The sequence below is a fragment of the Amphibalanus amphitrite genome, unplaced genomic scaffold (assembly GCF_019059575.1).
Source record: "Amphibalanus amphitrite isolate SeventyFive unplaced genomic scaffold, NRLGWU_Aamphi_draft 000337F_arrow, whole genome shotgun sequence".
Taxonomy (NCBI): domain Eukaryota; kingdom Metazoa; phylum Arthropoda; class Thecostraca; order Balanomorpha; family Balanidae; genus Amphibalanus; species Amphibalanus amphitrite.
In genome coordinates, this window is record NW_024881832.1 from 165,780 (window position 1) to 445,000 (window position 279,221).

Genomic DNA, 279,221 nt, shown 5'->3' on the forward strand with positions numbered 1-279,221 from the left:
ACCGCTCGGTACGGAGGTGGCACCGTTCGACTCACACCGATTCCCTGCAGACTGTGCAGAGGCGGTGATACCGATGACACCGAGATCGGGTGGATTGACGCCACGTGACACTGATAATGTCTGGCTAATGGAGTGACCGACAGACGGTGCTGGTCTGGGTAGGTTTTAGCCGTTTTCACGACGGCCATCTGGTACACATTTGGTTACAGATTAGGTGCAGAGTTAGTCAAATCAGGTTCAGTGTGTCTCTTAGCGGCTATCAGCTAGGGTTGCACTAATTGCTTATATGCCTGCTTTGTCATATTATCAGAGAGCATCATCGATTAGAACACTAAAATAAATTCATAAAATGAAGATATTTGCTGTAAAAGAAATTAGGTGCAGATTTGGTCAAATCAGGTGCATTCGCCGGATAGCCCGTCGTGAAAATGGCTAATGTACCTATAGTGGCTCGACAGATGGTATTGGTCTGGGTTTTGGAGTGACTCTGCAGACGATGCTGGTCTGACGCGGAGTGACTCGACAGACGGTGTTGGGCTGGGTAACCTTGGGTGGGTGGGGGGGGGGGGGCGTTTTTGGCGACACCTCTCAGTTTTTTTTTCTGTGTGTACAAAGAAAACCGCGGCGTGCAATGCCGCGAAACTTGGTCTAGCTGTTTAATCGATTTCGCAGCATATGTGTAATTTTCGACCCCAGGTTACATAAGGTTACATTACACAAATAATACCTAATTTCGTAGCTACCAGAGGTCGGCCGGAAATACGTCAGAATGACGTCACATTTGGCCGATTTCGATGCAAAGCATCGAACTACGGCTATCGCTCTCAAGAGCTCAGTTATTAAGCTACATCCTTTTTTGCATGAGAGGACTTAAAGGGACTCTCCCACCTTCAAAAAAGTTAACCCGGCAGTTGCTGGGGTATTTCGCCACCCACCGTTTGCTGGGGGGGGGGGGGGGGCGTTAAACACCCCCAGCCGGTAACTCGAGAACCAATAGGCGCAGCGAAACGCACGAGGCGGCAAACGAAAGAACGCGACGAGACGCTTCAGATGAGTACTTTAAAGTTGAATTTTGAGGTCACAGGTCGGGTCAAGGTCAGGTCAAATACCTGAAATCGGGCTTTCAGTAGCATGGACTTCAAGACTTCGCATTGGGCGCCTCTCGTCATAAACTCTGTCAAAACGGTGCACAATCCATCATATAAGGCCTACAAGAGTGTCAGCTCCATGTACAGTGTGTCTAAAAAGAATGTACCGTCGCCACTACGTGGCGCTGGTGTCGCGAGCCGGTAGTTGGCTGAATCCGCACCAGACCATACATTCCCAAGCGCTAGGTGACAGCTGCGCAGCGGCCGGTAGTAGCGTAAGCCCGAACCTTCGTGACACGACCCGGGGGGGGGGGAGGGAGGGTAGCGGACGGGGCAGCGCGTGTAGGGAGGGGTGCTCCGGCAAGCTGGCAGTTGTCGCGGCCAAAGGTCAAGGGGTCACACACCAAGCGAACGGACGCTGATGTGGGTTCGTGGGGATCATGAACTTGTGTGTGGTAGATGCGTCTTGCGATGCACGGGTGGCGAAGGGGGTTGGTTCCTCACTTCCAACCCCCAACGTCCCCTCGGTATTCAGAAAACCTGAATGTCCGGTGAGGGTTAAAACGTTTCTCCTGAACGAGGAAGAAATGTGAAAGTCAAAGCTCTATAGACGTCCTGTAAAAGTGGCCATAATAATAAATTCGTTAGAAATAAGATGCTTTTTAAACGACTTACTCATATAAAATCGGGTGCTGGGACCAATCTTATAAACGCTTTAGAATGGACAGGGTGTCACTGGCTAAAGTTTGGGTGCAGAAAACGGCTATTACCTAAATGCAAAATGGTTTTCATGCATTTCAGTCAATTGTATATTGTCGGTCCCAGTGGCCGAGCTAAAAAAAATCGGTAGTGTTTTGCATCTTTTACGCCCTAAGAAACTACACCATCTATCGAAGTGGGCGGGCTTATTTGAATGGGAGGGCGCATTATGCACGAATCGTGTGCTTTCGTTTATTTTGGACTGTATTTTACCACATCCACTGCTGGTATCACTATTAATATTATCTAATGCCGTGAATACGACAGCATTCCATTTATAAGATTGGGCCAATGGAGTCGCGCCCCGCGAGCTCGGTTTTCCGCTGGGCCGCTACAGGCCAGGAAGTCGGTCTTCGCCTGAGGGCAGGACAAAGGTCAGCGAGGGAGCGCGGGGTCAGCCAGGCCAGGTATCGCCAAGTGCCGAGCGAAAGCCGCTCCCTCCCCTCTCTTCCCCTCTTCTCCCCTCCCCACCTCGGTATAGATGGGGAGGGACCGAACTGCCAATGACATGCGAGCGGTCAAGGCCGCTCGCGCGGCAGCGACCCTGGCGGCCGGGTGCCGCAACTGGGATTCAGCCAAGTTACCGATTCGCCTCCTGTGGGAGAGCCAAACCAGGGGACATACTTTTTAGACATACTGTACCTAGGGGTCAGTCAAGCATAGGTCAGGGCCAATGTCAGGTCAACCGGGTAGGCACATATCCCCGAAAACCAAAACTGATATTCGCAGCCTGTGACACATGTTTTATGGGTAATTTGGGGCGTAGAACACGATGGTGACATTCATTTTATCATATGTGTACGTGTTTGGCTCAAAAAGTTCGATTTAAGAAATGCATGTATCATGGTCTGAAGAAGTCACGAGAAATTGCCAAGATTCAGTTCAAGATTTTGGAAAATGCGGAACGATAATCAATAATCGAAGATAGCCATTTGATTGTTCATGGTATTGGCAGTCTAATGGCGTTTACGGCATGTCTGTATGTTTGTTCTGTGATTTTATATGAATTTTTGAACATATGCCGTTTTTGGTCGAAAACTAAGAAATCATGACGTCACTAAAACCTCGATATCTCAAAAAATTTCCGACCGATTTTTTTGAAACTTTGTCACAATACACTTCAATAAATTCCCTACAGGTACCCAAAATTTGGCGCGCCTGCGGCGCGCCGTTTTTATGCTATGGCCCGGCGAAAAAAGTGGGGGCGCTTAACGCCCCCCCCCCCCCAGCAACTCGCGGGTTAAGGGACCCTCCCACCTTCAAAAAAGTTTTTCTTCTTTTTTATTGACATATTCTTGCATATAATATGAGCAGACCGAACCCTGCTTGTACGCATCTTCCGGTAACCCACAACACAAATCACAACACAACGGACACAGCTGACGTCAAGTCATCAACTTCACATCCACCACACCCGTCGCGTCGCACACAGGCTGCGCCTCACCCTCTCAACCCCGCGTACAAAGAACGGCCAATCTCGCACGAGCCAACGCAGCTAAAGATTGTCCAAAAAGAGCACAAAAAAGGCACAACGCCGCCATCGCAGCCGCTGCAGCGGACGGACCAAGCAGCAGCAGCGGCGGCGGCGGCGGCGGCGGCGGCGACAGCAGCAGCAGCAGCAGCAGAGGCAGCAGCCGCGGCAGCAGCGGAGGGCGAAGAAAGAGAAAGAGAGGGACAAGGTGGGACAAGGATGAGGGGCTAATGTTCGGCTCGTTTGAACGGTGTGTGTGTGTTTTGCGTATATTTATCTGTGTCCGTTATATGTATATCTGTGCCTGTACCGAGCATGAATGTGAGGAGTTGTTAATCTATATCGAGATAAGGTGACCACTATCAAGTGTTGGTAGTATTCTGAGCCTTTCCCACTTTTCTCCAAATTCAGTCAACTTATTACGTCTTCCCGCAAGAAGACGTTCTTTCTCGAACTCTAATTTCAATTCATTAAAAAATGTTGCACTGAGGGTTTTGTTTCTTGCTTTTTTGCCGAGTAAATGGCCACTTTCGCTAATACCTACATACACAATAACTTCAGTGCTTTCGCAGTCATTGAGATTTGGAAAGAACCATTGCTTCTTGTTGAATTTGTACCTAATCAATTCCAAAACGTGTTCTAAGAACATTGCAAATTTCACTTATATACTCCTTAAAGGTAGTGTGCCAGCTTTCTTGGACCGTATGGAGTTAATGGCCCAGATAAGGAGAACCGGATTTTTAGAACTTATCCATACCTTCAAAACTCATGGAAACGTCTTAAATTCTTCAAATTTTGAGTACCCCAGTGCGAAATTCGCCCCGACGGGTTGTCGGTCGTACCCCAACCACATTTCACACCACTATGAACAATAAATGCACACACTGAAATCGCTATTACCGATATGCTCATCCAATCAAGTTTCGATAAACCCGTTCATCATCATCTCCTGCGGTTTCGAACACGCCTGTTAGGTGGCTTCTGATGCTCGTCGAGGTCGGAATTTCCAAATACGCGTGGTGCGTCGGGCCGCGCGCTCTGACTTCGGCCAAGAAAAATGCGTCAGCTGATCATTGTCATTTCTGCCACTTGCGTGTGGTGAAATGGGGTCATAACTTATAAGACGGCTTTTTCATATCAATTATTTTACATAAAACCATATTTCAAACCATAAATAATGTTCGACAGCCAAATAAAAGAAACAATACCAATACGGGCTTACAGTTTAAGGCTCGACATTGTGTTGTCTACGATTAGACAGCTGATAACTCATTCCCGTACGTCGTATGGTCGTAACACTATAATGACCTTTGCTTATTGTCACAAGTGCGCCGCATTCGCGATTGTTGCCCGACGCCTGTTTGCAGGTGAGCCCACTACAGTTGTTATACATATCTAAAAACCGAAAAACTTTTAGGCGAAAAAGGCACTATTCCAGGCCCATTTTTGATTTTTTTTTGCGATATTAGGTAAAAACAGAAGCTTCTTATCCTAGGAAAAATAAAATGGGAAATCTTTCAAAGGTGGCACACTACCTTTAACTAAAGCGCAGTCCCAGAATAGATGATATAATGTTTCCGGTTCGCGAGAGCAGAATGAACATTTGTCGTTCTCATATTTACCTATTTTGTACAGAAAACTATTTGATGCTATAATAATCCTATGAACTAACCGAAAATGAAAAATTGTAAGTAGGTGTTCCTAGTAGCACTGCGGAACCTTCAAAAAAGTTAATGAAGACGGTTAATCTGACGGAGTGACTCGAGAGACGGTGTTGGGCTGGCTAACCTTGGGTAGGTGGGGGGGGGGGGGCGTTTTTGGCGACACCTCTCAGTTTTTTCTGTGTGTACAAAGAAAACCGCGGCGTGCAATGCCGCGAAACTTGGTCTAGCTGTTTCATCGATTTCGCAGCATATGTGTAATTTTCGACCCCAGGTTACATAAGGTCAGGTCGTCAGGTCAATTCAAACCGAGCATGACTGGGGGTGGGGGTGGGGCTCCACAGAGCCCCTCCCGTTTTTTCTGCAATATTCTTTTTCTTTCTTTTGTTGGGTTAGGCCCTTTCGGTCCAGTACGACCATTTCAGAGCCGGGAGGATGATAGGATATAGGAGGAGACATTGGTTTGGGCAGGCACCCTAGTGAGTCGCCGGGGCTGAGCCCGCCCGAAGACAGGCCACCCAACCCCAAGGCACTCACTGCACCCGGCTACGGGGTGCGCTCCCTCGGGAGCAGCGGTGCCGCTCCAAGGGAGCAGCCCGCATGAGATAAAGTTGCCTGTCCAGCCCGGTAGGGGATTGCGGTGTGGAGGAGAAGGATTTCAGTATCCTGAGGATAGAACTAGAAGCATGGAACGGTGTGTTCTGCAATACCTTCTGAGCTGCTGGACCTTTCAACACGAAACCCTTTCGCTTCGGCTGCGCCTGCATCGATTTGACGCCTTGTGTCCAAATAATAATTTTGTAGCTACCAGAAATCGGCCGGAAATGACGTCAGAATGACGTCACATTTGGCCGATTTCGATGCAAAGCATCGAACTACGGCGATCGCTCTCAAGAGCTCAGTTATTAAGCTACATCCTTTTTGCATGAGAGGACTTAAAGGAACTCTCCCACCTTCAAAAAAGTTAAAGGGACCCTCCCACCTTCAAAAAAGTTAATGAATTGGCATGGAAGTGATGTCGCTCGGTTCAGAAAGAGCGAAAACGAATATCTACAAAATTTCATCGAAAAATATTCACCGGTTTTCAAGATACTTGACTTTTACTTTGTTTACTTTTTGGGATCTCCGCTGTTCCTAGCGACATTATTTGAAAGTCAGGCACTTGTTGCGCGCAAAGCAGCAAAAGTCAAAACCGCGTGCTACCAAACGTTTTAGTATGTGAATTTTATGTCTTACTTTGCCAGCTTGGCTTCACGCTTAAAGTGTCTGCTGAGCAGGTCGTTTGTCTAGGAGTATGAAAGTTTTATTTTTTAGCCCAACTTCTAAAGCATTCGTCGCTTTCAGATGTGAACGTTACCAACCACAAAGAATTTGCTTTGTCTTGGAACAGGTATATTATACATTACAGGCTATAATAGACATGAGATTAGATTCGAGTAAAGCAATAGCACAGTTACCAGGCAATAGGCAGACAGGCGCAATGTTACCCGCTACACGCGCAGTGAAGAAAACACTGCCGCGCCACTCGAGCTCAACAGGTCCTGACTGGACCGGCGACCCACCGGTACTCACATTAGGTACATACGTACTGCGTGGCGAGGCCGCGGAGGGGCACTGCTCCGTCCGTGACGGGGCGGACGAGTGCCAGCGAGGGCGAACAAGAGGGAGCCAGAAGCGAGCCAGCGCCGAGCCAAGCCCAGACCTACGCCACGCGCGCGCATTTATACCGTCACACGCAGTGTGACGTCACAACCCGCGTACTTTCACGCAATCCGCGGGGCCACAGTATAAGATATATAAATAATACACATACACGCATGTTACAGGCATGGCCGTAAGAATCCGTCCTTATTCGCGAATGAAACCACAAGCGAAACAAGTGCTAACTCACAAACTCACAAGATGTCAGATTTACATATAGCATACCAGATAGGATATAAAGTCACACACTTTTTGTTAACAGTTAATTTAACCCGCGCCCCACTAGGGGGGGGGGGGCTATTCATAGCCCCCCTCCCGTTTTTTGCAATAACTTCTAAACCACTTGACGTATCGCCGCCAAACTTTCAGTACCTTCGGCTGCATCAATTTGACACCTTGTGTCAAAATTTGAGCTTCGTATCTATCATAGGTCGGCCGGCAATGACGTCAGAGTGACGGCATGTTCGGCCGATTTAGACGCAAAACATTGAACCACGGGAATCGCTCCCAAGAGCTCAGTTTTTGAGCAGCTAGATCCAATTTCTTTGCATGAGAGGACTCAAAATAAACTGCGCTATCAAACTGCTATCTCAAATTTTCAAAGTTTAGAAAATTTTGAAAGTTATATAGGTATATTAAAATTCAAAATTTGTATTTTTATATTTTTTCAAAAACGTTTTGACTTTTCGAAAAAAGGGAATATATATGATAGACCACATGCTTATGACTTACTCTAGGAAGTAATAGCCAGATATCTTAAAAATGGCCAAGTTATACGCATTATAGCAAAAATTTCATAATCTAAAATATTTCAAATCAATTTTTCTGTACCCACTTGACATCGTACACCAATATAAATAGCACCATCGTGTTTCTGAGCTCAAACTGCATCCGAAAGACATGTTTTTTTGTTGTTGAAAAAAAATTTAATTTTTAAATTTGACCTTTTTTACCTAAAAGTGACCAGATCTAAGCTAAATTCAACTCAAAATAACCTCGAATGACACAAACGACATCAAATTCGAAATATATGGCCTAAATGGACCATTGAAAAATGTGTCACGTGACCGAATTATGACATAAGATTTCCGCGACCTATGATGACCTGACCCTGACCTTAAAATCAAAGTAAAAGTTTGGTACCCTCAGGGTATCTAGCGCATCTGTTCACGAAAGTGTACACCAAAAATCAGCCTGATCTGACTTGTAAGACGGCAGCCAGAGCCCAAAATGTGAACAAGCCGAATATCGATAATTTTTACTTTGATCTGACCTGTGACGTCATCGGTGACCTTGAGGTCAATGAAATTAGGCTTCGTTCGACAATTTTTCCGGGGCTATCAGATGCCGTTTGAATTTTGACGATCGGCACAGTAGTTTCGGAGTTAAGAGGGGGGCTATGAATAGCCCCCCCCCATGGTAGGGCGTGTTATACACAGACCCTAGTGGGGCGCGGGTTAATATCATTACAATAAACAATGCGACCCAGTACCTCATCGTTGTTTATTGTACCAGAAAGCCCGTATTGTTTCTCGTAATGTTACATTGCCAATTTTAAACGTACATAATGCAACCGATATACAATGCAACTAGCACTATGTTTTCTGCTTTGGAAAACCCATGAAACTACGTAAAATACCTAGTGAGCATGCCGCGACACAGTCAGTTTTGTCTCTAACGTATCTTATCTTATATGTGCAATAGACCATGCGACCCGTATCAAAATCGAGCGACATACATCATCTTAGAACCTGGCATATATCGAACACTGTGATGTACAATAAATCATGCAGTCCGTGAGGATCGGTCCTGCAACAAGTTATTACGTGCGCATACCGTAATACATACGTCGTGATCTATTTCAGAACAGAAATAGGGGAAGGTGGGGTAAGACGGCCCAGCGGGGCAAGACGGACCACCAGCCCTCCCGGCTGAACCGCTGCTGGTATCTACTGCTTTATGCACTCACTTTGTTTGTTTTCCTTCGTAACAATGGCCACCTTGAGCTCATGCTGCTAGGACGCATAGCTTTTGAGTTATTGAGAAAAATGTTGTTTTTCGTCAAACCGATCTAATATAATAGGTCTACGGGTGATTCAATTACGGCGCCTTTCTTGCATGATTAGTTTCTATTTTGCACTTTACTGTGAAGAACAAAGTTATAAACATAGTTATAATCACACTTTAGGAAATGCAAGGTTTTGCAATGTTGGGCTATTTGACATATACGTCATGATAATGACAGAATTTAGATTTGGGGCAAGACGGACCACTGTGATCCATCTTACCCTGTGGTGGTCCATTGTACCCTGCACATGGATTTTTTTTTTCCAAAACATTGACACAAGTTTAAGTAAGCTAATTTTTCAGGAAGGAGTCTTTGTTGCATGTGAGCCATGCATGAAAGTGCTCAGTTAGCATGCATTCATGCCAAGCGACAATCAACACACATGTTCCCAGCTTTTAGCTGCACTTCCATCACACATGAATAAAGAATAAAGGCTCATTTTGTTATTTTACCATTCTGGTTACTTTTTCTTACAAGAGCACAGAGCAGAAGTGTAACACACATGAACGGATAGCAGGCACTGCTGGGTGGTCCGTCTTACCCCACGTTTTTTCTTGTCTGAGTTTTTGACATGTCCCTCTTTAAGAGCATCCATCACCCATGTCTTTAATTTGAAATTTAGTCTTTACACATATCAACAGAGGAAGGATTGATCATTCCGAAGACTATAAATAATATGAATTACGAGAGCAGTGTAGCAAGATATGCGGCCTCAAACCTTGGCTGGTCCGTCTTACCCCACCTTCCCCTAATGCGATCCGCATTCCAGGTCTGCTCCTATTTATTCTTTGTTTGCTATAAAGAGCTACAGGAGAAAAAGCCTGTTCCATTGCAGTGCTAAGTATACAAATACAATAAACTACATATTCTAAACGTCGGAGAAACGCGTAGTTCACGTGGCACGGCTGTGCGCCGTGCAAGTCGTGACCTCGCGCGCCGGCCCGGTCTCGCCACCGCGCCCCCAGGGTCGGGCGAAAGTCATCACCTCGCGCTCCGTCCCGGGTTCACCGTTACGTCCCGAGGGGTCGGGCGAAGGTCGGTCAGTGGCCAGTGCGCAGGTTGCGACACCATGCCGCCTCGCTGGTGCGTGCGGGCGGTACGGTCTCACCACAGCACCGGCCTCCGTCCCCGTCGCGGGCTGCGTGGTGTTGCAGCGAGCCTTGCGCCACCAGAGGCAGTGATGCAGGTCACGTTCACCGCGATCGTGGCACGGTCGCCGAAGGTGGTGGCCCCGGTCGCGCCGGTCGCGCCCACCGCGACCGTGATTTTCTCACAAGTAAAATATTTAAAATCATTAGATCCGTGCTGACGTCACACATCCAGAGGGGGCATTCTAATACTGTTAAGAATCCGTCCGTTCGTTGCACCGGTATACTAAAAGAACATACATGGATTTGACATCAGTGCTGTATTGTGGTGCACCAGCTTCGACACCAACAGGCATTGCAATATCGAGAGGCAGTCACCGTATCACCAAACGATCGGGTACAATTGTGATATGGCACAAATCATATACAGCTCATTGTTAACCCTCATGCGCTCTCGGAGGGGCTCACGGACTGCCCCTCTAATTTCGCCGTGAAACGTGCACCCAGGCGAAATGCACGGTTTTAAGTGACTTGGGAATAGGGAGCATTGATGATGCAGCATAGACAGCGTCAACGAGATACACGTCTGTTATCTGCATCATGCAATGCTTCCGTCTGGATTTGGGTGCCAAAAAAGATTAGGTGTCAATTTAGGCCGAGTGAACCTCTCAAGAAAGGACCAACAAGTCCGTTTTCTGCACTCGGCGGCCACAAGTGCTACGGCCCGGAGAACCCGGCAGGGCTACTCTGGAGGCTAACGCACATTGCGACCGACCCGGTCCAGACGAATACTGAGACACGAGTGGCCCGCTCCTCCCGGACAGACCAGAGGTCACTACAGGTCACGTGGCATGTGAGCGACCGCCAATCACCGCGCGCCCGAGCGCCGCGCCCGCCAAACATACTGTGCCGCACGGCCCGCCGGCGCGCCGGCGCTACCGTGGCCGTCGGCGACACGCACGAGGCGAACAGTTACGACCGCTAGCTACAACATAGATTAATTGCGCGAAAGCATATACAAACTCAACAAATAGGGGAGAGTGGGGCAAAGCGGCCACCCGGGGCAAAGCGGCCACCCATCGTTTTAGTCCTTCATAGCTGACGTCAGTTCCAATTTATGGTTTCCAATTATACTTCTCTTCACGGTCGTTCGAATGAGCCAGACCGGGGTTTCAGGCCCATCACCATTGTTCTGTGAAACACGGAAAAGCATTTCTTGCCATGTTACCAATATGTTTACAATTTTTAAATGTTATGTTATTCCATAACCGTTTGGAATTTTTAAAAGCGTTCTTGTCTATGCATTGCATGGTTATCGTACATGTATTCTACCAATTCTAACGTTTTTTACCCCACTAATAGCTAAGCTGGAATATTTTTGTCTCGGACGGTATGCGCGGGGCAAAGTGGCCGGGGCAAAGTGGCCACCCCCCAATTGGCCATAAGTTGTTTCCATCTGGATAAAAAACATTATTTATATTCAAATGTGTCTTCATCTTGGCCACTTTTCAGTTGCATGAGTTACCAAATAATGCAATTAAATGTTTTTTAAAATAAAAATCCTTCCTTTGCTTACCTACAGGTGAAAGATGATAAAGTAAACATCCATCCTCGCTTAACCTTGTCACCATCAAATACCCTAGTCGTACACGAGGCAACTATTTTGTTTCTCATATCGGGACTTGAGAAAACGCCGGTGGCCGCTTTGCCCCAGGTAATGGGGCAAAGTGGCCAATATGCATAGGTTTAAAGTTTCGTCAATATCTTTCATATGCGAATGCCTTTGGAAATAAAACGCAGTTGAAATAAAAGGCAACTTAATAGGGATCACATTGGTATAGAAAGAAGCTTTCCAAGTTTAAAAAGCAAGCGTTGGCATCGTGAGAAGCGTTAGGGTGGCCGCTTTGTCCCACTCTCCCCTACATTAGCCCCTCTGAATCAAAGTGTTTTAAGTGTTACCGCCGCTGCACGCCGCCGCCACGTGCCGTCTACGACGGGGCGGCGCCCCTCCGCGTCGGGTTGCACGGCGCGGGGGCCGGCCCGGCCGCCGCTCCGGCCCAGCATTCGCTGGCCGGTCAGAGCCGAAGGCGGGTGCGTTTTCGCCCGGTGCCTTTTTTTTCCTCCGAGGGCTTTAGGAGCACACCTTCCGGTAAGCTTTACTATATTTCGAACATTTACAGATTGTCGGTATTTTAGAATGTTAGTTTCGATATTAATTTCCAGAAGTCATTCCGTTTTCGTATTGCGTCGTTCGATTGCTCTATTTTTGCCTTGTATGCTTCATTTGCAATGGCATAGGCTTATGCTCAGTGTTTTCGTTTGTCTTGTAGAATGTCGTCGCGTTTTAATGTCTCTGTTTTTGTGTGAAACGTTCCTCTTGTGTGTGTTTATAGAATGTTCTGTCTTGTGTCTTTAGAAACCGCCAATAAACATCTAAACTGATGGCGCGTATAACGGAGGCGAACGATCCAAGTCCGAGGAGGTAACATTAAAGGGACCCTCCCACCTTCAAAAAAGTTAATGAATTGGCATGAAAGTGATGTCCCTTGGTTCAGAAAGAGCGAAAACGAATATCTACCAAATTTCACCGAAAATATTCACTGGTTTTCAAGATATTAGGCTTTTACTTTTGTTTACTTTTTGGGATCTCCCCTGTTACTAGCGACTTTATTTGGAAGCAATAATTTGGCAGCCTTAAAGTGCGGCAGACGTTGCGCGCAAAGCAGCGTATACCACCACGTGTTAACGATGGTTTTACAGGGTGTCCCATAAGTTCGTTCTCACCTGTTTTTAGCTATTGTGTTCGCTAGGATGACCAAAACTGAACAAAAACAATTGAAACTTTTGGTCGGGCTTCTAACCATGATGGTTCACCGTGCGTGCGGTCACCAAGCGCCTAGGGGCACACGTGGCGCCGTGAGGAGGTCAGGTTCCCGACCCCTGTTCAGTTCTAGACCGCAAGGTGTCAGAAATGGACGAGTCAAGAGAGGCGCTGCGTTCTCGGGCTGTGGGGATGGTCCAAGCTGGGCTCACTCAGGGAGAAGTTGCCTGTAGGATTGGACTGTCCCGTCGTACTGTCAATAAGTGGTGGAGAAGGTTTCGCGATGGTAAAACGATGGCAGACGGAGAACGTTCTGGCCGTCCAAACCAAGTCAGCATGGTCGCGAAAATCGTCTGTCAAAAAGCAGTTGGAAGAAGGGGCCAAAGCGTCAGAAAGTTGGCAAAACGTCTAGCCAGAAAGGGTTATGAAGTGTCCAAGAGCACAGTTCACAGGCACATGACAAAATTTGTGGGTGTTAAATCCTACAAAAGGCCACGCCAACCGAAAATCACAGAAAAACAGAGAAAGCACAGGATTAAGTATTGCAAAATGGTGAGAAATTGGACCGTCGACAAATTCAAGCAAGTCATATGGAGTGACGAATCACCCTTTGAAATTTTGCATACCTCAAACCCGCAGAATGATCGCGTGTGGGCCCGTAATATTGATGACGTTCCGCCACGGGCAACAGTGAAAAACCCAGACAAAGTCATGGTCTGGGGTGGAATGAGCGCCCAGGGGCTTACAGAATTGCACTTTGTGCCAAAGGGTCAGACCGTTAATGCTGCTTACTATGTTGACGAAATCCTCACAAAGTCGCTTCTTCCATCTCTTGACCGTTCGGGTACAAGAGGCTCCGTTCTGGAGACAAAAATGGTTCCTGGAAGGTCAAGTCCGATTTTCATGCAGGATGGTGCACCACCGCACACTTCGAAACTCGCGCAAGACTGGTGCCGGGTGCATGTTCCAGGTTTCTGGGAGAAGGGCATTTGGCCCGGGAACTCCCCTGATCTAAATCCCCTGGAAAATATTTGGGGGATTTTGAAACAGGAGCTCGACTCTGCCCCGCCGTCCTCCAGCGCGGCGGAGCTCACCGCGCGGCTCAGGGCAGCATGGGCCAACATCCCGAGGTCCACGCTGAAGAGACTGGTGGAGAGCATGCCGCAGAGGGTCACCAGGTGTTTGGCACTTAAAGGAGGGTATGTTGGTACCTAATACATGGCTGACGTACCAACCATTGCTGCGTTTTTGGCGTTGAAAAGGTGAGAACGAACTTATGGGACACCCTGTAGTCTAAGATTTAAAAATCGTTAGATCTCCGCTGACGTCACAAATTCTAAGGGGGCATTCCAATGCATTAGCCCCTTAGAATTCGAAAACTGCAAGTTTGAAATTCCATATCTTCGAATTAAAGCATTTTTCGATGTTGTGAGTGCCCAAACCGGTATTTGCAGGCCATGGCCACCAATTTGGCTATCTCAACTCAAAACTAATGTTAAGGTGGGAGTGTCCCTTTAAGTTTTAACTTTGGAATGAAATATTTTCGATTTGAGGCATTTCTCGATGTTGGGAGTGCTCAAACCGGTAAGTGCAAGCCAGGGACACCATTTTGGCTATCTCAACTCAAAACTAATGCCAAGGTGGGATGGTCACTTTAAAATAAACAGGGCTGTCAAACTTCAATCTCGAATTTTCCAAGTTTTGAAAATTTACAAATTATACGCAGGTATTATGTCTCAAAATTTCCAGCTTGCAAATTTTACCTATAGGTAGGTACATTTTTAACATTCGAATAAACCTGAATATGTATATGTGATAGAACACAACACATACAGATGATCTACTCTAGAAAGTTATAGCCCGATCTCTTCAAAAATAGCTAAAAAATAGTTATTTATTACACTATGGTTATACGATATTACATTTTACAGTAGTCAAAAGGTAGTGACCAGCTCTAAAATACCCGGAGCAGGGAGCGCTCTGTATAGAGTGTATTCTAGTTACAACGAGGAGGTTCATTGTAGGTAAATATATGTCGGGACTGGGTGCGCGGGGCAGACGGCATGTCTGCAACGTATATACTCCGTGCAGCGGCACCCCTATCGCGGAACAACGCGGTAGTTCCGCCGCTATCGAGCTGTTCAAGGGTCGAGTGGTCGGGGTGGACAGCTCCACCCGATCACGGGCCGACAGTAGCGGCGGGTCCGCCACGGCGGCTACACCATCGGCCCCAGCCGCTACGCCGTGACTGTCGCACAGCCCTCGCGCGACTGTCGCACGATCCTCACGTGGCGGGGAGTGTCGCACGGGCTCACGGCTCTTTTGGAGGGGCTGTGGTGCCGCGGTTTCTGAAGAGTGCCCAAGTGTCGAGCGCAGGTAGGTGCGCCGGTGTTTCACTCGGAGCGCAGCCCGGCACTGTGTGTGGGCTGAAGTGGATGAACCAGGAGGATGGCGTCTGCAACCACAATGGCCAGCACCGGTTTCGCTCGGATCGACAGCGGCGACAAGAGGATGACGCTGCTCATCCAGGAGGCCCAAGGTACGTGCAAATGGCTTCAGAAGAATGGTCGGCCGCAGTCAACATTTAGTCGCTAATACTGCAGCCTATGCCGCACGCATGTACATATTAGTCGCTCCGGACTCCTGAAGATCCGAATCCTTTCGGTCATCAGCTCGGGTATACACTACCCAGTCGCGCTGCCGTGTGTCCAAGGGCTACAGATAAAGAAGTGGCTTTTAATGCTAGACTAGACTACTCTAACATTGCTACGGATCCAGTTCGTATCGCAATTTCAATCGATGTTTCCATTTTCCGCCGTACCTATTCGGGGTCCGGAGAGCCGTTCTCGCTCCATATTTAGGCTCTGCTGTCTCGTTTTACTCATTTGGAATCTCGGCGAGGCTCGGGTGGTGGAGGGCAGGGATCGGAAGCAGGGCGACGCAGCACGACAGGCAGATCACACCCATGCAGTCCGAAAACATTGAACGACAAGTGGACTGACCAATATGTTTGGGGCCATCCGCAGAGGACCAGTGCATGGTAAATTGGTAGGAAATCCACTTGATTATCAAGACTCGGACTCATAACTCGATCCCACTGATAAGGCGGCAAGTGGATAGCTGGAAAATAAAGAGATAGCAAAGCCGACGTTTAATCAAAACGGAAAAATCGTTTCTTATGCTTGATGTACGACACATAAAAATGTGTCGACATGTCGTACATCTTGATGTACGACATGTATTTATGCGTCCGTAACCCTCTAGCTTATAAAGCAAGTAGCGATTTCCAAACGTTATCTCCACTTGGTTCTATTTTCATTGCATGTCTTTCATTAGGCATGTTTCGTGCCAAACTTGATGGATTAAAATATCTGGTCCTTATCACTGAAGGAGTTCGTCAAGTGAACGGTACGTTATAAATGTCCCTGTATAATGTCGGCTCTCGGCCCGTCTCGTCGGCAGTAACTGAGTAATCTATCGAACAGAATCGGGCGGCATGTGCCACCATATTTTTCAATATAAATGCCGCGAGGCGCCGCGGGGTCGTTTGTATTGGCGGCGGACTGCCGCTGCGGCGCTCGGCAGCCTCCGTCGCTCCGACGGCCGCGACAGTCGCCGACGGGGCGGCGCGGAGTCCGGTGACAGCGCGCGTCCGGTGCGGCGCCTCCGCGGCTGAGCGCCGTATCTGCACCGCGCGAACGGGGACTTCAAACGGATGATGGATCTAGTGTCGTGGGGAAGGGGGGTGAGGTGATAAAGGGGTGGGAAAGGGAGGAAAATAACTTGCGTCATTGAAACTCTTTTGATTCTGAGTGCCTTTCCATTTAATGATGAATTGTGCTTCAGACGCACACCTTCGTACGACTCGAGCGCACACAACCAATAACATAGACTAGTCCATATCATATAAGATGTGGAGTAGTCTATGCTAATGGGTTTTATATGTATTATGTTATAGTAAAGTGTACCATAATGACATAGTAAAGTGTTCAATAGTATATTGTACATACTAGACCCTCTGCATTCGGCACTGGCATGCTGCTGCTGTCCTGCATAGCGAAATGCATCAATTGACCCTCGCACTTATGAGACGGGGGTCGGATGGAACCCCTTGCTTTTCCGCAAATAACTCGCGGAAAAAGCGACCAACTGCTACGGAGCTTTTCATAACCTTCTAATTTTTCAATTTTACACACACCATTAACATTTCCGGCCCAATGACCTTTGACCTGTAACCTGTTCAGTGTTCATTGAGACCATGTTAAACCGGAATTGCGATTCGGAGAATGTCAGCACACATTATCCTTAAGTTTCCAGACTTTTTTTTATCATAAATGGGCCAGCATGTGAAATGATGGTTGTCCCATGCATCTCAGTGGGTGTCAAGGTCTCTTGAAGGTCAGGTCAAGGCCATTGACCTTTACTGACCTCGGGTGACTTTTTCGAATTTTGCGACCTTTAGGGAAGATTTTGGAAGCATTCGAAAGGTAGTTAAGATCGCCAACTATAACATTTTAATTTGCATGATTGAAAACATGAAACGTCGTTGATTACATTAAACCACGCCCCGCTGGGGTAGGGGGGGGGGGCAGAATCTGCCCCCTCCTGTTTTTCGCCAATAACTTCTAACCGCGTTACACCAGCGACGTCAAACTTTCAGTACCTTATCATACATCAATTTGACACGTTCCCTGAAAATTTGAGCGAAATTTGTCGGAAATGTTTTGAGAAAATGGCGTTTTAGTGACGTCATGTTCGCCATTTTCGCCTAAAAAACGGCAAAATTTCAAACGCCGTTAACATTTTCATTTTTAAAGGAATCAAGACGTAACAAAAAAGTTAAACGTGATTTTACTTTGTCTATCAAATGGTTATCTCGTTTTTTTTTTGAAAATTTTGGGTTTTGGCCCAATTTTTTTTTTAACTGATTTTTGTGTGAAAATAATTATAACATTCAAAATTTTGAGTGTATCGAAAAAAACCGGAATATATGTCAGAGAAGTGGTCTATGTGCACCTATTACCAATTTTTAGAAGAATCGGTTCAAAAATGTGGGAGGTATTCAAAATTTTATGACGTCACGACACACAAAATTTTTGATTTTTTTTTTGAAGTTTTAGACCTCGTACGGAAACAAAAATGGCACCATTCGATTCGCCGTGAAAAACTGCATCAGATAGACACCTTTTTAGGCCTTAACAACCACCTTCCAAATTTGACCTCACTTGATCTGACCTTGACCTGACCTCGACCTGAAATTCATCCATATGTGGTCCATATCACTTATTGAGTGTGCCTATTTAATTCTATGAATAAAATGACCCATAAAACATGGGTCGCACATGCCGTTTTCTATATTTCGTTTTTGGTGACCTGACCTGATCTTGACCTTGACCTTTGCATGATATTGTATGCAACGGATATTGTCTTGGTAGCCTAAGAACACGTTTTGGGCAATCGGTCTCAGTCCATTCTTCGGCAACTACGGTGCAAGGCCGATACCTACCGTATAAACTTGCATTTTGTACCCTTGACCTGACCTTGACCTGACCTCTGACCTACTTAAGCAAAAAAATGGTATTTTAAGATCCGCCTTGTTGAGAGCTTTCGATTGCCGTTTTCCCCGTCTTTCTACGACCATCGGTTCGGAAGTAAGACAGGGGGGCAGAATCTGCCCCCCCCCCTCCCCAGCAAGGCGCGTATGGCTGAATAGCCCAGCGGGGCGCGGGTTAACATTGCATGAAAATGGGGTCTTAGGTATTAACTATTAACCCTATTCCTGGCGGGCTCCGCCGGGACAAGAAACTGGCGGGGGGGCCGATTCGGCCCCCCCCCCTGAGATCTCGAGAACGAAGCAAGATAGCGACAAGCGGTAAACGGCATCGGATACGCATGGACAAGGTCTACAATTTTTACGAAGGTCATTTTCAGGTCAGGTCAAAGATGACGTCATAGGGGTCGAAAAAGTCAAAATGGCGGCGCTAGATAAGGAGAGAGTTTTTCTCGAATAACTTTCGAATTAGTCAAGATAGGAACAAACTAAGGGCATCATCGTGATCCTCTCGTCAATCCGCATCGAATGATATATATGTTGACCTCGAAAGGTCAAGGTCAAAGGTTGACCTCAGGTCACGTGACCTCGAGGTCATCATGTATATCATTCGATGCGTCTTGACGAGCTGAACACAATGAGACCATCCACGCGTCTGTATCTTGTTCCTGTACGGAGTTATTGGCCAAAAACCTTTGGTGACCTTTGATGACGTCACATGACCTCACAGCTGCCCAACAGCAAAACAGACCTCAAGGTAGTGAAGGTTGATCGTATATGAAGTCATGTATGGTATATGGGGCCATTCCGACCCGTTTTAGTGGTAAAAACAGGGAGTTGATTTTTCCCCCATTGACTTATAATGGGGAGGTCGCGAAACTGACCTGACCTTAGGTCACCGATATCAAAATTCCGAGATATACAAATTGCACATACTGGTACCCTAACTAAAGCCTGAAGAGAAGAAATTGATCGGTCAAAAACTCTAGCTCTGGCGTGATTGCAAACTTTTCTGAGGTAGGGTCACCAAACCGCCTCTGGTGACCTGACCTGAGGTCAGATCAACTCAAAATTTTCAGACATGTTGCGTAGAAGCCTTATAGGAAAAGTCAGAAAATTTGAGCTTCCTAGCTCAACGCGTTTGGGAGAAATAACCAAAAAACCTCAGGGGGGGGGCTCCTGAGGCCCCCCCCGCCAGGAATAGGGTTAAGAGAAAAGTCATTATAACTTATAATGACTTTTCATCGACCGGCGCGCAGATAAAGTCATTATACTTAGAACATGAACTTTTATCGTCTCAATGGATTCAAAATTACATCAAAAATAGTTTATGAGAGTTTTATTTTGGTTTGGCTGTAGGCATTACGGCCAGAGCGCGCCTGTATTCCAAGGCATCTCTGTAGTTGATCGTTTAGCCGCTGGGCGGCGCTGCGGGAGCTCTGAGCTCGAGCCGCGGCGCCGACCGAGTACCGTCGAGGCTGGCGGCGCCGGCGGGGCGCGACCGGCGCTGGGTAGTGGGCGCGTGCTGTCACACCTCCTACAGTGGTGACCAGGCCTGACTGGCCGCTTCGAATGAATGGCGCCGCCGCGAGGGTGTGACCTGTGACCGTGCCACCGCTGTGACCTGTCAGCGGTCCACTGCGGAGAGCTGTGAACTGTGGCCAGGCCGCCACAGTGACCTGTGACCGGTCCGCCGCGGAGTTGTGCCCTGTGGCTCGGTGACCTGTGTGCCCTGTGACTCGGTCACCGCTGCGACCGTGCCACCGCTGTGATCTGCGACCGTGTCACCGCTGCGACCGACCGGTCCAACCTTGGGCTGTGATCGGTCACTACGCCACTCCTGAGGTCTCTCACTCGGCACAGCTGAGGCCGACAGGGCAGCCAGCCGTGCCGAGCTGACATTCCAGCCAGCATGGTCGGAGTATCTGTGGACCCGCAGTGTGAGTACGGTCTGCGCGATCCAGCAGCTCTGCAAGTGCCCGAGCTCAGTCCGAACACTGAGGCTCGTGGAACTTACCACACTTGCGTCCTAACGTTATCTGTATCCTTTTCCTACCACTTACCAGTCATGACTTAGTACCACATTCATGCATGCAGTGAACTTCTTTTCGCTCCTGGCGTTTTGTCTGTGTCTTGTGAGGGCTGCATCCCCTTCTATGCATAGCAGTTTCGAATATCCCCCAACTTGGGTAGCTTAGATTAGTAATATGTATACCTATCGGTCGTTCGTCCAGTGTTAGATTGTCCAGAGAAAACTCATCTTACCTGCGATTTTGCTGTCAGCAGTGGCTCCGTTGATTGATCATGTCATCACATTATGCATCAACGCCAACCATACCTAAATTCATCCTATAGTAATTTGGACCACGAGGGCGGCGTCAGTGTATGGAATGCCTGCAGTCGGGAGGCATGTCTGCATGCGTGCACTTTCAGAGCACTTCAGTACGGCCATATAATGGCTGGTGGCGCCCCGTTACGTATAGGTCTTCGAGACGCAAAGGCGGCAAAGGTACACATAGCAGACAGCCTTACAGTTATACAACATATACAGCCCGATAAAGCTGTAGGGCTGACCACGAGCGTGTCGGGGGACCCAGCTTGAGCTTGGAAGTACTGGCCGCTCTTCATCCCCGGCCGATGCAATGGTCTGTTGCGGTCCGGCGGTCCGACTGATGGTCCTACCGGACGGTCGGTCCGGTGTGGTCCGACTGACGGTCCTCCGCGGTCTGTCCAGTGTCCTACGGCCCTCCGCGGTCCGACTTCCGTCCGACGGTCCGGTGTGGTCCGTCCTACGGTCCTTAGCGGTCCGACTTCCGTCCGACGGTCCGGTGTGGTCCGACTGACGGTCCTCCGCAGTCCGACCGGCAATCCATCTCTGGCGCGGTGATTTGCGGTGCGTAGCCCGCGACGAGTGACCGTGTCCCGCGCCTCGCCAATCGCTCGCCATCTGATCAGGATCGGCTGAGTTTCATTGACAGGGCCATTAGTCTGTCGAGCCGCAGCGGCACTGAAAGGCAGGCGGGCCGTCATCGCTCCGACGCGGCCGGCACTTGAGCTGTCTTTTATAGGTCCAGGTGGACAATATTGGGGGATCGTAGGTCCAGCGGACACTATTGGCGCCGTCATAGGTCCAGCAGGACAATGTTGGGGCCATCGCCAGGTCCAGCGGGACAACATGGAGGCCGATAATAGGTCCAGCGGGACAATATGGGGGCCGATATAATAGGTCCAGCGGGACAATATTGGGGATGTCAACGGTCGAGCGAGATAAGCGAACCTGTCTGAGGCTGAACGAGCAATTTGATTAGGGGCTCGAGTGAATAAGGTATCTTTTCTTTGGTGCTGATGGCTTTCACATCTCCTTTTTCAGTTAACCAATGATGAAAAAGGATTAATATGGATAACTAACCCAGCGCCTACACACGCTCCCATGCATCATGACCATGGCGAACACATGATGTGCTTCAGTTGTCTCCGTTCCGCTACAGGTATCCATTACGTTCGCCGCCATTCCTGCAGCTGCACACATGTGCCATTCGGGGCAGCTGCAGATCACTGTGTGCTAGTGCACCGGCGGCTGGACGGCGCTCATTTCCGGGAACGGGCCGCGGTCCGGTGCAGACGCCGCTGGCCGTGCCAAATGGGCCCCGTGGTCGCTCCCCGGAGCGTCCCAGACTGCCTACTAGAGTCCCAGAGCGGCGGCCGACCCGACTACAACGCCCTGCGCGTGTCAGCGGAAACGGGTACAGATACTCTGTGGACGTGCACTCAGTGCAGCACATGTCTGAGTGTCGACCAACTGTACACCCCAGTCATACAGACGGAGGGTACCGCCTGATCAATTTTCAGTCACAGACCGAATACCATAAACCGTCTGGGACTTCATATAAGGCCACTTTTTAATTACGGACCGAATCCGTAGAAATTCCAAAGCCATGGACCGAGTGCCGTCTAGGAATTTACCAGTCATAGACCGGGTATCGTAAATATAGGGCTTCCTGAGTCATAGACCGAGTGTCGTTTATAAATAAAGGGTTCCCTGAGCCACGAGCAAAAGTTCGTTCATACCTATGTAGGGGATTTCTGAGTTGCAATTACCAAGTGCTGCCTTAGCGATCAGTCAGTCAAATTCTTCGGTCACGGACTGACCATAATTTCATGAGTCATCCGTCTAAACAACTGCATGACGTGTGGGAGGCTGAGTGTTAAATGAACGATGCCTCTGCGTTTCCAAAGAGCTGAGTGTGAGGACGGGATATTTGAACAATGACACGCATGAATCCAAGAGAGGCTCTCGAGCACCGCAGGCTGTTCCCCGGGCGGATTTAGACACAGGGCTGCCGCAGGTCCGAGGTGGGGTCAGACAGAGGATCACATCTCGTCCCCAGGGGTCAATCTCTGGGTCACACTGGTCCCTGGAGAAAGATTCAGGCACAGGTACTGTAAGTAGTTTCATACATTACAGGGCTGACTGATAAGTGATAAGCCATCGCTGCCCGCAGTGCAGACCGCGCCCAGTACGATAGGTGTGCGCCGTGCGGTGGTCCCGTGCCCACACTGACTGCGCCCCGCTGCGGTTCGCACCGCTCCTCATGTGTGCTGCGGTCGGCAACACACCGGATCACCGTGGGTGCGCTGTCTCACTGCAGGACACACAGACACACACGCACACAGACAGACAGACAGACAGACAGACAGACAGACAGACAGACAGACAGACAGACAGACAGACAGACAGACAGACAGACAGACAGACAGACAGACAGACAGACAGACAGACAGACAGACAGACAGACAGACAGACAGACAGACAGACAGACAGACAGACAGACAGACAGACAGACAGACAGACAGACAGACAGACAGACAGACAGACAGACAGACAGACAGACAGACAGACAGACAGACAGACAGACAGACAGACAGACAGACAGACAGACGGACGGACGGACGGACGGACGGACAGACGGACGGACGGACGGACAGACAGACAGACAGACAGACAGACAGACAGACAGACAGACAGACAGACAGACAGACAGACAGACAGACAGACAGACAGACAGACAGACAGACAGACAGACAGACAGACAGACGGACGGACGGACGGACGGACGGACGGACGGACGGACGGACGGACGGACGGACGGACGGACGGACGGACGGACAGACGGACAGACGGACAGACGGACAGACGGACAGACGGACAGACGGACAGACGGACAGACGGACAGACGGACAGACGGACAGACGGACGGACGGACGGACGGACGGACGGACGGACGGACGGACGGACGGACGGACGGACGGACGGACGGACGGACGGACGGACGGACGGACGGACGGACGGACGGACGGACGGACGGACGGACGGACGGACGGACGGACTCTTATACACATATACCTACTTACCTACACGATGGTGGCAAGGAGCTGGGAGATAGCATTTAGGATCTATCGGATAGCGAGCGCCCCACCAATAAATCTGTCAAGTTAATGGCACTGGCACTGCCTTATCTATCTTGTTCCCGTCTATATCTATCGTCGTTACTTTGCATACGTCCTTGGTCCTTATGTAGACACAAGTCATCTTAGCCGCAAGTCCTTACCGTTACTTCACGTCTTCACAGTAGGTACTGAAAGTCTACTGACTGGCCTACTCATCTAACTAGACACAAGCCTGAATGTTTTTTTATATATAAATAAAACCACCAGCTTATTTTGTTTTATCACGACTTATTTCATGGTCCTTTCTCCTAAGCGAACAATGTGATTGGTGAAGGTCTGATTCGCTTCGGGCGCAGGACGCGGGCAGTAGGTAGGCATATGGAATTCATGTATGAACTAAATATCCTATTTCAGTTATCTATTAGAAACGCTTTTAGCGAATGCTTCACTTTCAGAGATGACACGCTGGATCCGGTCGTGAGCTCTGTGGGGCGCGCGGCGGTTAGCCCGTCTCTGTCCGCACCACTGCACAGGCGCAGCGCGTGACTCGTTACCAGGCCACCGAATGGGCGGCCACCTGGCCGGCCAGCCACTCACGAGGTGCTGTTTATGCGCGCGCGGCCGTGTCGTATCTCAGCGCTAATCTGGTGCTGGTGGCCCGGCTGGATGTTTGTTATAGCGCTGTGGTCCGTCCGGCTGACACAGACGCCGGCCGCTCGGCTTTAATTGACTAATCAGCGGTGGGGCGGCCGATGCCAGCTGGCATGAACCGGGAGCCACCCGTGCTGACTGGACGGGGCACGGCCGAACGGCCCCGGCGCCGCGGCGGCGCTGACCGCCGGCCGCCGAACGGCCCGGCGCGCCGCTCTCGGTCTTCCTGGCATACCGGCCTCGACGGGGCGTGCGGCGCTGTCACACGGGCCGGTCTGCAGGCGCGTCGCTGGCCGTGGGCGAGCGTCGGCCGTGCCAGCGCCGTCGGGCCGCCGCCCACACTTCGTCACAGCTCCGTCCGTCCGTCCGTCCGTCTGCCCGCGGGTCGGCCACGGCCCCAGGCGGTGCCGCCGACACGTCAGCGGCCGCGCTGCACAACGTGCGGTTAGCGGCAGCCGTGCCAGCGGCCCTGACGTCACGCGACATCCAGACGGCAGCCGTCAGCCGATCTGGCAGCTCGTCAGCTGATCTGGCAGCCAGCGCACCGCCACAGACGGTCCTTCAAGTTAATTAATTCATGTCGACAGTCGGCCTGTTTGAAGAGAGTGCGCTGCGCCCGCCGTGCCGGACCTAAAAGCGTCCACGGCTCTGGGGCACACTGCGCCCTGTCGTGTGATCTCCCTGGCACCAGATGCTATATTTTCTGTGACGCTCCTCTGCCTCGTCGTCCTGTCATCTTATCATTAGTTGCCGTCTCGCAGCTCGGTCGGCCTGACGTCTTACTTTCTGTCCCGCTGCTGGCGTACCAGCACCCCATGCTCTGCCGTGTCGCCCCGGCCTGTTGCCACTGGCGCCATAGTGCCGTTCCCGTTCCCCCGATGCTCTGTCGCCACGGATATAAACACTATGTTATCCTGTTACTCTGCCACGGTATGTGGCCATGCTGCACTGTTGCCTGGTGTGTTAGTACCTTGCTGACCTGACGTTTCACTTTTGGAGACTAACGTGTCACCTCAGCAGTCACCTGCCTCATGGTGCCGCGCCGTGCAGCGGGCTGGTGGAGACTGGAGACGGGGCGAGGTGATCTCCAAGCCCCGGGCGGGGTTCTGTGTGCATGTGCGGGAGGGGGGGGGGGGGGTGAATCATATGGTCCCATCGGGGCTGGTGTGGGGACGGGGAGGTGGCGAGGGGCATGATAAGACCGGCGCGGCGCCCGCCGCCGCGCCGGCTGATACGAGGTGATGCGATACGCCCGAAATGACATCGACGCCTCTGGGAGCGGCCTGTAGTCCAAACAGACCATGCCCATACTGGCACATAACTAGAGGGTAGAATTGCAACACGTCCCCGCCTATACCTATAGAGTACCGTACCGGGAACGGTACACCATATATCATCCTCATCTCCGGACCAGCCTCCCTCCCCAGGAGCACCGTGAATGAAGGAACGCCCACAGTGGCCAGTGGCCATCCCCCGCTGCCAGCACCGGAGAGAGAGAGAGAGAAAGAGAGAGAGAGAGAGAGAGAGAGAGAGAGAGAGAGAGAGAGAGAGAGAGAGAGAGAGAGAGAGAGAGAGAGAGAGAGAGAGAGAGAGAGAGAGAGAGAGAGAGAGAGGGCTTACCACCCCACCTCCCTGGTGGTTCCAGTACCTAACCGTCGCCATCCGACGGTCACTGACCACTGAGTTGACACAGACACCGACAGGTCATCAGAAATTCGCTCGGCGCGCCCCTGCCAGCCGCGTTCCGCGCTCCAGTATAGATGGCTCGGGCGGCGCCGGCATTCCACGCTCACGACATCCCTGAAGGCCGCGATCGCTGCACGCGACACTCGATTGCATGACGAGCGAGTACACAGCGCTGAGCCGGACGCCCTTGGGACGTAGTACAGTCTGTAGTACCTTTTCTACTTACGAGCGGTTTAATGATTTTATCCCGTACCGCCGGTATGTTTCGGGCACTTAAAGGTAAGAATACATTTCATATAAAATATACGACATAATTCAGTCTAGACGAAATGTCTACTAGACGTTTTACAGTTTTTTAATCGTCTAGACGTTTAACAAATCAAACGACATCTGATAATTTTCTCTCTTTGCACGTCAAACAATTGTAAACACTGTCTACGGTGCGGGATAATAACAATTATAACAACAATAACAAAGAGAGAAAATTATCAGATGTCGTGTAACTGATTTGTTAACCCTAGCCGGCCGAGGGGGGACGGCCGACGGGTGCGCCCCCCCCACCCCATAGGTTTTTTCACGATAGCTCCGGACACACTGGCGATAGAGCTGAAACTTGGCATACCTTACCTTTGATTTAAGCTGGATCTTTTGACACGAACTGCATTTTCAAGTCAGGTGAGGTCACTGACCTATGACGTCATAAGTGAACCTCTGCACGCGGTCTTCAGATGTCGCAACTTCGCAACGCCGTCACTGCCAGAGGAGCTTTCACAGGGAAATGAAACTTGCAGGATCTAGTATCCATTACGAGTCTCACAACTTGTTTATCTCGGATTTTTCCTAAAGGTCATATGAGGTCAGGTCATTTTCGTGACCTCACCATTATAAATCAATGGGGAAAAATGAAAACTACTATTCTGGCGCCGGGAACGATCTCCAACTATCTCAAGCACACAGAATCGTAATTTGATGCACTCCTTGCAAGGTAAGATGCGTCACTTTTGCAATGCTGACATTGCGTGACGTCATTTATGACGTCATCAAGGTCATATTAGTTTTTCCCGATCAAATTGAGCTAGCGAGTCGGGAAAGCCACCAATGGGCTCTGAAACACCTGCCGAATCGAATGATATGCGACATAACCTACTTCGACCAATTTCGTGACCTGGGGGCGCTGACCTGACCGTGACCTGAGGTGATGAGGTCAATCCAATAAGTTGACCTCACCCAAACAAAAAGTATATCATTCGACGCCCCAGAGCGAGGCGAACACGATGCTGCCAAAATCGCGGCTCTGCGGCCGTTTTTGAGAAGTTATTCACCAAAAACAGAACCGTACCACTTAACCTGACCTCAGAGGTCACCGGTTGACCTAATACCTTAACCCTCGCCCCGTTGGGGGGGGGGGCCATTTTGGCCCCCCCCTGTGGTTTTTCCTGAATAGCAAGAAAACGGCGGCGCGCAGCGCCGCCAAATTTTCAGTACCTTCCCGGGCATCAATTTGACACCTTCACACCAAATTTCAAGTCTTAGGTCACCTTAGGTCAGGAGTTATTGAGGTCAAACTGAGGTCATGTTCGAGCAAAAATGAGCAAAAAACATGCAATCTTGAAACGCTCACCAAATCTACAGTTATCAAGCAATTTCAAAGTTCTTTATATGGTCTAGTAGACAAAAAGCGGCGCTACAAAACTGCTATCTCGGATTTTCAAAATTTTTGGTTTTTGACCAAAAAAAATTCAAAAAATTGATTTTTTTAGAAAAACTTTGAAAAAATCCAAAAATTTTCCGAATTTCGAAAAAAACCGGAATATATGTGATAGACCCAGCGCTCTTCTATATACATACCAAATTTCAGATCGATATCTCGTTTTTTGGCCAAGTTATAGCGAAAAAACTGTTCAAAAATGATGACGTCAAATTTTTGAACTTAATTTTTAGCAATTCTAGACCACGTACTGCAAAACAAAGACCACCATTGAACTCCCCGTGACGAGCCGCATCGATTCGATACCCATTTTATGCAAAAATATTAACTTTGAAATTTGACCTAATTTGACCTGACCTTGACCTGACCTTGACCTGACCTTGACCAAAACGTGATCTAAGCTGGCCCCAAAGGCTGCCTGACCCATATAATCGCATTTGTCATGTAAAATGGACCATAAAACATGCATCACACGACACTTTCATATTGTGACCCCCCCGTGACCTGACCTCTGTGACCTGACCTGGTATCAGTGACCTCAGATAGCAAAATATGTGTTTGAAGAACATTTCCCCATCGATGATTTTCAATGAAATGCATTTTACTCGATTTTACAACTCATTTCTTGAAGTGCCTGTAAACGGTGAAAATTGGACCTTTGACCTGACCTGTGACGTCATCGGTTTGACCTAGGTCAATAAAATTGGGTCACAAGGTAGTTCCCCGTTGGGGCTATCCAACGCCGTTTACCGCTTGTCGCTATGTTGCGTGGTTCTCGAGATCTTAGGGGGGGGGCCAAAATGGCCCCCCCCCAACCGGGCGCGTTGCTCGGCAGAGCCCAACGGGGCGCGGGTTAAACTTGGGTATCAATATCTGCGTCTCGTAACGGCGCACACGCTCGTTTTTCCGCGACGCGCTAGCTACAGCAGGGGCGAAACGGCGAGGGGGGGGAACATACCCGCCCCCCACCCCTCGGCCGGCGCGTAGGTATGTAGAAAACCAATAGGTCCGGTGAGGGGTAAACGTCTTAAGGCCTGGCTACACTATCCGTTTTCTGCGTGCGTTTTTTGCGGGTTTGCGTTTTTGCGTAATATCGTTCTAGAAAAAATTAGAAATAATATAATTTTTACATTAGCTATATACAAAACTTAATATAACTCTTGACTTATAGTAACTAAGAATTAATATAAAACATCACAAAAACGTAATATCAATTATTTTTCTAGAACGACATTACGCAAAAGCCGCAAACCCGCAAAAAAAAAACGCACGCAGAAAACGCAAGGCCTTTAGACGATTAGCAAACTGTTAAACGTCTATAGTCTGGCAAACCTAAGAAAGAACGGAGCTCCTGAATCTTTGCCACGTGTTTTGATCACTATTCACTGGACGAGTATAGTTCGAAGAAAATTCGTGTAAAAGGTCGTTAGAGAAATATTCTTCAATATATTCTATTCAATATCAAAACGTGCATCAACGGTGCATCATCAATGGTGCACGTGCATCCATTTTTTTTTGCACCCGAAAGATCAACGAAAGATATCGGCGGCAAGTTTACTTTACTCTTGACTTTACTGACTTTACTACTCTCGGCGGTACGGGATAAAATTATTAAACCCACTGTGATTAAACCGGGCCTTGATTAAACCGCTCGTAGGTAGAAAAATCTTTTAAACGTCTCGCCTATCGGCTGGACGTTCAAAAGATTTGTTCTACATACGTTACTCGGGGTTTAATATATAATAATGCCTTTGGGGCGCGATAATAACGTATAACAAACGTTAAATAAACGATAAACCAATAACCAGTAACAGTCACCGTAATTTCTGGAGTAGGTCGGGAGTGTAGGAAGTAGGAACACACTGACAAACAGACGTTGCAGGAAGTCTTTTGTCACGATGCGAGTCAGGATCTGCAGAGCGGTCAGTTGACTGGAAGGATGGGGCAGCGGTGTGAGTCGGGGTTCCTTGGGCTGGCATAGGGAGAGTTACTAGGTACTTAGTCGGTGATCGGTGTCCCAGAGTGTGGCAGAATGAGGTGTGGGTCCGAACGGTAGGGTAAGGTGCCTAATTAGCGACCCTTTCCGATTTGCGACCTACCTCCCTACAGAAAAACTAGCAGGAGAAAACGGGGTAAAAATATCGTCAAAAGGTCAGCCATACTTTGGTTATCAAATTAAATTATTTTCCGGTCGTCGATGTTTCTGGTGGGACGTTTCAGGTGAGTTTAAATAAAAATGACGAGTTTCTTATCCAAAACGTGTGTGTTTGGGCCATCTCTGATGAAAAGCGATGCACATTAGGATGATGCACCTTTATTATCCTGAATCGACGTTCCTTCTTCAATTGATTGCCGTTTTCCCATAGTGAATCGCTCAACTGTGCTTAGCATGGCGGTTAAAAATGTGTCGCAACTCATCTATATTACTATTTGAGGAGGGTGCGTCTGTCCGTTACCGAGGTCCCAACTTGGTGGTGCTTTGCGTGGACTACAGGCCAGACCGTTGCACCTAGCCCGGTGAAATTTGCACAACTTATAGATCAAGGATGCGCGACGTGCCTTTGAGGGGTCTCAGCTCGATCGGATTGATAGGGAGCGCGTGGCGCGTGCTCAAAAAGTGCAAATTCGCGTCATAGACTTTACATGTATAAATCGGCGTGCGAAATCGGGCGAAAACGGCTAATTTTGGCCGACACGGGTCCAGTTCACGTGCAATATCTTGGTGACCAGGGGTCCGACCGGCACGGGGAAAACAGCATCGTGTACAGAATTGAACGGGCTATTGAATGGTGTGCAATGCAGAGGATAGCACGCGCCACGTGCATCGGAGACGGCACTTTTATTTGAAAAATTGCGGTTTTTGAGGGATTTTTGAATTAATTTTAGCTTTAGGTGACCGGTAAATGGAGCGAGTTGAATCAACGCCAATTTGCAAGAGAAAGGTACCGCCTCTCATATAAAAATTGTGAAAAGCTGATTAATCTAAATCAAGGTGGTGCAAATCACAGGAGAAAATGGTGTTTGTCAATTTTGTGCCACTTTATTAATCACACGGGGTTTGCTGCATAACCTGATACCTTTGGCAATTGAATATGGTACCATTGGATAGAGCATTCAATTCTGTCCAATATTCACTTTTCATTTTTGCATGATTATTAACAGTATCCTTAAAAATGTAAATGTTCCAAACCATTACATTGCCATTTTTAGCGAAATTCATCGATGGCCCTCAAAAGATTTCACGACAGTTTTCGAATCATTCTAAAGTAGAACGCATGATAACGCATGACACGCATGACACGGGCACCTCGATGCGATGTATCTTTTTGTTTTCTTACAAAATGCTTGGCCGTCAAAAAGCAATCGAACGAAATGGATATCTACCAACCAAATCGACACAGACCAACCCAATACCCACGGGTCAAAAAAATCCCCCCTTCGCGTTGCGGAGCACGCGGGTAACCCTAGTATTTCCTATTTGCGCCTGACATGGTCGCAAATAGCTCAAGAAGGGAAAGAAAGGGGAAAAGAGAGAAATGAAAATGAGGTGTAGCTGAAGCTTGCAATGTGTGGAAGGGGATGCCAAATGTCGTCACCAGGGATGCGGAGCCGTGGAAATTTCAGACGGCTCCGGCTCCGGCTCCGGCTCCGGAGAAAAAAATCGGCTCCGGCTCCGGCTCCGGCTCCGGGTGAAATGTTATGGCGGCTCCGGCTCCGGCTCCGGCTCCGAGTAAAATGCTCCGGCTCCGGCGGCTCCGACTCAGTACATCCCCTATGCAATCAATTAAATACGGGTGGAAGAAACATTGGATTGGTTATACGCGTTACTCTTTGCCATGGCCGGATCATGACCGCGTCCTCGCGCAAACGCACCTCGGAGAGAACTGGCAGAACAAAGGACTAGGAAGCGATGGCATTGGAAACGCAGTCGCCGCGAATCGGAGTTCACTGAACCATCGTAAGCTGACACCCGTCTCGGCAGAGACGGTGCTGGGAGTCGCAGTCCACTGCACTGGCTTGAAAACAATGGCCGTCACCTGATGACCGGTCCTCATGTTCTGGGGATGCAGTAGACGTGGGGGGGGGGGGGAGGAGCAGACAGGAAGTTGATTGCGTACTGTGGGATACTGGGGATATTCGGCTTTTTTCATTCACTTGATGGCCCATGACGAAAGTACATACGATATGTTTCACTGCCTTGTACTGTCAAACCGAACTAGGTCAATTATTTTTTTTCTTCTTCAAAAAATAAAAAGGAGCCGGAGTCGCCCCCTTTTTTGGCGGCTCCGGCTCCGGCTCCGGCTCCGGTCTATATTGTTTCACGGCTCCGGCTCCGGCTCCGGCTCCGGGCAAAATATGCCGGCTCCGGCGGCTCCGGCTCCGACTCCGGCTCCGGCTCCGCATCCCTGGTCGTCACCGACTGCAGGGGTGCGAATTCAGCGCGGACCTCGAATATCATACGAGATAGCCCGCAAAATTTGGGTTTCCGCCTTCTTTTCGCCTTTCGGTGCATCACGTGATCAGTTTTTACTTCCGGAAATGTGTTGGATAAACGTTCCTGTTCGAGTGATTGAGTGCTTTGCGTATAGGTTACCTTTTTTAGATCATATTTCATCTTTTCAGGCGTCGCATTTTTTTGCCATTTTTAATATGGGGAAACCCATAGACTTATTAGCGACCCTCCCCGGTCGCTAATCGGGAAGAGTTCCCTATTAGCGTTTTTTGCAATGGTTTGCCAAAATGCTCACTACAAATAAGTTAGTGAATATTGGGGCAGAAAATGACTATATTTTAATAGAAAAATGAACGATCTCTCCGAAAATCAAGCCAGTAATACAGTGGCACCCACAGAGCGTGAGCAATGACGGTTCAAATTAAGGGGGTCGCTAATTAGGCACCTTACCCTATGGGCTGGTGGGACAAAGTGGTGTGAGTTGGAGCGGCGAGGGCTGGTAGAATGGAGCAGTCGTGGTTTGGTGCAGGTCGGAGCGGTGCGCCCGGCTGCTGGCACGCGGTGCACGGGCTGGTGCACGGGCCGTGCAGTCCCGTCCGTCCGCCCGCCGGCGCCCGGCTCGCTCGCAGTCCAGCTGGTAGGCAAACGACGCGTCGGTGAAACACGGCCCTGTCGTCGCCGCCGGCGCTCCAACGATAACAGAGCGAGCGGGCAGTCCGGCGGTCATCAGTACTGCTCTGTCACCGAGCCGCCCCTGTCACCGCACCCAGCCTCCGGTACCCAGCTCTCTGTGTCTGTCTGTCTGTCTGTCTGTCTCTCTCCCCTCTTCTCTCTTTCTCTCTCCCTACTCTATCCACCCTCTCTCTTCCCCTCTCTATCTCTCTCTCTCCCTCTCTTCTGATAAGAAGACATCTGATATCAGCGCCAGACAGGAACACTACATTCGCTAATCCGTACAATGCCAGGGCGTCGTCACTCGTCACCATCCACCGCCGGCCCCTATTTTCATTCCGCGCCTGCCAGGTCAGGTGACGGGTGAAGAGGCTGAGACGCGTCCCTCGATCAGCGAGTGGCAGACAGACCAAAGGGGCGCCGACAGACCGCGCCGTTGGCGTACCGGCGGAACGGATCGGCGCCGGGTGGGGCCACTTGGCCGCCGCGCTGCACCACTGCACTGACGGGAAACGAGCGCAACTGGCACTGCCGATCGACTCACATCCGCCAGCTGCTGCTGGTTGACCCTTCACTGAACCCGACTCACTGAGCACGGGGGGGGGGATGGGGGCCTGTCGACTGTCAGTGCCGGGGTAAAGTACTGACCCGGGATCCTGGACCCACGGGGACCACCGGTCAGTGGGCCTACGGGGGAAAGGGAGCTGTTCGTCACGTGGGACTCACGATTGTTTTTACCAGTCACGCGGGCACCGGCCCGGGAAGCGGGGACTGCCTATGCTAATCCAATGGGTGCGGGAATTGTGGCTGTTTCTCAGTCCAGACGATCCAGCTTGAGCTAGGTGGGAAGTGTGGGAGTGGGAACTGGGAGTAAGGAGTTGCAGACTAAATTATGACCAAATCGCAAATGAAACGCGTACCAGTGCCCAGTTTCGAGGTGCAAATCGAATAAATATAATGATAATGATTAACTTTCAGTGAAGTCCCCTCCCCCTCAACCTATACGGTCCTACCCGTCCTACCCTACCTGAACCCCTGAATACGCCTCTGCTTTTGCTGCATTGTGGGTACCTGACGCGAGATCAGCTGATGTCAACAGTAGTGAACATGTGCACTTTAAAGCAGATTGTGGATTGGTCCCTTGTTTCATAATTACGTCATCAAAGCATAGAGCTGATGTTTGATTTGCTGGTAGGGAGCAATAACGCAAAAATGACGTCAAATATAGTCTGTCTTACCTGTAAATTCGTTTGATTGACGCCCAGCACGGAGGATATCAAAGGGGAGGGCGTGTGTCGGGGTTTATGATACGTCCCCTTGGTGATATTTTTGCAATTATTTCATAAGCATGTCTAGTCGTGTTTGCATGGTTTGAATTTATGTGTTTTAACGGTATCCGTCCGAAATGGAGCTGCCTCTCTGTGGTGAGTGTCAGCCTCTGTTGGCGCAGGGCCAACAAAGCATGTTTTGGCTCTCCTGGCGCACCTGTTGCTTTACCGGCATGGTTGTTGCATAGCTTTTCGTTAATAGTCTCCTTTTGTTGTATTTCAATAAACTTTTGACCAAGGTCAGATAACTCCTGCACAATGAGCAGAGAGTCCTCAACCTGACCTCCCCAAACCAGCATCAATGATGTCAATAGTTAAGGCACAATATCAGCCTTCATTAGCACCACCCACCCTTGCATGAACTCTTATCTAAATGAGCATCCTCACAAAACATTAAATGAACAAGACCATGGTATTGATTAAATGCTAATTGTACACTTTTGGCATTAGTACCTACCTACAAATAAATGCATAGGTACCTAATTATTTGACATTGGCAAATGTTTTTAGTTTTGCACTTGCGGAAGCATTATAATGAACCAATTGTTTGTGTGGATTTTTTTCCTGCAACTGGCATATCATTGCTGAATTTTATGGCTCAGAATTTTTAATAAAGTATATTCAATTCTGTTGCATGCAGACCTTATCGCCTTGCAGGGTCGGACATATATTTATAGACCATGTCTTTAGCCTATACCTTAGTTAATATAACTGATATACTGGATAAGTGAGCAGTGCAGCAAGTCCTCATGCCGAGTAGAGTTCATGTTATTACTGGTCATGAAATCTTACTTTTTGTACACCCCCTGCTACTGTTGGCAAAGTTTAAATGATAAATGCATATTTTCATAGGTACTTTTATTTATAGTTTATAGCTCGTGCTGACAAAATGTGCACCAAGATTAACTTGATTGATAATTACCAGCCACATTTTTTATTGCTTCAGATAAAGGCATTGCTATGTATTGTCCAGGACAACAATGGCTGGAAGGATAATGTAAAGTGAGGTGACAATGTGTATTTTTCTTCCCAGATGAAAGGGAGGATGTACAGAAGTTTTTGAGGATGGAGATGCTAGTACTGAGCATATTCGCGTAGTACGTATTGTGTTGTCGACTGTTAAATAGGTATACGTATTTATTAACAAAGACAAATTATAACGCGCAGTACGCACTTAGGGGTCGATCTTAAAATTATTATTCGTCTAAATCTCAAGATATCTGTTAATCCTTTCACGATATTTATTGCATGCGCATGATTTGTGTCTGAGCTTGGCCTGCATCTCTGTGTTCTATTTGTTGAATTTACCTATATGTATCCGAAGAAGCCCCGTGGGTGAAACGTAATACAACTATTCTATCAATTTTGATCCTAAATAATGAGCATCTGGCTAATCATCTTCATCATCAGATGTACAGAAGAAAACCTTTTCCAAATGGATCAACTCACAGCTGGCAAAGGTAATTATGCAAGTTTGAGACCTAGTATACTACATCTAGGTTCTTAGTCTTTAAGGCTTTCTATTTCTTTCATAAAAATGGCATTATGATTTTGGTTTGCTTTCTGAGCTCACTATCACCATTCCCACCTAATCCATCTGTTCCTACTGCCTACCTTTACATGTCTCCACCCTCTGTATTTGCTCACTACTGCACCAGCTACCCTGGCCTCTACCTCTACCCATTCTTGCTGGACCTTTTCTCCCATCCCACTCTTTTGCTCATGTCCCTACCTTTTATTTTCTCATGCACTCCTTTTTTCATCACCCTTAGTTGACAATAAAGTAGGCAATTATCCTTTTTAATATAGGTACCCTGTCTTTATAAGATAAATCTGTTTTATTATGTGTGCAATGTACTTTACTGGTTAGATCATCACTCATCCCCCAAGATGTGGTTTTATGTAAGCTGTCAGTTTTTTATTCTGAGACTTAATGAGCTAAAGGAGTCGAGCACAAGACATTTGAAAGGTTTGGTTTTTGGCAGCAGATGTGACAGAAAGCACTAGTAACAAAGCACAGTTAGGTCGCTACAGACCAGGTCGAGGCTGCCGCTGCACTGCCCGACGTTCGCTGCCGACGGGAAGGATGAGCGATATGTGATCTGCGTTTATCGGTCAGATGAAGTACGGTGAGCTGGACGGGCCGTGGCCGCCTCCGGCTCTGTGGGTGCGTCACTTAGATTCCGGTGTAAATTTTGCCGTCCACCAATATTACACGCGCACCGACGGGGGGCGGATATCCGCCCCCCCCTGAGGTTTTTCGCGGATAGCGGGAAAACCGCGGCGCTACAACTGCGGCGCGTAGCGCCACGAAATTTAGTAGGACTATTCTCTCATCAATTTTACACATGGTGTGCAAGTTTGAACCTCCTAACTTTTAAGTTCAGGTCACCAGGTCACTTTGAATGAACCAACCTCAAGTCACTTTTTTGCAACTTTGTCACCGTGCCAGAGCTACAGTAGATGTCGGAGGCCTTTGAAAGTCGCAGGATGCTATTAGGTCATTAGTAGCTACAATTTGTATATCTCGGAATTTTGATGTCGGTGACCTAAGGTCAGGTCAATTTCGCGACCTCCCCATTATCAATGACTGACGAAATTTTGAAAGGTATGGACAATTCGGAAATTTCATTGCTAGCTCTTTTAGATTTAAGTCGGTGTTTTGATGTGGTCGATCATAGTGCTATTCTTGAAAAATTGAGTCTCTTACAGATCAGGACAGGGTGGTTCAAGAGCTACCTCGAGGGACATACTCAGAGGGTAAGGATCGGCGACGAATTATCAGAACCCTTACCGATATCGGTGGGATGCTTCCAGGGCTCAACGTTAGGAAGTTTATTGTTTAATATTCTAAGCAATGACATTGCATGTCACATTCCGTCCTCTGTGAACGGTTTCCGAGTAACTTTAATCAGGTATGCGGATGATACTCAGCTAGCACTAACCGGGTCGAGACACAAAATTCGGGATATGCAGGGTGCTATGGAAGACGTTTTAGGTATCTTGAGTAACTGGTTTATGCAAAACGGTATGATGGTTAATCCTAGTAAAACGGAACTGATGGTTTTCGGTGACAGACGGCAATTAGTCCAGTTAGATGAAGTTCCAAAAGTGTCATTCATGGGTGAAGTGGTGATGTCTACCGAGAGCGTGAGGAACTTAGGTGTGATAATGGACCCAAACCTGTCATGGGAGCGCCACGTGCAACATGTTGTTAACAAATGTTTTGGCATTCTCATTGGAATCTCGCACGTTAAACATACTCTACCGGCTTCTGTTCTACCTCGTATCGTCGATTCTCTTGTATTTTCTCACATTCGATACTGTGCGCAGGTGTATGGTAGCTGTGGCAAAAATGTACTGACCGAACTACAAAAAATAGTCAACTTCGCAGCACGAGTTATTTCCGGTCGACGGAAATACGACCATGTTTCGGATGTCATTTCAGACTTAGGTTGGCTCACTGTTCCAAAGCTAGTTGACTATTTTGACATATGCATGATTCATAAAATTTTATCGCTGGACGTACCAATAGGATTGCGTGAAGCACTGTTGTTTAATCATGAATCAATCTCTCGAAGAACACGGCAGTCGGATCATATTTCAACCACTCGCCCCCGCAACAACCATGGAAAACGTACATTCATCTATCGTGCATCCAAATTGTATAACACATTCGCCATAGATCATCATGTGAACCACCTTAGCATGACTTCTTTTAAGCGCCACATTCGCAAAATGTTGGCTGATGCATCGTGATTTTTTTCGTGACTAGTTAGTTTATTTTAAGTGTCCGCGATTTTGTTCTCATGAAGATGTGTGTGTTTTTATAACTTTTTTATACCGTGCGGTGTTACATTGTATGACGAGGGTATTGGAATAGCCCATTTTGTGTGGAAATACCTGATGATGTGAAATAAATAAATAAATAAATTATAAGTCAATGGGGGAAAAATCAACTCCCTGTTTTTACCACTAAAACGGGTCGGAATGGCCCCATATACCATGCATGGCTTCATATACGATCAACTCTCACTACCTTGAGGTCTGTTTTGCTGTTGGGCAGCTGTAAGGTGATGTGACGTCATCAAAGGTTACCAAGGTTTTTTTTTTGCCAATAACTCCGTACAGGAACAAGATACAGCCGCGCGGATGGTCTCATTGTGTTCAGCTCGTCAAGACGCATCGAATGATATACATGATGACTTCGAGGTCACGTGACCTGAGGTCAACCTTTGACCTTGACTTTTCAAAGTCAACATATATATCATTCGATGCGGATTGACGAGAGGATCACGATGATGCCCTTAGTTTGTTACTGTCTTGACATTCGAAAGTTATTCGAGAAAAACTCTCCATATCTAGCGCCGCCATTTTGACTATTTCGACCCCTGTGACGTCATCTTTGACCTGACCTGAAAATGACCTTTGTAAAAATTGTAGACCTTGTCCGTGCGTATCCGATGCCGTTTACCGCTTGTCGCTATCTTGCTTCGTTCTCGAGATCTCGGGGGGGGGGGGGAGGCGGTCATCCGCCCCCCCCCCGTCGGTACGAAGCTGGCGCAGACCCCCGTCGGTGCGCGTGTTAAAGTCTGGCTGTAAAAGGCTGCAACCTTCGCAACTTTTTCTGTCTAGCGTGACTTTGGCTAGGACATCCGCCCAATCCTAATGCACCGACTGTTATAATGACATTTTTTTTTCAATGAAAGATGAATACCATACAGCTCGCACATGAAGAGCGAACTATTAAAGAACTCAATGAGGCGAACGAGCTATAAAAGCACATGTTGTAGTCAGCTTTTCGTCGCTAATTAAACACTTATGCCAATAATTTCAGAGAACTTCAAGACTGCCATCTTATAAGCCGAATGGCCTTACAGACAGGGTAATGATTTGTGTGGTCAACTTCTGGCTGTTGACTTTCCCATTGGTGCATGTGCAATGGATGCCGATTTTCAAAACTGAAATCTGATCGCTTTGAATATATGCATACTTTTACTTTCTTCCTATTTTAACCACTCTTCCTCTGAAAAATCATTCATCTTTTGTTTTGTGTGGCCTGACATAATTTCAGTGTTCATTTGTTTATTAATTGTTTCTCATGCATTAAGTTGCACTGTAACTATGCCGTAATTATGTACATATGAGATGAAAATAATTTGTTGCATAACACTTATCCTTACGAAGATTGAAACAGGTATGTTAAGTCTTAGATAATAGCATGTAGGTTCCTGATATTTACTCGCGATTTTATTTTTGTCATACATTTCTATGAGTTGTTATTCCTAAAAAAGCATTTCATTTCTTCAGGTGGCTTTGAACAGCGTTTTCAAGCAAATCTTAATCAGGTTGTAATATTAGAAATGCATTAATTTCACCCAAGTCAGGGATGTACGTGATGGTGACAAGCAGTAAATATATACCTATATATTTTCCGGTGGTTAATTTTCTTACCTACCATGCTCGATAGTCGTCCAAACATTTCCCAAATTACCTGCCGGTACAGGTACCCTGATTGGGGTAGGACCTTACGCATAGAAGTGGGGCACGTTGGCAATGACGACGTAGACCGCGAATTGGTCTATAGGCTTTAGAAGGATAAATTCCGCGTACCTATGAACCCGAGAATCTACGAGTTACGACAATAGATAAACAATGATCCAAGTACTGAAATGACATGGTACATGTTACTTGGTTGTATGGACATGTTTTACCTTTGATTAGACGCTTCTGGTCCTTTGATTCGGGCAACAGGTGCCAACTTCGTGGCGAATCTCGTAGGGTATTTGCTTTTAAATGTTTGAACATTGCGGCGTGGTAACATTTCTCTGCGTTCTGTATCGGGTCCATGGCCCTCGCAATGCCTGGTGACGTAAGGTGTATAACTTTCGATCGTAGTTCTATGAAGGCAGCTGATGCGGGTTTGCCTGTAATTATACTGTGGCCGCATGGCGAGTGCCGTCGCTCGACTGTGCCGGGATGCGTTTTATTGATTCCCCTATATTCACATCTCTGCCACTGTCAGTATCGTACCCAGCTGCCCTCTAAGTGTGCCACTTGCCACTGTCGCCCTGGTACTGTGACCCCAGTCTGTTACCCAGTGTTATCTGTTATCTGTCCCATACTGTGCTCGTTATACCCACTACCCCAGCACCTACCCTCGTGGCCCGCCTACCCTTGTCACGCCGCTGACGCCCCGTGTGCCCGTGTCCCCCCCCCGCCGCTACCTGCAGAAGAAACTGGAGCCGGTCACCGATCTGTTCTTCGACCTGCGGGACGGCTCCAAACTGCTGGCGCTGCTGGAGGTGCTCACCGAAAAACCATGCGTGAGTTCGGGGGACTGTCGCCAGGCGGCTCTGTCGTCGCCTCCAGCTGTCAAACATTGACAGATGCCGGTGGTCCGGCACCCCTAAATCATTTGATATGTTTAGGCAGCTGCCATAAGCCAGCCCGAATGAGCGAGTTTATCATCATTGGTGTTATGAAATGTAGCATTTCATGCTGTTAGGCTTCGACGGTTAGGTTTTAGTTGGTGTATTTTACATGACGGGGCGTTAAAGTCTGTGCTATCGTTAGCAGAATCGTGCTTCTTGTATACGGCTGTAATTATCTGCTGTGTATAACGACATACGAGCTATCATCCCTCGTTTCACCCGCGTCTCACAGAAAAAGGAGAAAGGCAAGATGCGGGTGCACCACCTCAACAACGTCAACAACGCCCTGCAAATATTACGGGACTACAGAATCAAGCTGGTCAACATCAACAATAACGACATCGTGGACGGCAACCCGAAGCTGACGCTGGGCCTGGTCTGGAGCATCATCCTTCACTGGCAGGTCAGCAGGGAACGCGAAGGGGTCTGGTCTTGGCAAGTTGCTGGGATTTGTTATATTTGCCGCTGTTTGTGACGCTGAATACTAAATTACAACGTTTTTTTGTAGTCTCATTAGGAGCGTTTTAATGCAATACTTCATGAATTATGTTATTACGAACCGGAGTTATAATTATACGTTTCACAGAAGTTCAGACATTCACATTTGGAATACCGGCGTCGACATCGCCGTTTGACTGCTATGATGAACAATGCTGAATATTTTAACAGGATTTCATGTTATCTGCCTGCCATGGTATCCCGTGACGCATGCACGGTTTCAGCTCACAGGGGCACAGCCAGGGCTGGAGTTTGGGGGGCAACAGGGCAGTGTCCCAAAATTTGTAGATGTGTGTGGGAAACGACATCCAAATGCAAATAATTTTCCACTCTCACCTCCAGTTTTCAAGCCCAATTTTCCACTCCCAATTCCACCGAGAAGGAGCAATTGCGGGAATGGTTGTTTTACATCTGTCACAATTGTAGATAGATTAATGTTTTTATCATTTTCCCACTCTTTTTGGGCCTTACCTGACCGACAATTTTTCACTCTCATCCTTTTTTTTGGTCAGCAATTTTCCCCTCTGACACCCAAGCAAAAATATGATTTTGGTACACTGCAACAGGGGCACAGGGGGCTAGATACCGATAAATAGGACTGGTATTTATTCACTGGATCACATGTGTCTTACCGAGACCGACGAGTCGAACAATTCAAATAGGGAAAGTTTTAGTTTTATCGGTCATGTGGTGATCATTGAACATATATTTCTATTGATGAAGCTCAACCCTACAGCGAACTTTCTCCCTGTTTGATGGATAATTTACGCGTACACATGGCCGATAATTGATACTCTTAACGCTCAGCATCACTGACATTTTAAAAGGTGTAAAGTTTGTACCCAAATGTGAAATAATAACTGGTAACGGCTCAGAAGACGTGTTGTGTGTGGGGAGAGGGAGTGAGGAACTGAGGACTCTATTTGTCCACACTGCACATCGGCCACTGACACCTGAGCCGCGCTGTACTTTGGACTGGTGCGTCCCCGGCGCCTGGCGCCCCTCCCCATGGGGTGGCCATCCGAGACAATAGCGGGGGGGGGGGAGGGGAGGGGGTAACTGCGGTCTGTGCCGTGCCGCTGGGCGCCGGGCGCAGTTCGGTACGGGCTGGAGCGGCGTGACACGAGCTCTACCTCGCTGTCCACAGGTGCAGGACGTGCTGAAGGGCATTATGAAGGAGGCCAAGCAGACGAACCTGGAGAAGACGCTGCTGGCCTGGTGTCGCCAGATGACCCAGGTACGTCCCCGGCCCCGGGTCCGTTGTCGCCCTCTGATGGGAGTGGCAGGGACAGTGGCAGCTGTGGCAGTGTGTCAGTGTCAGACGTTAGCGGTGACAGTGTCAGCCAACAGTGACAGCAGCAGCAGTTAACGTGCGTCAGTGTCAACAGGGACTCGTTGATCAGTTTTGATCGCTGCCATTGTCAGTGACATTGTCAGTAGGTCTTATCATTCTGGCAGACGTGGAGCCGTTTTTATTGTATTGCTTTGTTTTGGTTTGGTCAGTCAGGCCAAAATTATAAATTATAAAATTATTAATGCAACCACATGCTCTCATCGCTTTTCTGCTACGCTATTCAGAGCCGTTCACAATACTGTACGGTCCCATTGTAGCAGCTTTGTGAACTGAAGTGTATGCCAAGCACCCTTTGGCCCGACTGTGGGTGCTCTTCCTTACCCTGCGCAGGCTTCCATTTCCAATGCATCCGGCTCCGCTGGACTGACCCCATAATATGCGTACCATCCCACCCCATGTGTACTGGCCTCATGCTTATCAGCTCGTGTGTGCTCTTTGCACCGTCCGGCCCCGCCACATCAGTCCAGCACACTGATAACCGACCAACCATCTGTTGTCGGTCTCCGCCAGGGTTACGAGGGCGTGGACATCCGCAACTTCACCACCAGCTGGACGGACGGACTGGCCTTCAACGCACTCATCCACAAGTTCGAGCCGGAGCTGTTCGATTACGACACGCAGCTGCACAAGCCGCCGGCGCAGCGGCTCGAGTATGCCTTCAAACTGGCGCACAAGTACCTCAACATCGATCGCCTGCTCGACCCGGAAGGTAGGCGGCCGGCCCGGGCAGGGCAGGCAGGGGCTGGTCAGGAGCTGTAACGCCGATATAGGACAGGCTGGGTAATGAGTATTTAATAGTGAAGCGTCTGTTGTGCAGCTGCTTTTTTACTCACAGTTATTGAAAGTCCCGTGCAGGTGATGGTGGAATAATTCGAGCGCACGATCTGGTGTAGGACTGTGAATGGGAGTGACCTGATGCGTGGGAGGGGTCCGTAGCTGACAGGCAGTGCGTCGTTAACGGGACGCGCTCCCGGCAGGCCGGGATGGTCCGTGCGTTTCCGGCTGACCTGCACCCCTCTGTCCACAAACTGGGCTGACCCCACCCCGTCTGTCCACAGACGTCAACACCACCTACCCGGACAAGAAGTCGATCATGACGTACGTCATGTGTCTGTTCCAAGTCCTGCCGCACGATACCGTCGACATGCAGTTCGCCGACCCGAGCTATGCCCCGCCGCTGCCCCGCAGACAGGTGCGCTGGGGAGGGGACCGGGGGGCGGGGGGGGGCTGCAGCAGCTGTGCGGGCGTTGTCACCCCAGCTCGGTGGCAGTGGCGCCGGCAGAATTCGTACCGTGCCCGGTGCCCAGTGCCCGGTGGTCGGTGGGACCGTGACGGTGTGCTGGCTTCGTTTGGGATGTGGCACTGTGGGATATTAACTGTGAGGAGTGCACTGTGAGCAGTAGTCTGTGACTGGACTGTGAGTCTGAGTTCTGAGTCGTGAACTGTGATCTTTACACTGTGGGTGTAGAGTTATAAACTATGCACTGAGATCTGTGGGGCTGTGTAACAATCTGTGATTGTGAATTGCGAGTCACTAGCGGTGAGCTGTGGGCTGTGAATGGTGATTGCGCGAGCCAACGGCCGTGCAGCGGACAGGATCGCGACAAAGCAACAGTCGTGACCGCTGGGTCCTCGTTCCGACAATGGTAAGTGGCCGCTGCGTCCTCACTCAGTCAGGCTATAGTGAATGTTTGCCTGTGGTCAGTGCGACTGTGGAGGGTGTCCGCTAGGCCCCGCAATCTGTGTTGGGTGCCATATTGGTCCGTAGTTTGACTATGGTGAAGGCCGTTGGGTCCACACTCAGCCGGCTCGGACCCTGCCTACCGCTGGTTATTCCCGGCTGGCTACCGGCCCTGTGACCAACTGTCGGCAATTGGTATGGCCGCGCTCCCCTGTCACAGCGCCTGCCAGCGGACCGGGCTGGTGGCACTCCGTAACCCAGCATCCGGTGGCGACCCAGTCCACAGAGGCCGACTTGCCGTCACCGGAGCCGGCCACTGCTCCAGGGGCAGGGCCTGTTATCGTTATTTTCTTACCAGACCGTCCTCTTTGAATGTCGATCTATAGATATTCTCTCATTTACTCACGTGTGATACGGGACCGATCATTCGTACTTACTGATGTGCCGTGCTCGTCCGGCAGGCGGAGGCAGCGCGGCCAGCGCGACCCTCGTCGTTCCTCTCGTCCGGCTCCGGTGTGGACATCAACACGTACTCGACCATCCTGGAGGAGGTGCTCGGCTGGCTGGCCGATGCCGGCGCGCGGCTCGAGGCGCCCGACGGAGACTCTGACAGCCTGGCACACGTCAAGAGCCGCTTCAAAGCGCATGAGGTGTGGACACGGGGTAGTAATTGGGAGGGCTGGGGATGTAGTCAGGGATGGGATCAGCTCAGCGCTGCAGTTAGCCAGGTCACAGGTGTGATGACCGAGGCGGGTGGGGGATTCCAGTCACTATGCCACCTGACGGCCGCTTACAATGCTGTTACGATTCTTGTTACTCAGCCCGTGTTTCCAGTGGTCCTTGGTGGATCTGTGGCTTTGTAAGCAGTGTTCGTTAACCGGCTGTGCCGCCGGCCCGCAGACCCTCAACGTCGAGCCTATGAGCTATGACTATGACCAATGAACCAATGACCAGCCATGATAGTAACTTGACCGGCTGCACCACCCGTAGACGGGTAGACCTACCTGGTGATTGACCTGCAGCTGGCCCTAAACCCAGTGTTGACCGGTTGTGCCGCCGTCCCGCTCCCGCAGGCCTACATGGTGGAGCTGACGGAGCGCAAGGCGGACATATTCGAGGTGCTGGACGAGGGGAAGCGGCTGCTGACGGAGAAGGTGACGGCCGAGGAGGAGGCCGAGATCCGAGAGCAGATGCGGCTGCTGACCCTGCGCTGGGAGGAGCTGCGGCAGCGCGCCATCGAGACGCAGACACAGTGAGTCGCCCTCCGCCGAGCCGATGCCGAGTGCTTGGCTTTGTGTGTTTTTTGCTTGCAGTTTCTTAGGTTACAAAGTTTAGAAATTGCTAATAAGTTGATGGTTTTTATGGTTCTCGATTGTTTCGCACTTTGTTGCAGTTCTTTGACCTTATCCGTCGCTGTTCCCCCAGACTGCAGTCCCGTCTGGCCCAGGTGCAGCTCTAACTGTATTTCTCTGTGTTCCCCAGACTGCAGTCCCGGCTGGCCCAGGTGCAGCTCTGACTGTATCTGTCTCTGTTTTCCCCAGACTGCAGTCCCGTCAGGCCCAGGTGCAGCTCTAACTGTATTTCTCTGTGTTCCCCAGACTGCAGTCCCGTCTGACCCAGGTGCAGCTCTGACTGTATTTCTCTGTGTCCCCCAGACTGCAGTCGCGTCTGGCCCAGGTGCAGCTCTCGGCCATGGACGCGCTGCGCTCCTGGCTGACGGGCATGGAGAACCGGATCTCGCTGACGGCTCCGCTGGGCCCCGACCTGTCCACTCTGCCGGCGCAGGCGGCCGAGCACGCAGCCCTGGCCGCGGAGGTGGGCCGCTGGAAGCCACACGTCACCGAACTGTTCGACGTGCTCGTGGTGGAGGAAGACGGCGACGACAGCGGTAAGGGCTACCGCGCGGTGGCGATTGGGTGGAACATAGCTGGGTCTTTAGGCATGATCGAACTCGGGTGAATTATGTGATTATCTTTAAGACACCACTGAACTTTGATGGGAGGGGAAGGGGCGTCAAGATCCGCTGTAAACCCTGGCAGTCCTCGCCGTTATGGCACCGCGCCGCCAGTCAGTAATGCCGTGCGATTTGCTGCGGTACCGCTGTAGGCCTACCTGCGCCGCCTGTGCAGACGGCCGCTGACCGATATCCCGCCCTCCCGCCGTCAGAGTTTGCTAACCTGGAGGACCACCTGTCTGTGCTGTCGGAGCGGTGGAACTTCACCGTCAGCTGGAGCGAGCAGCGCGAGCAGCACATAGCGCAGCTGCAGCGGCACTGGCCGCAGCTGCACGAGCAGCTGGCGCAGCTCAAGGACTGGGTGGACGGCCAGGAGGCGCGCCTTAAGGCCATGGAGGCCGAGCCGACCACTGAGCAGCAGGCGCTCCAGCAGCAGGGCAACCAGCTGCAGGTGGGTCAACAGTCGCGGCTAGTTGGGGTAGCTCCCCGGACCCGTTGCTTCAATATTGAAGTGTTGGCTCGGATCTCGGTCGATCCAGGTCTAGGTGTCCGATCGTCACAGCCGCTGAGGTGTACTCGATCTGGCCATGTGTACTCGAGCTGACAGTGTACCCGCCCGGTGCGGCGCTGCTCGTCTTCAGGAGCTGCAGTCCCAGATGGAGGAGTGGCACAGCCGGTTCGCCGTGCTCCAGGACCTCTCCACCCAGGTGCTGGCCTGTCTGGAGTCGGACTCCCCGGCCCAGGAGGACATCACCCAGCGCCTGGAAGACGTCAAAGACCGCTGGGACTGTCTGGTGCAGATCATTGAGGCGCAGAGTCTCCGGGTAAGTACGATCCGCGCGGGACCGCATGCCCCGGCAGACCCTGACCAAGGGGCATGACCCTGACCAAGGGTCTAGCCGGTCAGAAGGGGCGGGGAGGCATGGCCACCGGTCAACGTCACTCACCTCGCTGGCTGCCGCTGGGCTGCTTATGTCCCTCAATAGTCTGCCAACGGCCGGCTCCGAGCCGCTCTAGTTGTCCCCGCCGGTCTGTGTTTTCGTAGATCAGTCGCGCTGGCTATCGTCATCTGAACCGCCGTTTAATCTGCATGTCCTCCGGCGGTGGTGCGGTGCGGCTGACCCCCTCGGCGCTCGGTCGTCCCGCCGCACCCTGCCTGCCCGCGTGTGCCCCTGCCCGGTCCCCGTCCCGCCGCCCCTCCCTGGAGCGGAGCCGTGACGCGCCACTGCGCCCGCGCCCGACAGCTGCAGCGCTGCGGCATGAACGTGCGGCCGCGCGTCGCCTCCTCGACGGATGACGTGAGCGGCGCGCCGGGCGGCGCCAAGAGACGCCGCGTCCAGTCGGCCAACGCGCACAACGACTTCATGACGGCGCTGCACGACTTCTCCCAGTGGTCGCTAGCGGCGCGCGAGCGGACCGAGCGCGCGCTGAGCGGCGGCGGTGACCAGGCGGCGGCGCTGTCCGAGCTGAACCAGGTGTGGCGCGAGGTGGAGGCGCATCAGCCGGACGTGGAGGAGGTGCGCCGACTGGCGGCCCGGCTCTGCCGCGGCTTCCAGCAGCGCGGCGAGCGCGACGACGTGCTGCGCAAGGTGGAGCGCGTCGAGGCCGACTACCAGGACGTGCGCCGGCTGGTGGCCGAGCGGCGGGACCGCGCCGAGTACCTGCTGGACGAGGCGGCCTTCTACGAGGAGCTGGGCCAACTGGGCGGCCTGGTGGATCAGCACCTGGCCTGGGTGGAGGGCGTCCGGCCGCGGCCCGCCGGCCGCATGGCCGTGCTGGCCGCCTGCAAGGTGAGCTCAGCGCCGTCCCGACCCGACCGTCCCCGCCCCGTCTCCAGCATGACCCCACTCGCCGCAGGTCGGCACTCAGTAGACACTAGACAGCGGCTGGTGCTCTGCATTCTCACCGCGCTACGAGACATTTTACTAGCGTGCAGACGGCTGACTGCTTTGTTCAGTTTGGTTGTCACTTACTTGCATTTCACTCACACCATATTGCTGGACATAAACAAAGCAAAAAGATCATATGGCCGCATTTCCCTTTTCGAGTACAGGTACAGATACGACATTTTATGAGGGTTGCTCGACCTTCAACAAGTTTCATGATTTGTGAAGTTTTCGCAGCTGTTTTTGCTGGGTTGTGAGGGCCACGGGCGGTGACGCAGATCGGCATAGCTCAGTCTGGCGTGGATAGTTGACGCTTTATCCATCACAGGAGCGCCTGGAGCAGATGCAGCGGGACGAGGAGCGTGTCACGGCCATGGCCAACAAGGCCAAGGACCTGATCAGCCTGGGCCAGGGCGACGAGGAACAGGTCGAGGCCGACGTGGACGTCTTCCTGCAAAAGTGGGAGACGGTGATGAACAAGTGAGTGCAAGCTGAGGGAGAATCACCGACGCAGCGCGTTTCGGAAAAACTCCTACCTCCAGAAATACTTTGGAAATGCTGATGTTAAGTTGAAGACACTGATAAACGAGTATCCCATACGCGTCTGTATGTCCTGTGACTCCCGCCGCAGTAACTTAACATGTTTTGGTGTCCTCGCCGCCAGGATCACGGAGTTGGAGACGGAGGTGAGCAACACGCAGCCGGAGCGGCCGGCCGCCTTCCTGGAGGCCGTGGCGGCCCTCTCCGGCTGGGTGGCAGAGCTGCACGACGCCCTGCTCGGCGAGCCGTTCGTGGTGCGCGCTGCTGCGGAGATGGAGACCCAGCTCGACAGGTATAAGGTGAGTCAGGACTCAGGGACCAGCGAGCCAGAGATTCAGCTCGACGGGTACAAGCTGAGGTACGAAGTCGCTTGACAGTGATAGTTTTGAAAAGGAGACCGAGCTGTTACTCAACAGGTGTATGGTTACCTCTAATCTGAAACCACTGAAAGCCGTTACTTTTACCTTGTCGCTGTCTTTCTGTGATTGACTTAACCCTCGCGGGCCCGGGGGGGGGCGTTTTTCGCCCCCCCCCCCTGGCGAATATTTGCGATAGCTCCCGAACGCTTAGGGATAGGAAAGCGAAACTTTCAGTACCTTTTCTCCCATTAATTTGACATCTTCTGAAGTAAAAAATTTGGACCTAGCCCCCTTGATCACGTCACAAGGTCCATTTTTCTAGACTAGACCCATGCACGGCAAACTTCGGCGTCACAGACGCAAACTTCAAATAGCTGCTAAAAATAGAGTTTTAGAGATAAAGACAAATTACGAGCACGGTGATGTAGCGTTTGACCTAGAGAAAAATAGAAAAATAGTTTTGGTGACCTGAGGTCAGAGGTCAGGTCAACGACCCCGAAATGTGGTTTTAGTTTTTCGCAAATAACTTCGACAAAAATGGTCCTAGAGCTACGGCAGTGGTACCATCGCCTTCGCCTTGTCAAGCCGCGTCGAATGATATATATTTTGTTCGGAAAAGGTCAAGTTTTATGTTGACCTCATGTGACCTCGAATGACCTCTGGTTGACCTTGACACATGAAAGGTCTTTTATGATGGATTTGTACCCGCTGATCACGAATCTGGCATCTATTTTCCTCTAAGCCTTCATTTAGAGCTTCCGGATGGCAAAATTGTCTTATTTATTATTACTAACTTGAATTAGTGAAATAGCCTCTAGCAGGGATACTCTTTAGTGACCTTGACCTTTGAGCAGCCTTGTATCGTAAGAGGAACCACAAATAGAGAACTGATGAGCCTCAAAACATTTAAAAACATCTTGAAAGTTAGCACGTAAGATGTGCGAAAAAGTGCCAAGTTTGAGGTCAATTTTGAGCGTGACCTTGACCTTGAACTTTGATTTTGAGCACATTTTCGGAATCCTCAGATTCTCTTCTTTCGTTTGACACCCAATTTTACCGGTTTGATGCCGCCTGCCGTCCTCTAGAAGGCTTACTTTGAGATCACTACACATGTGCCGGTTTTTGCCTTTGACCCTGACCTCTGACCTTGAAAATTGACCTGAGGTCAAAAATTTTAGGTGCTTTAGAATCGTCTCGTAAGGACCTTTCGTTTGGCATCGCTTTTGTTTCCGTAGCTCCCTTGTTTACGGAGTTAGACAGGGGGGGGGGGGCGAAAAACGCCCCCCCCCGGCCCCCCGGGCTGCGGTGGTTGGGATTACCCCCCGGGCCCGGCCGGGTTAAACACCAAGTCCCACGGCGAGCCTGTGACTCCAGCCACCGCTTGGTTTGTGTGCTCCAGGAGCTACAGTCGGAGATGGACACCCAGCAGGCCAGCCTGGACTTTGTCAACTCGAGCGGCCAGGAGCTGATTAGTGCCGGCGACGCCGAGCTGCGGGGCCAGCTGGACGAGCTGAACCAGCGCTGGGGCGCCGCCGGGGCGCTGCTTACCGACCGCATGGCCAAACTGGAACAGGGTGAGAGGCACTGGAACGTTGCAGTAGACTGAGGCAAACAGGAACACTCGAACATTAACGAGGAACACGTGAACACCGGAGAATGGTGTGGTAACGGTCCTACTGAAACACGGTAATACTGGAACACGGTCACATATTCTATCACGCGCTCACACTGGAACATCCTGAATCCAAGAATTTACCGGGACGGAGGTCACACGGTCACATTGGGTCAAAGTCACATTTGGACGCAGTCACCTCTTCACAATGGAGTATGGCGGATCACTCGTTCATTCCCTCATAGTCATCCTGAGTCAGCTGCTTTACCTGCAATGTGCTGCTCGGCTTCACGAGTGCAGCAGTATTCCGCCCTGAGTGCAGCAGTATGTCTCGTCTCTAACGTTGCCCGTCCCTGTCCAATCTCTCGTTTTGCAGCCATTTTCGACTCGTACCAGTACCAGACGGAGGGTGACGGCGTGGAGAGCTGGCTGAGAGAGGTGGAGGATCTGCTCTCCGAGCCGGCCGCCGAGGGGGACGCCGCTGCGCTCACCGCCCAAATGGAACAGAGCGACGTAAGCAGGCGGCGCTCTCGGATGAGACAAACCCCGATCAGGGGTCGGGGGTCGGGGATAAGGTGTTGATGGTGCCTTTCGGCTGGTCTAACGGGACTTGATCTAGTGTAGATTATTCTGATAAGCTTGTGGTCTGGGGTCTAAAGGGGCGGATGGAATCCTGATTACTGTGGATCTGACGAGACTGGTGGGTTTGGAGCCGCTGGCTGGTTGCTCTGATAGAGCTGGGGTCTACGAGATAGGCCTGGCTCTGACCGCCGATTCCGACTGCTCCCTCGACCATCTGCGCAGGGCCTGCTGCGCGACACGTGCTCCCTGCGCACCACGCTGGAGGGCGTGCTGCGCACCGGTGACCGGCTGCGCACCTCTGCCGCCCCGGAGCTGCGCCAGCACCTGACGGAGCGCAGCCGGCGGCTGACCGAGCAGCTGGACACCGCCGAGCGGCGCGCCAGAGAGCGGGCCCAGCGCATCGAGAAGGCCGTGGACGACTGTAAACAGGTACGTCAGGGCTGTGAAACTTGCTTTGTACTGCATAGGAGTCTGATCGTCTGGCTGCTCTGTGTGTATATAATCTTGGTGTGATCGCATTGTTAGTGCGGCGTTGTCTTGTAGTTCATGGAGATGGGAGCCTGTGACAGTGCGTGACCCTTTGTGACTGTGACCACACCGCCTGGCTTGTGGCGGCAGGTGGCGGAGCAGACTCGCATGCTGTCCGAGCTGGTATCCGAGGTGGAGTCTCAGCTGCCAGCCGATACGGCCATCACCACGCCGGGCCAGCTGAACGACCTGCGACAGCTGCTGACCAAGCTGTCTGCGCGACTGCTGGAGGGACAGGCCCGCCACGAGCAGCTCAGCAAACAGGGTCAGTGTATGCGCCTCGACAGGCCGGATAGTGTTCTTTTTCTGTTAGCAAGGACATGGTTAGATCTCTCACACTCGGTGAGTGTCTCAGCAAACAGGCTCCTTGGGTGTCATCTACCAATGTACCGGCGGCTCCCGGCGGCTCTGATTCGACCGATATGGAGGGAGAGAGGCAATGTGTGCCGTTGTGCTGGCCTTTGACCGTCCACCCCTCTCCATCCCACAGCGGACGCTGCCGCCGGCGCCGCCTGCCAACGCTGGCTCGAGCTCAGCACCCAGCTCACCGCCCGTGCCGAGCGCTGCGACCAGGCCATCGCAAACTACGATCAGTTCAAGAGTGAGTGACTATGACCCTCGCACCTCGCTGTCGCACTGCTATAGCGTATTGCTAGCTTGCTAGCGAGCTGGCTAGCTATAATATGGTTGCTATCTTAGTCGTTCTGGTGGAGAATGATTGTCTTTAGTTTAATGGGAATGGCTGCTCATTCGACGGGCATTTTCCTCGTTACATTTATTATTATGTTAGGCTTGTATATGGTAAAGCTTTTGAGTTGGTTCATGGTCGTTTGAAGCTTACTTACGTTTTAGGTGTTATCGCTAGCTGATGTTCCACTTTAAATACCTGTTGCTTTTTATGGTGCTCGCTCGTATGGTTGTTTAGAATCCCACAATTATTAGGCATTTCGGAAACGACACTGAATATATTGTCGACCTTTAATCCTTATCCAGTTCACGCAGTACAAAAATAGAACCAGGACCGGCTGCTGAATTTAATTGAAATTTCACTTAACCCTCGCCCGCACATGGGGGGGGGGGGGGTGGTTGCCACCCCCCCCCCCAGGTAGTCTTTCTGCTCTGCACTCAACATTTTTAGAGCTAGAAGGCCGATTTTTCGTATAGCTGCTCGTCTATCCTTTCTTGATGTCCACTGAAAATTTCAAGTTTCTGTGATTTTTAGTTTCGGAGATATGACCTTGTTTTTCAGGTCATGTCATGACCCAAATGGCCAATTCTCAACATCTTGCGTTTGCCATGGGCCTTGTGAGCTTTTGACACCCTGATTTCGGCCTTTTTTGCCAGTCTTACCTCCCACCTATCATGGAACATGTTGTTCGACGATGTACAGGGGTCAAGGTCAGGGTCAAGGTCAACCTAGGTCATCTAAGATAATTGCGTTTTAGGCAAGCTGAATTTACTTTTTTTTTTGAAGTTTTTTGACTGCATTTTTGGTAAAAGCTTCTCAGATCATGATTTCATGCAATATGGACCCAAAAACAATCGGTGCACACATCAGTATACACACAGACACACACAGACATACAAACACATATAATTGACCTTGACCTAACTTGACCTGAAATGACCTCAGCAGCAAAATTCTGGTCGGGTAGTGTGACAAAGAGGTTCTAGCTGGCTTGGCACCAGAAAACAGCATCGTCATCGGTATTTGATAAGCAGCGCACTTGATATCCAACGGTGACCAGAAACAGCAACATTTTTTAGTTTGACCTGACCTGGAAGGTCAATGACTGACCTGAGAAGGTAAAACTGGGTATCATTGGATTCGTCTCTTCCCAAAGAATCTTTTTGGTCTTTACCGCTAAGCTCTATCTCCAACAGGAACGAAATGGCGCGGGGGGGGGGGGTGGCAACCACCCCCCCCCCCCATGTGCGTTCTAGGATGGGAAAATGGCATGTGCGGGCGAGGATTAAGATCCCACCGGGCCATTTTTTTTTGCCTGGTGCTGCCGTGCAAAGTTCTTTAATCAGTCCTGAACTCCCGAGTCCCGATTCATTTCTTAACGGACTTATATGCCTTTTCATAACCCATCCAAGCAATGTCATTTTGTATCAATCACTTTTGCTACAATTATTTGCTACGCATCAACATCTGTACGTTCGTTCTGCACATCCTACCGTTACGCAGCCAACTGTCGCGTGCACCCGGGCATGTTATAATAGTGCGGCTGGCGCCTGCTCTCCCGAACGCCGAGCTGGCCCGGCGACCGGCATGTGCCGCCCCGTGCCGCCCGCGCCACGCCGCGCCGCCCGCGCCGCCGCCCCTCCCGTAGTAGTGGCTCGAGCGCCGGGAGTTAGCGCTGCATGTGCCCGCTCTGGCAGAGCTGACCTTCGCCGAGAACAGCTGGCTGGACCGGCTGGAGAAGAAGCTGGCCCGCTCGCCGCGCCTGGCCGCTGACGCCGAGGAGATCAGTGCTGAGCTGGACGTAAGGACGGCCGGAGGAAGGAAGGGGAGGGTGCTCGGGGAACGAGAACGCCGGGATGAGTAGACTGACATGTAGATGGCCCCTATCGGCTGTGTATGTGTGATGTGGGAAGGGAAAAAGGGAACGCTGTTGTATGCAGGGGCTCCTAAGATTTGCGCTTCTTGATTTATTACGAAGCTAACTGTTTGGAGCTTATTGCTGCACCTTATCGCGACTAACGCCTGCGTCATTGGCCAGTAACATCGCATGGCCATAGCCACGCGCTCAGTGGTTGTGTCACATCTGCGCTGTGCTGGGACTCCGTCCGCCGTGTATCGCTCAGCGGCTGGTCGGTTCCCCTTGTAACCGCTCCCCCGTGTCTCAGGAACTGGAGACGTATCTGCACAACCACCCGGCCGAGCGGATCCCTCAGATCCAGACGCTGGCCGAGCAGCTGACGGCGGCCAGTGTGCTCCGGGACGAGGTGCAGACCGACCGGGACAACATCGTGCACCGCTGGCAGCAGTTCAGCGAGACGGTCAGTCGGGGCGGCGGCACTCTGTCTGCCGACCTTCCTCCAGGAACCGTCCTCATTCCTTTCCTCAGGGACGGCGTCCTTCTACTGATCTCCCCTAATGGCGGCGCCCATCGGTTTCTTACCTCAGCGCCCGGCCGCCGACCTTTCCGTAGTGATGGGGCACGTCCGCTTTCTTACCCAAATGGCAACGCCCCGTCGCCTTCCTTCCCCCAGTGGCGGTACCCATCCGCTCTCCTCCCTTTGCACCTGTCACCCGATGACCCTACTCACCCTGTTGCGGCATTGTCCGCTCACCTCCTCACCCATGTATATTGTATATACAGACGCTACCGCCTGCGTAGGCTGCACGCACCGGCCCCGGCTAGCCGGAGATCTGCTTGCTGACAGATAACGCTTGCCTGGTGCTTCGTTTTGTGTTTGTCGGGACGTCAGTTTTGTTTTCGTAGCTATTTTTCCGGGCTTTATGTTGGCAGCGAGTGAATGAGACTCGACTCGCGTTGTTTGGATACGCGTAAAACTGAGAGTCGCGGCATTTTACGTTTGATGTGACTGCTAGTCACAATTTTTGTATTGTGCTGAAGATATTCTGGGTGCGGCACGTCTTGGCATATGTTGCCGTTGAAATAATTTTAGACAGTTTGGGTATTCTGGCTGACTAACATCTTATTATTATTATTATTTTTTTTTTTAAGGAAAAGTTAGCTGTCACATTTTGTTCTAGAGCTTTGATATTGTCACAGATAACAGTAGTACTACTGTTATCTGTGATATTGTCAATGTAGTTTTAAGCACGAACCTACTTTACTCTTCAGCATTCATTTTTTATGAAGTATTACTTTGAAAAAGGGAAGCAATTACGGAAGGGAAAGCAGTGCGCAACTGCGCAGCCTGCTCCTTTGCCTCGCTACTACTAAATGGCATGATAGTCTTAAACCTAACAACCGTTTAACTCGAAACCACTAGGTGGTGCGGTCCGTGTGCAATGTGCAGGTACTAACCATGCCTCACCAATGTAACGCTCACTCGCTGACTATTTCAATCTCTCGACTGCGTTCTATTAGCTGCCTAATTGTTGTTCTCTGATAAGCTCTAAATAATTCTGCGGTAATTCTGGCGCCGGCTGACGCTGTGTCTCCCAGTATTTCTATCGGTGCACTATGTAGCTCTGCCTCTCTCTCCGCTGTGTGTGCTATCTGTGGGTGCGGGTGGTGCGGCGCGGCGGGCGGCCCGTGTGCTGAGCGGTGCGGCGGCTCGGCCGGCAGGCGGCGGAGCGGCGCGGCGCGCTCGCCGACGACCTGGGCGCCGCGCAGCGCCACGAGCGTCAGCTCTCGGAGACGCTGGAGTGGCTGTCCGGCATCCGGCGCCTGCTGGCCGCCCGGCAGGCCGGACCGCTGCCCGACTCCGAGGCCGAGGTACGGCTCGGCGGACCAGGAGGGAGTGGAGCGATCACTGAGTCATCTACAGGCGACACAGTGACACCGGGGGATGGGCGCGGCGGCACTGGTCGACGACTGAGTGTGGGGTCCGCTCCGGGGCTTCAGCAATAATCTAACGCTTATCTTACTGTGATGGCTCACACTGGGTATAAGTACTTGGCATACGTCTGTTGGATTTAGGATCGTGCAGACACTTACGATATTGGGTCGGGAAGACTTGCATAGGCCGGGCGGCTGGATGGCTGCATCACCCGAGGGGCTATTGAAGGCTGTTGGATTGGGAAGAGCTGCTGGAAGCTGGGGAGAGCTGCTACTAGATATTCCATCGTCAAGTTTTGTTATTGAGAATTAGTGAAAACTCTTTATGAAAAGCGGGGTAATGCTGTTAGCTGGCTTCCAATAGGTCTATTTTCTCCGCTGGGGGAATGCTGTGCTGGCATTTTGAGCAGCGAGGAGGTTTGTATCAGTTTTGCTGCGGGATGGCTGATGCTGTGTTCCCCTAGGCGATAGGACCACGGACTTTACCGTGTGGTGTGACCCTCGTCCGTCGGTGGGCCCACTCTATCGAACACCTGTGGACCACCATTTGCCGTGCGATGTAGTGTAGTCACCGCGTGACTGTGACCCTGGGTCCTCCCCGACTGCTGGGCCTCTGAGCTCCACCGACCAAGCGTCGGCTGACCACCGCAGCGCAACGCTCCTCTCAAACCTGCTCGTCTGCACTCCAAACGCTTCGTAACAAGCTGTACTTTTTGCTTGATGCTCTATGGTGTTTTCATTTGCATGACTTTTGATCTACTGCATGAGAGATTTAGCTTCATCACATTTCTTGCAGGTCAGTTAGCTGTTTTATATAACGATAAGCAACTTGCACTGAAAATGGCCTTTGCATTGCATTGTTTGGCATTGTTTTATGTTTTTCGACCTATTTTATCTTTTTTTCGAGTGGACGAGGGTAGTGAGTCTTCAGTCGATGCACTGATATCACTGTTGAGATGTATCTTTCAGTGCAAGCTCCGGCTTTGCTCAGGTGCTTAGGTGGCCACCTTACATATGTCGGACTAGGACATTGTGGATCTATGCGACTATTGGGGCCGTTACTTTAGTCTTTTTGACTACTTTTGCTGTTGACTTCACTTTTGTATTTTGTTTCACACTCGGCTTTGCGGTAAGCTGACTTGGATACTTTCCCATCATCGTTAGTAATTGCTTTAGGTGATTCTTTTCGTATTGTTTTACTTTTTATTGCCCATCATTGCATTATTAGGTTTTCTGATGGATAACATCTTCATGGGTACACAATGTCAGTGGGGTCTTGCACCTATCAACGCCTTGATGTGTCGCTGCTATTATCAGCTGATTCCGGGGCATCATATGAGACTTCTTAGTAGCTACCTATTATACCAGTCGTTATCTCTCCAGACTGCCACCATGCTTTTTGCATTTGTTCATGTGAGCTCAGTGTAAACGGCTACTTAGCCGCCCACCAAGCTGCGACTGAGCGATGTCTTTCCGCTGACATGATATCTTTCTTTGCTGAGGCGCTTTGACGACTCTCCGCGTAGGCTGTGAGTGACTTAACCCTATTAGTGGCAGGCTCCTGGCTACCCGTATTAGTGGCAGGGTGGGGGGCTGTTTACGACCCCCCTCTGATATCTCGAGATCTAACGGGCCGATTTTCAAAATTCAAACGGCATTCGATTTCGCTCAACGTGATCTACATTTCTAAAAAATAAAAATAAAAAATGTCAAAAAATTCGAACTGAACTGTGACGTCACCGGTGACCTCGAGGTCAATGAAATTAGGTTTCGTTCGACAGTTTTTCCAGGGCTATCAGACGCTGTTTGAATTTTGACAATCGGCCCAGTAGTTTCGGAGTTAGTAGGGGGGCAATGAAGAGCCCCCTCCCCCCAATAGAGCGCGTTATACGCAGACCCCAGTGTGGCAAAGGTTCGCTTATGACGTCAAAAGTCGATGACCTGAAATGACCCGAAAATCGCGGTTGGTGTCAAAAGATCCGGCTTGAATCAAAATTCAGGTATGCTAAGCTTCATCTCTGTATCGCCGTGGCATTCGGAGCTATCGCGAAAAAAAACTATGGAGGGCGGTACCCTAGGGGCGGTAGAGGGGGGTAAAAACGGGCAAATTGCAGATACATTTTAGACTGTTTATCACGGCCAGGTTTTTGAACCAATGTTAACGCAACTTTTGCCGATCGATAGAGAATGAACCAGGAATTCACATGGATCCTAAAAATATGCATTTTCAAAAATCATAGGCGGATACAGATCATTGAGATTGGGGGTACACAAAAAGTATAGTAAATAAGGTTTTTGTTGGTACTGTTTCTAAAAAGGGAGGTAATGGTCTTGTTATGTTACAATTTTCTTATGAGAGAACGACTGCAATTGTATTGGTCATGCATAGGCGGTGTCAGGGCACCTATGTTGGGAGGTAAAACATAACCCCCCTTTTTGGACGCCTAGATCCGCCTATTATAGCAAAAACGTGTCAAAAGAGGATGCACAATAACTTTGTATATGTTATCACATGATACCTTTCATTCACTGTTCGTAAAACTGGTGCATACAGTTATAATACATCAGCATCGTGATCTTCGTCCAAATGACTCGCTTCACGAATAGGACCCCCCAATTCCCAGTGCTCTGGAGCCGCCCCTGGTAAAGTTATGAACTTGAAATTTTCAGGGAATGTGCCCAATTTAGTTTTAGGAAAAGTCAGAAAATTTCAGCATCGTAGCTTCAGCGGTTTCGGAGATATTCCCGAAAAACCTGAGAGGTCGATGAAAACAACCCCCCCTGCCACTAATAGGGTTAATCAGTACTGCTTTTTAGGTGTGTTTTGGGCCATTTTTGGGCCGTGTAACCCCGTCTGTATTGCCGTGAGTGCGCCCTCCGTGTCCGTTCGCTGACACTCGTCGATGTGGCTGCCAGATCAAAACTAGTTGTGACTAAGACCGCGTCCCTATGTGTTGACAAACTGCCGCATTCCTGTTTCTGATCACTTGTCTATATGCTGGCGTCCAGGAGCTGTCGGCCGATTTCGGTACCGCCGAGCGACTGCTGCGTCAGCTTTCTGAACAGGCAGCCCGCTACCTGGCAGAGGGCAGGGAGAACGCGGCCGCGAGACTGCAGGAGCAGCTGGGAGTCCTGCAGGTGAGAGAGGTTGGGAAGTGGAGGTGGAGAGAGTAAGGGAGAACGCCAAGTGAGGCTAGATGGACTAGGAAGGGCCGCGGCGCGCACATCGCCTTGCTTTTGAAGCTGCAACTATGGTTTGCTGCTGGCACGAGCCTGAGTGGTATGGTTCGCTACTTCGGCTAGAGGCCGTGAGGCAGCAGTGTTGCACATCACCTGTGGAGTAGCCCACCTGTGCAGTACCATATGTTTTCTCCGTGAGCGCCACTCCCGTTACCCGACCCCTCCGCCATCCTCCACAGAGTACGTACGGCGAGGTGCGCTCCGAGTACGTCAAGTTCCAGACGCCGGCCGACTTCGAGCCGCGTCTGTCGGCGGTGGCCGAGCGGCTGGCAGAGGCGCAGCGCCAGGCCGGCGAGGCTGAGAAAGAGACGGACCGGCCCGAGGGCATCCAGGCGCAGATGGACAGCTGTCTGGTGAGTGTGACACAGGACACTGACACACTGACACACTGACACACTGACACAGAGTACCTACACTGACAGTAACACTGACCGGCCCGAAGGCATCCAGGCGCAGATGGACAGCTGTTTGGTGAGTCTGAACACAGACACTGACACACTGACACCCTGACACACTGACACACTGACACACGGGCGCACTGATGCACTGATATGTAACTGACACTGACACAGATTCACCCACTGAATGGGACCAGCTAGACACTGACACCATCAGACACACACCACAGGCACACCTATACCGTTGCGTATTCCTTTTTCTGTGTATGCATGCGTATTGTGTATGCAATCAGCGCCTGTCTGTTCACTGTCTGACTGTGTGTGTGTGTTTTCCACTTGCTCACTGTGTCTGTCTTTATTCCGCCAGCGTCTGTACCAGGGTCTGGCCGAGCTCAAGTCCGAGGTCGAGTACGTGATCCGCACGGGCCGGAAGGTGGTGGAGGACGGCGCGTGCGACCAGCCGCAGCAGCTCACTGAGCGGCTCGACTCGCTCAAGGCGCTCTACAATCAGGTGCGTACACTCCCTTTCCTGTCGGGTGGAGTCGGTTGGTTGAGGCTGGGCCTGTCGTTAGCTCTAGGGGACTAGCCACGGTGATACGTATGTAATCCATTGTTTTGTTGAAGCTGTTGCGTGTCCGTTTAATTCAAAGGGACAGGTACCCATGGTTAGGCGCTTTCCGTAGTTTTCTTTGAGCTGTTGCGTACCCGTGCGACTGTCCGAAACAGACCCAGTGACTGTCGTCTCTCCCCCGCAGCTCGGCTGCCGCGTGCCGGAGACCAAGTGTGCGCTGGAGGCTCGTCTGCGCGCCGCCCGCCGTCTGCCGCCGCTGGAGCAGTGGCTGACTGAGGCGGCCGCCGAGCTGGACGCGGCCGAGGCGCGCGGCGACCAGTGCCGCTGGCAGGACGAGGCGGACGCCTGCCGCCGGCTGTCGGAGGAGGCGTCACGCCGCCAGACGGCGCTGGCCGCGCTCGGCGAGGCGGATGCGGCGGCGCCGGCCCTGCAGCGGAGGCTGGCCGAGGCACGGGACGGCTGGCGGCGGCTGCAGACGCGACTGGCCGACCGGGCCCGGCTAGTGCAGGTGAGGGTTACGGCTGAGAGGCGGCGGGGCGGAGGGCTAGTATTTCTTTGTTCTTGTTTTCCCTTGCTTATTTTATCCGCGCTCCAATCGAAAGAGCGGCTTATTTTCAGGCGTTGCGACTGTCTTCCCGCCGCCTCAGTCGCCAGGAACCTGACTGCCCTTCTAATTACGGAGTGATTCAGCCTGTGGTCACCGTTGCGGATGTTTGGTGACACGTCGTTTGACTGGCCCTTTCGTTGTCCTACAGGAGAAGCAGGAGGCGAGCGATGCGCGTCTGGCCAGCTTCGAGTCGGACCTGAGCGACCTGGACAAGTGGCTGGAGGACGCCGAGAAGGCGGCTGAGGACAGCGGCAAGGCGCAGGTCAGAAGCCCGCCTCCCCCGGATCTGGTGTAGCGCCTAACGCCAGATGTATTGCCGCAGAATGGATGCTTACCCGTATTCTGACACAAATCGTGTCTACGAATTACAAAAGCGTATTCTAGCCCAACGGATTGCATATCCGGTAATTTTCCGCCTCTTTTTCCCACTTTTCTCTCTGACTGCCGCCGAGTCATCTCCGGCGGCTGTTTTTCCATTTCTGATAGCTTCACGCCCTACCTCTGACTACTTGTCTCCTCACAGTACCGCCGTCGCCCTCTGCTCTGATGTGCCCCGCACCGCTAGTCTGACCGCCGTTATCTGCCCTCAGGAGCTGGAGCGGCAGCTGCCGGAGCGCCGCTCGCAGCTGGCCGCTGCCCAGCAGACAGCCGCCCAGCTGGCGCTCACTCAGTGTGAGCAGAGCGTCAGCAGTATGATGTCCGAGCTCAATACCCGCTGGATGGAGGTGACCGACAAGGTGCAGGTCAGTTCGCCGGACGGCCGGCTGGTCTCTCCCAGTCACCACACATCTATTACTGGTTCACAGTGAATGGTTCACAATTACTGGTTCACAATCACTGGCCTACAGTCACTCGTCTTACGTCATTGGTTTTAGTGAATTATTGATATCACCGGCTCACAGTCACTGGTTCACTTTTAACAATCGCTGGCTGTGCCATACTCACAGATAAATCACAAATTCTTGCGATCGTGTCACGTAGTCTGCATTTAGCAGCGTGATCGTGCTCCGCCTCACGCTTCCTCTGAGGGTTGTCCTGGCGTAAAGCCGCTGACACATACCCGGTATACCCCGGCCCCACACAGACACTGCAGTGCGCATACGAGTAGATACTGACACGCTCACGCTCAGACTACCTCTTGACTGGTAGCATTCACTGTACCAAAGCGTCACAATGAAGTTGTATGCTGTTATATGCACAGATCATGCAAAAAGTGTATAGCGGATGCTGCATATAAGTGCTACTGGTGCTATCGAGACGGGGTTTCATTGGATGAAACTTGTTTGCTTATGTTTTGTCAATCTTAAATTGTACTTTATGGTAGGGCTTTGGGGTTTTAGACGAAGATGTACCACGTAACAGACATTTGTAGGATAGAAGTTTCTGTAATTGAACACGATCGATTTCCTTCTCACCGTCATCGTTTCTGCGACACTTGAGATTGTTTGTAAATTGCAAATGCCCGAAGCCTATAGACGCCAAGAGTTGCTTCACCGTAACAACTTATAACTATTTTTTAGAGAGCGCTTTATAATACGAGGTTATTTCACTCGAGACCTTGAAGGGGTTCGGTCATCGGTGCTTCTTCACTTTGGGAAAGCTGTTAGATGCCACATTTTTATCAAACAAACACGTCTGAGCAAAGCTTGCTGGCTGCCTGAGTGACACAGTAGACCATCTTTGTATCTAACGCCTGGCTTCTGGTGTACATTTACGTGAAAGCTTCAGAGAATCACGATTGCTACTTCACAAATGCGGTTCTGGACTGACGAACGTACTGAATGAAATTGGTCGACTTCATATCTACTGACAGTGTCAGCTAAAGATAAGCTGTTTGCTTACATACATGAAGGTCCATTGCCTAGTGCCTATACCCAGGGCCGGCTGTGATTGTCTGCCTACACACAATATCAATCTCAGCTGTCTACTTACACGAAGATCGCTGCCAGCAGTCTGCCTACATACAGGGCCGTCCATTGCCTACACACACAGGGTTAGCTCAAGCTGTCCCAATGTGCACTGCATCGGTCCCGGGGCGTACTCTGTGAAGTGCCTTCACACAGGGGCAGTCTCAGTTTCCTGGCTACACACAGGGTGGGCTCGTCTGTCGTCTTCCACCATTCGTCGTTTCTTTACCGTCTATCCACTGTCCGTCCACCGTCCGTCCGTCCGTCGTCCCGTCACTGGTCCGTCCATCGTCCGTAAATCTTCCGTCCACCGTCCGTCCACCGTCCGTCCATCGTCCCGTCATTCGTCTGTCCACCGTCCGTCAATCGTCCGTCATTTATCCGTCCACCGTCCGTCCACCGTCCGTCAATCGTCCGTCATTTATCCGTCCACCGTCCGTCCACCGTCCGTCCGCTGTCTTTCTGGGGTCGTTGCACCTGTGTTGTGCTGGTTTTATCGGGATGGCAATGGGCATGGTGCCATAATTCACGATACATGGGGCTCTGTTGTGTCCATCGGCTTTCACGGGCTTTAAATGTTACTGCTTGATCGCATTGGGTACATGACACGCCTCAGAGGCTTGGGTTGTTGGCCAGTCTAGGGTGGTAGCGTATTGGACCGGAGCCCGGACAGGCAGTCACTGATGTTCAGTCGTTATTCAGCTCATCATTATAGCCTGTTACTAGCCGCTTGCTATTTAACCCGGCCGGGCCCGGGGGGTAACTAATCCCAACCACCGCAGCCCGGGGGGGGGGGCGTTTTTCGCCCCCCCCCCTGTCTAACTCCGTAAATAAGGGAGCTACGGAAACAAAAGCGATACCAAACGAAAGGTCCTTACGAGACGATTCTAATGCACCTAAAATTTTTGACCTCAGGTCAATTTTCAAGGTCAGAGGTCAAGGTCAAAGGCCAAAACCGGCACATGTGTAGTGATCTCAAAGTAAGCCTTCTAGAGGACGGCAGGCTGCATCAAACCGGCAAAATTGGGTGTCAAACGAAAGAAGAGAATCTGAGGATTCTGAAAATGTGCTCCAAATCAAAGGTCAAGGTCAAGGTCACGCTCAAAATTGACCTCAAACTTTGCACTTTTTCGCACATCTTGCGTGCTAACTTCCAATATGTTTTGTAATGTTTTGAGGCTTATCAGTTCCCTATTTGTGGTTCATCTTACGATACAAGGCTACTCAAAGGTCAAGGTCACAGAAGAGTATCCCTGCTAGAGGCTATTTCACTGATTCAAGTTAGTAATAATAAATAAGACAATTTTGCCATCCGGAAGCTCTAAATGAAGGCTTAGAGGAAAATAAATGCCAGATTCGTGATCAGCGGGTACAAATCCATCATAAACGACCTTTCATGTGTCAAGGTCAACCAGAGGTCATTCGAGGTCACATGAGGTCAACATGAAATTTGACCTTTTCCGAACAAAATATATATCATTCGACGCGGCTTGACAAGGCGAATGCGATGGTACCACTGCCGTAGCTCTAGGACCATTTTGTCGAAGTTATTTGCGAAAAACTAAAACCACATTTCGGGGTCGTTGACCTGACCTCTGACCTCAGGTCACCAAAACTATTTTTCTATTTTTCTCTAGGTAAAACGCTACACAGCCGTGCTCGTAATTTGTCTTTATCTCTAAAACTCTATTTTTAGCAGCTATTTGAAGTTTGCGTCTGTGACGCCGATTTTTGCCGTGCAGGGGTCTAGAAAAATGGACCTTGTGACGTCATCAAGGGGGCTAGGTCCAAATTTTTTACTTCAGAAGATGTCAAATTGATGGGAGAAAAGGTACTGAAAGTTTCGCCTTCCTATCCCTAAGCGTTCGGGAGTTATCGCAAATATTCGCCAGGGGGGGGGGGCGAAAAACGCCCCCCCCCCGGGCCCGCGAGGGTTAAGGCAACCAGTTGCTGGGCTGGCAATGGACCGGTTTTCCCAAGTCTGATTATTGTGAGCGATAGGAAAACGTATGTAATTTTCCTAGTTGGGTAAAGGCTGATTTTTACGTCACCGCTTTTACCGTCGTCCTTTGGAGGATCACTGGTCACCCACGATTCGCGAGCTATTCAGTGGTCCATTCATGTCCATTCAGCTCAGTGGGTCAGCCGTACGGTGGCCGCCGGCCTGTCTGGGCCAATACCGGACATATGAGTAACTTTTGGTTTTACTGCGATTCGATTGGCCCGGTAGTCGCCTGAGACCAACTTCTTAATACTGTGAGTGAGTGCGGTTCGCCGGCCGCCTCCGTCTGTCACTATGCCGAGGCGCTGGGCGGCGCCCGGCGCCGGCGGCACAGCTGCGGCCTTGTGGTACCGGTCCCTCGTACTCACTGATCACGGCCCGGCGCCGGCGGCGGCGACCGCGCAGGATAGCGTCCTTGACCTCTCACCGGGGGCGGGCGGAGCGCTGGGCAGACGGCCGCGGCGGCCGACGGGTCGTACCGGCCGGCCGGGCCGCCGCCCATACACCTCAACGGGCGGCGGACTGTACAGTCTGTCTTAAAAGTACCGCGCAAAGTGACGGTGGATCCGTCAAGCCTGACCGAGGAAGGGCCTGCTATAATTTGAAAGTCACCGAACCAATTGACCTTGGGGAATGGACGAGGATGTTCATCGCTTCGGTGACTCAAATCTAGCAGTCCTTCATCGGTCAGGCTTGATGGATCCACCGTCACTTTGCGCGGTACTTTTAAGACAGACTGTACTGAATACTTCATGCGTGGCACCGCGCTGGGTGGAGTCAGTGGACGCCCTGTCTCTCATATCTGAGTGTCACCAGTCTGCACACTGCAGCATTACCATTCTGCAGCGACCCGCGGCCAATGTCTGTCCTTATTCAGTTGGTCTGTCACAGGCTGCAGTCCGGTTGTCTCCCGGACCGGACCGTACCCGGACCAAACCATACCACCCGTCCGGGTGGGTCCGGACGGCACCGGAACGAGCTGCTGCACTCAGTGCTCGATTCCAACTCAGCTCCGCCCGGCGTCTGCCGTCACATTTTATTGGCCATGAATAAGGGAGGATTAAATTATAAAACACCGAGCTGCGAAGCTGCAAATTGGTGTTGTGGGCTGCCTGACCCAACTAACCGCAGACAGTGGAGCGTTGCGGGCCGGCGGGTCGGAGTAGCGGCTGTGTCAGACTAGCGACCGCCCGCCGGCCGCCGCCGGCTGGCCCGCTCCGTACAGCGCGGCAGCCGCACGTCGACAGCGCCCAATTGAGCGGCCCTGTCCGCCGAGCGCGGGTCCAGGGGCGGCAGCCGGCCGCGCCGCGTCTCCAGTGCAGTGTCGGCGCCGCGTGCAGCGACTGGTGCGGTCGAGCGGAGCGGCCGAGCGCGTGTGTGCGACTCAGTGAGGGACGGGGCGTCACTCCGAGTGGGGAGTTCGGAGTGAGGGATGGAGTGATTCTCAGTGAGGGGTACCGCTCAGTGATGATCAGATACGTCACTCAGTGAGATAAAGAGCGCAATTTGGCGAGGAGCAGGCTACTTCTGAGTGCGTGTGCCACGCAATGAGGAGCAGAATGTGGCTCAGTGACCCACAGAGTGCCGTTTAGTGAGGAACAGTGTCCACGGAGTGACGGACGGAGCGTCATCCAGCGAGAACGAGGCCTGCCCAGCGAGGGACTTGGTCCCGCGATCAGTGCCGTACTGATTCAGGAAACTGGCTGCAAAAGGAGCGGCGGCTCACTGCCGTGGTGCGTGCGAAGGATTCATCTCTGATTGAGGTGATTACTGCTGAGAGGAGGGGTCGGCCGGCGCTCCCCTCCCTCGCTCGCTGTCGGAGTTCAGTGTGGGAATGTGACTCGGCGGCTACCACGGGTCTCAGTCCACCTGTCACCGTCGGCTGCTCCAGTCCGTCAACACTGGTCGGTCCTTCACTGACCTGTCACCGGCCGCTGACAGGGAGGCTCGGTGGTAAATGGTGCCGGCCCGTCAGTCCCGCGCTACATTATGCGTCCGCAGTCAGGGGGCGGGCCGCTCAGCTGTGTAGTCGCACTGCCAAACCGGCCGTCTCCCCTCCCCTCCCACTGCCAGCATACAGGTGCCGCCTGCCGGTCATCGGCCGGCCTCGCTCCATACATGGCGTTCCCGGCCCGCCCGGCGCTGGCACTGTGCCGCCAAGCCGACTCCTCGGCCGCCTCTCCGCTGAACGGCCGCCCTGTTCCCCCGAGCGACCGAGTACCGTTTTTATACGGCCGCCGCGCCGCTGCGCACTCCCACTGATGCTGACTGTGCGTACTGCGTGCAGCAGTTTATCAGCAATAGCTCGCCCTCGGGCGGCGGCTGCAGCTGCTGCCGTCCCGCCCGCTGTCTCTGCAGCGGGCCGGGCCGGCGCCTCCCGCCGGCCGCGCCCCGCCCCCGCCGGGGGCAGCGCTGTCACGCCGCGCCGGCCGAGCGCACACGTGACGGCCTCTCACCAAACATGTCCCGATGGGATAATCACCGGCCGCCCCCGCGCTGCTGTCACGCGCGGGACGTCGGCGCCTGCAGGGCTGGCTGCTGGGCGCTGGCACCGGGCGGTGGGTGTGGATGAGCTCACCGTCTCTCGTCAGACAGCCCGCCGCGACACCGCACCGAGGGCGCGTCACCCGAGCCTGCATCACTGCCGGCCGCAGCTCCGGGGGCCGCTCAGATAACCAATGGCAGTATCGAGCAGACGGCATGAATGTACATACGACTGGCATCGATCACTGGCAGCAGTGCTGCGATTTGCAGTATCTCGGCTCGGCGGGCTATGTTTTCTGACGTCCAGCGGGTCGTGTACCGTGGCTCTGCCGGGGTGCCGGGCGACCCGAGTGTGGCCTGTCGTTTGTTGTTCCACGCTGAGCCAGCAGCTGAGGCGGGCCATGGGATCGGCTCTGTGCCGCGCCATCCCTCCGTCAGTCAGGGTCGCACGGCGACTGTTTGGGATGCCTCCCGCGGCGCGGTCGTCACGGCACGACACATGGCAGTGACGGGTAACGGCGCGGCGCGGCGATAGACCGTCCGGCGGCTGGTGTCGGGACCTTGGACCGGGCGAGGAGGAGCTCAACTGGGACGGGGAGGGCTGTTCCAGCTGCAGACAGCCGAGCTGCTCCGGGGTGATGGCCACCCTTCCGGCCCGCCCCGTCCGCTCGACGAGCCGGCGCGGGATCGGCCCGATAGTGACCGCAGTTGTCACCGTGAGGTCATCGCATCCGCGGGTCCAACCCGGATGTAACGGGCGGGCGGCCTCTGCCACTGCGCAAAGAGTCGGCGATCCTATTGAAATGGGCCGTGATATGGAAAGGCTGTTCCAACTGAAATATCGACAGATTAGGCTATTCCTTGTCTACTAATCTGAAGCTTAGCCTGCTGCACTCTTCTGTCTAACAATTACAAATGCATGGATATTATTAATTTTAAATGAATTTTGAAAACAGTCGTGATTAGTCACTCAATGAGCGAGAACACTCAACAGGGACTTGGCAAAGTCACTTCAAATGTTTTACTTGGACGTTTTACAAATGCCAGTCTACTTTCAACGTAGCAGTGTGTAAACTACGCATAAACGAGTAGTTTTTTCTCGAGTAGTTTTCTCGAGTAGTTTTCTCGTTATCTCACCTGTAACTCACCACTTACAGGTGGATGGGACTTGGTGTGTCATATCCACCGGCATTTTATAAGCTCGTTAGCAGTTGCGTAAATATATAAATCTCGCCACGTGATAATCGTACACATCAACACGTTAAGCCTCATGATTGTGCCAGTTTTAGCGTTCCGATTCACTCTCTGAGCACCTCACCGAACCCGTGTTTCCTGGCGCCGCCCTGTGTGGGCGGCGCCAGACCGGGGCGACACTGCACGTGCCCGCGCCGCCGCCGCGTGGCATAACCTCGGGACTCACTGCATGCCGACGGCGGCGCGGGTCTCAACGCCAGCGGGCCGCCGCTCGCCGCACAAACAGGGTCTCACCCGGTCACATGCACATTGCACACAGACAAACAACACGCGGCATGTGGCTTTGTAGCATGTGTGATAGACTCGCCTTAATAGCGCGCCCTGTCCCCGATACCTGGACTAGCTGTCATGTGCGGCCGGGGTGTTTCCGTGTACTGTCGGCCGTGACCCACCGCTGCATGCTAACACGGCGCGCACGGCCGGGCGGACCGCGTCGCGGCGGCACCTCACGGCACGTGTCTGCAACCGGGCGCTAACCGCACGCGGCGCCGGCGGCCGGCGCGGCGCCGCCAGGTCTCTTGGTCGTCGGTCTGTCGCTGCCTGCCGGGAAACGCTTCGGTCCGCCACCGTCGGCCGCTGGGTCGCCTCTGGGACGCCGCTGGGCACCGGCTCTTTCTCTCTTCGTGGACGCTTCGGGCTTGCCTGTGAGGGCCTGGTGGCTTCGTCTGTCCTGGTCGCTGGATGTCGCCTCTGCCCGGTCGCCGGCCGCTGGGTTCTGAAGAGGCCGAACTCCGACCGTGTGCGTTGTTTGCAGAGAGCGGCAGCGGCGAGCAGGGTCTCGGCGCCGGCCCCGACGGCCCAGTCGCGGCAGACAGAGTTCGTGCGCACCATCGAGAGCAAGCAGCGCGAGCTGGCGGCTGAGCCGCCCGTCAGCCTGGTAGTGACGCTGCCCTACTCGACACCTCCGCGCACCATCGTGGAGGTCGAGCAGACCACCGTGACCATCTCCTACCTGACTATGGACGTGGAGACGCCGGCGACGGTCACGAGCGCGCCGTCGGCGTCAGTCACCACCACCAGCAGCAGCCTGCCGAGCGCGGCTGTGCCGAGCGTGGACACGTCGGCCCCGAAACCGGCCCAGAAGACGGTCCCGGCTCAGGACCTGTCACCGGCCCCAGCTCCGGTTCCGGCGGCGATCCCGGCTCCGGCTCCGGTGGCGGCACCGGCTCCGGCCCAGGATTCCTCACCGAGCCGCAAGTCGAGCACCTCCTCAGTGCTGGACGATGTGATCAGCGGTCTGGAGCAGACGGCTGACCACAGTCGCCAGCTGCTCAGCACCCTGGAGAGGAAGCGGCGCCGCAGCGTGGAGAGAATGTACGAGATGGCCGCCCAGGCGGACGCGCAGCGCTCTATGGCCGCCGCCAAGAGCCGGCGGCGCAGTGACGAGTTCCTGGCGCGGCGCAGCAGCAGCTCCAGCCCGGCGCCCACGGCCGTCTCCGCGCCCGGCGCCGACTACGAGGTGATCACGTACAAGAGTCCGAGCCCGTGGAGCCCGCGCAGCTCGGTGTGCTCGTTCAGCCCGCGCGACAGCCCGCTGCGCGAGTTTCCGCCGCTGCTGGAGGAGGCGGTGGTGACGGTCGGCCGGCTGTCGCTGCCCTCCGCCCAGGACCCGGAGCGCTGCCACCTGGCCGGCAGCACCGAGCTGACCGAGCCGGCCGCCCGCGAGTCGCCGCGTCGGCTGTCCGCCTCACGCACACCGCCGCCGGTGCCGCCCAAACCGCGCTCCCGCAGCCTGGGCGCCCCGCCGTCCCCGGCCACTCCGCCGGCCCCGGCGGCTCGGACAGCCCCGGCAGTCCCGGCGCGTACGAGCGCCTCACCAACCACCAGGCGGTTCAAGATCATCGGCGTCGACTCTGACCTGAACGGCGCTGCCGAAGCGGATGATGACGTGTTCACTGCGACGCGCGTGGATCGCGCCCCTGCCGACTGGACGGACTCTCCGCCGCCGGCGCGCGACAAGCTGGCTGCACTGCGCCGGATCACGGAGCTGGCTCCGGCCGCTCCGGCGGCTCCGGCTCCGAGCGCCGCGCCTCAGCAGCGCTCCGAGGAGCCGCCGGCCGCCCGGGAGGCGGAGGTGACGCGGGAGCAGCGCGGCGCGCCGCACCACCTGATGACGCGCTCACCGCGCGCGGCGCGCCCGCCAGCCTCCACCGGTTCGACTGTGCCGGACCTGGTGACTCCGCTGGCCGAGCTGGAGCGACAGCGGCGAGTCAAGGTGCTCAGCTCGGACTCCTCCGACTCGGACTCGTCCGACTCGTCCGACTCTGACTCCGATGACTCGCTGCACCTGTCCACCTCGTCTCTGAGCGACCGCGACTTTGGAGAGCCGCGCCGGCCGCGTCCTCAGCAGGTACGGTGACCGCCGCGCCGCCCGGCCGCCCGGCCGCCCGCCGTGCGCCCCACCGCCCCCAGTTGCAGACGCGTGCTCTGTCCGTCCGTCTGTCCACCCGTCACAATTACTGTGCTGTCAGACTCACACAGTGACCGGTTGAGTGACCCTCCCCCACCCCTTATGTGTCGTCCCCTGTCTAGCCCGCAATGCCCCCCACGCTGACCAGTGACCCCCTCTCCTACCAGGGCCCGACACCGGCAACCACCACAACCAAGAATGCCCCTCCGAAGCGCACGCCGGAGCGATCAGTCGCGCTCGAGTCCTCACCAGAAGTCATCGCCAACCAGTTTGCGGTGTCGGCGCGCCGCAGCAGCAGCGATCGGATGCGCTCCTCTCCTGCCGACCGTACCAGCGGCGCCGGCGTCCTGGCTAACCGGTACGCCGTGGAGGGGCCCGCGCCGCCCGCCGGTCAGGACGAGGTGGCCGCCTATGTGGCTGAGGTAGACGCCTGTATCGGCCGGATCGACGCCGTGGAGGCGGATATGGAGCGGCAGCCCAAGGTGGCCGCCCGACGGCACAGCGAGATCGAGGTGAGCCGCGGGTCTCTGTTCTACACACACTGTCTGCTAACACACACAGGCTGCCGCTGATGGTTTGTCACTGCACTGCCCTCGGTGTGGTCGATCTAAACTAAAGAGTTGTGTGAAAGTAAATAGTTTGTTGGCCTTGCCATTTGTGTGAAGAAGTAAGCAGTTGGTAAAGTTCCTTACCGCGCCGTTTGCAACATTTATATGCACCAAGCATGTGTTTAAATAACTTGTCCTTGATACGCTGTTTTGATTTGTTTTATTGGTCATGAACTAGATGTGGATTAGCAGTATTGCTCGTGAGTTGATACTCGATAATCGTGCTTAGCTGTCACTATAGTTTAGTTTGTGTATGCCTGCGTGTTTGTGTCTGCTCGACCCGGTGCCGCCTGTGGCGGAGCGTGCAACTATAGGTTGCCCGACTGTCCACCAGGCGGCGCAGCTGGCGGTGTCGCTGCTGCAGCCTGACGTGGCCACACTCATCTCGCGCGGCGACACGCTCGTCTATGGCCTGCATAGCCGCGACGTGGGCCGCGCCGAGACGCTGCGCCGCAAGCTGGACGGCCTGCGCGCCCGCTGGCACGCGCTCAAGTCGCACATGGAGGTAAGGGGGACCGGCCGACCGGCGCGGGCGGGCCGACCGGTGGAGGGCGGGGAGGCAGGGAGGGGCGCTGAGCTCCGGTCGTTTGGCGGCGGCAGCCAGCCGCGGTTTATGACGGTGATTACGACACCTACGCAGGGTCGTTCGGTCACCTCCACAGATTGAGCGGTTGTTTATCGGTAAATAAATCCCATTACTAGCTGGGATGACGTCAGGTTTGGTCCGCCAAATGTCGACAGGTGTTTTCTGAGCACTGGCTGGATGCGGAGCCTAGGTCATACTCTCCTCGGGCTGTTTTCGGGTCGTTGCGCTGTTGGCACCAGTTGATAAGTTCAGGTGTTTTGACGTTTGCTGACCTCGCGGCGCTGGCTCTGTGTGGAACCTCAATCGCTGTGTGGCTCATGGTCCGCTCTAGTTTCGTGGACTGGCAACTGTCGAGTCACCGGGATGTCTGGTGGGTCGCCGTGTCGGCCTAGTGGGTCACCGGGTCACTTTGAAGTTTGACGGGTCACCGAACCGCTCTTCCGGGTCTCATGACGATCCTTCAGGCTACAGGGCCACGCGGTAAGGTCACATGGCTACGTTCTCAGGTCACAGGCCACAGGGTCACATCACCAGGTCACAGGGTCACCCTATCAGGTCACATAGGCACCTTGTCAGGTCACATGGCTACGTTGTCAGGTCATGGGGTCGCCCTGTCAGGTCACCGACCTACCCTGCCTGGCCATGTCCTGTCAGTCTCCTTCGCTCTGCGGTCAGACACGAGTCGGGGCGGACAGGCGGTGACCAGATGCTCGTCTTCTCTGCACCTCGTTACTAACAACGTTGACAGTTTTAATGAGCAAGAAGGCCACCCTTTGTCTGCTAGACTCTGCAGTTACTCATCCCAATTGACCGGCTCGCGTCGCCCGCTGTCTCTGTGTTCTCTGTCTGCGGTCACTGGGCTGGGCGCGGTCGACTGGGCGGTCACTGGTCTGGGTGCGGTCGGCCGGGGCGGCGTTCGTCCGGCCAATTACGGGCCGGCGCGTGCCGACGCTGACTGCGCGCTGACGGATGGCCGTCCGGTGACGTCATCGCTGGCACCGAGACGGACAGGGGGTCTGGGGGGGGGGAAGGGTCAGGGGGCAGCCAGGTGGGGAGACAGAGACGGAACAGAGAGCGAACCGGGCTGGATCTGACTGTCTTTGGAGACCTCTCTGTACGGACACGACTCTGCTAAACTCACGACTCACGAAAATGACTCACGACCATTGGAGTCCGCAGGGGACTTGAGCGGGCTACTCTGACTGGATCGGACTTCGCTGGGCTGGACTAGGCTCATCTGGGACTCGACCAAGCTCCGCTGGCGTCTGGCGTGACTCCAGCCCGCTCTGGCCATGTGTGGGGTGTGGCGGTGTATGTATGGCCGGCTGACAGGTGCCGCAGCTGGCCGGTCGTGGAGGGTCAGTCGGGCGGTCACCGGACCGTCGTGTTTCTCCGAAGGAGGGCGAGCGGAGAGCCCCGGGAGCTCAGTCCCTGCTGGGCCGGGGTGACAGGGACACCGGGTGGGCGGGAGACAAGCTGGCTGGCCGGTTACAGGGCGGGGTGTTCTCGGGAGTGCGAGTACACAATGGTACAAGTGACTGGAGGACGACAGGTGGAGGAAAATCTGACCCGTTACTGCTCTGTCCTGTGCCGGTCTGGGTTGAACCGGTCGCTCCAGGACGATAGCGGGATCGTTCTTCGCTCTTCTCCACCAAGCGGATGATATATCACCAGCATGAGTTGTAGATGTGGCTGACATATTCGGCATGTTACCTGTTCGATGTGATAAGTGGCACGAAGACGGGTTGTGATAAAGGAGTCAAATTTACACGAGCATCAGTCACGTTTTCCTATTGATGTTTTTCTGGTGCTTTTAACGCGTGAATTATAGCGCGTGTCACCATAAATCCGTGTTGTAAATGTCTGTCATTTTCCAGCCATCTCTCACGCGCTCTTCCCTCTCTATTTATACCTATCCATCTCCCTCCCCTCTCTAGTCCCTCCCCCGGCTTCCTCAGTCGTTCCGTTGTTTACCTGTCGGTGAGAGCGCCGCCGGTGTGGCTGTGGCGGAGTCGCCCCTCCAGTACTCCCCCACGCACCTCTTGGCCGCTGATCGTCCCGTTCGTCCCGGGAATGTCCACCCTGACGGTCCGTCAAGCAGCCACAGATAGCTGTTGAGGGTGTCACGGCTCATCCCACGCTCGAAATGCAGCTGTTGTGACTATTTCTGCACCTCTCAGTCGAGTTTACGTTGGGCGTCAAGCTGCTGTGACGCTGCAGTAAACTAAACTCGCCTCAAGTTACTCGACAGGGCTCTATTTATGCTCGGTAGAGAACACAAACAGAGCCAGTCAGATGACAAACGGTCATATATAGCAACACTTTATGGTGAGATGGATATTTTATATGGCGAACATTTTTAACGCAAAAAGGCCTGAGTGTGAGGTGTAAACCCTACGGCCTAAGATATTACCATCAGAGTTTCCATATAAAGGTGCCTATATGCTCCGTGTTTTGTCATGTGTTTATGTCGCGCCGCCACCGCCGCCGCCGCGCCGTGCGTCGTCTCTGCTCCTCCCGACGCGGGCGCTATTTCGAGCCGCGCCGCCGCCGCCGCCGCCGCCGATGGGACGCCTCCATTGACGACGGTGCCGGCTGGCGGCTGAGCGAGTGCCGCCGCGACCGGCGCCGGGGCGGTGCCACCGCCGACCGACCGACCGAGCTCTGTGTGTGTGTGCTGGGTCAGGACAGTGCGGCCAGTGAGTGGACTCTGTGTGCTGTGTGGGCTGACGGCCGAGCCAGGGACGCTGGGCGGCAGTCGGCAATCATGCAGCCAGCAGGAGCGGGAGCTGCAGCTGCAGCCAGTGCTAGTGGTGGTGCTGGAACGGCAGTTGGTGCTGGTGCTGGAACACCAGCTGCAGCTACAGCTAATGCGCCTGTTGCTGGTGGCCAGACGCGAACTGCGGCTAGTGCTGGGGCGGCAGCTGCAAGTGGTGCTGCTGCTGGTGCTGTTGGTGGTGCTAGTGCCAGGGTTGTGACCGTAACCGTAACTGAAGCTGGAAAAGAGTTCGTGACCGGTACTGGGAAAGGAGCCGTGGCTGGGGCCGGGAAAGGAGCCGTGGCTAGATCTGGACAGGGAGTCGGAGCGGGAGCTGGGAGAGGAGTCGGAAATGGAAACGGATCCAAGCCGGCTGACATTGTGCTCAATGTGGACTTCATTGACCTGCAGGCCAAAGTAGGGCTCTCAACAACCTCGTCTTGCATGCCTCTGTGTGAAGTATTCCCACGTGTACTGTCACATTTTTGTTTATCTGCTGTTGTTGGCATGGTTGTTGTAGTATTTTGTTGGTGTCAGCATGAGTGTCGTTCTCTTTTCAATGTGGAACATCATAATTCCACCATCACAATAGATGTGGCCTTGTCTCTGTGCCCATAACCAAGTGATTCCTGAACAAATGGCTAGCTCACTGCATGCTAAACACAGTTGATCTCTCCACACTATTTCAGTGTGTGATCAGTCTACGCCAATGACCTTTACAGTTCGGGCACCCGGAAACTCAGATGACATCATCAGTGTGCGTTAAGTACAGTCGGTTTCTGATGTCTGATTACTTTCGGACATTCCATTGTTCGAAACATGGTATGCAATATGCATGCATGTGAGGAATGAGCCGGCTTGGGTCTCAGGCTGGACGTCGACAGTGATTTGGATGTCTGTGGTGTCTCCTGGTCATTGCATCGGACATCACGTTTCAGAGTGTCACTACTTAGTTGTGTCAATGGGCGTATGTTGGTGTCAGTTTATATTGTTTCAACGTGTCAATGGTCTGCTGTTTGTGTTATAGCCGTGATTGACTGAGACTGACGTAACAGAGTGTAATCTGTTTCTGACTGTGACTCGACTGAATGTTCTGTGAAGCGGCGAAGCCTGTAATAGAGCAGCTCTAACCTAAGCAGTGGCTGTGGCTGTTGGCTAGCTGTCACAGCATTTAGCCGTACATACCTAGCCGTTGCTGTGGCCGGCATGGGTAGCTGGTACTGTGACTGTAGGTTGTGGTTGTCGCTGTAGATTGATGCTGCACTTGCTGTGGCTATATGAGACTTATATTGTATGTGGTATATGTGTTTATCCGCTTTAGTAAATCCCTTCGCTCGACGCTCCCCCTCGGCTCTAAGCTGGAACATTCCCGTTGCGGTTCATATTCATTCAGACAGTGGCGCACCGTTTCCACAATATTGGCATCTATCGGTATTTCCTCTGTGGATGGCTGTCTGCCCGCCAGTCACCTCGTCCTGTGCTCAGAGAGTGTGTCCCTATCTGCCACTTGTGGAGGCCTTCGGCCCGTCAGCGTACTCTGCCAGTTGATCGGTAGCCGGTGGGCGGCGGTGATTGGTAGCCAGCGGGGCTGCCACCCCCGGCAGCCATTCGTCTCGCCCCTGAACTGCGGCCAGTGTTACCGTCCCCGAGCGTCGGCGGCTGACTGGTGTCGGCAGGAGGCCGACCGCACGGCCGGCCGGGCTCCAACCGACCGCTGAATGCTGCTTACATCCAGCGCTGTCGGCGCCGGGCGGCAGACGAATCTATCACCGGCGCGGCGCCCGCTGCCACGGCAGAACCGCACGAATCTGTCACCTGCCCGGCGACCGCTGGTTGCACGAATCTGTCACTGGTGCCGGGGCAGCTGCCACGGCAGAACCGCACGAATCTATCACTGTTGCCGGCGGCCGCTGCCATGGCAGAACCTCGCCGGCAGAAGCTGGATCTGTCACCGGCGGCAGAATCGCGCCGGCAGAGGCTGGATCTGTCAACGGCACGCTGCCACGGCGGACCCAGCAGCTGGCCTGTGAAGAAAGCAGTGCTCCGCCCGCTACCGACGGTGAAGCGAGCGTATAACGGAGAGTCAGTGAAGAAGCAGCGCCCCGCCCGCTACTGACAGCGAAGCGGTCGAGTGACGACAGGCAGGGTGGGTCGCCAGTCGCCACCTCTGCTGAGATCGGCATTTGACTGTCTCCGGCTGCTGACAAGCCACCGCAGCTTGCGGTAGAGGGGGAGAAGCTGCTCTGAGCTGGAGATCTACGTACAGACGAGTTGGTGATGGAGGCGTCATTTCTGCGTTCGTGTCATCAGCTTCTCCCGTGGGTCATGTGAACGCTCTCAGGAGTCTGTTCTAGAGCGAGAGTAGGTGGAGCCTCGCCCAGGGATCGAGAAGTCACAAGGCAATGGCAAATGATCGGCGGTGATGCCGTCTGGGACTCATTCGATCAGTCAGGACAGTAGACAGTGAGAGGACAGTGGACAGTCAGGACAGAGGTTGGTGACAGCGGGAAGGGTCGCAGCGCCAAAGAACGTCCGTTGTGCCACCGTTGTCACTGTTGTGATGTGGGTTATGATGACAGCCATGGACCCGACGACAGCCACAAGCGGTGATGGCTGATGACAGGCAGCGAGCTGTGTTGACAGCCAAAAGACGGTGACGGATGGGATGAAGTGGCTAGAGCAGATGTCGAACATCCAACAGACCGGTTGTTGGCAAAACTCTCCCCCTCCTCCAGACTCGATGGCGGCCGACGGTCGGCCCGGCTCGGGGTCTTTCCGGGTCCGGTGTGGCATGTCATGTCAGATGTCAGTGGTACGAAGGGTACCCCGTGATCGGTGCTGATGTCTCCTTCTCTTTCTTCCCTCTTTTACCTTCTCTCTCCAATCTCGTCTCTTTTTTCTCTCTCTTCTCTCTCTTCTCTCTTCTTTTTGGAGCCGTATCTCCTGTCCCGCAATCACTACAGTCCTGGCCCGGATGGACGTTCTGGAGTACGCCGATGAACGCCGAACATTTCCGCCGACCAGCCCCGCCCCCGGTGCAGATCCAGCGGCGCGAGCGGCGGTTTTACTTTCGGTTTTTACGCGCCGTCCCGGTAGATACACACACGCCTGGCGGAGCGGCGCCGATCCAAACACGTCAGAGCCCGGTGCGAACGGACGCTGTTTGATGGCGGCGTGAACCGACTGCTGTTTGGCGGTGTGAACAGATTGATCGGGTCGGGTGGGGGTGTGTTGCTCCTCCGACATGGGGTCGGTACACGGCACCCGGCGGAAGGGGGATGTTCCGGGGACGGTGCTGCTGCCGGCGGCTGATTGATGGCACTGAGTGGGCGTGCACTCGGTCGTTCTTGGGCCGGTACGATGCCGATAGTTTCTGATTTAAACGGCCTGGTGGTTTGCTCACAGTTCCCGGTCATTGCTGCTAGGACAGCTGCAGACAACCTTCGCCCCTTGATCAACATCGTTGGACGAGTCGCAGACAGTCCCCAGACCAATTGCAAGCAGCTACCCATAGACCATAGTCAGTATCGCTGGATGAGCTGCTCGGTTCCGACTTGTCCCGCGGCAGTGTGACGTCTTCCTTCCCGACAGAGCGTCGGCGTCTCGTCAGACAATTGGCTGGGTGGTGACAGCCGGCCGACTGACTCAGCCGCGTCGCCGTAAATAGCAGACCGCGCCGCCGCCGCCGCCACCGCCGCCGCCCCCGCCGGGCGGGTCAGGGGCCGATGACCCAGTGGGCAGCCTCTCGCGGGTTGCAGTGTTGTGCTGCTTGCTGTTGGTTTCAAAATACCTATTACCTATGTATGGAGTGGGTGCACAAATACGACTGCGACAAATCCTGTTGGATCGATTGGCTTATATGTGTTTATAGGGTGCCTTCGTGGCTTTGTATGTCTGCGACGGTCGATGTCGAGTGTTGTTTGGGGCGATCTGAAGTGTTTGGCCGGGATGTCGCCGCCGCCCGCCGCTCAGAGTCAGATGGTCATGCTCTGTCCTTCAGGACTTTGCAGCTTGTTTGGACGGTATATGTTGGTGGTGAGGGACGATACAAGGGAGCTGCACTGTCCGCTGGGCACTTCGGCAGCGGTCCGAAGCGATTTGGCTGGTGTTTGTCTTGATCCAATAGGGAGGCGCGGTGCGGCGTTGGCCCGACTCTCCCAGTGACACGGTCCTGTTCTGACCAATGATACTTGAGTCCAATCGGATCGTTTATTTGAAGTGATTGATGAGAAACGGGTCCAGCTCTCCAGCGTTCAGAGTTATCTGGCTCTTCAAACCTCGATCGGAACTTCAGCTTCAGTCAATCGTTGTTTATCCTCCGAACTTTGGTTTTGGGATTAGGAATCCATCAACTATTCGACATCTCTATACGTCAGCTCGTCATGCTGACAGCCTTTTGGTCATCGGCCGTCAGTGCTTGTTCCGTCAGTCTGTCAGCTCGTCAGCCCGCCAGTCAGCTTGTCTACCCGCCTGACGGTTGGTCCGTCGCTCCGTTTTCCCGTCCGCTCTATTCCGTAGGTCTGTAATCCCGTCAGAGGCGGCCGTCGGTCTGTCAGCTCCGTCAGGTCCGTCCCATCGGTCCGTCTTTCCGTCAGCGTCAGTTCTCTCGGTCCGTCGGCTCGTTATCCCGTCAGCGCTGGTCCGTTATCCCGTCAGCGTTGGTCCTTTATCCGGCCATTGCTGGTCCGTTATTCCGTCAGCGCTCTTCCGTCTGTCCGTTTTTCCGTCAGCTTCCGCCGTCAGTCCGTCAGCGGCGCGCGGCCGGCCGTCATCCACGGCTGGCAGCGGCGGTGGATTCCTCGCGCCCTCGCCGCGCCTCCTCCGGCGTTCCACTGCAATGTGAGCCTCCGGTGGCCGCGCCGTGTGCGCGCCGAGACCGGCGGCCGGCGGCCAGTCGGGCCGCGGACGGGACGGGACGGTGACACCGGGCGGTAGCGACCGCGGGCTGGCTATGAGGTGTGTGAAGGTGAACTGAGAGCTGTGTGCGATGTGTGTGCGTTTTGGTGAGCGAGGAGAGGATTCGATGCTGGTGTTGATGCGGGCTCCCAGTTCGATTTGTGCCTGTGTCCGAGTATCGCTGAATAGTCGCTGAACAGCGGTGTAATGTCTGCTCAGTGTTCATCTACTGGACGGTCAGTGCAGGTCTCAGTTTCGTCCCGTTATCGCCTTGCTCTGTCATCTGCTGCTAAGTTTGCGGCAAAGTAGCGCACCGTCTTTTGTTCAACTCTGCTTAACCTGGCGTCGGCATCGCCTCTGGCGCGGTGCGGCCTCCCTCCCAGAAACTCCCGCCGGCGGCGCCAGGTGCCATGACCCCGCGGCCACTCGGGGTTCAGACTCTGACCTAAGACGTCTGTCGTGCGGCTTTGATGGATGGCGTGCCACCTGAGACCGTTTGATCTGCCAGCCGGTGGTGCTGGGCTGTGGACGTGTTAATCGCGCCAGGTTCTGGCGGGCCGCCCCGCTGATCGAATAGGCTGGTGTTAGTATACTTTGACCTGTCATGTCTAAGAGACCTTGGCCCCTTACGGCGCTACTTGTCTGAGCAGAATCTGGCGTACCATCTTGTCATCATTGGTTTTAGCGACTGAGCAATGTTTTACCCGGTGCATGGGATGGCCTCAGCTGACTCCCGACCTTACTTAGACCTGATATGGCTGCCTTATGTGCGTCAGCCGACCTGACCAGCCGCTCTGGCTACGCCATGCTCGACTGATTTCTGTGCACCAGCTGACCTGACCTGCCCCTGCTGTTTCAGGTGCGCCGGCTGACGTACCAGCGTCTGGACTCAATCAGCCGCTCCTGCAAACACCAGCTGGAGGACATAGAGCGCTGGCTGCTGCAGGTCAACGCCCGGCTGGAGGCGGCCAACAACGACCTCGCTCAGCAGAAGGTACTGGGGCGAATCTGGTGTACGCCCAGGTCAGGAGCGCTCCTGACCCCACCTCAGCAGATAGTATCGCCCGGCTCATTTTCCTAAGCAAAGTACCATCCCTAACCTCCCCCCCCCCCCGAGTTTGCCTCAGACCACTCACCATTCCCTACACAAACAGGTAAGGTAGCGGGGCTGTTGCGCACCTCCTTTCATGTCGCCAGTCTGGCGCCCCGAGCTTATACGCCCACACTTTCATCCCCAGACCACATTCAGAGCTTCGTCCCCCGAAATAACCCGTCACGGTATTGCCTCTACTCAGTATTCCATTGCGCTTCAAATATGGACGTGTCGTTTCACATCAGTGTGATATGGCTGGCACGGACCCGCCTCCTGTGGGGTCATATGGTAATGAGTGCTGTTTAGTGTTGATAGCGTGACGGGTGGCTCCATTTTTGGGACGGCGCACCGGTGACCTGCCACTAGGGACGCTGGGTCGGTCACGGAGTCCAGTGGGCTGGATGAGCACGATGGATGCAGTCAGATATGGACCTTATCCAGGCGGGGGCGGTGACACGAGCAAATTGAGCTCGGCGATCGTGCTGAGTCCATGTGGGGTACTAGACGCAGTTAAGTCTCAGGCGTCGAATGTTCGAGCTGGGGCGGTGCGATGTCGAACTGGAATCTTATCTACTCTGAAGTGAACTGTCTTTCTCTATACTGCATTGTACTATGTCTCTGTTGCGTTGCGCTGATCTGTCCAGCTTTATTCTGTCCACTTCTAACGTGTCCTGCCCTGCCTTTCCCATCCTCATCCTATTCTGACCTGTCCTGTCTAGCCCAGCCCTACTGTCACACTGCTCTGACCCTCTGTGCTCTCACTCACGCAGGCACTGCAGGAGGAGATCAGCGAGCGCGGCGTGGAGCTCGAGTCGGTGCGCTGGGAGACAGCCGACCTCACCGGACAGGACCGAGAGAAGCTGGCCGCCATTCTGGACGACCTCAGCAAGCGCTGGAAGGCCGCCCAGGACCGCTGCAAACAGTACCAGAAACTGATGGACGGCAAAAACATCGACCCCAAGGTGAGAACGGGTCGGAGGAAGGGGTCAGAGAGGAGTACCACATCAGCCTGTGCTCTGTCTTACAGGTGGAATAACCCTTTCTTTGTGTCTGGAATCTGGATGCACTTTTTGTCTCCAATCTCCAGGGGACAGTGACTGTCTGACAACATGAAAGATGTCCGGCTACTCTGAGACTGTGGCGGCAGTTTGCCGTCCAGCCAGAGTCGCTCTGCTAACTGTATACTCTGTTGTTAGTCGTCGTGGTACTGTTGCTAGTCTGTTGTTAGTCGTCGTTGTACCGCCTGGGGTACTGCCCTCGCCCCTCACACACACTGTTCCCCTTCCCTCCGACAGACGGCGCCCAGTCCGGCGGCCGCGTTCGCCGCGCGCGTCTCCACCGTCCGCGAGGCGGTGGCCACGGTACAGCGGCAGCTGGCCTCCGCGCCCCTCGGAGTCCGACAGTACGAACGGTTCAACGCCAGGGAGGAGGCACTCAAGGTAAGACTGGGTCGGAGTGGCTGTGGGCTGTCGCTTGGTGTTCAGTCGATCTGAGTCGATGCGGTTGATCACTGCAGACTGCTGGAGCTTTGTTCATAATGCCATTTATAGGTAGATAGTCGTGTGTAAAGTCTGACCACGTTTTAAGGCAAGCAGAGTACCTACTGCCGCTCATGGGCATTGTGGGCTGTTCACTGACTCTCTCTGACGTCTACCCTGTTCTCCCTCCTACAGAGTATCCGCGCGGCGATGGACGCGCTGGAGCCACGCGTCTCGGAGCTTCTCACCGACCTGGGCTCGCTGACCTCCGCTGACTCGGCGCAGCGGCAGATGGCGCAGCGGGCGGCCGACAAGCTGCGCGACGACTGGCGCCGGCTGCAGCAGGGCTATCAGGAGAGGCACAGGTGAGGAGGAGAAGAAGAGATACACGTATGGCTACGGTAGACACACTAGACAGAAGAGGCACAGGTAGAGAAGGGATACCAGGGGCAGTATTGGTGGGCGGAGAATGAGAGGTGCGGCAAGGGAGCAGGGAATACTGGAAGTGGCGCAGCGGTAGACAGAAGCAGCGGTAGACAGGAGAGGCACAGGCACAGGAGGCACAGGAGGCACAAAGGAGCTGGGATATGTCTTCGGTCCATGAACGGAAAATGTGTGTAAGGGGTGGACAGATACGGAGGAGATGAATGTCAGATCTCAGGTCAGGACAACCATTCACCTCTCAGCGGTTGTTACGATCGCTATCAGAAGTTGAACCTACTGAACCGTCTCAGAGATGGCGCTGTCAGACCAGAGTCTGGGCTCCCACTGAGACGATCATCTTGTGATGGCCGACCATATCCGCTGATATGACCGCGGGGATCTGAGTGTTAGAGTTATACGCAGGGTCGTCGCGCTCGACTGCCGTGTGGTTATATGGGGTGGGCCGCCACCATCCGGTAGTGTCCCCATGTGGCCAAACTAAGCGGACATTTCTGTGTCGGGTGGGTCACGGTAGCCAGCCCTCTCAAACTGTCACTCCACCGTTCCGTGCTTCTATCCTCAGGATACTGAAATCCTTCTCCTCCACGCCGCAACCTCCCTCCGGGCTGGACAGGCAACTTTATCTCATGCGGGCTGCTCCCTTGGAGCGGCACCGCTGCTCCCGAGGGAGCGCACCCTGTAGCCGGGTGCAGTGAGTGCCTTGGGGCTGGGTGGCCTGTCCTATGGACGGGCTCAGCCCCGGCGACTCACTAGGGTGCCTGCCCAGACCAATGTCTCCCCCTATATGCTATCATCCTTCCGGCTCTGAAATGGTCACAATTGACCGAAAGGGCCTAACCCAACAAAACAAACAAACAAAATCAAACTGCCGCCGCGAATTTTAAACACCTACTTTAAGGTTTGCTGGAGATGTTGAATACATGTTGTCAATTTGCATGACAGTAGTGTCCCGTTTTCCCCTGCCCCGACCCTTCTGACCGCCATATTCTATCCGCAGCAACATGGCCCGGTGCCGGGAGACGTGGCGACTGCTGCAGGACAACATGCACGAGTTCGGTCAATGGCTGGTCACTGCCGAGGCGCGTATTGCCGAGACCCGCTCCCTGGGCACGGCAGAGATCCCGCAGCTGCGCGCCGCACAGAAGGAGCTCGAGAAACAGGTCACCATCAAACACAAGTGAGTGCGCCGTCAGCCGGTTGGCCAGTCACCGCGGTGTTGGCTTGTAGTTGTGTGGGAAAGGGGGAGGGGTGGAAGCGCAATACATGTCTGACACTCGTTATAGCGCATTGGGATGGCACGAAGCTTGGCCGATTTCGATCTTGTCGATCGAGTGTATGTACCAGCCTGCTTCTAAGTTCGCGGGCGGCCTGAAGGCTAGGTCAGTGGAAAATTGACACGTTTGTGTCTCGAGATAACCCGTTCATCCGGCTGGTAGATTTTTCTTCTCACTGGGACCAGCAGCTGTGTGACTGTCGATACTCGATACCGAATCACTTCTCTAGTGGCGGCGACTTGCCGTGTCTGCCCATCATGCTGTCGGTATGAGCAGTTCTATCATCCGCTCCACCCAGTGCCGATATTGAGCGTTCCGCAGGGACTGAACCATTGATCGGTCCAGTCGAACATATCGCCACAATATGACGAGCATTGACGGCATTTCTGCAGCTGATCGGTGCAGGTTATTTTACGAGTCGGTCTAGCCACCTGCCCCGGCCCCGTGTGACGCCATGTGTCGCTGTCCCGGCCACCACCGCTGACATTTTCACCCGTCCTGTCACCACCGCCCACCTGCCACGGCGGGCGGCCGACATTTGGACCAACTTTGTCGACCGTCACTCGACCTGACCGTGCCGGCATGCCGAGAACCGCCGGGTGACCGCCGCACAGTGGCCCTTTTTCAGAATTAGCACGCATAAATTCAAAATATTTTTTCTCTTCTTTTGAGTAAAAAGCAGTCTAATCGTGTGCAAAACATTCCAAACTATCCGATGGTGCCATTTTTACCTCCTAAAAAATAATTATCTTTGGTAAAACTGACCGCAAAATCGAAGTTTGTCGAGAGGCGCGCGGACACCACCGGCGGACCCTAAAAAGTAGGGTGAGATGAACATCAATTTGTAAGGCTTTCGGTGAGAAAATATTAAAAATTAGTGGCATGGCTGTGAAGCTGAGTCTACGTAGAAGCCCTAGAAACCACAATTTCCATTGTATAAACTTAAATTGACCACTTTTGCCGAATATTGTGAACACAATAACAGGACAATTATTAACTGGAGATGGCGGCATACATATGAAGCTTTATGTTAAGTAGCACACTCTGGGACATATCGTATTATACATCGTTCGAATCGCCGATCTCTTCTGACCATGTCCACCAAAGGGCATCGCGCCATTTTGCGCCATTTTGCTTCTACGGTGGATAACGTGAGCCCGTTCAGTCCGCGAGCGGCTGTGGCTCCTGTTCGATACGACTAAGCTCATTGACCTGGCTCGAAGCTGGTGTCACCTGGTGTGCGCCTAAATGTGGCTTGGCTTTTGCCTAAGATGTGCATATTGAAATGTCATTTAGGCATAACGCTGTGCTCAAGAAAAACTGTCCGATTTCTTGTCGCGTTTGATGTCCAAGCCGCACAAGTCCCGTGGTCGGCTTAAGATCTAACGTCAAAAGCGCCTATGTGTTTGTATTGTTCGCGTCGCGCTGACCTTAGTTGCTGCCCGGCCGGGGCCGACTAACGGTGGCTGGCAACAGCTGTAGATGCGGTCACGTGACGCCCTGGGGCGTCCTGGCGGTCAGTGCAGCGCGGTCGGCTGGCGGGCTCGCCACACTTGCGTTCGGAGCGGCCTAGGCCGGCGGGCGAGCCGTGGGAACGTGCGCCAAATCTTGGGCCGAGCGGCCTGTCGCTGTTGGGCAGAATCTCCTTGGGCAGTTCGTTTCGTTTCTTCTCTTTGCATTAGCAGGAAATACGTCCTTGATCACGTGGTGATGTCTTGCACCACTTGCAGGTAATGTGGGAATTAATGCGTGCTAATTCTGAAAAAGGGCCACTGTGCGCCGGTCGTCCGCGGTACGCTGACGACCTAGCTATCCGCGGCACTGCAACGGTCAGAACATTGGCGTCTCGGACCAGTGGCATTCACCGCAAACTTATGGAGGGAGACAGTCCATTCATTCATTCATTCATTCATTCATTCATTCATTCATTCATTCATTCATTCATTCATTCATTCATTCATTCATTCATTCATTCATTCATTTATTTATTTATTTATTTATTTATTTATTTATTTATTTATTTATTTATTCATTCATTCATTCATTCATTCATTCATTCATTCCAAGAGTGGGCTATTACCAACACCAAGCAACTGTCAGCACATTGCTCCTCACATTCGGCTTACATATTCCGAATATCATTGGTTCATCACGATTTTCCGCGGAAAAGCCGTCCAACTCGAGTTTTTTTTTTTTTTTTTTGGTTGTTGCTTATGTAAGTTGATGACTCGATTGTCCATGAACCAGCTGGGCATACAAATCTTAGGATGCATAAATGATATTGCTGGACGCTGGTAGTGGTTGTTTCTTCTTATGATTTCTAGTTCTTATCTCGCTGACTTGTGTTATGGAATAATATTGTGCTGCCTATAAGCGGAATTTCCAGCCACTGCCAGTTCATTCCTTCCCTGGCCCTCCAGCTCATCTCCAGCCTTCCCATGGACCGTCCCCGTCCCTCGCCCTGTGTCCTTCCTCGTGTGACACGGCCTCGCCCGAGTGTCGGCCGCCGATTGCAGCTGCGCCCGGATAAGTGTCGCTGACATTGGCCGGTTATTGGACGCCGGAGACACTCGTGCCCCCCCCCGCCGGTGGTGAGAGGGTGGGGTGGAACCTCCCGCTGTGGCGGCGCCGACAGCCGCAGCGGAAATTCGCGCCGAGTTGGGCTTTAATGATAAGTGGGTACTGACGTATTTACGGCAGTTGGGAGAGGAAATTAGCACGGGCCGACCGGCGCCGCGCTGAAACTATTTCTGGTGTGTAATTTCTCACACGACCGCTGAGCTGAGGACAAGGGCAGATGTTTCTCCCGGCCGAGCTTCGTACGTGGAATCCGACATCGGCTCTCGCTAATGCAGAGTGTCCCGTAACCCGCTCTTCTTGGTCAAGCCACCAGCACTCTTGACAGGCGCAAGTGGCCGATATTGCGTCGAGCCTGGTACTGCGGTGTGCGAGACGTTTGTTCTCCATTGCTCTGTCTTCTGAATGTGTCCGGCTGATGTTTTTCCTCCATGACCATTTCTCCTGGATGCATCTGGCTGATGTAACTGGTCCGCTGGGTCGTGGCCGTTGGCTGCCGAGTATTATGGGTTCTTTCAACACATTCTGCGCCTACGGCCGTGGCTCTCTAAAACAGCCGCCTGCCCCGGGGGCCGAGGGAAGCGAGCGCAGCGCGCAATGCTACCGGTTTGGTCCAAATAAACGATAGGGAATGCTCCGACTGGCCACGGAGCCGGCGGCCCGGCCACCCACGCCCTGGCGACGTTCAGCGGCCGGTGAAGCGACGCTAAGGCCCGGCAACGTGGGGGCAAACGGACAGCGCGCTTCAGACGGACTAAGTGTGGCCGTCTGTCCCCGTATCTCTGATTTGCTGGGCGGTCGGTGTACTCTGATCTGTTCTGACTGTGCGATCCAGTGACATGATCACTACGTTTGTTACTGTGACATGTTCTGTCTGTGTAGATGATCTGTTTTGACCTCCTCTGTCTGTATCAGTAACATGTTATGGCCCTCTCTGTCTTGGTCTGACCTGTTGTTATAACCCCACGTGACCCGCCGTCTCCTCTCTGACAGCGTGTACACGGCCATCTCCTCGGCCAGCAGAGAGGTGATCGGGGGTCTGTCGGCGGCTGAGGCCACCAACTTCCTGGAGAAGATCGAGAACCTCAACAAACGCTGGAAGGGCGTGCTGGCCGAGCTGGCCGCTCGACGCGAACGGTACGGCTGTAACACTGACAATCAGATACTGACACCGCACTAGCATTGGTCCCGACAACTTTATTATATAAAACGACATTCCGTACTCGCAGCTGATTGCCTCACTAATGCGATTGCGTAATGCATTGCCTTGTTAATATACCCTCAAATTTTCTGCACAATTCAGACACATTGTTTCGAAAGCTTCAACACATTCCATTCGAAAAACCAGTTGTAAAATGGAGGACTGACGCTATCCGAATTATTCATGTTCATATTCGCCGTCTATTTTATCACACATTTATAGACACAGGATATGAGTGTTATCCGAAGCTTGTGGAAATATTGTGAAGACCCTACCTCGAGGACCCAAGCGGCTGGAGTCCTCTGTCGGTTAGAGCGCTCCCCATTCAGGGCCCAGCTGGGACCCGAATTGGAGGTATCGATTTGACATTAGTTCCCGGCGAGTGGGAGGCGAATCTCTCGGCCGACCAAACACTGGACGAGGAGTGGGTGGTTCGGTGCGGTCCGTTCTAATCAGCCGGGACCGGCTGCCGGCCACCGGTAACACAGCTGCGCCAGGTCCGCCCGGCGTCCCCCAGTCCCGCCCGGTTCCCTTATGCTGAACGTGTCGGCTCCCAATAGGACGCCTGCTCGCCGCTGTCCTACGACTAATAACCAGGGCCGACACCGCCCATTGGACACGCCGCTAGGCTTCTCTGCGTCCCACAGAGAGTGATCATAGCGATGTAAAGGGGCGTTAGGCAGTAGGGCCAGGACAGAAGGCGCTACCCTGGGACACGGTGCGAAATGCCAAATGCCTTTGGCGCTAGAGCTAGCCTGAAAAAATAGTCATATCTCGAACAATATGAAAAAACGTTTCATTTCGGTTTGCAAATGAACTGCGCCAAAGCGGAACCTAAACTACGTCAGTTTGCTTCGGCACCATATATACACATTCTGGACCTGGTGCGCCACCGGGCGGGCGTGGGCGGCGGCCTTTACGGACGCTGCCTGCCATATATTGCTCTGCTTTATTGAGTACGGACAGGGGATAGAGATATCACGTCTGTGTGTCCAATAACCACGGCAGTATCGGAAACATTGGCGGTCCAGGTGCGATACCGCTACCTCGCTATTTTAGTCACAATATGGTCGCTGTCCTTTGAATGGGCTCGGTCATGGAGGTTGCCCTGTATTCATTTACCTGCCCCATGCAATGTACATCCGTCGGGCTGTTCCCGTGGGGCCGAGCAGCACTCCAATGTTCCCTGGTGTGCTCAGTGTCCTGTCACCCCGACTAGGCTCGTGCTCAGAACTTCAGAGTACTTCAGAGTACAGCTGGTATCCCGCACTCTGCCGATTTTTAACCCATGTTCTGAGTCTAGCAAAACCTCCACATAAAATGACAGTCTGTGACCCATGATCTCTAAGTCTGACAGAAATCAGAATCTCTACAGGGAATGACCAAAAGGCGACAGACTTCGACTCATGTTGACCTTTCTCTCCGGCCCACGACGTAAGTGACCCATGATGACCTTTCCCGATAGAATCTCCACAATGGAGGACGAGCAGGAGGCGCACACGCAGACGGCGGCGCTGCTGAGCTGGATCGAGTCGGTGCTGGCGCTGACGCAACAGCAGATCAACCCCAGTGACGAGGGCGCGCTGATTGTCAACAACAGCATGGCACAGGTACGGTGCTGACAGTAAGATGACGAGGCTGTCCCTATTCCGTCCCCATGTGTGTTTGTGAGTGGGGAGGGGAGAGACATTGCAGCCGTGACGGCTACTTTAAACTCTGGCAATGACCGGCCAGCCCACCCCTGAGGCGTCACGCCGTGATTTACTCCGAGCGCCGGCTGTTGAGCCGGCTGTTTCCCGGCCAGCTCGGGCGTCTCGGTGCGCCGGCCGATCAGCGGCCGGGCCGGGCCGGGCCGGAAATAGCCGCCCATTGAGTGTGACGCCGCCGCCGCCGGCATTATCCGCCGAGTCGGGCCAGACGGCGACGATCGCAGCCGACGGCGGCAGACCGGGCGGGCTGGGCGTGAAGGAGGGGGAGAGGGAGGGGAGTCAGGGCCGGTGCCTGAGGGGTGGGGCGGGCTGTCGCACTAACGGGTGGGCGCATGAGGGCTGAAGTGGGGATGGGAGTGTGGGTTCATGAAGCGCCACGCCGGTCGAAACCGGAATTGAGAGGAGTCCGGGCGATGAACTGTGTGGGCGCGGGGACAAATTTACGTATTATTTAGAGCCGCTTTTGGCTAGCTGAGGCTGGGATGAGTTTTGCCGCCGGATGCTATGTAGTTACATAGTTATTTCAAAGCTCAGCATCTCTCAGCACCAAATATGACTATGAGCTACCGAGGCGAGGGAAGATATCGTTCCTTTTTCTATTTAATTTCGAGGAGGATGTACGGCCTTCATTCACATTACAATGCCGTGTCACGGGCCGAGTTTCTGTTGTGTTTGAAGTTTGTTGCCTCATGTCGGTGCCGTCGGGAGCCCAATGTCGGCTGTCTGTCGTCCACCCTGACCCGCCCCTCCCGATTACAGTCCCGCATGGCGGAGCTGGCCGACAAGAAAACCTTGGCCAACAAGCTGTCCTGGCCGGAGCGCAAGTACCGGCCGCTGGCCGAGCTTCAGAAAATCTCCACCGGTCTGGAACAGGTCAGTACCGCCGGTCGATCCACTCTTCCCGGTGATTCGAGATTGCTTACAGTGCTACGTCCGTCGGGTATGCGTGTAAACCGCCGGTGACCAGTGACTTGTAATGACCTGCCGTGTTCTTTTGTGACCCGCCGTGATACTTAGTAACTTACCTGTGCATTGTGCAATGTGCACGTTGTAGCCATATTGTCGCCTGCGGCCTACCTGTATGCCCCGGTGATCTACGGTGACCGGGCTCTGACAGCTGTGTTCTCCGGCTTCAGGTGGGCTCTGTGCTGCCGGGCCACTGCGCGCGGCTGCAGCAGCAGCTCTCGGCCGTCCAGAAGCTGTACCAGGCTCTGACGGCGCTCGGAGACTGGGCTCAGCGGCGACTGAATGGTGTGGCCGAGTGGGACCCGGAGCGGCGCACCGAACAGCGGCAGGTCAGTGACACTGGGGGGTCAGTGTTACAGGGGGTCAGTGTTACAGGGGGTCAGTGTTACAGGGGGTCAGTGTCACAGGGGTCAGTATCACAGCGGCGACGCACCGAACAGCGGCAGGTCAGTGAAAGCAGGGGTCAGTGTTACATGGGGTCAGTTGTATCACAGCGGCGACTGAACGGGGTGGCAGAGTGGGACCCGGAGCGGCGCACCGAGAATTGGCAGGTCAGTTTTGCAGCTGGGGTCAGTGCCGTAGTGAGTCAGTGTGTGTCGGTATGTGCCAAAGTGTGTCAGTCAGTACCGCTCGTCGGTGGCCCTGTCGTGCCTCGGCCGGTTGTCCGTGGCTGCTGGACACCGACATGGGTGTGTGTCAGTATCAGATACCCTGTGTCAATGTGTCAGTATCAGCGTGTGTCGGTGTCAGTCAATAACGCCGTATTTCTCCGCGGTGCCCGTAGCTGCTGGCCGCTGATCTGGGTGAGAAGCAGCAGGAGTGGCGCTCGGTGGTGGATCAGTTCGAGCGACTGAAGGAGTCGTGTGCCGCCGCCGGACTGCCCGTGGCCCAGGACGTCCAGGTAGGACACGGGGACAGAGGGTCAGAGAGATAGGGGAATTCTAAAGACAGATACAGGGACAGATACAGAGACAATGGGCTCAGGACCAGAGGGACAGGGGTCCATAGATAGAACGTCCAGCTCAGATACGGGGAGAACATAAACATGAAGAGGCAGAGACTACCTATTTACCGTTCGGGTGCAGCGGTAAATGCCTAGTGCGACAGACGAAAACACCGTAGGGGTATTGTGACGGTGTTGATTCGTATGGCATACATATTTATGAATGTCTCCGTTATAGAAGCGCTTGGAGTCGGTGGCTGACGCGGCTGCCGTGCCGAAATATTCGTTTCGGAAACCGCCTTGGTTTTTTTTTCAAACTGGCCCTGAAATGTACCGCCCTTCAGAGGCCCTGTGTAGTATCGGCCCCGTCAGGCTTGCCCTGAGCTGTGCGGTCAGATATTACCGAGCTGAACTGTTCCGCCACCCGTCCCCGAGCCGTGCCCATTCGGTCGACCACCGTAGGGGTATGTTTATGTTGTGGTCGCCGCACGGCGCTGAAAGCTGCCTTCTCGGTGGCACGGGATAATGGCCAATCCCAGTCAGAAAGCACCATTCGGGGGTGACTGATGTCCCCAACATTCACTCGGTGCCAAAGTAAAGTGCAGAAGCTCGTAAATCGTGGAGCGGTATCAGTCAGCCTGCTAAACACGCTCCGCCGTGTTTTCTGATTTATTTTCAATCATCGGGAACTTGTAAAATGTCGAGCTCTGTATCAGTGGTTTGCTAAACCACACACTGATAGAGGATAACGGGGCCGCTGTAATCCGATTATGTGGCGGATTTTACAGTCCAGACTGCGGACGGCAGTGGTCACTGGGGCCGTGCTCCGTGGCGGGACAGTGCCGGCCGCTGATTGAAATGGCCGTGGGATTAGGCCATTGGATGATTTAGAGCGATGCCAGGATGGGTATTGGGTTGGGTGCGTACTGACTGGCTGAGCTCGTCTCATGAGATGGAGCACTGTGCCTTTTTCTCAGCTCGTCTCATGAGATGGAACACTGTGTCTTTGGCTGAGCTCGTCTCATGTCGAGATGGAGCACTGTGTCTTTGGCTGAGCTCGTCTCATGAGATGAAGCACTGTATCTGGCCGATTGTTTCCCTCACTGACTGGCCAGCTCCCATATTCCCTCACTAAACTCGCCTCCCCCTATTTCCAGAGCCGCGTGGACGGCGTGCAGGCGTCGTGGCGTCAGCTGCAGGAGGTATCTGAGGGCCGCCAAGTGACGGTGACGCCGTCGGCCGTCCCCACCTCCCCCGCCTCGCCGGCCGCCGCCGCCCCGGTCCGACGCGTCGACCGGACGTCCATCAAAAACGGTGAGTGGTCTAACCCGGGCGTGTCCCTCTGCTCAGTCAGGAGTCATTCAAGAACAGTGAATAACAGCACCTGAGTTGTGTCCTTTCAATGACCAGGTGTCAGTCAAGAATGGTAAGTGACCAGCCTTGTATCGAATCCACTCTGTTTCACCCGACATCAATCAGGGCGGGTGAGTGACCAGTCCCGTGTCGTGTCCTCTCAACTCTCTGACTGTTGCGAGTATCGGCCGTTCCATCCGACCCGTCTCCGCGATCATCAGTAACCACACCGCGGCCGTGGTACTCGGCGGGCCGATCCAGCACGTTGGAGACCATAACTCGTAGTGGCCCGGGTCAGGGGAGGGGGCAGAGCGCACGTCCGCGGGTTACGAGCTACCTGGTCAGCCCAGGGTGGCTCTATAGGATGGACGAGCGCTGCGCCTGTCGTGACCTATTGTAAGCCGTACTGAGTGACTCATAAGTCCACTGTCTGTGGACCAGCCACACTATGTTGGTTCGGCTGGTCCATGGACCGACTGTGTGTGGTCCAGACTCTAGTTGGTCCATGGCGTTACTATGCGTTAACATGGTCCATCCGGTCCACTGAGCTATCGTGTGTGGTCCAGACGAGCCGCCGGGCCCCGTAGCCGCCCCAGTTGGCACACAGGCACGTGCTGTCTAGGTGAGAATGGGATATGATTAATGATCCACCCAGCACCGGCCGCCGACACGACAGGCTAGCGGCGGCAGCATGGAAGGCCGCGATGCTAGGAAGCCCAATAGTGACATCGGGGAATATTTGTCCATTGTCATAGGTAAGTGGTTACCATGGTAATTGGTAGCTAACTATAGCATTAATACACGTCCTTATTGATGTGATGCCCATGGAAACGGGGTCACTGTTTACAGGGCAGGTATGCTGATTTGTTGATGTTAGCGCTAAGTCGCCATAGCACGTACCGTTATTCGTCGTATGATGTGCTCATTTGGGCCCCGACATAGTACATGCGTTACTCGTATCATTCATGTGTAGCCATTAGCGGTCGCTTTGGCTGAGCGTAACGCCTTGGCTGATCTGGCCATGTGCAATGCGCACTGTGGCGGCATGTAGTGCGGCGCTACTGCGATAACCCTGCAGCTGCAGTAGTGCCGCGTCCTGCGTCACGGACCTTGGTGGACCCACGCTGCCCGGGTTTCCGTCAGCTAGGACAGATTACACACGCGGTCTGCTGGGTCCACGGCGCGGGGCGGTGAGCTGAATTCTCCCTTGGGCTACTGACTGAACTATCCCCGGGGCTGCTGGGTGAACTTTCCCCAGAGTCTTACACCGTCTGTGCAAACTGCCCTGTCGGCTTCCAATTTAGGCGCTGCTAAAGCCCAGTACTGCACAGTACGGAATCGGTATTCCTTTGTGGGGCGATGCGTCATGTTTTATATGGGCGTTCGGCTGGTCACGTTCTCTGTGAATGTTTAGCGGACAGCTAATTGAACGGCCTGTTATCAGGCCATTGATCAGTGTGTGCCAGTGTTTGGGTTGGCCGCGGGGATTGAACGGTGTTTTTGTGAGCCTGTCAGGGAGGCGGAGTATGTGAGTGAAGGTCGGCTCAGAGTTAATGCGGGCCCTCCCTCCGTCCCTGAGAGTTGCGGGTCGCCATGGCACCTCTCCGAGCTGTCACCACCGCAGCTGCCTCCTTTCCTCTCCTTTCTGAAGAGCGCGACCTTGGAGATGGCGTCAGCCGGCTGCGACTGACTGACATTGTTTGTGTGTCTGTCGTCGCTACCCGCTGTGCTCTGTACCACAAGAGACGGGCCGCCCGCTGTATAGTCTGCGGGGTGTCTGCTATTGTGTTCCTCCCATGAGCTGTGTTCTGTACCATATGTGTTCTGTCCTCAATCCCGGCCACCCGCTTTATTCTGTGCCATACGGTTTGTGCCCCCTTCTATCGATGCCTACTGTTTTATACTCGTTCCCTGCCTCTTGCTATATCTTGTACCATACTGTATTTTGTACCAATTGTACCATACGGAGCCGCGCTCCCATGACTGGACGCTGCACTGTGTGCCGCGGCCGTCCCTCTGACCGTCCCGCTGCTGCGGCGGCAGCGCTCAAACGCGTCACTGCTGCCATCGTGCACGTGGAGCCGCGCTCATACGTGTCCAAACTGCTGCGCACCGGGCCACGTGAGTGCCGCCGCCACGTGCCACGTGCGACGGCGACGAGTGATGCTAACGAGAGTTCCGAGTGACACTAACAGCCGGCGAGCCCGCTCGTCAGCATGACGAAAGGACCAACCGACTCGGGTGGTTCCCGTCCGTCCTTCTGTCCGTCTGTCGGTCTGTCCAGCCGACAATAATCTGTTAGAAGAAGCTAACCTTGTTAGCAGTTACACCCGTCTGTGTGTTGTTTGCTGTGCAGATAAACATAGCAGTAGCTATTTTCAGACTGAATAGTTCACAAACAGCCGGTGGGCGATGGCGTGGTTGGGTCAGCTACACGAAGAACACTAATTGATGGGATCATCATCAAAGTACCTGGGTCGATTCGTGCCCGACGGTGTTTCGCGGCGCCGACGTCGTTATTTCTATCCCATCGGCGGGGGTTTTATGAGACGATAACGCCGTCTTTATGGGGGTGGTGAGGATCCCTGGCGCCGAGCGACCGCAGCTGCTACTCTTCCACCCTCAGTTTTTTATAGAGCATGGAGCGACTGGCAACCGTAACTTTGTCCGTCTACTACTTTGTCAACTTTGTCCAAGCTTCCGGAGTGTCTGTTTTACCATGGTGACTGCTACTGGTCGTATATCCGTCCGCCACCCTCGGTCCGCCTACTCTGTCCTCAGGGCTGTGGCGACAGCTGGCCGTTACTGGCCGTCCGCCTGTCTGCCACCTCTCGGCCTGTCACAGGGCTCAAAAAAAGCTCCGTCCTGCCGATGAGGTCGGCGACCACGAATGCTATACCTAACATTTCCCAGTGGTGCGACCAAAAACGCGAAATATCAAACAAATTTTCGAAGAATATCTTTAAAAACTATATAAATATTGTTAAGAATATTGCCATAACTTCAGCATCACTTATGCGCATCATTAAGTCATTGGTCACCATGGTTACTTCCACGGTACAACCTGGACACTGGACGGTGAGCAAACATACCACTGTTGTAGGATAAACTACCACCTTCCGTACACGGGAATACTACCACGTTTCCCCATCGGCGCTCGTCGGCGTTTTCTGTGCGACCACCCGTGTTAAACCAATGGGGAAGAGCGGTTGTCAAAATCGCCGACGAGCGCCGTTCATTGGTCGCCCAGATGGTCTCCTACTACGCAGTAGGTACGCGGCGTGGCGTATTACGGGACGGGACGCTCACCCACCGCGCCGGCCCGGCCGGCCGGCCGCCAGCTGACTGCCACCGTGGGGGAAGGGACGCCGAGGGGGAGGGGTGGCGTCCGTCGGGTCAGCCAGGGGAGGAGTAGGGATTCGGGCACAAAATTTCACTCTCGTTTGTTATGGTGTATTTAAGCTGCGTTCGGACAGCCCGGTTACTGCGTGGAACTTCCACGCCGAGGAATTCCTCACGCAAACGCGTTCAGTCAGCGCGAAACACTATGGCTAAGCGGCCGAAAGGCGATCGTTTCCGTGAGGAGCTCATCGGCCTAGAAACTCCACGTGGAAACCGGGCTGTCCGAACGCAGCGTTAGCGATCAAACCACTGCTTTTAATTCATGTTGTAATTGCAGATTCGTGTACATTGGTGGCGCTTGATACGTGCTACGGTGCTGGGAATAGCAGCATTAGAAGTTAATTGGTTTAAAAAACGTTCCATTGCCTGTGCGACAACCAAAGAGCTATGGGCAGAGTACCTACTGGGCAGCCGGTGCTGCGACCACAATCTGAATAAAACTTTTGGTCGGCGACCACCAAACAGCTTTTTTGAGCCCTGGCCTGTCATACCCCGAGCAGCAGGTGCCCCCCATTATGACGACCCGTAGCGAGTGCCAGCCGACGGCCGCCGACACGTCTCGGCCGCCGAGGAGACGCCGCAGCCGGCGCCGTCCCTCTTCCGGCCCGAGTTGGCAGCGCGTGCGACACGACTCACTCAAGGCCGCTGTTTATTTGGCAAATGTTTGTTTACTTTCGCTAATCGCAGGCGGTGGTCAGTTCGTCTGAGGCCGGGCCATCTATTCAGTGCACACGGCGACCACCGGGGAAGTCGCTCTAGGCCACACCAATCTCTCAGCCAGTCCATGTTCTGTTCGAGCCCTGATTGACAGCGTCGGTCGTAGCAACCCTCCCACACCAGGCCTCTGCAGAGGTAGAGCTCTGCCTGCTCGGCTCGTGGGCAGCCGTATTCCCATAAGGCCCGGTGGGCGGACGGCAGTGTCCAGGTGACTCGGCCTTTCCAGTGCCGGTGCGGCGGACCTCTCCGCCCCCGGCTGCCAAGCTAAACGCGGCCGGCAGCGACGGCGATCACTGTGCGCGAAGCCGCCGCCGGAGAAGGAGGCGCAGGCTGGTGGTGGCGGTGAAAAACCCCGTGCTCAGTAGCCGACTGGACCGGCGCACGACTGGAGCCGTGGTGACGGAGCTGAGCGGCGCGGTGTGCCAGAGATGCTGAGTGAGATGATTGGGTTGCCCGCGGTGCTCTGAGGGAGTGGCGAGGCATGCGGTGCCGACAGACTCGTGTGGTCTACCGACGGTGCTGAGGGTGATTTTCCATCGGTACTGAAGGAGTTATGAAGTGAAATTTTCCGCCGTGATATTTCGGGAGGAGCTTTGCAGTGTCGTTTGCCGACAGTGCTAAGGGTGCCGTGTTGCCTGCGGATGGTGCTGAGAGAACCCTTCAGTTTTCGAACGGCGCACTGTGGTTTTCGAAGGGCGCTGACGGAGCTGTGCAGTGCGTGGTGAGATTTTCCAGCGGTGCTTAGTGCGCCGCACGGTGCCGTCTGCCGTGGCGGCGCTGGCGTGTAAGTGGGGCGTGACTCGGTGTTTGCCAGCGCGGCCGACGGTCTGATGGAGAGCGGCAGCTGGCGGCGGTTGTCTGAGGAGATCGGGCCCGACCGGCGCCAGTGACGGCCTGTGCCGACCCGCCGAGAGTAAGCGCCGTGCCGTGCCCTGTGTGGGGCCAGGCCGGACGGACAGCCCCTGGAGACGGTAGCAGGTGGCGATCTATCGGTGGAGTTGGGACTGGCGGTCCGAGCCGGCGCGGCCAGCGGGTGTCCGCCGGGCGCCGCCCCCGGGGACGAGTGAGGCGTGTCCTGCCTCAGTGGGGTAGGCGACATGTTCCTGTTCTACAAGGTGGTGAAGAAGGGGAGGGAGCGCGGCCGGCGGTCGGTGGCGGGCGGCGCGCCGGAGCCCACCCCCGAGCAGCGACCGCGGCGCCGCTCCGTCCAGCCGTGTTACATCGACATCGGGTACGGCGGCGGCGCGGACGACGATGACGGCCCGGAGGACGCGCCCGCTGCCTCCTACGGCAGCCGCCTGTGTCCCGAGTCGGCGCGGCGCGGCCGGCGCGGCTCGCACTGTCTGGCGCCGCCGGATCCGGGCGGCCGGCGCACTGTAGGCCGGCAGCCCGAAAAAGCGCTAGAAATTCCCCCAAACTGACTGTCCGCAATATGAACAAAATAGGTATCATTTAACCCCAAATTGATCGAAGAATACGATTCCGATGCCAGTTTTTCCCTAAGGTCAAAATTGAGGTCGTCAGTTGTCACCAAACCCAAGACAATTTAGACTCTCTAGTGGCCACCACATTTACCCATTTTCATGATGATCTTTAGTGGTAATTTATTACCTGACCAATCGTTGTTTTGAACGAAATTTCCTGTCAGACTAGTTCAGGGCACTGTTGTTCACTGTGCCAACATTATTCTTACATATTGCATCGCTTTTCTGCAAGATAAGCTAGCTTTTTGCAAGCAGCTGCAAGACGTAATTAAAAATCATATCTAATTTTTTAATTAGACTTTTATAAAAATGTGATTTCGAGCAGCTAAAAATGAACATTTTATACTAGCCTCTGATTACTCATCTTTCGTTCCATATAGGTGCTTTGCTGCTTTTCCCTGCTACTTTTCGAGATATGCGCCAGTAAACCACATGATGTAGGGGCAATTGTCACCTCGCCGCTCTACTGAAGGCCCGGCGCTCTTTAAAGCGCTGGAAGTTATGAAAAACAAAAGCGTATAATCAGAATAAAATATATGTCCCTGAGCTCAGAATTGATCAATGCACACAATGCTGTCAAAAATTTTGGGCCAAACTAAAAAATTCAGTCATTATTAACCCCCAAACACAAGTCAGTGATAATCAACAACAACTTGCTCTTTAGTCAGACTTTTTGAGAAATGTTATTTCGAGCCGCTAAAAATGACCATGCCATACAAACCACTAATCATCTTTCTGTCATGCCCTACTCGCAATTTTTGCTAATGCCTGCTACTCTTCGAGGTCACGTGACCTCACCATTAAAAGTAAATGGGGAAATAAGAAAACTGTTCTTTTTGCGCATGGAATGATCTCAAACTATCTCAAGCACACGGAATCGTGATTTCATGCACTCCTTGCAAGATTCGATGCTTTACTTTTGCATTTTTGACCTTCCGTGACGTCATTTATGACGTCACTGCGGTCATAGGAGTTTCTCGTCAATAACTCATGATCAAATTGAGCCAGCGACTCGGGAAAGCCACCAATGGACTCGGAAAGATCTCCCGAATCGAATGATATGCAATACGACTTCCTTCGATTAAGTTCGTGGCCTGATGGGCTCTGACCTGACCTTGACTCGAGGTCAACACCTTAAGTTGACCTCACCCGGACAAAAAGTATACCATTCGACGCGCCTGAGCCAGGCGAACACGATGGTGCCAAAATCGCTGCTCTGCGGCCATTTTTTGCGAAATTATTTACCAAAAACTAAACCCTACCTTGGGCTTTTTTGACTTCACCTCAGAGTTTACCGGTTGACCTGGGACCTTAAAATCGGGTATCAATCGTTCCGTCTTGAAACGGGGCACACGCTTGTTTTTTCCGCGAGGCTCTAGCTTCATTAGGGGCGAAACGGCGAAAAGGGGTCGTACCAACCCTCCCCCCCCTCGGCCGGCCGAGGGGGTGGGGGGTCCGACAATAGGTCCGGCGAGGATTAAGCAGCCCCACTTCGTTTTTAGCATGTTTGCTTGTCACTGAGATCAACAACTCAATCACAGATAATTTCTAGCACTTTTCCGGGCCCCCGGCCCAGTGTGCGGCGCGGCTCCGCCTGCTCCGTCAGCAGCCACGGCGCCGGCAGGAGCCCGCGGCGCAACCACGCCGCGAGGAGACACCACCGACACACCGACTCACCGGCCGGCGGCCAGGGCGGGCCGTCCAGCCCGGGTGCGACCAGCGGGACAGGCGCGGCCTGCAGCGCTGGCTAACCGTGTCCTGACCTTAACTCACCGTGCTCACCCGCCTGAACTTCGGCTCAGCTCAGTCACGGACTTTTAAAGCGCGCTTTAAAGTCTGATCAGCCGTGCATTTTGCTAATTTTGTCGTCCAGAATGCTTGCTACTAACAGACTAAATAGAACCGTCATTTTACTAAGTCACACTTTTCCCATGAATTGTAAATCATGCTTGGTGTATGATTCATTGGTACTGGTCCTGCAATTTTCTCAAGACTCATTTTGGTACCAAATTTATGTAGGTATCTATAGCATTTCCTATTGCAACCACGCCAGAGCTTATTATAATTCTTATGCCTCTGTTGTCGCGGTACTTGCTATTTTTAAAGCATAGCTATAAATATAACAATTGCTTGTTTTGCTGTGCAGAGATCAAAGCTGGTCGAATTATCCACTCGTTGATATTGGTTCTGTACCGTTCGGAACGTAAATATTGGGCTAAAGCTTTTCGCAATATCAAGCCGGAAATGCACCGTTGTCGCCGGATTAACTTTCTGGTCGGCATGCTAGAATCGCTTTGATATGTCTGGGATCATTGTTTGAGATAACACAGATCTTTGTTCCAGGTGCGGTGTTTCAGTGTCCATTTACAGACCCCAGCTGGGTTCATTGGCGGGCGTGCACGGAGTGTTAGCACCTGTCCCGGAGGAGGGAGGGGGAGGGCTCCTGGACTGGCAGCGGGCCAGTGCAATGCCGGTGCTGCCCGGCACCTACCGTACATGGGTGTCGTGACCGCCACCTCACACACCAGCGCGGCGGTCCTCGGGGTCGATCGTAAAACACACGGTTCGTGACACGGTCGATGCTCCTTCATTCCGCCCTACCGCTGTGGGACGGTCAGTCGGTCACCCTGGGTCCGTGAAGCGGAGCCAGTGAGAGCAACAGCACGGACAGTCCGCTGAGCTGGCGCTCTGGGGCTGAGTGAAGCCCCACTGGCTTCCGTCTCACCTCCCCTCACCTCCTCCCTCGTGACGTGAGGGCCCCACTCGTCTCCCCTCGGCCACACCGTGTTGTCGCCGCGAAAACACGAGTGTTCTGAGCTGCGTGCCTCACGCTGCCGCCTGACCGCCGCCCGCAGAGTGGGCCCTTCTCGCTCCTGGCGGGCCGCCGGCGTCAGCCACTGGGGCGGGGAGGAGAGCTGACGCTACCAATCAGTCGTAATCGGCTTTGCGGCGTGCGACGTGGCGCGATCCCTGCTCTGACGCCGGCGTCGGCCCCGTTCACCGGCTCCGACACGGCCGGCGGCGGCGGCGGAGGCAGCCCGGTGGTGGTGGTGGTGTGGGGGGGGGGGGGTACGGCGGGGAAGGGGTGTAGAACATCGTGGAGACAGTGTGGTGGAGGCTGGACGGAGTGGCCCAATGAGGACACGGTGAAGAGGAGTTGGACTAGGGTCTCGCTTGAGTCACTACCGTGAGCTGATGAGTCTTTCCAGTCCTTATGCAGGATGTAGCCCCAGGGACAATGTCAATATCTCTTCGAGGAACGGTTGTGCTTTGTGTGGGAACGATGATGGTTGCTAGTCTATTTCCGCCTGACAATCTGCCATGAGCCAATGCGTGAGATCGGGTCGGGTCATGTTACCGTTAGCGGATTCTCCTGCCATCGACCCGCTCTGTGACAGTGTGACATGGCGCCGCCGTTACCCCCCGGCTGCTGCTGGGTGGTTATCAGTTCCTGTGCTACCGGCCGACACCTCTGCTCCCAGCACAGGCAGTCGGGATCAACTGGCCAATAATTCGGAGATTTGCCTGCCCCCGATACGGGCGGTGATCATTGCCGGGCTTATTGGACTCCGAGCGGAAGGGCGATGACGTCATTGGCACGGCCGGCGCCGGTTGTACTGATGGAAACACCATTGGATCGTCGCCGGCGGCTGACGGTCCAACTAGTCTATCAACCGCTCCAAGCGCCGCTAGGACGCAAGTTATGTTGAAATGTCTATTGTCTTACTAATGTCGTCCAGTGCACCACTTCGTTCTATTCAAATGACGCTCTTGTGATGGGGTGCGTTTCTGTTATGTGACGCCAGGCTCCTGATGTGTCTTTCCAACGTTCGTTTGACGGTTCGTTATATCATTTGACCATATTACGTATGAGAAAAGGAAATTGCTTTGTTCTCGTTCTCAGTCTGTAAAACACATTAATTATCTCAGAATGACTTGACTTTTGGAAGCTGCAGCCCAAGATCCATTCGTTGGCATTCATTTGCTCCTTGCTTAGTATTTTTAGCACACAAATGGCTTTAGAAGTGGTTCTACAAAGCTGCGGCGCGTACATACGAGTACTTTTCCAAACTCGTGTCATTCTGATTATCATCCACTTTGCTGGTCCACTGCATCCACTGTATCCGCGTCCACTACGATTGCATGAACTGTGTGCGCTAACAAGGATCATTGATAGCCTTACGTGACTACCATTTAGTGCTGAACGATCGCCGATCCCTGTCCGTGAAACTCACGGGTTACGAAACTGACCGACGACGTATTTCAGGGCTTAAGTCTTCACTGACTGTCTGGTCTTTATTGTCATACATTTACTCGTGAGTCTGTGACCCGCACCTCACTGTCATCTCTGACCAATGACCCGTCTTGCACTGTCGTCTCTGTGACCGTGTCTCCGAATCGCCCCTGTAAACAGTGATCCCCGCCTCAATCACATCTCTGACTGGTGACCCATGCCTCAATTTCGTCTCTCTGACCGATGTGGCCTCTGTAGACATCGTCTCTCTGACCGTCGACCGTTATTTGTCAGTCACCCCTCATACCGGTGACCCATGCTCACATTTGCCGCCCATCGTCTCTGACCGCTGACCGTCGTCTGACGCCCTCTCTCTGACTGAGTTGGCCCGTGTTTCAGTGGGCTCCGCGGCACATTCACCGTCCGCCGACCCGTCGCCGTCGCCTACCTCCCCGGACGGGTCCCGCGCGGGCTCCCAGCCCCCCAGCTTCCCGTCGCCGCTGACCAAACACCGCGCCGTGGCGCCGGCAGCGCTGGTCACCAGTCTCGACAAGAGCATCAGCCAGGTGAGAGCCAGCGGAGAGTGGGAGGGCGATCTTATCGTGTCTGTTCTGTGTCAGTTGAATCTGCCAACCTCAGCGCCCTCCTCTGGTGACCTGAGGTTGAGTGGAAGAGAAGCGTCTGCGCCAGGGTGCCGGGCTCGGATGGAATTCGGGACTCTGTTTCAGCGCATTGGCGCTACCTGACGCTACCGGCATTGACGCTCGTTTTCATGGAAATAAGCACAATTGCAATTTTTTGCTTACGTTTTATAGCGCCGATACCGGTAGCGTCAGGTAGCGTCAATGCACTGAAACAGTGTCGGTCGTGCTGCCACCTCCCGGCACTAAGGCCGACCGATGGTGTCAGCATGGGCCGGCCGGTGGGGTGGGAGAGGGCTCAGGGCGGCCATACGATATGGCGTGGAACTAATGCTGCACTCTGGCAATATTAATTATTTATGATGAAGTGGTCATTGGTCAATTTAGTGACAGTCTTACCTTGCATTATCCGTGGTCCCATCGCCTTGGTCATGGATCTCTTAAACGGCTGTCCTGACCCCTCGCAGCGCCTCGCAACCTGGCTAGTCTGTCGGCAGACACTAACCTTGCCACCGCCCCACCCTCTCCCCCAGATTAAGGACTGGCTGACGCTCATTACACGGATGTGCGACAAACCGGTGATCATCGGCGACGCCGCCGACGTCGAGCGGGTCGTCTCCAAACACAAGGTGAGCCGCTCGCTGTTTTGAGCGATTCTTTGTTTCTACCGAAACTTTTACAGGATAGCAAACTGGCCAACTTCCTGCGAAGGAGTAGAGCTTGATATCTACCCATCCGCCCGCCCTCCAGAACAGCACACTGTCTGCTCTGTTTTCTCTGTCGTCCCGTGCCGTCCGTCCCGTGCTGTGTGTGATGCCGCGGCGAGTGTTCCACTGTGCCGCCGAGCTCAGCTGTACTGCGGCACAGCCTACCGGGCCAGTGAAAGCCGAGACGGCCGGCGTACGGCAGCGACGGGCGCGTACCGTTTTCCTGTATCAGATGGCGGGAGTGGTTAGCTCCCAATCTAAGTCAGCCAACTCAAGTCTGAAGGCGTCGTGTATATGGATGCTTACGAGGAGCCGTATCAAGTGCCCCATTGTTCCGAACTGTTGTTTCACTCATTTTTTAGTCCCTCCACCATCGAGCCCTCCTCTGCACTCCTGTACCGTTATGTTTATTCCTAGATAGTAGATACATTTCTTTCTTCCTGGTAAGTTTCTAAAATTAATGCTCATTTCTACTGGCTATGCGCCCTTATAACAGGGAGCCATGCAGCTAGTTTATTTCCCTCTGCGGCGGCCGGCTGGCGCTTCCGTGAAATGTCGTGGGACCCCGACTGGCTGTCCGTTGCGGCCGGCTGCCCCCTGCCACGGCTGTCGGCCTCGCTTTGGCGCACCATAACTTCCAGCGGCGGCGACCGGTGGGCCGGCCATGGTAGAGCGCTCCTCGCCTGGGCGAGAGGCGCCGACTCGGGGAGAGGAGTCGCGCTGTCTGGTCCGCCGGCGCGCTCTGGGTGGCCTCCCACCCCGCCCGCGCGCCACCGACCGGCACTGCCATTCTCGGCAGCTCCGCGGCTCGTGATGTGGCCGTTCACTCCGAGTGGGGACTGACAGTGAGGGACGGGATGGTGCACCGTCCGACGGGTCTGCCGTGCGCAGTCGGTGGCGTCGACCGCCAGTTTATGATCGGCTGGGGAGCGGTCTGGACCGCCACTCAGTACACAACACCTGCTGCTCGGCACGGGGGCGCAGCCGCTGCCTGCCTCGTGGCACGTGCGGTCCGGCGGGGACAGGACGGCAGGCGGTCCCGCTGGGTGGGCTTCTGTCCTTACCCCGAAATGGTTTTCTCGTGCCCATTTGGTGTGGTCTTACAATGCTGTCTGATGCGTCCTCAGCGGGCCGTACATCTAGGCTGCACCAGGCTCGTGTGGGTTGCGCCGGCTCCCTGTGGTGTAGTCTGCGATAAAATGCTGCGGATCTTTTCCAATTAGATGCGAATCCCAAGCCCTCATGAATTAACCAAATTCTTTCGCTGAGAGTTTGCATAATAAATCTGGACTCTTTCGTATTTTAGGCTGCTTTCAAAGTGGAATTAACAAATGAAGTTTCCTAATTGCAACAGAAAGGTTTAATTGGTGGTCTGTAGCAGCATGCCCTGTATCTCCCAGTTTATAGTTCGGAGTTTGGGCAGATTCGATGAGTTTGGACAACATAGTTCGCCTCAGTGGATATCAGTCGCTTGTTTGAATGAGAACCAGGAGTCAGGCATTTTTCAGATGGATTCCTCGGCCTTTCCTGTGTTTGGTTTGTCGTGTTTGGAATGATCCTCTCCCGGTCCGTCTTCTGCCTCCGTCTGACTGTATGTATAACTGACGGTCCTTCCATCTGGTTTCGAGCACCGTCCGTCTGGCGGTCTGTTCTACCGGCTCTCGTCTGTCTCTGCTGACTGTTCTGTCCAGTGTCCATGTGTGCTGACGGCCCATCCCGTCGGCTCTCCCTTGTGTGTTGACCCGCCGTCTCCGTCTATGTGTGCTGGTGGCCCTCTCTGCCGGCTCTGTCTGTCTTAGCTGCCCGTCCCACGGCTCTCCAATATGTGCTAACAGTGCGTCTCACCAGGCTCCCGTCTATGTGTGCCGGCGTCCCATCCCGCTGGCTCTGTCTGTGTCTACTGTGTGCTGACGGCCCGTTGGCCGTGCCTCCCGCTCGTCCGACCGCCCTTATTGCCGTGCGATCGGCGCGGGCGCCGAATCCGGATGAGTCGTTCCGGGCCGCTCTCGGCGCCAGCGGCAGACAGAATCGCGATATCTATATATCGGGGATTGCGGGGGCTGGGCGTTAATCGGGCAGCCAGCGCGCTGCCGGCTGCCGGTTGCCTTCTGCCTAATGTGGGCCGAATCGTGGTCGGACGCGCACAAAGGCTTAGCGCGTTAGCTGCTGATGTGATTTTAGTGGTATTGGATTACTATTTCCAAGAGGTAATTTGAAACCTCCATTATATAATTTACTTCGATCTTTATCCGTCTTCCCGGGTCAGAACTGCAGCACTCTGCCTTCTCTCCTTCCCTCCTTTTTTCTCTCTCTGTCTCTGTCTCTGTCTCTGTCTCTGTCTCTCTCTCTCTCTCTCTCTCTCTCTCTCTCTCTCTCTCTCTCTCTCTCTCTCTCTCTCTCTCTCTCTCTCTCTCTCTCTCTCTCTCTCTCTCTCTCTCTCTCTCTCTCTCTCTCTCTCTCCTGCAGCATCTCGGTCTAGTTTACTTCTCGTGCACTCGCTTGCTCATTTTCTCAAAGATCAGGTCATACTTTTGCAACTACTAGATCGTGATTACCGATGACATTTGCCCCGCCCGCAACCCGAACTGGAACCGGCCTGATATCGGCCAGTGTACTGAGTACTGACTGATGTAGGCCCTGCGCCGTTCAGAAGTTGTGCGACGGTTTTGTGTGCGTTTGGGGCTGGTTCTGGGATCGCTCGGACAGGGAACAATGGAGGACCATTGTGCGCAGAGGCCGTCAGTGCCGTATTTACCTGGTACAATGGGTAGCGGTGGGTATCGATTAGAGACCCAGGGAGAGGCAGTGCAAATATCCGCCCTCTGTCTCCGTCGTACGAGGTCCGAGGTCTGTCCGCGTCGCACTGATGCCATCTGGCCTTCTGTGCTGCTGAATGCTGATGTTCCCAGTATCGCACCTGTATTCGTGACACCCAACTGAATCAGAGGCCAGTTTTACCAACAGAAAAATAGCCGCATATCGGATTTTTTTTGGCTAATGACCGCGGTCTTTAGGCAAAAAATTCCGGCAGGCGGCTATTTTTCTGTTGGTAAAACTGGCCTCAGGTCTTCTGTCGTCTTTACACACCAATATCCTGCCCTCTAGCCATGCGTAAAACCCGGTGCCTTTACTCGGTTACGTGTTATGTGGACGTCAGCGGTCCTAACCACCACCCCGATAGGTTTGAAAGTCTTAGACCCTGCCCACCGCCGGCCGCCCTTCCGGTGTGGTCCTTAGTTTACCCGTGTTCCATGCCATGGCCGCGGCAATATCGGCTGCTGATTTGCCTCCGTCCCGGGGGAGAGCTGCCGCACCCCGGGCGATCGGCGCGGACATTGCCGCGCTCCCGCCGGCTGTGAAGGAATGGCGTCCGCAGACGACGTGCCACCCGGGTAATGGGGAATGAGCAATGGTCGCCGGGGTCTGCCCCCGGCCATGGTAACGCACCCAGAGTCGCCGACAACGCGGCGGCGCAACCGGACTCGGCGAGCGGGCCGCCTGCGCTGGTATACTGCACCGGCTGACAGCGCTGTGCGGCGGCACGTGGGTCACTGGCTGCACTGGCTGGTCAGGCGGACTGCCGGCGGCACGGGAGGGGACGGACGTTTTACTTGTGCTGGGCTCTACGATGGACACGCCCACGGTGAATGTATCGAATCTTTTGGTATACTTTTGGTCTGCGCAGGTGCAAGACAGCGCACTTGTAGTCGAATGCTTTGTATCAGGTTATGCTTACCAAATCAGCGCAGTGAGATTGTCGGCAATATTGCCGGTTCATCGTTCAATTCTTTAACCTTTTTATTAGCTTCTTGCACTTTCATTGGTGCATTGCTCGCGTGTTACGATGTGGTATAACGTCTGCTCTATCGTTTGTGGAAATGTCATGCTATTGCTTAGCTAACCTCCCTCGTTGGGATTCGGCTGGTCGAGTCGGAGAATTCGGCCATTGATCTCGGTCAGCGGCGTTTGGCTGCCACTGTGCTGGTCACCGGGTCGAGCCTGGTCTCAGTTGGCTGCCCCGGCCCGGGTGGCGGCCCGCAGCCGGCCGACAGCGAGACAAAGCAGTGGCACCGGGCGCGGGCCGCGCTGAACATTGGCCGCGCACCGTCTCAGTGCTCCCCGGGGGCCGGCGGCCGACGGAAACTGGTAATCGGCTGGCAGTTGAACCGGGCCGAGAGTTGCCGCGCCGCCAACTAGATCGTCTGTCTTCCGGGGCTGGTGGACCTTCTGCCCGTCTCGGTCCAATGTCCACTGGGGCGAGTTGACCGTCTGCCTTCGGGACAGGGGGACCGTTTACGTTTCGGGACCAGCTATTTTTCTGTCCACCGGGCTGCCGATCCTCCTTTTTCGCTCGAGACCAGCGGACTGCATGGTGGAATTGTGGTATGTAACCTCTGACGCCACCTGCGTCCAACACGACTGATCCCCTCTCGTGACGCTGGGCGTATGGATTACAGGCGGCTTTCACCGAACGGATTCGATGATACATGCAGTAATCCCCAACGATGGGTTGAAGCTAGGCGCTGCTGAAAGAAGCGGATCCGTCCTCTCGAGGCTAAAGAATATAAGCACGCCTTCTGTACAGCTTGCTGAAGCCTTTTCATTCAGGAAGAGCCTTTGGAGGCTTCAATAAATCCTCTTAATACGTGTTGGTTCGAGGAAGTATTTTCACTCCATTCAGGTGCCGTCTGATAGTTTTCTTTTCTTTTAATAACAGTACTAACTCCCAGCTGACTGGTACAACGTTAACCCTCGCATGTGTAGGGGGGGGGGGTCGGATGGACCCCCCCCCCATGGTTTTTCGCGAATAACTCGCGTAAAAAGCGGCCGATCGCGACGAAACTTTCAGTACCCTCGCATTGATCAATTTTACACCTACTCTGAAAATTTCATGACCCTGACCCAAATGACCTTTGACCTGTGACCTCTTTTCCGAGACCATGTTTGGCCGGAATCGCGATTTCGCGTAGGTCGGCTCGCACTAGCCGCGTGTTTGCAAGCTTTTCGTGGTTTCAAACGTTCAAACATGTGATTTGATGTTACTCCCGTGTGTGTCAAGGTCACCTGAAGGTCAGGTCAGGTCATTGACCTTTGGTGACCTCGGGTGACCTCGGTTCACTTTTTCGAGTTTTACATGTTTCTAGGCTAGTTTTTGGAGCTGAATTCGAATTTAGCAACCATTTGAACATTTACGAAGTAGTTTTGGTGACTTCGTAACATGTTACGAAGCTGTAAGAGGCGGTTGACACGTACTACGAATATCCGTCACGACGCCTACTGGTTGACCTGACCTGACCTGACCCGACCTGGTCTAAATGCTTCAAGACATCATCTGTGATCAAAACTAACACGATATTCGTGATCAGCACCCCGAAAAACCCCTTAGCAGCCACACTTTACGACTTTCTAACAGGTCCCGATTTTCCCGACTTTGGGTCATTGACCTGACCTGGAAGGTCAACCAATGACCTAGGACCTTAAAATTGGGTATCATCGGCTTCCTCTCGTCACGGGCAACACGCTCGTTTTTTCCGCGAAGCTCTAGCTCGATCAGGGGCCAAACGGCAAGGGGGGGGGTCCAATCGACCCCCCCCCCCCCTACACATTAGAAGCTGGCAAACGCCGCACACATGCGAGGGTTAAGACAGCTAATCACAGAGATGACACCTGCCACGCCGTCGTAGGCCGGTCCAGACGGTCTCTGGCTGCCAGCAGCTGTTATCTGGCGCCGCTCGGTGTCTCTGTAGTGGCGGGCTGTCATTTAGCGCCGCCGGCGACCCTGGAGTGGCGGCGGCCGGCCGGTGGCGCCGCGCCGTCTGGTGTGCTCGTCCCGCCGCTGGCGCCGGCGGGGAGCCGGGTACAGTCGCCGGGCCGGGTCAGCGCGCCGGCCGGGAGCGTCTCGATCGATGTCGCTGGCCGCCAGTCCGCGCGCCCCGTGCGCTCCGGCCGTCTGGCGCCGTGCTGACCTGAACGGCGGCCACCGTATGCCCGGCCGGCCGTCCCGCAGCTCCTTCGGCTCGTGGGAGAATTTGTCACCGCCGCCCCGCCGCCTGGGTCGCCCCTGGGTGCACCGCCGCGGCGGCGGCCAGGCTGCCACCTCCGCGGCGACGCCGGCACACGGTCGGCGCCGCCGCGGCACGTCGATACGGGCGCCGACGCGCCGTCTGCGCCCGGCGGCGCCAGTGCGGTGTCGGCGGCGGAGGTGGCCGCGCGCGCGCGCCCGGCACCTGAGGGCGGCGTGCCGCGCCGGCGGGACTCGGCGACAGTGATACTCTGTGGACACTGCGCTCGGGATGTGGCAGCGGGGCCCGGCCAACGGCTCGGCGGGCGGCGGCCGATCGCCGGCCTCGCAGCATCGCGTGCCGCCGGCGCCGGCCAGTGCGCAGTTCGACGTGAGTGGCGCTGTTTGTGCCTCACCGGTCACGTGTCCCTGTCTCAGCCTGTCACCTGCCACTGCTCCCGTCGTGTCTCGATATATCCAATCCATCATTACCCCACCGCTTCCTGTCACCTGTCGTTGCCAATCCCGTCATGTCCCGTCTGTTACTATTGCCCCGTGTTCTGTCTACCGCCACTGCCGCCATGTCCCGCTGTATCCGATCCGTCATTGCTCCGCCGTGTCCTGTCACCTGTCGTCACTGATCCCGTCATGTTGTGCCTGTCACTGCTCCCGCCGTGTTATTACTGCCACTGCGTCGCTCAGCGCACCTGTCAATTTTCATACATGTGAATTCCATTTTGTTTCACGTAGTGGGGATATCAGCTTACCTTTTAGAACCTAGGGTGTATATTGTTGCCATCGCTACCCGTTGATTCCAATTACCACCGGCGCTAGTCCTGTTCTGGCTCAGTCAAAGGCGCAGGTTTTACCCATAATCCATTCATCGCGCGGTACAAACCAGTGATACGATACCCTACCCTTTCTATGAGCAGTGATAACCTCATTTATGAAACTATAGGACAGCATGGCAGGGCTACTGGCTGACAAGCTGCTGCTGCTTAACAGTGATGTTTGATTAGATGTCTGCTTTGGGTGTTATTATTGAGCGTAAGCTACTAAAGATTCTAGTACTTCGAAATCAGGATTATTAACTATTTAGGCACTGCTCCTACTTATTGGATTCACGTGAGTGTAGGTAAACAGCGTCAAAATGATGACGCAAACGGGACCAAAAGGTGCCGTGTCGTGTGTGCCAGTCATCGTTCGGTCGATGTTGGACAGGTGCTTTATCGTATCGGTCAGTTGTTTGTGTCATAGCTGGGCTATGTAAAGGGTGGAATCCAGGCGGCATTTAAGCCACACGGCATGGTGGAGGCAAATCGACACATCGCTGGTGGATTGGAAGGAAGTTTAGTCACCGGATGTAGATTGTAGTTGCCGTCCAGAATAGAGAGCCATCACCGTGTGGGATATAGCTCAGTCGCTGGTAGGGCTCTCTCCAGTCGGCAAGGATGCGGCATCGGCGGCGTGCTGCTTGCCAGTCCTCCCGGCTGACCCTCATACTGCGCTGGTCTCACTGTGGCAGACGCCGATAACTGAACTGGGTTGCCAGGTGCTCTGTTCCCCGTGTCCAGCGCTGCCGGACTGTCCGTACAGTGTCCACCTCCGCGCCGCACTGTGCGCTGTGTGCCGGACTGCCTGTGGTATCTGCGGCGCCGCCTGCGTCGGTCCGTTCGCCCCGGAGGGTGGTAGGGGGAGGGGAGGGGAGGAGTGGTGGGCGGGTAATCAGCTTGGCACCACTGGGGATAAGCCGATTCGTGACGCGCTCCCGGCTTCCGATCCCTGCCGCCGAGTCCGGCCCCCCTGTCGGTGTCATCACACCAGCGGAGAATACTTACTATTGTATGTACAGAGATTTACGGACAATTACATACAAAGGTGTTATTTGCTCAACAAGAAGGCTCGTTTAGTATATGACCTTGGCAAAGAGCGCACATTGTTATATGGACGCTTGATCCTCAGCCAGGCTATTCTGAGGGACTTCAACAACGTCCAGCCAGTGTGGTCTCGACCCGAAACTAACAAGCATAGCATGTTTTGTAGGCTTCTATCATCTCTTCCTTGTCATTATCTTTCAGCTTTCATCGACCAAACGATTTGCCACTCTTTCCAAAGGAGCGGAAACGATTCCTGTTGGATGCAGTTTTGGCTGATCAACAGTCGCCGGCGAGCGGGCACGCATGTCTTTCGTCCGTCCGTCAAACCGTATCCGGCTGGTGTGGTCGGACAATCTGATCTCAGACTGATGCTCATTGCTCGATCTGTTCCTAGCAATGTTCGTCTCTCGGCGTTCTCGGGCGTTCTTTGCCGATTGTTTCGAGTGTTCCACTTGTCCCGAGCATTGCTATTGGTATATCGGTGCACTGCTGTATTGCTAAACGGTGATTTTGCACTGGTATGTACCCGATCATTTAATATTCAGTTGTGACCATTTACCCATGATAAATGATCATGCGAATGCGGTCGTAACATGCATTTGCTTTGAACATGTCTCTGTGGTAATTAGCTGCAATTTTATCACTTGATCGTGTAAACGCGAACGTGATGAATGTTTCGGCCGACTTGTTTTGTTTCACCATGCCCCAGTACTTGATAGCAGCATTGAAACTGCTTATCAGTGAACACAAATCAAACTCATTGTTTTCGATGGACATTGTCTTCACCAATTAAACCGTTAGCTTTGACGTTGACGATGTAACTAAGAATGGGACTGGTGTGAAAATTGCTGCGGCCAACGCTGTAATTCCAATGGAACTTCACGCTCAAAGGACACTAAACCAACCATGACCTAATTTATAGCTCAATCGTCAAATCTACCTTATCGATTTTAGCTTGGAGCGAGCTCCGTTAAGATCGTATATCAAAGCGGGAATTTGTCGCATGGACCGGGCGTAGCCCAACTTCATCATTTTGTAATGGGTTCCAGGGGATCCGTTATTCAGTTTTACGGTGCGTGCTCACGCCTCTGCCTCAGTGACGTCTTGTCTCCGCTGTGTCGATTCGGCCATTTGTTTTAACTTGTTTATGGTTATGTAACAGCTGGAAGCTGTGACATTTTTTTTCTCCGTACGTCAAAAAGGACATCTCACACACTCTATACGTAAGGACGACCGCACTGCCTGCCGCGGCGCTGAGCCGGCGTGGGGAGGGAGTCGACCATACGATCCCCCGACCCGTCGGCCGGTCACCATTAAGCGAAGATCAAAGGCTCGCCGAAGGGTGGAGTTTCAACACACCCATCCGGGCCGGCGCAGCTGCCGCCGACAAACGCACGCAGTCGGAAACACCTGCTGCCGGTGCTGGACCAGCCTCCCGACACCCTGGCACCGCACTTCCTGCCGAATTTTCGAACGGAAACCGGAGCGAAGGGTTGAGGTCAGGCTAACGCGGCGCCGCGTCCGGCGCAGACAGGGACCGACATCCGGCGAAAATCGAGTGTGAAAATGTCATCCGGCAGGAGGCAGCTGAGACGGATGAGCCGTACAAGTGAGGATGACGTCACGTTCCGGCGGAATGGAGGGAAGAGGGGACAGTCTCGACTCCGGATGCGAGACGGGATGTCGCCAATTTTCTGCCCCGGTCAGCGAGGCCCGGCGACGCCCGGAACCTCCGGCCCGGAAATCACAGGCGAACAAAAACTCAGCGGAGAAGGAGAAGAGGATTCAGACAGACCCGAGACCGACCACCAGAGGCCGACCACCAGAGACAGAACGCCTCGGGACTCGGCGCGGGACACCACCCCGCCCGGCTTCGGCCGGAGCGGCCTCTCTGCTGATCGGATCATCACTGCACCGGACCTCAGCTGGAGTGGACAGCAATCATCAAACACTGTCAAGTGAGTCATCTCATCTGTCCGCCTCATCAAGACTGCCTCCCCGTCATGGACAATTCACCTCCCATTTACCCATCGGATGTCTCTGATCTGGATTACAAATGCCACTCCCTGGGGTCTAACCTGAGCCACCATTAGAGGGTAATGGATTTAACATCGTGGGAGTGTTATTCGGCAGGGAAGGGAGGGCAGATGGTCGCTACATTCCGCTCCCGACCGAGCAGCGCGGCAGTGGTGCGTCTGTTTGTAAAGGCGGGAAGGGGCTAATGGGCCTGACTGGTCCGGCCTTGTCTATGGGATAGACAGAGGGGTTAGAGGGACAGCCGGGGCGGGTTAGTAATGGTCAGTGTAGGCTAATGGCTCACCATTACATTGGTATTGGGGTGGCACTATCTGTCGGCCATCACGCGCGCGGTCCGGCCGCAGTGGGGTGTGGGATTCGAGGGGAGGGGAACAGATCAGGTGGTGTCATTTTTGGGGCGCTGGTCACCACTGACGCGTCAAACTACGTCAGATGACGTCATGACAGTTCAATTGGCGATGATTTGTAATTAATCTTTGTTTTCTGCAGTTAGGGCGTTAGGATTAGAGTTAAGGCTAAGTTGACATTGGCGAGCTGACAACCGATCGTGGTACACCGGTTGAAAATGACCAGTATTGTATCGTCCGTTTGTAAATATAGCGTGAAAATTTAACAATCTGTCTGGGAAAGAAGGGAGGGTTACTTCAGATATGTTGCTGATTCGGACTCACAGAGACCGCTAACGTAATTATCTTTAAGTTGTCAACGTCGACCACACGACCTCACGCCGGCCTAACACCCCAGGCTCACCGGAGTTGAATGAGATTACGCCACGGCCGTCTGATCATCAATCAACGGAAACGCAATGATCAAGCCCTCACGACGCGACCACCACAAATTCGTTTTTTTTTTTTGTTACAATTGGATAAGGAGAGTACAACATCGTAAACGTTAAACATTATTCTGCTCCTTCGGCAGCTCAGCGCCAGAACAAGTCTGAATTGCCTTCCGGGTTGTTATTAAGTCAGCATTGAGTCGTTTCGTGATTCGCGTTCATATAACCGATACAAATCCGAATCACCATTTCAATCGTTATAAATTTATCGCTGTTCGTAACCTGTCAATCAATCCCCCCTTTCTCTCCTAGCATCATCAGTACCTAACTGATATTGATGCCAGCTCCCCCTTCGAGGTATATCAAAGATTAAAGTGGAAATGACACGGTTGTTAAATTGATGCATCATTTGAGACAATTGATCATAAACATCAAGCGAGTTAGCGTTCAATGTGATGTGACTAAGTCAAAATGTCACCCTGCTTGTACACATCTAAAGTTGGTTACGGAGGGAAGCGAGAAATTACCGCAGCTCATGTCCTTCATGTAGAATAAAGACGCACCGACGGCAGCGCCCCTAGCGCCACCTACAAGACCCAACTCTTTCGGTACAGCCCGACCGCCCAGAAGGCCGAAAGGAAACAGTGGCGCCACCTATGACCGAGGCACGCCAAGCTCTGCTTATTCATTCTGCCGCGAGTGGACGTTACACGACCATCTCACGCGTGGATCGTGCGTAGGACAGAGACAGGGACAGAGACAGAGACAGAGACAGAGACAGAGACAGAGACAGAGACAGAGACAGAGACAGAGACAGAGACAGAGACAGAGACAGAGACAGAGACAGAGACAGAGACAGAGACAGAGACAGAGAGAGAGAGAGAGAGAGAGAGAGAGAGAGAGAGAGAGAGAGAGAGAGAGAGAGAGAGAGAGAGAGAGAGAGAGAGAGAGAGAGAGAGAGAGAGAGAGAGAGAGAGAGAGTGGGTGAGTGAGTGAGTGAGTGAGATATCCAGGTGTAATACTTCATTTATATCTGTAGGCAAAAGCGACCTTCATGCTAATTTAAACCAGAGAAAGACAATGACGCGAATGCTTTGGATCTCACAAATGCGACCTGGTCCCCCCGCCGCTGGATCGGAAAGAGCGCTGGTCACCGGCCCTCAGCTGCACCGCGAACAATGCACCGATATGGGCCTGCTGAGAGAACAAATTATCTGTTAAGACAGCTGGACGAACCCTTCTTTCAACGATTGACCCATGCTGACTTTAGTAGAAAAGACGGACAAATTTGCGGGTGGTCAAAAGGGGGAGAAATAGACAGCAGTCGCATATCATCAAATTTTAGCAAATCTTGGTGAACAACTCTACGGTTTAATTCTGGGAGAAACTGGCTACCTATGTCAGTTAAAACCAACTCTACATCCCGAGTCATGTTAACATCAGATTAGCAGACAATAATAGGCTAAAAACAGGAATGGGGAGACTAATTGTGTTACGATTGAGCGCGCATCACTAAAACTTAGAAATTGAAGGAGGAAAGTGACCATAGCTGGGCCAGATGGCGTTAGATTCAATTGAGCAGCACCAGGGACTTGTGAGGAAATTGCACCCACTCCAGTCACATTTCTAGGGTCATTCCCTAACGAACATGTACAACAAAGGTCAAAGGTCATTGCTACCCCAAGCTAGGATGACATTCATCTCATGTCATGCGTGGTGTGAAAGCTACTGACAACTGGACTTACACAGTTTTGGAGGGACACGCTGAAATTAATGAATTCAGGTGATAAATGAGTAACATGCAACAAATCAAGTCAGATTATTCCCAGTAACATCCGTTAGTTGATCTCTTTCTATTGACATGATCTATTGAACATGGAATTTCAATGTCAATGACCATTGACCACTCAGGTCACAACTGATCTCATATCTGGCCTTGGATGCTAGCACAACAGTGTGCGGTTCCACTTAACATCCTGGAATTGAAAATTTATAAGGCATCTGTGAGCACACTATTGATTACACCAGTCTGAGTCTTTGTCGAGCCATCAATTTAGTTTAACCATTAGCTTATTGTAATTTACAGCCCCCCCCCTTGATTTGATATAACCATTTCTCATTGCTGATGTTCCCACCCGAATAATTGGATATCACATTTGCCAAAATTTGAATACCTTCAACAACATAGCAATCGGTAAACCGAGCTTCCTTAAATTAGAACACCACAAGTCGATTGTCAATTGCAAGTTAAATAAATCATCTGGTCGAGTATGTCAATAAAAACCTGCATTATAAAATTGACTCTCATAAATTGGTTCAGTAAGATAACATGAAATCACATGAGTTGGATTGTTTTTTTTTTTAATCCAAATGCCAAATTGAGACTAATCCGGCGCACTACCTAAGAATTCCCTTGATGCAAATACTTACGACCCCAGAGAAATTTGCGACAGCGCGGGGAGGGACGCCAGACAGCAACCCACAAATAAAATATTCATGATCACAAATGATTGGGCACTACCGAGAATTACTTCATTAAATCACAGGCAACACTCAGAATAGTCAAGTTGAAATTCCGATCAAAGTTGGCGTGTCCAAGGTTAGACGATGAGAAGTCAGGATGCACCAAGTACCAACCCGCAGACGACACGATCTTATCACGTCATTACTGATCAACAAGCGTAAACACAGTGTTTCCTGGAATATGACGTCACTGAGTGAATATAGCAAGCTGCGGTGGAGACGTTTCGGCTGGTAGGCGTAAATATCGTGTAGATGAAAGGAGTAGTAGATGGTCTGAGTATTTGGCGGCGCAGATTTCTCTATCCAATGATTTTTTTTTGTTCATGTCGCGGGTAACAATTGATTCGTACCGCGCAGCGGTGCGCACATGGACTGAAGGGATTCTACGGATCAGACAGGTAAGGAGATACAGAAGGAGTGACTTTTGAAGTGGCCGATAGATATTGAAACCGGAATTACACAAGGAGGAAAGATCTAAGGATGGATGCTAGCCGAAGAGGAGGTATGTTGCAACACTTTCATGTGTTTTTGACTCTGCCGATACGTCTAAGTCTACTAGGATTGGAACTGTCTCACGTTACGGAGGAAGTAAGTAAATATGTTAGGCAGATACCAGAACAAAGAACGCCATAAGACGCCCAAGCTGAGAGGTGAGTCAGAGAGAGAGACAGGACGAGGGAGCACACTGCCGAAGGTGAGTGACAAATACGAAAATGATAGAGGATAAGGCGAGGAGAATACCGCCGGGATGAGGTAAGTGAATTAAGTCCACCGTCGGAATTGGATCGCAGCATGCATCACTCATGACGCTAACGCGCTTGAACACACATCTGCAGGACAGAATTCCACGGCGTCGGATAAAATTGCAGGATAGATTCAGTCATGGAGTCTTTCGAATCACACCGGTCAATGATCAAAGGCGCCACTTGCGGGTGCCATGACTGCATGAGAGTATTGAGTAGGTACCTGTCTATGAGCCCGGTGAGACTGCGGTCGTCGGGGTAGCAGGCTTGTGTCCACCGGTTCGTTAGGTGAAAACGCGTAAGACGGTCTCCCACAGAAGGGCTGCAAGGGTCAGTAACCAACGTCCGGCCGCGGGGTTTTAGTAGGGAAACAGAGATGTGCCGTGAGCGGCAGAGGTTGACGGACCAATCATAAGCCACCGAGGAACGCTAATAACTGACGCTACCCGCGTCGATCTTTAGACAAGTAATCGGGGTCAAATGGTGTAGGTGTTCGAAGAGAGTGGGCCGGCAGAGATTGATTGAACCAATCACACCCATCGACGAACGCTTATAATGTAATCGCTACCTGCGTTGCACCTTTAGACAAGTAATCAGGGTCAAGTGATGTAGGTGTTCGAGGATATTGGGCCAGGGAGCCCAAGAGGTGCTAGGAAGAGCACACACAATTCCAATGTTGGAATGGGGCGCGATAAGTCGTTGGGAGGTAAGAGTAAGCTTAGATGAAATTTACACTAATCACGGAGTCTATGGAATAAATTGCGTTTATTGTCCCTGATATGTACCGCTGGAGGGAGTTAGAACAATTACTGGGGAGGACTGAGAGGTCAATGCGGGATCAAATTTATTGTAGTAGGATGAGAGAGGTATGACAAAGAGAGTGAGTCTGAGGGAGATTGAGGTATGCGTCATATAGTATAAGGACCAGCGGGAGATCTAATCTCAGCATTGAGGGCGACATTAAATGGGGATGTACTCGATTATCTTTGGGATGATGGGGATAAGAAAGGGAGAGAAGGATGGGTAGCTATCAGGTATCAGATGGTGGCTTCAGGTTATGTCCTCAAGGGAGGCATCAAAATTATATGCTTTGGGGAGACTTCCGTGTCCTAAATTCCTTGTGAGACAGATACCATCCTAGGCAGTGAAGACTATATGTTGACAAGCGACAAGCCAGCCTCATTATAAATATTGTTTGTGACGAGCCCCAGGCGCAAGGAACGGTGGCGGAAAGAAATCGGTCAGCTTGAAACCAACGGACCGATCAGCAATTGGAAATGGGTGTGTAATTACGTTTGAACAAGAGAGAAATCAAACAGCAAGAAAAGTCAACTCATTAATCAACAATTTGTGGATCTACCAGCCTTAAACACTCACCTGAAGTTGTTCCAGAGGACGGCGCAGATCGGCAACCATCTCGGAAAGAAAAACACCCCCGATGAACGAAATTTTATTAAACAATATTTTTTTTTGAAAACATACTCCCCACCGCTTCCGGACCCCCAGGGGGGCATCATCACAGTTATAAGCCGCTGCAACTCAGTGCGCCCGCTAGGCGGTCCTTCTCCACTTGTTAAGCCTGATCAACCTACTGTCTACGGTTTGACCTGACCTGCCGGTGTCTGCAGTCTGCCGACTGTAGCTTTGGTCTGATCTGACTCGCCGTGATCTGTCGCCGAGCTGGGTCTCCAGTCTGATCTTACCCGCAGTCTGTACATATGCAGCCTGAGGCCTGTTTCACTAACAAATAAAGTGTGTAATTACAAAGAAAAAACTTGAGTTTAAAAGAAATAATTACTAACATTTGAAATTTGGATTTCACGAAACCTTCGGGCATGAATTTTGAGTTTAAAATTTACCAACTTTTTTACAAGAAAAAAGTTTGTAAGAAACATCGAAATCGCAAACTTTCTGTTTCACGAAGACCAAAAACTTGAAAGAAAACGTTGTACTTACAAACCCGAAATTCCAGTGGACCTTACGTTTGGAATTTTATTACTTTTTGTGCAATGATGCAAAGCAATCAATTATTTAAAACAAATATGATATGCTGAGTCATTATATGTTCTTTTTCACTTAGCACATTCCTTACGAACCAGCTACGAGCAATAAATAAATATCGTCATGTTTTGTCATTCGCGCGCCATAATTACATTCAACAGTCTTCTGCTGTCAAATGTTTTATGTGTTATTTTCTTTCAATAATAAGATATTGTGAACTATCATTTATACCATTCAGAAACAGCATCATTATTTTTAATTTATTCCTGCAATTTCTGACATGAATACTATACATAGTTTGATAAAAAGAAGCAATATCTGTAGCATGTTATAGTTGTTGATCAAAAACAATTTTACTGTTTACAAGCTTATTTACCAAGTCTTTTTATCGGATGTACCGCTGGTGATGAAGTTTAGTGAAATCCGATTTTACATAGTTTGCAAAAATACTTATGAATTGTAAAGTTCAAACACTTGTAATCGCAAGTTTTTAGTGAAACAGGCCTCTGATCTAACCCTCCATTGCCCCTTTTCTTCAGAACGTGCTCCGAGAGTTGGAGTCACGGAAGGCGCATTGTCTCCAGTCTGACCTAACCCGCTGTTACTCCCTTCTCCCTCAAAATGTGCTCCGAGAGTTGGAGTCGCGGAAGGCGCATTGTCTGCAGTCTGACCTAACCTTCTGTTACTCCCTTCTCCGACAGAATGTGCTCCGAGAGCTGGAGTCGCGGAAGGCGCAGCTCAGCGAGCTGGTCAGCTCGGCAGACGGCCTGAAGGACGACCACAATCGGCAGCAGGTTCACACCAAAGGTACGCACGGTTGAACATACATTGCGCACACAAAAAGTACGGACGAAGGTACGCCAAAGGTACACACCAAGGTACGAACGAGGGTTTCCAACCGGGAGCAGGTCCTCGACGCTCGAAGGATCACATTGCAGTCTACAGATTATATGAGCCTCATATGACCACGAACAAGAAATGTAATGACGTTCTTGCGATCGCCTTGGAGGATGTACGCTTCACGTCGCTTCGTGGACCTCCGAACGCTGCAGCCAATATGCCCCTCAGAAGGGAGATTGTTTCATCACTGGCTGAAGTTATGAGCCACTGATAACGTTATTGGATAAGTTAACCAACCAAATAATAACTTGAGTATCCATTATGGTCTAAATACGAACGGGTCACCGGACTATAAAATCCCATCAAACAAACACCCCAAGTCGGGTTGGTTTTGGCGCGTGCCGGCCGGGATTCCTGGTATGCCCGGCTGGTGCTATTCTGACCCGTCGGTGATCTGGTGTCGGCCGCGCCGCCGCTTCTGTTGGGTCGATACGCCTCTCGGCTCTCGGGCGCGCTGTGTTCAACATGACGCCGCCGTGCGAACGGGCCACTGACGGCTGACAGCTGGCTGTCAGCTGACAGTGATCACTGATCAGTGGTCAGATCAGATCATCACTGATCAGTGGACAGTTATCACCAGTCTGCCGTCCGACCGACCGACCGCCGCTCGTTGTCCTCTGCGCGCCGCTGGCCGTTGTCATTTACCACCCTCTGGTTTGCAGATTTTTGGAAGCCTAGAGGGGTGAAAGGGTGGCTGGTGTCGATCGAAGGGGTTGTGCGGTTGGCGTCGGTTGGAGTGGGGTGGCTGGTATCTATGAGCTGCACGCTGGAATTTGTGATAGGGTGACTGGTGGAGGCCTCTGGAGAGGTGGCTGCTGTGGTGGGCTATCTTGTCTGATGTCTGTCGGATGTTATCGGTCGGAGGGACGACTGGTGTCGATTAGAGGGACAGCTGGACATACGAGTAAGTCGGTGCCGATAGGAGAACGTTGATACCGGTCAGCGATGGGGCGTTTTTTGCAGCAGTCCTGCCGCGGAGTGTCCGGCGCGGCGCCTACAGGAGTTGCCGAGGACCGGACGGCCACTAGCGCCTGGCCGCCCACGGTCGATACGGGACGAGTTAGTGGGACTTTATCCCCCGATAGCCCGTGCCGCGGACCCGGCGGCCGGAGGCGGAGCAGCCGAGAAGGCGGAGGAGGCGCGGTGGATGGGTGGCCATTAGATGGTGGCCGCTGGGTCAGTGGACAGGGGACAGCTCTCTGGTCAGTCGCCGTGGCAGCCGGGCTGTGCCAGTGGCGAGGTAGCAGTAATCTCTGTCGTCGAGCCGGGCCGACGTGAGCTCACTTGATGGCCTACTATTTCAGTCTCAGGGCCGATCAGTAGTACCACCCGGGTCGTGCTGACGGCTGGGCCCGGTCGGCGGCCCCCCCCCCCCCCTGACACACCGCTCCAGCCTGGCTGCCAGACGTCGAGCCGTTATTTCCATGGCCATTGTGAGACGGCCGTTTCAGGGATTTGGGCTGACCTCTACGTTGGCCTTCTCTCCAGCCAGTGGCAATTCGGAATGATGCATACCCGAGCTCTCCCGACCGACCCTCGGCGCTGTGTCGTTTTAGGGCTGTCCATTGGCTGTCTGGATGAGGGTCGTTCGCCTGGCCATTCTCCGCCGCCATTGCTCGTTTGGAGAGAAAGAACAAAGGTGGAGACTATTTTATCCGGTCGTCAAATTGACACAATAATAGAATGTAGTGTAGCACATTGCTTATCACACATGCACCACATTCATACACCGTCTCCACGTGCTGGCACTCCACTCCACACACCTCTTCCAGCTGTGCTCATTGTCCCTCAGCGGCATTTGGAACAGCTTGACTTGTTTTGCGGCAGCTCGGTCCATTCATGTGGAACGGCCGACGCAGTCAGGCACACGGCGAGCCGTGACTGGTGGCCGCGGGATTGAGCACTTACGGCTCTGACCAACGACACAGACAGACTCAGACTACCGCGGCCGCGGCCGGGAGGAGGCGGCCTGCAGTCGCTCCCAAGAGCAGACAGAGCTCATCTGTCTGGAGCGGGGTAACCCGTTCGGCTACCTTATACGGCGTCCTGTTCATTAGAAACGGGGAGGCCCGTTTACGCGAACATTGCCATTGAGATGGGAGTCCCGGCTAGCATGTGAGGTACAGGAAATCTCGCTTACCTGAAATGTGGTACGGGTTCGGGGAATTCCCTCCATCGGAGACATAAAAAGGCGGACAGCGTCGCTGGTTTCACAGATGCAGCACACACAACACCGGACACATGCAACATTATTATTGGGGCAGTGCGCCACACCGGCCACCAGCGCTTTGCAGTGCCCACCTTTTGCGGGGCTCGGCGGCGGGACCCCGTCCCCAGGCGCTGTGCAGTCGGGGACGGGGCTGGGCGGCAGGGCTCGCCACGAGCTCGGCGGCGCCGTCGGGTGACAGGTCGATGACGCCGCCGCCAGCCATCAGCCGACTCTGATTGGGCCGGCGCCGGTGGCCGCGAGAATTAAACGGACCGTTTGTCCGCCTAATCAGCCATGAGCCGGCGGCGGCGGCGCGCCACTGACGTCACGAAGCCCGTCGGCCGACTTAATCAGTCTTTAATGAGCCGGCTCGTTTTATGGATGTCGAACGGTCGACTCAAAGGCGACTTGCGAGTGTTGATTGCTCATTGTGTGTGGTGTGGCGCAGTACTGGGTGCTTGGCGCGTGGTGCGGCGGTGCTGTCGCCGCAGCCAGCAGCGCCGGCCGAGGGTCATTTGTAGCGGCGGCCGGGTCGTTAATTCATCGTCTCGCCCTCGCTGAGTTATGCGGCAGATGTCGTCTGCTCCATGTGGCCTCGTTTCTCCGCAGCTCCGCAGAAAAGCCGACCCGCCGAGGAAAAATGTCATTTCGTGCATGCTGGGCTTGTGAAACGTTGAACGAAAATGTGGAGCTTAGCGTTCTCATTTATTTTGTGTTGCAGCGAGTTGCAAAGGACAGCAGTGCTATGATTAGAGCTGGTCGCAACTCAGGACCGACGGGATTACATTGGGACTAGGTGACGAAGAGTCCCGTTGTAGGCTGTATCGACCGTCGTCCAGAAGCTATGCAGACGATGCTCGGACCGCGCGGCCCTCGTCGTTACCTCCCATTGTTTTCCGTCTGTTCCGACTTTTGTCGGGACCGCCCCTCCACCTCCCCTCATCGGGTTTCTGTCAGTGGACCGGTGGCGCCTGGAGGTGCGTGCCGGCGGCGCCCGGTGTGCGTGACACACGATCCATGACTGATGGTCGCCACACGCCGCTAATGGAATGAGACGTCCCGGCCCGGCGCCTGGCGGCACCGCGCCCTCGGCCACCCCTCGCAGAGTGGAGAGCGACTGTGCCGTCCGGTTATGCCCTTCTGTCTTATTTTGATTCGTCATTTGCATTTGTTTCACACTCCTGTGGCTCCGTTCCCTGGCCTGTGTGGGCGGCTCCATGCAGGACTGTGTCACTGTCAGTTTCGGCGGCTGTGGAGAGACTGCCATGTATGTATGTTCCATGTATGTTCCAGGGCTGTAGAGGGACGTCGCTGTCAGCTCCAGGGTTGTATGTACAGCCACTTCAATCCAAGTCTGACAGCGTTTGTTCCAGAGACAGTGTCAGTGTCATTTCGGATTGCGCAATGTGCAATGTGAAGCGCGTTGACTCCTCTGGCATCTGCGCCGCAGTCCCATCTCGAACTTGTTTGACTGCTTCCCGTGAGCTACAGCAGGCCCCATGGCGGCCGCAGCGATCGTTTTGCGATTTTGCCGGCGGCCAAAATCAGCGAATGCTCGCTCCAGCCGTGCGCCTCTGGCATCCTGCGGCGCGTTTGTGTCCCTCCGTCAGCACCAACAACACACCAGCACCACAATACCTGCGGCGCATCGATCGGCACGCCTATAACGCGGCACGTGCTGGGAGGCCGTGAGCAGGAATCGGGTAGTTCAATTAGGTGCGGCCTGTAAACACGTGCGACCAGCGCGGATCATAACACGCTAATTGGAGCGCCTCTGTCGCGCGCCTGTTGACCCGGTCGGCCCGGGTGGAGACTCGACGAGTTCGGCGGTGACGGGCTATGGTGTGGATCCTAGGTTGGTCCTAGGTTCCTCGCTCGTTTTTATCACCGGCCAGGATTGGTTTCTGGTCTGAACAGGTCTCCGGACTGATCGACGTCGGTTTCTAACCTGTGCTAAGTCCGGTCTCGGTACTGATTTCATTTTTCATTTCATTTGTTTGGATTTGGGGCATTTCGGCTGAAGAGACCATTGTATGCCCTATCGGCACTGAACTAGGCTCGGACTCTGCACTCTGCTGGGTCCTCACTGGTGTCGGTCGTGGGACTGGGCCACGTGGTGCGCTGTCAGCGGTGTCCGGCTCGCCGCTGACTCGACAGCGACTCAGCAGCGTCTGCTGACGCCAGCACCTGTTACTCGGTCACCGAGGCGCCTTCAGTGGCCGACACGGTCTGCGGGACCTGTCGGAGCCGCGGGGAAGGCCGGGACCCCCTCCCCGCCCCTACTTACCCACGTCAGTGGCCGACACGGTCCGGAGGACCTGTCGGAGCCGCGGGGTAGACGGGATACCCCTCTCCTTCTTACCCCTGTCAGCGGCTGACCCGATGGGGGATCTGACAGAACCGCGGGGCAGACTGGGGCATCTGCCCCCTCCTGCTGACCTCCGCTAGCAGCCGGTCCGGTCGAGGACCTGTCAGAAGTTGCGGGGCAGACCGGGGTATCTTCCCCTCACACACGCGCGCTCTGAATTGAGCGTTATGGTGGTGGAGCTGTCAGAACCGCGGGGCGGAGGGGACTGGGCCGGCCTCGTGGTTGTTCCGGGGACGACCTACTGATCCCTGTCAGCTGGCCGAACGTAGTGGACCTGCCAGGGTAGCGGGCACCTAACTATCCCCTCAAATTCCGAGAAGGGCCGTTAGCGGCCCTTCTTAAGCTTTAGGCTTTTGCACCAATCCTATTTGTATGTTTTGTGTGTCTTTACTTTGTCTGGTCTGTTAAAATAAATGAGTTGAGTTGAGTTGAGCGGCCAGTCCGGCGGGAGATCTGTCAAGAGCAGGCCGCGTGAAGTACTGATGGACACATGTCTCGTCCAATGACGAGCACCACCAGCTAGGGCCAGCTAGGGCCACCCGCGGGGGGGGATGGAGGGGACAGAGCTAAGCTACCGGAGTTGTCGTTGGTCGCCCGTCGTCGTCCCTGCCCTTCTCCTGTCTCATTGACCCCGACAGGGGCCGGACTCGGTCCGTCACTAGCAGTCTTGTCATTGCCACTCAGACTAGGGTCCAGCAACACGTCATTGCCTTATTGTTCACCGTGCTTGGGTCGAACTGGGTCCCTCTGTGGTCATTGCAACACTGACCCTCGACTAGGGTCTGGCGGTCTGTCAGTGCCACACAGACTACGGACTAGGGTCTGGCGATGTTTAATTAGCACACTTACACCGGGCACCGTGTCGGGCCGAGTTCGTCGCTGGCGGTGTGCGATTGCCACAGGGAGCCCCAGGTCGGACTTGAGTTCGTCACTGGCTCGTCATTGCCGCACTGACCCCCGGCTGGGGCCGAACCAGCTGCCCCAGCTCCCAGTCGTCTGCTGGCGCGCTCGCGCTGCGTGTAATTAGTCCGTCTGGCGGATCCAAACTTCCCCTCCATCTAATGCTCGTCACTAATTTCACCATCGGCTCATTACTGCTCCTGATGAGAGAAGGAGTGTTATGAGACAAACTGCTGCTACTTGAAACTGTTTGGGAATTCGCGAGTTGGGTGGTTTGTCTTTGTATTTGAGACATCGTACCTCACTGTTTGTGTGCGTCTGAGACGGTATCAGCTCTCATATTCGTATGCTGACGGCTTATTACGGAGCGAGCGAAGCGAGCGGAGTCTTACGTAGAATAACGGAAATTTCTGAGTATGAGCGGCCGGCCGGCCGGCCGGCCGTGCGGACGCTTTTGCGAGGCTTATATCTCAGCAACCACTTGACCGATTTACACGCGGTAATTTTTGTAGGGTAGCTTCATTCCTTCTACCAAGTATTGGACTATTCCCGATGCATGTGGGTGACCCCTTATGCACGTGCCACGTGCAAAACGAAGAGGTGTCACTTTTGTAATTGTTGCAATATCTCGGTAACTACTTGGCCGATTGCGCTGAAACTTGGCATGTAGGTAGGCACCCACTAGGCACTGCATATCCATGTGCCAGAGTTGGGGTGCTGCTGCACGTGCGCACGTGCAGGGGTCGTTTCCAGATCTCGAGAACGGCTGGACCGATGGCGCTCAAATTTGGTACACGGTTAGGGACCAGTTAGTAGGGTGCCGTGCACAAGTCAGTTGGGACCCATTTAGCACGTGCGCACGTGCAGGGTGCCGCTCCCAGATCTCGAGAACGGCTGGGCCGATTGTGCTCAAATTTGGCACATCGCTAGAAACCGGTCAGTAGGGTGCCGTGCACAAGTCAGTTGGAGGTACCCCCTCGAAATTTCGCACGTGCAAGACTCACCCCCTCGCTCGCTCCGTTAGTCGCCCCAAAAGGCGCTATACTGGTGTTATGTTATGCATCTGACAGACTGACAGTGTTTCTGTGTTGTCTGTGTATGTATAATTGTATCTCACAATTGTCTGTGTGATGGTGACTATGGGTCGCTGTGTTACAATGAGCCATCTCCGCGAGTCCTGGGAACAGATGGAGGCAGCTATGCGTCTGTGTGTCTCTATGTAACGGTTGTGTCTGATGGTGATTGTATCTGACGGCTGTGTGTCTCTCTGTCTGACATTATGGCTCTGTGTTCCAGTGAGTCAGCTGCGCGAGTCGTGGGACCAGACGGAGGCGGCCGTTCACCGCCGACTCAGTCAGCTGGAGACAGCCCGACTCGACTCGGCTTCGTGGGAGGCCAGCCGAGCGGAGCTGGCCGCCTGGCTGACCCGGCTCGAGGTGCGGCTCGACCAACTGACGCCCGTCGGACACACGGCCGACCTGCTCGAGACGCAGATCAGGGAACAGAAGGTACGTACCTACACGGCGCTGTAGACAGTCGGCGGCGCTTACTGTCTAATGGTGGTTGGTGATGCTACCTTTTCTGACGGTCAAGCCCTACCTGACTGTCGGCTGGACCTACCTTTGACTTACAAACTGCCGCACTGGTGATCGGCCAGCCCTACCTGTGACTAACTGCCGCCGGCGCTACCTGTGACTGTCGACCCGTAAATGAACCTATGATTGAGCGTCGTCTCTCCAATGACTAACAATTGTCTCTCGTGTTATTGACAGTCCCTCCCTCCTAATTGACATTCGCCGCCACCAATAACGGACGTCCATTTCTCCAATAATTGACAGTCGTCTGAGTCCCTAGCCCCTGACTGGCGCAGTCTGCAGATGCCTGCCGCGCCACGTCGGCACGTATCGTCGGAGCGCCTAACTTTGACGGCCCTCCGACAGAGGTGATCATCGAGTTGGCGCCGCTCTTCACTGTCTAACGAGCACGAAGGCCATATTACGGCCCGGGGACGAACTCTGCTCGCCGCTGCGTGGGATGGTGGTCTCTGCCGCCCGGTGCTGCCTATGTTAACGGCAGTGTCCGCCTCTATTCAAGCTGTCTGAGCTGACAGTGTCCTCCCTCCGCCGCGTGGAATGGCGTTGTCTCCGTTCGCTGTCGCGTGCGAGGGCGGTGTCTACGCTCACTGCCATGTCCTGGTGTCTCCGCACGATGCCGCGTCCCGGTGTCTCCGTACGCTGTCGCGTCCGATAACGCCGCGGTCGTGTTCTGTCAGACACGATCGGTGCCAGCAATGCTCTATCGACATCGTCGGCGCGCGCTGTCTGTCACGTGTAAGGTCATCGCGATCGACGACACGCGATCGTGTAGCGGTGTGTCCGTCCGGATCCGATGGATCTCGGTTCTATCCTCGTGCCTGGAGTCTGTAGAGAGCGCCGGTCTCGGCGGTACGGTTCATTGCTCGCCCCGGCAGGGATGGGTGGGTGTAGATACTTCGGCCGGCCGCCACCGGCCGCTGCCTCCATACGGGCCGGTCGGGGACCAGAGGCCAATGTGAGGCGGCCTGTGCCGATCGATGGCGGAGGAGACCGATTGATCATTGGTGGGCGCGCGTGGTGCCGGGACCGGCGCCGAGGGTGGTGACCCGTCCCTCACCACTCACCAGGCCAGAGGGGGTCGGAAAGTGCCGCCGAGGGTGGCGACTCGTCCTTCACCAGACCCAGGGACCGGCGGGGTGCCGCTATCTGCAATGGCCGTGGGCTGATAAGTACACAATTAGTACAGTATGCTGGTATGCTTGATTAGTACTGCATGCTTGTACTTCGTCGCTGTTAAAACTGACCGGACAAGTGATGCAACACCTGTCTGTCCCTGCGTAGTAGACGGATCATGTATAGAAAACTGATGCAACGTGTCTGCAACTGATGGCGTCCTCTGCGTTGCGTTGCCTTTACCCGTCCTGCAAGGGTTACTGATAATGGGCCGTCCGTCTGCCGCTCCCCGGGCCCATGCGCGGCCGGGATCACTGTGTCCCCTCGGACAGTAAATTGGATGTCGTACCCTGCTGGCGCGGCGCCGACCGCCCCCGTCGTCAGGTGTATCTCTCTGACGGTCGCCGAGGCGGGCGGTGCACTCCACTCCTCCGCCTCCGCCGCGCGTAGATCAGCGCCCGGCCGAGCCGAGTCGGCTAAAGAGCAGTCCGCGTCCCGCGGGGAGCGTCGCCGCTCCGCTCCTAAGCCCAAATCACCATTAACGATGTGACAGCGGCGTGGCGGCGGCGACGGCGGCGCTGCGGCCGTGCCTGGCGACAGAGCCGGATGGGCCAGATTGGAGCCAGCGCCGGCGGCGGCGCCCGGGCGGCTGGGAACAAAAATGGTGGTGCGCTAAGACCAGGTGTCTTTTGATCGGTTAGAACTAGAAGCATCGGTGGGCCGACCTGAAGCGTCATTGTGCCGGCTTGGTGTGTGTGTGGGTGGGTCGGGACAGCCGTCGCCCACGTTGTCATCGCGATCGATCCTGGCAATCTGTATTCGTTAGCGGTGTTTTGATCAGCCCTGGTCGCTGAGTCGGTCGGCTCCGGGCGGGCTGTGTCAACATGCTGGTCACAGGTGCTGTATACCCTCGGGGTCACTCGGAACTGGCCCAGTGAACCGGGGCGGCGGGCCGCGAGTAGACGGATGGCCGGCGGCGGCTGGGGTATAGCGCCAGGGTACCATCCCAAAATACCGACAGGTCGCTTCGGCGCCTCCTCAGCCAGTGAGCGGCTGGCGAGGCGGCTGGGAGGCTGGCTAAATCTGGTAATGGCGCCGCCAGGGTCAACACGCGTGGAATGCCACCCTCAGACGACTGTGCCGACATCTGCTCCATTTGTTTTCTCAGGAAATATTTATGTTTGTAGTGATTAAAGTCCTGTCTGTCTGTGTCCTGAGAGTGTCCTACAGGTGTTTGTATGCGATCTGATTACCCCTCACTTCAGCTGTCTGTTTGCGGTCTGGCTGTCCCCGTGTGTCCCGACTGTCCCTCAGTTTTCAGACAACAATCTGACTGTCCCCAGCTGCCTGTCTTTGATCTGAATCTCGGCTGTCTGTATGTAATCTTGACTGTCGTGTTCTTTTTCCTGTCACCAGGCTCTGGCGCTGGAGGTGCACCAGCACAAGCAGCGCGTGGAGGCCTTCAGCCAGCTGACGCACCAGTTGATCGCCAGCTGCCAGCGCGAGGACACGAGGCATATCAAACGTACCATGGAACAGGTCAACCAGCGCTACGGCAGCCTCAACGCCAGGTTCGTGGCCCCCGTACCTGCAAGATCTCTATTCTCTTGAAGCTCAAGGATCATAACGTACTGTGAATTTAACAAGTGCTCTGTCAAGGTAATGTAACCGGGAATCACCTTACATCGGGAGCCATCGGATCGCTTGATCGCCGTTGTAGATGCTATCGGTTATTCTGGATGATCTGGGTGATCTGCTGGATGATCCGCTGGTGTAGAGAAGTCGGACAGTGCCCAGTCACAGAGGAGGGTAGATGAGCCTGATGGAGGGAGCAGCATACCCGGCCTAAACCGGCCATATTAGTCACACAGCGAATGGCCGGCAATATCTGTTGGAGCCCAGTATCGGCGGTGCTCGGGACTGTCCACGCTTAACTGGTGCTGGCGGTAGTGGGCCGTGTTCCTGCTGACGGGTGGGAAAAGCCACCTTCTACTCATATTGGTGGAATGGAATAAGCGTGGACGGAACATTTGTGTATCTTGCGGTTAGAAGGTGTGTCGTGCGAGTGTGTGGACTGTGGAGGGATGATTGGTCCTATTGATGATTGGCATTGGTCCTACGGCAGGTTCCAGGGACTCGGTTATCCTACAGAGCCACGATCAACAGGAAGGGGGCTCTATCCAATCTCGGAATGGACAGGGGTAGCGATCCCAGGGTCGACAGGGGCATTGTCGGGCCCTCACCGCGGGAATGACGTTTTTTTTTTTTTTTTTGTCTCCACGGTCGGTGGTTTGATCATACTGGATCCTGGAGAGCGGGGGCCGTGCGGTAGCTGGTAACAAACCACCACTTGCTGCCACTTGAGCCGGTGCGGCGGTCGGCTTTGTGGTGCTCGGCAGTCGGCGTGATTGGCCTCCCAATGGGGGCTGCCCTCGCCGTGCGGGTGCTAAGAGCCATCTGGCGGTCGGGCAGAGCAGCTTTACTTCCCAGGGTAGACGCCGTCCCTAGGGTGGCGTGACGGACTGTCCCATCCCGAGGTCCCTTCCCGGTCTCTGTGGGTTCCTACACAAGTGTTGGTAGCTGATAATCTTACGTCATTGCCATCAGTTCCTGGTAATGCTGCAACTAGAAACTATCAGCAGATTTTAACTGGCTGTTCTGTGTGCTCGTACTCAGATATATGTCAGCAATGTAAAACTTTATGCCCAAGTGGGTGGTATTTGCTTTAAAATTTGTGATGCCTCATGAATTTCAATATTGACGGACTGCGTTTGTGACCGTGACATCGCTTCTCTCTTCGTTTCCACAGCATCATGGCGCGCGGCAAGAGCCTGCACTCTGCGCTGTCGTCGCTGTCCAACTTTGACCAGGCGCTGGAGCGCTTCTCGGCCTGGATGTCGGAGACGGAGTCGCAGCTGGAGTACATTGACGCCGAGGTGGACCGACTGGGAGCGCGACAGGACGCCCAGGCTCTGCGGACGCCCGGCAACCAGCTCAAGGTCGGTGGCATATGGCGGATTTCCACTCTTTCTCTCCCTGTTCCCCGTTTATCTAGACGCAAGGTCTATTATATGATCTGTCTGTTTGGATGGATATGGCGGCCAGTCTCCAGGACAGCGCCACAGGCGGCGACACTGGCCCCCTTATAGGCGCGGCAGAGGGCGGCGGAGGCTGGCCGGACCGACCGACTGCTTTTTACAGGGATCGCCGCTGGCCTGAAGATGGGCCTTTTTGTGAGGCTGTGGGACTGGCCTGTGTCGAGTTGAACTGGCTCTCCCTTACTGCTGTCTGCAGGATCATGCCCAGCTCTGTCTCCAAGCACGAATTGCAGGGTAATTCGACCCTCCCATACTGTTTCCAGTTCGTATTCCCAGTAAACTCTTCCCAACTGCCCGCTCCCCTCTGGATGACCCAGTATTCCCCGACTTACCGCCTCCCACAGGGCCACCAGGACCTATAGCGCTCACTACACGATAGTCAGACCCTCCTTGGTCTGTCCCTGCAGAACGATCGAGCCCTCCCCGACCTGGCATTGACTTCACTCGGTCACTCGTAACGGTCAATACTGGATGACTCGTCTCTATCCCAGATGACAGTCTCTACAGGGGACCCAGTCCTTCCGTAACGCTCACTGCAGGTGACTCAATCCTCCCATGACGTTCACTGAAGGTGACCCACTCCCTCAATAACGCTCCATACAGGATAACCCAGTCTGCAGGATGTCCCTGCCTCTGCTCGGCCGCCGGTGACCGTGCAGGCGGTACGACCCCCTCCCCGCCCCCGCCCGCCGCCGCCGGTTCAGATGAGTCCCTGGGGCCGTGTCGGCCTCGGACCGAGTTTGCGGCAGTAACTCTCAGCTCGACGTCCGGCGGCCGGCGACGGACGCCCTGACCCGACCGGCCGCCACGCCACTGCCGACACAGAGCGCTGAGAACTGCGTCTCTCTCTCTCTCTCTCTCTCTCTCTCTCTCTCTCTCTCTCTCTCTCTCTCTCTCTCTCTCTCTCTCTCTCTCTCTCTCTCTCTCTCTCTCTCTCTCTCTCTCTCTCTCTCCCTCGCTCTTTTTTTCTCTCTCTCGCTGTCTCTTTTTCTCTTTCTCTCTTTCTTTCTCTCTCCCTCTCTCTCTCTCTCTCTCTCTCTCTCTCTCTCTCTCTCTCTCTCTCTCTCTCTCTCTCTCTCTCTCTCTCTCTCTCTCCGCCATATTCTCCCGTTCCTTCGCCCTCGCACTGTAGCATCTAATCAATTTAAAAGGCCGGTGGGTGCCGTTGATTGATCAGGCGCCCGGGTGGGTATGTTTCACCGTCGATTGGTAGACGGCCGGTCGGCTGGCGCAGGCTGCAGATGTTGGCAGTCTCTGCTGTCTGTCCCTCGCGCCGGCCGCTGCTGAGATATTGGTGGCATGCCGGCAATGACGGCGATAATAGTGGACGTCTGCCTGCCTGCCTGTCGGCGGCCGGCGGGTGGACACGGCTAGACGAGCCGTCTGCGGCCGGTGAGGACGGCACAGACGAGCCCGTCTGTGGCCAGTAAAGACGGCCAGACGAGCCGTCTGCGACCGACGGACAGGGCCAGACGAGCCGTCTGTGGTCGGTGAGGACGACATAGACGATTATAGACGGCGGGAGAGGGTGGGGCACGGCCATGGTTGGCAGAGGGAGCAGGACACGGCTAATGTCGGCAGAGAGGACAAAGACATCGCTATTGGACAGGACAGGGGACGTAAGCACGGCTATGGCCGACAGAGAAGGCAGGGACGCTGCTGTTGCCGATAAACGGGTGTGGACGACCGGCGTAAGGAAAGAGTTCAAAAGATCTTAGTACGGTCCTCTGATTTTTGCTGAACCGATGACTATTCTGTTACTTTTTTGTTACATTTGTATCGATCCGTCTTACGCAAGACCCTAAAACATATACAAGGCCCCTACGTCTTACGCATCGTATTTCGTTTATTTGTCCGATGACCGATGTAGCACATGATTGTGTTGGTGTGATGCTTGAGCCTTTCAAAACCAATTTTCCAGCCGGACGTGTTTTATTTTGTGGAATTTGTGGGATGACAATACGTGCGGTGTCTATTAATTTTCCTTGGCAACACAGCGCCGCAGTGTAGGGCGTCGCTGGGAGACTCCGGGAGATAAACGGACGACACCGGCGGCGGCAGAAGAATCGAGCCTGACCGAGTGAGATGGATGAGGTATCGCCGGACTGGGCCCTGTTTGGTGGCCGCTGCCCGCTGTCCGGTGGAGTGGAGTGCCGCCGGGAGGGGAGAGGGAGACGCGCTCAGTGCTGCGGACAGAGCAGGAGGAGCGGTGCAGAGCTGCGCTGCGTTTAATGGTGCCCCTCGGCCGAGACAGACGGAACTGGTCGGTCGGTCGGACAGGACCCTCGAGTGGAGTGGGCTGCCGCCGCCGTCACAGCTGTCTTCGGTTCAGCCCGTCGGTCCGGCCGGGCCGGCGCTGTGCCGCAGCCCGTGGATGCTGGTCGTTATCGGTCGGTGTGGGTTGGACTATTGGTCACCGAAGGCGACTACTTGGTGGGTGTGGTGCAATTAACCATTTTCGTTGTTTTCAGGACATCCTTATTTATGAAATACCTTTGACTATGATATCTTTAATTTTGTGTGTTTCTTTTTAATGTGGAACTTGTCAGCATATTAAAATTCACCTAGACTCGCCAGGTGTTGGCGTGTATGCTGTCTGGTGTGCCGCACTTTAGTGGTCGGTTTGATCCGTTGTGGTGCGGAATACCGATGGAGATGTCTGGGCTCACTCGGCTGGCCGTGGGGTGCTGCGGAGATCTCTCGAGGAGCACCCGTCAGCGGCCGTGTGGTCGGTCAGGGAAGGAAGGGAGCCGCCCCGCCCACTCGGTCGGCCGGAGCAGCTGTGGCGCGCGTGTCGGTCCATCCCGGGCCCTGATTTACGGACCGCCAATGGCCCGCCGGCCGTGCCCGCCGGCCGTGCTCGATGGTCGCGCTCGATGGTCGTGTCCGCCGGCCGTCTCCCCTCGGACACCGAACGATCGCCCTCCCATCAAACATAGCATTGGCAGCCGGTGGTCACGCTATGTGACGTTATAACGCATGTGATTAACAACACGGCAGCAGTTCCGGACGATGAACGGTCGGCATTCGCATCTGACCTGAAGGTGGTGCTCGTATAACCGCTGGGGAGGTATCCTTCACTTAGAGTGGGCGTTTATGTGTTATTTCTTAATGGTTGTATGACATTAGAACCCTGTTTAATTCCACTTGGGATATTAACGAGCACTCTTCTGTTACATTGTTCTTTTTGCTTATGTAAGTGTGCTGCGCATCAACTTACCTCGGAGGATAACAAGAGCGTAATGCAGCTCTGCGAGTATGTCGACACTAACTAGGCAAGGAGTCGCCCCTGGTATCGGATATCGCGAACACGCCTGCGTTGTTGATTCCGACCGATTCTACAGTAAAGTGGGGTATCCTACAATATATTTCACGAGACTGACCCTTTCAGCGCCTCAGACCGGACCGCTGGCTCTGCCGCCGGACCTATGTCTCTCCGACCGAGCCGCCGTGCTGTCTGCCGCCGGGCCGGCCGGCACGACGGCGGGGGTCCGCGCGGCGCTGTGAATTTCCGCCCAGACACGCTGCACGGGACCGCCGGGATCCATTGAGAGCTGCACATCTTACCTTGCAGGCCCAATTACTCGGGCGACCCCGCCCAGCAGGCCCCGGAGACCGGCCAGCGGAAATGTGCCGCCGCGGAAATCACGGCCCACGGACGGCTTCGGGAGCGTCGTGGGCGGTTATGAGCGAAACACGGCCGCGGTATGTCCGTTATTGCTGTCGCCGTTATTTGTCAGGCGGTGGGCTGTTGCTCCGGTAGTGAGAGCGCCGTCGAGCGCCGGACTGTGCCGCGGAGGCCCGGACGCCACTCTGGCATGCATGAGCGGCGCGTGCGGCCGACGGGTGGCCACTCGGACGGCGCGGGCAGCGACGGACGCCACTCGTCGGCCGCGGCGCTGACCACAGCCGCCGCCGGCGCCGCAAATATGTGTACCGCCGCCGGCGCCGGCGCCGACGCTGGCGCTCATTATTGACGGCGGAGCGGGCTGGTCTGGCCGGCCGGCGGCCGCCGCCCAGATATGGCCTGCTCTGGGACTGGGGCGGGAGGAGAGAGAGGCCGGCGGACGGGGTGCGTGAGGGCGCGGTGACGCCGCCTGTCCCGGCGCGCCGTCCCCGGGGCCGCGTCCGGCGCCCGTCGCTCATCGCCGCCGACGCGCCGGCCGATGGAGTGCCGCCGCCGCCGCCTGTTGGTGCTGATTGGAGCCGGTCGGCGGCGATCGCCGGCCGCGATTGAAACGGCCGCCGATATTTGTCTCGGCCGGCGGCCCTATATGAGAGCCCGGTCGCCGGCGGACCGATAGAATAGAAATGAGCCGGCCGGGGGCGGCTGACCCCGTGCTGAGTACGGTACGACCGCGGCCAGGGGCCATGGGTGGGAGGGAAGATAAGCCATGCACACCAACTAGAAATAGGTATGCTAAATTCATTTGATATGCCTGCCAATCGAGCCCCGGGCTGTAACGTCAGAATCAAAGCGTCAGCCAGTAAGTAGCGACTAATGGCCGTTGCACTGCACTACGCATTTTGCACGCCGTTGAGGCCGACTTTTTCGGGACTCGGTGCCTTACCGTGGCCGATGACCCGCTCTCCTCGAAATGTGCCTTATCCGAGTTGGTCGGCGCGGCGTGTGTCAGCATTGTGTGCCACTGCAGGGCGGCCGGCATGTGTCGCTCTGCCAGTTCAGGATTGGCATGGGACTGCGGCGACCAACAGTATGCTCTGTGTAATCTCGGTAAATTGGCCTCTGCTCAGAGTGCATCGATCCGCGCCGGCTGCTCGGCGACCGGGGACAACTGGATGGTCTCGGGACGGTCCCGGACAACTGGATGGTCTCGGGACGCTCCCGGACAACTGGATGGTCTGGGAACGGTCCCGGTGACAACTGGATGGTCTGGTACAACTGGATGACGTGAGACGGTCCCGGGACAACCGGATGGTCTGGGATTGCTGGGTTGTGCGGTGACGACGAACTGTGTGGTCTTGGGACAGCTCGATGGTCTTGGGACAGCTGGATGGTCTGGACGGTCCGGGATGGTCTACGAACAGTCCCATGCCATGTGCCTGTATTGATGGGCCGCGCCGCCTGATTACAGGTGGATCCTCACATAAGTTCTTTATTACACAACTCCGGCCAGACCCGTCGGCAGATAATCCAAACGGAGCCGCTGGGGAGTAGGTGACTGAGCCTCTGGCGAGCCGCCGCAGCTCTGCAGTGACGGCGACTGAGCCGGCTCGGCACCAGCGTTCAGCTCGCACCTAGTGCTGATGATAAGCTGCTGGTGGTGGCACCGATGGTATTGCTCAATTACGACATTTTCATGTTTCTTGCAATTCTTTAGCTCTTCCTTTATTTCAATTATATTCGAGCAGAAGCGTAGATTCGAATGTCACTCCTGTGGCCCGATGGCGGGATTTCTACTCTAAACCACAATCCCCGGAGCTTAGAACGGCTGAAACAGCGTCATCCGGGCCTCTCGGTGCCTCCATCTCCTGGTTCAGCCGAGGGTCAGCCGAACGGTGAGCGCGGTAGACCGCTGGGCTCGACCCGAGTTAGGGCAGTATTGCCGAGATGTGTCCGCCAGTATTGCCGATGTGGTAGGCGCGGCTGGCCTGCCGTGGTGCTGTGTATTGACCGACTGGCGTAAGGTAACGGCAGGTGGCTGTGGAAGCTGTCTGCTGAGCCCCCTCCGCTGAGCGGGGCTGGATGGTGGATGGGGCGTGCTCACCTCTGTGGTCGTTTGGCATCTCGGCTCGGTCATGGCAACTGAAGTTAGAGTTGGAGTTGGAGTCGCTCGCCTATCGGTCTAGTTTGTGACAGAGTTGGTTGTAGTCGGAGTCTGGCTGTACCATCTGTCGAGAGGGGAGGGTTCCGGAGGTAGGATCTGGAGTCTGGACTCGCTCGCTCGGCCGTCCGGTGGCCTACCGTCCCGTATCGACGCAGCGGCGGCGGCGGTTTCTCGGTGCGCGCTGCCCCCGGCCGGGTTATCGCTGAGCCGAGCTGAGCCGACCCAACGAGGACATATCTGGCGACGGCGCCGCCGCGGGCGACCCATTCTGCCGGCGGTGACCAGCGCCCCGGACCTATTGATTGTCGGATAGCACCGCATCGCACGCCGCCGCCCAACGGTAACGTGTCGCGGGTATGCGGCCTGTGTGGTCGTCATGCTTACGAGCATGTTGTGACGAGCTGCAGGATGGACATAACTAGGGGCCCGCATTTCCCCATATTCCCGCTGGTGGCTGGTCCGGTCTCAGGAGCGACTCACAGTTCGGCCGCCCCCACTGTCTCCGAGTTTGCCTCCAGACCGCCTGGTGCCGAGTGGGCGGCGCCGTGCCGCCGTCTCGGGGCGACAGGTGGCGGCGAGCTGCCTTTAGTGGACGCCCGGGACCGTTACCGCCGTAACTTGTGACATCTCGTCCGAAACTGCGCCCAACTGCGCCCCGTTTGAATGGGCGCCGTCTAATTTGTCGCCGTCTTCGGCCGCCCTCTCGTCTCCCGTCTCCGCCTGGTGGGCGGTCAGACGGACGGACGGCGCTGAACTGTTGGTAAGTATGTAGTCTCTTCCTAACTGTCCGGTTGTTCGAAGCCCTGCCCGGCTCCGGGACTATCGGCAACTGTCATAGGTTGAATCGGTTGAATGTGATGTCCGGGCGGATACCGAACTGGCCAACGGCTGATATCTAATGCTCGCGCCGACTGGTGATGGTTCAAAAGCGTCAAAACTCGCCAGCGATGACAACTGCCATCCAGTAATAAGCATGATGCCAAACACAGCTAGAAATGACTGAGCCAGCTTTCGAGCACCTTATGTAAAGCGAGCTGAGTCGGAGGCGGAGCCCTGGAGAGGGATCGATAGCACATTCCTGTTGGCCAACACTTATACCTCATGTCGCATTACCGGTAAGGCGCTCGGTGCGCATTCCGTCGGCAGCGGGCGCGGACGACGGCACCTGCGCCGCTGCCGTCGGCTCCGACGCTCGGCCGTCGGCCGCCCCGTCGGCGTCAGTGCGCGGCGGACGGGTGCGGTGTCGGCCGGGTGTGCCGCTCTTCCCAGTGCAGGTGACGGGTAGGACAGTGCAGTGACGAGTACAGGGGGTGGGTCAGTGTTCGAAGACCAGCGGTGGCGGTGGCGTGGCAGCTTTGGAAGCGGTGGTGGCGGGAACGGCGTGTCGATTATGAGGACGGTTTCGAAGACCATGTGGAGTACGATGTCTTTTTCCAATCTCGAGTATTGCGGCTCCTTGCCGCTGGAGCTCTAATCCTAGTTCGACTCCAATGGTCCTAGCTCGCTACCTGGGACTCTGCGCTAGTGGGGGTCGGTCTGCTGATGACGCCGTCCATTGTTGGGGTGCTCGCTCTCTTTGCCGTGTCAATATTGTCGCAGTGTCGTCCGCGGACGCACCACTCGATCTGGACAATGTGTCCAGTGGTCCCAGGCAGGGGGAGATCACAGTAGTGGTCTCAGCAGCCAGCAGAGCACGCCGTGATAGCCTCAACATCGATGGAAGAAATTGCGGGGTTTGGAGATATCGGTCTCTTCCCGCTACTGAGAACCATTAGCACACACGGCAGGTGCAGAGACGCGTATCTTGGCTAGATAGTGGGTAGTATTATTTGGACGGAAAGCTGTCCTTCCATGAGAAAATCTTACAACATTTTTGTACCAATGATCATGCGCTTTTAAATGTTGGACGTGCTGAAGGATATGGAAAATTAGCTGTGTATTAAAAAAATGCGAAATGCAAGACTGGGAAGGCTTCATCTGAAGATATGCGTCTTCATCACACTACTATCAAACCTGCATTGCTGTAAACTTCTCTCCGAGCTTTTCTCCGTTCTTAATTTCTAAGATCAGTGTCGCTCCGCGGTCGGCCGGCCGGCTCCGCTTCCGCTCGTCTATGGGCTCAGTCCTTCTCTTTCGCGCCCTTACATGTTACCTGCCGGCTCCATTTCCGCTACTCTCAGGATTCTTCTCCGGGCTCAGTCCCTCTCAGTCTCAGTCCCCCTCTCGCTTCGCCCCTGTTTCCTCTCTAGACTCTGCTTTTCTCGGCTTCTGGGTCTCTCCTCCCAAGGCTCAGCTCAGGACTCAGCTCTACTCAGGGTAGTTTCGCTTCGCTCCTGGCTCCTCTCTGAGCTCAAGCTCCTCTCAGAGTAGTGTCGCTCCTGCAAAGGTTCAGCTGCGGACTGAGTCCCTCTCAGGGCAGTGTCGCGCCGCTCGGTGTCGGCCGTCCGGCTCCGTTTCCGCTCCTCTGACCGCCGGTTCTCGGCCAGTGACCACGTCCGTCGGCCGGCACTGGCCGCTGCTGTTTCGCTAATGCACTGTCATGGCGACGGACGCGGCCGACGGCGCACGTCGACGCCAGGTACCATAATCTCCGCGGCTCTCTGAGCACGGAGCTGGAGAGGCAGACGCCGCCGGCCAGGCCGTTAGCGGAGGCTTACTAGGAGAGCCAGCAGGGCTGGCTAGCCGACAGACCAGCTCCGCTCCTGTGGTCGACACAAATCGACCGTCGGTCGGCCACTCGGGGCGCAGTGTGTCGTGCAGGGAACTGTTAGTGCGTCGGTGAGGATTGTCGTTACTTCTGGAGCATTGGGCCCGTCAACAGGCTACTGACCAGCAGCTGCGGGCTGTTACCACTTACACTCATTCCTCACCACTGACCACTGATCAACTCGATCAGGAGATATGGCTTATCTACAGGCCATCTCTATCAGCTGTGTGGTGTGTTTGAACAGGTCAGCCATCTCCCGCTGCTGACCAGGTACAGTGAAGTGTTACGGCCGGGCTGGCGCCGCGTCTGGTCGGCGGTGGCAGCGGGCCCGACTGCTGACTCTGCTGACGGGACAATCGCCGTGTCGGCACACTGGCCGGCCATTCGGCGGCCGACGCGGAGCGGTATCGGCCCCAAACGAGCCGCCGGACGAGCGCTGCTCCGCCGGCCGGATGGCGACCGGCGACGGGTCTCTCGTCCCTGCTGTTAGGGCGACTCTTGTCTGTTCGTCCCTTGTCCCTTCGCTAGGGCCGTCCCCACAGCACAGAAGCGCCTGTTTGTCCGTCCCCTGGACTGGGGCCGCTCCCATCTGCTCGTCCCCCTCGACTGGACCAGCTCCCCACGCTGCAGCCGCTATGGTCGGACCACATCAGCTGCGCCGGTCGGGCCGATTATTTTGTTAGCGTTTGGCGGCATTAGGGCGGGTGGCGGCCGATTAGTTGAGTGCCGGCTCGAGGCGGCGTGCTCGGAGCGTCAAATCGGCCGCAGAGCGCCGGTCATCAATCGACGACCGGTCGAGCGGGCGAGGGAGCGAGCTGACTGCGTCGGTCGGCTGGCACGACACCCTGCCACCGTGCCGGTATGCTAGTTTTCACAGAGTACTCGCAGTTGGCGTGGTATCCCATAATCACATTCAGTTGTGATTTTTGTCGACCAGAGTAGACACGCTAAATAGATCAGAGTTCGTCGTTCCGAAATGAAGACCTTGCTTTCAAAGCAGATCCCGTGGAATTCTGGTGTCGATCGACCTTTGCTTCCTGGAACGGTGGGAGCAAGGCTCTGAAAACTCCGCTCCAGCCATGAGTGGAGGCCTGTGAAAACTTCAGGGGTCGGTTTTCCGTCAGACTTTTCGACTTGATAGGATATTGACCTGGTCCTGAACGCTCCCATTTATTTTTGTCGGGTGCTCTCGGTAGAAAATTGCATCTACGCACCCCTTACCTGCAGCTCTGCCATGCGTCGTATTTTGAATATTTAAATGCAAAAGAAGCGTTTGTCAGCCTGCCAATACTTCCATTAAAAGGAATTGTTTGTGCCAGAGTTCCATATTTTACCAGTCAGCTGTTTCATTCGTACCCAGCCTGTTGTGATGGCTGTTTTTCACGACCACATTCAATGTGTTTCGCTATCTCGGTGAGAAAATTGTTATCGTTTCTTCGGATCCGAGCGACCTGAACCAGCTTGAGTGATTGTGCGTGGGTTCAGGCCGAGGGTCACCAATCGTCTACGGGCTGTCGATACCTCTAGAGGGAGGGAGGAGGGAGGGGACGAGCTGCTACCCCCTCCCCCCGGCGACTCCCGGCGCGGGCGATAGCTGCCGGTGATCGGCCGGCCGGTGTGCAGTGCCGCCATCAGGCGACGATGGCGAATTTATGGAAACGGCCGCCGGCCGACCTTTATCGTATGGCTGAGTTACGGGCCGCTGGCGACCTAATCCGACCTGTCGGCCGGCCGGCCGGTGGCGGCCCCGTCGTCCGGTCACACGGCGCGTCGTCCGAAGGAGGGAGCGTGTCGCGCCGCAGTTGGGCCTGTTAGCGCGCCGCCGGCGGCCGCTCGTGTCTCCGGCTGGGGACGGGTTGTGGGCGGCGGTCCCAGCTGGGCGACGGACGCCATCGCCAACGCTGATTTATCCTCGGCCTATACATCGCTGCGGCGCGCCCGGTGGGCCCGGGGGCGGCCGGCCGGCCCATATATACCGGTGGCCAGCGGCGCCGCGCCGTCTGCTCAGCCGGCCGCCCGGTTGGCGACCGTTTGCATGCAGTGGGCGGCGGCGGCGGCGACAATTAGGCGGCGGCCCGGCCGGCGGCGATGTATGCGCCCGGTAATGGCGGCCGGCCGCCGCCGATGAGCGGACGCAGCGCTGTAGCCGGCCCACAAATGGTGCCACCGGCCCCGGAATACGGCCTCTGGCGGCCCCGTCCGCAGACCGCCCGCCGGCGACACCGGCTGACCCCTCCGCAGACAGCGCGGCCGACCGGAACATAGGGTCCGCAGCCGGGGCCAGGCTGTCTGCCTCTCCGAGACACATGTCTCCTTTTAGTGGATGTTCCTCTTTGTCCGCCGACTGCTTGGATTTGCGGAATGTCAAGCCAAGCGTCGGCGTCTTCTCTGCGGAGCTTAAAACACCGTTTGTTCCATCAAGTGCGCATTTAATGGAGGTTAGTCTCTCCTAACGAGCTAAATGAAGTGGAACCAGCTATTCTCGTAAAAGCGTCCAGTTTAGTGCCAGGCTGTTGAGCGAGGGCGAATAGCGTAGCAACACTGGAAAACATCGGGGATTTTCACAGCAGGCCGGCGTGCTTGTTATGCATGAGACAGTCCTCAGCACTTCTACAGGAGCGTGGCGGCGAACCACTACCGTGACGGTCGTTCGTGTTCACAGATGTGTGCTGTTGCCGACAGCCACGGTCGTTACGAAGAGACGGAAAGTTTGACACAGTACGACGCTGTTGCGTCGACTGCGCTACTCAATCTGCCAGGCTCTGGCCGGTAGCGATGGGCTTATGTGCTCCGGAGCAAGCTGGTAATGCGGCAGGGCTCGAAGAAGCTCAGGCTGAGGGCTGCTGGCTGCTGAGCCCTGAGACTACCCGGGATGGGCAGCTCGGCCTGAAGAAGCCGCTCGGTATGATCGGCGCCGGCCGCCGGCCGAGAGCCTGTCTGACCGATCCGGCCGTCACTGATGAATGACGGGATTAGCGCGGCCCTGTGGAGCGCCTCGGGCCGAGCTCCGAGACCGAGCGGCATGCTCCCCTGACCCAGCGGCCAGCGCCTCTCCGACGAGCGCGCACCGACCGCCGTCCCCGCCGGCTCAAAGGCCCGCGTATGGCGCGTAAAAGCCCGCGCATCCAATCTCGTTAGTTGTAATATCCTGATGGGTATTGGGTAGGTCTGGCTAGGCTCCTGTTCGATCGGATGTCCCGTGATCGGTTGCTGTATGTTTCCAGCAGTCGGCACTGCCGGCAGCCGCGGCTCAGCCGTGGCTCAACCCGACAGCTCCGGGGCTCACCAGCTCAAGTGAGCAGTAAGGACTGTCCCAGAGGCGCAGTAAACATATTTAATTGTGTCCCGTGAGCAGTAAAGCGAGTTTTGTCCCCGTCCAAAGCCTCTGACGGAATAGCCGTTGTAGTGCGACTGTATCCGCTGCCGGTGCCGTCTGTCGCAGTGTGGCCGGGGCTGAGCCGGGTAGCCGTGTTTTCCGGACCATTACCGGCGCTGGCGGGGCTCGTTAGTGGCACGACGGTGCCGGCGGGCCCTCCTGCGGTGGCACTGAGCGACTGGGAACGGGTTACTGGTATAGCCACCGTCACCGCCACCGACATCGCTACCACCGTCGTCATCGCTGCCACCGCCACCGCCACCGTCACCGCCACCGCCTCTTCTGACCACGTCGTTTGCACCTCAGCCGCCGCCGGCAGCGCCCGGCCGCTCCCATGAGTCTGCGATGTAACGCTTCGGGCGGCCGGTGCGACTGCGCCGGCCTCAAGTCGCGGCTGCACTCTCACCGTCCGATGCCGTCGGCCTCGTCGGACCACGAGCTGTGGCGGCACGCCGAGCCGCGCGGCCGGCCGTCCATGGTGCGCAGCAGCACCGCCGAGGGGCTGTGCCGCGGCCGCGGCCGCTCGGTGCCGCCGGCTTCCCGCCGCGCCGCCGCGCCGCCACTGGCGCCCCGGCTGGTGCCCAGTCTGACGCTGATGGACTTCCGCGGGTCGGCGCCACCGTCGGTACCGGCGGGTGCGGCCAGCGCGCCGGCCAGCCCGGCCGACTGCCGGCCGCTGCTCAGCGCCGCCACCTCCCAGTTAGGCGAGCTCACCGCGCGCGGCATGGCCATCCAGGAGGGCGCCGAGGAGGACTCGAGCGGCGTCAGCTCCAGCTCCAGCGTCTATGTGAGCGACGGCGGCGGGCCGGCGCGGCCGCGCACCCTGGAGCTGCGCGCCGCCGGCGACCAGACGCCGCCCAGCCCGAGTCCCGACCGCGCCGGGCCGGCCGCCGGCCTCAGTGCGTTCGGCAGCAAGCTGGAGCTGTTCCTGGAAATTCTAGAGACGCAGGAGCGCATCCGGAGGGTGAGTACGGCCGCCGGCGCCGCGGCGATTTCAATTAGCACCTGCCGACGCGCCGACGCCGACGCTGTCCGGTTCTTGCCGCTCGGCGCTGATTGCGTCTGGCACTGTTCGACAAAGTTGGCGGCGTCCGGTAGATGACGGCGTCAGAGGGGCCGCTATTCTGTCAGCAGCGGCGCATCCGTGAAACTTTTCTCAGATGCACCTTATGTATCTGCGCTGAGGTGCTACTGCTGCCGTTGGACCAGCCCGTCCTCGGCCAGCGCAATGTGTTCTGCTCGAAGTGGGCGATCCGGGCGATGAGCCGACAGCAGTTTGGCTGATGAGGTGTGGAAGGGAGGCTGTTTGGCTGATGAGGGAGTGGGCGGGCGGCTTCAATTGGTGGTTGCACGCCGTCAGCAAACGCTGCCGCTGTGGACGCCGCCAGGGCTGGGTAGTAGGGGCGGGGGAGGCCCCCCGGCAACAAATCGGATAAGTATCCAGACAGCTGATGGGCAATCATTTTCGCCAAAAAGTGTGTGTGTACTGCTGTTTTGTAGACAGGAGTTTGTTCTTAGTTTCAGTAAATTGCATGATTTTAGCTGAATGTTGGCTGAATGTTTAGCTGAGACAGCTATAGCGATGTGTATTGTGTACGTGTAATGCTCAAAAGGGAGTGTTTCACCTGAGTGACTCATGTTGAGAGGATGCAGCAAACAGCACCTCATGTTGAGGTGCTGTTTGCTGGTGTGTGTTGCTAGTGTGCTATGACTCCTATGAATGTTGAACCTGTAGCCGCCTACCGTGCCCCGTGAGCACCCTTCCCTGTCACTACCCACCCTCAACCGTCACCGGTCACTTACGTGAAGTGCTGGCTCTGCTGCCCCGGCGCCGGAGCTCGACATGGGATATCGGGTGTCGTCTGGCCGTGAACTCCTGTCTAATGTCTATCCCGGGCGGTGTTGGATGTGCTGTGCTGATGTCACCGGATGTGACGGTATAAAGATGAGGATACGCTTTGGGTACAGGGACCCGCAGTTGCTTCTGTACACACTAGTATTGCAGCGTATTCTTTGCCTGTGACACCGTTGGAGGCGAATTGGGAAATGATTGTGTGCTTATTAAAACCACCATCTGAAGGGCTTTAAACTGATGTGCTGCTCTCCTAATTCAGTGAATTTTTTATGGCTATATCAGCAAAACATTGTTTTCAGCGCTTTTTCCTGCCCCATTCCTTCTGAAACCTGGAACCGCTTATTCCATTTACTCCTGCCATCTGACGATGGTCGTGCTGACTACTAGTTTCGGCGCTAGTCAGGGCATATTTTAACATACTGACTGCGTCCCATTTTGGGACGCAGCCCCCTACCTTTGGGACGTAGCCCTCGCGAAATTTGGACCACTGCGTCCCACACTGAAATGCCACGGTTTCAGCCGAAAAGTGCGAGCAAAAATAAGTAACATGCCTCGGTCTTTTACTGTGTAAAAGATGTTGGCTTTCCGATTGCTTTGTGCCCTGATTTACTATGTACCTAAGCACATGCATGCCCTCTCCAGTCCTTGTGCCCTGCCCTACCCTTGGTCATACACCTTATTATGTTCTTCCCTACTATACCCCTAGGATATGTGCCCTGCCCAGTGCCCAGTGCCCTGTCCTAAGGTCTTGTACCTTGCCCTGCCCTTTCTTCAGGCCCTGTACCCTGCTCTGCATTCAGGCCCTGTGCCCCGCTCTACCCTGCCCTCAAACACGATACTTTATATATTCTGCCTGGAAACTTGATGCGCTGCCTTCCCGTCTTTTGGCCCCGTGCCCTGCCCTACCCTAGTTTGGGGCCCCTGCCCTTCTCTGCCCTCAAGCCTTGTGACACGTCCTGCCATCAGACCCCGTGCCGCTGCCTTGTCTTCAGGTAATGTGCCCTGCCCTGCCATCAGGCCTTGTGCCTTCCCATGTCCTCATGCCCCGGCCCCGCGCCCATCCTCGAGCCTAATGCCTTGCCCTGCCTCAGGCCCTGTCCTGTCATGTTCTGCTTCCTGGCCTCATGTGCAATGTGCAAATTGTGCATTGCCCTGCCCTTAGACCCTGTGCCCTATTCTGCCATTAAGCCTTATGCGTTGTATCGCCCTCAGGCCCGTGCCCTGCCTCGCCCTAAGTTGCTGTGCTCTGCCCTGTTGTCAGGCCTTGTGCCGTCCCATGCCATCAGACCCTGTGTCCTACTCTGCCCTCAAGCCCTGTATTCTGCATTGCCCTAAGGTCTCGTGTCCCATGCCCGCTCTCAGGCGCTGTGCCCTGCCCTGTCCTCAGCCCCTGTGGTGTCCCTCGCCCTCAGGTCCCGTGCCGTTTCCCGTCCTCATGCCCCGTGCCCTTACCTGTCCTCAGAACCCGTGCTTTGTTCTGACTTTATGCCCTGAGCCTTGCCCTGCCCTCAGGCCCCATACCCTGGCCCTGTTTCACCGGTGATAGCAGCACGCTGCTATTACACGTGTCAAATTGGGTTTCCAAGGAGACATCAGCAGGCCCATTGCTCAAACACTACCACAAGTATGACGTCAGCTCGCGGAATTTGATAGCAGCGTCCGTGAAACACCGCCCACGTCTTGTCATACCTTCGGGGCCCGAAGGTATGACAAGACGTGGGCGGTGTTTCGGGCCTTAAGCCACACCTGTGTCTTATGTCTTGCTCTACCTTTAGGTACTATTTCTTGCCCTGCTCTAAGATCCTGCGTGTTGCCCTGCCATCAGGTGTGTTGATCATCAGGTGTTCTAAGGCCCTGTGTCTTGCACTACTCTCCGGCCTTGTGTAATGATAGCCTCAGACCCGCGCCTTGCTTTGCCCTCGGACCCTGCATCCTACCCAGCCCTCAAGTATCCGTCTTATCTTAGCTTCATGGCCTGTGCCTGCCCTGTCCTTAGGGCTCAGACTCTGTGTCCTCCCCTTCCCTAAAGTCCTGTTTAGAGATGTCAAGTTGGAGCCCGCAGGCCCGGAGCCTGGCCCAGAATCCGGCCCTACAGGGCTTTTGCATGCACAGTGGATTGTATCATTGTTTTGAGGTACCTCATCGAAACGCATCGACTGATATGCGACATGATCTATCTTGGTCACGAAATGACCTTAATGTGAGGTCAAGTTCTGACCTTGACATTTCGAGGTAAAAATGAGAGAAGAACGATCGTGCAAACGAAAATTCTCTACCTTTTTTAGTTCAAAAGCTTTTCATGAAACCTATATTGACAAAAATTGTAATTTTACCCGTTTCTGGCTATGGAGCCTTAACCCTATTCCTGGCGGGGGGGGGGGGGGGGCTCAGGAGCCCCCCTGAGGTTTTTTTTTTGGTTATTTCTCCCAAACGCTTTGAGCTAGGAAGCTCAAATTTTCTGACTTTTCCTAGAAGGCCTTTACGCAACATTTATGAAAATTTTGAGTTGATCTGACCTCAGATCAGGTCACCAGAGGCGGTTTGGTGACCCTACCTCAGAAAAGTTTGCAATCACGCCAGAGCTAGAGTTTTTGACCGATCAATTTCTTCTCTTCAGGCTTTAATTAGGGTACCAGTATGTGCAATTTGTATATCTCAGAATTTTCATATCTGTGACCTGAGGTCAGGCCAGACTCGTCACCTTTACATTGCAAGCCTATGGGAAAATATTGAAACGCCTCCTGCTTCCTGTAAACGAGTCAAAACCACCCAATTCTTTCAGTATTATGGAAGATTATCTCATCGGTGATGATCCTGGTGCCGCTAATTGACAGGGGCACCGGCAAAGGTCATCTGAGGTCATGTGACGTCATAAATCGTTTTTCTGTCAATAAATCACGACATGATGGTGCTAAAGACTTGTAAGTGGTACCAAACTGCTCGCCTGGTCAAGGCGCGTCGTTTGGTATGCAGCATGACCATACCCCACAACCTCATTGATGAATGACCTGACCTTGACGTCAGGTCAAATTTCAAATTGACCTGTGAAGGTCATCACATACTTATTTCGCATCGCCTCGGCGAGAGCAACAAAAAATGTATTGGTTTTATGTCTCTATGTTTCTTAGTTTAAAAGTTATATATGTAGGTAACTCATTCCAAAACATTTTATCGTTGATGACCTCTGGTGACCTCAATATTGACCTGACCTGAAAATCTTTTATATAAAAGTTGTAGATCTTTAAACGACCTATCAAACGCCGTTCGCCGTTTGTCGCTGCGATGTGTAGTTTTTGAGATCTGAAGGGAGGGCCGAATCGCCCCCCCCCCCGCCAGTTTCTTGTCCCGGCGGAGCCCGCCAGGAATAGGGTTAACCGTTGATCTGAACTCAATTCTGACGAAATATTGACGAAAGAGCTGTTCAAAATATATCGATTGCTTTTCTCCTATCGATTGCGCCCTCCTAGCTATCATAGTTTTTGAGATACCGGCACGTTTTCCGAAAAAATATCGCATCATTGCGAAGTTTGATATTTGATGGCATACGGTCAGATCAGGGCCGTCATGGCCGTCTGGCCATAGGAGGATATAGAGGGGGCCACGGGGCCATGCTCCTCCCCCCCCCCCCAAAGCGCCCGGAAATGGCACAAAATCGACATATTTCTGGGCATAATAATTAAACAAAGGAACTTCCATTGGGAAAAGTTTGGGTTATATTACATGATAGGCAGTAAGGAAGCGAAATCCGAAGCATCCAAAGCATCCGTTCATCCAAAGCATTAATCTATGATGGATTTTTTATGTAGCTTTAAAATCCGATGATTTCTTGTCACAACTTAGGTGGGTACTGTTTGACCTTACGTCATCTAATTATTTCAAACACATAGTATCTTCAATGCAAATTGGCAATGTTTCACACGTCAACCTCTATTTTGAATCGATTGATAAGGGTGAAAAACGCATGAAGAGACGTATGTATCACATTTTAATCATGTGCATATTCATTTTTATTCTCTAAGAATAGGTACAATTTGGTGCGTCAAGGGAGGTCAAACACGCCCAACGCCGTTCAGGAAAACGAGTGACTAACAACAATGTAAATGTCATTAAATCGCCGGTCCGCCCTTTGAATGCGGATAAAGAACGCACTACGACTGGGCGAATTTCGAGACTGGCCAAAAGCAATCACAGCCCGCTCCCAATATCCCGCTTGCAGTGCCCCTCCACCAGCACAGTACACAATGTATCTGTACATTATCTCACTTGCATTATATACTATTTCGCTTGCAATGTGCCCTTTCCGATCAAAGCGTGTGCCCTATGCCACCTTTGGGACGCAGTAAAAAATCCTTAAAATATGCCCTGGCGCTAGTTACTGCTCCAGTTTTGCACCCGGCACAAACTCAGGCGGCACCGGGCCGTGGCTCGACCAGGGGAGGGTCGGACCGAGCCGACTGCCTGGGGCGCGGTTAGATCGGACGCCCTGCTGGGGAAGGGGACGGGAGTGAGGGGAAGGGGAGGTGGTCACGTGGTCCGTCCAAGCTCGCAGACGGCCTGTCCTGCGCCCAGCCATGTTCCGTGATCCAAAACGGCACGAGAGCTGTGGAATGCCTGGAGGAGACGCTTCGAAAGCGAACTTCAGCAGCACTAATTTACCATATTCTGTGGAGATAAAAATATTATCTTAATGCAGAAAAAATTATATGCCTAAGCTAAGCTGTATAAGCTGTATCTTTTTAAAAGTTGTAAATAGGATTATTTTTAGGGACTTATAGGTTTCGTATACACAGTGAATTATGTTAGACTAAGCCGTTTCGCTGTTATGGTTACTAACTGATGAACTATCCTTTTTTTCTCACAGGGAATGACAATACAATAACAATGCGAATAAAACAGACGTTTCACACAAAAAAGTGCCTCCGTCAGTGGCAAGAAATAAGTAATTAGGCATACATGTTTTCTTTCGATAAAATCGATGAAGTAGTTATTTTTTTAAGATATATTTTCAGCAGTTTTTTAAGCACATTATGGAAGCTTATAAACATTTGTGTATTTTATCGGCAACCCGGCTGGCCAGACCGAGACGGTGCCGCACATAGTTCTCACTTCTCATCGATGTTAAACCTATACACTTATTTTTCTCCACTGACGAAGGCACGTTGTTGTCCGAAACGTTTGGTTTTATTCGCATTGTTTTTATATTGTCATTGTCCGTGAGAAAACATACCCATATGGATCTCATTTCATGTAGAAATTGTTGCATATTAATAACACAGATAAAATGAATATTAGCCCTCACCACACATATAAGTAGAGGTAAGTAGACCGCGCCCCCCGTTTTTCACCAATAAATCGCGGCAAAGCGAAGGATTGCGACGATTCTTTGGTGCCCTGGAGTTAATCAATTTTACAACTTCCCGGAAAATTAAATAGCCCTTATTATTTTTGCATCTTGTCTGAGAATTTTAAATCCCTGAACCAAATTACCTTTAACCTGTGATTATTTTTCTTGATCATGTCAGGCCAGAATAGCAATTGAAAGTCAGCGCACATCTGTGTGTTTCCATAGTCGTTTCGTGATTAGCAACGTGACAACATGTGAAATATACTATCTAATGTTTGTCTCATTGATTGTTGTGGGTGCCAAGGTCACGTGAAACTCAGGTTAAGGTCATTTACTTGAAATGATCTCGGTTAACTTCCTTAAATTTACACCTTTTTACTGTGGTTTTTAGGAAGTGTTGGTTTGAAATTCAGCACTCATTTTAGCATTTGAAAACTAGGCATACTTAGGTATCAGTTATAGTGCCTATGCAATATGTTGCAAGGCTGTAAGTGCTGGTTAACACTCTATGGATAGCCGGCAGAACGCCTAATGGGTGATCTGGCGTGACCCGTCCTACCCCAAATGCTTTGATACATCATCTTTGATCAAAGCAAGTGTTAATTCGGAGTCAAAAGCAAGCCAAGTCCCAGCAAACTTAACTTGTAGAAATTCTAGCAGGACCCAATTTTTCGTGCTTTTGGGTTATTAGCCTGATCTGGGAGGTCAACCAGTGACCTAGGATCTCAGCATTGACCAGGACATAAAAATTAATTGGCTTTCTCTCGTCAGCGATGACCAGGGCCCTCAAATCATCGGATTTCTCTCGCCACGAGTAGCTCGCTCTTTTTGTATTTTTCAGCGAAGCTCTGGCTATTCATGAATGGCTGAGGGTTTTCTACGCCCCTCCGCTACATATAAGACGCTGAAAAGAAATGCCTATGTGGGTGAGGGTTAAATATCGATTGGTTTTTAAGTGCCGAAGCCCGAAACACTTTAATTTACTTCGATAGCAGTTTTTAAGACCAACGAGCTCGAATACTACTTCTTGAACAAAGTATGCACCACATAAAATGAATCGTAAGAGAAGCGGCTCAAGATTAAGGAGCTATTAGACACTTAATAAAACTGGCATAGATTAGAAACTGCACCTAACTTGCACCGGTTTTTAAACCTTTTCGTTGCAGACTGGTAGATTAAATTTTAGGATTGATTTCAGCTGATGCTCAAATGGAGCTATTCATTCGTTCATTCATGCGACCATCCAATTCCATTCATAAAAGAAGCCAGTGACAAAATTGTTCATTTTAGATAAGTGTGAAATACAAACTCAATAAAAGTTTAATGATACGGTAAATTTGACAGCTTTTATAATGAACAGACAAACAACTTTAACAAATCAAAGTTGAGAGCCCCAAATAGGGGAGAGTGAGGTAAGATGAGCCAAGGGGCAAGTTAAGCCACCCCATGTTTCTCAGCTCCTATGGCGCTAATTGACTTGAGCTTCCATGTGCCGTTCGCTTACGATGCTGCAGTCTTTCACGTGAGACGGCAACGTTCTCACGCTCAGCACCCGGTAAAATGTGTTCCATCATCTGGATAGCACGTCAACATTCTATTTGACATTTTGCAGAAAACAGCTATTTGGCGCGACTAGCCTCATAAATGTTCTGAAACTAAAACCGTTTCTTCGCAATTAACTTGAACCACGTCATTCCAGCTTATGCACGACAAAAATAGAATAATGCTTCAGGATCAGTGGCCTGAATTCCAATGCTTAAAGTTTACTCAAAACCGGTGTGGCTGAGGCACTCTTCGCTACATCTCGTGACGGCCACCATTGTGTTGCATTTTTCGGTAAGCTATAAGTTAATAAGGTGATAAGTTAATAAGGAGGTAAGGAGGTAATAAGTTAATAAGATTGGTGAGTGGGTTGAAAACAGCCCTCACGCTCCACCCCCCCCCCCCCCTGGAAACCCCCTGGTTTCTTCTGTATCCACCCCCTGGTTTCTTCTGGAAACATAAGTAACCAAAAGATCTGGCGATGGTTTATCCACCTCCTCTGCCGCCGCGCTGTGAGGCCTCGATTCGTTCGGTATGTGGCTTCCTGAGCGGTCCTCCCCGGAGGCAAGGTGAAAGGTCATGGCCTGTTTCAGAAATTTATACGTTGCTGAATATGTTTTATAGTTCTTCCAAGGCCTTGGACACCGTTTTATTATATCGGATAAGCATTGCAATTTCTTGTCAATCAATACATCTAAAGAAAACTTGATCATAATCTTATACTGCGGAATTGTAGTTCTGCTTACGGTTGCCTCTTTATGATACGGGCCACCACCACCTCCACTGCGCTGGAGCTCTGGCGTTCTACCCCTCCCCGCTACGGACCGGCCCTCGGGCTAGGTGTGTTAGTACTGAGCGCAAACCTGTAGTAGTCACGTGACTTTCATTCACGTAGCGGGAACGGAAGCTATAGGCGATACCAAGGACGGGCTCTGGGGAGGCAACCGGCGCGGAAAAATAGCACGATTGTAGTTTTGGAAGAATATCTGTTGCAGTAAGAGGAATTATATAAAACATACGTCCTAGGAGCAAACATGTGTTATTCCTCCATACTTTGCACTACATTTCCTTTCTCCAATGGCCAGCACTTAGCAAATAATAGCGCAATTCTAAATTGGTAATATATGTGTACAGTAGCAACTGCGGGTCCCTGTACCTACCGTTTTTGTTTGTCATACCGTTGGGCGTTGAGCATGAGTCGTCTATCGGCCCTATATAGGACGGTCACCGTCCTATGGTGGGGCGAGCCGCGGCGCTGCGGCGGTGATCCTATGCCCAGCCCGGCCGGTATCCTATGTTCGGCACCGCCAGGTCATGCGATGGTAAATGAATTTACGGCGGTCACCGGCCGACTTATTGCATTGGCCGGCTCGGCGGCCGCTGCTCTGTATAGGCGGCGGGTCTGCCGTGGGCGACCGTACCGACCGGGCCAGCTACGGCCGCGTATGGAACCGACCGCCTCCGCCACCGGCCGAGATGACCTTCTGAAGACGGCGCGACGTGGCAATCATTTCGGCTCTGTGCAAATAAATGAAGCCGTCGCGGCACCCTGATGAGCCATTAAGACTGGGACGCTCGACCCGCCCTCTAAAGGCCGATGTTCTCCGTTCGGCGCAATAGTTTTGGTATTCATGAAGTGGGTGTGCCGTGGTCGGAGCAGTGACGGTAGCCGCTACTGTCCGCTCGCCGTGCTGCCCGGCCGTGACGGCTAGGGGTAACGGTAGACACACTCCGCCGCAGCACTGCTCGGCCGGTCCCTGGTGGTGGCCGGCAGTCCCTGGTCCGACGGCGACCGCCCGGTAGCGGCTGCAGCCACGTGTCGTGCGAGTCGCCACCGCCGCCGCCCGATTAGCCAGCACGCCCCGACCGCCGCTAACTTCAGTTAATGGCTCCTTTGTGTTTATTGGGAACGGACCTCTAATGTCTTCATTTGTGTAATTGCCTCCTTGGTCCAGATAAGTATCGGCCGTGTGCACTTTCCGCAAAATGAGTTGGCCGTCGGGTTCGTTCGGGTTTGAGGGGGTGTGGCGGCTGGGGAAAAGGGGCCGGTCGGTAGGGGGTAGTGTCAGCCAGGCGTTGGCTTTTGAGACTGTGTTTTTCCTAGGGCTGTGGTTTGTAGAACTTTGTCCGCTTGTGCCAGTGTGCTGTTTGTGCCGGGCTTGCCTGTGAGTCTGTGACCTCAGGTCTGAGGGACTTTGCCCGCCTTGGGCTGGGGAGGGGCTCGGTCCCATCACGGCGCGGCGCGCAACTGCCTGACGGCGATAGTCTAATCGCCGCCACCGCGCCGCGGCCGACGCCGCCACAACGACGGCCGCTAACCAATATTGATGGCGGCCGGCGACCCGACCAGATAACTGACAGAATAACAGAGAAGAATGAGCGAGCGCGTCGCATCAGCTCAGCGGCCCGGCCGCGGCTGGCGGCGACGCGCAGTCTAGTCCTCTCCGGGCATGTCTGAGAGCTGTGACGGGGGCTGCAGCGCCATGGACGGGCGCTGGTGGACGGACCGCTGCGCTGTGCAGGATCTGACCTGGGCTGGTTGGCGGAGTTGAGCGGACAGTGTGGACCCCACCGGACTCTGTGGACTATCAGGCTCGGTGCTACGGCTACTAACTGCTCCCGGTCACGCCATCTCAGCAGGGCCGACTGAGAACAAGCGGCCGGCGTGGCTGTCTGTGATGCAGGGTCGGTTCTCTCTCGGTAATGTAAATAGTCCTGCCAACGGTCCACCAATCTTCGACTTGCGTCAGCTCAGTCCGTCCCCCGTCCGTTTCGTCAGTCTGTTTTATTTTCATCTTGCAGCCGCTCCATTATACATCCCTCACGGCTCACACGAACTTCAGCTTTTCTTCCTCCATCCTACGCAGCATTACACCGTACCACGCTCTCTGTCACTGCCAATGGTCGAGATGGGCCGCCTCTCGGGTCGGACGGCGGTCAACACTGGACTCGGGCCGCGCTCCTCGGCCCGTATTGGATGATATGATGTGGAGAGTGCCGGCCTCGATCGTCCGGGCTGGTCGGCAAACACATGGAGAGCGGCGGACGAGCGGCTCCGGTGGTCCGACCAGTGTTTCCCTCTCCAGATGGCCGGGTCGGCGTGTGCTATGGTGGGCGCCGGGGCCGGGCCGGATCGACACGGGCAGAGGACTTCGCACTGCTGGGTGGTTTTCGGAAAGACCGTCCTCGGCCGGCCCATCGGAGACCAGCCGTTGCTGTGTTCCTGCTGATTGATGTTTCTTACTGTTTGCGACTGCGGGAATTTCCAAGTTTCGCCGGCCCTGTCCCGCAAATCCTCTCAGCGCCCCGCCCGGCCGCTCGCAGGCTCGCTCCAGGTATGGGGAGCGCCGCGGCGGCCCAAACTCGGCGACAGCTCGGAAGACGAACGGTGGTTTTTATTGGCGGCTCGGAGCGGCGCTGTGCGGCCGGCCGACAACCATGGGCGGCGCGCGTCACAGCACAGACAGAGTAACGAACGCACCGGTAACTGACGACCGCGCCCGGCGACCGCCGCGCCGCCGACCGCCGCCCACTAATGAAAAACGTCCCGAGATATGCCGACCGCCCCTGTCACACGGGTTTCTGGAAAAACGCCGTGCCCTGGCTTTGGCGAGCTTTCATGTAATGTATGTGGGTCATGAGGGTCCAGCACTGTTGGTCTTTTGTAAGGTCGCTAGTTTGAATACCCTGACAACAAATGTTGTAGATCTTACTGCCACTAAGTTTATGTGAAACTTGCATCATTCGCCTCGGCTGATGAGGGTCTCGCCCGGGGAACTACAGTTCATACTCAATGTTCGGAATGTGGTGGTAGTCGGGGCTTACAATGTCGCCGCACCAGGACTGGAAACTATAGGCCGAGCTGCAAATTGAGCGTGAGTCATGACGGACCAACATTGTTGAATTGTCAGATGTGACCGACCTCTCCATGAGGGGGCTATTGGACCGTGATGGACCTCTCCACCTGGGTAAATACCATCGGACGTGAGCTGTAAACCGATCGGCCGTAACAACTCCAGACGACACGCACTCACCGAGACGCTCACACTGAGTGTATTTGTGTCTCACAGTACAGAAGGTGTTGCCTAGATCGAGGTGTATCTATTGCATATTTTCCAGTGTATTGAACGATGTGTTGTCTCTCAGCTGGTCCGCTCACAAGCTTTAGCAATGCCTCAGCACACAGACGCTGGCGATGTAACTCAACTGCGCATCAGCTCAGGTTGCAGACACGGAAGGTCTGCCGGGAAACCATCCTCTCCGAGCTAGTGTGGAGGAGTTGCGGACTTCCACAGCGGAAGGAACCAAGAAGCAGCGGACAACTTGGGATTCAATCTTTCGATATGGGAAGCATACTTCCAGACCAACTTCGTTCCACGAGGCTGACGTGTGCCTCCCTAACCCTGGCCGCATGGCGGTTCCGACGGGAGTTTGCTCAGTAATGTTTGATGTCGGTGCCTGAACATCGGCTGCTCGGTTTGTGGGCCGCAGGGCATATTTTAAGGATTTTTTACTGCGTCCCAAAGGTGGCATAGGGCACACGCTTTGATCGGAAAGGGCACATTGCAAGCGAAATAGTATATAATGCAAGTGAGATAATGTACAGATACATTGTGTACTGTGCTGGTGGAGGGGCACTGCAAGCGGGATATTGGGAGCGGGCTGTGATTGCTTTTGGCCAGTCTCGAAATTCGCCCAGTCGTAGTGCGTTCTTTATCCGCATTCAAAGGGCGGACCGGCGATTTAATGACATTTACATTGTTGTTAGTCACTCGTTTTCCTGAACGGCGTTGGGCGTGTTTGACCTCCCTTGACGCACCAAATTGTACCTATTCTTAGAGAATAAAAATGAATATGCACATGATTAAAATGTGATACATACGTCTCTTCATGCGTTTTTCACCCTTATCAATCGATTCAAAATAGAGGTTGACGTGTGAAACATTGCCAATTTGCATTGAAGATACTATGTGTTTGAAATAATTAGATGACGTAAGGTCAAACAGTACCCACCTAAGTTGTGACAAGAAATCATCGGATTTTAAAGCTACATAAAAAATCCATCATAGATTAATGCTTTGGATGAACGGATGCTTTGGATGCTTCGGATTTCGCTTCCTTACTGCCTATCATGTAATATAACCCAAACTTTTCCCAATGGAAGTTCCTTTGTTTAATTATTATGCCCAGAAATATGTCGATTTTGTGCCATTTCCGGGCGCTTTGGGGGGGGGGGAGGAGCATGGCCCCGTGGCCCCCTCTATATCCTCCTATGGCCAGACGGCCATGACGGCCCTGATCTGACCGTATGCCATCAAATATCAAACTTCGCAATGATGCGATATTTTTTCGGAAAACGTGCCGGTATCTCAAAAACTATGATAGCTAGGAGGGCGCAATCGATAGGAGAAAAGCAATCGATATATTTTGAACAGCTCTTTCGTCAATATTTCGTCAGAATTGAGTTCAGATCAACGGTTAACCCTATTCCTGGCGGGCTCCGCCGGGACAAGAAACTGGCGGGGGGGGGGGGGCGATTCGGCCCTCCCTTCAGATCTCAAAAACTACACATCGCAGCGACAAACGGCGAACGGCGTTTGATAGGTCGTTTAAAGATCTACAACTTTTATATAAAAGATTTTCAGGTCAGGTCAATATTGAGGTCACCAGAGGTCATCAACGATAAAATGTTTTGGAATGAGTTACCTACATATATAACTTTTAAACTAAGAAACATAGAGACATAAAACCAATACATTTTTTGTTGCTCTCGCCGAGGCGATGCGAAATAAGTATGTGATGACCTTCACAGGTCAATTTGAAATTTGACCTGACGTCAAGGTCAGGTCATTCATCAATGAGGTTGTGGGGTATGGTCATGCTGCATACCAAACGACGCGCCTTGACCAGGCGAGCAGTTTGGTACCACTTACAAGTCTTTAGCACCATCATGTCGTGATTTATTGACAGAAAAACGATTTATGACGTCACATGACCTCAGATGACCTTTGCCGGTGCCCCTGTCAATTAGCGGCACCAGGATCATCACCGATGAGATAATCTTCCATAATACTGAAAGAATTGGGTGGTTTTGACTCGTTTACAGGAAGCAGGAGGCGTTTCAATATTTTCCCATAGGCTTGCAATGTAAAGGTGACGAGTCTGGCCTGACCTCAGGTCACAGATATGAAAATTCTGAGATATACAAATTGCACATACTGGTACCCTAATTAAAGCCTGAAGAGAAGAAATTGATCGGTCAAAAACTCTAGCTCTGGCGTGATTGCAAACTTTTCTGAGGTAGGGTCACCAAACCGCCTCTGGTGACCTGATCTGAGGTCAGATCAACTCAAAATTTTCATAAATGTTGCGTAAAGGCCTTCTAGGAAAAGTCAGAAAATTTGAGCTTCCTAGCTCAAAGCGTTTGGGAGAAATAACCAAAAAAAAAAACCTCAGGGGGGCTCCTGAGCCCCCCCCCCCCCCCCCGCCAGGAATAGGGTTAAGGCTCCATAGCCAGAAACGGGTAAAATTACAATTTTTGTCAATATAGGTTTCATGAAAAGCTTTTGAACTAAAAAAGGTAGAGAATTTTCGTTTGCACGATCGTTCTTCTCTCATTTTTACCTCGAAATGTCAAGGTCAGAACTTGACCTCACATTAAGGTCATTTCGTGACCAAGATAGATCATGTCGCATATCAGTCGATGCGTTTCGATGAGGTACCTCAAAACAATGATACAATCCACTGTGCATGCAAAAGCCCTGTAGGGCCGGATTCTGGGCCAGGCTCCGGGCCTGCGGGCTCCAACTTGACATCTCTAAACAGGACTTTAGGGAAGGGGAGGACACAGAGTCTGAGCCCTAAGGACAGGGCAGGCACAGGCCATGAAGCTAAGATAAGACGGATACTTGAGGGCTGGGTAGGATGCAGGGTCCGAGGGCAAAGCAAGGCGCGGGTCTGAGGCTATCATTACACAAGGCCGGAGAGTAGTGCAAGACACAGGGCCTTAGAACACCTGATGATCAACACACCTGATGGCAGGGCAACACGCAGGATCTTAGAGCAGGGCAAGAAATAGTACCTAAAGGTAGAGCAAGACATAAGACACAGGTGTGGCTTAAGGCCCGAAACACCGCCCACGTCTTGTCATACCTTCGGGCCCCGAAGGTATGACAAGACGTGGGCGGTGTTTCACGGACGCTGCTATCAAATTCCGCGAGCTGACGTCATACTTGTGGTAGTGTTTGAGCAATGGGCCTGCTGATGTCTCCTTGGAAACCCAATTTGACACGTGTAATAGCAGCGTGCTGCTATCACCGGTGAAACAGGGCCAGGGTATGGGGCCTGAGGGCAGGGCAAGGCTCAGGGCATAAAGTCAGAACAAAGCACGGGTTCTGAGGACAGGTAAGGGCACGGGGCATGAGGACGGGAAACGGCACGGGACCTGAGGGCGAGGGACACCACAGGGGCTGAGGACAGGGCAGGGCACAGCGCCTGAGAGCGGGCATGGGACACGAGACCTTAGGGCAATGCAGAATACAGGGCTTGAGGGCAGAGTAGGACACAGGGTCTGATGGCATGGGACGGCACAAGGCCTGACAACAGGGCAGAGCACAGCAACTTAGGGCGAGGCAGGGCACGGGCCTGAGGGCGATACAACGCATAAGGCTTAATGGCAGAATAGGGCACAGGGTCTAAGGGCAGGGCAATGCACAATTTGCACATTGCACATGAGGCCAGGAAGCAGAACATGACAGGACAGGGCCTGAGGCAGGGCAAGGCATTAGGCTCGAGGATGGGCGCGGGGCCGGGGCATGAGGACATGGGAAGGCACAAGGCCTGATGGCAGGGCAGGGCACATTACCTGAAGACAAGGCAGCGGCACGGGGTCTGATGGCAGGACGTGTCACAAGGCTTGAGGGCAGAGAAGGGCAGGGGCCCCAAACTAGGGTAGGGCAGGGCACGGGGCCAAAAGACGGGAAGGCAGCGCATCAAGTTTCCAGGCAGAATATATAAAGTATCGTGTTTGAGGGCAGGGTAGAGCGGGGCACAGGGCCTGAATGCAGAGCAGGGTACAGGGCCTGAAGAAAGGGCAGGGCAAGGTACAAGACCTTAGGACAGGGCACTGGGCACTGGGCAGGGCACATATCCTAGGGGTATAGTAGGGAAGAACATAATAAGGTGTATGACCAAGGGTAGGGCAGGGCACAAGGACTGGAGAGGGCATGCATGTGCTTAGGTACATAGTAAATCAGGGCACAAAGCAATCGGAAAGCCAACATCTTTTACACAGTAAAAGACCGAGGCATGTTACTTATTTTTGCTCGCACTTTTCGGCTGAAACCGTGGCATTTCAGTGTGGGACGCAGTGGTCCAAATTTCGCGAGGGCTACGTCCCAAAGGTAGGGGGCTGCGTCCCAAAATGGGACGCAGTCAGTATGTTAAAATATGCCCTGTTGTGGGGGATATGAGACGGTTCCACCACGGAGACCGGCTCATATCTGCCGCCTCTGGTCGCTCGCGGTGACCCTGGTGGCTGCCGTTCGGCCGCCGTCGGCACAAGTTCCAACCCCGGCCGGCCGACCGACACGGGCGCTGCGGCCCAACTATTGAGTCAGCCCTCGTCAGGTGGCGACGATCATAACTCAGTTTGGGTGCCGCCGGCGTCGGTCGTATATCGGCGGTGTCTGTGTCGGCCAAGTTAGCCGATTGGCGGCACGGCGGCCACCTGCGGCGGCTCTCAGGCGTGCCGGCAGTCTGTCAGTCTGAGCGTGTGTGTGTGGGCGCGGCACGGACACCGCGGGCGGACACAACAAGGCCGAGCACGCGCCCGGCTAGCCGGCTCGTGCCGTCGTGGCTGGTTAGAGGAGCTGTGTACTCTCCGGTCCTCTTTCGGGAGCTGACTGCGCTGTCTTTACCTGCTCCGACAAGCTTCTCTGTCCCTGAAGATGCTGCCTCCTGTCCTGGCGAGCTGTCCCTCTCCTTCGTCCGGGAAGCTGTTATTCTCGCCGTACTGTCCCACGAATCTCCCCGCTGCGGGAGTTGAGTCCCTCTCCCAGGGAGCCAGGTCTTTCCTTCAGGGATTGTCCGAGGGAGTTGCTGTCCTGGCTGTCTCTTGGAGCTGCTGTCTCGGGGAACTGCGCCCATCTCTATGCCAGGGACCTGCGCCCTCCCATCTGTCCTGGGAGCTGCTGCCCCGCTGTCCCAGGGAGCTGCAACCTCCCTGCTGACCCCGGGAGCTGCTGTCCCGGGAGTTTGTTTCGGTCCGTTCCGGAGCGGGCGCTGCCGTTCTGACAAATGTACAGCGCTGAGTGGGCGTCACTTAGTGGCGAACGGCGCCGGCCGCACCGCATGATGAATGACTATTTTATGGACGGGCCACGCGGTCGGCGGCCGCCGCGGAGCGCGCCACTTCCAAAGGCCGACACGAGCTGCTGTCGGCTGTTTTAGCGGCGCTCCGTGCGGCCGGGGTGGCCGGGTCTCGGCGGTCGTTGAGCCGGGCCCGCTGATTGTCGGAGCGATGGAACAGACCGCCAACCGGGAGCCAATGTCTCACTCACTGTGAACCCGCCGCCGCCGACCAGCAGTGGAAGCATCTCACTCACTCAGAGCCCACCGCCGATGGGCAGAAAACGTCCCAGTCTGACCCCACCACCGACCAGTGTCACCGTCCCACTATGAACCCACCGCCGTCGATGGGCGCCGGTCACCACCCCCACCTAAAACCCCCATCATTCCACTAGCCCACTACTGATTAGTGTTACCTCCGCTATGTCACTCACCCTGACTAAAGTCCCACCATTCTCTATCCCATCGTGTCGAGCATGTTTTTTTTTTTTTTTTGGTTGTGTAATCAATGCCCTAAATTGAAAATGATTTAGCATGAATTTGTCTATCTTCGCTCCTCATGCGTTCGCAAATGCATCACTTTGTCGTCAATTATGCTCAGTTACGCCGACCGTTCGAACGCTTAATCCGCTCGAACCATTGCTCGCAAAAACGCAGAAACCGATATCACGAACCCGATACTATACAAAAACGACAAAAAGCAGAAACCGTCTGGAGCGCACGCATAATGTAGTCCGCGCTTGCTCTGCCTCGCTCTCTTGCTGCCGTGGAGAGCCACTCTACCCCAGAAAGGCATGATTGGGCTGGCCGTAGATGTCATGCAGATGCATTGGCAGCTGTCGGTGCTCTACAAATATTCTTCATTGTATGCATGTGTTATTTACCGGTAATTTGTTTTATGACTGCTGAGTTGTTAATGGTTATTCAAAGTCAATATCTGGTGACGTTGCGGCTGATCCATGATTGACTCAAATTGGTGGCGAAAACTAACCTGACCCTACGTCACCCATAGTTGATGGAGGCCATCAAAAGCGACAGGACCTCCGAGCTTGTCTATTCGGGTCGTTTACCCGTTTAATATCGTTATTTCGCGCGAGGAGAAAGTCATCTCGACCTGGACGGATGTTCCATAAAGCCGTCGGCCTTTTAGTTAGCTTCGCATGTGACGTCATGGGCCGGGGCCATTTTTCCCGGTGTCGACTCCTGATGCATCATGGGTGGAGCTATTGATACCCTCCTGGCTAACGTTAAAGCGCCTCTGGACTCTGTCTGCTGGTGGTGCCACTTGTAGTCTGAGAGGACGAACGCTCCTCACTTGGGCTCTGGACGTGATCGGCAGTCCCGACACGCCCTGGGGTGCTGAACAGTTCCCATCTGACGCGACCAGCCAGGTGGTCAGTTATTCATCGGTGTCGGCTCCGGTGCTAACGGCACGATCACGGCGAGGTACAGATTGCCCAGCAATAATCAATGCAGTGACCCCCGGGCTCTTGGGAAATCGCCGGTGGCACGGAGCGTGTCCTAGGGTTGTAGTGTATTATGAATGTCACATGACGTGGTCTGGTACGGCTAAGAGACTTGTTACTGCCAAAGGCTGGTCTGGGCTTAGTTTCCCTTTCTTTCTCTGAAACGTTGTTATACTACTTTGTTCTCCGTCAGCTTCATTGATCCCCTGACCCAATTGCATAGTGTATCTCTGTACGTTTGCTCCTCCTCTCTTTCGTCCGGACCGCGGTGGACGCCCCGCCGCCCTCTAGCACACGCTCAGGCCGCCTCTCCCCTCCTCTCCTTTCCCCCAACGCTTCCCAAAACCCGCTTCAACCTTACCCAATTCTCTCCCGATTCTGTGTCAAATCATGCATCATTTAAACTATTTAATTATCCTCCAGACATGCGTATTCTTTTGATTATCGGAGGAATTGAATCGAACCCTGGGCCAATAAATAACAAGAAATTATCGAATAATATTACGATAGCCCATGTAAATATAAACAGTATAACGGCCACTGGCAAGGTCCAAGAGCTAACAAATTTTGTCGACGTTAATAAAATCACAATTCTCGCACTCACTGAAACTAAATTGGACGACTCAATTAACCCGAACCTTTATACTATTGACAATTTTCATCCACCCATTACAAGACACAGAGACAGACACGGAGGAGGCACGGCAGTATACATTCACAGCTCACTTACATTTTCCAGAATTTCCTCACTCGAATTGCCTGGTGAAGAATGGATTTGGATAAAAATAAAAATAAAAGACTCTACATTTTTACTGTGCTCAATCTATCTCCCACCCAATATTCCAGCACATCGACAAGAAGAGTTTATAGACAGACTAACCGACAGTGTGACTCGTGCACATCTCTACTCCCCAAATGTATTATTGACAGGCGACTTAAATGTTGGCAACCTATTCCTCCCTCCAGATACCTATCAACATAGTGGACTGACAGCTTTCGACCGAAAATTAAGAGACGCAACTGACACCATTGGACTAACGCAACTCATCGACCAACCTACGCGTATTGAAAATGACACATACAACCTACGAGACCTCTTTTTTACATCCAATACTAAATTTATCATTGATAGCGGACTTCTCTCTTCATTTTCGACACTTGACCACTTTCCTGTATTTGTGACGCTATCAATCCAGGGAGAAAGGAATGATGACAAATATGTAACCGAGTACTGGGACTATGCAAATACAGACGCCGATAAATTAACACACATTTTACAACAAACAGACTGGACAACAATTCTTTACAAGGACACTGATGACGCAGCGACTGATTTTACTAACCGTATAATTGACGCAGCCAAAGAGTGCATACCGATAAAACAAAGCAAACGAAGACATGACAAACCTTGGGTGACACCAGAACTTTTGAAGGAAATTAGGAAACGTGAACGTTTATTTAATGCTGCCCGAAAACGAAAAACCGACAAACAAGCGTGGGCAAAATGGAAAACCCAACGCAACTTCGTGACAAATTTGAATAGACAACTTTACGACGAACATGTAAAAAATAAAGTATCACTTCTACTTCAGAACAAACACGACCCTCACAAATATCATAAAATTTTAAGAGACATAACAGGTCATAAACAAAACCATTCCATACCGACACTCATACAACACGATGGCACAACAGCGACAACTGACACTGACAAAGCCACCATGCTGAATACATACTTTGCCTCACAAACACAACTTGACATCACAAACGCACACATTGCACAGCTTCAAACATACACAGCAAGAAACACTGAACCAGTACCCACTCTCAGCAGCATTGACATCACCCCTGGTGAAGTCCTTCGAACCCTGAACAGCTTAGACGCTAATAAAGCTTGTGGTTCAGACAGATTGCCTACGAAAATTTTAAAAATGACAGCATTACTGATTTACGAACCTTTGACACAACTTTTTAACAAATCTCTCACCACCGGAATATACCCCACATCTTGGAAAAAGGCTAAAGTTCGACCAATATTTAAGCGAAAGGGAACTCCGTCTGAATTAAATAATTATCGCCCAATCAGTTTACTTCCGTGCATATCAAAAGTTTTTGAAAAAATTATATTCGCTCATATATATCAACACATTACTGAATTTTCGCTTCTAACCGACAGACAAAGTGGATACCGACCAGGACACAACACTCAACTGCAACTTACATACATGACAGACTTACTGTACAAATCTCTCGACAACGGACGCGACTTCACCACAATATACTTAGACATTTCTCGATATTTTGAAAAGATTTGGCACAAGGGTCTTCTTATTAAGTGTAAAAAGGAGTTTGGAATAACGGACAACTTACTGACGTGGCTTGAATCTTATCTGACGGACCGACAGCAGACAGTTGACATTAATAATATTACATCACAGACACTGACACTTGACGCTGGGGTACCGCAAGGATCGGTTTTAGGGCCACTTCTGGCGATTTTATATTTAAACGGACTATGTGACAAAACCACAAACAAAATGCTTTTTTATGCCGATGACTGCTCTTTATACTCGTCTTACTCTCCAACTGACAACTTTCACGACGCACAAACGACACTACAGAAAGACCTAGACATCATACACAACTACGGACAAACATGGGCTATAACATTCAATGCAACGAAAACCACACAACAAACTTTCTCACATCGACAACAAACTAATCGACCAACCCTTACTTTCGGCGGTACTTTATACCCAATAGCAAAACACATACCTAAAGGAATGCTTCTATCTCTCTATATTACTTACGTTCAACCTTTCCTCGACTATTGTGACATCACTTACGACGGACACATCACAACGACTGACGGCATGCGACTAGAAAAAGCACAAAACAGAGCAGCACGACTGATCACTGGGACTGGACTTCGGACATCGACTAACGGACTGCGACGAGAACTAGGATGGACTTCTTTGACCGACAGACGGAAAATCCACAAACTTCAGTTTTATCACAAATTAATATTCAATCCTATAGTTCCCGAATTTATTAAGACCATTATTCCTAACACAAGACAGCAAAACACAACACGAACTTTACGAAATATTTCAGCTCAAACAATACCATTGGCCAGAACCACATCCTATCACCGATCCTTCGTCCCATCCTCTACAAGCCTCTGGAACACATTGCCCGAACATCTACGCACAAACAATAACTACTTTACCTTTAAAAAACACCTAAAAGAACTGATTACACAACCCCGTCCACCTCTGTATTATTTCCTAGGCACAAAAACAGGCAACATTTTACACACAAAACTACGACTGAATACTTCAAAACTTAATGCTCATCTTTTCTCCATACAACAAGCTAATTCACCCTCTTGCACTTGCGGCTATAATTCTGAGAACACAAAACATTTCCTACTTTCCTGTCCACTTTATCATACTCAGCGAAACATTCTTTACAACACCGTGTCGCCCGTCATCCGCACTGACTTTTCCACTCTCCCTTCCTCCAAACAACTCGACATCCTTATCCACGGTACAGACCTGAGTCGTGAGGAGGGCCGTGTGGTTGCCACCGCTGTCCAATCCTTCATCATCCATACCCATCGCTTATAAAATACAACATCCCAGTCCCAATCCTCACCACTACCGTGGTCGGACGAGTGGGCGCGGTGCGGGGCAGCCTTGCAGTGCCGCCGGGGTCGTGGAGCGTTGCCGGGCTTGGGCGGTCCGGTCGATCGACGATCACTTTGACATGTTTTGCAACATAAATGTTTTTATTCCGTTCTTCTTGTTTCATTGTGTTTCATCATTATTATTGTTGCTAAATACGTTAAGTACTTCTCGTTTAGCAAGCGGCGCCATGATTTAAGTGCGTAGCACTTTTGCGCCAATTGCATACTTTATTTGTTATATTCATATGTTTGTTATTGAATAAATGGTCTCTCTCTCTCTCTCTCTCTCTCTCTCTCTCTCTCTCTCTCTCTCTCTCTCTCTCTCTCTCTCTCTCTCTCTCTCTCTCTCTCTCTGCTAATGACTTGGTGTGCTTTGACGAGGATCGCTTTTCTTGTCAGCTGTTTGACGATGTAAGAGTATCGCCTTGCTGACCTATGTCCACATAACTGCTCAAGCGAAATAACAAATGGTTGTCTGACAGACGTGTTTGCCAGCATAGTCGCCCCCTCTCCCGTAATGACGTTCACTCCGATCTCCCTTTTCAGGGTCCCTCGTCTGACAACATGCTCCCCTCTGAATAAGTTTTCTTTAAAGTGCCTCCTGTCTGAGCGTGTTCCCATCTGACCGGGCTCTCATCCAACGTGACCATGGCTCCATTTGACTATGATTCAGTCTGGCTGTGCCGGGTGCCCCATGTCCCGTTTTGACCGTGCCCGCTATACTTGTGTCCCGTACCGTTCTTATCGTGTTCGCTTATGACTATGTTTTATTTGATCATGACCTTTTCTGATTGTTTTCCATATTTCTTCTATGTCTCCGTTATGTCACTGTACCGTGTCCCCGCACTCACATTGTCCATCTCTCTGACCTCGCAGGACCTGCAGACGGAAATCGACTCGCACCGGGACGTGTACGCCTCGCTGGTGGGCGGCGGCCAGAAGCTGGGCGCCGGCCTGGACAATGCCGAGGAGGCCTCCATGCTGCAGTGTCGGTTGGACCAGATGAACCACCGCTGGAACTACCTGAAAAACCGAGCCGTCGCCATCAAGTGAGTCCGGACACACCCGTAAAGTCCTGTACTGCCTCCTGTCGCCCTTTGGCGCTCCGTCCGCCGGTATTTAACACGGCATTGCGTGGGATGGGTGAATGATTTTAGGTAATTGTTCGCAGTGGTCGTTCCGAAGTAGTTGGTGAAAGATGTAAAGCATCTCCATCTTAGCTGGATCACTTTGTCTGGCCAGATATCACCATTGACCCAGTGCCATTGACCTTACGCCACCCCTTTCAAAGGTAAGCTGAGCTAGCGGAACCAAGACGTGTCCGTGGGCTTTACCATAAACGTTCAGCTTATCGATTAATTGGCTCATTCACTGTTTTAGGCACGGTGTTATTGTTTCGCAAGACGAGGAACGTATTGATAATACTATAATTAACATTGCATAATTGCATAGTTATGGGAACCTAGAAAATATTTTTGTGTGCGTTATGTAATCTACCATATGCAATCGGCCGCAGCTGGATATAGCTTTTACAAATAGCCGTTTTCTATATCCAAAGTGCGCTGCTCATGTGGTACCATTTCTCGAACTAGCCAGTGGAAAATTGTGAATTTCATGGGCATCCTGTGGAGGCGGAGGGCATCAGATTCAATTTCGGTCAGTCGCCTGTGCGCGCCGATGATATACATAGGTAGGAATCGGCTATCGATCTTACCGCTCGTCGGCACGGACGCGCCAAAGGTCACACTCGGCGCCGCCGGCTGATGAATGACCCGGCCCAGGGGTGATAGGTGACCCTACCCTACACAGCTCGTCAGCGGCAGTCTGCAGTCAGATCATTAACTCCTGGTGTGCCGCCACCTCCTGTTCTGTCGTGCTGAAAGGTGTCGGTAAACACCGTGTCAGATTCAGTCCAGAGTATCGGTGTATCAATCGTCGAGCACCAGGAGGGTGCGAACTGCGATGGCACGTCACCTGGCTCGATATACTGCCAGTGCTGTGGACTGTAGACCTCGGCAGCTGGTCACTCCGATGGCCACTGTGTCCACGCTATAACTCCAGGCTTTCACTGAGCGAATAGCGCGGACAGAGGTAGCACCGGCTCGATGCTGAGCTGCTACTGCGCGTCCACCTCACCACTCTTCATTTAATGCCTTTGTCTGTGCCATTTGGGCCTCGTAGGTGCCATATAACGCTATATTATCGGGACGCCATGAAATTCCAATCGCCATCTCTCTGATCTGATAGCCGCTACCGGGGGCGCTCCTGGTCCCCTGATGCATCGAACGGGGAACGGTGAGGGCATGGTCGTCCCGATCCACTCTCGGCCGATCGGCTGCGAAGAGGTCATGCCCCTGCACCGACCGTGCTCTACTCCGGGGTGATGAATTCGCCGGGCCCGGACAGAATTAGATTCATAACGGCGCGACGGCTGCACTTCAATCAGCGCCGGAGGTAATCCATCCGGCGGACGGCGGCGGAGCGCGGCGGACGGTCTCACCTGGAGGCAGAGCGCGGCGGGCTGGCTCAGAGAGAGGCGGGCTGCCTCAGAGAGTGACAGGCTGCTTCAGAGAGTGGCAGGCTGGCTCAGAGCGGGGTGGACTGCCTCAGAGAGCGGCGGGCTGCCTCAGAGAGCATCGGTCTCACCTGGCGGCAGAGCGTGGGGACTGTCTCAGAGCAGCGGGGGTTGGCCCAGAGCGGGAGGGACTGTCTCAGAGAGAGGCAGGCTGCCTCAGAGAGGGGTGGACTGTCTCAGAGACCATCGGTCTCACCTAGCAGAGCACTGGGGCTGGCTCAGAGTGGCAGGCTGCCTCAGAGCGCGGGGGCTGGCTCAGAGTGGCAGGCTGCCTCATAGCGGTACGGCTGCCTCAGACAGCGGCAGGATACCTCGGTGCGGGGCTGGCTCGAAGAGCGGCGAAAAGCCATCGAGCGCAGAGGCCAGCCATGAGCGCGCTGCTCACTACTCCGTTGTTGGTTAGCCATGCTTCCCCGCTGTCGCTTCTCGTTTCTCGTTTGTCAATAGCTGTCGATGTAGGTTGTTGATCACAGTGATCGCAGTCTGCTCCTGTCGCCAGGTCAGCAGACCGGAGGTGTCCGATTACATATCAGATGACCATGGGACCCCGTCGGTGACCGGCTGATCTGTCACTGCTGAGATCGGCGCGTTGGGCTTGTCTTGTTCTTGCGACCCGTTCATGGACTTCACCACTCTAGCGGCTTGCTGAGTTTGTCGGACAGCTCAGTCCCTCAGTTCTGCTCTGATGGGACGCGTGCCGCTCGGTCCCAAACTACCTGCCGCGCCCGGCCGGCCGGCTGACGGGTCAGCTGTGTCGTCCAGGGCGCCGGGCGGTAATTGCTCTCGGTGGGCGGGGCGGGGCGGCAATCGGCCGGCCCGCACCCGCCCCTAATTGCCACAGGTTAATTGTGTTAGCCGAATAATGACGAGATCCAGACGCCCGGCAGCCAGTCTACCTACGGCTTCCTGTGAATCTCAGCTGGCACACTCCAGTCGCGGTGGTGCTTTGCGTATCATATCATTGCCCACTGTCCAGTCCCCACCCCCATTCCATTCTAGGTACTACTGTGTCTTCTAGTTCTGTCTTCTTTTCTTGTTCAGGTTCTTGTTCTCTGGTTCCGGATACTGTCCAGCGGTCCAAGGAACGGCCTGCTCGAAACGGCACGGTCGGCGTCTCCGCACTCTAATGAAGGGAAGCCCCGCCGCGGCTCGGGACTGCTCCCTCCCTGATCAGCTCTGAAGGGGACGTGGGCTGCGTGAGTGAAGAGAGAGGGTGAGAGTCCGTGAGAGGTCAGAGGGGAGCTCCGATCACGGTCGCCGGTGAGCGAGGAGCGTGAATATTTGAGCAGCGCTCGTCGGGCGACTGATAGGGGCCATCAGCCGCCGGCCGTCTGCCGTATAGGACCAGACGCGACGCCGAGCGGGCCAGCGAGGCGCACACCTGGGCCCTGGCGCTGAGCGATTGGCGCCGACCGGTGCCGACCCGGGTGTCGGACAGAGAGCAGAGTCGTGTGTTCGACAGAGGGTGATGTCGGACAGCTCAGTCAGATCTGTCCGGCAGACAGGTGGGAGTGCCGCACAGCTCAGTCACGTTTCGACTGGCTGACTGTGAATGTCGGTATGCGCTGACCGAGTCACGTTTTCCGGCCAACCTTTCCAACACGGGCTGGCCGATTTGACGTGTGAACGCCGGCCTTCGGGCCGCCAGGTGTTGTCCCTTGCGTTCTTCGAGTGCTGGCTCCCGAGACAGAGCCTAGCTCTAAGCGCGGTGTAGCTGGTAGTCGGGGACGGGGTGGGGGTGGGATGACTCGCCGGCGGAACAGCTAGTCGCAGAAGACACTTGTCCAGCTCTCTGGAGAGGCACTGGGCGCCGTTTGAAGTGGCTCGCTCGTCCCAACTGACGCCGGGGTTGAGCCGACACGGACACGAGATGTGTATGTCTGCGAGCGCGTCCGTGCGTGCGAATTTCCTCCGGCCTGTTAATTAAAGTGTCTTCGAATAGCGCTACGCTGGAAGCAAACCGACGAAAGTGGGTACACCCTGTCTCCGGGGCCAGGGAGCCGACATTTTTGGCTGAATTAATACGGCTGTTCACTGGGTCGGCAGCCCCGGGGCGTTATTGAAATACCGCCCGGCGAACAGCTTGGTTCAAAGGTGACCGTATGGGGTGTGTGTGCGCGCGTTCTGCCGGGGCCAATGCTGGCCAGTCGGACCCTGTAGCGGCGGTGCGTTCCGACGCACCGTGCGGTGGCGTGCTCTGTTCTCCGTAGCGCGCAGGGTCGTGCTCTGCTCTGTTCTGGCGCTGGCGTGATGCGGCGAGATAGGCGGTCGGCCGCCGCCGTAATGGCTATTGATGTGTGAGATTTGGGCGAGTCGGCGGCGACGGCCCGGCCGCCCGTCCATCAGCCGGTATTATGTTGCGTCGAGTGTCTGGGAAGGCGGCGAATTGGACGGCGGCGGCCATATCTCAGCCGGCAGCGCGGCGCCGCCCGACCCCGGATAATTCAATCGCTGCACGCCATGTCGAACATTTATAAACATCCCAGTTGTGGCTGACCAAACTCCGGGCTGCAGTCGAGCGCCGACCGACCGCAGCTCGAGCCGCTGAGGCACGCAGTGTTGTTTGATATTGGTGTCTTCCTGTTCGCGAATCAAAAATTATTTATTTAGGTAAATGAGCGTGAAACACGACTGATTTTGCGAGCACCATTGATGGACATAATCGCAACCAGGCATTTGAAACGCGATTTGATTAAAAAAGAACATTGCAACCTAAACTGAACTTTTTGCATTTTTCTTGAATTGTTCGTGTTTTGCGAATAGTTAGGCAGGAATTCTTTGATGCGTCTTCTGCTGTTGCACATATTAGTTACTTTTACGATATTCTGTGGCATGGCTCCATATGGCCCAATGATCAGACTACAGCGCACTATGTTATATTGCCACTGCTGATCTGATGATATAAATATTTTTTTTATTTTTTTTTCTAAATAGTCCGTCACCCATGAACAGATGACCAGGAGTGCCCCCACCGCAAATATGAAGCCCCTGACGCTACCACTACGAGCTGCGTGAATACATCGCCCCGAAGTGTTCCCTGCCAGATGTAGGTCGTTCTTACGAGCCCGAGCAAATGCCGATTGCCAGGCAACATTTCAATAAGGAGCACTACAGATGATTGGAGCTTTCTGTGCCGCTAGTGGTTTTTGTGTCACTAGGCCACACGTGACTCGCGCTTGGCGGCTTTCTGTGGGATATTGTTGCAATGTTCAAAGGCTACGCTAAGACTAAAAGCTATCGCTAATTCCACAAAAACAAATTGAGCAGCGGTCGTCTCGTGCTTCTGAGTAGTGCTTGCCGCCTGTTCGTTATCTTTATTGAACAGCGGCCCTCGCCAGCACTGACCTAACCATTCAATAGTTAACCGTTACCTTTTTTAATGACAGCTATGCCCGCGCTTATAATTCTGGCAATACATGCATTGTTCTGTCCATGGAACATGTGTAGTATGCGGGTACGTATCCGTCTGGCTGAGGTATTACAGAACGCTTCCGTTCAGTGTCTGACTCTCTCTGTGGTGCCCTGTGTCTCCGCAGGAACCGGGTGGAGAGCAGCTCGGAGAGCTGGGGAGCGCTGCTGCTGTCGCTGCGGGAGCTGCTCGAGTGGACCATCCGCAAAGACACGGAGCTCGGCCGGTTAGGACTGGTCACCGGAGATGTGGCCGCCCTGCAGAGACAACAGGTAAGAGCGGGACGCACTGTAGGGTGAAGGCAGGAAGGGAGCATGGCACAAGTGTAGAAGACAGATAAAAAGACAGATAAAAGCGCTCCCCTTTGCTTAGACGGCTGGTAGGAGTTTGCGGGAGTTAAAGTTGAAGCGAGGTCACACTACACAATATTTTGGCAAAAGCACCGGAAGGACGACAGTCGCTGTTCCAGCCCTCCAGCCTGTGGTGGTGCTGTCAGCCCCTCCCCTCCCCTCCCCCCGCCCCGCCCCTCGGCGGTCGGTGTCGGTGTGACGGAGCGGTGACACGGCGGTCTCATTTACCGGCCGCTGTCAAACGTCGCGTGCGGCCGCCGGCATAAACAGCCGCTGTGACACGGTCCACGGTCACCGCCCTGGAGCGGCAGTGGCCTAACCACCACACCGCCGCTCGTAATGTCCCGCTGGTAGCATAGAATCCGCCGCCGTGTGAGCGGCTGCGGCCGGGCTGCTCGTTTGACGCGGCGCCGCGGCCTCACAGAGCCGTCAACAGCCGTCGGCAGCCTACCCTGGGGACGGAGCGCGCACACCTCATATCGGGCGAGCCACTGTTTACTGTGCGCCGGTGGGGGGCTCTAATTGCGAATATTAGCCCAATTAGCCCAATGTTGGAGTTGATCGTAAAATAGGTGCTTTCGGGAAGATTGGCTGTCATTTCATCGTTTTATGCACTTTCATTGAATATGCTCGCATAATACACGTCGCACAGTGTGGAAAAACCGGCCTCATCTTGGCTCTATGTTTGCGTGTATCACTGTGTCGAACCCATGTCGTATCACTGTGTGGCGCCGTGTTGACCGTGTGTATCACTACTGTGTTTAAATCACTGTGTGTTTCTGTCTGTCCAGGAGGACGTCCGCTCCCTGCTGAGCCAGCTGGACGACAAACAAGCGCTGATCGACAGCAAGCTGAAGGCGGCGCGCGCCATCACTGCAGAGGCGGCCGGACTGTCCGAGTCTAGCGACAGCGAGGGTGAGAGACCCCACCCCACCCCACTCACCCATCCACTTCAGCCTGTGTAAACCCCGGCCCAGCGCTGGAGAGACTCGAGACTGCCGGTCTCTGATCCTCGCCAGACGAGATGATTTCTGCCGATGTAAGAGATGTTTACATAGTCCGTCGAGCCGTTTCAAGAGTTCGACAGACCGAATTCAGTGACGCCTTGAAATTCTCGGCGCTGAAGCATAGTGTAGCGAGGTGTGAAGTTTGCGGTTGGGATTGAGGATGGTTTAGTCAGGTCGGTGTCGAATTATGCATGCATCGCTGGGTGGCGGCAGCCGGCTCCAATTTCCGACTCCATCACGGTAATGTATTCGGCGGCCGCTGCGGGAGCGGCCCGCTGGAGCCGGGACGACCGCGCTGTCTGAGCGGGCCTGTCGCCGCCGGCCGAGCACGCCATAGCCGGGCGCAACGAGCGCGTCCCGGCCGCCCGGGGACAGCTTGGACCCGCCGCCGGTCCCTGTTGAGCCCACGGAGAGCGCTGAACTTTGGTCGCCGCGCCGGTCCCGACTGCCGAACGGTCGCGGATAATGGCATCTGTGAGCCGCCGGGCGCGTCGGGTTCTGAATGCGGCCCCAAACGGCACTGTTTTGCAGCAAAAGTGTCCAAACATAAAATCGTAAAACTGTGATCCGCTTTGTCCGATCGGAGTGTGTTTGAAATTCACCTGCCGGGCGCCGGAGGTGTTTTGTTCTGCTCTACAGTGGCCTCTAGGTATGGTGACGCTGTCGTGGGTTGGTGCCGGCTCCAAACTGACACTGGCAGGTCGCTGTTCAGCCTTCTTATGCCGCCAGTCTGTGCCGGTCATGTGTCAGATTCTCGGTACTCGCTGTCTCAGCACCGACCAAACCATTGCTTTAATCGCCTCAACTTCAGTGCGGTGACAATGTATCATGTGGGTCCTTCCGGGGCGGAAGCGGACTCGGTTAGTGCCGAAGTTAGCGCGCCTCTCCTGGGACTGAGTCTCTGCTGTTCCTTCCGGGAGGCGGGCCGTTCATTTTGTGTTTCTTCTGCTCGCGATTCCGCGGCCGGCGTCGCCCTGCGGTCATTGATTGGCCTGGACCGGTCGGACCGATGCCGTCTCCACTCTTAGTGTGCTGCTGCTCGCAGAATAGCGGCTTCGGTACGGGGCTGATGAAGTCCTCGGCGAAAATACGGACTGCGGCCAGCATTCACGTCAGCGGAGTCTTGTTTTTCTGTGGAGCAAATTAGCATGGCTCAATGCTCATTGATCTGCCTCTCCTACGGACATGCTGCATTGAGATCGCTCTTGATTTGCTCGTACAGTGTGGGTGGCGGGCTAGGCTGCTATTTTCTCGGAAAAGTGTGTCTAGTCGAGTTTGATGTTACATCGACTCAGGGATGGATAAATGGATAGGATTAGCTTATTATTTGTAGTCAGCGTATTTGCGTTTTTGCTCGGCACATTCATGTCGGCAGTAACCTGATGAATTACATTTATTTATTTTCTGCCTTGCTTACCTATTTATTGACCATCGCCTGCATGGCCCGCTGCCACGACGGAAGTGGCTGAGCTTCCGTTGAACCTCTTCTGGTCGTACTTGTTCGGTGTGTTATATATTAATGCTCCCTCTCGAGTTAATCACTCTTCAGGGCTGGCACCTCCTGATCCCCCAGCCGATTGAGTGTCGGTACTCTGTACTGACTGGTTCCCCGTTCGATTGTAGATCCCAGTACCGACTGAACGATCTCGTACATTGGTATGTGGCACTGCTCGCCATTTGCGCTGTACGGCAAGGTGGTGCTCAGCGCCGCCGTCTCCGGACCTGTGGCTGACAGGACGGGGTTGTGGAGTGGACTCTGGGATGGCCAATGCTCCCCAGGGCGTGATTTCCTCGCCAACCGATACACTCCCCCTCCCCCGCCCTCCCCGCCCTCCCGATCCCTCTCCAGAGCAGCCGACACAGGGCTGGCGCGTGCCGCGAGTCCCAACGACTCGGAACGGCCGCCGACACTGCCCGAGTGTTCTGCCCCGACGGTGGCGGTGGGTGTTTAACCGCAGCTCGTACACGCTCCCCCGCCCCTTCCCTCACCTGGGCCCTGCGCGGGGGACGCTGACGCTACACACCGCCGCCGCGGGACTAGACGAGCCAAGTTTGAGCGCATGGGAATGTACTACCGTCTGGCTCACACGGAGTTCGCGGCGCTCAACTCCGCATCGACGGCAGACATGTGGACCAAGTTGGTGTCAGAGCTGCGAGACATGACCCAATGGACCTGGCTGAGGAATTAGGCTGGGCTGATGCTCTCGCCTGTTCAAATATTACCTGGCTTGGCATTAGTCGAGCTCAATGTTCGAATAATGCTTTATGCGACTTGACATGAGCCAACGTAACCTGTCCTGATCTTAGTGACTTGCCGTGACCTGAGCTGACCTTAGCTGCTCTGACCTGACACCTTAGCTGATCTGATGTGACCCGACCTGACCTAACCTGTTATTGCGTGCCGTGTTTCAGCTCGCAGCGATGCGGACGGCGACGGTCGCGGTTACCGGTCCGACGTGGAGCAGACCCGCGACCTGGTGCGGTCGGTCCGTCGGGAGGCCGCCAAACTGGGCGACAAGTGGGCAGAGCTGCGCCAGCAGGCCGACGCCGCGCGGCGCAAGATCGACGCCACACTGGTGGTGAGTACCGCGCGGCGTACGATAGTCCTCCCACGGGGAGATCATACTTGCACCAGTTGTGCTGACCTTACTGTGCTGGCTTCATCGTCTGCGTTCGCTGTGCATACTTCACTGTCCGTTTTCCTAATGTCTGTTACAAATATCCGACATCTATGTTTCCTCCGTCAACGTCTCGTTGTATTAACTCTGCTATTCGTGTCCTGTAAGCCACTCTCTTCCTGTATTCCGTTGTGCTTGCTCCTCTACCCGTGTCCCCCTGTCCCGTGTCCCTTTTCGTTGCTGTCCGCTGTGTCGGCTCTGTCGCCGCCCCTGTCCGTGTCCCCGCTGTCCGCTGTGCTGTCTCCTCTGTCCGCTGCGCTCGCTGTCCGCTGTGCCAGCTCTACCTGTCGCCGCCTCCGTCTGTTGCCGGTGTCGCCGCTCCGCTCCGCTCTGCCACGGTTTATGAGCGCGCCGGAGGCGGCTACTGGCGGCGACCCGCCGCTCTGCGGTCGATGGACCCGGCCCGGCGCCACTGTCCGTGTACTGTCCCCACCGGGAGACACACCTGTGGCTCGTGAGACCCGGCCGCAGACGGCGCCGGACTGTCTCATACTCTCAGACCGTCTAGACGGAGCGGCTGATTGGCTCATTAACTGATTAATTCGATTGGCGTCTGATGGCTGACCGGGCGCCACGTCGGGAAGGGAGAGTGAGTGAGACAGTGATGGACGGAGCCTAAGTGAGACGGCTAGATTAGAGTTGCAGCTCTCTGCCTTCTCTCGTCCCCTCTTTTCTCTACCGTCTACCGATCCTCGGAGGTCTCCTGATGCGGTGGGCCAAGAAGGTCCGTCTCAGTTGGGTAGCAGCCACAGCGCCCCCTATGCCATGCCAAGCCTGCGCAACGAGCCACCCGCCGGCAGACCCAGCAGCGGGATGTGCACCTGATGTTTCTACGCTCTAGGGATAATCCGAGCGACACTGGCACTTGGCAGGCTATCTAAGCGAGATGTTTCAGTCGGCTGTGTGTCTGTGGTGGTGGTGGTGGTGTGTGTGAGGGGGATGGGGTATTTAGGGGGGGGGGGCAAGTCGGCACATTTAATGACCTACTGGGTCAGCCCTACCACCCCCGAGTACCGACACGATGAACCGGCGCCGCGGCAGGCCGGCAGCGCGGAGACTGATCACCGACGCCCGTCTCCTTGACGTGATGAATGCCACCGCTGCAATTTACACGGTCCGCGCTCGGATATGGTGGGGAAATGAATGTCCGCTGACCGGCCTCCGCCCTCCGAGCGGCGGCTCCTCACCGAACCGTCGGCGCTCACCCTCCGACGGGACGCGAATTTCTCACCAGCTATGATCCGAGCCGTCCGACCGACACTGATTTCACCTTTACGATCGGAGAATATGTGGCCGAGGCTTTATCCGTATTGCCCAGTTCGGCGCGGTTTAGTGGGCATAAAAGGGCCCGGCCATGTCGGTCTGAAAAGATTCTGTCGTGGCGGGTCGTCGGCGGCCATCAGGCCGACTGTCCAAGTGTATCCCCGGGGTCGGTTCGCTTGTCGGCTGATCGCTCGTGCTCCGCGATAGGCCGGCTCGATACTGGATTTTCGGGCCGATTCGGAGTCGTCGTGGGGAGGCCGGCGGCCACGGAACCATTGGCTCAAGGAGGGCTGAATTCGGACGGCAGATCTTCATTGGGATAACTCGGCTGGTTCTGCTGGTTGGCCGGCGCGGCTGACGTAAGACAGAGGGTTAAAGAGGGAGAGTGGAGAGGAAGGGGCTGCTGGAGCAGAATGGAGCGGAGGGGAACTGTGTAGTTGGACTCCCTGACAGTCATCACTGCGCCCGTCTCGGCGTGTGTGTCCCTGCCGCTGAGCTCCGGAACTGCGGAGCTGTGGCAGCTCTGGGCTGCGGCTTGTTCCGCAGCAGCTCACAGCGCTACTCGGCTGGATATCCACCGGAGAATAATGGCGCGACGCGCCGGATTTGGCGCCAACTCGACCCAGTCTGCCCGAGGGCACTCGTCAGTTAACCGTCATATCTGGGGCTTAACTTCGCGGCGGCTCAGCCGTACGGTCATTTCATTAAATCTGGCCGTCCGCGCCGTGCCGCCTGGTTCGGTAAGCAGCAGCCGAAACACGAGTGAAACATGAATCCTACCAGATTACGCGGCTTCTTTGAAATCTGGAGGATGAAACAAAAATGCCGAGGACTGGGGTACTTTATGAGCCCGTGCGTATTGGTTTGTTGGCCAGCGCTGCAGAGGTGTTCCCCGAGATGAAAGGGTCATCGGGTGCCACAGGTCAGGAAGAAGCCGTCACTCGCTAGAACGAAACGGCTTTGAATGAATTGTTCTGTGTAACATTTAAAATTATGCCTGTTGAACATGGCGATGACAACACTGGTTGGCGATTTCTCGGTAGTAAGTCATCCGTCGATAAAAAATTGAACCAGGAGACCTGGTCCTGATCATACTCGCAACCTGTACAGTGTACAGGACCAGTATGCATAATGCCGTATTTATGCCTCAAGTAAGTGCCTCAAGTAAATATGGATTGTGCTACTCAACTGTGACGGATGTCAGACATTATAGTAAACGACCCACTGAACGAGCCGTTGGTCTATTGTTCTGCGTTGAGATGCAGCAAAACAGCGATCAGCGATGACTGACAGCAGTGGTCGAACGCCAGATGATAATCGAACCGCATAGCGACTCTGAGATGTGATTTATGACGCCCTAAACATGTAGTAGCCCATGGTGAAGTTTTACGACATTGGGAGATATTCAGAGATTTTGGGGTCGTCCTATAAGTCTCAGTGTTGTGCGCTATGGATCCCGTAAGATCGCATGTAACAGGTCGGTTCGAGTTGAATTGATTGATGTTGGACAGCGCCCTTGAGCGTGGCCATAGCTCACCCAAAGGCGGACGTGTGTCCGTGTGTTCCCTGCACACCGGTGGGGACACGCGGCTGTTACAGACGCGGGCCGGGGCTTGGGAAGGGGTGCAATGGCTGGCCAATCACGACCCAGGTCAGGTTGGCCCGGCAGTATTTACTGGAGCGTTTTATGCCGCTGAGCAGTGGCACAGAGCGTGTGAGAGGCATGTCTGACCTGACCTGAGGAGCTGGGTAGTCACAGCCCTCGACCCGGCTGAGCCGGTCGGTCGTTCGGACTCCGTGCACCGGGCGGCGCGGTGTCCGGCGGCCGATACCGCTCTGCACGGCCCGTGTCCGCCGTATATGGACGGCCGGCCGGTGACGGGCCGGCGCCGCTCCGTACGGGCGCTGGCGTATCGCCCGGCACCGACGCCACGCGCCAAGGCCGCTACCGCCACCGCCACCGCCGCCACGCCGCAGCCTTTCCTGCTGGGTTCTGATGAGTTCGGCAGCGGGGGGGGGGGGCGACCTTGACCTCGCTGCGGCGAAGGAGCGTCCTTCCCCTCCGCCGGGTGTCGGTCCGTAGCACCCTGTTCGTGTCACTCAGCGTCGGCCGCTGCGGGTCGCTGCTCACCTGCAGTCCGCAGTCGGAGCTCTGCAAACGGCAGTATATACCACCCACGCAGGGTCACTGGTCAGCTCCACCGTCTGCCTGTCTGCCTGTCTGTCTGTTTGTCTGTCTGTCTGTCTGTCTGTCTGTCTGCCTGCCTGTCCGTGTTGCTGGCACAGTGGATGGCGCAGCGCCCTGCAAGCTCGGGTTGCATGTGTGGGGTTGATATGGGATAATGTGGCTATGGCTCAAGTAGGTGAGGCTGGTGTTACTAAGTAGGTGTGAATTTATAGTAGTTTTGGCGAGGCCGGTACCGATGCTGGCGAGTTTGTGGTTTGTGTGGGCGGGTCCGGCTCGTTGCGGGCGGGTTCCGAACCGGTAACCAGGTGCAATTCCCGATAACACCGAGATGGCGAGATGCTGTAAGTGGCGGCTCGCGCTGCCGGCCGAGCTGCGCCCCGCCGCGTCCCGACCCGGCGCGCAGCGGCGACGGTCCGCGCCTGGCCGCCGTTTTTTGTCGCGCCGCACCACTTTATGTGTGTGTTGTCGTGGAGCGCTCAGCGGGTGACCTCTGTGATCCAGTCACGCCCCCGGCGCGGGTCATCGGCCTTCCCCGTCAGGAGGTGCGCATAGAGCAGTCAGGGCACCTGACGAAAGGCCCACGTTGTCCGATGTCCACAACAAGATGGGTCACATGATACAACAGGCGCTACCAACTTTTTCTAGTTGATTCCCTGCATTGGATTACTCCTCGGCAAGCTTTTTCGTACCTTCAGAAAAAAATGGCTGCCTGGTTATAGTGAATCCCAGGTCACCTGATGGCTGGACGAGGTCACCTGACAGCTGGACAAGGTTACCTTGCGCCCAGGCCAGGTCATTCGAAGAACTGGGTCATATTTCGGTCCAGTGGTGAACTGTAGAAGCTCGGAGGACAAGTAGTGAAGTAATCTTGGGTGGATCACGCCCCGCTATCTGTCTGGCGCGGCGGGGCGCGGCAGCTGAGGCGGCCCAGGGAAGAGAGAGCGCGCGCCGTAGATAGGATCGGCGGCGCGCCGCCGGCGGCTACACGCACAAACAGTGTCCAGGGGCGCCCACCTGGCCGGCCGGCCGGCCGCAGTCGACCGCCGGCCGCGACACGGGCCGGCCGCACCTGCGAGACGACGCCGCCGGACAGTGAAAGTGCGCGCGGAGGTCGGGGCGGCGGCTGACCGGCGGTGACCTGAGGTGGTGACCTGTCCGAGTGCTCAGTGGTGACCCGGTGTGAGGGCGGGCTGCCGGCGACGGCGCCATGTGACCCGCCATGGAGGTGTCGGTGGAGGTTCGTCCGGCGCGGCCTGCGACCTTGGCCGTGGCGCCGCGGCTGGTTCTGCCGCCGCCGCCGGCGCCGGCCGCGGCTGCCAGCAGCTCGGAGCGCGGCCCGGCCGGCCGGCGCTCGCCGCTGCGGCTGGCTGAGCTCGGATCGCCGCACTCTCCGGCGGCCGGCTCGTCGCTGCTGGTGTTCGGCTGGTCGGCCGAGTCGCCGCCGCCTGGTCGCAGCCCGCTCGGCCCGGCGGCCACGCTGGTCGCCCTCAGCTCGGTGGACGGCTATGCCGAGCTGGCGGCTCCGGACGGCCGGCCGCCCCGCTCCCCGCTGCTGCTGACGCTCCGCCGACGGACGCGCCGCTCACCCGAGGCTCAGACGCCGCCGGCACCGCCGCCTTCCACCGGGGAGGCCTCGCCAGCTCCTGTCCCCCGGCAGCATGCCGTGTGCCAGCCGTCGCCGCCGGTCCGGCGCGGCGCCAGCGCGACCTCCAGAGAGAGGGACGCCGATACCTTCTGGGTGCGAGAGGTGGGCTCACTGACAGCGCGCCGGTCCCGCGGGACAGCCCCCGCGTGCGGTGTCGGCCGCAGAGTGGTCGGGTTGGTGTGGCGTCCTCTAGGGATGCGCTGGTTTCAGGTGTCGGCGTTTCAGCGTGCGGCAGTTGGCAGGGACGGGGTTGGATCCACAGGTGAACTTGCCGAAGCATTGCACGGTCCAAATGAAAACAAACTCTTTTAGCTTCTCACATCTCAAATGCATGAATCCAACAGCTGCCTGAAACGCAACACATAAACATCCACCATCACCAACATTTTGGTGCAACATCTGGTCTTCCAGCTTCCCTCTGGACGATAGTCAATCGTTCGGTCACAATCAAGAGCATTAAAATACGCGAGGAGCGCTCATTAGTTAGCCCAACCCACATAGATTATGCAGAATCCATGAGTTTTTCATGAACCTACGTTGCGGTGTCATGTCGAACCCAGTAAGTGATAAGTATGGTAAAATTCTCGGAATCCAGACATACCTACCAATACTTATGCATGTGATACCATGTCAACTGGAATTACCCAGGCCGTTTTCTTTGAAAACGTTTCCACTCAAATGAAGTCTTTCTAAATTACGGAGTGCTGAGACAGGTAGACCGCTAACGCAAGAGAGGAAAGTTGGCGCCCCCTCTATTCGTTCCCTGTGACTGTCCGCCTCTCTTCGTCTCCTGTGCCCCCTTTGTCCGTCTCCTGTGCCCCATTTGTCTGTCTTCTGCCCCCCTGTCCGTCTCCTGTGCCCCTTCTTTCCGTTCCCTGTGCCCCCATCTCGATCCGTCCCCGGTGGCCGCCGTTCCGCTTCGTCAGTGTCCGGCCCGCGCTGATCCTCCGCTGATCCGTGCAGCCACCGTGTTGACTCTGCGCCCGTTAGCAGCTCGGTCCGGCACCCGGAGCCTCGGTGACCGGCCATCAAGGAGCCTCGGTGACCGGCCATCACGGAGCCATTAAGTTGCCGCTCTCAGGCTGGTGGTCCGTCGACGGCCGGCATCACTGGTGGGCTGCTCACGGCCGGATTAGTGCCGCTGATCGCGCCCGATGGCCAGTTAACTAATGGCCAATGACTTACGGCTGATTGACGAGGATCGCGCCGGCCAATGCCACTTACGTCGGGCGCTCGCCACGGTCCGGGCAGTGATGATCTTGTTCGGACTCCCGGTGGTCTAAACTGTTTTGGTTCCTGCGTTGTGCGGTAAGGGCCCGTGGTGGACATGCCACAGCGACCCACGGACCGTCTGTGGAGAGATGTGAGCTGCGATGTCCCCAGCGCGGCGGCTGGAACTTTCGGCATGTTGTCCGCGCCGCACGCTGCGGATTGGGAGGCGATGACCTGATTGCCAGGTGGACTATGCAGAGGTTCGCGGGTGAAGAAACTAAACAGCCAGGTCAGGAGGAGCCCTACGGTTGGCCGTGATCTGTCTAGAACTGGAAGCCCACCGCCTGTGGCCGTATTCACAATCACGGGCTAAGGGTAGGGGTAGGAGTAACGGGTAACGAGTTATTTTTGTGGCCGTATCTACAATTGAAGTTTACCCCTGATGGTCGCCCGGCGCTACGCAGACGGCACGTGGCCTGCGTAGTGACCTTGCAGAATGACGAAAAGTCGCGACTGATCGTGATCGGACAGATGACCAAGGTGTGGCCAAGCTGTGAGATCTGAGCCCGGGGCCGTGTCGTCCTCGCCCTGTGGTGTGGCGTCGAAATGGCTAGCTAACTACGGTTTAGCTGATGGAAACGACCAGTGAAAGCGTGAGAAGAGGATGCTGCTAAACATCCCGGCGTCTGTATACACTCAGTCGTGGGTGAAGCGGTGGTCACCAGAGGAGCGGAGTGGGGCCCACAGGTGCCGCCGGGACCGGCAGGCCGACCGACCAGGGAACGCTGGCCATTGGCCAACTGACAAGTGACGGCTGAGGCACTCCGCTGTCCGCTGACTCGTGTGACCACCTGTTCGTCTGTCCGCCCGTGCATCCTCTCCATTTTCGTTTATTTGCTTCCCAGATGCATACTGATGCATGGAATTCGTTTAACGTGGGCTGGAAGTGAAAACCACCAAGGGATCTCAATCTGAGTCCATTTCCCTTTGTACACCATAGTCCATGCCTGTCGGACGTTCCATGTCCCTGAATCTGTTCCTCCGGCAGTATGTTTCTGTATGTACGGCCGTCTGTTGTGACCATTTGTACAGGTATGTATGGTTATCAATAACTACTTGGTATTCCGTTTATCCACTCCCGTACAGCCGTGTTTTGTCCGTGTCTTTCCGTGCTGCGATGCACGGGCGGCGGCTGCTGGTCGGCCGGTCCGCCCGACACCTAATTATGCAGCGCGCCATCGGAGGCGGCCGGCCGTGCTGAGAGCTCTCCCATTTGGACCAGTCATCTGCGCCGCTGCCGGCCCACACAATCCGGCCCTATGTTACACACGAGAAATGAGAGGCTCCCGACCGACCTCGCCGGCTGCCCGGCCCCGACAGATCAAATGCCGACTCATTTGTAGTCGGCGGAGGGGAGGAAGGGAGGGAGGGCCGCGCTGTCCCGCTCCTCCAGGGCCGCCGTGAGGACGGACGGCTGCGGCAGCTCCCGACGCACATTGTCAGCGCGGCCCTCAGCCCGGCGCCTCTCCACTCGACTTTGTTTCTTCCGCAGCGAGCCGGCGAGCTCCGGTAGTTTTCTGTTGTTTGGCTGCGAGGAGTGCGGGCGGTATGGAGACTAACAATGCCCGGCCAAGTTAGATCCGGCGTTTTCTCTCCACCGTCGTCATTTGTTGGCGCCGCGTCAATCTGTTGGTGCGGTATAATGCCGACGACGAGGAGAGTTCGTCTCCCGGCTGTATCGCGTTTGATGATCTGGGATTGGGTGCGGCTCGATGCGGTCTTCGACTGTCTGGGTTGTCCGCGGCGTTGGCATGGACTCGCCGGGGGGCGACGTTACCAGAAGACGCAGGACCGATCGCCGAAGCTATTTCACCTGGAACTATCGACTGAAAGTCAACGCGATACAATATCGTATAACATTGCACATTGCATAACAATGTGCACATCGCCTGGTCTTCATCTGGCCAAGACGCCAAAATCTGCACTGAATTGGTCAGCTCAACCTATGCTTCCTCGACTGTACGTATTATGTAGCCTATCTGCATGTGATGTTTGCAACACATTAATTTCATTGCAAGAGTGATTTGTGAATCACCTTGTTTACTGGGTTCTTGCCTGGGGGCCCATCCGCGGTGGGCGGATCTGACGTCGGTGCTACTGGCGACCACCTACCGACCCGGGCTACTGCCAGCGCGGAGATCCGGGCGGCCGGCTGCGGCCGGCTCACGGCGCGGCTTACGGCGGCCGTCAGCGGTCAGTTTACGAGCGCGCCGTCGTGATGAGGTGGCCAGACGGCGCTATACGACGGCCGCGCCGGACCCACTCACACCCACGGCGCGGACGGTAGACAGAGTGACCTGCCGCGCTGGACACGGGAGCGACCCTGCTACACGGCACGGGCTGTAGACGGAGTGACCTGGCACAGGTCGCGAGTTGACCCTGTCACACGGCGCGGAGTGACCTGACACACGGCGCGGGCTGGCCTCGCTACATCGCAAGGGAGCGAATCTACTATACGACACGGGCTGTGGACAGATCAACCCTGTGCACACGGCTCGGGCCGACAGTCCATGCCCCGCTACATGGCACGGATTGAGCTGGCTCCAGGGCACGGGATGACCTGTCATGGGTTGACGGCACCGATTGCCCGAGCTGAGCAGCCACAGCCACCAGACCAAATATCGCCGGAGCCGGGTGGCACCACAACTTTGAACATCATGCAGAGTGGCATGGCAACACTGATTTTGATGGACGGGACCTACCATATCCTTGATGGGCTAACTTCACGGACATCCATCCAACCTACATACAACCAAATGACTGGCACCCTAGCAGCAATATGCAGCGGGAGAATGCCGGTTGCATCTAGGTTAGCTCCAAATATCATGCCGGCTGTTCTGGCAATTCGCAAAAAAAGGTTCGGGAAATAGGTTACATCATTAATGAATAGATAGATTACAGAATCAATGGAATCCAATTTAGTGAGCCCTATGGCTACGCTTACTTACCGTATTTAGGAAACCAGCATACAGATAATCGCGAGCACCCCTCTGTGACCTGACCTGACCTGACCTTGTACAAGGTGTATGAGTTATTTTACTGTCACTATCGGTGCCGCTGTGCGTTTGCCTCTTGCTGCACGCCTCCGGCCGCTGTTAGTGCGCCCGTACTCGGGTTTTCGGAGGCGCGCTCCCCCAGCGGGCGGGGCTGGCGGCGTCAAGTCACTCTCGGCTGAGCCATTGCTCCAATTACACCCAATTGGATAACAGGAGCGGCTGAGACGACCGGCGGCGCGCGCTCCGTCTCTGCTCGGCTCGACAGGACGACACCGTCGACCCGCCGACCCGCCCCCGCCCCGCCCCGGCCCGCCCCGGCCCGGGAGTGTCTCTAAGGCCGTCCTCACAGGGGCCTCCGCTCGGCCCGGAGCCGGCCGCTCTGAGCCGCTCCTCTCAGCTCTGACATCCTCTCTCCGTGTTCCCCACAGAAGATGCACGTGCTGGAGAAGTGTATGAACGACGTGGAGGAGCGTGTGTGTGCGGCGGAGGCGGCGCGGGGCAGCTGGAGCGACGACGGCGTCACCACGGACGGCGACGTGACGCAGTACAAGCAGATCAGCAGCCAGCTGGTGGGCGCCCAGCGCGGCCTGGACGATATCAACGACCAGGCGGCACGGCTGGCCGCCAACAGGTCAGTTACATCGCAGTCAGACCTGCAGCTGGTCAGTCAGAGCAGCTGTCTGAATCGTTGACGACGATATTCCGATATTCGTTCATTCAGCTGTGTCATGATTATTTGCCAGTGAAACGGAAGGATCTGAACAAAATTTAAGTTGTGTTGTGGTTCCAAATCATGTGGTTTCTCGGAGTCACGTCTGACGATGTGTGTCGTCCATCATGTATGAGAACTAGAGATGTCAATCGGATACCAACTTTTTTGTATACCGATACCAAACCGATACCAACTTGGTATTTGGTATTTCAATCGTAATGTGTTTGGTATTTTGTTGGTATCATAAGCCCTCACTTATGTATAAGAGGCCAAGAAATCAGTAAAAAGTTGGTATTTCCCTCAGTTTCCCAAGTTGGTTTGGTTTCGGTATTTTCCCGTGGTTTTGGTTGGTATTTGGTTTGGTATCGGTATTCCGATTTTCCGTAATTGACATCACTAATGAGAACTGACCTGTGATCTGGGACCACATACCCTCTGACTCCCAGCTTCCCTCTGACCGCCATCCCTCCCTCCCGTTCCTCAGCGTGCCGCTGAACTCTGCGCAGCTGTCGCGGCTCGAGTCGCTGAACGGCCGCATGAAGTCGCTGACGGCGGCGATGGACGAGCGGTACCGGCAGGTGGCCGGTGGCCGTCCGCCGGCGCCGCACGCCGCCGACGGCTTCCTGGGCCGCTCCGTGGAGCCGCCGTGGGAGCGCGGCACGGCCGCCAACCACGTGCCTTACTACATGAACCACAGCACGCAGCGCACCCAGTGGGACCACCCGGCGCTGGCCGAGCTGATGCACGGCATGGCCCAGCTCAACACGGTCCGCTTCTCGGCCTACCGCACCTCGCTGAAACTGCGCCGGCTGCAGCGGCGGCTGGCGCTGCACCACCTGCCTCTGGCGCACGCTGTGGAAGCGTTCGACGGACACGGTCTGCGCGCCCAGAACGACAAGCTGATCGACGTGCCGGACATGCTGACCGTGCTGGCCACGCTGTACGAGACGATCGCGGCTGAGAGCAACGACCAGGTGGACATGCCGGTGTGCCTGGATCTCTGCCTCAACTGGCTGCTCAACGTCTACGACAGGTGAGCGGCAGGCGGGCTACCCGGGCGCACTCAGCCGGCCCTTTTACTGGGCTGTCCCGCCCTCCAAACAGCCCGCTGTAGTATGTCGACCCCGCCCCTCACCACTCACTGAGGCCCGCCGCGGCCGCGCCGGGCGGCGCCGCTCTCTATATTCAATGAGCGGCGCGGAGAGAGGTGCGTGAGGCGGCCAGGGTGGGACTGGGACGGCAGGCGTCCCGCCGCGCCGCCGCTGTAAAACTCTGTTACACGGGAGGTGCGCGGGCTGTTTACATATTCGGGACTTATAGACTGGGGCTCAGGAGGAGACGCGGTGGTGTGGGTTATCAATATGCGGTATGGAGACTGACTACATTGATAATGAATGAGCGCTTGAACTGGCTGGTTTGCCTCTCGTGTCACTGTATGTTGAAATAACTAGGTTTCGAGGAGAGATATTGTGTTACTTCTGAAAGGTTGACGATATTCTGCTGTTGTTTCCGCTCGGCCTTTTCCTGGCTGGTTAGTTAACAAACCGTTATATAACAGTCTGTTGAAATGCATCCATGATTCATATAGGGAAAACCGTTAACAAGCACAGCAGCTACATGTGTTCGGGGTTATTGTTCGCTTTTTCTTGATGTCCATTAGTGCGACATTTATGACTAAAGGCGGCCGCACACTGGGCCATTCGGCGGGCGAGATTCCGCAAAAGCGGAATGTCGCGGGCGACATTCCTACAGCGGCTTTCCGCTTGTTTTCAGCAGTTTACAGGACCATTCGGCGGTGCGATTTTCTACTTAGTATTTTCAGGAACTTTATGTGAAACATTTTATGATTAATATAAACGAATGAAAACTAAATACATTTAAGCAAATACAATATTTGCTTATTTAATGCGATTATGCTATATTTCTGTACAATAAAGTTTTGAATATCTATTAATTTGACATAATTTCTGGAGGAAGTTGCAAAAAAATAAAGCTCGTGATTAATGTAAACAACCATGTTTGTCGACAAATGCAAGAAACCTAAAGACAATTGTGGAGAGGCACATAGTAACCCATTATTGGAATAACCAATGAAGTGTATAAAAACCATTAAATATGGGGAAAGAAGTGCCGCTACGATTTTTTATCAAGTGAAGTCTATTTCTCGGCTGCTCCATCAATAATTGGTGAGTTTCAAGTTCCACAATTTCGGGTGTCCGCGGCGTCGCCGCGGAAAAAGCTGAACCGGTCCAGCTTTTTCCGCAACTCCGCGGCTGTTCGCGAGCATGCGCACTCTACCCGCGGACAGCTAGCTGGCAGCGGTCGGCTGATAATTTTGTCGTTTCGGCAGCTGATTCGGCGTCCACGAAAGCGTAATGTCTTTTAATTCTTGTAGTGCTCTTTGTATGTAAGGCATGTAGGTGATTGGTAAATTCCTTTTTAATGACCTCCTTACAAATTATTTATGTTTTTGATGTATTTAGCTTGATACAAATTTTCGGCCACGGGCCTTGATCACATATCAGTTTAAACACAGACACGAAAAACACACAGACACCAATGCAGTTACAGTTTTGCCAGTTTTTTTTTCTTTCAGTTTCTGTACAACTTCGCGTGATAAAAAAGCACAATATACCTACAGTTCTAAGGAATATGTTAGATGGGCCCAATAAAAACGATCATAGACAACCTAATAGGTCAAAAATTAACTTTAAATTCGTTTTCGTATTCGATTCATTCATCTACTTTTCAACGTTCACTCATGTACATGCACATAAAACCCGATAACTACATAATGTACCACGATGATACATTTCGATTCAGTTGCGGCTTTAGCTTTCGGATTTGTAGCGACTCACTTATCTTTCGGTGTGGATGGTCGCCGGTTTTTTGAATGATTTCCACCGTTAGAGGAATTTCACCCCTTTGAAGTTCTAATTCTCTGTGAGCCGATCTAAAGTGATCACCAATGGGTGTGTCTCGGGTCTTGTTCTTGGCGCTTACGACATGCTCATTAAAACGTAGCCTAATAGGCCGTTTTGTCTCGCCCACATATGTTACTTCTTCTCCACCTTTCTGGCAGACGCTACATGTGATTCTATACACTACACCTGCGGTTAGGCACTTCCCTTTCAATCCCGACTCACAAGTATTGCAAACTCGCGACCCTGCTGGGCACTTGGGATGGGAGAGGGCAGAACGTGTGAGGCGGCTTTTCAATGTGTTCTTGCTTTGCCAGGCTACTCGCAAGTTTAAATCAGTTTTTCTCACGATGGCATTGACTTTGGCACAGACGGTCTCGTCGATATATGGTAGAGTCAGGTACCCGTCTAGCTGCTGTACTTGCTGCTTTTTGTGGTGCCGGTGCTCTCCATTTGTCGTCGGATGTGTCTCTGCTCGGGTAGCCTCTCGTTGCAGCCTCCGCAAGGAGAGCCAGAAACAAGACACAACAGAGGAAGATTCAAACCGAACTTCCCAGATGCAGTGAAGAAACAACCTCCGCCTTCCAACAGTAACACAGAACAAGAGCTAAAAGCACTCAAGAAGAAGATATTGAACACGTACAAGAATCATGCCCAGACTACGATGAACACGACAGCAGAAGAGAGAAGAGGACTGAAGGAGTTGCAAGCCAATGAGAACATAATAGTGAAGCCTAGCGACAAGTGTAAGGGACTGGTGATACTGGACAAGGACTCATACGTAGAGAAGGCGCACGCTATCTTAGATGACGAAACGAACTACGATAAACTTTCGAACAACCCTACAGCCAAAATCGAAGCGAAAACGAAGCAGCTGTTCAAGCAAACGAGTAGAGATAAGCTCCCCGAGAAACTAATCAAAGATCTGACACCGACGAACTCCAGAACACCAGTATTTTATGGACTTCCGAAGAACCATAAAAACGGAGTTCCCCTAAGGCCGATCGTCTCAGCATGTGGTGGACCAACCGAGAAAACGTCCTGGTTATTGGAGAGGATCCTGAACCAGCTGTTGGAAAAGGTTCCAGCACACCTCAGAAACACGGGTGAATACCTGAAACGACTGGGCGACAAGTTTCCGGGACATCAGCTGCCCCCAGGTGCTATAGTATTTAGCATCGATGTCGTTAATCTCTATGGCAGCATCCCTCTAGACGAAGCCGTGTCAGCAGTTGCCGATATGATAGACGAACACCGAGCCGAAATCGACCTGTGTGGACTAGAACCAGATGACGTCACCCGCCTTCTCACCCACTGCCTCGAAAACAATGTATTCGAATTCGACAACGAGTTCTACAGACAGCGAGTCGGCATCGCCATGGGCAACAAGGTGGCACCCCCAGTAGCCATCATATTCATGCACAAATTCGAAACGCGTGCACTGGACAATGCAGTGCTGAAACCAGAATTCTACTCGAGGTATATTGATGACTCCATTGGAGTCTGGACTCACGGACGGGACGAGCTGAACAAGTTCCTCGAGTACCTCAACTCCATCCACCCGAGAATCAAGTTCACTCTGGAAGATAGCAGTAAGTCTGGAAACGTACCGTTTCTGGACACTCTCATCACTGTGAACTCAAATTCCAAGTACCAAACAGAGCTATATATAAAGCCAAATCACTCCGGGATCATCATCCATCAAACATCATCACATCCCATGAAGACCAAGCAGGCAGTGATACGAGCCGAGTTTCGACGCGCCATCAGACTGTCGTCAGATGCAGCGGCACGTGCTCGCTCCTGCCAGAAGATACAGCAGCTATTCGAAGAAAACGGCTACAGAAAACAGTTGGTGCGGAGGCTGCAACGAGAGGCTACCCGAGCAGAGACACATCCGACGACAAATGGAGAGCACCGGCACCACAAAAAGCAGCAAGTACAGCAGCTAGACGGGTACCTGACTCTACCATATATCGACGAGACCGTCTGTGCCAAAGTCAATGCCATCGTGAGAAAAACTGATTTAAACTTGCGAGTAGCCTGGCAAAGCAAGAACACATTGAAAAGCCGCCTCACACGTTCTGCCCTCTCCCATCCCAAGTGCCCAGCAGGGTCGCGAGTTTGCAATACTTGTGAGTCGGGATTGAAAGGGAAGTGCCTAACCGCAGGTGTAGTGTATAGAATCACATGTAGCGTCTGCCAGAAAGGTGGAGAAGAAGTAACATATGTGGGCGAGACAAAACGGCCTATTAGGCTACGTTTTAATGAGCATGTCGTAAGCGCCAAGAACAAGACCCGAGACACACCCATTGGTGATCACTTTAGATCGGCTCACAGAGAATTAGAACTTCAAAGGGGTGAAATTCCTCTAACGGTGGAAATCATTCAAAAAACCGGCGACCATCCACACCGAAAGATAAGTGAGTCGCTACAAATCCGAAAGCTAAAGCCGCAACTGAATCGAAATGTATCATCGTGGTACATTATGTAGTTATCGGGTTTTATGTGCATGTACATGAGTGAACGTTGAAAAGTAGATGAATGAATCGAATACGAAAACGAATTTAAAGTTAATTTTTGACCTATTAGGTTGTCTATGATCGTTTTTATTGGGCCCATCTAACATATTCCTTAGAACTGTAGGTATATTGTGCTTTTTTATCACGCGAAGTTGTACAGAAACTGAAAGAAAAAAAACTGGCAAAACTGTAACTGCATTGGTGTCTGTGTGTTTTTCGTGTCTGTGTTTAAACTGATATGTGATCAAGGCCCGTGGCCGAAAATTTGTATCAAGCTAAATACATCAAAAACATAAATAATTTGTAAGGAGGTCATTAAAAAGGAATTTACCAAAGCGTAATGTCGCCACGGAATTGCGTTTTTGCGGAATGTCGCCCGCCGAATGGCCTAGTGTGCGGCCGCCTTAAGTGTTTTTTTTTTTTTTTACGCAAAACAAGTTGTGGTTTGAAGTTTCTTTTTAATAACCCGCGCCCTGCTGGGGCGCGGGTGTTTGAACACCCCCCCTTGTGGTTTTTCGCGAATATCTCAAAAACGGCGGCGCGGAGCGCCGCCGTTTTTGATACACCTTATCATACATCAATTCTACACATGTGAAAATTTCAGACCAAGGTCATTCAAGGTCAGGTCACCAGGTCACTTGAAGTGACCTCACCTCATAAAAAGTTTCAATGTCTGTCATAGCTACACCGAGTGACCGATCGCTTTGAAACTTTCAGCGATTGCTAAGAGCAATAGCATGTACAAAATGTATATCCCAGAATTTTGATATCGATGACCTAAGGTCAGGTCAATTTTGCGACCTCCCCATTATAAGTCAATGGGAGAAAATTGAAATGCGCCTCTTTTGGACGAAAGACATTATAAACACTCCCAAACACCGAATTACAATTGTTTTAGACACACAGAACATGAAAATGGTGTCCGTGACCCTTGTTTATGCCCTGAGGTCATCTTAGGTCACGAATGGTATCTAACAGTTTTTCGCAAATAACTTTTGATAGAGGCATGCTAGAGCGATGAAAACGCCTTAGATGTGTTCAGCTCGACGATACGGATCGACTGATATGCAACACGACCCTTTCCGGTCAGGTCATGACCTTGACCTGAGGTCAAATTTTCTAGTTGACCTTTCAAGGTCAAGTTATAGTTCATTCGATGCGTCTTGACGAGAGGAACACGATGCCGGTAAAAGTAAGCTCGTACAAGGCTTGGGTCAGAAGTTATTGCAGAAAAACTGTTTCCGAAAAAATCGGCTATTTTTGCAGTTTTTGCCCCCTGCAGGCAAAACCGTTGACGTTAGGTCAAATCTGAGAGAATTACTCAGAAAGGGCGTTAATAGGGCTATCGAATGCGCTTTTCCGCGGCGCTGTAGCTTTATTGGTTCCCGAGTTATACGTTGGCTTCTTGGAAATTTTCGACATTCGACCTGGAAATCGGCGAAATTTTGCCTTCAATGACCTCTGGTGACCTGACCTTTGACCTGACCAAAAAATTAACCGAACTGATTTCGTCATTATTTTTTACGCTCTTTCGAACGCCGCCTTCCGCGTATCGCTACGTGGCCCAGGAGCCGAGTTACAAGGGGGGGGGGTGTTCAAACACCCCCCCCCCCCCCAGCAGGGCGTGGAAATCCAGGACCCCCAGCCGGGCGCGGGATAACGCCATAAAAGCTGTGTAACGGTTATGAAGTGTCGGCGTTGTCCATCGGTCATTTAACGTTATCTGTGATCTCGTGTCAGCCCATCACTGACGGCGGCCGTCGGTCCACTGACCGCCCTTGACCACTCCTGACCACTGTGCGCCCTCTTCTCACAGCCAGCGGACGGGTCAGCTGCGGGTGCTCTCGTTCAAAGTCGGTATCGTGGCGCTCTCCAAGGGTCACCTGGAGGAGAAATACCGCTGTGAGTACTGAGTCTGACTGGTGTATTTGGGGGCCAGACGGGCGTCATGTAACCTTAGTCATCCGTTCCCGGGTAAGGTTGTTCTTAGGGTAGGTAATATGAGCAATTGGTGAACAGACAGATTTACGATCGCTTTGTGATCAACTTGCCTTAGTAACCCTTTTCAACCCCGGTCTCCACTACTGATGATTGGTGGATGCCGGCTTAGACAAACGAGCCACCGGCTACATCTTGCTTATCTAACATACTGCGAGGTACTGGTCCTCTGGCTGGTGAACCGGACGTACCTTGGCGTTCCGCGATCTCGCAACGTGCAGTTGTGGTCGTCTCTGACGCTCTCTGTGTCCCTCTGCAGACATGTTCCGGTTGATCGCCGACCCGCAGCGCCAGGCCGACCAGCGCAAGCTGGGCCTGCTGCTGCACGACCTGATCCAGCTGCCGCGCCAGCTGGGCGAGGTAGCCGCGTTCGGCGGCTCCAACATCGAGCCGTCGGTGCGTAGCTGTTTCCAGCAGGCGGGCGCAGAGCGCGAGACCATCGAGGCCGTCCACCTGCTGGCTTGGCTGCGCGCCGAGCCGCAGAGCGTCGTCTGGCTGCCCGTGCTGCACCGCGTGGCCGGCGCCGAGCGCGCCCGCCACCAGGCCAAGTGCAACGTCTGCAAGGAGTACCCCATCATCGGCTTCAGGTGGGCGCCGGGTGGGGGTCGGACACGCCGGACCTGAACGTGGGTAGGACTGCTTTCTTGTTTCACTGGGCACACGGTTTTAATGCCAAACTACGATGCGGTTTAGCTGGGCGTTTAGCTAATGAATCGTCTCCCGTCCGGGATCCGGGATTACGCGCTTGGGCCGTGGAAAATAATTTTACAAATTGTCCTATTTTAATAGTCACGACGGGCATCTAGCAACCACAAGATGAGAAGGACACGACAGTGGTCAAAGCTGGTTTTGTTTTGTTTTGTTTTTGTTTTGTTGGGTTAGGCCCTTTCCGTCCAATGGGACCATTTCAGAGCCGGGAGGATGGTAGAATATAGGGGGAGACATTGGTCTGGGCAGGCACCCTAGTGAATCGCCGGGGCTGAGCCCGTCCAGAGGACAGGCCACCCAGCCCCAAGGCACTCATTGCACCCGGCTACGGGGTGCGCTCCCTCGGGAGCAGCGGTGCCGCTCCAAGGGAGCAGTCCGCATGAGATAAAGTTGCCTGTCCAGCCCGGAGGGCGTTGCGGAGTGGAGGAGAAGGATTTCTGTATCCTGAGGATAGAAGCACGGAACGGTGTCAAAGCTGGGTATCCACCTATAATTAATGCAAGCTGAACTGCATCCAGTGCTGTCAAAGCATTGTAAGAGTTGTAAGAGGTGACCTCGTTTCCAGCTCCATTCAGGTGACGAAACTCCCCTTCTCTCTTCAGGTACCGGTGTCTCAAGTGCTTCAACTTCGACATGTGCCAAGAGTGCTTCTTCACCGGGCGCGTCTCCAAGAGTCACAAGTTGACGCATCCGATGCACGAGTACTGTACAGAGGTAAGTGGCGCGCCCTACCGCCGCCCGTCTGCCCTCCCGCATCGTCGACAGTTCAGTATGCGTGAAATGGTTGCTGTTTCAGACTGCGTATTTTGACCACTGGCAGTGCCGGTCTGGAGTTTATGGGAGAGCCGTAGGCTCACTGTCCCACTGACGTAATTAACTTTGATAAGATAAATCTGGCGGTTTTTGGCCACGAGTGGTCTTCTAGCGGTCTTTATTTTCTGTACCCAATTTTTATCAATTTAGTCCCATCAACTTAGCCACCACCCCAATCATTGAATGATATATGGAGTCTGAGCGCAAGGACACGATGAGCGAAGCGTGGTGCGCACTGCGCAGGCCCTGACGTATCCGTGCATTTGGGGAATCATGTAAACAGGAAAAGCTGTAGACCAACTTGGCGTTATGATGGATACAGCCCCACGATTTCAACTGACCTATAATGAAAAACTACGACTGAAACGACTGAAAACTATCCTAATCATGAATGATCAGTGAAAAGGGAAGCGATTTTAACCGGGCTCACATCACCGAGGGTCGGCTGAGGAGACGGACAATCTCCCCAGAGGTTCATTACGTAGGGAGTTCATGTAGCATGTCTTTATTCGCCCTCTCCTCCGACAGAGCTCATCCAGTGACGACATCAAGGACTTCACCAAGTCGCTGCGTAACAAGTTCAAGTCGAAGCGCTACTTCAAGAAGCACCCGAAGCTGGGTTACCTGCCGGTGCAGACTGTGCTGGAGGTAAGAGCGGTCAACTCGCGGTGCAGTTGTTTCGTGAAATGAAGGGAGATTGCGACCTGATGATAGGTAGGACGTAATGTTTGATAGGTACATAATGGGTGACATAAGCTGCTGAGCCCTGTTACCAATGGCTACCAATTCCTTTTCACTGTGGCTCTATGGCCTGTATGTCTGTTAGTGCTCATTGTTGTGTAGCGAGATTTGTCCGGGCGTGATGTATCGGTCGCCGCGTCTAACTCCACCGTGTCTACAGGGGGACGCGCTGGAGTCGCCGACCGCTTCCCCGCAGCACCAGTCACCCGAGAGGGGCCACATGTTCAACAGCTCGCGCTTCTCCGACACCGACGTGCACAACTTCTCCACACCAGAGAGGTGAGGCTTCCTGCGGCCTGTGCTGTCACAAAAAAAAAACTATGTGCTCCCCTCTCTTGACGGAAGGAAGGGAAAATGTTAGGAGCTCTGCTCGGGGTCTATAGGGACTGGTGTAAGATGTGAGTGAGTTGTGCTGGTCTACTGCCCATGCCTGTCACGGATGTCAGCCTCAGCCCTCTGACCTCGCCTCTCCCTCCTTTTATTTCAGCGAGGACGAGCACCAACTCATCATGCAGTACTGCCACAGTCTGAACACCAGTAACGGCTGCGCGTCGGGCGGCGGCAGTGGCGGCGGCGGCGCGGCCGTGCCCTGCAGCCCCGTGCAGCTGGTACGTGAGATTGACGGCAGCCAGCGCCACCAGCTGGAGACCATGATCAGAGAGCTGGAGGACGAGAACAAGTGTCTGCAGGCCGAATACCAGCGGCTGCGCAGCGCCGGCCCGGCGCCGGCCGAGCTGCCGGCCGGGCCGCGCGACCGCGAGATGCTGACAGAGGCGCGCCTGCTGCGCCAGCACAAGGGCCGGCTGGAGACGCGCATGCAGGTGCTGGAAGAGCACAACCGCCAGCTGGAGCAGCAGCTGAGCAAGCTGCGCCGCCTGCTGGATGAGGTAGGTCGGCCGTTTGACCGGTGATTGGTCCCTCAGACAGCTCCTGCCCGGTCCTGCCTTAGCTGCCGGTGTCTGCTCATAGTTATGATTAACTTCAAAATGATATAAGATTTCTGGTTTGCATTTTTAACTAGTGTCAGCTACCATCTGCGACGTGAACGTGACGAAATTGTGCTTTATCATGATGCTTTATCATGGCTCAGCTGTTACACGTCTTGCCATGTTCAGATTGTTTCGTGAGTTACTATGCGTGCCTGTTGTCTCAATGTAATAATTGGTCTGTATGTGTCACACGTTCTGTTTGTCTGTCAGGGCGGCGGCGGCAGCGGCAGCCTCTCCCGCACCGGGACGCTGCAGACGCGCTCAGTGACGGCCTCCCAGCTGGCCACAGACTCGCCAGCGCGCGCCAACGGCGGATCACTGCCCCGGCAAGGTCAGTAGAGCGGCCGGTCGTGGCTGGATGTTGGTGACGGTGGTGACGGTGGTGGTGGTGGTGGTGGTGGTGAGGGTATTAGGACGGGGGTGGTGCTGGTTCTCTTCTATCTGCTAGTCGCTGGGCGGCTTCCTTTTATGTTGTGTGTGCCTCACACTCGTGGTGCTGGCCTTATATTGGGTCTACGTCAGGCACTTGTTCTATTTTTTTTTCTGGTTCCGCTTGGGTGCCTTATAAGCATAAGTTATTTGTGAATAGTGCATATTGGTGTAAGTTCCTCGTGTTGGTGCCGCTGCTGGTGTTGGTGCCTGGTGTTGTCTCGCTGTGCGCGGCTGCAGTGGTATGAGCGGTGCGGCGCGTTGTGACCGCAGGCTCCCAGCGCGGCGGCCACGAGCCGTCCCCGCAGCGGTTCCCGCCACCGGCTCCCGAGTACGGCGCGCGCGCCAGCCTCGAGCGCCAGGTGCGCCGGCTCTCGGTCGGCCGAGAGATGCGCGAGCTGCACGAGCTGCGCAGCTACGTGCGGCCCGACTACCCGCGGCCCGACGACCTGGCGCTGCCGACCAGCGGGAGACCGCCGCCGGCTCCCGTCTACAACCCGCTGGTGCACGCCCACCCCCGGCCCGCCGACTACGTGGGCAACCTGTTCTCATACGCAGGTAGAGCGGCGACGGCGGACGGCGGGCTGCCGGCCTCCCGGAGAGCGGCCCGGCCGGCCGGACTGCCTGTGACCCCGACCGGCCGGCCTGCCGACTGCCTGTGACATAGCCCGGCCGAGCTCCTAGACAGGCGTGCAGTGGTTTGGCTTTCGTCGTCCGTAGTTGCATCTCTCCCCGTACCATCTGGGCCCAGATGGCGCCCCCAGTGCCCTGACCCTGACGCTGAACATCGAGCATGTGCCAGATGTTAACCTACCCATACTGAAAATTTGAAGTGCTATCATGCCCTGTATATAGCTCAGCATGGTTTGATCGGTGATTGACGCGGTCGTGCCGTTTGTGTGGTGACGACGGGGAGGGGATGCTCTGTTGCGGCCTACACGTCGACTCTGAGGCGGCAGCGGAGACCGGCTGCTGTACCGCCGTCTGGCGTATGCATGCCTGTTTCAGTTCATATCTGACCGAACTGTATTGATGACTGAAGTCAGATCGATGCGGTATGCCACAAATGCCCATACTTTTGCGGCATGTTTTAGGTCTTAGAAGCACGCAATTCGGAGAGCTGCATATGGCACGCATGTTTGTACACATCGATCGTCGCGTATCTGACCGGATGTTTTATAACCCCCGATCTCAGATTTTGCATCCGTGTGATAATCTTTGATTTTGTAATGTGTGTGATCGCTGTGCATGCGTCTGGCGTACAGACGTCACCGTTTCGTGTTTGCCATTCGATCTGAATTGTGCGTTTAAAGGAACAGGGCAGATGTGTGAACTTTCGCCAAGCTAAGGGAGAAGAATTCGTCTGTTATCAGTCATTTTCCGTCTGCTCTCCGTATTTTGTTTATCAGTCATCCGTCAAGCAGCCGCCGTGGGGCCCATAACAGACCATTGCACTCCATCAGTGGTGTAAGGTGACGCTGCTCTGGTAACCTCTCTAACCGTTGTCTTCTATTCCGCAGGAGACCTGGGTAAAGCAGTCGGCGAGTTGGTCAACGTGATGACCGACGAAGAGCCATCTCCCGAGGAGCGACCAAAGCAGTAGTGTCGGCTGCTGCCGCCGAGTGGCGCTGTCGGCCGCGGCCGACGCATGTTGTTGGACTGTTACTAATCTTTGGTGTCCTCTTATGTGCAAACTTTGATACGATGAAGTGTTGAGGCGTCATGTGGCATATCACGTACAATATCACAGCTAAACTTGCTTCCAATCACCACATATCGCGGCCATGCGCGCTGTGCCGGGCGGGTTCGCCGGGCCGAGGGCACCGGGCCGGTCAGACCGACCGTCAGAAGATACAACACTCACACAGACACACATACACACACGTGCGTGCACAGCGAATGGGAGTGTGAGATAGAGGCCGCCTGTCGCGGCGGCGGCCGACGCCAGAGATTTCAATAATTTTGTAATAGCTTGCGCAGTTATCACCACTATAATGATAGTCTGTTTATTTATGTGCGTAGTGAGCTTGCTAGCGGACCCAATGGAGAACAAATAATGTGCTAGAAGATCATTTTAATCTCATTGACATGATTCCCGGAGCTGTACTGACTGGTGAATCGTTGGACGTTGTTGATTACTTTTATTTCCTGCGACCGGTCTCCCAGAGAATGAAATAAATCGTCACAGATGATTGGTGCGTTTGGGAACGACGGTCGACGACTCTTACTTCGACGTATGAGGAGAAGCATGCTGGAAATATTTTCTCGCTATCGATTTTGGCGTGTTGACGCAGCGTTGCTGACCGTCTGTCCGTCTGGCGAGAAAAAAGGAACATCAAAATCGAAACTTGGAGGTTCGGAATGTCGAAATCGATAAGTCCAATTCCAATCAGGATGTCTTGGATTCTTGTGTAGCGGTCTCGCCTGCTCTTTCTCGCGACTAGTTTCGATCATTTTCGGTCCAAGCTCGGTCTTGGTTAGTCATTATCAGTCTAAGCTGTTCCATCCCGCTTTCTTGGTTCCATTCCGTCTCTTCCGTTCCGTCCCTTCTCCCTGCACTGTCTCACCTCTCTCGTTCCGTTTCGTTTATCGTTCCGTCCGGGTTGTTTCGTACGTTACTGCACAGTCCCGCCTCCCAGTCGTTTTCTCCATCCCATTCCGCCATATTATCTGCCCGGCCCTGGCACTCGCCCCTTCCTGCCGCTCCGTTCTGTCCCTTGTCCCGTTTCGTCAGGATTCTCTCTCTCTCTCTCTCTCTCTCTCTCTCTCTCTCTCTCTCTCTCTCTCTCTCTCTCTCTCTCTCTCTCTCTCTCTCTCTCTCTCTCTCTCTCTCTCTCTCTCTCTCTCTCTCTCTCTCTCTCTCTCTCTCTCTCTCTCTCTCTCTCTCTCTCTCTCTCTCTCTCTCTCTCTCTCTCTCTCTCCCCCTCCCTCCCTCCCTCCCTCCCTCCCTCCCTCCCTCCCTTTTCGTTTTTTCCGTTTCCATACGCTCGCGTGCTCATCCCCGTTGCCTGTGATCTGCTCGCTCCTCTTCTCTGTCTCCCTCGCTCCTCTCTCCACGTCGCTGTCGTTGGCTCCGACTAGCCCCCGGCAGTCAGTCGGTGGCGGCTTGCCGTGGGGACAGAACGCCGCCGGTGATCGGAGGGAGACGTGTTCGTGCTGTCTGTGCTGCCGACACGGGGGGCTGTGATAGAAGCGAGCCTTAGGTCAGAGAGAGGTGACCCGAGTTCAGGGGCGTTCGTGAGAGATGACTGTGGGTTCTATTTGTCGGTGAGAGGTGACAGGAGGTCCAAGGCATTTGTGCCGGTTAGACATTGATAAAAGTAGCCTGATATATAAATAAGACTGTGTCGATGAGTGAGGAGGCTGGACCGGTCAGTGACAGGTGACCACTGGAGATCACAAACGGCGGTACGAACGGGAGCTGTCCACGGCAGCAGTCAGACGTCGCTCGCCGCTACTGCCGGTGACCAGCGAAAGCCTGCGTTCCATACACACCCGTCTCCGCAGTGAAGCCTTGTACAGATCAAGCCCGTCCCAAGTCTAGACGGACTGTCTGGGATAGGCTGTGCTCTGGACACGCTGAAACGTTCAAACCGTCACCGTCTCCCTGTGCGATCGGCCGACTGCTAAGAGTCTTGATCTCTACGCTTCGGGGAAGGTGAGCCAATCGACCAGTAACGATGCCATCGGTTAGAAGACCGCTCGGAGATTGCTTGTGAAGCCTGCCATTTAAAACCGCCCGGAATTCTTGTCTTAACACCCCGGAGTCTGTCACCCACGGATCATTGTCCCGCCCTGCCTCGGACCAGGCGGCTCGCGGGGTCCAATAACTGTCCGTCGGGCCACTAAACTTAATTAGTAGGGGAAGGTGGGGTAAGACGGACCAGCTAGGGTTTGAGGCCGCATATCTTGCTACACTGCTCTCGTAATTCATATTATTTATAATCCTCGGAATGCTCAATCCTTCCTCTGTTGATATGTGTAAAAACTAAATTTCAAATTAAAGACATCTAGGTGGTGGATGCTCTTAAAGAGGGACATGTCAAAAACTCAGACAAGAAAAAACGTGGGGTAAGACGGACCACCCAGCAGTGCCTGCTATCCGTTCATGTGTGTTACACTTCTGCTCTGTACTCTTGTAAGAAAAAGTAACCAGAATGGTAAAATAACAAAATGAGCCTTTATTCTTTACTCATGTGTGATGGAAGTGCAGCTAAAAGCTGGGAACATGTGTGTTGATTGTCGTTTGGCATGAATGCATGCTAACTGAGCACTTGCATGCATGGCTCACATGCAACAAAGACTCCTTCCTGAAAAATTAGCTTACTTAAACTTGTGTCAATGTTTTGGAAAAGAACTTTCCATATGCAGGGTACAATGGACCACCACAGGGTAAGATGGACCGCAGTGGTCCGTCTTGCCCCAAATCTAAATTCTGTCATTATCATGACGCATATGTCAAATAGCCCAACATTGCAAAACCTTGCCTTTCCTTAAGTGTGACTATAACTAAGTTTATAACTTTGTTCTTCACAGTTAAGTGCAAAATAGAAACTTATCATGCAAGAAAGGCGCCGTAATTGAATCACCCGTAGACCTCTAATATTAGATCGGTTTGACGAAAAACAACATTTTTCTCAATAACTCAAAAGCTATGCATCCTAGCAGCATGAGCTCAAGGTGGCCATTGTTACGAAGGAAAACAAACATAGTGAGTGCATAAAGCAGTAGATACCAGCAGCGGTTCAGCCGGGAGGGCTGGTGGTCCGTCTTTCCCCGCTGGGCCGTCTTACCCCACCTTCCCCTACCCTAATGTCGATTAGTCCGCAGTCGATAAACCGCCCCAAGTTTGGCAGTAAACCGCCTGGGGTTATATCAAGAGGATCGCACACTCGGTGTCCGCCGTCCGAAATCAGTACGGATTTCAGGCCTCGCATACATGTCAATATTCGTGGTCGTCAAGGTCGTTTGGCTTTGTTGGCACTGCTGGGGACTGCGCTGAGGTCTGTGGATATCTGTATTCTCAGGTGTCATTAGTGTTACTACACTACCGACTGCGTACTGTCTTGCAGGCAGCTGCTAATTCTGGTGGTTCTGTCCGCAGATGATCGGCCGGCCACAGACACCGTTCCAGCAGCCGGGGCTGGTCCTGGTGCTGGTGCTAACGCTGGTGCCGGCCTCGTCGCCGCTCTTCACCAGGCCACCGCAGAAGCGCACCACCGCTACTGTCGGTATGCCTTACCTATCAATGTCGGTATTGATGTCTATGACGTTCTTTCCAATCTCAGATACTAAACGGTTTACAGATACGGTGCACAGACAATTCATATTTACGAGCATTAGCAGACACAGACAGCATGGGACAAACTAGCCACTCCCGACAGAAACGTTCCCGGTGCCACCTTATCCTTCCAGTAGTTTCGCGGCCGTCGTCAATCCTTCGATAATTGGAACTGCGACACCTTTCATAAATTTATGTCTGTCCCGGGCGTAAATTTTGCTCTGCTGTTCGGTGTTCCTCGTTTCGTAGATCGGCTGAGCAGTGAGCAGGCAGGGAAATCGGCCGGGGTGCATCTCAAATCGCCCGTGATGGGTCTCAGACCATTTGCATAATGTATCAGACCGTGCAGTGTCTCAAACCGGCTGTGGTGTGTCTCAGACCCAGACGGGGATTGGTCTCACTCAGGTCCGGGCTGTGTCTCACTCAAGTCCGGGCTGTGTCTCGCTCAGACCGACTGTGTCTCAGACCGGGCTGTGACTCATTCATACCGGCCGTGTCTCAGACCGTTTTGTATCGGGCCATGCTTGATGTTATACTTAACCCTCGCCGGACCTATTGGTTTTCTACATACGCGCCGGCCGAGGGGGGGGGGCGGGTACGACCCCCCCCCCCCCTCGCCGTTTCGCCCCTGGTGGAGCTAGCGCGTCGCGGAAAAAACGAGCGTGTGCGCCGTTACGAGACGCAGAGATTGGTACCCGAGTTTAAGGTCCTAGGTCAACCGGTGACCTCTGAGGTCAGGTCAAGTGCCCCAAGGTACGGTTCAGTTTTTGGTGAATAACTTCGCAAAAACGGCCGCAGAGCGCCGATTTTGGCAGCATCGTGTTCGTCTCGCTCATGCGCGTCGAATGATATACTTTTTGTTCGGGTCAGGTCAACTTGGGGTGTTGACCTCAGGTCAAGGTCAGGTCAGCACCCCCAGGTCACGAAGTTGGTCGAAAGAGGTCATGTCGCATATCATTCGATTCGGCAGGTCTTCCTGAGTCAGTGGCGGATCTACGTTGGGGCAAAATGGGCAATTGCCCCCCCTAAACGGAAAACCTCTGGGCAAACATATCTTTTTGCCCCCCCTAAAAACACTACAACTTGAATACTAAAAATATGGTGTTTGAAAAGAAAATGTGAAATAAATGGAGAAAGGCTCAGTCAGAGCTTTTGGTTTGCAAGTTGTTGGAGAAGCTCAGTATGTTGTGGGAACTTAACGCTGTTCAGTGTGATTCCGTTGGCTGTGGTCCTATGTAGTCTGTGGAAGCATCGTTTATCTCCTCTCGAAAGTAACACTTATTGTACCTATAATTTTGCTAGCTCGCGAAGTTTAGTCCCAAAGTTAAGAAATGTTCATTGTAATTGCATCAATAAATGCAGGACCGAAAACAAATGCGCTGTTCTTCGTCTATTTCTTGTTGGGATTCTTAAAGGTAGTGTGCCAGCTTTCCTGGACCGTATGGAGTTAATGGCCCAGATAAGGAGAACCGGATTTTTAGAACTTATCCATACCTTCAAAACTCATGGAAACGTCTTAAATTCTTCAAATTTTGAATACCCCAGTGCGAAATTCGCCCCGACGGGTTGTCGGTCGTACCCCAACCACATTTCACACCACTATGAACAATAAATGCACACACTGAAATCGCTATTACCGATAGGCTCATCCAATCAAGTTTCGATAAACCCGCTCATCATCATCTCCTGCGGTTTCGAACACGCCTGTTAGGTGGTGCGGTAGACCGCGCCCAAAGCCAGGGCCCCGGTAACGTGAGGTAGCCGAGTCGGGGCAGCGTGCGCTGACCCAAGCCGAGGCCGCGCGTCCTCCCGGTGTCATGTGATAGCCCGGGGCTGCCCGCGGGGATGCGGTAGACCGCGCCCAAAGCCGCGGCCCCGGCTTGGGTCAGCGCACGCTGCCCCGACTCGGCTACCTCACGTTACCGGGGCCCTGGCTTTTGGCGCGGCTTCTGCTCATGCTTTGTGGTGCGGTGGTGGTGCGTCGGGCCGCGCGCTCTGACTTCGGCCAAGAAAAATGCGTCAGCTGATCATTGTCATTTCTGCCACTTTCATGTGGTGAGATGGGGTCATAACTTTAGAGACGGCTGTTTCATATCAATTATTTTACATAAAATAATATTTCAAACCATGAATTAATGTTTGACAGCCAAATTAAAGAAACAATGCCAATACAGGCTTACAGTTTAAATTCGACATTGTGTTGTCTACGATTAGATAGCTGATAACTCATTCCCGCACGTCGTAACTCTATAATGACCTTTGCTTATTGTCACATGTGCGCCGCATTCGTGATTGTTGCCGACGCCGGTTTGCAGGTCAGCCCACTACAGTTGTTATACATATCGAAAAACCGATAAACTTTTAGGCGAAAAAAGTACTATTTTAGGCCCATTTTTGATTTTTTGCGATATTAGGTAAAAACAGAAGCTTCTTATCCTAGGAAAAATAAAATGGGAAATCATTCAAAGGTGGCACACTACCTTTAATCGACTGATCTCATTTTCTATTACCGGAAACAACTAATACGTTTAACTACGTGGCAACCCTGACTGCGTATAGTATCGCAGGTACGCTGATGTGGCCTTTGGTCGTGGGCATTTACACATGAACCTGCTGCTGCGACCCTTATCGGTCTCCGGATACAGAAGCCCTTGAGAACCGGCGCGGGCGGACCTTTCGGACGAGGTCTTGCCGAGGTGATGCGGGAGGTAGAGGACGGACTGTCCATAGCGCCGGTGAGCTATTCTCTAACTATCTCCCGGAGTCAGGGTGGCTGCAATTTTTTTTTTTTTGCACTGCCCTGGCTTGGCCGGACTGACAAAAATGTAAAAAAAATAAAAAAAAAGATTCCCGAAATCCGAGGAGAAAAATAGGGGTAGCTCGTTTTTTTTTTTTGTTCCTAAGACTGGACGTTTGAAATTCTCGCCGACTTGCCTGGCGGCGCAATGTTTGCCCCCCCCCCCTAAACTCAAATCCTAGATCCGCCACTGTCCTGAGTCCATTGGTGGCTTTCCCGACTCGCTAGCTCAATTTGATCAAGAGTTATTGACAAAAAACTAATATGACCTTGATGACGTCATAAATGACGTCACGCAAGGTCAACATTGCAAAAGTGACGCATCTAACCTTGCAAGGAGTGCATAAAATCACGATTCTGTGTGCTTGAGATAGTTGGAGATCGTTCCCGGCGCCAGAATAGCAGTTTTCATTTTTCCCCATTGACTTATAATGGTGAGGTCACGAAAATGACCTGACCTCATATGACCTTAAGGAAAAATCCGAGATATACAAGTTGTGGGACTCATAATGGATACTAGATCCTGCAAGTTTCATTTCCCTGTGACATCTCCTCTGGCAGTGAGGGCGTTGCGAAGTTGCGACATCTGAAGACCGTGCAGAGGTTCACTTATGACGTCATAGGTCAGTGACCTGACCTGACCCAAAAATGCGGTTGGTGTCAAAAGATGCGGCTTGGATCAAAGGTCAGGTATGCCAAGTTTCAGCTCTCTATCGCCAGCGTGTTCGGAGCTATCGCGAAAAAACCCTATGGGGGGGGGCGGCACCCGCCCCCCCCCCCCCCCCTCGGCCGGCGAGGGTTAATACAGTGCCGCCTCATACGGTTGGCTCAGACCTTTCCGTCACATACCGACAGTGCCGTGCGCCGGACCGACCATCCACACCAGCACTCCACTCCCCAGTTCGGCTCTCGGCAGCTCGGCCGTCCGTCCAACAGTCTCTCTCGGCAATAAAACAGCCGCCGCTGGCGCCGGCCGTCGGCACTGCCGCAGCGGCGCACGCCAAATCGGCCCGGCCGGAAACGCTGACTGGCCGCGCCGCCGGAACCTGGCAGCGCGGCCGGTTTACGAGCGCTGCGGCCACCGGCCGCGACGCGTTTTTACGGGACGACCGACGGCGCCGACACTGCCTGGCCGAGCCGCTGACGCCGGAAACGAACCGGTGGGTTTGGTGACATACCAGCGTCAATACCAACCAAAGTGATTGCATTACAAAACAGTCATTAGTCGATCGTCGTTGTCCGGGATCGTAAAACATGACTTGGAGAGAAGTGAAGGATGGTGCATTTGGCGACAGCCCGACTTTGTCGGTTGGAAATTGAGCTGTTAGCATATTTGTTCGGGTATCGGAAGGTCTGTCGGCGGTACCGTCCCAGTTTTCTCGGCGGGGACAGAGCTGCCGGCATATCCGTTGGCACATCAGAGGAGCTGTCGGTGCGGTGTATCGGAGGAGACGGGCTGTCGACGTGCCTGTCGGTCTATCACAGCCCACGGGGGCTGTCGACGAAGGCAGTGCTGTCGGCGGGTACGGCGCTATCACCGAGGACGGCGCTGTCGGAGATTCCGCCGGCGACGGATGTTCACGCTGACAGATCACCTCCTGTCGCTTCTTTAGCCAGCTCCGGCCGAGTCCGGGCTGGCTCCGGGCAGCTCCAGCCGTGTCCGGGCCCGTCTCTAGGCTCCGGGCGGCTCTGGTTCTATAGGGCCTTGGCTGTGGTCGTGTCCGGGCCCGGGCCCTGGCCGTCTCCGGGGGGCCGGAGCCGGCCGACAGCAGTCTGACCGATGGACGTCAGTGACCCACGCTGACCGATAACGGGATGCAGTCGTCTTCAGTCATACACACCACACGCTGGCGAATAAGATTACCTTTCCCTTCTAATGACTCCCGTCGGCTCCCTCTCTTCCTTATCTTCATAGTTTATGCCTCAGTCTATTCACATTCATTTTCTCTATCTTTATCCTCTTTCTTTTCTTCCCCATTTCCTTTCTCTCTCTCTCTCTCTCTCTCTCTCTCTCTCTCTCTCTCTCTCTCTCTCTCTCTCTCTCTCTCTCTCTCTCTCTCTCTCTCTCTCTCTCTCTCTCTCTCTCTCTCTCTCTCTCTCTCTCTCTCTCTCTCTCTCTCTCTCTCTCTCTCTCTCTCTCTCTCTCTCTCTCTCTCTCTCTCTCTCTCTCTCTCTCTCTCTTTCTCTTTCTCTTTCTCTTTCTCTTTCTCTCTCTCTCTCTCTCTCTCTCTCTCTCTCTCTCTCTCTCTCTCTCTCTCTCTCTCTCTCTCTCTCTCTCTCTCTCTCTCTCTCTCTCTCTCTCTTCATGTCGCTCCTCTGGCCTACTTTTTTGTCACCCAGCGCTCTTTCCTGTCGGAGCTATCATTGATTTTCCGATGACTAATGTCAAATCGATGGCGGCTGCGGTACTCGAATTGGCGTGCACCGCTCTCTTCCCCGTCAATCTGGCCGGCGCCCGCGGTAATTAGCGGGGCTGATTGGCGGGGCGTATATCGGCCGGCACAGTGGGATGGACGAGAGATCGTCCGGGATGTCACCGTCCAGCGGCCGACGATCTAGAGACAGAACCGACGCACCACTGACAGGGACCGAGCTGACTGACACACTACTGACACAATACTAACACATCAATGGCACAGATCGATCGTCACACTCCTGTCGCCATTACCATACCACTTTCATGGTCCGAGCTGTCACAACACTGCACTGTCAGTCTTACTGACATAGACCGAGGCGTCATCAGTTCTCTATATACCGTGGCGTGGCGTCATCTTACTGCAACACCTGATAGGTGATCACGAACGAACTCGTCTAGTTAAAAATGCCCGTATTCCTCTCACAGGAGCCATCTTCACAGAAGAGCAGAGAAGTGGACCTATTGAAACGGCATTCAAGTATGCAATTCAAACAATCAACGAAGGCACGGATATCCTTCCGAACATTACGCTCGAGTATGATATCCGCTACGTCCACCGAGACGACAGCTTCCACACTGCCAAAAACGGTACGTACTTTATGGTAAATACCAGTTTCTGTGTAAGTTAGCCAACCTGTGACCAAAGCTCATAGAAACGTTGAACTACTTAGTCATTGTCTTCATGTGTATACCTGCATGACAGTTTCAGTATGATTCTTCGTGCCCCATCCGGCTCCACCCAGCCCGTCACTCCTGGCTCCTCTCCTAACCACCCAATGACCGCTGCTCCATGTCAATTAGAGATCCTCCATCAGACGTCATCGACTGGCTGATGACCCTATTAGACCCACCGGTGCCACTCTCCTCCCCGCCCCCTCACCGTCGCATAACACGGTTATGCGGGGCCACTCCGGCCCCTCACCTATCGCATAACACAGTTATCGTGCAGCGCTTCTGTTGCTGTCCGTAGTGCGTTAGCTTAGGCTCCTTCCCGAGAACTGTTAGTAGACCTTTACCAGACCACGTCAGACCCTCCCAGACCATGTCAAACACTCCCCAGACTGTTTCAGATCAGACCCTCCCCACACCATAACATCCCTTACCAGACCACGTCAGACCCTCCCCAGACCATGTCAGACGTCAGACCCTCCTCAGACTGTTTCAGATCAGACCTTCCCCACACCATAACATCCCTTCCCAGACCATGTCAGACCCTCCCAGACCATGTCAGACCTTCCTCATGCGGTGTCTGTTCTCCCCAGGCCCAGACCGTGCCAGACCCTTCCTTAGACTGCTTCGAACCCAGGCCCAGGCGGGCCAGGCCTGCACTCTCGCCACTCGCTCCGGTCTGTAGTATCCGGAGGTATCACAGGTATGACACAGGTATCATGCTCATCTGTGTGACACTGGTTGTCGCAGTATGCGGTCAGCTGCGGCGCGGCGTGGTGGCCATCCTGGGGCCGTCCGACCCGCTGCTCGGGCCGCACGTGCAGAGCATCTGTGACGCCGTCGACGTACCGCACTTGGAGGCACGCGTCGGCGAGGCGGCCGGCGGCGCGGCCGGGCTCAGCGTCAACCTGCATCCGGCGCACGGCGAGCTGGCCAGCGCTTACGGCGACCTGATCGGCTTCCTCAACTGGAGCCGCATGGCAGTGGTCTATGAGGACAACGCCGGTAAGTTAGCGGCGGTGGTGGGGCTTCACAGGGGACACGGCGAAAGGCAGTATGTCACGGTGGAGACTTGGCAAATGGCAGCTCAAATTCAACTGCGTTTCGTTAACCCCCCCCCCCCCCCCCACAATATAGTATAGTCCTTCTAAGGCCGGGGGGATCCAGGGGATTAGACTGGCAGATTGTTATGAAGCTGTTTCACCAGGACTAGCACGGGATGGCATGGCTATTTACGAAGCACCGTCGCCCCGACAGGCCTGCTGCAACTTCAGACGCTGGTGGGCACGCCTCCGGGCGCCGACATGGAGGTGTACATCCGACAGGCCGACCCGGCCGACTACCGACACGTGCTCAGTGACATCAAGAACAAGAACATCTTCAATGTGATCGTCGACACCAGGACGGAAAGCATCCCGCTGTTCCTCCGAGCGGTCAGTGCTCGGTAGACTGTGGCAAAGGATATAGCTAGAGTTGTCAATTCCCAGAGAGCATTTTTCGTTTTGGAAGCGCCGTTCTGTCCCTGCCCATTGTGTCCGTTCTTGCGGTGCCTAACAGTCCCATTATTACCGCTTCTTGGCCGAATCTGGGACTGCTTCCAAAATGCGCGTGTAATGAGGCTGGCTGTTATCTGGAGATAAAAGCCCGCGACTGTCATTCCACCCCCGCTCCCCGAGTCCCTGGGGCCGTGTGGGCGTGGCAGCCCGCCAGGCGGGCAGACAGTGCACGCACACTGCACAGTGCTAGTAGTATGAGCTTAGGTGCGGGACCCGTCTATTGCTGGTAAAAGGGTGTGTCCTGCCTGTGCCGAGTCGATGAAACTGAGGTCGTCACAGGGAACATTTCTGTCTATTTCTGTTCCATCAAACTACCACACCGCTGTTTCAGAAGTCAGCTCATACGTGCTGACCTGATTATCAATTATTTCAGCTGCTGCAACTTCAAATGAACGACTACAGATATCACTTCATCTTTACTTCGTTTGTAAGTACACAAAAAGGAACATGCATGCTCCATTTAAACAAGTACCTTGGCACAATTTTAGATAATGCATACAATTTTATAGTCGTGTAAAAGTATTAAATGCATGAGAAGGTGACTGTCGATGAAGTACGCTGTGTATGCGAGTTGACGCGTGAATGATGGCTGGTTCGTACCTCGCCTCAGGACACCGAGACGTTTGACCTGGAGGACTTTCGGTACAACCTGGTGAACATGACGGCGTTCCGGCTGGTGGCCAGCTCCCAGCCGGCTGTGCGGCGAACGGTGACGCGCATGGCGGCCTTCCAGCCGGTGGGAGTGGGCCCCGTGCACCCGCGAGGCGTTCTACAGGTGAGTTTCAAACAGTCCTACAGGCGAGCCTTTCATAGTTATGCTTTTGTTAGCGAATACGGGATGGAGCATCGACGTTCCGATTCGACATAGACCAACCACGCGAACGACGAACACACATGTGTTTTTGTGGCGACTATTTGTACTCGTAAGCTCAAGTCCATTGTTCTGTTTGACGTGTCCGGGCATTCCGGTGCCGTAATTGATCATTGCTGGCTAATCCCGGGTATCCCGATGCCGTTGTTAGAGGACTCACTATTCGTTGGTGTCCGAGGCCCTGCGTGTAGTAGACTGACTGCCATTCCCCGGCTGTCTCTGTGTTATTCCGGAGCAGGCGTCGTCAGCGCTGATGGTGGACAGTGTGAACGTGTTCGCTCGCGGTCTGCACGCCTTCACTGCCGGCCGTGGTGCGCCCGCGCCGCCCAATGTCACCTGCGAGCGACTGACCGCCTGGGAGGACGGACTGAGTCTGCTCAACTCCATCGCAGCGGTGAGTGGACGGTGGGTGGTGGGCGGTGGATGAGGATGGCGCAGGACGGGGGCGGTCACCGTGGGCGGTGGACGGTGGATTGGAAGTGGTGGGCGATGGATGTTGGACGATGGACAGTGGATGGTGGACGTGGACGAAGGCTAATATTGGACTGACTGTTGGTGCGGTATTGTCTATGTCCGTCTGGACGGTCTGACCGGCCCAGTGATCTATCTGTGGAGTCTGACAGAGTCGTCTGCCTGTAGGTCCGACTGGACGGCCTGACCGGCCCGGTGGAGCTGATCGAGGGCCGCCGCACCGGTGTACGTCTGGAGCTGCTGAAGCTGGCGAACCGCGGCGGGATGCGCCCGGTGGGACGCTGGAGCCGCCGGCACGGCATCACCATCACCAACCGGACGGCCTTCTTCGGCACCGGCCGGCCCAACGTCACACTGCTCGTCACCACCATCCTGGTGAGTGGAGAGCACCAATGGTGCGCGGCCCTTTTTGTTGCTGTCTACCCTAGCATTATTTCACTATCCCAGTTATATAGACACCAACCAAACTGACCAATAGCTGGTAGGTGTCTTATATGCCATAAGACCCGTTTTGTCCGCTCATTGTTTCTTGGTCATTCCATCCGTTCACGTGTAGCGGCGGGGAGCCTCCTTCACCGTACACCATTTATTTCTCTCGGCCGGCTGGCGCCTCTCAGCACCGGACTGGAAAATCAGCGGCGACCATTCGGCCATTTTCCTTGGGGCGCCTTCCGTCGGATTTACTCGGCGACTGCCGGGTGATGAACGGGCGACCACCACCAGCCTGTCTGCCCTGGGCGGGGGGAGGGGGCGGCAGCGTCATTAGCTGATGCGGGGGCCGGCCACCTCGGCGCGCCTCCCTGCTCTCTCCCCCTCTCTCCCCGTCCGTCCCCGGGTCATTGGGACGGTACGGCCGGAGATGACGCTCCCCACTCCATTTGTGCCGCCTTTGTGTCACTCTCCAGTATACGAGTGCTGAGTTATTGAGGCACGGCCAGTCACAGCCCGTCCCGGTATACGAGTGCTGAGTTATTAAGGCAGTTCACACGGTCAGTCACAGTACATACGAACTCTGAGTTATTGAGACACACTCACAGACAGTCTGTTCTGTATGTCCCGTTATATGAGCAATAAATATATTGAGCCACAGCCCACAGCCAGTCACAGACCAAGATTTATCGGGGCACAAGCCAGTCACAGTCCGACCCGGTGTACCCCGATAGATCGAAATCCGCTGCAACCCACGGGGTTTATGATAAGAGCACTGAGTTATTGGAACGCGGCTGGGGTGCGAGCGCCGTAGAGGCAGACTGCACCGCACGGCACGGGTGTCCTGCGGCACAGCCTACCCACCCGCTCTCCGCCGCCGCGCCGACGATACGCAGACACGCGTTTGGCTGTTTTTGGGCGGAACGACGGCTGTTCCGGCGGATTCACTTTGCTCTTTTTGTTTCCATGTTTGTAATGGCATTAGGGTGTGTCGATTACACGGCCATTTTAGCGCTTATTTTACAATCACTTCGTTCAGCATTAATTTATACTTGGAACTATCGGTTACGGTAAACATAGACGGATAGTTTCGCTGAAGTTGGAACGAGGTAAATTAGATCAACAATAATGCATTCCGCGAAAAAGAGCGCTAATGTTTTTTAATATCCAGAGCCAGGGCACAACGGTTGCGATATTTCCAACTTTCCACTGCACCAGTAAGTTCGTTATACCTATGTCTATCGGTTGTTTCCAACAGGAGCGTCCGTTTGTGATGGTGAAGAGCGGTAGCAACCTCACCGGCAACGCCCGATTCGAGGGCTTCTGCGTGGACCTGCTGGAGCGGGTGGCCAAGGCGACCGGCTTCCAGTACCAGATCGAGCTGGCGCCCGAAGGCAACTTCGGCACCCGCGACCCGGTCACGGGCGAGTGGTCGGGACTGGTGCGGCAGCTCATTGATAAGGTGAGGACTGAGGGCTCCCACAAGGTGCGGCAGGTCATTTACAAGGTGAGAGGTCCCGACATGGTGCGCACCACTTACAAAGTTAGGTGTAATTTTTCCGTTATTTCTGATATGTTGAGTCTGTTGAGCTAGCACGCCTGTCGCAGCACCGCCCTACGGTCCGAGACTCGGTCCGCTGTGGAAGCCTGCCTTCCCGACCATAGAAGTTTCCCGATCGAGCCCGCGCCCGCCGGCCCTCCACCGTACTGATCCCTCAGACGGCCCTCCATCTCACTGATCCCTCCGGCGGCTCTCTATCGTACTGATCCCTTCGGCGGCGGGATGATCGCATAAACAAACGGATTACTGACCGACGGCGGCCGTGTGCTAACAACGCTGCCGGCGTGGGGCGGACCGAACGGGACGGGGACGGACCGAACGGGCCTAAAGACCGAACGGGCATGGACGGTTCTAGGGTGCAGGGACGGTCAGAGTAGAGACGGGGAACCTGGTACGAGGAACCGGAGATGGGCTGAGTGAGAGCAGGCTAGCTTCTGAAGCTTGGGAGCTTTCCTGTCATAAAGTTTGATGATGCAGCTGTCCATATTTAGTTAAAGTTATAGCAATGTTCTCTGGTAAAATTGACAACGGTGTCATTACTGTTCTTCATGTAATAACATAGTTTGAAAGAAACACCGAGCTTTGTATAGTTAGCAAAGCTTTCACCGTTTTTTGCTCGATTGCGGTTTGTCTGAACTCTGACTGTACCTATGAATTATGTCCGTCTGAACAGAAGGCCGACCTGGCCGTGGCCTCGATGACCATCAACTACGACCGAGAGAGTGTGATCGACTTCACCAAGCCGTTCATGAACCTCGGAATCAGCATCCTCTTCAAGGTAACCGACGATAGCCTCTCAGCTATTATAGCATACCTGCAGTGCTACATGAATGAATGCGTTGTCTGGTGCGATTATTCCGGAGCGATGGTGACTTACCGGTGTTGAATCATTGACCAAAGCTCAGGTGTCGTAAACTGGGATCGAATGCTAATAGATTCGCGCCACATCTTCCTTTATTCAATTTCATCTTATCTGCCCTGATTACGCAGTTCAGCTGCCAGCACAGGGAATTAGGTAGGTGTAACGAGATGCTGTGAATACCATAATGAAATTTTGAAAATTGGGTTTACCTGAGCTGTCTTAGATATTTTTTGTTTGAAAATGTGACGTTTTGATATAACTGTTACAGGTACCAAAAAGTCAGCCGACACGACTGTTCAGGTGAGTGTTTTATTATCAAGTATGAGCTGTCTCGAAACTGCAGAAAAGCTTTTGCCACTTTCAAATTAGCCGAGATGGAGTGCACTCCATCTTACTTCGTACGTTGGAGCGTATGCTTTAACTTGGAAGGTAGACATGTACATTTCAACAGCATTTCATGCCTAAAAAACGACTTTGAGAAGCTCCTGTTTTCCTGAAGATTGATGGCACCATGTCCGTGGCATTGAATCACCGAGTTCCGCCGCCGTGTGCCGTCAGCTTCATGAACCCGCTGGCGGTGGAGATCTGGCTGTACGTCATGGCCGCCTACGTGATCGTCTCCTTCACCATGTTCGTGATGGCGCGCTTCAGTCCGTACGAGTGGAACAACCCGCACCCGTGCTTCGACGATAACGACGTGGTCGAGAATCAGTTCAGCGTCAGCAACAGCTTCTGGTTCATCACCGGAACACTGCTGAGGCAGGGCTCCGGACTGAATCCTAAGGTAAGGGAGCCGGGAGGGAACTCTGCTGCGACAGGGGACCAGACTGAGTCCTACTGGGAATGCTGCTGTGACATGGCTCGTAACTCAACCCCTGAATGGGTTCAGCCCCGATCTTTGCAGGGATCGGCGGTGTAGTCCAAGTCGAGTAATTCTCGAGAAACTGAATCAGATGTCAAAGCATCACAAGGCCACCGACTGAGCCGTCCACCGTCTCAAGAGCATTGTCAAGTTCCTACTAGAGGTGGAAATGAATGTTAGTCATTAGTCAAAAATTAGTCGACTAACGTTAGTCAAGCGCTTTTTTAGTCAGTCAAAAGTCAGTCAACCAAAATGTTTGTTAGTCATTAGTCAGTCATTAGTCAATGATTTTGGTGCATATTAGTCGACTAATTTGTCGTGTTTCGTGAGGTGACCTAACCCTCGCATGTGTAGGGGGGTCGGATGGACCCCCCATGGTTTTTCGCGAATAACTCGCGCAAAAAGCGGCCGATCGCGACAAAACTTTCAGTACCCTCGAGTTGATCAATTTTACACCTACTCTTAAAATTTCATGATTCCGACCCAAATGACCTTTGACCTGTGAACAGATTCTCGAGACCATGTTCGGCCGGAATCGCGATTTGGCGTATGTCAGCTCACATTATCCGCGTGTTTCCAGTCTTTTTGTGATTATAAACGTCCAAACATCTGAAATGATGTTCGTCCCACGCATTACGGTGGGTGTCAAGGTCACCTGAAGGTCAGGTCAGGTCATTGACCTTGGATGACCTCGGCTCACTTTTTCGAATTTTACATGTTTCTAGGGTAGTTTTTCGGGCTGATTTCGAATTTGGCATCCATTTCAACATTTACGAAGTAGTTTTAGTGGCTTTGTAACATGTTACGACGCCGTCAGTGGTAGTTGACACCTACTATGGATAGCCGGCAGGACGCCTACTGGTCGACCTGACCTGACCTGACCCGACCTGGCCTAAATGCATGCAGACATCATCTGTGATCAAAACTAACATGAAGTTCGTGATCAGCACTCCGAAAAACCCCATAACAGCTTCAATTTACGACGAAACTCTAGCAGGTCCCGATTTTCCCGACGTTTGGGTCATTGACCTGACCTGGAATGTCAACCAATGATCTAGGACCTTAAAATTGGGTATCGTCGGCTTCCTCTCGTCACGGGCAGCACGCTCGTTTTTTTCCCGCGAAGCTCTAGCTTGATCAGGGGCCGAACAGCAGGGGGGGTTCAGTCCACCCCCCCCCCCGCTACACATTAGACGCTGGCAAACGCCGCACACATGCGAGTGTTAACCCGCGCCCCACTGGGGTCGCCGGCCGAACGCGCTCGGCTGGAGGGGGTAAATTTTACCCCCTCCCCCTGTTATCTCCCGAACCAGGCGTCGTAGTGGCCGACAAGATATCTTGCGCTCGCTTCGCATCGCGGTGGCCATGAAATAATAAGGGATAAAATTTGGGATCGATTGGTGTTCTTCCAGTGTCGATCAGACGTCTAGAAGTTTAGATATTCGCGAAAAAACTTGCTTTGCTTGTAAATTCCGAAATTTAGTCAAATATTAGTCAAAATCGAGAAAAATGGCGTTAGTCATTCATTAGTCAGTCAAGCTTTTTGAGACGACAGATTAGTCAGTCAAAAGTCAGTCAACCAAAATCGTCATTAGTCATTAGTCAGTCATATTTAGTCAAGATTTTGGAAAACGTTAGTCATTTCCACCTTTAGTTCCTACTACAGGGTGATCGAAAAAAGTGTCACCCCTAACTTAAAGGGAATATCAGGGTTTAAAAATTGAAAGGAATCGGCATAAATTTCCAATCAATGAACTCCCCAGACTCTGCCGATTCTAAATATATGCATAAAATGTAAATCGGTACCAAAATTTGCGAGATATCGCCGTTTCAAAATTGACAAAATTGTACTTACGCAAAACAAGTACTTGGGCGGCCAAGTTGGCCCATCACTAAAATGTAAACAAAGAGCAGCCTTGGGAAATTTCGCCAAGGCCGCCGCACCGCACTGTCGATTTCCACAAGACGGGCCTTGTCTGTTTTGTTTTTGTCTGTTGTTTTTAGGGCCTTGCAACAAGATTTCAGTGCTTGGCATTGAATTTGGATATGAACAAATTGAAGATTTGCTTTTCAATAAGACAGCAAGAGTTATCAACATTGCCAAAGTTATTATTTTGATTTGGGTGTGATTTGAATAGCTTGAGCTTGTTTGCTGATCATCAAATCTTGATTAATATCATTTAAATGTCAACAATTTTCAAGGGTAAATTTGAGTGTTTTATTTCAATAAATTGAAATGTAAGTGCATCAGGCACTAGAGCTAAGTTTCAATCTGATTATTTTGTCAAGAGTGGTCAATCTAATGTAACGTCTTGCGAGAAAGCTTACCTAAGTGACTGAAGAAAGCGCTACCTACAGTTTTTCAAGATCTATGTTGATCTGTTTTTTCGAACAACAGGTTGTACAACATGATGTTGTGACATGACCTCTGTGTCCTGTACGTCTCTCCTGCTGCTGCAGCAGAGCCCCGGCTTCAACTATAGTTTGTTATGGGTGGGCTCTCCGTGAACGTCTTGGTGCGTTTCTACATATTGCTGCTGTGAAAGGACGGTACATGAAAAAATATGTAACTTGTATGTTTTTTATTGCCCTGGTACCTACTTAATGTATATTTTTGTTGTTTATGAGTGATAAATGAATATATTTTGAGGAAAATTGAGGCATTTCAGTTTTAGTTTGTGGAACAGAACAGAAGAAGCTGCTGAGTGCGGATCATGCTTCAATTGAGAGAATCATCCTCAGTTATCTACATATAGGCATGCTTTGTAAGCTCCTTGCATTTTGCCAGCTTCTACTTGCTAGTCAAAGTTGTAAGAAGGGTTAGGGAGAACAATTGGTACACATGCCACCATGTGCAATCACCAAACGAATGAACGTGAGGGCCAAGTCCTTCACACAGCATGGATGCTTATAGGTACTGCACTAATGTATAATGTTCATTATGTTCATATTAGCAACTCACCCAGGCGGCCTGCCTTGTGGTATTTCTGAGTTTAAGATTTTGTAAGACTCACACTAATCATAATGTAAATTATATTGATATGTATGGATGAACAATGTGCAAAGGGGTCGCACGTGCCTGCTCAGTGCTCAGCCATGGATGCACGTGCCTTCTCAACAATGGGCGTGCTTGCAGACATCTCCATGGACGAACAATGTGCAAAGGGGGGGGGGGGCTTGCCTCCGCGGCCGCCTGTTGGCTCAGCCGCTGCTGCTGCTTGGCGCCGCTGCTGAGCGCTACCGGAGACGCCGCTCGCTGCCGGAGCTGCCGGAACAGTCACCGGAGCTGCCGCCCGCTGCCGGAGCTGCGGGAGCCGGGCCCGCCGCTCATCTGTCAGGACCGCCGACGGCAGCACGCCCGTCTGTCAGGGTCTGTCAGTGCCGGCAGTGGACGCGCGCGGGTGCGGGCCGGGTACGGACGCGCGCGGGTGCGCGCCAGGTACGGGTGCGCGCCGGCTATGGACGCGCGCGCGCTTGCGTGCCGACGATGGGCGCGCGCGCGTGTATGCCGACCATGGCTGCCGCCCGCTGCCGGAGCTGCGGGAGCCGGGCCCGCCGCTCATCTGTCAGGACCGCCGACGGCAGCACGCCCGTCTGTCAGGGTCTGTCAGTGCCGGCAGTGGACGCGCGCAGGTGCGGGCCGGGTACGGACGCGCGCGGGTGCGCGCCGGTACGTGCCGGGTACGAACTCGCTTGGGTGCGCCCCGGCTGTGGACGCGCGCGGGTGCGCGCTGGGTACGGACGCGGCGTGCTCGCCGGGTAAGGACGCGGCGCGCGCTTGCGTGCCGACGATGGGCGCGCGCGCGTGCATGCCGGCCATGGCCGCGCGCGTGCGCCCCAGCCATGGACGCGCGCTAATGCGCGCCGGCGATGGGCACGCACGTGCCTGCTCGGCAATGGATGAGCGACGAGCGTGCCTTCTCGGAAATGAGTATACATGCAGACATTTCATGGATGAACGCTTTCAATATGTTCAATGTGTTGAGACGGATCTGAGTAAACTGGAGAGAAACTAGGATAGTTTTAGTCCTGCTCAACTAGTTCTGCCAATAAGTACAAACACCACCTTGCTGCCAACTGCTTACCAAATACCGCATCTGTTGTACCCTTGCATGATGCATATGTACATACAGAAAAAAATACAGTCTGTTGAAATCTGAAAACATACACTGCTGAGCACTGTGGATGAATCTGTATGAACCCTGTGGCTCAGCGAAACCTTCTGGCCCAGGTTATAATTGACAGTGAATTAGGAATCAATCCTTGCGAAGAGAAAATAGATCATTGTGCCTTAGATGAGCATAATGAAGAAGCGTTCCTGAAGTTGAGTTAGTGACTTTCCATCATCCATGCCAGATGGCCAAAACACACCATTTCAATACTGTCCCAAAAATATATTTCAAAACACTTATTGCATGGCTATACACACCAGCTTACTCAGTCACCACACTCAAACCAAGGCCATATAAGGGTAGTAGTATAGCAGGCGTCACACTTGTTTTTTTTTTTTTGCAACCATGAACGAACGAAGAGAGGCGCTGTAGGTTAGGTTTGGTTTGGTAAGGTTTGGTGAGAAAGCATCTCTGGGTATAGCGCATCTCCTTGGTTGCAAAAAGAAGTGTGACGCCTGCTTTATGACTACCCATATAAGTAGACTCAAACACAGTCTACTGATACAAACGTCACTGGTCTCAAGTCTGCGCTCAATGCACCAGATGTACACTACTCACAATACGTCAGGACTCAACGTCAGCCACCAATTTTCTACATCAAAATTCACATCAGGTTTTCAAAGTAACAATGTATGTGCCACTTCTGTACTTTGTGCTACAAACACAGAATAAATGATATCAGTCAGCAATGCATTGCTCATTGTCAGCCAAAGTCTGCAAAGTCAGTCCGCAGGCTTTGCAAGTAAGTGCAAAGTCTGCGGAGATCAGTTGCTTTACACACCACCAATATCATGCTGCAATGTGCTCAAAACATGCCTATACACCAACAACAAAGCACAACCATGAAGCACCACTGATAACACTTAACCTCAAAGCACACAACATGATAATTTATTTATTTTGAGTACCTACAGAAACAGAATGTCTCAAGGCCACTCGTGCTCACTCCGAAATCTGCCAGTCGCTCAGCCTTGAACATTGACATTATTTCATCTGAAATCTATTTTCTTCACTTGATCAAAGTTGATCTGCGTCATACATCTTACAACGGATGTCTCGAATTACCTATTGGTAACGTTCAGCACTTAGCATTAAAAATGATAGGTAACTTTGATTCAACACTAGTTCCATCCAAGCTTCTTCATTGCTTGAGCTATATCACTTTCAAGTTTAATTACTTGAACTAAGACATTCTTGAATTACACTCGGGATGAGCTTAGTTTGAACGCACACAACACACACAATTTTTTAATTTGAATTATTTTGATAACCCACAGGATATCTAGAATGAGAAGCTGAGAAGAATGAGAAGAAGGTTGTGTTCGTTGTGTTACGGACCTATGCTATATTTCCCTATTTTGTCTTGGGAAAATATAATGGAGCATGTAATCCATTATATTTTCCCTAGATCCATTATATTTTCCTTAGATCCATTATATTTTCCCTAGAAATATTTAGAAAAGTCTCCGCTAGTGTAAACCCTATGGGCGTTTAGAGATGGACCACCAAGTACTCGCAAGTTTACGCGGCTGGCAGCCGCGAAAACTTTGGAGGCCCACCATTGGAAAATTAGGCAATTTTGAGACGAATGACTTTGGATTGGGGCTTCAGTCACCTTCTTCTACACGTTTCACTGAGTAAGTCCGAAATTTTGGAAAAAACCCTGATAATACCTTTAAAATCTACATAACTCGCGACTGGTAGGTCGGATGACTTCGCGCCAGGCAGCATCGGAAAGAGCAGGCAATTTCTTTTCAATTGAATGTATTCATGATTGTTTTCTATTCCAAATCATATTGTCCCCATGGGCTCAAAAACCAGTCAATGTGCGGCTTTCACGTGAAACGAAATTCACCGAACGGGATCGGACACCGCTGAACGAGAACAATGAGTATCGTAACTCAACATGACACACACCACACATTACACATGGAGTGCATGGGTGTAGTTTTCCAAAAATCATTGGGGGTGCTCAATAGCTTTCAGAAAGGCATGCCATAGTTTTTGTAGTTTTTTAGCTGTTCTTTTTTACTGTAGCCATCAGGCATCATGCAAGAAATGATGTTAAATCGGTTCGAGAGCTTGTTTTAATAGCGCCACTGTAAAACAATTTTGGCTCACTCAATGCATTAACCCGCGCGGGGCTGGGGTCTCCAGCCGAACGCGCGGGGCTGGGGGGATAAATTTTACCCCCTGTTATCTCCCGAACTAATGGTCCGATTAGGAAAATTCAAACGCCAATCGAAAGATCTCATCACGAATTACTAAAAACATGTACTTAATTTAAAGTTTGAGGTCAAGGTCAAGGTCAGTTCAAGGGTACAAATTGCAAGTTTCTACAGTATCGGCCTTTCACCGTATAGTTGCCGAAGAATGGAGTCATGGACTGAGACTGATTGCCCAAAACGTGTTTGGGCCTGACCTTGGCCATAAGTTTGGCAGGCCAGATTTTGTACTGGACCATTTTGAGTCAACTTTGAGAAATACATAACGTACAACGGTGGTAAAATCGTTGCTATCACGGGTGGAGAATGTTTGAAAAAGTTACCCCGGCCGGCGACCGAAAGTCAGAAAGACGATGATGCTCAAATATTTGTCAACGGTTATCAAAAAAACCCTATTCTGTGGCATAGAATAATGGATGTCTGTCTGCCGTTTGTACCTACGTTTTTAGGGAAAACTGCTGCACGCAGGTGCGGAAGATTTCGTAATTGTAACAACAATTTTGCAACACGCCTTAAAATTTCGGACGCATGTCACCCAGTGCTAGGTCAGGTCATCAGGTCAAATTTGATGGATGATCGTGCTAAAAATGCCATCATGCCCTTTGCAAAGCTTATTCCGTGGAAGTTGCAACCTTCCCACACAAAACAAAATGTCAAATTTGACCGTTTTGACCCTCTTATTGATTTGAGCTCGCACCTGAAATATTATTCGCGACCGAGCCTTAAACGAGTAATCGAATGTTTTGTTTGCAGTGTTTAAGCTCCGTTATGCTCATGAACTGTGAGAAAAGTTGTCGGAGAACGCTAAAATCAGAGAAATTTGGCTTTTGATGATCTATGGTGATTTTATTATTGAGCTTGCCTAAAACATGACCAGGGCCTCGTTTCATAAAGCGAGTCCGTAACTTACGCCGGTTTTTGGGCTTGTATTGCAAGCGCACGTGAAGCGATAAATTTATTTTCCCTTCTCTCTTCTGTTCTTGCTTGCAAGATAAATAAATTCATCGATTCAAACTATCGTCATCGCTTCACATGCACTTGCAATACAAGACCAAAAACCCGCGTAAGTTACGGACTCGCTTTATGAAACGAGGCCCAGATTTCTCTGATCACGTTTGTCGCTCTTTCAAACGTCGTTCCGCTTCTCGCCTCGTAGCCCAGGAGCCGAGTTAGAAGGAGCGTGAAAAGACCACCTCTCGACTCAACGTGTTACGATAAGGCCACCACCCTGGCGCGGGTTAAGTTGGGGGAGCCTTGAGCCCCAGCAGCTCATCCTTCTATCTCACTGATATTAGGTACCCTCGTCCTGTCTTGTGATGTTATTACAGTGCCATCTTACGACAACGGCCCTTAAAAATGATTTACTTCTGTTTGATGAAACATGTCGGGCTCCGCGATGAAAAGACTTAAAAACATAGAAGCTCCAAAATGAAAATAAAGTAAATTTTCAAGAACTTTTCAAGGTAGATAACAATAATGAGAGACGCTTTTATAGATGGCATTTTTTCGTATGGAGACATTTTTAGGATTTACAGAAGTGGAAAAAGTTACCCCGGCCACGCCGGGGTCGGCTGAAAGTTACCCCGGCCACGGCCGGGGTGGCCGGGGCAGGTTCTCCACCCATGGTTGCTATAGGTATGTATAACACAGTTTGCCCGCTCCGGGTGTGAGGGAGGGATGTGGGGCAATGAGTGCACTGACGTGGCGCCCTCGGAGGGCCGGTATCAGTATGGGATTAAAGCTCAGCTACACTAAGGGCTTGTGTGGTGCCTTCAGTTATCGGTGGCACCCTCAGAATCACAGGCGTAGGGCCCTCAGAGCCGCCGGTAAGGGAGGCACCGGTGTGGGGCCGCCATGCAGGTGCCGGTGTGGGCGATCAGAGGTGCTAGTGTGATTCTCTCAGAGGCGCCGATGAGGGTCCTTACAGGCGTTGCTCCGGGCCCTCATAGACGCTGGTGTAGAGCCGTTACAGACGGGTGTGGGGCCTTTAGAGCTGCTGACGCGAACTCTCTACAAGCCGGCAAGGGGTCCTTAGGGCTTAGGCCGGCAGAAGAAGTCCTGCGGGGTCCTAAGAGACCGGCATGGTACTGTCAGGCGCCGGTGGGGCCCTCAGGGTCACCGTTGTGGGGCCCTCAAGTCATCAGTGGGTGGCCTTTAGATGCACAGGTGTTGGGTGGGTCCTCAGAGCCGCCGATATAGGGCTTTAATAGGCACTGGTGTAGGCACTCGGAGTTGGGGGTGTGAAACCCTCAGAGACACCGGTGTGGGCCCTCATAGGCGCCGACGAGGGCCCCATAGTTGCCGTTATGGGCCCTCAGAAAAATAAGTGTGGGACCATCACAGGTGGGAAATGCCCCTAGAACTGTCCCCTCATAGGCCGGTAAGACCTCTCAGAGGCCAGTAAAGGCTGAAGCAGACTCTTTCCGCGTTCAGGAAATCGCATGCGAGAGCCTATTCAAATACATTGTAATTCCTCTCGCATCAATCACTCGCGGGAGGTGCGTGCGATTCAGATGCGAGCTTGCTTCCATGTATTTGAATAGGCTCTCGCATGCGATATCCTGACTGCGGAAAGAGTCTGTTTCAGGCTTAACGGGCCTTTGGAGATCACCGAGGTGTCCTTAAAAGCCGCAAGAGGCCCTCAGAAGTCGGCGTGGGGCCCTTATGGAGACCTTAGTGTGGCTATTTAGGGCCCATGAGGTAATCTAACGAGCCCCACGGGGCCCTTCTGAGTAGAAATATGGCCATCGTTAACCCTCAGCGGTCAAATGGCGCCGCAGGGCCTCTCGGACCCGAGGGTCCCTTTGAACTCGATGGGGGGGGGGAGGGGGTACGTGTCCCCTTAGACCCCTGGCTATGCCACTGTTTCATATGCATCATGTCAGGTATTTTAGGCTCGCCCCCCCCCCCCCAACTTGAAAATCGTTCCCGGGCCCCTGATAATATCAGATGTAATGTTAACACAAATGTCATGCATCTTAATTTGTGGTGATTTATTCAATATATATTCTCTTAGTCACTGAATTGAGTAAGCATAGTATTTGCATGATTCACTGGGCTCATTACAGTACTAGGAGATGGACATTCTGATTATTGAGGGCCTTGAGTCAGCTGGGAATGTTTTGAGGAGGCTGGGGGTGCTTTAAGAAGGCAGGGGGTGCTGAGCTCAGGATTGGGGGTGCTTGAGCACCCACAAAGAGATATAAAGTTACGCTTATGATGGAGTGTATGTTGTTCACTGCAGACTGTTTCTCAGCTGACCTTAGACTCGTTTCTCGGCTGACCTTAGACAAGGAAGACCTTATCAGATCTTCCTTGCAAACATGCGGCCTCATTATTCACAAATTCGCCGGTAACTAGCGAAACATTGCGACAACCTGCACTACCGGATTATCAATTTTATGCAGCGGTAACCATGGAGCAGTTAAGAAAAATGCTCACGTGAGCTGTCACGTGAGCTGTCAGATCAAAAACTCTGTCGAAAGTACAAATTTGCACAACCAAACTTTTGAACACGCCAAATTGCGTCCTTAACATACTTTTTGAATAGCTACATCTTCGTTTGCGGCATAAACCATGCATATTTACATACATTCAAAAGGAAATTGTATGCTCTTTCTAATGCTGCCTGGCGCAAAGTCGTACGACCAACCAATCGCGAGTTATATGGCTTTTGAATTGGGGGTGACACTTTTTTTCGATCACCCTGTATAACATAGTTACTGCCATTTCGTGTCTGTGGGGCCGCTCATTGTCGATATGATCGTCCCATGTCTCGTCCATTCTGTCCCGTGTCCGTCACTTGCTGCCAGTCTATTCGGTTCGGTGACTGATTGAGGCTATCCCCAGCACAGATTTGTAATTAAGTGTGCGATAGAGAAAGAGTAAATGTTTGTTTTCTCTGTGAGTGTGCGCATCGCATGGTGATGTATGTGTGCCTGTGTGCTGACGTGCCCGTCACGTCTGGCCCATTGATCCGTGGATGATGCCGTCCCTCCCCCTCCCGGCTGTCGGGCCGGGACTGGGATGGCCGCTAATCTATCTTATTTCTGCGGCTGTGATCGCTCACCGACGTCAGTGACCATTGCCGCGAGAGCTCGCAGAGTGACCAGCCGCGGACCACTGTGGTCTGGGCTGCTCCCATTCGCTCTCAGTCACCGGAGCGTGACGGCACTGTGATTATTTTTTGCGACTGTGGCCTTGCCAAAAAGAATATAAATTCATCATAAATATGGCGCACTAGAAACAGGCGTCGCGCATGGAACAACCGCTACGGGCTCCGATCCAGACCGCAGACCAGACTGGTCCCCTCACCTGGTCCGCGGCCAGACTGGTCCTTTCTGACCCTGTCCGCGGCCAGACTGGTCCTCCGACCCGGTCCGCGGTCAGACTGGTCCTCTGACCCTGTCTGCGGTCAGAATAGTCCCCTCTGACCCTGTGTACACGGTCAGACTGGTCCCCTTTGACCCGGTCCGCGGTCAAACTGGCCTCCTCTGACCGCATCATCTGACAAACCGTCCCGCCGTCGGGGGTCGCCGCCCGACCGTCATTGATTGGCCATTCTACATAAGTGGCAGGCGTGGTGTCCCCACGGGGCGGGGCAGCGACAGCAGAGGGGCTTGCCGGCGCGGCCAGGGCAAACACGAGCCAGATCAGAGGTGCACGCCGGCGCTGGTTTTCGGATAGACGTCCTATTTTGACAGCGTGTGAGGCTGCTGGTGCAGGACGGTACTGACCAACGTGTGTTGATGTGTTGTCAGGCGGCGTCGACTCGGATCGTGGGCAGCATCTGGTGGTTCTTCACACTGATCATTATATCCTCGTACACGGCCAACCTGGCGGCCTTCCTCACCGTGGAGCGGACGTCAACGAACATCGGTAAAAAGTACAATTTTATTGGATTTCATATCCTAACTGTGAAGACACAGTTAGGACACTTATTGATACGAATTATGAAGCAAGTGTTTGCGATGTAGTTATTTCTCGGCACTACAACTCGCCCAATCACTCACTCTTTCCCTTTCTCCCCCTCTCTTTTCTCTGCAGAGAGTGCAGCTGACCTTGCCAACCAAGAGGAGATTGAATACGGAACGTTAGAGGGCGGCTCGACGATGACATTTTTCCGAGTGAGTGAAATTGTCTTTACGGTAATACGGTCACATGTGTAGGAGAGATAGACTTATCCCCTAGCTGGGCCGCCTCCCTGTTGTCATAGTGAATGGAGCAGGCAATGAAATTGATATGTCAGATTATTTAATTCATAGGAAGATCGCCGAAGGCCTGGCGTCACTGATTCGAGTGGCTCAGAGTGGCTTATGTTTGATTTATCGGCCAAGCGCTCAGTCCAATCGTCAGAGCCTCGATAACGTCCAATATCAAATATCACCAACCATACTGTATGCCTTTCATCGGCACTTAAATCAGCGCACTCCCAAGGGACGGGGTACCCCAACTGATTTCGAATATTATTTATATTACAGCCCCATCGACCATCCCAAACGACCAACCTATAGCCACCATTTACTATGAAGTATCTACACTAAAAACGGATCGTTTACAAGCTTATGAAGCTTATGAGAAATGATCATCATAGCTCATATTGACATAACCCGCGCCCGGCTGGGGGTCCTGGATTTCCACGCCCTGCTGGGGGGGGGGGGGTGTTTGAACACCCCCCCTTGTAACTCGGCTCCTGGGCCACGTAGCGATACGCGGAAGGCGGCGTTCGAAAGAGCGTCAAAAATAATGACGAAATCACTTCGGTCAATTTTTTGGTCAGGTCAAAGGTCAGGTCACCAGAGGTCATTGAAGGCAAAATTTCGCCGATTTCCAGGTCGAATATCGAAAATTTCCAAGAAGCCAACGCATAACTCGGGAACCAATAGAGCTACAGCGCCGCGGAAAAGCGCATTCGATAGCCCTATTAACGCCCTTTCTGAGTAATTCTCTCAGATTTGACCTAACGTCAACGGTTTTGCCTGCAGGGGGCAAAAACTGCAAAAATAGCCGATTTTTTCGGAAACAGTTTTTCGGCAATAACTTTTGACCCAAGCCTTGTACGAGCTTACTTTTACCGGCATCGTGTTCCTCTCGTCAAGACGCATCGAATGAACTATAACTTGACCTTGAAAGGTCAACTTGAAAATTTGACCTCAGGTCAAGGTCATGACCTGACCGGAAAGGGTCATGTTGCATATCAGTCGATCCGTATCGTCGAGCTGAACACATCCAAGGCGTTTTCATCGCTCTAGCATGCCTCTATCAAAAGTTATTTGCGAAAAACTGTTAGATACAATTCGTGACCTAAGATGACCTCAGGGCATAAACAAGGGTCACGGACACCATTTTCATGTTCAGTGTGTCTAAACCACTTGTAATTCAGTGTTTGGGAGTGTTTATAATGTCTTTCGTCCAAAAGAGGCGCATTTCAATTTTCTCCCATTGACTTATAATGCGGAGGTCGCAAAATTGACCTGACCTTAGGTCACCGATATCAAAATTCCGAGATATACATTTTATAGATACTGTTACTCTTATCAATCGCTGAAAGTTTCAAAGCGATCGGTCACTCGGTGTAGCTATGACAGACATTGAAACTTTTTATGAGGTGAGGTCATTTCAAGTGACCTGGTGACCTGACCTTGAATGACCTTGGTCTGAAATTTTCACAACATGTGTAGAATTGATGTATGATAAGGTATACCAAAAACGGCGGCGCTCCGCGCCGCCGTTTTTGAGATATTCGCGAAAAACCACAAGGGGGGGTGTTCAAACACCCCCCCCCCCAGCAGGGCGCGGGATAAAAGATCCAAAGTCTCTTAAGCTCCAATTTGGCAAGAGCCCCCAGCTGTGGAACTCTCGCAGTTTAGAGACCGTTTCAAGAACTTGTAAAGCCGGCTTTGAAAGCGTTTTCCTTTATAAGCATTAAGCAAAGCGATGAGCATTTGTTTCTGGAGAGAAAATCCAGTAGGTAATTTAGCTTACCAGCTAAAAACGACTGATTGTGAATTTTATGTGATCCGTCGGGCGCTTACAGGACTCGAAGATCGAGACGTACCGCAAGATGTGGCGGTTCATGGAGAGCCGGCGTCACTCGGTGCTGGTCTCCAGCTACCAGGAGGGCGTTCAGCGCGTGCGGCAGGGCAACTACGCCTACCTGATGGAGTCGACCACGCTCGACTACATCGTGCAGCGCGACTGCAACCTCACACAGGTCGGCGGCCTGCTCGACTCCAAGGGGTACGGCATCGCGACACCGGCAGGTGAGGACGGAAGTGGAGGATGGTGTGGTGTAGGACCCAGTTCCTAATACGACACTGGCTGGCGGCTGCCCCGCCGAGCGCCGGCAAATGCCAACACTTTATTTCGCTGTCCTGCCGACAAGTTTCGTCTATCGTTACCGCAAATACTCAATCTTAAATTTCTGTCCCGCTCTGGGTGGTGTGCTGGGACTGTACTCGTATGCTCTATGTGACGGGTCCCTATTTCCCTGTCCCTTTGGTAGGCTCTGTGTGGCGGGACCGTGCGCACATTGTTATATTGCTGTTCCTCCAACAGGCTCTGTGTGGCGGGACCGTATGTCGTTGGCGATCCTGGACCTGCAGGAGAGCGGCGTCATCCAGATGCTCTACAACAAGTGGTGGAAAGATACCGGAGACGTCTGCAATCGAGACGAGAAAAAGTCCGACTCCAAGGCCAGCGAGCTCGGCATCGAAAACATCGGTAAAAAACGCGTTGTGTACCATGTCACATATATGTCACATACATACTGTCGTCCAAAGGCAAAAATAATTACGTTAGGTCAGAGATCATTACGTCAGGCCAGAGGTCACCCGAACGTAATCATTTTTGTCTGTGCATGGTATTAATATTGAGCATAAAAAAGTAATAAAGTAATTGCTGGGCTGCATTTTGTGCGTCCGGGCGGACCCGGTGGCCGTCTGATAAGTTCCGCATCCCTCTCCCCCCGCCAGGTGGTGTGTTTGTCGTCCTGCTCTGCGGCCTGGCTCTGGCCATGATCGTGGCCGTGCTCGAGTTCTGCTGGAACTCCAAGAAAAACGCGCAGACAGACCGGGTGAGCGTCAGATTCTGGAAACAGACTACGGGCAGTTTCGGGTACCTACCGTAGGCAGACTAGGCAATTGTGACAGCGGTTTAGTGTTGGCCGTTGCGCCTTGGCACCGCAGACGGACTAGCTCCATCTCTACATGCATGCTACAAATTTTGAGTCACGAATCTTGACCGAGAATTGAGATACGAAACTCAGTGATGATTTTGTTTCATTTCCTGTCCCCTGTCTCATGTCTGACCGCTGTGCTGTATTTTTAGCAATCAATATGCATGGAGATGGCGACGGAGCTGCGGTTCGCGATGCGCTGCCACGCCCCCCGGCAGCGGCCGGCTCTGCGCCGCTCCTGCGCCCGCTGCCACGCCACTAACGCCACCTACGTGCCGCCGCCGCCGACTGCAGCGCCGCCTGTCGGCTGTGACGTGATCGCCTCGCGTCTGGCCGAGAACGGTGGATCAGGGAAGGTGCGACGGTCGATGGGGTCTGCGGCCCACCCTGACGTGTGGGAGGGTGCCGGCTAGCTCTACTGCCGCAGCGAGACGCAGTGACAGGAGTCCTGACTGAGAGGACAGTGGTGAGGAGGTGAGGGAGATCCGTGAAGGCCGTAGTACACCCCGGCCGGACAGGGGCAAAACAGTTACGAAGCATCAAGCTGCGCGTAGTCTTCATTTGAGAAGCCCTCATCTCATCCGAGCAGTTGTGACTGGTGAGGCCGTGAAATGTTTTCTGAGAATGTCTGTGTTCTGCTGATCTCATGGAGGCTGCTATGGGAAGTGCGTTCTGCTAAGACCGAAGACATTCGCCTCCATTTTCGAGAGGCATCGCGATGAACAATAGAGCAGGTTACTTAGGAGTCGAGGCGGCCTAGTACGGAGACTGATGCTGCTTAGTGAAATAATTTTCTTATGTGATGTCCAATGTTCATGTCAGACACTGGAGCTTGGTAACGCATTTGCTCTGCCCGAGTGCTAAGTAGCCGTTCAAAGGGATCATACTGATCTTCTATGGAGCAAACAAACCATGTCAGATTAGTCAACTGAGTTAGATTATTTGTGTGATGAGACTGATAATTATATTTACAGTATGACTTAAAAGTCATAATACATAAAACACACGAATCATGAAGCACGTTAGTTTCAATGAACATATAGTTTGCAGCCGAATATTACTTACTAAGATCCCTCTTTCATTGAGTAGGTGTTCGCTTATGTGTATCTCAGCCGGGGGATCTAATGCACTCGAGACGGTTTGATGCACACCAGAGGACGGTCTAATACACAATAGAGGACGGTCTATTATATACACAACAGAGGACAGTCTACTATACACACCAGAGGACGGCCTATTAGATACACACCAGAGGACGGTCTATTTTACACACAGAGGACGGTCTATTCATACACACCAAAGGACGGTCTATTTTACACACAGAGGACGGTCATACGCCAGAGGACGGTCTATTATACGCACCAGAGGACAGCCTACTATACACACCAGAGGACGGACTATTATATACACAACAGAGGACAGTCTACTATGCACACCAGAGGACGGTCTATTATATACACCAGAGGACAGTCTACTATACACACAGGATGATCTATTATGCACACCAGAGGATGGCCTATTTTACACACAGAGGACGGTCATACGCCAGAGGACGGTCTATTATACGCCAGAGGACGGTCTAATACACAGCGGAGGACGGTCTATTATACACACCAAAGGACGGTTCAACACACCAGAGGACGGTCCAACGCATCATAGGACGATGCAACACCCACGCAGAGGACGGTCTATTATGCACACCAGAGGACGGTTTAATGCTCGCTGGACTCCAGAGGATGGTACTATACACACCAGAGAACGGTCTAACACACCACATTGTCTAATACGCACTACTGAGGACTGTCCAACACAAAAGAGAACGGTATAAGTTATAACACACAAGACGGTTCAGCTAGCACGCAAACCAGTGCGACCGTTATTCAGTTTGATATGATTTTAGGGTCTCCATTGTCTGGGTAATATTTACACATGACAGCTCATGGAGCAAAATTGGCTCTTCGAGCCTGCCAATGGCAATGGCCGCATAAATTTCGTCTTACAGGCTCATCACTTACCGAGTTCTATGTGGAGACGTAGAATATGACTCGAGTTCGTGTCAAATGTTTTACGGAGTGAGCCCAGGCCATGTACCCCATTGGTGGCCACCCAGCCAAATAATCGAGCGCTACACTCCAGTTCTGGCGCAGTGTCATTGTGACCGACCACCAGTGTCGTGCCGTCTGTGGGTGGGGCCTCCGCGGCGGTATGAACACAGTCTGTATGACAAGGCAGTAGCGGTGTTCATCGGAGGTCTGAACAAACATTGAAGTTGAACAGCACACTCGTATGCATGACATCAATTTGTTTGCAGGCTGTCTTGTCAATAAATGGGACAGTGACAATGTTCGTTGCAATGCTTATGGGGAATCAGTGAAAATGTTTGTCAAGCTTTGTGTGACCGCTCTACCAGGCATTGTTTGTCATTATGTTTGCGACAAACACATAAGGCAGTGTCTGTCGCAGTTTGTATGTTGCCTGTGGCAGCACTGCCAGTGCTGGCCGCGGTTTGTGTGACACATTGGCAGTGTTTGCCGCGGTTTGTGTGACACCTGTGCGCTGTGACAGCCGTGTTTGTGTGACACCTGTGCCCTGTGACAGCCGTGTTTGTGTGACACCTGTGCGCTGTGACAGCCGTGTTTGTGCGCGCGTGTGACGAGTGTGACGTTTGTGACGCGTCGCGCTGTGACTGTCCGGGTCACTGACCGGCCGTTCGACAGGTAATGGCCGACACAGGAAGCGCGCCCGCCGCCGGCCAGGAAATAGCCGATAAATCTGCCGCACACAAAGCGCAGCCAACAATTGGCCGCTGATGGCTCTATTAAATTATTGTCAACGCCGACTGGCCCGTTCGGAGAGAGTCGGCCGTCTAATCAGCGTCGTCACGGAGCGTCGCTCGACGCTCGTCACGCGGCAAACGGGCGTCGACACGCAGACGGCGCACAAATCGGCGCACCGCGCGCCCCACCGCCGCGCAGACACGGGCCGTGACCGGCCCGTGATCCGCAACGGCCGCCAGTACCCAGCGAGAGACGACAGCACCGCATCGCTACGCCCGCAGATAATTCATTACGCTAATTTGTCGTTTATGCATTATGCAGCCGCCTTTTTTATCGCTGAGACCATTTGCGGCTTATCACACACACTTGTTTATTGTGCCCGTTTTTATCATTTGCGTTTACTTTTATCTTATTTCATGTTCATCTTGCACGTTTGCATCAGCCGGATTTAAATATAAATAAATGCTCAAAACGACCATAATGCTGAGACAGGAAAACAGTGATGATATCCACGGGACTTTGATATTTTTCTTCAAATTATAGCCCATGTGGCAGTGCCTTACTGTTCCGAAAGCTGTATTAGCATCATTTGTTTTCAGCTTAATGCCACTTCCATAGTCATCTTTCTCTTTTTAAGTCTATTTTCATATAATAGTCTGAAGGAATGCTCTGTTAAAAACACAATTCTAACGAATAGTGTTTGTCTTTTCAAACAACCTGCGGTTAAAATTGCTGCAGATCTGCCTTCAACTTTGAGCGTCACTCACTCTCTTCGCTACATATTATTGTGCAAGACATGGCTTATTCGAAGACGGAACATGGCCATTGGCCATTCTTGTCGTTACGTGATTTTTTGTAGCAGGCACGTAGCCAGGATTTTGCTCAGGGAGGGGCCACAGGTCGCGGCCTTAGTGTCGTACCCCCTCCAAAAAGGAAAATTCCTCGGATTTGGCCCACTGTTTTTGGGGTGTAGTGCAGCTGTTGCTATTATTTTTATTTTGTTTTCAATTTTATTTTATTTTTAGTCTCCAGGGGGGGCATGGCCTTCGTACCCCCCTTGGCTATGTCCCTGTTTTGTAGTGGCTGTGCTCTTGAACATTCAGACGTCACTCAAAGCGGTCCGATTCGGTAGGTATGTACCCCGGTCGGTGCCGTGCGGCCGCCGCGCTGTCCGCGGTCTCTGGCCGCGGTCCGGAGCGGTCAGTGGCGGTGAGAGGTCCCCCGATCGGCGGCGTGTCAGTCTGTTGGCCGCGCCGTGTGCCGGGGTGTCAGGTCGGTCCGCCCCGCGCCGCGGCTGACCGCTCCCCATTGGCCGGCTGCCCAGCGGAGGCCACGCGGCTGGTCAGCCGGCGACGGCGCGGCACGTGGCGCCCCCTGCCGACCGGCCCCTTTCCGCCCACTGACGGAGGAGGTGTCACCTTTCACCCCCTCCCCTTCCCTCCCTCCCGCTGCGACAGGGGGTCACCTCTACTGCTTGACACCATCCGCCAACCTGCGATAGAACCCAGACCCACGGTACGGTCCTACCGGCACCCATTCGCGGCCTGCGATAAGTTATTGAAGAAAAAAAAACAATAGAGAGGCCACCTATCCGTGTTTCTATCCTCAGGATACTGAAATCCTTCTCCTCCAAGCCGCAACCCCCCTCCGGGCTGGACAGGCAACTTTATCTCATGCGGGCTGCTCCCTTGGAGCGGCACCGCTGCTCCTGAGGGAGCGCACCCCGCAGCCGGGTGCAGTGAGTGCCTTGGGGCTGGGTGGCCTGTCCTCTGGACGGGCTCAGCCCCGGCGACTCACTAGGGTGTCTGCCCAGACCAATGTCTCCCCCTAATTCCTATTATCCTTCCGGCTCTGCAATGGTCTTGTCGACCGAAAGGGCCTAACCCAACAAAACAAACAAAACAATAGAGAGGGCTGTGATTACGCTGAGGTAAAGAGGAACGAAAAACTGCGCTCCATGCTACAAAAATTAAAATAGAGTCAAATTAAAACACATTTTCGGAATTGTGTTGCCAGCTGGCATTGTCTATTATACACAGGGTACGACACTAATCGCAGCGCCGAAAGGCGAAACTCGTGGCCGTGAGACAGTCGTGGCCGTGGGAACAATGACGTTGTATTATTGTATTGTATTGTATTAAACATCCGTAGAGCATCCGCGATAACCGAGGCTAAATTGCTCAGTGTCAAACGCTTACATAAAACACATAAAACGAACGAATGGGGAGGTATAACACGCATTCAAAACATGCACACGATCATCTGCGCTTAGTCCATCACATCTGCACCGCCACCCCGTAACAGGTGGCGCTTCAATCCTCCGCAGAACGGTCCGACCGCGCGTTCGGTCAGGGCAGGAGGGAGCGCGTTGTAAGCCACCGCGGCGCGGTATGCGAAGCGCCTTTGACCGCACGCCTTCTTACAGCGGGGTGCGCGGAGCGCCTCGTCCTGCCGCGTCAGTCGGTCACGCACATCATGACAACGCCGAAACATACCCGCCAGCTCATCGGGCTCGCCATGCCTCTGGACTTTGTGGGCCAACATCAGTGTGTGATATCGGACTAGATCAGGTGCCGATAACCACCCCAGCTCTCTCTGCACGTCAGATATGTGGTCAAACTTTTTTCGCCCCGAGATCACTCTGGCTGAGAAATTTAGAACCTTTTGAATTCTGTCCAGGTTCTTAAGGGTACCGTTTCCGTAAACAGATAAACAGTATCTAACGTGAGAGAGAACCAGGGCGGAGACGAGGGTCGACAGTTCAGATTCGGGTAGATAATGTCGCAGGTGTAAAAGGCCAGTCAGCATTCCGTTGCAGCGGCGAGTGATCAGCGAGATGTGGCGGTCCCATGTAAGGTGCCGATCGAAGATCAAACCGAGGTTTTTCACCTCTGTACAAGGTTGGAGAATTTCTCCACGAAAACTAACCGATACTTTACTGGTGGGCAAATTTTGCAAGTTTTGATGACTGCCAAACATGATAAGCTGGGTTTTTTTTTGGCGTTGACCTTCAGTGAATTTGCTCTGAACCAGACGTCTAAAGCAGACAGGGCAGTCTCTAAGCGATTTTTCAGAGCCGGAAGGGCGGACTTTTTTCCGCTGACGAGCACTTGGGTGTCGTCAGCGTACTGAATGACGTCTGAAGATGCTGAGAAGAGGCTAAGATCAATTTTGACGTTAGTGTAGGTCATACGACACACTGTCTTCAAAGTGGTTCCGTTTGTGTTGCTTAGCAATGTTGTTAGTCGTTAGTGAATAAAGCTGGGTCCAAAATTTCCAAAAATGTTGACGGTTGAACCTACCAATTTTAAGTAGATTTGCCCTTGAGGACTACTCATTACCTACCCATCGATTTTCCGGAATTAAATGCAGACATCTTTTTAATGGCAATTGTTTTTCAACTAAACGGCGTTCATCAAGCAAAACTGCAATGTTATTTTATTCCTATGCAATTAAAGTTGGTTTCATTGAAAAAGAAAAGAATCTCTGGGAAAAGATTAGCATTAATCACCAGTCACCTAGATTTTGCTTGCTGTTGTTGAACCTTGAGCCCGCCCATGCTTTATATGTACAGTTCACTACAGAATGATGTTCCACTCCTCAGAACCTATCAGCTGACTGGAGCGCTAAGTTGTGCCGTTTATTACGCAATTAATTATGTCTATGCAGTGATCGTTGGGTGACAGCATTAAACTGTGAACTCGGCCCGTGTGATGTGGCACAGCCTACCACTCCAGGAAACTAATTGCCTGTGAGAAGTGGGACGCATAAAACATTCTGTTGTCAATTCTGTACGGCCCTCCAGGTACCTATTAAGTGGTTGGTTGCCATCATCACAATAATCGATCTGCATTGATGAATGCGTCTAATGGCTGTTGAAAACCATTGCCGAAGTGTGTGCACGAGCCCTCTTCTCATTTCTATTGAGTCATTTTACAGGAGTGTCTCTGTCATTCAAAGTTATTGCACCCAAAGCACATATATAGGCTAACCAACCACTCTTTTGTTGGAGGGCCGTACGCACGAGCCGGGAGCTATCATTTTCAGAGACCCATCCGACTCCCACGCTAATCTCCTCTGTAATACGAAACTATAACAGTTACGTGATAAATAATTCACAATGAAATAAAGTAAGTGTACTTCAGACTACCACCACCATACGCTGGAGAGCTGTAGGATATATTTAACTTCGAAGTTTTGGTTCGGGAATCGTAACAGTAGCAACAGCTTTCTGATTACATCAAACGACCGATAAGTGCCGTAAGAAATCGGCGAGTGAGCGTCGCGGAAGAAGCCACGGTGAAATCGTTTCACACACAACCGCCGGCGGTATGGAAGTTGTCGGTGCATATTACGACCGCCGCGATTTCCACACGCAAATTACCGGAGCGGCCTCAGCGGCGTACGGGTGGCGTGCGGCGCCGGGTGCCCGGCTGGTGCTATTAGGGCCTGTCACAGTCAGACCAGAGCTGGTCGCAGTCAGACCAGAGCTTGTCGCAGTCAGACCGGAGCTTGTCGTAGTCTGGTCAGCGCGTCTGTCACAGTCGGACCAGCGTCTGTCACAGTTCGATCAGCGTATGTCACAGTTCGACCAGCGCGGCGTACGGACACTGTCGGCGCCCCCGTCACTACAATCTGACGAGGCTGACGCTGTAGGAGCGCCGGCCACCACGCTGGACAAAATCAGAGACGACGGAAGCGGCTCGCCGTCCTCGCGGAGTGCGCCATCTCGAGCCTACATCATTGGAAATGGATGAGGTCGAACCTAGTTTAAACTGCTTCGCAAGTTGTTTGCTTGCTTTATTGTCAAATGTCAGCGTCAACCAATAAAACGTTGTCCAACATGGCTGCCAACCACTGACCCAGAAGTTTTGATTAAACGAAAAGGGACGAAGCAGGTGCAGCACCTACATTTTCAACTCTTACCTTATGATATTGAACTATATCGCTTCAAGTGTTATTATGTTCAATTATACCGACCATCTCGCTCATGAGATCTACTGGGTTTCATCGCATCTTGATTCTGGTCTATAAAGGTTAAATTGACTTTTAGTTAGGTCACTCTTTGACAGGCTATCATCATGGGCCATGGGTCTACCAATTTAGGATATGATAGGCGGCCCAGACTTGGCACGCACCATCAAAAACCCATTGTAGCCACCTGGTGCCGAATTGCTGCCTCCGGACGGTCGACGGTGTCAGATGGAGGGCGGGTCCCATCTGGCCCGGGGCCGGGTCGTCTCGGCTGTGTCAGACAGACTGCCGGTCCCTCTTGCTCCGGGCCGGGTCTTCGCGGCGCCAGATGTGCCGCCATGGCCGACCGATGAAGCTACTGGCCGGCGCCGTTTCCGGAGCGCCGCGCCGCGCCGGGTCACCACCGTGACCCGGCGTGACCCGTCGTGACCCGGCGGACCGCCGCCGCGGCGCTAATCGGTCCTTTATAGCGCAGTCGGAGTTCATTAGAGGCTGCCCAGCGAGGTACACCGGCCCGGAACCGCCGCCGGCGGAAAACGCAGTCTGCTAACAAGAGGGGCGGCGCCGCATTTGACCGACGCCCTGACCAGTTAAAGTGGCTATAGTTCCCTTTTTAAGTTTGACCCTCACTCTAATCGTCTCTTTGAGCACAGCACGAGAATTACTAGCTGAATTACCTACTGAGAAAACTGGATGGCGCACATTGATCTCACAGACGATTAACTTTACTCAAAATCATTTCTCCTTGGCTCCTATTTCCCAGACTCGTAGATTGTATTTGCCTATATATACATTATACAACCCTACGGATAGACGACTTGTCAGAAATTATAACTGAACTAATCAATAAATCGCGCCACGCTTCGTTTACAGAAAGGAAGTATCATCGGTGTTTAACACTTTTTGGGAAAATATTATTCATATCTCCAATACAATGTGTGCTAACCAGCTTTCTAAGTAATTTAGCTAGCAATTATCTTGCTATGTTCAAAAAAATGTTTACAGTGAGGGCCAAACTAAAAAAAACGAACTTAAAGGTAGTGTGGCACCTTCCAATGGTTTCCCATTTTATTTTTCCTAGGATAAGAAGCTTCTGTTTTTATCTAATATCGCAAAAAAAATCAAAAATGGGCCTGGAATAGTGCATTTTCGCCTAAAAGTTCATCGGTTTTTCGATATGTATAACAACTGTAGTGGGCTGACCTGCAAACAGGCGTTGGCAACAATCGCGAATGCTTATGCGGCGCACATGTGACAATAAGCAAAGGTCATTATAGAGTTACGACGTACGGGAATGAGTTATCAGCTGTCTAATCGTAGACAACACAATGTCGAACTTAAACTGTAAGCCTGTTTTGGTATTGTTTCTTTAATTTGGCTGTCGAACATTAATTTATGGTTTTAAATATGATTTTATGTTAAATAATTGATATGAAACAGCCGTCTCTTAAGTTATGACCCCATTTCACCACACGCAAGTGGCAGAAATGAATGACAATGATCAGCTGACGCATTTTTCTTGGCCGAAGTCAGAGCGCGCGGCCCGACGCACCACGCGTATTTGGAAATTCCGACCTCGCCGAGCATCCAAAGCCACCTAACAGGCGTGTTCGAAACCGCAGGAGATGATGATGAACGGGTTTATCGAAACTTGATTGGATGAGCCTATCGGTAATAGCGATTTTAGTGTGTGCATTTATTGTTCATAGTGGTGTGAAATGTGGTTGGGGTACGACCGACAACCCGTCGGGGCGAATTTCGCACTGGGGTACTTAAAATTTGAAGAATTTAAGACGTTTCCATGAGTTTTGAAGGTATGGATAAGTTCTAAAAATCCGGTTCTTCATATCCGGGTCATTAACTCCATATGGTCCAAGAAAGCTGGCACACTACCTAAGTGGCATTGCAGTGCTCGGACCAGTGTTCCTGCACCGTCGGACCGTTTACCTGCAGTAGCACGTTGTGGGTCAAAGCTACGCAAAAGTTTGGCAGACGTGCACTTGCTCATTGGCGTTATCTACATTCAGCAGAAAATAACTGTCAAACCGAGAGACAGGAGAGGCGCTCCAGTTCGGTGACTTCTTGCGTTCCGTTCCATATTCCCCCATTTTAAACCGGTGAAGAAAATACAAAAGGAAAACTCACTCCAGAGTCGGTAGGATGATTGATCGGCTCGGTTATCTGTCCTGCACTGAGACACACCTGTCCTACAATGGGACGGGCACAGCAGCTCCGGCGCGCCGGTCACCGGTGGAATCAGCAAAACGTGCCGACCCCTTATCCTCTAATCACTTCCCTTATCTACTTTCTATCCGTTATCAAACTCATATTCCCATTCCTTGTCAAAACACTCAAGTGACCTAATTTATCCTTCGGACTCGCGTCCCATGAAGTGTTCTAAATGACAACAAGGCCATTACAAAATTATTATAATAATAGGCAATACAACAAAATGTACTTACAACCATGCGAAGCGCAAACATCGTTTTCTCTAGGTATGCTAACGGCTCACCGTTGGAAATAACAATGCCCAGTCAGTCGTCCTATCTTTGGATTTTGTGACCCCTCTACTGTTTACTTAACCCTATTCCTGGCGGGGGGGGGGCCTCAGGAGCCCCCCCCTGAGGTTTTTTGGTTATTTCTCCCAAACGCGTTGAGCTAGGAAGCTCAAATTTTCTGACTTTTCCTAAAAGGCTTCTACGCAACATGTCTGAAAATTTTGAGTTGATCTGACCTCAGGTCAGGTCACCAGAGGCGGTTTGGTGACCCTACCTCAGAAAAGTTTGCAATCACGCCAGAGCTAGAGTTCTTGACCGATCAATTTCTTCTCTTCAGGCTTTAGTTAGGGTACCAGTATGTGCAATTTGTATATCTCGGAATTTTGATATCGGTGACCTAAGGTCAGGTCAGTTTCGCGACCTCCCCATTATAAGTCAATGGGGGAAAAATCAACTCCCTGTTTTTACCACTAAAACGGGTCGGAATGGCCCCATATACCATACATGATTTCATATACGATCAACCTTCACTACCTTGAGGTCTGTTTTGCTGTTGGGCAGCTGTGAGGTCATGTGACGTCATCAAAGGTCACCAAAGGTTTTTGGCCAATAACTCCGTACAGGAACAAGATACAGACGCGTGGATGGTCTCATTGTGTTCAGCTCGTCAAGACGCATCGAATGATATACATGATGACCTCGAGGTCACGTGACCTGAGGTCAACCTTTGACCTTGACCTAGCGAGGTCAACATATATATCATTCGATGCGGATTGACGAGAGGATCACGATGATGCCCTTAGTTTGTTCCTATCTTGACTAATTCGAAAGTTATTCGAGAAAAACTCTCCCCATATCTACCGCCGCCATTTTGACTTTTTCGACCCCTGTGACGTCATCTTTGACCTGACCTGAAAATGACCTTTGTAAAAATTGTAGATCTTGACCGTGCGTATCCGATGCCGTTTACCGTTTGTCGCTGCGATGTGTAGTTTTTGAGATCTGAAGGGGGGCCGAATCGGCCCCCCCGCCAGTTTCTTGTCCCGGCGGAGCCCGCCAGGAATAGGGTTAATGGATCAAATGCCTCGGGATCATTGTTAAGTATTGCGTAAACGTCTACGTGATATTTATAATGTCATGTATGTGTGTTTCGGCCTTAGATTGATTGACAAGTGTGAATGGTTCCTATCATTTCTGTTTTTGTTATTTCTAAGTGTTAACTCTTACATGCCCTTCCTTTTAGCCATAACACGACGCTTAGAGTAGCCGATTATGTATCAGTGAGTGTCGTAACTGTCCATTTATCAGGAAGCTTAGCGAGTTGATAGCTTTTATTGTGACAATCGATAAAAGTTTAAAAGTAAAAAGGGTGCGAGCACACTCACACTCCTCTATCACCGACAAACTGCTAAACAACAATTGCGAATGTAAACCGCTAAACCTCAATATTATTGTATGTAACGTTGGGTATACGAGCATAACACGCATAAGCTCGTATAACGCGCATTCATATTGACACACGGTTCATAATCTGTCTGATCGGCGGCGTCATATGACATCCATTACCACTGATCCCACGGACTGGTCCAGTTTTGAGACCGCTTCCGCGTGACCTCGGCGACCTCTCCGGCCTCGAACCGGTCGCCGTTTCCCTCCCTGGGCTCTCCTGGCATGACGGATGACTACTGATCGCCACCGGAAACCAGCAGTCAGAGCCGCCTCCCGTCCGAGAGAAGTGTCCAGAGCCGCCGCCACCCGTCCCAGAGGTGTCTGGAGCCGCCGCTACCTGTCCCAGGGGTGTCCCGTTCAGAAGGTCGGAGGACGGGCCACTACCGGCGCTGATAACACGGAATCAGACCGGTGTCGAGCACCCGAGTGTGACAGCTAATGACGTGCTAACAGCCCGGCCGGAGTGACTCCACCGCGCCGTGCTTCAAGGGACACTATTAGGTGGGACATTTGACAGTGTGACGCCTTGACAGACGTCCAGGAGACAGCGATACTGTGGTCACAGAAGGGCTAGTTCTCGGCCCAGCGTGCACCGGATTAACCGCACCGCCCGTCCATTTTCTACACTTACCTGACCGGCCAGATTTCCTTGCCTGAACCGTCTTAACCTGAACCGTCTTATTCGTCTCCGGCACACAGGAGGGTGACTTGTCTTTCGCTGTGAGCACTGAGCCAGGGCGTTGGCCAGGCTGTCTCAGTATACACCCTGCACTCAATACAGGGCTGTGGGTGGGCTGTCCCAGTGCAGGTATTTACAGGGCTGTGATCGCAGGGCTGTTCTGGTATACAGGGCTGTGGGCGGACTGTCACGGTTTACAGTACTGTGGACAGGCTTTCGCTGCCGGCAGGGCTGTGGGCGGGCTGTCCTCCGCCACTCGCTGCACCCTGCACCGGGGCCGACCCCCGCTCAGTGACGCCGGCTGATATGTATTACTCTTCCTCACTCTCTCGACGTATGCTCTCAATTATTCATCGCCGGACTCGGCGCGGCGCCAACGCGCCGGGTTCGTCGCCGGACCGCCTTTATCGGCGACATTTTATAGCCATTACTTCGGCCGCTGGCCCAGATTGGATATGTGTTGAATGCATCTGATACGAAGCGGTAAAAAGCTAAGTGTTTGGTCCGGCCAGACACGTACAGCTCTGCGCCAGATTGGTATCGGCGCCTCATATGTCGCCCCCGGTGACGCCGTGGCGGCGATGGTGGCGCACCTCGCACCACTGCACTGTCCGGCTGCATGCATGATGGATAGTGAGCGCAGGGCGGGCGGTGGGAGTGACCCAGGCTGACGTTAGGACTGTGCGGGACGGTGGGACCGAGTAAAAGGGATGGTGGCACTGATTCAAGCGGACAGTGGGCCTCCCGGGGAGGTAGAGTAGAGCCGCAACAGGTTACTGGTCTCACCTGGCCAGGCAGGTGTCCGTCAGAAGAGCGTCCGCCTCGGGTCATTCGGGACACAACCCATCCCCGCCGCCCTAAACGGGCCGGCACCCGTCCGCCCCTGCCGCCTCAGATCGGCGCCGTCCGCGTCCTTGCCGCTCCGGACTGGGAGCCGGGATGCTGCCGTACGTGTTCAGCTCACCAACAATGAGCTAATTACACGCCGAGAACAGGTGTATCAGTGATGCGGCTGTCCGTTTCAGCTCGTCACCTGGTATCGGCTCCCGCCATCGCGGCGGCGCCGGGCCGGGCCGGGCCGGGCCGGGCGGAGCAGCCATGGCCGGCACCGGTCCGGTCCGCCCGGCTGCTCTCAGCTGGGAGGTTAGACCGAGTCGAATCGCTCCAGGGCCCAATCTTATGAATGGCTGCTTTTCTAACTGAAAATCCCCAGCTGCCGACCGGTGGCAGCGTGCATGGCAGGTCGGCGGCCCCCTTACGCCGCGGCCTTGCGTTTCCCCGTCCTTGCGTGGTACATACGTCGGGGCGTTCGTCCGTCTGTTCCCGCGCGCTGGAAGTCTCCGCCCCCGCGCGCCAGAGCCGGCGCCGCCCGCTGGGAGGGCTGTGCTCTCAGCCGCAAATTTATTCAGCTACAGCCCTGCAAAGTGGCTTTTCCGTGTACTGCATCAAACAGATAACCCCAACAAGCGAAGCTGTTACAGAAAACAACAGATAACCGGCCATCATCGTTCATTCACGTCGTGCAACAATAGACATTCATTCATTCATTCATTCACACTCTTATTCAACCATTTCGTTCAATATTGCACTTCTCCGATTGCTTTCGATTTTTTTTTTCAAAGCACCGCACATAATGACAATACGTGCTCATTTTGTAAGAATTGCATATCAATTGGTTTCTTTTTAGTCCATTGAAGAGAGCTCGTTGGTGTGGCCACAGGCCGCTAGCTCTTCAAGTTATTCCCAATTAAAACTGGTTCTCTGTAAGCACTAGTAATTATTAGTCTTGTGTTCATGAGCCTGAAATAAAGGAATAGCCCCTAAATATCAGCTCTTACATAAAATCAGCATGAATAATTGTTTATTATGCAAATGTACCGCTTAACCCGCGCACCGACGGGGGTCTGCGCCAACTTAGTACCGACGGGGGGGGGGGGCGGATGACCGCCCCCCCCTGAGATCTCGAGAACGAAGCAAGATAGCGACAAGCGGTAAACGGCATCGGATACGCACGGTCAAGATCTACAATTTTTACTAAGGTCATTTTCAGGTCAGGTCAAAGATGACGTCACAGGGGTCGAAAAAGTCAAAATGGCGGCGCTAAATATGGAGAGAGTTTTTCTCGAATAACTTTCGAATTAGTCAAGATAGGAACAAACTAAGGGCATCATCGTGATCCTCTCGTCAATCCGCATCGAATGATATATATGTTGACCTCGAAAGGTCAAGGTCAAAGGTTGACCTCAGGTCACGTGACCTCGAGGTCATCATGTATATCATTCGATGCGTCTTGACGAGCTGAACACAATGAGACCATCCACGCGTCTGTATCTTGTTCCTGTACGGAGTTATTGGCCAAAAACCTTTGGTGACCTTTGATGACGTCACATGACCTCACAGCTGCCCAACAGCAAAACAGACCTCAAGGTAGTGAAGGTTGATCGTATATGAAGTCATGTATGGTATATGGGGCCATTCCGACCCGTTTTAGTGGTAAAAACAGGGAGTTGATTTTTCCCCCATTGACTTATAATGGGGAGGTCGCGAAATTGACCTGACCTTAGGTCACCGATATCAAAATTCCGAGATATACAAATTGTAGCTACTAATGACCTAATAACATCCTGCGACTTTCAAAGGCGTCCGACATCTACTGTAGCTCTGGCACGGTGACAAAGTTGCAAAAAAGTGACTTGAGGTTGGGTCATTCAAAGTGACCTGGTGACCTGACCTTGAAAGGTAGGAGGTTCAAACTTGCACACCATGTGTAAAATTGATAAGGGAATAGTCATACCAAATTTCGCGGCGCTACGCGCCGCGGTTTTCCCGCTATTCGCGAAAAACCTCAGGGGGGGGGGGGGCGGATATCCGCCCCCCCCGTCGGTGCGCGGGTTAAGCTTCTTTGTCTGCTTTTTTATTATTATTTACCAGCGGTAGTTAGTTTGATGCCTAACCAAGCTCAAAATTTGTATTCGGTAGAGCTTAGGTGAAGTTCGTACACTGACAACCAAAACGATTCTCTATTCCCTTTGATCATGGTGTGTCATGCTCCTATACCTAACTCTGCCGTTTTCCTGGCGGAATGCCCTTAAGATACTCAAATGATTCCTCAAATGATTCCTTTTAAGCATATCAGGGGTTTTGGTCTAAAACAACACCCTGATCATTTTCTTCGAACATACCCAAACTATACCCTCATTCTTTAAATACCTCCCTTGAATTCTTCTAATATACCCTAGTGTACAGTCTCTGCCGCTACTGTCAGATACCGTACCTGTGCCGCTCGGCGCCTCCGGCGGTGACCGGTCGGCGGGCCGGGACTGGCCGGCCGGGCGGGCGAGGAGGACGGGCAGTCGCTCCCTGGACGTGTTGCTGACCACTAACCCGCGCCCCGCTGGGCTATTCAGCCATACGCGCCCTGCTGGGGATAGAACCTTAACCCTCGTTTTGGATGTGTTACGATATATAAAGGGAAATCGGACGAGGGAGCTGAGAGTAATGAGACAGTTTCTGAGCAAGTTCTACGACGAATATACCAAGGGCATTATTATTTTCCCTTCTGGGTTTATGTGGGGTCTTGTAGCACGCTACATCTTGAACATTTAACGTAGTATCTTTTCGGCACGGCTCGGTCCGGCAGTCCCTCTCCCTCGCAGTCCGGCCACACGCCTAGCTCGCTTTCCCACACCCAATTCCCCCCCCCCCCCCAGTTCCCCTAATCTATCACTGTCCGCACAGAATGGGCAGCCGTTAAACTCCCATTAAGACGCGCGCTTTTGGAGACAGCTACCGCAGGATGAACGATTCGAACCCCAACAAGTAACAGCTGGATCAGTAACATTGTCAACAGCTCATGGACCCACGCCGAGGACAGATAACGGCTGGGAGCGCTGGATCAGTAAGATATGTCAACAGATCATGGAGCAGTGTCAAGGATGGATGCCGGCTGGAGCACACAGCCTCCTTTGTCGGGTACATCAGCCCAGGGTGAGTGACCCTGGCAAAACAACCGGGTGACCGACCTCACAATGGCCTCATGAGGTAGTTCCAGAGATCTCCGCAGAGGAAGAAGGCGCTGACTTACGGCCACACCCGGGCCAGTGGGCGGAGCAAGAGTGACGTCACAAGGGGCGTTGCCGGCAGACGAAACGGAAGGAAACAAAAGTTTGAATAAAATGAAATTGAAGAATCAAAATTAAAACTCGAAAATCACAAACCTTTCGGGGATTGTTTTATGCCAGCGATTACTAAAATGATAAAGCACTCAACACGAAGACGATTCGACGGCCAAAAATTGCAGGCACAGAGGAGCAAGGTGACTAAACAGGACAGAGGGCGCCATCTTACGGCCCCACCCACCAGAAGAAGGCAGAGGAAGATGACGTCGCAAGGGCGTGGCAGTCACCCCTCCCCCCCCCCCCAACTATAAAAGGGTGCGCCACCCAACCAGAGGCAGAATCACAGTCGAGCAGCCGAGAGTCACAGTCCACAGCTGGAGCCGGAGACGCCATCTGGGAGCCGCCGTCAGTCCGGGTCACCCGCGAGAAGCCTCTTCAGTTCGAGTGACCAGAGCCGGAGGACAACCGCCGACGCTTGAGACCACACTGAGAAGCGGAAGCGCAGAGAACTCCAGAATGTGAGTGTTGTTGAAAAGTCTGCTCAATCCCAATCCTTGCCCCCCCCCCCCTCTGCCCAGCGTGCCGTGCCCGTGACGACTGCCAAACATTTTCGGTTACCATAAAATGCACTCTCAATTGGAATTGGAAAACTTAAATTACTTTGAACTTATTGGTCCAGACACCCTAGTAGCATGTTAGGATCTGAATTTCGAGGTCATGTCAGAGTCGCCAGCAAACCGTTATTGTCAGTGGGAGTTCACGATTAGGCCAAGAGCGAGATCCGAAAATTTACATAAGTAGCTCAGTGTCACGAACGCTGAAATTGATGACAGGATGCGTGACAACGTTGAAATGTCTTTGTCTTCGGTCAAGATGGTTCGTTCGATTTATTATGGGCGATGGCCAGGTGCGTTTTGAGGTTGGAACGTTTGTGAAATAAAGGGTTTAGATTCGTGCTGTACTCACTAAAAGTTGCATTGCGAAATCATTGGTAATATTGCTGTAATCTAAAATGGAAGCTAAAATGGAAGTCGAAATCAATTATAGAACAGGTAAATACGTTTGAAAGGAATGTAATGTTTTAAGGTGGCGACTGATTCATGCGATCGATCTATGAATATGGCTATGAATTATGATTTGCGACAGATACGAATGCTTGAGCGTACGGCGGAATTTTTCCTGTTACTTAGGTGCATAGTTGCGAGCAGTGGTTTGAGGTTGACGGTTTGACACTTTGCGACTTTAGATGGTCACTTTGCGTCATTGAAATTGCGAAATGTCGAGTAACAGGTAGATGTAGAAATGTTTGTGGTTAGAACTAATATGCGACTAATATAGGTACCGATCGTTGTGCTTTGTAGAATAAATACTAGAAAGGACCAGCTTTGTTGGGAAACGATCAAATGGGACAGGGGTAAAAAAAAAAAAACTTACGTGGAATGGAGCTGATGAGATGTCGAACAGGGAGATATCGAAGCGATATTTTACCAGATTCACACTCACTGACACAGCCGTTGAATCTCCCGGCCCGAAGAGACCGCACACACCAGTACTGCACCGCGAGTGATGACGCGCCCATCGCGGCGCGGCCTTGACAACTGTCGACTGTCGACGCGGCGCCGGCCGGCGGCCGTCGTAATCGTCGTTCCCGACACGGGCGTTGAGCCGCCAGAGGGCGCGAGAAGCAGCCACAACAGGGGCAGTGGGTTAGCCGTAATTGGGGCGCGGGCGGTAGGTGAAGGTCACGTATAGGAGTCTGGTTAGTTGCGGAAAGTTGCAACGGGATAAGAACGTAGACAGTTAAATATGATATGCTATATGATATCTAGGACTGCACTTCGTTTGATGCGCATTGTTTACTGCTAATAGGATGATTTAAATTAGATTCCCTATGAAAGGCTAGGGACCCTATGACAATATTCTGGCACTCTATAAAGATAATTTGTTTAGGTAACTAGTAGCCCATCAGAAGCTATCGAACGAGTTTCAAGGAGGCATTTCCGTTTGAGCATTCAGTAATTCACTATGGTACGGTGGATCACAACCAGACGGCAGATCGATGCGTGTTAATTGGTTCTAGATCATATGTCTGATTAAATCAAGAGCGGTTCAAGGTCTGCTAGGATTGTATACGAGAACTGATGATAAGGTTCACGCGTGTAGCAGCAATTAGGACTTGAGATTACGATTAGATTTGGTTAAATTATGCGTTTCTGCTATTCGCGTTCTTGCGAGTTAGCGCCAATAATTACTCCAACAATATTGGCACAGGGCATTGTGAGGCACAGACGGCTTGTTTGCCCGCCTCCTATGGCGTAACGTTTACCAGCATGACTGTATGAGACACAGATGCACTTCTCGAAACCCACGCCCAGACCGGAATAATAAGAGGGACACACCGTCACGTACGCAGGGCATATGCACGTTTTCCGCCAGTGGTACCGGCCACTGTTAATTTTCCCGCTTAGGTAACACTGGGTGAGAAGGCAGTGAGAGGTTTCTACGGCAGGGGGGAAGGGGAAGATTGGCACAGTATGCAGTGGAGAGTAAGTTATGCCAAAGGCAAGAAGCCGAAGGTCAGGGGTGAGTCACCCAAAGGGCGGATAAGGCGAGCCGTAGTGTCCCGGATAAGTCCTCATACTTATTTCGTAAAGGTACTCTAATCGGTACTGGACAGCCTCAGGGGAGGGAAGAATGTACTCCAGGACACGTAAGGCCTTGAATAGTAAATCCCATGGTTAAGGATAGTTCCAGGATATGAACTAGGGTCCCTGGGTCGTGAACGGGAATGTTACACGCGGACCGGAAGAGGGCATAGGTAATCTCTCCCGGTAGAGAGATAAGTCGGATATAAATCGTGTATGTGTGTACCATAAGTCTATCGGTCGTGTAGTGAATCCCATAAATTAGTAGGGTGGATATTTATGCAATTATTCTGGACGGCCCTGCGGTAAGTATCTTTGTCGCCGGTTAGCGGAGCATGCATATGGATTTCGGAAAGAGACATTTATCTCGCCGGGGAGATCGCTATTAGTCAGGCACCTAACGCCATCGGAGGGAATTCGAGGGGCGCTAAATAAATTTGGGGTGAATATATGACGAACGAACGTAGAGAGAGGATGAGAGTGAGAATGGTAAAGGATGAATCTTAGGATAAGGCCGATGGGAGTTTAGCGAAGCTCAGTTAGGACAGTCAAACTAATTAATCTCGAGGGCAACTTAAAACTAGCAACGCTAATACGAATTAAGTGGGCAATTTTCTTAATGGGAAGGCCAGTGATATAGGAATGGGTGACTGGACGAATGATCACATTCAATTTATCAATGTAATTACCACCCATATGTTTGGCAGTGGTCATCGGGACTTCGAATGCCCTGTCCTTCACCTGCCCAACTGTGCCGCAAACCCAGCTGATCGGATACCTCTATCCCTAATCCGAGCAGTGAAGAAGCATCTCGTGCATCATGGTCTATACAATGAACAGAATCATCAAGCCTCTAAATTAAAAAGCATCTTCCATCAGATGTATTTGTATGCAAGGTGGATCTCTAGACATCTCCCTCAGGTGGATCTCAACACCATCTCAAGATCTCTATCAGGTGGATCTATATCTACATCTATCTCAGGATCTCGTCACTATCTGGATCTCTCTCTAGATCTATCTCGGGATCTTTTCCAAGACTCTCAAGCTCCCCTGTTCTACCAGTTCAACTATCGAGTTCATTCCAGCAGCAAATAGCTCTGTTCCTCTACAACCAGCTGAACGACAGTGGACCGCGGTGCTGGATCAACCGCAAAGAAGGCGTTTGATTACCCGCAAGGAAGCAGTTATTATCCTCTCTTTCTCCTTCTTTTCTAAATCCCCTCGCTACAAATGGCGCCCAAAACGTGGGGATTTGATAATTCTCAAATTGTGAAGCTGGTAGACTGGCACAAGCCGCCGAACCCGAAGTTGATGAATTGAAAGTCAACCGTATGGAGAAGAGGAAGAAGTTGAAGAATAGAGCAGGTGTTCGAAATACCGGCAGCAGTGGAAATGAGCGTGCTGCAGGGGTCGATATGAAGAAAGAGGATGAGCTAAAGAAAGCTGTGTGAAGATGATGAAGCTTATGATGGTGGCTGATGACAGGGAAGTTGAAGAATTGAGCAGGTGTTCGAAATACTGACAGCAGTGGAAATAAACGTGCTGCAGGGGTCGACGTGAAGGAAGAGGATGAGCTAAAGAAAGATGTGTGAAGATGATGAAGCTTATGATGGTGGCTGATGAGAGGAAGCGGTCTTACGAATACTGAAAAGGACATAGAAGAAGTTGTTGAAGATAAGATAAGGAAATGAAGCTGTCTCATGAACAAAGGATCAGACTAATACAGAAGACAGGCCGAAAATGAAACTTGACAATTGTTTGCATCAGCATATCAATTCTTCTACGTTCTGCTGTACAACAAGTCCAAGTCTCGGTCAGCTGCTGTATTGCAAAGGAGAGCTCGAACTTTCTAGAGTATTGAGGATAAAAGGACAGCAATATCAAAAGCAGAAGAGGAAGAAGAACAGGCGAAATCCTCGTGTTGTACTGAATCAAAATCAAACACGGTCGTCTTCACAACACAGCCAAGGCGATTATCATGTTGGTGAACGAGGAGAGGGTGCCAGGATGCTGCAAGACCAACTGCCAAACGATCCATTCAGATGGGCTGCTGCAGAGATCACCCACCTGGGCTGCTGCGACGGCGGTCACCTGGTCCGCCGAAAGGTCGCTACCTGAGCTGCCACGGAGGTCACCAGTGCTGCCACGGGGATGCATTGCCCTCGCGTGCTGCCTCGGAGGTCACTCACCTGAGCGGCCGCGGAAGTCGCCTACCTGAGCTGCCACGGAGGTTGTCACCGGGTCTGCCACGAAGGTCACCTACCCGGGCTGCCATGGAGGTCACCCACTTGAGCTGCCGCGGAAGTCGCATACCTGAGCTGCCACGGATGTCATCTGTGCTGCCACGGAGGATGCATTGCCCTCGCGTGCTGCCCCGGGGGTCACTCAACTGAGCTGCCGCGGAAGTCGCCTACCTGAGCTGCCACGGGGGATGCATTGCCATCGCGTGCTGCCTCGGGGGTCACTCACATGAGCTGCCGCGGAAGTCGCCTACCTGAGCTACCACGGAGGCTGTCACCGGGTCTGCCACGAGGGTCACCTACCTGGGCTGCCACGGAAGTCGCCTACCTGAGCTACAACGGAGGCTGTCACGGGTCTCCCACGATGGTCACCCAACCGGGCTGCCACGGGGATGCGTTGCCCTCGCGTGCTGCCTCGGGGGTCACCCACCTGAGCTGCCATGGAGGTCGCTCACCTGAGCTGCCACGGAGCCTGCCACCCGGGCGGCCACAGAGGTCGCGGCAGGGCCGGCCATGGAGGTCGCCTACCCGGACTGCCACAGAGGTGTCATCCACCTGGGCTGCCACGTAGGCTGCCCACACGGGCCGCCGTGCAAGCTGCCCACCCGGGCTGCCACGGAACCCGCCGTCCGGGCTGCTGTGGAATCTTCCCACCCTGGCTGCCGTGGAGGCCGCCCCACCCAGGCTGCCACCCGGGCTGCCGTGAAGGCTGCCCACCCGGGCTGCCATGGAGGCCGCCACCCGAACTGCTGTTGAGGCCGCCCACCTGGGCTGCCATGGCAGCCTTCACCCTCCTGAGAAGCCACTTACCGAACGGCCACCGACGACATCGGGCTAACCAAAGTGGTTGGTGCCCGTGACCCGGATCTGGTGAACGACAAACTGAGGTGGGGACGAGGAACAACAGGTGCGTGTGTGTACTGTACTAGGTATACGATGTCATGTTGTAGGCGTTGCTGAAGATCAGATGATTGTGTAGATTTAGATGAGTAAGGGGTATGACTTTTCTTCGTATGAGTTGCGAGGACGCAACTAGGGTTGTTTGGACTGAAGATGTAGCACGCTACATCTTGAACATTTAACGTAGTATCTTTTCGGCACGGCTCGGTCCGGCAGTCCCTCTCCCTCGCAGTCCGGCCACACGCCTAGCTCGCTTTCCCACACCCAATTCCCCCCCCCCCCAGTTCCCCTAATCTATCACTGTCCGCACAGAATGGGCAGCCGTTAAACTCCCATTAAGACGCGCGCTTTTGGAGACAGCTACCGCAGGATGAACGATTCGAACCCCAACAAGTAACAGCTGGATCAGTAACATTGTCAACAGCTCATGGACCCACGCCGAGGACAGATAACGGCTGGGAGCGCTGGATCAGTAAGATATGTCAACAGATCATGGAGCAGTGTCAAGGATGGATGCCGGCTGGAGCACACAGCCTCCTTTGTCGGGTACATCAGCCCAGGGTGAGTGACCCTGGCAAAACAACCGGGTGACCGACCTCACAATGGCCTCATGAGGTAGTTCCAGAGATCTCCGCAGAGGAAGAAGGCGCTGACTTACGGCCACACCCGGGCCAGTGGGCGGAGCAAGAGTGACGTCACAAGGGGCGTTGCCGGCAGACGAAACGGAAGGAAACAAAAGTTTGAATAAAATGAAATTGAAGAATCAAAATTAAAACTCGAAAATCACAAACCTTTCGGGGATTGTTTTATGCCAGCGATTACTAAAATGATAAAGCACTCAACACGAAGACGATTCGACGGCCAAAAATTGCAGGCACAGAGGAGCAAGGTGACTAAACAGGACAGAGGGCGCCATCTTACGGCCCCACCCACCAGAAGAAGGCAGAGGAAGATGACGTCGCAATGCCCCCCCCCCCCCCAACTATAAAAGGGTGCGCCACCCAACCAGAGGCAGAATCACAGTCGAGCAGCCGAGAGTCACAGTCCACAGCTGGAGCCGGAGACGCCATCTGGGAGCCGCCGTCAGTCCGGGTCACCCGCGAGAAGCCTCTTCAGTTCGAGTGACCAGAGCCGGAGGACAACCGCCGACGCTTGAGACCACACTGAGAAGCGGAAGCGCAGAGAACTCCAGAATGTGAGTGTTGTTGAAAAGTCTGCTCAATCCCAATCCTTGCCCCCCCCCTCTGCCCAGCGTGCCGTGCCCGTGACGACTGCCAAACATTTTCGGTTACCATAAAATGCACTCTCAATTGGAATTGGAAAACTTAAATTACTTTGAACTTATTGGTCCAGACACCCTAGTAGCATGTTAGGATCTGAATTTCGAGGTCATGTCAGAGTCGCCAGCAAACCGTTATTGTCAGTGGGAGTTCACGATTAGGCCAAGAGCGAGATCCGAAAATTTACATAAGTAGCTCAGTGTCACGAACGCTGAAATTGATGACAGGATGCGTGACAACGTTGAAATGTCTTTGTCTTCGGTCAAGATGGTTCGTTCGATTTATTATGGGCGATGGCCAGGTGCGTTTTGAGGTTGGAACGTTTGTGAAATAAAGGGTTTAGATTCGTGCTGTACTCACTAAAAGTTGCATTGCGAAATCATTGGTAATATTGCTGTAATCTAAAATGGAAGCTAAAATGGAAGTCGAAATCAATTATAGAACAGGTAAATACGTTTGAAAGGAATGTAATGTTTTAAGGTGGCGACTGATTCATGCGATCGATCTATGAATATGGCTATGAATTATGATTTGCGACAGATACGAATGCTTGAGCGTACGGCGGAATTTTTCCTGTTACTTAGGTGCATAGTTGCGAGCAGTGGTTTGAGGTTGACGGTTTGACACTTTGCGACTTTAGATGGTCACTTTGCGTCATTGAAATTGCGAAATGTCGAGTAACAGGTAGATGTAGAAATGTTTGTGGTTAGAACTAATATGCGACTAATATAGGTACCGATCGTTGTGCTTTGTAGAATAAATACTAGAAAGGACCAGCTTTGTTGGGAAACGATCAAATGGGACAGGGGTAAAAAAAAAAACTTACGTGGAATGGAGCTGATGAGATGTCGAACAGGGAGATATCGAAGCGATATTTTACCAGATTCACACTCACTGACACAGCCGTTGAATCTCCCGGCCCGAAGAGACCGCACACACCAGTACTGCACCGCGAGTGATGACGCGCCCATCGCGGCGCGGCCTTGACAACTGTCGACTGTCGACGCGGCGCCGGCCGGCGGCCGTCGTAATCGTCGTTCCCGACACGGGCGTTGAGCCGCCAGAGGGCGCGAGAAGCAGCCACAACAGGGGCAGTGGGTTAGCCGTAATTGGGGCGCGGGCGGTAGGTGAAGGTCACGTATAGGAGTCTGGTTAGTTGCGGAAAGTTGCAACGGGATAAGAACGTAGACAGTTAAATATGATATGCTATATGATATCTAGGACTGCACTTCGTTTGATGCGCATTGTTTACTGCTAATAGGATGATTTAAATTAGATTCCCTATGAAAGGCTAGGGACCCTATGACAATATTCTGGCACTCTATAAAGATAATTTGTTTAGGTAACTAGTAGCCCATCAGAAGCTATCGAACGAGTTTCAAGGAGGCATTTCCGTTTGAGCATTCAGTAATTCACTATGGTACGGTGGATCACAACCAGACGGCAGATCGATGCGTGTTAATTGGTTCTAGATCATATGTCTGATTAAATCAAGAGCGGTTCAAGGTCTGCTAGGATTGTATACGAGAACTGATGATAAGGTTCACGCGTGTAGCAGCAATTAGGACTTGAGATTACGATTAGATTTGGTTAAATTATGCGTTTCTGCTATTCGCGTTCTTGCGAGTTAGCGCCAATAATTACTCCAACAATATTGGCACAGGGCATTGTGAGGCACAGACGGCTTGTTTGCCCGCCTCCTATGGCGTAACGTTTACCAGCATGACTGTATGAGACACAGATGCACTTCTCGAAACCCACGCCCAGACCGGAATAATAAGAGGGACACACCGTCACGTACGCAGGGCATATGCACGTTTTCCGCCAGTGGTACCGGCCACTGTTAATTTTCCCGCTTAGGTAACACTGGGTGAGAAGGCAGTGAGAGGTTTCTACGGCAGGGGGGAAGGGGAAGATTGGCACAGTATGCAGTGGAGAGTAAGTTATGCCAAAGGCAAGAAGCCGAAGGTCAGGGGTGAGTCACCCAAAGGGCGGATAAGGCGAGCCGTAGTGTCCCGGATAAGTCCTCATACTTATTTCGTAAAGGTACTCTAATCGGTACTGGACAGCCTCAGGGGAGGGAAGAATGTACTCCAGGACACGTAAGGCCTTGAATAGTAAATCCCATGGTTAAGGATAGTTCCAGGATATGAACTAGGGTCCCTGGGTCGTGAACGGGAATGTTACACGCGGACCGGAAGAGGGCATAGGTAATCTCTCCCGGTAGAGAGATAAGTCGGATATAAATCGTGTATGTGTGTACCATAAGTCTATCGGTCGTGTAGTGAATCCCATAAATTAGTAGGGTGGATATTTATGCAATTATTCTGGACGGCCCTGCGGTAAGTATCTTTGTCGCCGGTTAGCAGAGCATGCATATGGATTTCGGAAAGAGACATTTATCTCGCCGGGGAGATCGCTATTAGTCAGGCACCTAACGCCATCGGAGGGAATTCGAGGGGCGCTAAATAAATTTGGGGTGAATATATGACGAACGAACGTAGAGAGAGGATGAGAGTGAGAATGGTAAAGGATGAATCTTAGGATAAGGCCGATGGGAGTTTAGCGAAGCTCAGTTAGGACAGTCAAACTAATTAATCTCGAGGGCAACTTAAAACTAGCAACGCTAATACGAATTAAGTGGGCAATTTTCTTAATGGGAAGGCCAGTGATATAGGAATGGGTGACTGGACGAATGATCACATTCAATTTATCAATGTAATTACCACCCATATGTTTGGCAGTGGTCATCGGGACTTCGAATGCCCTGTCCTTCACCTGCCCAACTGTGCCGCAAACCCAGCTGATCGGATACCTCTATCCCTAATCCGAGCAGTGAAGAAGCATCTCGTGCATCATGGTCTATACAATGAACAGAATCATCAAGCCTCTAAATTAAAAAGCATCTTCCATCAGATGTATTTGTATGCAAGGTGGATCTCTAGACATCTCCCTCAGGTGGATCTCAACACCATCTCAAGATCTCTATCAGGTGGATCTATATCTACATCTATCTCAGGATCTCGTCACTATCTGGATCTCTCTCTAGATCTATCTCGGGATCTTTTCCAAGACTCTCAAGCTCCCCTGTTCTACCAGTTCAACTATCGAGTTCATTCCAGCAGCAAATAGCTCTGTTCCTCTACAACCAGCTGAACGACAGTGGACCGCGGTGCTGGATCAACCGCAAAGAAGGCGTTTGATTACCCGCAAGGAAGCAGTTATTATCCTCTCTTTCTCCTTCTTTTCTAAATCCCCTCGCTACAGTCTAATGCAAGAATACATTGAGATCAGTGATGGAAATCACAGAATAATACGGGAGTGTTACGTGGTATAATGCGAGTATAGTTTGCAAAATATTCCCCTTATACGCTTAGAAGGAATACTAGAGGTTTCGATGTAAGGGTATTTTGGTAGGTTAAAAGGAGTGTAGTGTGGGTATCACAGGGAATAGAACAGGAAGCATATTCCTTTCCTCTTCGGTACTTCTAGGGTATATTAGAAGAATTCAAGGGAGCTATTTAAAGAACAAGGGTATAGTTTGGGTATATTCGAAGAAATGATCAGGGTGTTGTTTTAGACCAAAACCCCTAATATGCCCAAAAGGAATCCAAAAGGTTCTCAGTGTAGGGTATATTATAAGAATTTCAGAGTGATATTCAAAGAAAGTGTATTTGGGGTATATTCGGAGAAATGATCAGGGTGTTGTTTTAGACCAATTCCCCTAATATGCTTAAAAGGAATCAAAACAGCTCTCAGTGTAGACAACAGTCGGGAATTTTCGCTGTTGCTTCCTTATATTAATCTATTCCAAGGATGATTGAAGGAAATGAAGTGTGTTTTGAACATACATAAACAAATGTTATGCAGAATCATGCAACCTTTCATTTGTCATTTTGCATTAGAGGTCATCGAAAGCCGCGAGAATTGGGGTCTTTCGAGCACTCATCTTGCGCGCTTAACCTTCTACCTGCAGACGGCACGCCCATCAATGACACAACAATAAATTACCATGTTGGCCAATATTGCTTAAATACTTAATGTCAAATCTCCCAGTATTATTTTCGGCACACAGGTAATGCATTGTCGGAAAACCTATAGTTTGAAGTCTGAAACATGCCGTGTTTTGTGCAATAAATAACCAGCTTTTGGATGCTTTCTAAAGTGGATGCTGGCTACTCAACGTTAATGTTCAGGGCCGGTAAATCCAGGAGACATTATACTGTAGGATCATTTCAATGTCTAAATTATCTCACGTTTATCAAAGAGTAATGCAGTGTTTTGAGCCAGTTCATCATCATCAGGGCGTATCGCGGTAATTTATACAGGCAAGTGGGCGTGCCCCTTCCTGCCAGCCGTGACTGACACTTTTCCCGACGCGGCTCTTACATGAACGGTTCGTATGTTCTCTTCACCGCATATGGTACTCTCACATTCCTGTTAATGCGCTGTATTGCTGTTAACAGCTGCCTCGTCCTCCCTAATAATGAGCTCCATCGGCCAGTTAAAAACGACATTAGAAAATTAAGACATATCATCAATTTTCTTCAAATGAATACACCAGCATCTGTAACTTATAACTTTTGAGCATTGATATGCGCAAGACAAAAAATAACTTGAGAATGTTAGAACGTTCGAACGTTCTTTTTAAAGTTTATTTCCTACCATTGACTCGTGTTTTTTGTTATAGGTAAGAATATATTGCTTAATGCACATACTTTTCAATAAAACACACAGTCTACACAAAATCCTATTTCATGCTTAGGGAAACGTTGTACCACAAACCACTTTAAACCTCGCCGGACCTATTGGTTTTCTACACACCCGCCGGCCGAGAGGGGGGGGGGGCGGTTACGACCCCCCTCACCGTTTCGCTCGTAATTGAGCTGGAGCGTCGCGAAAAAAACGAGCGTGTGCGCCGTTACAAGACGCAGCGATTGGTACCCGATTTTAAGGCCTCAGGTCAACCGGTGACCTCTGAGGTCAGGTCAAGTGGCCCAAGGTACGGGCTCGGTTTTTGGCTAATAACTTCGAAAAAAAAAATTATCGCAGAGCCGCAACTTTGAGAGGATCGTGTTCTCCGTGCTCAGGCACGTCGAATGGTATACCTTTTGTTTGGGTGAGGTCAATTTTAGGTGTTGACCTCGGGTCACGGTCAGGCCCAAGCCCCCCAGGGCACGAACTCGGTCGAAGGGGATCATGTCGCATGCCATTCGATTTTGCAGGTCTTCCCGAGTCCATTGGTGGCTTTCCCAACTCGCTAGCTCAATTTGATCAGGAGTTATTGACGAAAAACTCTTTTGACCCTAGTGACGTCATAAATGACTTCACGCAAGGTCAACAATGCAAAAGTGAAGCATCGAAACATGAAGGACGAAACACTTTCTTATGCTCTTTCGAATTTGCACACATTTTAAGAGAGATTCGTTTACCCTCATCAAAAAATTATATTGACAAAGTATATGTAGGTAAAGACTGTGTTTTCAATGTGAGTATGGTACCTTAACCCGCGCCCCAGTGGCGGTCTCAGCCAACTTCGCCCTAGTGAGGGGGGGGCATATGTTACCACCCACCTCTAACTCAAAAACTAAGAGGGCTAGAAAGACGCGGTAAAAAGCAGTCGATAGCTCTCAATGCGTACGTTTGAAAGTATTTCAGTCATTTTTCACCTTAGAGCAATATTGGGGTCACCAGAGGTCATCAAAGGTAAAAATTTGCCAATGGTCATTATATTTTTCAGAAAACATGCCGCTATCTCAGGAACTATGGTAGCTAGAATAACGCAGGGAGGGGCAATCGATAGCTTTTGAACTCTTCTTTTGAAAAGGTCATTATCAATATTGACCTCAGGTCAACGGTTTGGCCTCCAGAGGGCAAAAAGTCCAAAAATAGCTGTTTTTACGAAAAGTGTTTTTCGACAATGACTTTCGACTACAAAAAGCCACGACATTTCTATTGCCAGAATCGTGTTCCTCTCGCCGAGACGCGTCGAATGAACTATAATTTGACCTTGAAAGGTCAAGTTGAAAATTTGACCTCAGGTCAAGGTCATGACCTTACCGGAAAAGGTCATGTTGCATATCAGTCGATGCGTCTCAACAAGGCAAACACAATGAGACCATCCCCAGCGTTCTATCTCTTTCCAATCGCGAGTTATTGGCAAAAAACTGTTTGTAGCCTCAAGTGACCTCGGATGACCTGTCTAGAGGCTATCAGCAAAAATGACACCTTGGTCATCACGAGTGGACTAAATCATTGCGATTCTGAAATATTTGGACTGTTCCGATGCGTACACACGGATCTAGAGTCATTTTCATTTTTCTCCATTGACTTGTAATGGAAAGGTTTCGCCACTGACCTGACCTTAGGTCACGGATATAAAAAATCCGAGATATACAACTTGTAGGCGCCCATAACAGCATGCAATCCACCAAGTTTGAAACCTTTCTGACAAACACTGCAGGCTGGACATGATTGCAAACTTTTTTAGGCTTGGTCAGTTAACTTGACCTGGTGACCTGACCTGACATGACCTGGGGTCAAAAATTTCACACATTGTCCAAAATTGATGTACCAAAAGCTACCCCAAGCGGCGCGGCGCTACGCGCCGCGGTTTTTTATTCACACGCAAAAAACGCGACAGGGTGGTAACATATGCCCCCCCCACTGGGGCGAAGGTTAAAACTTTTTGAATTACATCCACTCAATTACATAAACCTTTCTATTTATTCTGACAATGAAATAATCGACCGGAAACAACCCAAAAGACAATAAGGTTCGGATGATTTACTTATTAGTTTCAATCGTGTTTCGTCACAAATCGAGGAAAATGATGGCAGCTTATGGGAAACACAGCGTTGAAAAGCTGAAATATTTTGGCTATACGCGTTTGGCTTTCTTATCTCAGGTTTTAAAACTGCTTTATCAGCTTAAAACAATGTCAAAAGCGGCATGTTCTTTTTAAATGAGATTTGATTTCTCAAATCTGCAGCGTGGCTGCAATGTATTATGTATTTGCGGCTCAAATGATGAATGTGCAATGTGCAGTAAACGAAGTGCGTGACGTGCTGCCCGTGAGATATGTAAGTTGCGTGATCAGCCCATAATGCCATGGTGAGCTCATAATTGATGTGTGCTTTAATATTACATCCCAGCTTGCACAGAGTTTCATTTGCTGAGAACTTTTTCACACACCCTATGTAATGTGTAAAGTGACTTATTTATTTCCGTGACTGAGCACAGACAAGGCAATGACTGACAAATTATCAGTGAAATCTTATTGAGGATCGAGGCTTAGGAGCAAGCAATGCTAGAAAACTATTTGTTCATATTTGTCTCGAAGCTGATAAGGGTGCAGCATCTGTTACTTATCACCTGTAATGCACACCAGTATCTATTGCTTGTTCTTATTGCTTGCTTCATATTATTGCAGCTTTACTTATCAAGATGCGGGCAATGTCGCTGTAATGTGAATGTGCATTCGACATTAGCCTTGCAGAGTCGTGCATACAGCATAACCAATATTCTTTCGTGCTGTAGTGTATTGCACTCACACATTCATCACTCGCACTCAAGACTGAACATACAAGAACTAATGTGTCCCGCGCCCTTGCCGACGGCTCGCCGGCGGGCACCCGACTCCGTCTCCCGGCCGGCCCGGGCGCGGCGCCGCGGTGCGGCCGTCCCGGTTACCTGACCCGGCCGGCTAAAGGTCGGACTGGCTCCGGCCGCCGCTGCCAGCCGGCGGGGGGCCCGGGGAGGGGTACTACACTACATTCCCTTCCCCCCGAAGCGCTCATCTCCACCAGCGCCTCGTTGCCCGTCCCGCTCGCGTGCGGTACGGGCCCTCCATGTTTCCGGCGTCCTCGACGTCGACGTTAGAGGCATTCCCGGCAGAGTCGTTCCAGACGTCTCCACCTACGTCGACTTCGGCCGCTCCGCCGTCGCCTGTCTCCACTGCGACGGTCCCAGCGCCGCCTCCGGCGCCGTCAGGAAGCTGGCCAGGCCCGACAGCCTCTCTTCTCTCGGCTGTCTCCACGCCGACAGTCTCGGCGCCGCCGCCGGCGTCGTCAGGAAGCAGATCAGGCTCGTCAGCCTGTTCTCGCCCGCCTCCTCCGGGAACGTCAGGCCGGCGGACAGATGTATGACACGGGGAGAGTCGCTCGGCATGGACTCTGATGCCACCCTCCAGCTCGAACGACACGGGACCACGCTGTGCGGTGACGACACATGGCTTGGAAAACCGAGGTTTTCCCTTGCGCGGCCTTGGCATCAGGCGATAGCGAACGAGATCGCCTACCTTTATGTCGGGCTTCCTTGCCGTTCGGTCATGATACCGCTTCATCTTTCGCTGCTTCTTCCGGACGTGCTGTTGGATGGCGCCGTCACCTCTGCAGTCACTGCTCTGCACCACGGCGTTCTCCAGTGACGTCCGCAGCTGGCGTCCGTGCAGCAGCTCTGACGGGCTGCGCCCCGTCGTGGCGTGCGGCGTCGCCCGGTACACCATCAGGAACTGCTGAACGTGCCGCCGCCTGTCTGCCTTCTGCTGCTCACCTATCTGGATGGCAGACTTCAGACTGCGGTTGAAGCGTTCCACAGCTCCGGAACCTGCTGGATGATACGGGGACACCTTGATGTGTTTGATCCCGTTAGCCTGCAAGAACGATGCAAACCGTGCTGACGTGAAATGGGTTCCATTATCACTCACCAGCTCTTTCGGCCAGCCTTCTCTGGTCGCCACTGACGTCAGGAATTCAATCACGGCGTCTGTACTTGGCTCTGATACAAACGCCACCTCCGGCCACTTCGAGTAGTAGTCTGTGAGCACTATGCCGTACCTCTGATTTGCCGGACCCTGCATCGGACCGATGAAGTCCACTCCCACCTTGTCCCACGGCGCAGTAGGCAGCGAGACCGGGATGAGAGGCGTCCTGGACGTTTTGGCCGACTTGTCCGCAACAGAGCAGGTGGGACAGTTCTTGACGGCGGTCTCTACCTCGCCGTCCATCCCTGGCCACCAGAAGACTGCGCGCAGACGCTGCTTCGTGCGCACTATCCCGGGATGGCTTTCGTGGGCAACTGTCACCACGCGGGTTCTGAGGGCAGAAGGAACAAGTATCCTCTCACCTCTGAACACCACACCCTTCGCGATGCTCAACTCGTTCCTGCACCTGAAGTAGGGCTTCAGCACAGGCGGCACCTCCCTCAGTTTCGACGGCCAGCGCCGTGGGATCTGCGAGATCAGCGCCTTGACCTCGTCATCTTCAAGGCCTGCTGCGGCGATATCAGCGCTGCTCACCGCCGGCATCATCTCCTCCAGGGCTGCGACCAGCTGGTCCTCGTCTTCTGCAACCCCATGACTGCCGGGAAGGCGTGAGATGCCATCAGCCTGGTTCAACTTCCCCTCGATGTGCTGAACCTGAAACGCATAGTTCATCAGCTTGACGGCCCAGCGAGACATTCGCATACTGGCCCGACCGATGCCCTTAGCAGACAGCAGAGAGCGAAGGGCAGCGTGGTCCGTCCGCAAAACGAACTCCTTGCCCCACAGGTACTTGTGCCACTTCTGACACGCCCAGACGCATGCCAGGCCCTCTCTGTCAGTTACGCTGTACTTGCGCTGTGCTGCGCTGAGCGTGCTGGAGGCGAATGCCACCACTCTCTCTCCATCTGGGTGGATCTGTGAGAGAACGGCCCCGAGACCAACGTCGCTGGCGTCGGTCGTGACGAACGTCTGCAGACTGGGGTCGAACGGTGCCAGCGCAGACGAGTTCAGGATCGCCGACTTCACATCCTCCAGCGCAGCTGTCATCTCCTCCGTCCATCGGAAGGCTGGGGCGTCTTTCCTCAGCGGCTGCCGCAGAGGTTCTACCCGAGAGCTGAAGTTGGGCACGAACTTGCTGTAGAACGCGAGGGACCCCAGTGCAGCCTGGAGCTCCTTGGTGTTCTGGGGTTGTCCCATGTCTCGAAGACCTTGGACCCGATCTGGTGAGATTTCGATCCCACGCTCCGACACGACGAACCCCAGGAACTCCAGCGACACAACACCTAGCAGACACTTGTCCCTGTTCAGCGTGATGTCGTAGTCCTTCAGCCGCTTCATGACGGTGCTGAGCCTCGCGTCGTGCTCTGCACGGGTGGGCGCTGTGACCAGTACGTCATCCAGGTAGACTTGAACACCAGGGATGCCTTGCAGAACAGTCTCCATGAGCTTCTGGAAACACTGCGGAAGACTTTTGAGCCCAAAGCAGCACCGCTTGTACCTCCAGGTCTGACCCTCATGCACGAAAGCAGTGAGGTTCCTGGACTCCTCGTGCAGCTCCAGTTGATGATAGGCTGACTTCATGTCGAGCTTGGACATCACCTTGGCACCTCGGAGCTTGTCCAGCATTTCCTGCATCGGAGGGATGGGGTAGCCGTTTGCGACAATGGCTTTGTTCACCGCCGTCAGATCGAGACAGATCCTCAGGCCCTCACCTCCTCGCTTCCGGACCACGACAATCGGAGACAACCAGGGCGAAGAGCCACAGGGCACCTTCTCGATGACTCCTTGGGCTTCCAGGGACTCCAGATGGTCACTGACCTCCTGCCTCACAGCGTACGGTAGAGTCCTCAGGTGTGGCGTGCTGGGCACAGCTCCGGGAATCAGACGCACCTTGTGGACGAATCCCTTGATGGCTGGCAGCACCTGATCCTGCTTCACCTGGCAGACGACACTGCCACGGCTCACCGTGACTCCGAGCTGATGCTGGAGATCACGGCCCATGATCGGTACATCACCCACCGCCACGTACAGTTCCGCTGGAACGGAGAGCTGGTCCGGTCCTGTGACGTCAGCTGACATCTTACCCAGCACCTTAATGCCGCTGCCGTTCCACTGGGCGAGCTTACCCGCAGGACGGAGAGGGACGTGACTGAAGAGCTGCCAGTACGTCCTCGCTGGGACGATGCTGACCGCCGAGCCGGTGTCAACCAGCATCCTGACACGCTTCATCTCAATGAAGGCATCATAGTACGGGCACGACACTGTCTGAACGACCGGACATACGTCATCCTTAGCAGACACGGACAAAATCTGCACATTGTCAACAGCACCGGTCTTGTTAGAACGAGGACAACACTTGCTTAAGTGTCCGACAGTGTTACACTTGAAACATTTCAGGTTCCTCGCTCTGCACTCCTTGTCATTTGCCCAGTGACCCGGTCGACCACAGGCACGACACGTACCTGACTTCTTCACAGGAGGCTGACGCTGCGTCTGCTTACGCGCTGAGTCACTGCGGCTCGTGCTGCGCCGCTGCCCAGTATACGCCACCTCCACCGCAGGAGCTGAAGGTGAAGTCGCACCGGCAGATGAGTCGTGCAGTAGAGCTTTTCGCTGCAAGCCCCGGTCGTGGGCCTCAGCCACAGCCTCTAGCTTGGAGAGAGATAGGTCATCAATCATTATCAGCTTGTCACGAAGCTGGTCAGAGCGACAACCCTCGATAAACTGATCACGCAGTATGTCGTCAGTCAGGGCACCATAACTGCAACAGGCCACTGCCTCGCGGAGGTTGGCCAGGAAAATCACGCATGACTCATCAGGGCCTTGGGTGCATTTCCGGAATTTCAAGCGAGCAGAACGAACATCAGAATCGCTCTCAAACAGTTTCTTGAAAACAGCTACAGCAGCATCGAACTGAGACACAATTACAGCACCAGCGCCGCCGGCGTCAGTGTCACTTACTCCAGGTTCGATGTTCTCCTGCTTGTCAGCTGAAGCAGCAGCTCGGTAGAGTCGACGTGCCTCCGCTCCGACTGCTGTCAACAGGAACGCTGTCCGACGACCGTCCGTCCAGTCCAACCACCCGCTGGCCTCAGCGAAGACCAGGAAGTCCTCGTACCATTGTCGCCAGCTCCCAGGACGCTGTCCCGGCCGCGACAGGAACTCCGGTGGCGCCGGTGACTGGAACATGTCGTCTTGAATGCAGTCCGCTTATCTCAGCCTCTTGTCGCCACTTGTAGTGTATTGCACTCACACATTCATCACTCGCACTCAAGACTGAACATACAAGAACTAATGTGTCCCGCGCCCTTGCCGACGGCTCGCCGGCGGGCACCCGACTCCGTCTCCCGGCCGGCCCGGGCGCGGCGCCGCGGTGCGGCCGTCCCGGTTACCTGACCCGGCCGGCTAAAGGTCGGACTGCCTCCGGCCGCCGCTGCCAGCCGGCGGGGGGCCCGGGGAGGGGTACTACACTACACGTGCCTATCTAAAAAGTACCATGGGCAAACATTGTGCATGGTAACGTTAACCCTCGCCCCGTTGGGGGGGGGGGGGGGCTTTGGTTGTTCCTGAATAGCAAGAAAACGGTGGCGCGCAGCACCGCTAAATTTTCATTACCTTCCCGGGCATCAATTTGGCACCTTCACACAAAAATTCAAGTCTTAGGTCACCTTTATAGGTCAGGAGTTATTCAGGTCAAACTGAGGTCATGTTCGAGCAAAAATGAGCAAAAAACATGAAATCTTGGAACACTCACAATAGCAAGAGTTACCAAGCAATTTCATAGTTCTTTATGTGGTCATGTAGAAAACGGCGGCGCTACACATCTGCTATCTCAGATTTTCAAAATTTTGGGATTTTAACCCCCAAAATTAAAAAGATGATTTTTTAAGAAAACGCACACAACTCCCAAAAGTTTTTTGAATTTCGAAAAATGGAATAATGTTGATAGTGCCTGCGCTCTTCTATCTACATACCGAATTTTAGAGCGATATCGCTTTTTTGGCCAAGTTATAGGGAAAAACTGTTCAAAATTGATGACGTCAAATTTTCTAACTCAATTTTTAGCAATGCTAGACCACGTGGCGCAAAAGAAAGACCACCCTTGAACTCCCGTGACGAGCTGCATCGAATCGATGCCTATTTTATGCAAAATATCAACTTTGAAATTTGAACTGATTTGACCTGACCTTGACCCTGACTTTCACCAGAGCATAATCTAAACTGGCCCCAAAGGCATAATCGCATTTGGCATATAAAATGGACCATAAAACATGCATCACATGATATTTTCAAATTGTGACCGTCAGTGACCTGACCTCTGTGACCTGACCTGGTATCATTGACCTCAGAATATTTGTTTATATTTGTTTGACAAAATATTTGTTTGACGAACAATTTCCCATCGAGGATTTTCAATGAAATGCATTTTACTCGATTTAACAACGCATGTTTTGAAATGCCCGTAAACGGTGCAAATTAGACCTTTGACATGACCTGTAACGTCATCGGTTTGACCTCGGTCAATGAAATTGGGTCACAAGATAGTTCCCTGTTGGGGCTATCCAACACCGTTTGCTGCTTGTCGCTATGTTGCATGGTTCTCGAGATCTTAGGGGGGGGGGAGCAAATTGCCCCCCCAACAGGGTGCGTGGCTCGGCAAACCCCAACGCGTCGCGGGTTTAAGGAACCCTTCCACGGTCTTCAAAACAGTTAATGATTTGGCATAAAAGTGACGTACTTCACTTCAGTAGTTCAGAAAAAAAGCTCAAAATGTAGGTATATCTACCAAATGTCACCGAAAAATATTCACCGTTTTTCGAGGTATCATACTTTTAGTTTTTTTATTCTTTGGGGCCTCCGCTGTTCCTATCTCGTCATTTGGAAGCAATAATTTGTTATCATAAAAGTGCGATATGATGTTGCGCGCAAAGCATATACACCACTGAAGCAACAATTGTCTTTTACCAAGGTTTTAGTATAAGATTAAAAAATCGCTAGATCTACGTTGACCCGGTAATTGCAAACCGGGGGTCCCAGTTTGGCTATCTCAACCCAAAACTAAAGGTGGCATGCTCTCTTTAAATCTCTTTACACAAAACTAAAATACATAAAGCAGGCAGGTGAACTTGGTACAAAAGTAAAAGTAGCCCTTAGCTTTATGGATTTACGTACTATTTTATCTGAGATTGTGGAGGGGTAAGTCACGATCAGAATGATACTGAATACAATGTTTCAGCCAATACTTAATCATATGCATCAATAGTGCATATCCAAACTATAAACAATGTAAATAGCTCCGTAGAGCCCTGTCAACGGTTTGTGTCTTATCGAATACAGCCGGTGGAGCCTTAGGACCATTTTAAGTGCCGCTAAAAACAGTCTTCTTGACGGTCTGCTGGCGTTCGTTGGTTTCTCTCTGATCGGAGTTCCCAGCTTCTTTACGCTCCATTTGTGCGCTGAAAGCCTCCGGGCCGGAGGATGGACGTGCCGCTATCCGTGGCGGCGAAACGCGCAAAAACGCCCTCCGGCATCCGCAACAGCGCGCCGGCCGTCCTTTCACCATGAATATGCGATGCGCCGCCGTCAGCCGGACGAGAAAATGGGCAGGATCAGAGCCGCCATCTCCGCCACTCATCGGGCATTCGGCCAACGCCATCGGCCGACATCGCTTCTGTTTTAGACAAGGCGCGGCCGCGGCGGTCCGGTGCCATGCGGCCAAGGGTCACAATGGTGTCGCGCCGGCCGGCCGGTCGCCCCTCTGAGCCGACAGGCGATAAGGCGGCCACCGACGCCTCTCGCCGTGATGCACGCTTTGTCCGGAGATTCTTACATGGCTACTGTGCGACGGCGATGGAGAGACAAAAACAAACGGTCAGAGGAGGCCGTGGACAGCGAGATACGCGGTGGGGAGCGAGAGAACCGGTAAGACGACCAGGACGTGCGCAGCTGCGCTGAATGAACTCAGCACGTTGATTCCGATACCCAAAGTTATATTTGCTCAATTAAATTTGTCACATTAGGTAGGCACTGACGCATACGCACCAGTCACTAAACCTTCTAAAAAATAGCAAAAGTTTATTTCGCAAGGTTTAGGATACCACGAAAATCAATTCCAAATCTAAATCCACGAGCATCAGGAATGGAAATTGGCCTTATAGATAATTAAGTAAGAACGACTGTTACTTGTGGATAAACAGAAAGACTTACCGGTTGCAGACTGCAGTTTTCGGTTGTTGATTTTTCGTGCATTATAGAACAGAATTTCGTCTCGCCCCGACATCAAATTTGACTCACATAATAGAAACACCGGTAGCTAGCCCACTGTTCTTGTGACGTTACCGCAGTCCGCAAGTCATGTTGAGTCTTTCGCGCTAGGTCGTAACAACGCCCGCGCATGAGTTCTTTTTCCTATCTTTTATTCTTTTTTTTTAATGAATAAAACAGCAGTTATACGTTGTCACAGCCTACCAGTCATGCCTGAATGGTTTCATAATACAAATAACGCCGCATCTGATGCACTGACTGGCCGTTAGTGAGCGTCGAACGGTGGTTTAATGGAGGTAATGGTGCGTTTTTTCCGTTCCTATTGTGGCATCCCGCGGCCTAACGGCGGCGCTCGCTCGTCGCGGCGGTGGTTCGGCACTCCATTTATTAGATCCGGTGTTGGCTGTCGAACCGCGGACTGTATGGTTACTGCTCTACGGGCCATGCGGTTATTGTAGCACAGAGTGTCTGGCTACACCACGGGCTGTGAGGTTAGCGCACCGCGAGACGGCTGCGGTTGTCTTACCACAGGTTCATTCTACAGCTAAGTGTTGCCGGTCGGTCTATGGGGCCTATTGGTGGATTTAAGGTGACAATTGACAGTGATCAATGGCGGATGCTCTGTCCGGCTGTCAGCCCCGTGCCGTCAGCTGTCGCCTGACATCAGTCACAGCTGTCATCAGTCATATGTCAGATGGGCGCGCTATACGGAGCCATGACAGCCCGCGCGCCCAAAAGCGGGGCGCCAGCACGCACTGCTTGCCGGTGAAGCGGGTCCTATCTGACCTGGCCACACTGCACCGTCCAGCACCAGGCTATCTGACCCGGTCAGCCCTGTCCGACATTGATATCTGACCGGTCTTATGTCACAGCCTCCTGGGTGGGCGCCGACTGGCTGACACCTGTCACCAGACACCTGGAATAGGTGACGGCTGAGGTTGTTATATAACATGTGATATCTGACACACTGCAGCTGACACTTGTCACCGGACGCCTGACATGACTGACGTCTGAGGCCGGCATATGACATCCGATATATGACACATTACCGCTGCCATCTGTCACTGGATACCTAACGTGGCGGACGGCTAAGGCCGGTATATGACATCCGATATATGACACAGTACCGTTGCCATCTGTCACCGGACACCTAACGTGGCGGACGGGTGAGTCTGATAGGTATATGACATCCGATATCTGACACATTTGACATTGGGGCATTCCACGTCAAATCGAACAAAAATCGGCTGTTTTGCACCTTACCATCAGCGATTTCATTATAAATTTGTGAGCGAGTTCCTGTGTCGCCCCGCACATTACATTGATGTTTTTTACACATTCTGACCACAGGTCTTCTAAATATAGGGCATCGAATTTTTACAAAATGTTGCATCTTTATATTTTTGAACGACCATAACTTTGGCTGTACTTGTTTGATTTGAATGAAATAAACCTTACTGTTTAGGTAATTTCTTAAGCATTTGTTTAGAATTGCACCTACTTAAATATATGACCTTGAAATTTGCTTAACTCTGTTCTTAAGCACAAAAATTGAAATAGCAAAAAACACGTCACCTTCGATTTGGCTAATTTTCATATATTTTATTGCCTACCATATTCTTAACAACCTGTGAAAAAATTAGAGTGGGCCATTCATAAGTTTTGAAGAAAATGGCACATATGCAAACGTATGTTAGCACGCGCAGGGGAGGGGGAAGAGTGAATTTCGCCCCACCCCTCCTGTTTTTCGCCAATATCTCATAGTATTAATGCGAAATTAATTATAGCTACCTGTCCAAAATTGAATTGCACATCTCATCGTGCAAGCAAGAAGAAAATCGGTTCACAACTGGTCTAGTAATAGCGGTGTAAAGTGAACATCCTGTCGCCGCGGCGACTCGGCGACTCGGCAGCCGGCGCCGACCGCTAGCCGCCGCCTGAATTGTAGACTGTGCCGGGACGGAACGGAACGGTTCCGTCTTTACATCGCGCTCCTTACCGCTGATTACGTTCGATTCGCGTCAAATTTTGTGAGAAGACTAAGAAATGTACAGCTACAGGCAATCTTATGAAGTAAGAATTTTGAAAATCGGTTGGTAAACAATTGAAATATGAACGTGTAAACACAAAATTGTGATTGCTGCGTTTCCCGCGTCGGCCGATCCCGCCTCAGCCGGCGACATGTTACTCTTAGCAGGTCTCTAACTGCCATATTTATTATTGGATTAACTAGAAATTCCCCATACATACTCAAAAATGTATATTCTTTCGTATAGTGAAGATAAAACGACGTGAAGATATCGTTGCGTGATAATGTTTTCGTTGAATTTTTGGCTTCATGATGCATTTCCACACGGCTCAAAATTCACCGCAAAATACCGTTTGCCTGAGACACTTTTACTATGGAACTTGAATGCTTGACTAAGATGACTATGTATTTCCATTCTCGCAGAGTTTGGGATATCACTAATCAGCAATCATTCATTTCAGAAAGTGTACACAAGCAAGCATGTCTTGACTCTGTCTTTCAAGGTCACGCGCGGTGGCGTGATGTTGATGCATGAAAACGGCGTTTGCCGCGAGAGTGATGAATGGCCCACTCCAATTTTTTCACAGATGGTTAGGAACATTGTGACGGACATAATATGTAAAAATTACCCGAATCGAAGGTGACGTGTTTTTTGCTATTTAAATTTTTCTGTTTTAATTCAAGGTCAAATGCATTTCAAGGTCACTTCAATTTAATTTTATAATTAAAAATCAAAGCCTTATCAATTGCCTACAAGACCCTGTTAATATCATTTTGATACCAGAAAAGGAACCAGAGTTATAGACATTTAAAAAATTGATGTGTGGCATTTTTGGCTATATTCGATGACCTATATCTCAGCGATACTTTATCAAATTTCGAAAATATTATACGTAACTCAGTTTTGAACCATGCCCAGGTTGCCTACAAATTTTCAGAAAAATCGAAGGGGATGACGGATTTCGGTGTTTGATTTGACGTGGAATGCCCCATTACCAACGGCTGACGACTGACGACTGGTGAATTACAGGTGACAGATGACGGATGACGACTGACGCATGGAAGATGACAATGACAGATGACATATGACAGATGACTGATGACGACTGACGACTGAAGACTGACGGTTGAAGACTGATGATTGGGGACTGACGGTTGATGACTGACGACTGAAGACTGACGACTGAAGACTGACGACATGAAGACCAACGCCTGAAGACTGACGACTGAAGACTGACGACTGATGACTGACGTTCAGTTGGTGACGGGTGACCAGCACCTATGCGACTGCAGACTGACAGATGACGGATGAAGGCTCGCGCGCTGACCACTATGTCACAGCCGCTGACATGTCCTATCGCGGTAAATCGGTCCTTCGTCATCACGTGAGCTGCAGCTTACCCGCCTTTGTCCTTCCTCTAACCATAAAAATATGTTAGAAGCACGTACAATATACATGTATTATTTCTATGACAAATGTGTGTTATCAACATCGTTGAGGAAAGGCACAAGTAACGAAGATCAGTGACCTGTAGTTCCTAGTGTCCAAATACGGTATAACATGTCGGCTGTAGTGATTGACTGTGACATTTGATCGCCACTCACTGTCATGTCCCGTGCTTTCGAACCTTTCACCACCATATTGCTAGATACTTAATCAAATACACGGATGTCAAGTAATGAAAACGCACTGGAAAACAGACCATATAGCAGGAGTTAGAGAAGTCTTCGTGCAAAACTCAGCCATGTGGCAATGAACTCGGTCTATGAACAATTTTTAGTGTGATTTATTTTTTAAACGGCGATAACAGGTTTTACCGAGCTAACAAACAGTGGATGCCTTTATCAGCAGAGTCTAATGAATGCATAAGTCTGTCAGATGTCGTCATTCGAGTTATGCATTGCAAACCGCAGTCGAGTGACTATAGTATCCCTACCAATGTGCTGTTTCGTGCCATTAATCGGACTGGGCTAGGTCTCGTCCCGTTCCCACTATGCTAGCTGTATCGAGGCTATTTATAGAAGGTGTCCTTGTTCAAGTTTTGATAGCATCTAGATGGTCGTAACCGTTTCGGGCAGTTTAACTTTTTCCCATTGTTGTGGCATCAGCCGCCACGATTCATAGTCAAGCACATGAGTATGCAAAACTCATAATGGGACACAATTACACAACTTCCAATTACAGTCAACATTCTGTCTGCAACTGCAAAGGCGACCATAACAAAACATTCTGCAACGTGACAGACAGTCGTGAATTGCCAGTTTCTGGCCACCCTGTTTGCGCATGTTCACTTTTTACATGATGATGCACTTGTTGGTGATCAGTGTCCGCCCATTGGAGTTCCAGTAAAATATGGAGCACAACGGTGAAGTGTGCAGCGTCCAAATGACTGTCATGTCTAGCCACAATAAATCGGCTCGGTTGTCAGGCGTAAAACCGCCGTGTGTCGCAGGCGGTACTACTGTCTAATGCGCCAAATAAGAACCACGTGGCAATCATGGCGTGGGAGTGCAGAGTGCGCCGGCTAGCGCGCCTAATCCGCCTCGGTGCCGGTTGAAGCTTTTCTCTGCCGCCGCGCTCTTGCAGCGGAATTCTAGTGGCACCCTGCTCCTATGCCCGTGTCTCCAGGTGCCACCCCCTCCTGTGAAGGTCCCCCCGGGTGCCGCCCCGCTGCTCTGCCGTCGCGGCCGCTCGGTTAGCGCTGGCCACGCCTCAGCGGTGATCACATGTTTATGGAGCCGGCGCTCTGTTTGTGTTAATTAGTCTTCAGCGGCGACGTCCAGGAAGAGCGCCATGACTCTCACCGCAATAGGATAATGGCCGGCGGGCGGTGAGTGCCGTTTCCGTCATAAACTCCTTTGTTTCGGCGCGCCGCCGCAGTTGGAGTGAGCCGTGAGCGGCTGGCCGTGACGCCGCCGCCGCCGCCGCCGCCCGGGCTACTGGTGCCGCCGCCGCCGCCCAGCACGGTTTTCGCCGGTCATCGTTTTTATTTAGACTACTTCCACTCCACAGTGGAACCAAAATTATCCTGAGAACCAGGCAAGCGGCCATCAAATCATTTGTGGTAATTTTGGTTGGTGTTTACCCATCGAATGGGCCGGGCTCGGCGACCGGACAATTGGCCGCCTCGTGAGCCAGCCAGGAAGTAGCGCGGGCCGCCCGCGGCGCTGGTCGTGCCGCTCTTTAGCAGCCCTTCTCTTCCGCCGTATGATGGCACCTTTACATCAGCGGAACGGCTGCGAATACTGACATAACTCACACTACGCTCTCTGGCAGTTGTAAGCCCGGACCCGATGTAGCCGGTCCAATTCTTTGGGCCTCTTGAAGGTATCCTAAAAAGAAGATACTGCAATCCTGCAAAGATCCATGATAAGTTGACCATTGATCTTGACGATCCTTGTTGATTTTCCACCAGTGGCTTTGTCCCCTTTTGTAGCTAGCGAGGTGGCTAGAATGGAATCTGTTTTGGCCCTTTCTTGAGCGAAATTTGCACATCCCGGAGCAAAACCTTCATTTTTGGCTATCCATACATGCAGCTTGCAGCACGCAGGAGGCAGCGGCCCAAACCCCACTCCGTTCAACTGCGACGAACGAGCAGTTACTACTACAGGGACTCTAATTGATAACGTGTCCTGGGTCAGTGTGCTGTGTGCTGCAAGATCGGATTGGCTCGCGTGATATGTGCCTATACAGCTTTTGCAGCTTTGGTTGCATTACGAGCGTCGTTCATTATCATCTAGGTGTGACTAATACATTATGTATCTGGCAATCTTTCCACAGTGCTCCATTGTTATCAGCGGAGGATAATGGGAAAATGTTGTCGGCGTTTAAATTGTTGTGCACTTGTAGCTTTAACATGCGTTTTTAGTAGCCTAGTCACTAAAGGCGCTTGGGATTATTCTTCATTATTAAGTGGGCTGGCCCATTTTGTTCTTCGTAACACGGCGGAAGCGGGGCCGAAGCTCGATACGGCAATATTCGTGTGTTAATTAAGTACAGCAAAAAGCCGTGTTTAGCGGCGATAAGGGTTAATTAGGTGATAGTGTAATGGTCAAACGCTGTATAAGTCGTCCCAGTTATTGAGAATCAGGCGATTCCGCCGCGATTAGCGCACGTTACACGCCGCGTACTAAATTGAATTTTAACCGCGTGATCCGTCGATAGGGAACTGGTTTGGCCGTCCATGCAACAGCAGTCCCCGTGGCGCGGGCGGCGGCGGCTCAGTTCCGCCGCTATCCAGAGCCCCGCCTGGTCGGCACTGCTGCTGTAGTTGGTGCCTCCTGCTCCTGATGCTGCTGCTGCTCGTGGTGGTGATGTTCGAGCTCAACCGCTGTGCCCGCTTGGCCCTGAAGACTAGTCCACAGTTCGCCTTTAGTGTAGTTCCGCGCTCGCTCAACAGATGACTCTGAGGGCACCTTCCCAGCTGGCTTCCAGTCGGCTGAGAGGCGGGCACAGTTAGGCATGCAGTGTTAAAGATTCAGAAGGCATTCAGATGTATGCATGGGATTTATTTACGATTCAAATATAAAACGTGTCTTGTAAGGGCCTCGTGAGCCTCTGTGCTGATGTCCCCTTTGATATTTGTCTGATACATCAGGCGGAATGTGAGGAAAAACAGACCATTCCTATTGGAAAATCGGCAGCTGCCAGCATCGGTGGGATCTCTGTAAGGTCTGCAGAAGTGGGGAAGCTACGGCACATCATGGCGGTCTCGGAAAACTCTGTCCCACTAGCAAAGCCCTGGACCTGTACCGCGGGCCATGGCAGCCCTGACCATCCACAGCACCTACAGTAGATAGTCTCGACAGGCCGGGAAGCTCCGAAAGTCCAGCAGCCTCAGCACTCCTGGCAGCTCCCGCAGCTCCAGTACCCTTGATCCAGACCCGGCCAACAGCTCTAACAGCGCCGGCAGACCGGCAGCTGCAGCCTGAGCTCTGGCCCAGTCGGCAGCCCTGTCGGTCACCAATTAGCGGGAGCGATCACGGGTGTCGGCTGACCAGGGGCCGAATCCCAGCACCACTGAGCCGTATCGCACCAGCACCGTGCCATTACAGGCCAGCGGCCTCCCTCCAGCGGTGCCGCCAAACCACCCACTTTAATGCTCGTTTTCCACTATCCTTTCAGGCCAATCACATTATATTTATTTTGTAATTTTGTTCCGGGGGCCTGGGAAAAGAAACGGTCGCGCCCACAATTTGCCGTGAAACAAAGCGGTGCCCGATTGGCAGGTAGCGCGTCGGCCGGCGGCGGCGCGGCGGGCCGACCAGTGCCACTCTCTCTCCGGCGGGACGCGCGCGGAAGCCGAGTCCGACCTCCTGCCCCGGCCGCCGTATTCAATCTAAACCGACACCGACAACCCCTAATCTATTTCTGATCGCCTCTCCACGGCTACAATTGGTGTGATTGCCCTTCTCATGGATAAATGGGACCCATAAACACGATGATAGTGCTTGGCTGCGGCGCCAGTGCTCCCGGTGGGTGCGGCCAGCGCGTGTAGGACCGGTACCTATACTCCGGTGGGACGGTGGTGGTGGTGGAGCATTCGCTTCCTGAGCACCATAGGGACTTAACGGTGAGAGATGAGTAACAGTATGGACGAGTACGGTGCGAGATAAACCTTCATGACCGTAGACACAAGTCGATATATTGGAGTCATGATGAATCGATAAAGTCCTAAAGAGATATAAATCGGTAGTAGACCGCAATGAACGATCAGTTGAGAGGCCACATGAAAATGGGTAGTTAAGAAGGGCCGGTGAGAGGTGTGCTAGAACGCTGCTGTGGCCGACAGGCGTCATGGCTGACCACAGACAGGTGGTGAGTGGCCGGATTATCATAGATACCTATGAGTCGCGTGCTGCCCCCCCCTCTCTCTCTCTCTCTCTCTCACTGCCAGCAGGATGACCTCATAGTCATCACGGGTGGTGTCTAGTTGGTCTGAACTTTGAAGGCAGGCTGATCGGTACAATCGGCACTGACCCACACTATTCTGTACTCCGTGACAACGGGCACAACCCTACGCTGCACTGCACCGGTGCGACGGTTTATTACGACAGTGTAAGTATGCCCGGACTTACCTAGGCATACGTATAAGTAACGCCAGATGACGGGAAATGGAGAGGACGCGCCACACAATGCAAACGTGTCCAATGTAACGCAAATAGGCTGCATGTTTTCGCACTCATCCGTAAACATGATTTGAACACACCTAATAGATGAAGACGAAGTTGGAAATTATGCTGAAAGTTGAGCGAAGCCCACATCCTATGATTTTTTCTCTCCTAAAAATGTAGCTCTTTCATGTGTTCAATTTTGTGTGTGTGTGCAAATTTATGTAGTGCGTAGGTACTGTGTTTGGGCTATGGAGTATCATGCTCTGCTGTAACACAGATAATATAAGCAACTTGCTGATTGCAACTGCACTGGGGGCCCACATGGCAATCAGCCGTATGCCAATTGCCATGACAGACACCAATTTCCCAGCAACGGTATGAATTCGCGAATGGATGCCCAAACGTGATGTATTTTCACTTCAGAATTGGACGGACACATTCGGGCTTTCAGCCTCGTTTAGCAGAGCTAACAACTTTGCACATTACGATGAATCGTTTGAGACAATCAACGTCAATAGTCCGTGATGCCATGTTCCACTTTGTGTCCATTGGGTAAATACGAGTGGTTGGGCTGTCCCGGCTATCACCCAGCTCATGTCATTTAGGTGCAGCGGATCCAGAAAGGCGGTCTTTGGAGCTGCGGGGGCATACCCCAAAGAAATTCTCCAAATTCCAAAACTCATCGGATTTGGATCCTCGCGCACTGCTGTGCAGTAATTAGAACAAACCTTTCCTCTGTATCGTGTCATACATTGCGATGTTTATTCACATTCGATGACAACACAAAAGTAAATATTCTAAATAGCCAGACGTCTCGGCCTCAAGGTGCCTTCAGCCTTCGTCAGTGACAATATGCTCCATTCTCTCCATCTGTTTGATATGCGAGTTTCTTGACAACTAACTAAATAAAAATGTGTGCAAATAAAGCAACATCATTTCCAGAACGTCGAACTCAAGCCCATAAACGAACTGAAGGAAGGGTTCGTTTGACGTTCAAACCGTTGGCAGTGGTGTGGCTGGCAACACACGGTGACAAGCCCAACCAGTGCAGGACAGACAGCTGCAGAAGGGCAGGTGAATTCAGTCTTATTTTTTTGCATCCCCATTAGCCTTCAGGCTAAGGCCATGATAAGAGAAAGCTGCTAGCTGGCAATAAGGCCTTCGTCTTCAGCGTTATTTTCATGTCGGCTATTTCACTCCAAAAAAAAAGCTAGAAAATATTTCTTTTAAACCGATTTATGTGACTTTTGGATGATAGGACAGGCAGATGAGGGACAGATGAATTCAGTCACGGACAGACAGATGAGGGGCAGGTGAATTCAGTCACGGACAGGCAGATGAGGGGCAGGTGAATTCAGTTACGGCAGGACAGACAGATGAGGGGCCGATGGCTCAGTCACGGCAGGACAGGCAGATGAGGGGCAGGTGAATTCAGTCACGGACAGACAGATGAGGTGCCGGTGAATTCAGTCACGGACAGGCAGATGAGGGGCAGGTGAATTCAGTCACGGCAGGACAGGCAGATGAGGGGCCGATGGCTCAGTCACGGTAGAGCAGCCGCACCAAGCTCAGGTGGCTCCATCCGAGCACACGGTTGACTGGCGTGTAACCAGCCGGCGCGGCGGCTCCGCGCGGAAAATCACCACCAATCACGGGTAAAAACA

At 53.0% G+C, this 279,221-nt stretch overlaps 3 protein-coding genes across 11 annotated transcripts; 2 read left to right on the forward strand and 1 right to left on the reverse strand.

Annotated features, from left to right (window-relative positions):
- Positions 1–15,012: 15,012 nt before the first annotated feature.
- LOC122388846 (dystrophin-like) lies at positions 15,013–200,670 on the forward strand. 9 transcript variants are annotated; one of them, XM_043380307.1, is made up of 65 exons: positions 15,013–15,196; positions 35,188–35,199; positions 35,565–35,614; positions 40,388–40,480; positions 40,821–40,991; positions 42,234–42,323; positions 42,951–43,149; positions 43,499–43,632; positions 44,583–44,771; positions 45,195–45,373; positions 45,777–46,009; positions 46,288–46,526; positions 46,717–46,899; positions 47,320–47,865; positions 48,290–48,441; positions 48,626–48,800; positions 50,260–50,434; positions 50,849–50,985; positions 51,277–51,483; positions 51,673–51,847; positions 52,073–52,183; positions 53,968–54,071; positions 54,436–54,588; positions 59,073–59,201; positions 59,483–59,656; positions 60,069–60,212; positions 60,457–60,780; positions 61,028–61,141; positions 61,470–61,622; positions 69,281–70,876; positions 71,104–71,448; positions 71,879–72,049; positions 80,644–80,778; positions 81,648–81,839; positions 82,173–82,316; positions 82,551–82,720; positions 83,797–83,976; positions 87,644–87,787; positions 89,317–89,461; positions 90,320–90,433; positions 90,697–90,855; positions 91,311–91,427; positions 92,627–92,783; positions 94,866–94,943; positions 103,059–103,225; positions 103,834–103,929; positions 120,666–120,771; positions 127,638–127,849; positions 130,466–130,620; positions 131,859–132,048; positions 168,139–168,311; positions 173,374–173,518; positions 174,388–174,511; positions 177,016–177,182; positions 187,074–187,276; positions 187,842–188,390; positions 194,617–194,702; positions 195,058–195,385; positions 196,109–196,220; positions 196,848–196,967; positions 197,221–197,339; positions 197,548–197,947; positions 198,260–198,380; positions 198,752–199,036; positions 199,999–200,670. In XM_043380307.1, exons 1-65 carry the CDS (start codon positions 15,106–15,108, stop codon positions 200,079–200,081), a joined length of 12,624 nt encoding a protein of 4,207 aa, XP_043236242.1. In that variant the 5' UTR covers positions 15,013–15,105; the 3' UTR covers positions 200,082–200,670. The 9 variants fall into 9 exon arrangements, with proteins under 9 accessions (XP_043236242.1, XP_043236245.1, XP_043236248.1 ...); XM_043380308.1 differs by lacking the exon at positions 15,013–15,196 and adding an exon at positions 19,715–20,148; XM_043380309.1 differs by lacking the exon at positions 15,013–15,196 and adding an exon at positions 34,102–34,250.
- A 1,488-nt stretch (positions 200,671–202,158) lies between these two features.
- Positions 202,159–232,002, forward strand: LOC122388866 (glutamate receptor ionotropic, kainate 2-like). Its single transcript, XM_043380347.1, has 19 exons — positions 202,159–202,167; positions 203,583–203,709; positions 209,399–209,560; positions 210,392–210,646; positions 210,899–211,074; positions 211,571–211,624; positions 211,808–211,972; positions 212,307–212,462; positions 212,708–212,914; positions 214,227–214,430; positions 215,203–215,307; positions 215,660–215,691; positions 215,950–216,175; positions 227,411–227,528; positions 227,697–227,776; positions 229,687–229,912; positions 230,208–230,372; positions 230,624–230,724; positions 230,979–232,002. Exons 1-19 carry the CDS (start codon positions 202,159–202,161, stop codon positions 231,237–231,239), a joined length of 2,829 nt encoding a protein of 942 aa, XP_043236282.1. The 3' UTR covers positions 231,240–232,002.
- Positions 232,003–262,019: 30,017 nt separating this feature from the next.
- On the reverse strand, positions 262,020–266,494 carry LOC122388862 (uncharacterized protein K02A2.6-like). Its single transcript, XM_043380343.1, has 2 exons — positions 263,634–266,494; positions 262,020–263,096 (listed from the first exon to the last, which is right to left on the reverse strand). Exons 1-2 carry the CDS (start codon positions 266,337–266,339, stop codon positions 262,182–262,184), a joined length of 3,621 nt encoding a protein of 1,206 aa, XP_043236278.1. The 5' UTR covers positions 266,340–266,494; the 3' UTR covers positions 262,020–262,181.
- Positions 266,495–279,221: the final 12,727 nt, after the last annotated feature.

Coding starts and splice junctions, on each gene's coding strand:
- LOC122388866 (XM_043380347.1), top strand. Junction 211,075..211,570: donor TCCCGCTGTTCCTCCGAGCG/GTCAGTGCTCGG, acceptor CAATTATTTCAG/CTGCTGCAACTTCAAATGAA. Junction 229,913..230,207: donor CGGCATCGCGACACCGGCAG/GTGAGGACGGAA, acceptor TTCCTCCAACAG/GCTCTGTGTGGCGGGACCGT.
- LOC122388862 (XM_043380343.1), bottom strand. CDS start 266,339: ATGTTCCAGTCACCGGCGCCACCGGAGTTCCTGTCGCGGCCGGGACAG. Junction 263,097..263,633: donor TTGAAGATGACGAGGTCAAG/GCGCTGATCTCG, acceptor TGGCCGAAAGAG/CTGGTGAGTGATAATGGAAC.
- LOC122388846 (XM_043380307.1), top strand. CDS start 15,106: ATGGCGTCTGCAACCACAATGGCCAGCACCGGTTTCGCTCGGATCGAC. Junction 47,866..48,289: donor CCGTGCTGGCCGCCTGCAAG/GTGAGCTCAGCG, acceptor TATCCATCACAG/GAGCGCCTGGAGCAGATGCA. Junction 83,977..87,643: donor CAGGTCACCATCAAACACAA/GTGAGTGCGCCG, acceptor CCTCTCTGACAG/CGTGTACACGGCCATCTCCT.